The 250,896-nt window shown below is 40.3% G+C and overlaps 11 protein-coding genes across 23 annotated transcripts in view; 3 read left to right on the forward strand and 8 right to left on the reverse strand.

The window, feature by feature from the left end:
* Positions 1-159, forward strand: part of whrna (whirlin a) — a 122,612-nt gene extending 122,453 nt beyond the window's left edge. For all 4 annotated transcript variants that reach the window (XM_040156627.1, XM_040156630.1, XM_040156629.1 and 1 more), the window contains one exon: positions 1-159. This exon is cut by the window's left edge and continues 2,639 nt beyond it. The gene's annotated coding sequence lies outside the window, so the exon portion shown is untranslated.
* Positions 160-6,748: 6,589 nt separating this feature from the next.
* Positions 6,749-32,293, forward strand: akna (AT-hook transcription factor). Of its 4 annotated transcripts, none has more exons than XM_040158194.1 (24): positions 6,749-6,859; positions 7,192-7,313; positions 13,117-13,775; positions 16,265-17,084; positions 17,219-17,528; positions 18,734-18,808; positions 21,334-21,490; positions 21,789-21,853; positions 21,959-22,018; positions 22,123-22,241; positions 22,361-22,532; positions 23,393-23,580; positions 23,835-23,993; positions 24,275-24,518; positions 25,529-25,635; positions 25,836-26,098; positions 26,338-26,488; positions 27,230-27,382; positions 27,703-27,848; positions 28,172-28,306; positions 29,037-29,153; positions 29,391-29,489; positions 29,769-29,907; positions 30,835-32,293. In XM_040158194.1, exons 3-24 carry the CDS (start codon positions 13,385-13,387, stop codon positions 31,085-31,087), a joined length of 4,323 nt encoding a protein of 1,440 aa, XP_040014128.1. In that variant the 5' UTR covers positions 6,749-6,859; positions 7,192-7,313; positions 13,117-13,384; the 3' UTR covers positions 31,088-32,293. The 4 variants fall into 4 exon arrangements, with proteins under 4 accessions (XP_040014128.1, XP_040014131.1, XP_040014130.1 ...); XM_040158197.1 differs by having other exon boundaries at positions 25,836-26,071; XM_040158196.1 differs by having other exon boundaries at positions 17,219-17,522.
* A 2,292-nt stretch (positions 32,294-34,585) lies between these two features.
* stxbp1a (syntaxin binding protein 1a) lies at positions 34,586-68,047 on the reverse strand. Of its 3 annotated transcripts, XM_040157331.1 has the most exons (20): positions 67,964-68,047; positions 55,494-55,543; positions 54,348-54,429; positions 54,170-54,246; positions 53,234-53,312; positions 52,277-52,380; positions 49,528-49,676; positions 48,496-48,580; positions 48,204-48,334; positions 47,945-48,052; positions 47,752-47,812; positions 46,617-46,682; positions 46,452-46,532; positions 46,027-46,165; positions 45,075-45,184; positions 42,373-42,474; positions 41,836-41,921; positions 40,151-40,305; positions 38,664-38,821; positions 34,604-34,700 (listed from the first exon to the last, which is right to left on the reverse strand). In XM_040157331.1, the coding sequence occupies exons 1-19, from the start codon at positions 67,998-68,000 to the stop codon at positions 38,712-38,714; spliced, it is 1,812 nt and encodes a 603-aa protein (XP_040013265.1). In that variant the 5' UTR covers positions 68,001-68,047; the 3' UTR covers positions 34,604-34,700; positions 38,664-38,711. The 3 variants fall into 3 exon arrangements, with proteins under 3 accessions (XP_040013266.1, XP_040013265.1, XP_040013268.1); XM_040157332.1 differs by lacking the exon at positions 38,664-38,821 and having other exon boundaries at positions 34,586-34,700; XM_040157334.1 differs by lacking the exons at positions 55,494-55,543; positions 67,964-68,047 and adding an exon at positions 54,558-54,618.
* Positions 68,048-69,531: 1,484 nt separating this feature from the next.
* Positions 69,532-100,322, forward strand: niban2a (niban apoptosis regulator 2a). Its single transcript, XM_040156926.1, has 14 exons — positions 69,532-69,794; positions 74,520-74,650; positions 76,792-76,920; positions 77,016-77,121; positions 77,538-77,705; positions 86,359-86,474; positions 90,843-90,947; positions 91,041-91,203; positions 94,211-94,398; positions 95,445-95,600; positions 95,881-95,994; positions 96,527-96,634; positions 97,486-97,597; positions 97,742-100,322. The coding sequence occupies exons 1-14, from the start codon at positions 69,740-69,742 to the stop codon at positions 98,629-98,631; spliced, it is 2,541 nt and encodes an 846-aa protein (XP_040012860.1). The 5' UTR covers positions 69,532-69,739; the 3' UTR covers positions 98,632-100,322.
* Positions 100,316-108,137, reverse strand: slc31a2 (solute carrier family 31 member 2). 3 transcript variants are annotated; one of them, XM_040156929.1, is made up of 5 exons: positions 107,771-108,137; positions 104,449-104,515; positions 102,870-103,098; positions 102,099-102,266; positions 100,316-101,546 (listed from the first exon to the last, which is right to left on the reverse strand). In XM_040156929.1, exons 1-4 carry the CDS (start codon positions 107,777-107,779, stop codon positions 102,101-102,103), a joined length of 471 nt encoding a protein of 156 aa, XP_040012863.1. In that variant the 5' UTR covers positions 107,780-108,137; the 3' UTR covers positions 100,316-101,546; positions 102,099-102,100. The 3 variants fall into 3 exon arrangements, with proteins under 3 accessions (XP_040012863.1, XP_040012862.1, XP_040012861.1); XM_040156928.1 differs by having other exon boundaries at positions 100,316-101,224; positions 107,771-108,133; XM_040156927.1 differs by lacking the exon at positions 100,316-101,546 and having other exon boundaries at positions 101,694-102,266; positions 107,771-108,136.
* An 853-nt stretch (positions 108,138-108,990) lies between these two features.
* On the reverse strand, positions 108,991-146,676 carry arrdc1b (arrestin domain containing 1b). The gene is made up of 8 exons (XM_040158304.1): positions 146,484-146,676; positions 127,585-127,695; positions 120,899-120,949; positions 116,605-116,759; positions 115,985-116,167; positions 115,380-115,556; positions 113,089-113,551; positions 108,991-111,976 (listed from the first exon to the last, which is right to left on the reverse strand). Exons 1-8 carry the CDS (start codon positions 146,599-146,601, stop codon positions 111,912-111,914), a joined length of 1,323 nt encoding a protein of 440 aa, XP_040014238.1. The 5' UTR covers positions 146,602-146,676; the 3' UTR covers positions 108,991-111,911.
* A 2,699-nt stretch (positions 146,677-149,375) lies between these two features.
* On the reverse strand, positions 149,376-152,663 carry LOC120806471 (glutamine synthetase-like). Its single transcript, XM_040157687.1, has 6 exons — positions 152,495-152,663; positions 151,872-152,033; positions 151,631-151,777; positions 151,150-151,277; positions 150,791-150,990; positions 149,376-149,679 (listed from the first exon to the last, which is right to left on the reverse strand). Exons 1-6 carry the CDS (start codon positions 152,661-152,663, stop codon positions 149,376-149,378), a joined length of 1,110 nt encoding a protein of 369 aa, XP_040013621.1.
* A 6,264-nt stretch (positions 152,664-158,927) lies between these two features.
* mamdc4 (MAM domain containing 4) lies at positions 158,928-178,340 on the reverse strand. The gene is made up of 29 exons (XM_040157684.1): positions 177,718-178,340; positions 175,313-175,405; positions 174,843-175,004; positions 173,069-173,194; positions 172,670-172,903; positions 172,355-172,480; positions 170,646-170,801; positions 170,354-170,457; positions 169,910-170,065; positions 169,341-169,431; positions 169,113-169,226; positions 168,536-168,628; positions 168,293-168,430; positions 168,022-168,161; positions 167,395-167,503; positions 167,178-167,282; positions 166,280-166,414; positions 165,824-165,951; positions 165,291-165,507; positions 165,053-165,190; positions 164,846-164,973; positions 164,362-164,458; positions 163,229-163,378; positions 162,935-163,060; positions 162,670-162,794; positions 162,303-162,408; positions 161,657-161,865; positions 160,555-160,620; positions 158,928-159,919 (listed from the first exon to the last, which is right to left on the reverse strand). The coding sequence occupies exons 1-29, from the start codon at positions 177,770-177,772 to the stop codon at positions 159,884-159,886; spliced, it is 3,663 nt and encodes a 1,220-aa protein (XP_040013618.1). The 5' UTR covers positions 177,773-178,340; the 3' UTR covers positions 158,928-159,883.
* A 2,821-nt stretch (positions 178,341-181,161) lies between these two features.
* phpt1 (phosphohistidine phosphatase 1) lies at positions 181,162-183,398 on the reverse strand. Its single transcript, XM_040157989.1, has 3 exons — positions 183,035-183,398; positions 181,623-181,750; positions 181,162-181,360 (listed from the first exon to the last, which is right to left on the reverse strand). Exons 1-3 carry the CDS (start codon positions 183,198-183,200, stop codon positions 181,268-181,270), a joined length of 387 nt encoding a protein of 128 aa, XP_040013923.1. The 5' UTR covers positions 183,201-183,398; the 3' UTR covers positions 181,162-181,267.
* A 2,230-nt stretch (positions 183,399-185,628) lies between these two features.
* On the reverse strand, positions 185,629-202,546 carry LOC120806634 (ectonucleoside triphosphate diphosphohydrolase 2). Its single transcript, XM_040157988.1, has 9 exons — positions 202,179-202,546; positions 195,971-196,088; positions 194,491-194,641; positions 192,130-192,289; positions 190,369-190,596; positions 189,245-189,511; positions 187,008-187,127; positions 186,434-186,568; positions 185,629-186,346 (listed from the first exon to the last, which is right to left on the reverse strand). Exons 1-9 carry the CDS (start codon positions 202,296-202,298, stop codon positions 186,131-186,133), a joined length of 1,515 nt encoding a protein of 504 aa, XP_040013922.1. The 5' UTR covers positions 202,299-202,546; the 3' UTR covers positions 185,629-186,130.
* A 5,543-nt stretch (positions 202,547-208,089) lies between these two features.
* grin1a (glutamate receptor, ionotropic, N-methyl D-aspartate 1a) lies at positions 208,090-240,929 on the reverse strand. 3 transcript variants are annotated; one of them, XM_040157652.1, is made up of 21 exons: positions 240,678-240,929; positions 237,970-238,104; positions 236,888-237,064; positions 230,173-230,235; positions 229,278-229,375; positions 228,443-228,564; positions 227,253-227,427; positions 226,543-226,687; positions 225,032-225,118; positions 224,475-224,610; positions 224,013-224,140; positions 221,799-221,963; positions 220,838-220,956; positions 220,381-220,493; positions 219,688-219,836; positions 219,416-219,573; positions 218,697-218,858; positions 218,298-218,407; positions 217,784-217,929; positions 211,568-211,678; positions 208,090-208,158 (listed from the first exon to the last, which is right to left on the reverse strand). In XM_040157652.1, the coding sequence occupies exons 1-21, from the start codon at positions 240,924-240,926 to the stop codon at positions 208,090-208,092; spliced, it is 2,817 nt and encodes a 938-aa protein (XP_040013586.1). In that variant the 5' UTR covers positions 240,927-240,929. The 3 variants fall into 3 exon arrangements, with proteins under 3 accessions (XP_040013586.1, XP_040013587.1, XP_040013588.1); XM_040157653.1 differs by lacking the exon at positions 211,568-211,678; XM_040157654.1 differs by lacking the exons at positions 211,568-211,678; positions 230,173-230,235.
* Positions 240,930-250,896: the final 9,967 nt, after the last annotated feature.

A 250,896-nucleotide genomic window follows, 5' to 3' on the forward strand; every position in this document is an offset into this window, starting at 1 on the left:
TGAAGAATGCCACCAGAGCAGCTCTGTGAGAAATTGCTATCAAACACTCCTGAATCTTTCTAGTGACAACTGAGCGAAGAGAGCAACGCATTCATCCTTTGTTTTTACAACATATCCCTGCTGTGTACCCTCAAAATGTCACCCTTTAAGGAATAAAAAAAAAAAGGGCATACCCATGTACATGTACTGTCATACCCAGTATGTTTGTACCGTAATGCCCTATTATGACCTCAAGATATTTTTTTTTGAAAGGAATCTATAACTTCTTAACATGCAAAAACCTGATTAAATAGTGAATCTATCAAAAGACATTATGTTCTATTGCCAATTTTACAAGTGAAAAGAAAGAAAAGAAAACTACCAACTTTTTTTAAACTGCATGAATTGATTTTGGCCACTAGAAGGTGTATGTACAATATTCTGACATACTTTTGTCTGATTAAGTTGTTCATTCATTCTTTGATTCATCTTGACTAATCTTTCTGTCAGACCGATGAATAACAGTCCGATATTCACCCTCCCTTGAGCTTGGGTTTAGTCTCCACCAACTTGTGAGAAAAATATATGGCTCTTCATCTGCTAGCTGTTCTACTTTTTTTAGCAGCTAGTTGCAGATTTTTTTCTGTATGTTCGGTGCTGGGTGGGTAGTGTACAGTGGGCTTGAGAGTTTGTTTTCTGAAGACAGCTGCCTGCCGCTGCTGCTGATGGGGCCGTTGAGAGGGTTGAGACTGACTGCCTGTTCAGACAGAATTCAAAGAAAAATTGCAACATTTCAAATTGAAAATATGTGTATCCCAGGGCTCTATGAATCTGCTCTGTAACCATACGAAGACGAAGAAAGGAAAGACACCAGAGAAAAGCAGTGACATGATACAAATGAAAAAGGGAATGAGATTATGGACAACCTGGACCTGTAAATCATAATAGAATTGTAATAAGTAAGGCTTTAACAGTAACTGTGAATCCTGTTGAAGCATTTATGTAACATTTCTGTGGGTGAGGTCCATAAACAACTCAACAGGCTGATGAAAACACAGTCAGCTACTTTATTAAACTCTAGCATCAGTTAATATCAAAGGAAAACATGGATGAACTCTCATTTACATATGTAAATCGTTTCTGTCTCAAAGATATTTGAGGCTTTTGAGTGCATCGAAATAGTATGATTAGTTAAATGTTGTACAGTATGCATATTTGGGACCTGATACAAAAATATCTGGAAAAAAATGTACTCACTGCAACCACTAAGAAAGTTAAAACTTAGAGTGCATTTTTGTGTGTGTGTGTGTGTGTGTGTGTGTGTGTGTGTGTGTGTGTGTGTGTGTGTGTGTGTGTGTGTGTGAGAGAGAGAGAGGGAGACAATGAGATAGAAGGGAAGACAGAGAGAGAGAGAGAGCGACATTCAGGCAGATGAGAGCTGGAGTGCATCCGCTTAGTAGAGTTACTCTCCATTAAACAATCATTCTTGAAAGAATCACATCCGCACAGATGAAGGCTTTTGTTTTCTATGCTGAGCCTTTAAACATCACCCATGACACCTCCCTTCAGAGAGAGGAGAGTAGAGAAGGAAAGAGGAAAGGAAAATGTCCATCGTCACACATTACGGTGGCCAACCATGTGACCGAAGGTAATAAAAATGGTAAATCTGTCCAGGGAAAATGTACTTTATCTCCGGATTTGATCTGATTTGTATTTGCTTTTGATGGTTTTTCATATGAACTGGAGGATAAAGCCCTTTTTTAAACCTTTTGGATATAACTCAAACGCATTGCCACAAACAGCATTTTATTATCTGAAAAAGTTCAATACTCTTTTTTCAATATCTTAGATTCAGTGCCCATACAAAAAGAATAGTTACTACCTAGCTTTGAGAAATATTATCATTTTTTCGACAAAAGCCCTTTTTCATTTAAAGGTTAAGGCCAGTGTTATTCTTTTTTTCTTATCGTCAACAAATCCCATAAAAAGAACAAAACCATCAATAACTTTTTGACTTACCTGCTCTGTCTATGGCAGTCAGCCTCAAGCCCAATGGCTCCTATTGAAGACACAAATCTTTAAAAAACAATCACAAATATATAGTGATTGGCTGTGTGAAGTAAACTTTGCTCAAAAAGGAGAAAATACCAGAAAATACCCCCAAATCATGTTTATGTTCAAGTGACAAAGCCCTCTAGTGGACAAAGTAATTTTGACGGGGGAGGAGGTCGGATTGAATGGATGGGTGGACAGAACATTGGACAACACGGGAGACAGCTGTTTGTTTCCCGTTTCAAACATACAGTCAGTTGACAGAAAAGTAATTAATAACCATATCCTTTAACCAAAGAAGACAAACATCCCAAGTGGTAAATATTGTGTAAACATAAGCAGCCACACAGGGAACTATGCCTTAATAAATAAATACAAATTTGGAGAATTATGATTTATTTGCCAACTGAAGATGAGCAAAATTCCAGTATTTTCAATACTCAGTGCATGGGATACATGTTGGACAGTACCAAAAAAAGTATTAAGGTTTGATATCGCACTCTCATAAATCTTAAAACAAAGCAGAATTCCAGTACACTGTATGAAAAGTTGAGATTTTGGAGATGGTTTTCCCAGAACTGCTACAAAACAACAGTAATGGAGAACAAGTTACAGTTGCAATTTTCTTACTGATTTTACCATTTTTTTTCGACGTCACGTCTAGTGAGGTAAATCTTTTCCAGTGACCTGACACTGAACCCCTCCCTGCTGTTGGCTCCCTGCTCAGGTGAAATGTAGATAAAAGCAAACAGGTCTCATAGAAAGGCAAATGTGAAAACTGATGGATGAAGCTCTTCAGGAAATGACACGGCCATTGTTATGTTAACTCTGCATTCATTGATTTAGACATTTAAAAAACATATTTTAACTGCAGAGTCATTCGTCCTCGTCACAGAAACTTTTCCTGACTTAACTCCATAATGACCCCGTCTTGTAGACATGTGTCAATAGCGGCTTGGCCCTCTCTTCGACCTGATATTAAAGGACCATCCAGGAGGAAGGGATGATGGGGGGAAGCAATGGAAGCTGCCGACAGTGTCATTAATGAGTCACCAGGACAGAGAAGTGCTGACCTAGGCTCCAATGTGAGACACGACATCTCAGACACTGACTTGTGGCACCTGCTGCAGCAAGGTGCGATGCGGTTTCCCGCAGAGGTCATACTCAAACCAGCCAAAACTGCTGACTCTATTCGTAAGGTTTATTTCTTTCACAGAGTGTGCCTCCTGCTCTATTAGCTGCACACGTTCATTTTGATTGGTGTTTATTTGTCTGCCCTGCAGCGCTTTTCAGCTGCCTCCGTTTGCTTTTGTTTTCCTGTCAGTTAGTCAGTCCATCCATCTTTTTGCCTGCATCCGGCACCTTTTAATGAGGAGCGTTGTACGATGACATGCTGTTTATACAGAAAGTGTGTTTAATTTTTCAATAAAGATAACTGCACAAAAACTAGCAAGCTGCCTACTTTTATTATGAAGTTTTTGGCCTCTGAAGTGGGATACATGACCGTGTAGAGGGATTGTCACTGATGCACTATACTGTGTGGCTAAAAGTCTGGTCTGGGGCTCTTTTTTTGTTGTTTGGCCTAGGCCCCTTAGATTCAATGAAGGGACATTTTAACCACATGTAATGATATGTTAGACAACAGTGTGCTTCCAACTTTGTGATAGCAGTTTTTTGAAGGCCCTTTCCTGTTTGAACATGACAATGCTCCCATGCACAAAGCCACATAGATAAAGAAATGGTTTTTCCCTGTTTCGTGTGGAAGAACTTGACTGGCCTGCACAGAGCCCTGACCTAAACCCCACTCAACACCTTTGGGATGAACTGGAACGCTGACTGTGATGCAGGCCTGATCACCCAACATCAGCGTTGGACCTCACTAATGCTCTTGTTGCTGAATGGAATCAAATACTTGGAGCCAGTTTCCAAGATCTGGTGGAAAACCTTCGCAGTAGAGCCGAGGCTCTTATAGCAGCCGATTAATCTCTTGCTTTGGAACATTTTCGACTTCAGTGTAATGGTTCACATACTCTCCGGCCACATACTGTAGAAACTACAAAATCAAAGATGCACTTAGCACAAACAAACATCCTGCATATCCTGGTGCATTATTCTCTTTCTATTCATTTATAAGCTTGTCCCTTGTTGTTTCAAACACTTTATCAGTTCATTTCAGTTCAAAATTATTTTCTGTTATTGCTGATTTATTTTTTCCATTAACAATGCAAACATACCAAAGCAGCAATAAAACATGGTTTGCCAGAATACATCAGATGCTATCAAGTCCAACAATACATAGACTTGATTACTCAGCTTTCATATTGTAAGTGGAATATACTGTATTTTCCTTTTTCTGGACCACTTCTCTTGCTCAGGGTCATACGGAAAGGAGCGTATTCTGACCTGCACTAGGTGAGAGGCAGGGTACATCTGGACAGGTCACCAATCCAATCCTGTCTACAAAAGGACTCATTTGTTACCATCTCAAAAATGGTGAGGGATTTTGGGGTTTTTTCCACTAAATGAAAATTTTAAATCCCTTTGTAGGAAATTACCATTTATGATTTTGGGGAATACAAATTATAATTGGCTTGACTCAATTCATTTCTCATGCGAAAATGCCAAATGTCCTCTGGTTTCAGCCTCTCACATGTGAGGATTTTCTGCTTCTCTCTGTTGCAGCCCTAGTTTGGAATTCACCTAACGTGCACATGGTTGGACTGGGCCACTGTGCTACCTGGTTCTGAAAAATAATAAGATTAAAAATGATCATGTCATCAGCTTGCCTTTCGAATGACTGCACTCAAGAGAAGATTATAGGCTGGCAATTTTCTGTTGAATTCCTTGTCATGTTTAGTTTTTTTATAATCATGAACAGCTCTGACATTGACATGCATTTCACCTTTTTATTTTCCTGAAAGCAATGAACGTACAGGCCACCTCTCCTGGCAACCAGATCTGCTTACGATGGCTTGATTCGGTGCCAGTGACCATACGATACTCTGCCATTTCACTGTCTGGGAATGCCAAAAAAGCAGTCTACTGTAGTTTAACTTAGACTTTTGTTGATGCCTCTTACCAAGATGGAATACTGTTTTCCTTTTGTGGAGGTAAATTTGGAGTGAGACAGATTGTTGTAGGAATGTCCTAAGATGTGAGAAGGATGATTGATGTCAGCCTCGTGGTCATTTGTCTCTCCGTTCCTCTCAATTCTCTCTCTCAGGCCCTACTGACACTGCACTGTGTTAACCTGATACACAAACCCATCATGGGAGAACCTCTATATATGTTTTGATATACAATACGCCACATGGGCTCAAGTAATCAGACACCATAACATTGCGTGTACATTTTTTTATTTTAATCAGCCCACTCCACTGAGCCATTACAAAGTTTTGACATCAGACGTATGTTTATACTACAGAGATTTTGTTTGGCAATGTAGTGGAAATATAATGAGGTCTGCAGATCGATGACCTGGAGATACCATAAATGACTTTATTCTCAGGTATAGTGTAATAGATCGATATTGTATGAATTAATCTACCAGGATAAATAAGCCTTACATTTCAGGGTGAGTTTTTTAGAAATGTGTCTGTAAAAGTTCAGCTCACTCCTGGTCTTTTCTCCCTTTGCAACACCTTTATGATTTTTCTGTGCTTTTAGTTTGGCATTGAAATCCTGAGAATGATGTTCCATGTTATCATGCTATCTACTGTCATCTTTTGAAAGTGGACCAGCATGTTAGCTTACCACCTACATGGCCAAAAATATGTTGACACCCAAACATTAAACCAGTATGTGATGTTGAACATATAACGCATTCCAAAACCATGGCCACTGATCTGCTGCAACAGCCTCTTTTCTGCAAAGGCTCTCCCCAAGATTGCTCCTATTCAGCCTCAGATGTTGGCCACTGACATTGTGTGATAAAGCCTGGCTCACTGTTCATCAGAAAAGTGCTGGATGGGGTTGAGGTCAGGACTCTGTGCAACCCAGTCAAAGTTCTTCCACACCACACTGGGAAAACCATTTATTTATGTATGTGGCTGTTTGCACAGGAGCATTGTCATGTTCAAACAGGAACGGGAAAATTATGTTTTTTGCTGTTTCATAATGTAAATGAGTTTTTCAAGAATGATTTAAAAATGTATTTTAGAACTACTGATGACAGCCTGAATAAAAAAGCTCAAAAAATATTTCAAGCTTTACAAATCATGACCTATTTTTTGTATAATCCCCCACCACAAAGTCTGTAAATATTTACTCTCTTTTACACAGGAAGGAAGAGCTTAGTTATAGTCCTTTCAGTTGGCTGCTATGGGAAAGTTGTGAAATGGTGCCCTCTTGTGGCCATTTTTTTCCACCTGCATCCCGAGTGTTGTATTCCTGATAGAAATGTGCGCTAAGTCCCGCCCCTGTGCAGCCTCATAACCAATCAAAACTAGAGCTTTGGCTCCAAGCTTTCTAAACGAAAGGTGCAAAATTTGGTCCTGAACCATGTTTGTCAGGTAACACCACTTGATCCAAAAACCACAAATTAAATGATGCTTTTTAGACTTTAAGGTTATAAAAGGTTAATGTTAAGGTCGAGGACACTGTTTGGAAAAAGGTACGATTCGTTTGCGATTTATTAGCAGGAAATACATGCCTGAAAGACTAGACGCAGGACTGTAAAATTCATTTCTTTTTTTGCCTGGAGTAACTACTCTGCCAGCTAAATCAGTGCCACACTCCGCAAGACTGGTAATTAGCCTCATAAACCAGATATACCAGAAACCCTGGCTTTTTGGGATAAACGAACTCTTGCCACACCTCCAAAATTAAGGTGCAAAACATTACATAGCTGAAAGTGGTCTTAAAATGGTTTGTTTGCGGTTGTTTTTATGTCTCAGTTAGGAGTGAGTGATGGTAACAATTACGAACTTTTGAAACTGGCACTGACTGCAGTAACGTTAGCTAGCTTTCGGTTACCAACGGTTTTCTCTACCGTTACTCCGCAGATGATAAAATAGGAATGAGCTGCTAAATTCAGTTGTTTAACGAACGTGTTGGCTTTAAGGTGTTTTAGGAAACCCCAATAACCTGTGAAGTGTTGGTGGGGGTTTGTTGTGGTGTGTGTGCCATGGTGACACAGGGGTGGGTCTTCTCTCTCTTTAGTTTTGCGGTTTTCAAGGCAACCGACGCGTGTTGCTGTGAAGTCTGCTCGTGAAATCTCTGCAGTCTACTGGAAATCCTGCCTGCTGTGTCGCCGAAATAGATGTATCTCTTTATAATATAAGGTAAGTTTGCGATGCAATGCTGTTGATTCAAGATTTATCAAAGTTACTTTCTCTCCACATCCGTGTTATTTGGTCTTCAGTGGATTTTTTTTATGTGGATTATCTTCAGAAAAACCTGCTCTGTGATCCTCAGCCCACCAGCTTGACTGGTTGGACTCGGTTAACAGTAGGTAGTTGGATGCTGTTGAGCAAGTCTCTCTTCAGTCTTTCCTCCATCAGTTGAAATCACTGGAGCTATTTTAGTGCTTCAAAGCATGGGACATGTGTGTGGATACAACCTACTTGGATACAATAATTTAAAAAAAAAAGGTTGTTGCTGTAGCCTCTTCTCTAATCCCTGGTTGCCCGAAACTCTGGATCAGGAGGAGACGTTGGCTTCAGTGTAAGAGACTCACAAGACTTCTCACATGGCTCCCAAGGCAAGAGAACATGTTTTCACATGGTCTGTGAAGGAAACAGATTTTTTTCTAAACTAGACATAGCAGCTCAGAAAATCCAGTCGACTTTTTAGGCTACAATGTGACCTCTGATGGAGGCGAAATTACTAGCAAAAGTAACTGGAGAAAACTTGTCTGCAGCCAAAATTTTACAGGAATTTGAGAACAATCAGAGCTTAACTCCTCTCATGACAGAGCGATCTAAGTACTCCCATAACGTGGTTAATGCAGTGATATAATTCCTATTTGATTTATGTTCTACTTTTGCATCAGTATTGCTTGGTATCAATTTCGGTTTTTCAGTACTGCTGCCATAATGATACCTCAGTTTTATTACTGATACCAAAGTCATACTTTTTTTCAATTCCTCACACAGGATTTTAAGAATATTTTTCAACACAATAAGCCAGACTTATCAAATGCAATGTTTAGTTTTGTCTTAACACAGAGCAGCTGTACAAGAACTATATGTAAATAAACACAGTCTAAAATCTTCAAAATATTTAAGTAAGGAAATATCTGAATCAATGAAAAAGTAAAAAAAGAACAGACCAGACATTCAATGCTAGCATTCAGTACTTACAGTTTTCAGAAACTCTGTTTTTTGATACAGACTGTCACATGTCAGTCTGTATCAAAAAATATTTAAGTGCGTTTCCCATGCCCAATGTATTAGTTGGTTTTCCTGTTATCGCTGCAATTATAGCAGTTGTTTCTTGACAAATATTCAGCATCAAAGGCTTTATAACTCGTGGAGTAAATGGTACTTGACGAATTGCAAGATCTTGACAAAAAAGACATTGTAATAGCAACAAGAATGGAAATATCAATAAAATTGTTATTTGCAACATTTTAGGAAATTAATTGTGTCAAACTCGTGAAGAAATACCTCTTAATAATATTAATAAACTTTCTTAAATAGCACTTTTCATACACAAAATTCAACGAGAGGTACTACAACAACAAAAAACAGCAGACAATTAAGACATTGGTTGCAATGTTTTGATTTTCAATTTTGAAAAATCAGGGCTGCAACTATCAGTTTCAGTATTGATTAACATGTTGATTATTATTTTTTTTTTGATTTATTAGTTAATTGTTGAGTCTATAAAATGTAACGAAAACATGTAGAAAACAGTGAAGAATTCCCATCACAATTTCCCAGACTCAAAGTGATGTCTTCAAATTCAAATTCTTCACCAGTCCCCTCTGCATAGTGTATCCTGTGTCCTCAGCTCTCCATGTGCCTTCTAAGGAGATTAGATTAGTAATATCTTAGTCACCGGCCATCCTAAACAGTTTGCAGTAGCCCTGCCAGCCTCTGGGGCAGCTCAAGCTACACTTCTGTTCACTGTGCTCAAACCACAGCAGGTATCAGCCTGTGAAAATTCATGTAGTGCCCCCGTTTGCCGGGCTGACAGTTTCTGTGACAGCTTTGTTGGGCCTGAGAATGAAAGTAGAGCCTGGCAGAAATCCCCCCGACTCTCCTGCTCTTTTCTCTCCCTCTCATTCTGGCTTTCCTTTTCTGTCCTGATTTCTCTCTCCTCTCTGTCTCTTGTTCCTACATCTCCACCTTTCTGTCCTGGACGTGGCCATAGCTTGCCTGACAGTCAGGTGATTGGCCCTGCTGTCTGTCTGTCTGTGAGGAGCCGGGCTAGCTTCATGTCTTGGGTGTACTGTATACTGATGATCATTGTCTATTTACAATCAATGAAGCCCCCTCTAAGGGCTTTAGAGCAGTTTAATTCCCCCCATCTGGCAGCCGAGATAAACCCTTAGTTCTTCTGGGAATGATCAGGGAGCATAAGCAGAGCAACAGGTGAGTTGTTTCTTTGCTTTATTCTTACCTAAGACAAGTTCTGAATTTAAACATTAAGCAAAACCTAGAATGGTTTTGAATTTGGGCTTTGATTTCACTGTAGGTTTGTTGCTGTCTGCTGCTCCTCTGTATGTATTCTGAATTAAGTTACTGTTCTGCACACGTCCTGTTAATGTCCAACATGTATGTGAGACAGAAGCACAGTACCACCCAAAACTAAAATTGTAAGAGGCGGGAAGGCTGGTACCGCTGCTTACAAGCAGCAAGCGATAAAGGAAGTATTTACCTAAGAAAACTTATAACTTTTATCTAAGTAGACGTAGAAATACCACGAGGCTGACATAGTCATCTGTTTAAACTTCTTTTGAACTCAAAGTAAAGCATTACCAGTATTCTCAGTACAATGTGTGAAAAATGCATTTTTTCAGATTGTAAGATCCAAAAGAACTCAAAATTGTACTGAAATATTTGAGTAAATGTATCAAGTTGCTTTTCACCACTGTTTACAACTTTTATTCGAACAAAAGCTCATATTTTCATGCTTGCTTAGGGACAGGAGTTTACTCATTATCTAAAGTCCCTTGTATGTTAGAGAAGGAAAAGAGAAATTATAGAAATAATATAATTATATTGTGATCTTTCACTCTTTCTAATCTGAAGTTATTGTTTTTCTAAACCTTCTTCTCAAGTTATTTATCTAAGGAGCAGTGTGCACTCATTCCTTGTGGTCTACTTTAAATGCATGGTGAGTTTGTCATGTTGGCCAGCATGGAGACCTTCTGCAGATTTGTGTATGAAAAGGTTGTAGACGGAGCATGTCGTGAATCTGATAGTTGTACACACTGAGCCTTATTTTTGGTTTCTCAGACAATCAAAAATCTGTTAGAAACTTCAAAAGCGTCTGTGGATGCACATGAATGTGTCTGGATTTCTGAGCAAAAAAGATCTCTCCTGACGGGTGTGTGTGTGGATAAGAGACACTGTAAGACGCACCAGGCTAATAATCTTCTTGTGGTAATCTGGGATATTGATGAAAGAAGACAAGACACATGGTGACTACTATTCAAAATGAGAGTGTTACTGTACTGTGTATTGAGTCTTGTACTTTACTTTATGTTAAATTTTAATGCTAAATTCCTTGCATTAAGTTGACAGTATGTTTCCCTGATGATGCTTGCTTAGGTTTTTGACTGGGTGTTGATGTGGTCAGTGTTTTACCTGCTAGCTGCCAAAGCTGCTTCAAAAAAAGCAATGTAAACTATAACGCAGAGTTAAATGCATGTCTTGTTCAATAACTTTAATACATTTATGCACGATCCCTACAACAGCTGTTTTTTTTCAACCACGATCAAAGTAACAGTGCAGAAAAGTATTAGGGAAATAAAGTAAGATTGAAATTACAAGATGAAAATTACACAAAGTGACACTGGTGCTGAAGTGTGTTAAAATTCCTTCATCAAAGTTTAAATATAGATGGACTTGATGTCTTTTATGATATTTGAGAATTTTTAGATGATATACGTATAAATTCATTAATGATGCTCTTCTTTGTAGCATTAGGAGTAGGGCTGTACCACAGTATGTTAAGACTTGTCAGATGTTTTATTGCAGATGCTGAAAATGCAGCTAGAGCTCATGTTGTGGAGTTACCATAGTGAGCGTTGCAGCTCCAGGCAAATACTTGGAGGACTTGATGTGACATTGTGAACTAATAGTCTAATCCGAGCTCTATTACATGTATGATATGCTTGTCTGTAATAAAGACCTATGGTCAGGATATGTGAGTTAAAAGTATACGTTGAATTACATGATGTTGGTGAATTTCTGTGGGTAAATGCTGTATAGTGCAACCTTATAGCACAGGATTTGAGTGGTGGGCAATAAATCGAATGCTTAATTGTGGTGCAGACTAACACAGAGTTCATGTCATCTTGGAAATTAGTCTCTAAGTGTTACATTTTGTCTAACACAAGATGTTAGACAAAATGTAACACATCCCATCAGCACCAATATCATGTCCAAATGCAGGATGAATGAATTAACCCACATAAATGTACACAGGAAACAATAAAATACAACTTTTGGCTTTAGTAGAGGAATGATAATTGTTACAGTTTGTTACAAGTTCTTACATAATATCTAATTAGTTATATCCTTAATTTTAAGGTAACAACTTCAGATTGCTTGTCTTGTCCAGGTAACTGTTGAAAAATCCTTTACCCTGGAGTTACCATCAATAAATTTATAATTACTAAAGTTTAACAAAATGTTAAACACCAAATCAACAACCCACACTGATCAGGCAAACAAATGACTAAGGACACTGTTACATAAATACTGCTGGAAACAACTGCACATTACTACAGCGAGAGAAATAAAAAAACATTACACACAGGTTTAAACATTGTGAAAGTTATTCATAGGATATTCACTCAGTTCACCTGATCCACTTCTACAGCTCTGTCTTGACACCTGTCATATTAGTTTGTAAAAGTCACAAATGCTTATGTATTTTTATGACACCTCTGTACAAACAGATGAAATGCATTGACTGTGCAGTGCTTGAAATTATTATAATCTATCAAAAATATTCTCTGCTGTTGAACTTCATCAGCCCAATAGAATCAGTGACTACTTGTCTATAATTTTGATGGAAGCGAAATTAATGGTTAAAGGGTACAGCTGATCTAAATGCATTTAAATGTAAATCAGTTGTGTTTTTAATAGCCTGGGCTTCAGCCTGTCTTGCAAAAGTAATGCACTAACATGATATTCTGTGAATTACTTTTTGTTTTTATAACTACAAGATGACAAAGTTAATTTTTGTGGTTTGATTGCTATTCATTGCATTGACTTTTGTTTGGAATGATTGTTTTTCCTTATTATAGCATTTAATCCTATTTGTTTCCCACTTCACACGGCAATAATTTGTCCTGTTAGAGAATGATGCACACAATAACAGATGCATTTTGTGCCGTGGGACACACATTACAAAACTGATAAATGAATTGTAGATGTATGTTTACAGAGGCAAGCAGCTGCGTGTGATTAAAAAGACAGACTGATGACTTCCTCAGCTCTTAAATCACTTGATTAAAGTTTGGCTCATTTTTAGATAAGAGAGCACAACCTAACTACTAGGCTGTTGTTATTTTGTCAAATGTTGTGACTTTGGCTCATAGGAATCAGGAAAGAAAATCACAAATATGCATTTTCTGCAGCAAATTACCTGTTGTAAGGCTGCAACCAATGATAATCTAAAATCTAAAAAAATTCTAAAATTAGAAAAATGCCCACCAAAATTTTCTAGAGTCCAAGGTGATGTCTTCAAATTGCTTGTTTTGTCTGACTAATAGTCCGAAACCCAAATATATTGAGTAAACATAGATTGTTTGATCAGTTGACTGATTAATTAACTAATCATTTCAGTGTTCATTGTGTAAATTATTAGCACTGTTCCTTGATTTCCTGTGGAGACCTCTGTCTGACAGTTTAATGCTTTAAATGGTTATTGATAGTAAATAACTGGTAGTATTGTTTGTTTCAGGAACTACATCAAAGAGAATAAAAGAGATCTCCTCTTCCTCAACACTGAAGACTGACAGATGAATCCTCCTTAGCTGTACCTCTGGACTGTCACCAGTTTACTGACATGACCTGCAATCTGTAAACCTCTGTAGCCATGGCTTTGAAAGTGGACCTCACTGCAAAGCCAGGTCAACAAGAAAAGATGCAGAGGGTTCCTGTGCCAGGCTGACACAGTAACTGAGGTCAGAGCTGAGACCAGAGAGAGGCAACGATAGCCTGAAACGTGAATGGAGATAAGAAAAAACACCACAGCAGGGGTTCTGTTCTGGACCCCTGCCCCTGCCCGCACTTCATCCACCAGCTCTGTAATATCTGAGGACATGTGGGAGGATGAGGATGGTGAACAGGAAGAGAAAAAGGATGACTTTTTCAGCCAGATGGATGACAATGGCATCATTGGACTGTCAGAGGCACTAGAGAATGTGGAGTTGGGGGAAACTTGGGGTGACACAAATGCAGAATGTAATCCAGCCTGCTATCCTAGACCTCTCACCCCAGAGGAGGCAGACCCCAGTGGGAGCGAGCGAGATGCACCACCTGAGGAGCACAATTACAACCTGAGTCTCAACCTGTCCTTCAATGAAGCACCACAAGAAGATATACAAATACTATCATCCTGTGAGTCTTTGATTATGTATCTTTCAGTGGCATGAAAAAGTTTGGACACCCCTGGTCAAAATTCTGTTACTTTGAATAGTTAAGTGAGTAAAAGATAACTTAACTTCCAAAATGCATAAAGTTAAAGATGACACATTTCTTTAACATGTTAAGCAAGATTAATTTTTATTGTATCTTTTTAATAAAAAAACAAAAGGGCCCAAAGCAAAAGTTTGGGCATCCGGCATGGTCAGTTCTTACTTACACCCCCTTTGGCAAGTATCACAGATTGTAACGCTTTTTGTAGCAGCTTTTTGTAGAGTCATTTAGTTCTTGTTTGTGGAATTGTTGCCAATTTTTCTAGCAAAATGCTTCAAGTTCTGGGAGATTCTTGGGCTGTCTTGCATGCACTGCTGTTTTGAGGTCTATCCACAGATTTTCAATGATGTTTAGGTCAGGGGACTGTGAGGGCCATGGCAAAACCTTCAGTTTACACCTCTCGAAGTAGTCCATTGTGGATTTTGAGATGTGTTTAGAATCATTATCCTGTTGTAGAAGCCATCCTCTTTTCATCTTCATCTATTTTGCAGACAGTGTGATCTTTGCACAGTAGAACTATGCAATACAACTCCAGAGTCTGCTAAATCATCCTGAAGGTCTTTTGCAGTCAATCAGGGGTTTTGATTTGCCTTTCTAGCAATCCTGCTAGTGGTTCTCTCTCAAAGTTTTTCTTGGTGTTCCAGACCTCAGCTTAATCTCAACTGTTCCTGTTAGCTGCCATTTCTTTATTACATTACAAACTGAGGAAACGGTTACCTGAAAATTCATTGCTTCATTCATCTTCTTTTAGCCTTCTTCTGCTTTGCAGGCATCAATTATTTTAAGAGTGCATCTAGGCGGCTGCTTAGAGGAGCCCATGGCTGCTGATTGTTGGGACAAGGTTTGAGGAGTATTTTATAAAATTTAACATGCACCACTTGGTCTTTCAATGACTGTGAACAAGCCATAGCCCTAAAAAGCGAATTAAGGTCTGAGACCTTGGTAAAAGTTATTTGAGAGTTCAAATCTCTTGTGGTGCCTAAACTTTTGTATGGTGCTCCTTTCCTTTTTTTCACTCTAAAATACAGCAATCTTGCTTAGAATGCTGAAAAGAATGTTTCACTTTAACTTTATGCCTTTTGGAAATCAGTTTATCTTCCACTCTATTAACTATTCACAGCAACAGAAATTTTGACCAGCGGTGCCAAAAATTTTTCATGCCATTATAGTTCCTGTACTACTGCACTTAAAGGACCATACCCCTAGTTTCACATGTTTTAGCCTATTGTATACACATCACTTATACTATACATCACAGCTGAGAATTTTGCTTACTAAGACATTGTGTATCACCAATTTGAATATATTTTTTCTACAAGTCCAGACAGCTATTGGTTTCCATACATATTTGTGCAATATGAAAATCTATCAACTATTGGCATATCACTCAAACGTGCTTGCGTTTTGTAATCAAGAGTTGCAGCTGATAATTATTTTTCATTATCAACTAATGAACTCAATATTTTCTCAATTAATTGTTTCAGAAAATTAGAAACAATTGAAAACAGTGAAAAAAGCCCTTCATGATTAACTAAAGCTGAAGGCGACATCTTCAGATTGTTTTTTGTGGTGAGCTACTACTCTAAAATGTATAGACAGAGAAAAACAGCAAATCCTGAGAACTGAGAAGCTAGAAGGAGTGAATGATGTCAGTTTTGATTCAAAAAATTCTTAAATGATTATTTGATAATCAAAATACTTTATTTCTATAATTTACTTATACTTAATTCTTTCTGTCATTTGACAAATCAACAAATCAATTAATAGTCTTCACATTGAACAACAATTGTACTTTTTGTGTGTTTAAATTATGAGAAAATGCAGTGCAGTTTTTGTCATTTCAATGTTTTATGGTATTTTCATTGTGTCTTTGTTTGCAGTCATAGTTTGACACAGCGGAGACAGAAGAAAGCATCAGCTTATCAATGCAACATAAATATTCACTTACAGCACATATGTAAAAAAAGATAGTGGGTAAAAAAGAAACAAGATATCCCCCACATTTCTTGACTAATAGGTATATGAAGAGAAAAGACAAGAAAAATGCTCTTGCTTTTTTTGCTTACTTTACAAATTAATCTGCACTACCATACAACAAGAATCTAGCATTGATAAAAATGAATGCAGACTTTTTGTTCACTGTGATGGATAATGAGACTAATACTGTTTCAAATGATTTGAGAATTTAATTTCATGCAGTGTGGAAATGAGTGGAAATCTATTTCTTCCATGGAGCGGCATAAAAAAAAAAATCTACAACTGCACAGCATGTTTCATTAAATTGCCAAGCACATATGAATTGTAGGCAAGGAGCTAAAACATGCAACTGGTATGGTTGTGTGAGACAATTCATGGCTGTTTATTGTGAAACAGTTTTCTTCCCATTTCTTCATACTTTTTGTCTTTGGCAGGTGATGGCATGATGAGAAGCTTAAAAGCACAGACAGATGGTGAGGAGGTGAGGCAGAGAAAGGAAGAGCAGAAAATAAAATGTCTCTATGAGAGGGACAAATACCTGGACATGACAGAGGAGGAGAAATATGGAGAGAAAGGTGGGAAGAATAATGATAGCAAGAGAAAGAAAGATAAACAAACTACTACATTAAGGAAACTTGGATCTATGAAAGGCTTGGCTGGCAGCTCTATTAACAAAGAAGAAATTGAGAGGATCAGATCAGCACCACCTTGTGGTGCTCCCCAGCCAGTCATAGAACCTGCTAAAGTCTCCAGCCATCACTGCCTAGTATCTCAGCCTGCCTCAGCTGTCAGAGCGTCCACTTTCCCTCACCTTCTCAACTCCACTGCTGAGGAAGTAACTGCTGCTCCAGGGACTGAAGCTGAATCCTTTCCAGAGATGGGTTTCATAGAAAGTCTTCCACAATCACACAGCAGCCACATAAGTCTCAAGTCCAGTCCCCGTCCTCAAAAATTTGAAAAGCAGGAGCAGGAGGGACTTCAGACAGCAGATGTCTTACCTGAACAATTGATGGTAAAGTCTTACAGAGAAGCCTATAATGGGCCTTTAAAGGGATCAGTAAAGACAGATAGTCATCATGAGCAGCCCAGCCACTCACAGAGGAAAATTAGACAGCCCTCTCCTGAAGCTAAACATTCAAGGATTCATTCCCTCAGTGCCGTAAGGGCAGACTCCCTAAAATCCAGACAGAGTCCAGACAGAGAGCTGGGGACACCCAGAGCCAGGACTAAGGCTGCTGAAGCGAATGAATCCAGGTGAGGGACATTCCCTTAGCCATTTGTTTTGACCTTGTGACTATCTCATCCATCCTTGCTTTTTTCAGTTTTCATACATCATTATTTAGTTTTTTCATAAAAAGCACTGACCAAGAATTTTGTTCTATTTCCAGAAATGGGTCTCTGAGTTACCGCACACCAGACTTCTCTAAGGTGGAGCCCAGGGTCCGTTTCCCCAAAGGTTGTTACAAGCCCCCTAAGAGCAGACGCTCTTCCAAGAGGGAATCCCTGAGCCCCGAGCCCCCCATAGTGTTTAAGTCTCCTGCTGACATTGTGAAAGAAGTCCTACTGAACACGACTGATGGATCTCCTGCCCCATCAGACTCTAACAGGCCACCAATGAGTTCCCCAAACTCCACTGTGCCTCAGGAGTTCAGATGCCGCCAGCAGGCCACCACACTGCTTGAACAGCTACAGGTACAGGTAGAGACTGAGAGGTGGGAGGGGATCACTCGAGATGAGATCTTTACAAAAACAACCTGGAAATTTTTTCATTTTCATGTCTTCAAAATTAGCCTGCTTAGTGTGGATGTAGTGTGAAAAACAACTGATCTCAAAAATTAGTCCTCCCAATTGCTGCCTGGGGACTAGCTCAAGGTTTAATGGCAGCCAGGGCAACACAGTGACAAATCAGAAAATTAGAAAAGAATTAAGTTTTTCATAAAAAGTAGTGATACTGTATAAATTGAACAAGATCCCCCAAAAAACATAAAGGAATTTCCTAAAATTTCCTAAGGGACATTTTCTAAAAGAAATTTCATCTTTAATTTTACTTTAGAAGTTTAGATGTATACTGAAGAGATTTAAATAATGTGTTACAAAAGGAAGATTACTAAAATTGTACCAAAATGAAGATTAGACTTTAATCATTCTGTTGCCTGTTTTAATAGAATTAGAAAAAGAGGGAAGATCAACCAGAAACAGGAACTATGGTAGCCAGATTCAAGTGAATTTCCTTTGTGTTGAATTCTTGTATGGTGTAGAGATTTTTTTTTTTTTTAGCAAGGTTATCAATATAACCCTGATCTTGTGTATTTTGGCCCATATTCCAGTATTCCATTCTTGACGGGCAATTACAAAGCTTGGACTCTGCACTAATGTTTATACTGCCAAGATTTAAATGAAAGTGGGAGTAGAATAAGGTGTGCAGATCATTGACCTTCAAACAACACAAATTATGTTTTTTCTCAGTCAATATGGCAATAATAAAAGTATAAAATATATAATTTTTTTGTAAATGTACTTCACATTGCAGAATAATATTGTCTTCAATATAGTTTTTAATTGTAGCATTGAAATTTCACATCTCTAGAACTAAGGGGCTCGAATCATGAAAAACAACTCCAGATTAAAAGTACACAAACGTGTAAGGACAGGGTGTTCACTTACTTTTCATCTACTTTACTTTGATTGAGACTTATGAATTAGACCCAACAGTACCTAAACCATGCTCCATCCTCTCCGCCTTTGCCCTTGCCTTCCCTTTTTTACCCAACATTGTTTCTTTTCCCTTTCTTTTTCATTCTTCTCTTTTTGTTTTTTCCTCACATGCTTCTTTTGCACTCTTTTTCATTCTCTTCCCTTCGTCTTACTTTCTTATTTCCTCTCTCTGTCTCTTTTTGCTGCAGGAGGACTACAACAGACTGCTGACTAAATACGCTGAGGCAGAAAACACCATTGATCGCCTGCGTCTGGAAGCTAAGGTAGTTGATGTAGAGATCAGGCCATAATTTATTGCTATTTAATGGCGTGCAGTGAATCAGATTTTTAAAAAACTGTACATATCAGTTCCATAACAGATTTATAATTGTTGTCAGTTTCAATTCACTATAACACCTCCTAAGTTATGATTAGAGCATTAAAATGATGGACAGTTATGGTCTTCAGTTATGTGCATTTTTTATAAAATTTTTTAAATTAATTTTAGAAACTGAGATGGCACGTTCATTACTGACTTTAGTACATTATTACTGGCACTTTCATTCAATAAAGGAACACCATTGAACAGCAACAGCATTGCTTGGCAACAGTGAAAACATTGTTTTCAAAATAGAGCTTAATATCAAGAGTAATGTGAACTCAAAGTATTAAAAATGCCAATTTGAACTTCTTTCTTTGTGTTTTTACACTTTAAAGTTAAGTTCTTATATAATAAGATTAAACAGTTAATTATCTCTTATGTTTCTGTGAGGGGCACCATACAGTGGGATCCCACTGCTGCTGCTTAATCTGGAAACACTGGCTGCACAAAAAAACTTAACAGCTAAAAGTTCCTGTGAGGAGAAATGGGGGCTCTTCTATAGTCTGTACAGTCATATTTGAGAACAAAAGGCATTTAGAGGTTTGGTGTAGACCCTGTACAGTACACACACAGTATCTAATCAGGACCAGAGTAAAATCCACGAGGGTACAGAGAGTTCTGGACACTAGAAACCAACAGAAAGGCTCCTCCAAAATTAGCCAAGGCCACAGTCCACACTAAAAGGCCAAAAAGAAACCAGTGCTCTATAAGGAGGTCTTATTGTGACCAAACTCAGCCAGTGACAGTTGTCCCTTCTGTTTGTGTTTCTGCTTGTGGTCAGTGCTATTTTAGGTATGTGCTTTGTGACCTTCAGTGTACAGTTTTAAATGGAGCTTTAAGATTCATCATTTATCTGGTACTGTAAGTTTGTACCTTGAACATTATCCATCAATTGAACAGACAAACAATTATTGTGTGTTTCTTTCATTTTGGGACTTTTAAATGGTCCATTGATCATTTCATTCAGTTTTGGTCATTTGTTGTGTTGTTTGTATTGTTGTGGTGCTGTTATGTGTAGTGTTAAGATGCCTTCACCAAGTAGAGGAGAACAAATGACAGATATGATTTTCTTATTGAAGGGATTCTGGCATCAAGATACACAGTGGGATCCAAAGTCTTGAGACCCCACAGTACATAGTAATATATAATAATAGTATTTGTGTAGCACTTTTAAGTAAAGTACTTAACAGAGTGCCATAAAGTAATTCGAGCTGTGAAAAAGAAGCCAAAATAAGATAAGAGAAGCCGAATTAAAATGAATAATGGTTGAAAAATGAGCGCAGTAAAGAATCAAATGAAAGCATGTTTAAAAAGGAAGGCTCCCCCTTGCACATAGAGCATCAAACAGACAGGGTGGAGGGAGTGGCTTTACTCTGAAATTTACTGTCAGATTATTTTCAAAAGAAGAGGTTTTTCTCTTCTTTTAATGTTGGTGTGAATCCTGAATAATCTGTTCAAACAACATGAAATGCAATACCATTGTTAATTTACACTGCCTTAGATGGATTCAAATTGAGTACATCATCTTTTAGGACTTGAATCAAGGTATGCCATCATTTTCTTATTACAATCTCAGGTAATTGACACAAAACAGCATATTCTTGATCCTTTGAATTAAGAACTTGTAAAACGACTCAACAAAATATTTTAGTCTCTTTAATCAGAAATAAACTCTTGTGGGTTTCATCTCCAGTCCTTCAGTGTCTTTTTGTGGCTCAGCGTGCATGCAGTTTATGAGAGACATGATGGTTTCTAGTCTAATTTATGAGCTTAATTTAGTTCATTCCATCTTTCTGACCCATTTTTTCAGTTTCTTGCCTATTAACTATATAGTCAATTTAAATACAGCTCAAGCTTTTATATATGTTCCATCCTGTGAGTGTGTGTGTGTGTGTGTGTGTGTGTGTGTTAAGAAGACTGTTGAGGTCAGGTTAAGGTCATTATGATTTACTGCTTAGAGGGCTGATTGGGAAGGGGCGTACATTCATTCTCATTTTCATCAACTCTGTGTGTGTGTTAGTGGGAGGGGTGACCACTCAGTGTATGTTTAACCCCTATATCATATAGTCCAGCTCAAATCCAGTTTGTCTTTTCTGCACTGAAATTACCTCACTGGCCTCCTGTGTTGAGCTGAATAGTTGTTTGGTGTTGTGGCTTCACAACTTCCTGCTTCATTAACACTTAAAAGCCAAGAAAGATAAAGTGAAAATATCTGACGAATTAGAGTGATCAGTGCTCCAGAAATGATAAAGTCTTGAAATGTGACAGTAGTTAAAGACATTGACACACCATTCTGTTGGAAAGGAAAAGGTTCCGCCAAATATCACCAAATTTAATAGTTTAACCGTAAACAGTTGGGCTACTGATTATAGGTGACATAGATCATGATATGTTTAGGCATGTTCTTATTTATCACATTTCCACCAGGTGAACCTGTTCTCGGAGCGTCCAAAGCCCAGCCACTTGGTGCAGTCCGCACAGTGCCACAACGCTTCAAAGTTCATTACCCTGGACTTTCTTCAAGCTCAGAGAGCAGTGATCAATTCAGCTTCTCTTCATCCAAATGAACACAACGCTCAACAGAGTATGTTCATTCCTCCACAATACAGTATCTGCCTCTTTGCTGTCAAATTCCTCATTTTATATATCACATATATTATATAAATCAGTGAATTAGTTTTCCTTCAGGCATCTGTGTCACACTGCTTTTCTGATTTATTGCTGTACAATTAAATATTGTCACTGAGAATTTTCATCAACATGCAAACAACCTAGCTTTCATCTGTCATTCAGCTGCTGATAACGTTGTATCATTCTGTACAACTTCATCAACTGCATCATATAACTCTTCTTTCCTGTACACCTGTCTGCCAAATGAACAGGCCTTCAGGAGGGACAACAATTGGCTAAGATTCTCTACAATCAGGCCGACAAGTTCCTCCAGCAGGTAACTGAGCTATTACAACTATCAACAGGGATGAAAATCCTCAGAGATTTGTTGGGTGATGTGATTGAGGAATCAAAGATCAAAGTTTTGCTGTTTTTCCCTCAGCTGAAGACTTTTGAGGATCTCCTAAAGACAGAAAAACTCAAACCTTTTGCTCAGATGAAGGTAAGACAAACAAACAACAAACAGTTTAAGTCTATAATCCTTTAGAAGAATTACTTCTAATGGCCACCTCATATCCAAAGTAATGAACTAATGTCATCCTTCAGGGTCTCTTACAGCTTGGTGAGGGGCTCAGCTCTTTAGAAAGGGGCTACCTGTCAGCAAGGGATGAGCACAAACTGCTGCAGCAGCAGGGGGCAGAAATCAGCCACTTTGACCCTGAACGGTGAGAGTTATTTCCAAGATAAGTACACCATATATTTATATTTGTACTAAAGTGCTCTCAATTTATTTTGTTTTTATTATGTTTGTCTGCACGTTTGTGCATACATGGGTCTTTATCAGGGAGCTGGAGGGGCTGATCTACCAGTGTGGACTGCATATGGATGAGCTGAAGGAGCAGGTGGAACAGGCGCGACAGGAGCAGCCCACCTGTGAAGCTTCTCCCTCTCCACCTCCACAACCCACCCCTTCATCTGCTCTGTCTGAGGGGGGAGAAACTCTGAGTCACCCACAGGTACCACCACCATTACTCTGTGCTCTGTCCCTGAACGTGAGAGAAAGTGTATTTGACTTTGTACCTGTGCATGTACAGAACGGTCAAACCATATAGGTTATCAGCATATCATGCCACAAGGACTAGGGTCATTCTGAATAGAAATATAAGAGAACATCCACATTTGTTAGTGTTATGTACACCCATAGAGAACAACTTGTAGAAAAAACATTTCTCCGTACTATTTGTTTTACTGATAGAAATCATGTAAGATATAGTGGTCCTTGCATTTTAGGTTTGCTTTTGTCCGGTCTTGTAGACCTTTTACTGAAAAGGTTGGCCTTTAGAAATGAGGGATACTGGATAGTGGTGAGACAATTTATCTGTTAGTCAGTAGTATCTTTGGCTTTGGGGTTTGGAAAAGTATTTTTAAGACATCACCTTGGAAACCATGATTGAAATTTTTCACTATTTTCTGACATTTTATAGACCAAATAATGAATAAAAAGATAATTGACAAATTAATCAATAATGAAAATATTTGTTAGTTATAACCCTAATTTTGGAACTGCTGCTGATGTAAAATGATACAATGTCTGATCTGTATTCATGTTGAAGTGTAGGTCACTAATCATCTGGTTTTATATTTTGACTGGTAAAATTTATTTCACTGAGAAAGTAATGGCTTTATGGTAAAATGTTTTCTTCTGATCCCAACATAGTCCCAAGTCTTGGAAAATGCAAATACAACTCAACAAACTTGCTGTGTAGCTGTCAGCCCATTCTCATTTCACATACTGTAATTTGACCTTTGTTGGTCGATGGAGAATACAATCTGGCTATGAAATGACAGGGCATAATCTAACCTCATTTCTTTCCAGAGCCCACCTGTGGCTTTGCTGGTTGATCCAGGAAGGGCAGCAGAGGTGGAGCTGAGCTCAGCCGGTGAAGAGAGAGTTGAAGAGGAGGCAGAGACGGATGATGAAAAATCTCAGAATTCTCTATATCTCAAACCTCTGAATCACAAAAACAGACGTGTGGAACAAGACTTTGCCACACTAATGGATCAGTGAGTGGTGACGTTTGTGTTTTTAAGTTGTTCATTTTCAAAAAAGGTCCCCAGCACTTGAGCATATGAAGAGTGACCATCTAACCATCAGTTGCTCTGGAAGGATTTTTATTGATGTTAGATATTCTTACCCTTACCAAACTGCTTTTCACTGTTTTCCACACTTTCAGAAGTAGATTTGGAAAATAAGTAGCTCAGTCTGGAGCTTGGGCTTTCATTATTTCACCCTTAATGTTTTCCCTCATTCTGTTTAGCTACCAAAGCTCCAAGGAACTTCCCAAAAATGTTGACCATAGCCTTAGGGAAGGAGCTCTCCTCTCTGCTGCTTTAGGAACTGGCACGCAGCCTGGGGAGACAGAGAGACAGGGTCAAGGAAGTGGAAACATGGAAGTCCAGAAAAGTCTTCCACAGAGGTTAGTCATCAGAGAAGCAGAGAGGCAGTTTCATCAGCTACACAGTAATGTTTTGTTCTTTTACTGGTCCACACTGAGGCGTGTGTGTGTCTAAGAATGTGTACTTTCCTTTTAAAAAATATATATTTTCTTATTTTAGTGTTTTCGATAAAACAAGAAATTAGACATACATAAGTACATACCAAAAAACATACATATGAAGGTATTTTGGGTTAAATTTGAGGGGAAACAAATTTCAGTAGCTCCACTGGACTTAATTGTCTGTACTTCATTCTTGACAGGAAAGCTGAATCAGACCATCAGCCATCTGTTGACAACAGCAAACAGAGGACCAGCAGGTACAGTCCACCTTCACGCAGGGCCTCCAGTCAGTCCACCTTACTCCCTGTTCATCCTCCTAGTAGCCACAGGAGGTTAGAGATGGGAAAGTTCCACAGTAGCAGTCTGAGCAGCCTTGGAGAGATCACTGCATCGGAGAGGAGGAACTTCAAACTCCAAACTGGGAGCAGGAGAGTGCTTTCTCAGGTCAGTTTATACTGTAAATTGCCAGGGTGAAATAACAGTCTATGACTGATTCTATACTGATTCAATTCACAATTGTGGCATGGTTAAGTGAAGCATTTCCTCAACATTTGCATATATGCACAGTCTAGGCCTCAGAATGTTTTACTTCAGGTGTTTGTAAGGCTCAAATCTAGAGCTTCACAACTGAATATGATTTTTAAATTTCTAAACTTTCTCTGCAGTAATTGATCAAATGATTCTTAGGTTTCTGAAATATTGAAACATTTTACTTCATTTTCTTCAATAGAAAATGAAATAAAATATTGGTAGATCTCTTTAAAGCTTAAAGACAACTTTCTCAATATTCATAAGTCTGTTTAACAGACTCAAACTCATTTATGGCTGTAACCATCCCTATGTGGACTTTTTATTTATACATTTGTTTTGAGTAAAGAGGCTCCTGACATGTATGGAAAATGAAATTAATAATGTTGATCCTGTATTTACTTGTGCAATAGAATAACATTAAAACCAAATAACACTGTTACCTATGATACATGTTCTTATATCTGATACATCTTAATTAAGACAAGGCTGGAAAATTTGGCAGCATTAGCTTATTTAATCACACTCAATAATGTTTCCTGTTTCATAGTGGCTGCAAGTTAAGAGTTTTTTTAAACACCGAAACACTGAACTCCCAAGTACCTTTAAGCCACTAGACAAGCAGTCTGTGTACACTTACATAATCTCATGATTTGATAGGCCAAAAGGCACTTCTGTATGCTTAGCGATTCCTTCTTGAAGTCACTGTAACAGCCACTCTTTTTATTGTTTTTATAAAACAGCAACAATGCACCAGTGATTTGTAAGAAAGACCACCGGTGATAAGTAAAACCTTATTTTGCATTAAAAATTATATTTTGATCCAATAAGAAAGAATGTCTAGTATGAAAAACTATGTTGAATCTATATATAGCCTGTGTATAGATAAATCTTGCATAATCTTTGTACTGTGTTGTGTTGACCAGGATGGGATCATCTCTCCAGAGACGGACAGTGGGTTTGTTGGTTCAGAGAGCAGCCATCTGACTCCTGCAACAGTTCCCAGTCCTCTCCACCAGAGGGCCTCACAGAGGTGAGGAGGTTTAACACGGCTTTTTTACATCCACACACATTTACTGCAATTTTACCTCATGTGCCGACTCCCCCCCAAACACACACACACACACATTCGTTTCAGCAATGCAGACAATCTCTGTCTTTCAGCAAATTTCTGATCAGATCTTCTCTGTTTTCAGTCTTTGAATGTTTGAATATTTTTCCTTGATGCGACAGTGTTTCAGTCCATCAGGAGGGACACACAGGGAGATGTCAAATAGGCCCAGTCTCAGCACCATCTCCTGCCTCCTCACCGTCAAGCAGCTGCAAAGCTACGGGGACCAGAGGGGCCTCCCAGCTCAGCCCCGACCAGCCAAACAGAAGCAGACAGAGACAGAGGAGACGCACCTTCTCCTACTCTCCACAACGCTGGGTCAGTCACACAGAACAAACCAGGGCTGACAGTGGAACCAGTGAGTTTGGGCTGGAGAGTGACAGCAGTGAGTCTCCAAGTTCTGTCCATCGACTGAGACTGTTGTTGTTTTTTAAGACATGCTCTCAGCATTTAAAACACGTAGTGCCAGCTTAATAATAAAGGCTGTTATCTCTTTTATATCTGTGAAATCAATACTAAGGTCTGTTGTCCTGTTATTGACTTACTTATGTTATTACTCTTATACATCAGTGTTTTTTTTTTTCATTGTGTATTTAAGCTGCTGTCCTCCTCTTGTCTCTAAAGCTTACACTGTGTCTGAAGATGGACAGAGTGACCAGTACGCAGGAACCATTAATTCCCTCCACAGCTCCCACCCAAGCTCCTCCACCACTGCAGCATATCACCATGGCGATTATCTCAGAGCATTGGGCTACAGACAGGTGGCGAATCGCAAGTGAGTGTGTGTAGCAGCAGCAGCTGCCATGGTAATAGCTGTGCACACGAGGTCAGGTTTATGTCTCCCTGCAGAGACTCCTGGATGGAACTAGAAGTGAACAAGCCGTGTTACCACACAGTATGAGCACAGAATGTTCCAGAAAATACACAGTCGGAGCTGAGAGCTACTGTAACTTCCAGTTCCTGCTCTCTGTTCAGTCTTGCAGAAAAAAATGTTATGTGTCAGCATGTTGATATACAGTAAATCAGGCTTATAATGATTTCTGATGGATGAATTTCGGACAATAATTCCTGATACTGTGCTGACTGGTTAACTCCTAGTAAGATCAAGCTTGGTAGCCCGTGAAATGCTGAAACATCCTTAATGTTTCTGTTATCATATTCTTGTTTAAATTATGTATTTTATTACAGAATCCGCTGCTATTGAATCTGGTTGCATATTAGGGGGTAATCTGTATTTTCTTCCCAGCATGGTGTGGTGCTGCATGACTTTTCAAAGAGTGTGTGTATGTTTGTTTAGACTGAAACCTGCGTAGATTGCATAAATCACCTGGCTGGTCACTTGAATATCTTCACAGTGTAGTACTTCAGCACTCACATTTCCTGGCCTTGAATATGTGTGGTGGTGGAAAAAAAAAAATCATATTGTATGTACTAAATGCAAAAGTTACCAACAACTGGGTTGTTTCATTTGATTTGAAACATTTTTTTTGGTATACTTTTGCGTGTGCCTTTCTAGTGATGCAGTCCAGACACTGCAGTCCGAGGTCATCAGACTGAAGGAGAGACTTGAAAGCTGTTTGAGAAAGAAGAAGCCTATCAACTCCATGAGAGCAGCTCCTTCAGCTCAAGTCAACTACACTCACCACTACACCTCTACACCTCGCATCAGGTTGGTTTTTATCCTCCTGGTGTAACCATACAGTCCATCTGATCTATAGAAACACTGCCCAGGCCACCCCAGGCTTGACTTTGTCCAGTTTTTTTTAACCACACAAGCACACAGTAACAGTTTGTCTGCAGAAAGAAGCAACAGGACAGAGCTTATAGCTCTAACAAGGAAGCCTGCAATCAAAGGTTTTACTTCCCCATGGCCACCTTTGCACATGCAAACTAAACATAGCCCAGTACATACTGTATATACTTTAATTTACTAGTTATCTCCTTTTTCATGTTGACTTGTACTTTATGTGATCCCCTCCCATTGCTCAGGCCTGGGGAGAGATGTCAGAGTGAAGTCAGCAGGGGAAGAAGAGAAAGGCGAACTGTTGACGAGGTAGAGGAGGATTCTACACTGAGACGAACAGCCAGAGAAAGATCACCCCGTGCAGATAGACAAAATCCACCACGTGACATCTGTAAGTTGATCTGAATTTGAACTTTACCCTAAACTCAGAACTTTGCTTGAAAGATCATGTATTATCCAGATGTATTATCCACCAGCACATGTATTGTACGGGTCCTTCGGTGAAGGACAAGGTGATTAAACATCTAAAAGTTTATTAACCTAGATACATAAATATGTTACCCTAAATGGTAATGCATTACAACTTTTCATAAGAGTCTGAAACACAAAGAGAATAACACATAAGAACCCAACTAAATGTTGTGCATACAATGATGAAAATGCATAGAAAACACATCCCCTTTGATTTAACATATGTAATGTTTTTGTTTTCAGTGACAGGTTCAGAGCTGGAACCCCCCACACCCCAGTCTCAGCCCCAGGTGTCCAGATGTACTCAAACATCCACTGCAGCACCAGACAGCTGCTGTTCACACACAAATCCTGTCCACATCAAGAGAACAAGCTCCAGTAAGAGCATCTATCCCTCCAATGCAGACAATCTGATTTATCAGCTTCCCCCCACCAAACAGAATTCCAGTTGACTTTTAGGCAATTTCAGTCCAATCCAGCTTGACCTGTAGTGACTGAGCAGGTTGGAGTTTAGTGTCTTGCTCACACATTGACAGGGTTGCTGTTACATGATCTGGAGAACCAGCAGAGCTGTAGTCAATTGCTCTAATCAACGGGACAACCCAGTGCCCTGTTCATGCACTTCAGAATGGAAATACAAATGACTGAGCACTAAATTGATTGAGACCTCAGCAATAGCAAGCAGCTGTTATCTGACAAAACATTGTGGAATTAAATTTATTTATTGCAATGCAGTGTTTTCCCTTTTTTGTTGCTTGCAAAGACACACTGCTATATTAAGCATACAGTATGAGCTTTAGATAAAGGGCTTTTATTGCTTCCTTCAATCTCAGCCCAAAAATATGTCAGACAGTATTATATTTCCATGAATACAAACACACACAGAAATAATGCCAGGTGTTTGTGAATTCATAGCTACATGTTTTCATGCCAATTTACAGACTTTTGCTAGAAAACAAAATAGAAATATACAGTGTTAAATTAAGAGTTGAGATATCTTAATGTATTTTATATCAGATTTTGCCAGAACAGATAGCGTCTACCCAGCTGGTGAGTTTATTTCCTCGCCAAACCTTTCTTTAGCCTAGTGTGTGTGTCTGTGTTGCAGGGCAGCATCCTGTCGTGTCTCTACAAGTGTCTGAAACAGCAGATGAACCTGACAGCAGAAGTCGTCAAGCTCCTCTTTGTCTCGAATGTTCTGCATGTCACCGAGGACGATCTGAACGTAAAAAGGCTCCTTTCATCCTCAGCAGGAAATCTGTGTTTTGTCTTTTCTTTTATGGTTGTTCTTACTTGACTTTCTTTATATTCAGGCAAAGAGGATAAAATCAAAGTCTGTAAAATCCAGTTTAGTTTTTAATACATTTGGAACCAGTGTTGCCATTTTGTCCTCATTAATTATCCTACTTGAGTTGTTATTCAGCCTCCTTAAACCCTCCATCTGTCTGTCTTGTGCTGTCAGGGCCAGTCGGGGGCAACAGAGAGCCTACCCACTCCTCCTCTTGCTGTCATCACTGTTGTCTCTGTGGACACCCTGAGGCGTACAGAGCCACTAAGCCAGGTTTGTCTGACGTGATGCTGCTCAGACACATTGTTATAGAGAACTGAGTTTGAATGCTTACTTGTAGAAGTGTGTACAATTTTCTGTCACTTGTATGCTCCCATGCATTTGCTCTGTGTGTGGTTGATAACGTTGTTAATCCATGACTTGGCAGACTTGAACTTGTTCAGTATCAGGACAGTCACTGAACTCAGCACATAAATTATTTCAATCTGAAGTAAATGAAATAAGTTTAATTATCTGAAGTTTGAATGGTGCTCCTAACCTGCTGTGATTCAGACTGTCGCAGAAAGTCAGCGTCCCCCACACACACAAGCTGCCAACCAGCCAAGTCCCCTGACAGAGCGGTGAAGAGCAGATACGCTGCAGCTCCTCCTGCGCTGCTGCAGTGCATGCCAGTGTTCCCGCCACCACTCCTGTAAGTAACATGCCCTCACACACACAGTCTCTCTCTAGACGTATGATAAAGTGCTCATTAGGCTGATTTCACCCACTGGCCTCTCTCATATCAAAGCTTAATCACTCCACTAAGTGATCATTTGCAAGCACAAGTGCGGTGTCCCTATTCCATATTAAATACTATTTGTGTACATTCTGTACTACACAAATATTTGTCACGGTATAATGCTTTTGCAGTTAGTATACAAATCAACACACTATCATTTTGCACCAAAAGGAAAAGTGTTTGTATGACATACATCAAACAAAGTAACTTTTTATCTCACCTGTAAAAACATCCGATATGTAAAACAAAAAAGGGATGCTTATTGTTACAAGAGAATGAGAGTCTAAAAAGATTTGAATGCAAGTTAATGCTTTTGGCAACAAGTCAACTGCAGCTGACAAACGTTATGTAGCTGCAGCAGTGTCCCTGTTACATACTAAAAACATACTGAAAAAGTGCCTATATTAAGTATACCCAACAATGCCAGTTTGAATACTAATGCTGTTGATGGACATGATTGTCCACCGATGCAATGCACAAAGGAAATGGAGGAGATCCTCGCATCTGCGAAATATTAAACAAATTATATTTGGTGAAATAGCTTGAGATGGCTGTCGGATAAATACCATCTCTCTGGAAACCCATTTTTTTCTCTTTGGAAAAGTTTAACTGGCAGTCGCACTCCAAATTTGCAGTTTGACATCCATCAGCATACATATATTTTAATTTCTTCTTAGTACGAGGAGAATAATGAATGTATGTAGTATGTTGTACTTGTATACACACTGCAAACACTTCTATTAAAACACAACAAATAGCACATTTTGTTTCTCAGTCTGAGTTTCAGCCAAACTGTCACACTAATTTAGTTTTTTGTCATCAACCTTACCCTCTCTTCAGGATGTACTCACCGCCCCTCTACGTGTCTCGTAGCAACAGCACTGGCACGTTATCAGAGGTCAGAGGTCAAGGGGAGGTGAGCAGGAGGATGAGACGCTCCCTGTCCACTGATAAGCAGTGCTTTGTGGACAACTCTCTGGACAGAGCCATCAGAGCAGCTCGACACATGAAACACACTTCCAGACACATGGCTCGCTCTCTGGCTACTGGACTGCAGTACCAGGAGCTGCTGACTCAGTCCTGCACCTACTAGTCTGAACTCACTTCAGGGGCAGCTTAGACTGAGCAGCATTAACTCAAAGTTAATACCCAAAGTGAATAATAAATCTAAAAACCCTTCTCTTCATTATAACTTTTCTTTGGTTTTCTATGTTTGGAGAAAAAATATTGCTTAAACTTCATTTTTATATGTAATTTTATGGCAAAAATGAAGTCTCAGGTGGCCAAACATGAATTTGTTTTTTTTTGTTTTTTTTAGCAGATATTTGTTTTTTTTCAAAAGATGTGCTGGCATATTTTGAAATTACTTTGTAAAGTGATGTAGTACTGTAGAGCAGTCTGATTGAAAATGTAGTTGATCATATTGATTTTTATACCAAAAGACATTAGTTTCTTCACTTCACCTGACATGAGAAATTACAGCTGTCTTGATATGGCGGTTGTCCTGAGTTAATACTCAGTTATTTTGAACTATTTATTAACCATGTGATTATATTTTTAATGATCATGTGACTACTTTTTTCTAGTTTGTAGAGAAAAATAAGTAATAAGATTTCAGCTGCATTGTAATTGCTGTACAAGCCTTTTTTTTGTTGACATAGTAACATGTTGTACTGTAAATGAAATGAACTTGCTCATTACACCTGTTCCATTTTGGATGGTCGTTCAACAAACCATCATGGATCTATTTTGTTAATGGTAACTTGCTCATCACTCTTAATGTCCAGTATACAATGAATAGAATTGTGTGGCCACCAAGACCTGAGATGCTGGATATCTTCAATACGAGTTCTTCTTCTGTGTTGTTAAAGTCATTTTGTATGTGTAGACTACGCATTTTAAGGAGTTCAGAGTGAAAGTTTGTACAGTGTTTTATCATAAGCTTGCAAGTGTCACGAGCCAGAATTACAAGTCTACTTTAACTGATCAGCTTTATGTGGCGCAGGCATTCCCACACTAGCACTGCAGTGATAAAAGGCTTTTACGCATTCAAGCTAGTGTGGAGCCACCTTTACACACTGCTGAGATTGCAAACAGAGACATTAGATTAATTTTTATCGATAAAATGATGCATTATATTTGGTTGGGATATTCCACAGAACTGGTGGATATTTAAAGTGAATTCTTCTGGTAGTTTCTAATCCTTTCCTACTTTTGTACCATTATTTCTCAAACTCGTCTTTTTTAATATTTTGCAGGGAATCTTGTGAGTTGTCTCTAAGGAGCCAATTAAATGTGGAAATGAACATTGAAATGAACACACAAGATTTTTTTTTTTTTTTAAAAGGAGTTGAGTCTTAAATGTAATGGAAGCCAATTTATTAGACAGCCTTAGTACATATTAAGTACACATGGAAGTATTGTTTGTGCTTCAACACGGGCAAACAAACAATCCCAATAAGTTAAACAGTTTCAGGACAGACTAATGTTTCAATATTATTTTTTCTCTGATAAATAATTTTGATATAAATCAATTGATTTAACAGAATAAACCCTATACAACAGCAAATTATAATAGAAAAAATAAACACAAAGTCAAGCGTTTGCATCACAGAAAACGCATAATAGTGCAATATACAACTTGTTTGGCCAGGAAAGAAGGAAGGAAGGGGAGAAATAAAAGTGAAAAGGGGGGGTTGAAGATCTTGTTTTTTTTTGCAAAGCCATTCACCATTTGAGGGTTTTACATTGCACCAGAGGGGGAAACAGACAAAAAAAAAAAATATATAGATAATATTTTTCCCAGCTGACCACTAACGGCTACGGCTAAAACATCACAAACACGGCGGCTTCACATTGGCATTTTTTCAAAAGAAAAGTATCACTACTTCACAGTCAGAAATATCACCAGTCAACAGTGAGACGCTAAAACAGCAACATATGGCATATACACAACACTACTCAGTGCATGGCCCAATTAAACACCATTACTAACCAATGATAAGACTTAATCTGACAGGATACAATACTGAAATACAACTGGCCCTTTTAAGATTATTCTTTAAATATCAGCAAGCAACGGCCTTTTTGACATTAAAACGTGAAGTTTCTCCGGAGAAAGGAAAAGGTCGTGGCAGGGAAATACTTCACAGTCTTTGCAGCCAGAGGAGGGATGATTCTTTCTTTTTCACAGAGCTCTTTCTCTTTTCATCTTCTGCTCTGCAGGTTTCTCTGTGTTTTTAAACCAATACTTAACCGAAAGTTGAACTATGTTTTGACTGTGTTTTGAGTATCAAACGCTCACCAGCTGTAGACTCGTTAGATGGAGAGCTGCGCAGGACGGCGGCTGAGATTAGCTTGGACACGCGACAGTTTCACCGTGAAAAACCGTATCAAAACAGCCACCGAAACTTATGAAACCATTCCTGTAGCATAGTCCACATCTCCATTTGTTAAAAACTGTGCTAAATATGTTACAAAGTTATATTTACGTCACAATATGTCTGAAAAAAGACAACTGTTGTTTGTTGCTTGTGCGGTAACAAGTTGTATCGTTGTTGGTTTGCTAACAGCGGCTACCGCGCGTGCAGGCAACAAACGGAAGCCTCACCTGTTCCAAAATATGATTCATTTAAATTCCTCAAACATAAACAAACATTTATTAAATCTTCCGAATTTTTAGAATTGTTTTTTTTTTTAATAAATTATCTCATTAAAATAAGAAAATAGTAACCACTATGGTGATTTTGTAGTCTGCAGTTTGTGGTGCTGCTGCATAAGGAGTGTTTAATATCCTATCCACCACATTTATATCAGCCATAGTAGACTTAATATTAAAAAAGTATAATGCATTAGATTTACATCACCATAGATTTGTCAAGGTGTACCTAATAAACTGGCAGCTATTTACAGATGAACCAAAAAGTAGTGGATAATGCTTCAGGAGTGTTTTGAAAAGTTTCAGTGAACATTTTTATACTTTTTGATACTCAAAACAAACGTTTTCGGTGGAGTATCCAGGCTCAGCATCTTTGGAAAAAAGCTAAACGCAAACTCTGCAGCTCCCAGAACATCCACACTGGACACAAACACATTAACATTCCACACAATTCCATACATATATATGTGTGTGTGTGTGTGTGTGTGTGTGTGCGCGTGTGTGTGTATAGCATGTTGACTGATAAGATATATTTTACAACATCAACCTCTCAAACTGCACATCCCTCCTCCAACTGGTTCCAATAAAACTCACACCAAGGAGGTCATCCAAAGGAACAAACAAGAGAAAATGTCTACCTTTTACACATTCTAGCAGGTTTCATAGCATACAATATTACATTTTGGTACTTTCAGTTTTAAATGGCCTTCTGTTCTGATATTTAAACCTTTTTAAATAAGTTTATTTAGTTGCATCCATTGTAAAACATGAGAATACTTGCAACAATTTTATTCTTTGATACAACATATATTTTTTTTTTAATCATCTAAGATGTCTTTTTTTTTCTTTTCAAGCAAGATGCATACACAATTAATGGGTAGGGCTGGGGGGGTATGGAAGTAAAGGGGGGCGGGGGGTTTGGGGGTTGTTAAGGTTAAGGAGGAGAGAGATGTGATTGGAGGATTTTAGCTTGTCACTTCCTCGTCTGGTTTGTTCATTGCCTTGAGCTGCTCCAGCAGGCTGGTGGGGGTGAAGATGTGGGTCGATCCTGGAGACACACACAGGCATAAGACGAACACAAACACACACACACACACACACACATACACACACAGTGTTAAATCTGTACGTTTTGAATGAAACATGAAAAATGTGTTTTCAGCTCTTGCTATGTATGCCTATTGTAGATGAAGACAGTCTCACATAATGTTGTCTCACAGCTGCAGCCCCTAGTTACTCTGCAGATTCAGACTTTGCATCATAGAACAGCCTGTCAATGTTGTCTGGTAAATATCTACACTATACCGATATTTAAAAAACTCCTCAAAACTGCCCTGATTCAATGAGTTTTAGACGTCCTTTTAGACATCAGTATACAGACACGTGTCAACCTGCAGAGGAACATGTGTCACTTTAACTGACCTGAAAGCAAGAAATCCCCCAAAACTAGAGATATGACTTTTGCAAGATTGACTGGACAGGGTGGAAAAACCTCATATGTCCAAATTTTGGGGTTTTCATTTTATTACATATCTCAAATTATCTATCAATCCATCTCTTGCTTTAGACTTAAAATATGTTTATCTTGATTTGCCCGTATAAAGTACCATGCTAACTTCTTCCAGAACTGACTAATACTTCTCCGCTATTCAAACATAGAGCTGATACAAACTCATGAAGCTGTGTTCAAGCACATGCAGCTGGACATTATGGAAGCACACAGATCGGTGATGGCACCACACAACTGACATGACTGTGAGCTGAAAGCGGCACGTGGGCTGGTGGAAAACCTGCAACACCAAACCTGTCTGCACAGCACAGCCAGTCGGGTGTTAGAGAAATGTGCACATGACCATGTAGGCCTTTAATTAAAGAGCATGCAGAATGCTGAAAAATACTGCTAGAAAAAGCACAAAGAAAAATACAGAAAAGAAGACAGAAGCAGATCTTCTCTACATGTCATGAAATCCAAAGCCAGAGTTAGGCCTGTTGTCTGCCATAGACATGAATGAAAACTTTTATAAGACAGGGATGAACTCTTGTGACAGCTGAAGACACATTTCAAACATTGTAAAACTTGAAAGGTGCTGACTGGAGTAAAGCAAACGTTTTGCCAAATTTGTTTGTCACTTCATTACCAGATTTACAGATGGATGGCTGCCATCTTAATTCCTGATCATGGAGAAAGCAAACAGGAAGCATGCAGCTATTTGATTTACTCCTCACACCTTTTCAACATCAACAGTATTTGACCTACATTGGTTTGTTTCTGTTGCAAAGCTGTATGTTTCTTCCAGTTTGGTTTGAACAGCTGTTTTACCTCAAAGACATTCACCTACAGTTAAAACGAAACTTGACCCTATGAGGAAGAGGAGGTAGCTGAAGGTAAAAACAGAAGAGAAAGAGGCAAGCCCATCTCGAGATGGGTCGTTATGGTGATGCGGGGGTCGGGGGTGGGTGTTTAGTGTGAGTCACAGAGGTCAGTGTCGGACTGGCCTCACCTGCTTCTCTTGCTGTTCCCCAAACACACAGCTTCGTGGGCCTTTCAGCCCCAGAAACACAACACCGTGACGTTGATCTCCAACGACACTAAATAACTGTAGACGGCTAGGTTTAGACATAATAACATAACAAAAACAAAGAGTAGTTTTAGTAAGTGATGGCCATTTTGCTCAGGAAGTGCTGAATGTGGCAGTATGTGGGGGAGCAGCCATACTGCTTATGGTGAGAGCTGCTTACTGAGGAAATCATAAAACCAAAAGTTGGTTTGTAAATGATATCGCTTTAGCAGATTAGTCAGGAATGAGATGGATGCCCAGGACTACAATATACTGTCTTTATGGGTGAAAATCTAGCTTGAACTGTGTGTAAAAGTAGCCTTGATAATAAGTTCAATAGGCAATGAGGTAGTCATGGATATGGAAATAGGTATTACAAGCGTTTACTACCTCCACCAAGGAGATCATGTTTTGAAAGTTGCCAAACCTGTGTTTGGTAGCAGGATTTTTCAGAAACTATGTGTTAGAATTCATGAAATCTGATGAAGAGAGGAAGAACTGGTCAGTTTTTTGATGCAGATAGCGCCACCATGTGGCTGTTTATAAAACACTTTTATAAAGAAACTTCTCGTTTGCAACTTCTGAACCAAGGAACAAAAGACAAACGTTTATTGTCCCTTCACTCCTTGGTTCCGAAGAAATCTTTTTCAATGCTACACGCTTCATCCAATCTAAACTAAATTTAGTAGAAAACATTTTTGGATAAATCCGAAAAAAAGTTTGGGGTATCATTTTCCTGTAAATGGTTGCCATATGTTTGCAGGTGTGGCGTATTTTAAATAAATTCTTAAATGCTCTGTGTGGTTTCCAGCATATTTCGACAACACAATGTACAGTTCTGAGCATGTTCGGAGATGAGATGATCATTCAAAATGCCTAAATATTTTTCATTATTAAAATAAAAAATTTAGTGGACTGTTCAGCCTTGGCAGAGGTATGTACTCTCTGAACTGCTTTCTAGTTCTACACAGCTTCCTATGGATGTAGTGTCAGTTTTTGTGTTCCTGTAAAAACACAGTAGTCTGTGAGTGACTGGTGTAAAGGATGAGTTTTTGGAAGAAATGAGGAGCCTCTTCTGTTGGGCGGGGGGAGGAGGGGGTAGCTGTTGAACGTGTGGCATCTTTATTTTTGGGTTGGTTGCTAAAGCATATCAGGTGGAACAATGCTACATTCTCAGACTGTGTCAGCAGAGAGAGATTATAGAGGCAGCTTTCTGGACAACTGAACTGAATTCCACTGAAACAGTTTCTGTTGCCTGACTGTTTACCCATTTTTGTTGCCACCAAAACTGCCCCGTGTGTGTCAGCACCCTTTAAGGACTGTCAAGATGATATGTTATTATTATCCAGCACCCTCTGCAGACGAGCCATGAGCCATGTGAGCATGTGATGGTGGGCTGAGAGAGAGTGACGTGGAAGAAGTCAGGGGATTGGGAATCATGGGGGGGGGGGCAACAAAGAAAAAAAGGAGAGAATCCTTCTTTGAAATCCAGCATCAACTCAAGGACTTGTCCTAAAAGGAACCAGTAACAAATCAAGAGGATTGTCCTTGCACTGGGTTAATTAGAAAAATAATCAGACAGTTAAAAACTGATAAAGATGGATCTCGGGGGTAGATTAAATCTAGAGCGAGTGTTGAACAGGCTCAAAGGGCCTTTGGGTGGCTTTCGAGGGGCGATTTAATCCACCCAGTTGAGATGATGGGAGGAGGCAGCAGGGATGGGGCCACAACCCCCTCAGGCATGGTCACTCGTCAGCACTGGCTTTATTTGGGCTGAATCCAAATGCCCACCCTCCAGACCTGCAGACAGGGCCCTCGTGGACTTCAGGCGCACGTACGGTGATGTTCACACCATCAGCGCATCAAGTTAGTGGGGCTGTGACAATGGAAGGCTACACAAGCACCTGATAAGACGAGTGCTGCACTTCATTGCTTTTACGGTTTTCTAAATACTATTTTTTCTAAGTATCTTAGTGTCAGCTTTTTCTTCCTACATATTTCTACAACATTACATCGATTAAGTATTGTTTCTACACGATGCAAGTAACTTGTGAGCATACTTTTTATGCATTTATACAAGTTTTATGTTCTTCTTGTGTCAGACATTTAAAAGATTTAAGTGTCACATCCAGAACATTGAGTCCGCGAGTCTGCAGATGAAGTCTGGACATATGGATTCAGCCTTCCTGAAGGCTCAGCAGACAGGTTACACCTGATTGAATAGCAGGACTAACACTCCAATTGGCCGACTGTGAGTATATAGCGAAAGGAGCCTGATGGAGCAGTCCATGCACTGAGGAAAGGTCGGGGGTGCCCATCCCTGAGGGACACAGGCAGGAGAAGGGTGGAGTTACATAAAACAATACTGAGTGTTCAAAGAAGCAAAAGGAACAAGGAGGAAGCCCTTGTGCTGTGAATGTTCAGAAAGGGCTTCTTTGTGCGGCTGCCTTTACTTTTTTCAGTGTGATTTCTCTCTCCCTCCCTCCCAATCTGTCTCTGCCTCACTCGGCTGAGGCGTCTGCGTCCTCAAAGGACACCCTAGTGGATTCTCGGAAGTCGGGGTGCTGCAGGTCCGATAAGAATTTGGTGGGGGTGAGCGTGTGGGTGGAACCTGTGGAGGAACAGAGGTGGCTTCACCACTCGTCTATCAGCACATGCCACGCCCCCTCCCCCACTCTCCCCAAAAACAAAAGGGTCAAAGCAAGCAACCTGTCATACACACGCACAGAGACACACTCACCAACTCGCACTGCAAACACATACATACACACACACACTCGCCATTATGCACAAACACAAAAAACTGCTTCATACAGACACAGAAAAAGACATGGCTGCAATATAAAGACAACAGTTGTTTTTAAAAGACAACAGCTGAAGCAGAGCACAACAAAAACTAACAAGACACTTTCCCATTTTTAAACACAGATGGGCTGGCAAAGCTTGAAGACGTCAAATAAACAGTACAGAGGGGCATAACAGAAAGGGCTGTTTTAACAAAACACATTGCACACAATAGGCAGGTTGCAACAACTGTCTGCAGCTAGATCTGCTAAATATGTTCCTCAGGAGTCCACGTGTTGTGAAACTGCTGTGGCCATGATGTGTAATGTGGGATTCGTGGTCTGGGTGAATGAAAGGGAAAAAGGAAATCTGCCTTCCTGCATGAGTTGTGTTGAGATGAAATTACTTCTGTATGTAAAATCTGAACCTAAATTCCCGATTTGTCATTTTTTATTTGAAAAAGTGGAAGTGTATTTAGTTACAGTCGATGCCAAAATAAATGTAAACCTGATATATCAAACCATATTTAATCTTGTATTGGTTCTTAAAACTATGTTTTTCTACTTGTAGAGTGCCAGTGGTGCGAGATACTACTGGTTTTGTCCGGGACTGTCACTTCTGTTTCTGTAATTTTCTACAAATCAAAGTGAACTTTCTCATAATCATCTTTCCGCATGTTTCAACAAATGTCACTTAATTCCAGAAAGTGTTCACTAAAAACTCAGAAATTCAACGATTTCACCCCATCCTGATTTGTTTTTATCAGTGAATTTGCACCTCTACCTCAGGGTTAGACTGCCCATTCGGTTCACTTCCTGTTGCTGACTCCCTCCATCTTTATTTTCTTAGCTGTGTTCCAGTTCAGAAGCGGCGTCCGTCTGTGACCATCAGAGGACCTGAAGGCCAGACTGGCCTTACACCTGCTGGTCCAGCCCCACATAGGCCTCTGAAAACGCTTCCGAAAAACGTGGCCCCTGAATTAGGACACAGCTTCCGTCAGCTTTCACACTTTCTCTGGAACATGTCCACTCAGAGTCACGTCCACTCGTGTTCAAGGTTGTGGTGACTGTATCTTTGAGTAGTCATGCCCTCTGCCTACACGTTAACCCTTCTTCTTGTTCTCAGCCTGCGCTCAGCCCCCTGTTGCATTACTCACCAATGATGGCTTCCCATTTCCCATTGGCCTGTGTGACCTCGTAGGCGCAGCGCATCTCACTGAAGGACACGCCGCCAATGATGAAGACCATGACACGTGGACCGGTGCGGTACTCTCCAGGTGTCTTATTCTTGTGCCAGTGGCCGTACCGAGCACTGCCAGAGCAGAAAGGTAAACAGGGTCACATTATTACAATTTTACAGCAACTTTTGTCTTAGATTGACATCCTAATTCATTTCACCCATTCTCTCACAATTTTATGAATTGAGAATGATCTCCAAAATATGATATAATATGTTTCATAGACCCCGAGATGTGACCTTTTTGTGTATTCAACAGTATAACTCCCAGTAATGGAGGGGAACTTCTGCAAATTTAATTTTCCAGAATTTTTAATCGATGAAAATTTTTAAAAAAAGGCCCTAAGTCGTTGACACTGTGCTCGCTGCAAAACACTTCCTGGGCAAAGATTTTGCTAAATTTTTCACCCTGATTTCGCCTATCATCCATTGATTCCTTTCAGGCTACATACAAGCTGATCCTGACTATCTGATTGGTGAAGGCTGAAGCTTTGTAGCCTGCAGATGCTACTCAGGAAAAAATATCAATCATTTTGGTATATAATTTTTGCAGTAGATGGTACAGTGGAACATTGATAAAAAGCTTAGGCAGTTAAGTGCAGTGCTCTTGATAAAATAATTGATAGCTGGTAGATGATAAATAAATTTCATACTTTTTGATTAAATTTGTTAAGGTCATGTTCACTAGTATTACTGCGATACAGAAATGAATGTAGCATCTATAATTCTTATTTTAGACCACCAGTATTATAGAAGAATGATGAGTAACCGACATTTATTCTTACATGATCCTCAGTGCTGGGTGTGTCTGTATACGTCGGGGAGGGACAGCAAATGAGGCAGATCAGTTTCTAAAAGGGGACGGTCGGATGCGGAATCAATACACGCCAGCAGCCCCCCCCCACACAGACTGGAGTGTAAGGATTAGCGGGGCTCAACGTGGTTTCGCCACTCCCCCTCGTAGACAAACACACATACTCTGAGGCGGAAATATTGACGACTTGAATTCAGGTCAGCTTGCTTGCATTTTGGTCAAGCGTGGCGAGGTGTGATATTGAAATAATATTCATTATTTTATGAAAGACATGTTTGACTATGTAATTCTGCAGATTTTTTTCCCTTCTCATTGAAATTGAACAGACTGTCATACTCTATGCGGGCAGACATTTTCATGAATACGATAAAGAAAAAATGCAAAAAGTCAGTTTCAAAATGTGGAAACTTCTCCAGTTTCTAAGAAGTTTAAATTTTTAGATGCTTCTGCCCTGTGTTATCTCTTTTATCGATGTTCGTCCTCAACAGAACATATATCAGAGTTGGTGAATGCTTGAGCTCTTGTCGTGCCTCCTGTCTTTACACTGGGATCTGTATACGGCTCACAAACCTGCTCGTCATCAGTAGCACCTCCATGCTCTCGATTTTAGTATTGATCCATTGGACTCTTTTCCCTGCCTGAATTACTATTGATCCAATACCGCCATTTCTGTTCTCATAATTAAAAGGGGCTACTACCATGCACTAAGGTGCAACCCTTTGTGCATATGTATTTATGTGTTTGTGTGTGTGTCTGTGTGTGTGTATGTGCGTGCGTGTGTGAGTGTGTACCTGACTGCAGTGGTGCTGAAAGAGGCAGAGGAGCGGGTGGAGATGTAGGGGTAGTGCTTGGTGTCCAGTTTATCATCAATAGCATCCTGCAGGGTGACAAAAAGACAAAACAGATCCTAGTCAGCAATATTGTCTGCCTTATAGTATATACACACGGGGGCTTCACAGATGCAACACATCTCTCAGCAACTGTGTGTGGATCCATCATGGAGGTCCATTGAAGAATTGGCTTTGCACAAATAAAGGGCTGAATACAGTCAATAACAGCCAGGCTGAGAAAATAAATGTTGACTAAGGTTGTTGTGGAAGTATGTCAAGTGAAAAGTAAACAGTTCTGCTCAGATTGATTAGTTCGTTGTTTTTGGATCCCCAATTTGGGTTTGCTTGCGGAAAAAATAACCACAACTACAGTGGAGACGGCAGGTTAAATAAAGCCCACTTTGTGTTAAATAAATAAATAAAACACACACAGATACACACACACACACAAACATGTATATGCTAAGTCAAATAATGATTGAAGCCCTGCAAGCAAACCTCCATGATGTCCTTGACCAGTGGTGTCCAGCGGGACAGCTGGTAGGTCTGCTCGCTCACACGCTCCTTCCTGTCCAGCTTCTTTCCTCGACGGAGGGTGGACTGATGAGGGAAAGGAGACACGAGGCGGTGAAAAGAGAAAGGCGTATAAAAAAATAAGCAGAATCAACTGTATGTCTCTCATACCTATCGACCAAGATTTAGTTCACACGGTTTGCTCAATAAATTTGGTAACACAACACAAACCTTTCTGTGAAACCAACTTTAGCCTTTATCAGCTGCTAGATGTCAGGCCAGTAACTAAAGAGAGCTGAAATGTCCTGATGTTATAGATTGGCTGTTACGGATTTATTTTCTTCGGTCCAGGCAGCTAATGAGTCCCAGTCATTTAAGTACAATTTAAAAATGAACTTGCAAAGAAAGTTGTTTGAGGGAGCTCATCCATCACTGTAAACATTTAGTCATTTTCTTTTCTGCCAAAGCTATGTCACTATGCGTGGTAACTGCGGTCTGATTTGAAAAGTACACCAAAGTAGTGCTGAATTCCACTAGGAGATAAAAGGGTGGTTTTGAATAAATCTTTTAAGACTAACTGGACCCACCAAATGACCTTCTCACCTTCCACAACAAAAATGCCTGAATTAACATCGAACAGACCTGGACCCACCTTTCCCCAACCCGAAGAGGCCGATGTTTTGTCATAATAACGACATTAACAAGGGACATTAACTCTCTTTACGACCCTTTGGGGTCACGCTGCCTGTAGATTCTTAAGGAAAGGACCATATAAAGGACTCACAGAACAGAGACTAATTGAACTAATCAACAAACTGAAATATTTCCATAAATAAAAACTCTCATGATCCTCAGTAATTAAACACATAGTTGCTTGGCAGTCTTTTTCTCTCGCTCTCTGTCTCAGTCTCACACACGCACCCGCATTCTTGCCCTCTCCCTCTTACAAAAGAGGGAGAGGGCAATTTGGAATATATATAGTTGTTAGGCTAGACTGCAGGACTGCACTTTATTATATTGTTAATAAAATTAGTCTTTGTTTAACGCTTCATCTATTAACATTATTGAACATAATCATCCTGATAGTTAACTAGTCCTGTACCATTCTGGATAATTCGTTGATGTGCTGAACTTTTGACTGTTATTGTCAAATTATATGCCCATCTTCATATTCTATGCCATATTCTCTTAAATTCACTTTATGTTTAGAATCATTGTTGACTGACCATAGTAAATAAGATGAAATGTATGATTTTTAATCTCACAATTGTAAAGAAAATTCCAAAATCAGCTCCTCCTCCTCCCCCCGTCTCTTGAAAAGAAGGAGTGAATGCTCATTGGAGGAAAGTTATAGTTCGGGTGTGAAAAGCCGGCTCTCCGACCATAGTGCACAGTTAATAAAAAGAGCAGTGCCCTTTTTTCTGGGCACTCTTCTTCACTTTTTGCACTTCGACACTTTTGGTACTCTCTTCCTTTTTCACAGTTCTGCCTTCGTTTTACTTTACTTTTGCCTATTCTTTGGTTTTCCTTTTTGTTTTTTGCATCTGCTCACCAAGGTTGTCCTCCAGTCTTATTTTACTTCGTCTAGACTGGTATTCCTGCAGCGTTTTTTATCCTTTAAGCTGTGCATTTTTATCGTTATCTGAAACCAGCTCCGTTTTGTAACTCAATACAAAACTGAATGAACCTAAGTTTTTATATTTTTGTACTTGAGTAAATCTCACAGTGATAGTATTTTCTAAGTTTTGTTGTCCGGCCAATAAGATTACTTTTAAGACTATTTAGCAAGTTTTGTTAAAAAAGTGAGTGTAGCAGAGCCTATCTGATTAATGCATCATCCAACTGATCCACATCAGCCTTAAGAAATCTGCTCCATCCACGGGAGTGACGCCGTCAGCTGAGCAGCCCCCCCTGGGGCCAGCTCTGAGACGGCGCTGCAAAAGTAGGCTAAATTCCTTCAAATCAGACAGGTCCCTGAATTGAGAGCTTAATCTCCTGATTATAAAACGGATTAATTTGTTATATGTATTTTCCTTGAACAGAACGTGGTGCTCCAATTTTCACTCAAAGTGTAGTAGTTCTGCAACAAGTACATCTACATTTCATTGAGACTAGAATCCATGGGCATTGCCCGAGAACGGTGGCTCCAGACACTGATGTTATACTGAAAGCTACATGGAACGTGAACTGAACTAACACAGGTAAAAACATTTCCCTGTTTACAGAACAGCGAACCAATAGACTAACTCCAAAGACTCTAGAGGCATTGAGTATGACCGTGTCTGGGCATAAAGTAATCGCGGCATAATCTGTAGGGGTTAAAGGACTGAGCACAGGGGACTGAGCTTCAGAAGGGAGACGGCATCATGCACAGAAACTTGTGTTGATAATTTCTCCATTCTCCTTGGCCAAGCTTCAATAACTATTTTCAGCATAAGAAATCTTATGATGGAGTCTCGCTATCTTTGAGTTTACTAGGAAATCAAAGAAGAGAGACTGAACAGGGAGATGATACATGGACAGATATTACGAATAAAAAGAAGAAGAGGAGTAGGGACTGAGAGGGCACGTCAGACTAAACAAGATGACGGAAAGCGGAGAATGATAGACTCACAGACTGAAAGAAGAAGCACTGGAAAGAGAAGAATAAAAGAAAAAAGGGGGCAGTTCAACAGTGAGGATCTCACGTCTGTGATGATGGGAACGCCCAGGTGAGCCATGTTGGTGATGATCTCACTGTCCTCAGGGGGGATCTGAGCGTGCTGGATCAGCTTGTTCAGATTCTCCTCCGTAATGCCTGAACAGACACACACACACACGCACACCACACACACACGCACACACACGAATGCACATGCACACACACACACACACACACACACACACGCAAACACACAAACAAGTCATATTGAACAACTGTATGACTCTGTCTTGTTTACATTTAATATGTTCAGCCATATTTTCTATGAGGGGGAATTCATGTTTTGCTACTTTAGTGTGAAAAGAAATTATTTCATTAAAACTCAAAATGTGTTCAGCTTGATATCACTGCATTTCCTGTGTATTACTTAACTTCAACAGCTTATTATAGCAGTGCATGGCAGTCTTTTTTGTATCTGTATCCCGTAAAACTTTTGCACAAGCCTGTGTTGGACAGCTAACTCGCCGAAGCTCACGTCAGACTGTAGTGGTTCATTACTTTCTTTACCTCGTGGACTGAATTCCAGTCGCACCGGCAGTGAAGTAGTCAATTTTGTTCTATGAGTGATAGTTTTGTTTGTTCATTTAAAGCTATTTATAAAAAGAAAAGTGAAAGACAAATCTAGAAATTAATTAAATGTTCAGAAGACGGACGTTCCAAAACAGTCTGTGTGGTGTATTAACAAATTAATGTCCCTGTACTCTGAGCATTTCTGAGCATTTTAACAGTTCTATGTATAGTAAAGAAATACTAATACTCACAGGTCTGCATTAACAGTTAAAAAAGGACAACAGCTGAAGCAACAACAAAGAGTAAAATAATTTAAAAATGTAATAAAATGAAACAAAAAATTTAGCTTTTACAGGGGCAGATAGCAGCAGAGAGTTTTAAAAACTTAAGATTTGATTTCTTTATGTTGCCTGAAGTCTCCTACTCACCATTCTTGAGGAAAATGTAGAGCAGGATGATGCGGATCTTGTCATATGTGCTGACGTTGGCGTCCAGCAGGATGGGCACAATGGCCCTCATGGGGTCTTTGATCTTCTCTCCCTCCGCGTCTGTTCCCATAGCCAAATCCTGTAACAGAAAACTCAGGTCTCATATAATGTTCGTTATTTAAATCTTTCAATATGTGTCTCCAGAGATTGCAAAAGGATTGTATTTTTGATTTCTGACCACTCAACAAAGGAAGAATTTTAAAAATGACTTTGCAATTTATGTGTGTAACAAATACTTGCCCGAGAATTGCATCTACTGTACAGTAATACATTTTGATATTCATATACACTGCATCAGAAATGCTAGATTTTGATAATTTCCTCCTTTAGCTCTACTCTCATCATTTCCTCCTCTTTCCTCTAACCTGTTCCACACGGCACAGCTTGTCCACTGTTCCCTGGTAATGCTTCATACAGTCCTCAGCCAGCTGCAAGTGAGTGGAGTACTGAAAAAGACAAAAACACAAAGTCAGAATACACACTCACACAAACAGGAACAAACAGACAGGCATGCAGGTGAATACACACACCTTGCTGAGCTCCTTCTGGTACTGAGGCATCTTCTTCAGCATCTGGGACAGATCCCTCATTGTAGTCTGTTGAGAAAAAAGCAGCACAAATTTACGTGATGATGCCCAATTAAAGTGTGATGGTGTCAACATCATAAAGTAAAAGATGGAAATTATTGGTGGTAGACAATATTTATTTTGGTCTAATCACATAGCAAGCAGCTGTTGATGCTGACATTTCTCTCCAAAGTTATAAAAACCAGCATTTCATGGGTTGAAAATGTTTTAAATCATCCTGAGCCTTTCAAAGTCTGCGCTGACATAGAGTCAACCGTTTTGGACTTATGTATGTCATTATATTTATATCAAAAAAGAATCTTAACGACATCTTATCAGAGGTGGGTAACCCACCTCCTCCAGCACCCGTCCTTGAGTGGGAATCTGTGTAACCACACTGATATTCACATATACTGATCAAAACTCATCGTTCACAGGATTTTTACGCTATTTATTGCTAACCCTCTACTTAGTGTTTTTCAGTTGTGGCGCAATGTTTCTGAGTCGTGCTTTGGACGGCTGTAGAAGCACCACCGGACTGCAGTTTTTTCCCTTCAGACCCTCAGAGGGCTCGGCAGTGGTTGCAGATGGCAGCGGGTCCCCCGAGAGCAACACGCTGCTATGTACAATTACAATCAGCATTTTTCACGAGCGTGCTTCTAACTACATGCTTGGCTCTGAGAGCTCCAGCTTCGGGCATTACTGAGGCTGGAGCCAAGGGCTCGAATTGATATGGCTCAGGACCACCATGGTCCTGCACCACACTCATGTCCGTTTCAGGGGATTCTGGAGGGGAAAAGACCTCCATCTCAAAAGAGCCCTCAGGCATAGATGTCTTGCGATTCTGTGTAGTTCTCCATTTTTCTCCGGTCTGGGGACCAGCACCACACATCCATACACATACTGCATAATTTGAGATTGTTTGACCGTTTATTCCTATTCACCTAAAGGACTGAATTGATTTACTTCACAAGCAATCAACAGTAGAATTCAGGAGTTTTTGAGGAATTAAAGAAATGATCCTCCTTGTTAGATAAAGCTATTGTGCCAATACTGTATGTTCAGACTGTACATATCTACTAATCAGCTTCTTCTTTACCTTCTCTCCAGTGTTCATCCTCTTGCTGGAAGAAAACTCCTTCAGCTGGCGTGTCACTTCCCTGAATGACAAAACACAAACAGCAAAGGAGGAGCGGTAACACATGAGAGAAAGGTCGGCATATTGCTTTATTCAGTATCAAGAGACTGACTGAACAGATGTATAAAGTGTGAAGAAAAACAGATGTACTCACTGGGACACCTCAGCTATGTGTTTGTGTCTCAGGCTCACCCACAGGTCATCGTCTTCATGCAGCAGTACCTCTTTCTCGCGAGAGTCTCCGATGCCGCTGGTCTCATACCTGAAGACAAAAAGTCACACATCCTGACTGAAAGGCGCTAATGATGAAGCTGATATAAACATTTTATACTATAATTTCTAATTTAATTAAAATTTAACCATAACCCTCACAAGCAATCATTTATCTGTTTTGTCATTTGCATTTTTCGTACTTGTAGACGTCGTTTTCGATGGGCAGCAGGTCGTAGCCCATGGCCTGGAAGGTGAGCTCATGCAGGACAGGTGAGACAGGGTCAAACGCCCTGTCCAGGATGATCAGCTGTGAGCGAGCCTTATCTGGACCCTTCAGAGAGAGACAAACAGATACAAGAACGAATAAGCAATAAGACAAACATGCATATAGTATCATTTTGAAGTACTCAGTAATGTAGAATTCAACTGTGCGACTATTGAGACAAGTGAACACAAAATAAATCAAAAAGGAGTGTTTCAGAGGAAGCTCACCTCCCCCATGGTGGGGTCATCAGCCTTGTAGGCGTCCAGTTTGTCTTGAACCAGCTGGGCCAGGGTGGCGTTGTCCTTGTACTCCCTGACAGAATGACAGATGGATGGACGGATGGTCAGATGGACAGACAAACGGAGGCAAATTGAGGTAGACGAGACGGCAAATAATTGTGAGGAGGAGAAGGATGGCAAATGTTTGAAAAAATGTTTTCATAAAAATTCCTTAGAAAAAATACAATTTGAAAGAATTTGTCTGACTGACAGGTGTGTAACAGCTCTGTCCCTGCTGCAGGTTCAAAAGGGGCAAATATGCTGAATCAGTACTATCACGATCATATTTGGTGACTCTTTCCAAAATGACATTAAATGATCTATAACCCTTTTAGAGCCTTTGTAACTTTGCAGTAATATATCTGCAGCACCATCAGTTTTCTCCTCCCACACAAATTTCTGCAGATGCCTTATGCATTACAGAAGCATGTCACTGACAAAAACAAAGGTCACATCTTTTTAGAGCAGCAATCCAGCAGAAAGCAAAAAACATCATAAATAATACCACTAATAAACAACTAATCTGTGTTATAAGACAGCAAAAATGTTCCCTTTTTTCCTTTAAATATATTTAAGAGATGATATGAACTATTATGAATTTAATAGAGAAATACATAAGTGTCTTAATGTACTTTTGGTTGAAATGACAACTGTCGAGTTCACTGCTTAGTTGCTGATCACTTGACGAAATCACCTGCAGGAGGGTTTGACTGGAATGAAAACCTGCAGTGGTCCATGATGCACCACTGCCTACCCTGCTCCTGACGTGTTAGTGGTACTTTTTTACACGTGTGACATGATGTCTTTACTTTTCCTGCAAGGTACAGAGAGCCAAAGTGAATCCTTCCTCCCTGTAGCACCGACGGTTAGCTTTACCACCTTATCTCTCCTAATCAGCTATTTCCTCGAATGCCTTGAGATGCTAAAGACGGCCAGCCTGTACCCACGGCCGCCCCTCATTAGCGCCCTCCTGCCGCTCACCCTCGGTATCTGACAGCAGGGTACTCCTTCAGGGTGGCACAGAGCGTGGCCAGCTGCTCAGCCAGCCTCTCCATCACCGGGTTCTTCAGCTGGGTCTTATGGGGGCTGTAGAAACTGTGGAAGGCATCTGGATTGTCCAGAGAGTACACCTGGACACACAAGCATGCAGAAATGTAAGTTTTGCTTCAGCAGAACAGTTTTGTTCCTTCCTGCTTTAATTGATTTAAGCTTCTTCACCTTCCTACGTCTTCTTCTCTTACATAATGTACGGAGTCATCGGTATTTGTAGTGTGTTTCTGCTAACTGAAGCACTTTGTCTTTTAAAGTCGGGAACAGATTCCATGATGTAGAAGCTGATTTGATCATGCCAACAGATTTGGAGTAGCCCAGAGAGTGCCTGGCTGCTCTGTGTGAAGTACAGCCGGTCAGCGTGGACAGACATAATGTTCTCTCTCTGGAAAAAATGAGCTGAAAGTGTTGTGATAGAATCAAAGAGACGATTTAATTTATTCTCTCTTCTTTCCTAATCACTTTTCCTATCTTCTTCTGTCTTTGTTTTTTATGGACCTTATCTCAACTCGTCTTTAATCACTTTGCCTCTGTCTGTCTCCTCTCCTCTCTCATTCCTTGTTTCCTCTCATTTTCTCTTCTACTGTGTCACTTCCTTGTTTCTTGGTTTTATATCCTCTTTCCATGTCTCCTGCCCTGTTTCCTCTCCTCCCTTTCCCTCTCTTTTAATTTCCTTGTTTGCTCTCCTTCTCTCATGTCTTTATCCTCATGCCTCTTCTCTCTCTCATCTCATCTCCTCTCTAAACTTCTTCTCTGTTCCCTTTCCTCTCCTCCTGTTTCTTTGTTTCATCTCCTCTCTCTTACTCCTCTTATTTTTTCCTCTTCTCCTCTTTCATTTCTTTGTTCCTCTCATCTCCTCTTTTTGTGTCTTTTCCTTTCTTATCCTCTCGCCTTATCTACTTTCCTCTCCTTTCCTGTCCTACTCTCCTGTTTCCTCTCCTTCCCTTTCCTTTATTTGTTTTTTCTTCTCTTTTCCAATCCTCCTTTCTCCCCTTGCTCGTTTTTTTTCTCCTGTGCTCTTCCTCCCCGAATCACTCACTACCACTCCCTCCTCCCACCCCATCTGTCCATGATCACATGACCGCACTTCTGCGCTGCAGAAGGGTCCCTAAGTTAGCCTGGCTACCATTGGCTACCGCCCTCTTTGTGGATCCTGACTCATCCAATGGGGCAAGAGCATCGGGCTGTAGGGTGGGGCTCTGAGGCAGCATTTCGCCTGGAGCAGAAAATCACTGACTCTGAATTAATTATAGTAGACAGGAGGGGAGCAAAGCATTGTGGGCCAAGCAGCATCATTAGATAGATAGAAAGGATGGACAGAAGGAGAGATGTGGGAGATAGGGAAAAGGGAGAACAGAGGGAGGGGAAAATTGGGAAAAATATGGTTGGTGGGAGGGATAGAATAAATATAAGAAGAAATTAAATAGGAAGAAAAAATAAAAAGCTTGATGCAAGCGGCGTACAAAGGCAGGGATGGAGGAATGGCGGAATAAAAAACAGACAGAGGGAGGAAGGAGGAAAGACATGATGGAGGCAGGAATTTGGAAAGTGTGGATAGGCAGGTGGGAGGGAGGGAAGGCGATGTGGCAAATGTGAGTGTTTCTGGAACAGTCTGGCAGTAAACAGAGTGACTGGTGAGTCAGCAGCATTGTACCAAGCCACCACCTGAGTTTATACTTGTGTTTCTCTCTCCTCTCCCCCCGTCTCTTTTTATCCATCCTTGACGCTAACAACCAACAACGTCACTGTTACTATTCCTGTCTTTGTCCATTGCAGCATCTCTTCCTTCGCACCTGTCTTAATCGATTTCTTGCTGCTCTTGCTCAAGTCTACTATCTCTGGATCTTTCTCCCTCTCTCTCTCTGGTTCTCACTCACAGCCACTAACAAACAATAAAAGTCAAAATTTGATGAAGAAGGGTTCAGTGGGTCTAGGATTTGAACAAAGATGTCAAAAGCAAAAGGTTTCTTCTTAGAAGCTTTACTTCATATTTTTTTTAAAACAGCTCAACAATTCTCAACACAGCACAAAAGCGGCCAAGCATTCAGTGGGTTTTACTGGGGAGAAAATCTGGACAGAAGGTTCTCTCCAAAGGTTCCCTCAGCTACAGCCCTGTCTTATACCTTTCTCCTAAACAGGCAGAATCATTCATTCAACAGTCTTTCTCACCGTATTGAGAAGTGTCTAGCTCCCACAGACCCAACTCAGATGTAAGTAAACATATATGTACATATCTTCACCTGCGCCTCGCTGCTGGATGTATGCGCGTGCATGTGTACGCCTAGAACATTACAGCAACTGCCCAATATGGGATTGTATATGTTTGAACACGGGCAGCCTCAGCAATAGAAGAGGAAATGGGGGGAGAGAGAGTGCACATGATTTCGGATTCCTAAATGATTCTGTTTCTTGCAGAATCAAACAGTATTTCAATGAATCCTCTTCACCTTTTAGTCATTGCCTTAAAAGGAGAAAAGAGGGGACAATAATCCAAGGGCCAGAGGCATAAACTTCTGTGTAAGACAGAAAGACACTCTGAACCATCTGTTTACGAATTCCCTTGTCACTGAAAAAACTAGCAAAGAAGACATGCAATTTCACAGATTGTGTCACATTGATTCCCTAACAGCACCAGAACAGCCGTCATCACGTGAGACACTACACATGGCTGGATGCCTACCTGAGACTCGTAGGGTAAGAATGCAATGTTGATCTCCGTCAGAGTCTTTATGGTTTTGGAAGCGCGGCTCTTCACCAGCTCGTTGAACAGAGGATCAGGGCAGGCTGGAAAGGAGAGAAACAAGCAACAACAATTATACTGCTTATGGCTGACTATTTGCTCTTCTCAAGACCAAACCTATTATCGTAATGGGGCATTTTTATCCATAGAGGGCTTCTCAGTGGTTCCAGTAAGGTTTTCAGAGGATGTTTGGCTTTGTCAGTCACTGAACTCACTTACACTCTACTGAGTTTGCATTTTTGTTGGTGACACATTTCACTGAACTCTGATGTTTATTAGGAGCTAATCATTTCCTACGATCCTCAAACATTCTTCTGGCAGACTAGATTAGGATTTCTAACATAATATTACAATACAATAGCATCTATGACTCAGACACATTAACAGCAAAATATCTAAATATTTCATCAAATGAAACTCATCTATTGCCTCAGTGCAATGCCATAAAAGAACAGTCAGAGACACAGCTGCTTCAAATATTTCCCTTTTCTGACAAGAAATGAGAGAGAAAAGAACAATCTGAGAACAAAAAGGAAACAACTTGAGGATCTTTTTGTACTATTCATTTATCAAATTAACCAACTTAATTAACGATACACTACTTCTGTTTTATTTACAGCATCCCAAACCCACCCCTCAGCACTACTGGGGGCTCTAACAACATAAAGGAGTGTCCCTGTCAATGAAAGCGTTAGAAGGAGAAGAAGAGAGAGGCACTACTAAAGGAAATATTGCTAAACTGTACAAAGCAAAAATCACAGATAACAAATAATTGAAAATACAACAAAGTAAATATCAGCCAAAGCATTCTAGTTCTGCCCCACCGACTCTTTCCCGACAAAAAGTTGCATTAAAACATTACTTGGTGCTGAGGCAGCTCTTCGTGTATATACTCACAGTCAGTGAAGAAAACATGGGCTGCCTTGTATTTAGCTGAATGAGGGTCTTTGAAGTCTGTGATGAGGGTGTGGACAGACTAAAGGCAGAGAAACAGAGAAAATCAGGGTGTCAGATTGTAGTGTTCCAGTGAGTATCGATTACACTATATGTGCAAATTCAATGAAGTTTTATTGTCATGTTGTTACATTAATATGATGACTGCTTTAGCTGAATTAATAAATGACCAGATGAAATAACATTTTTATAACTTGCTTAACGAGTCATACCAATAAAGCTTATAATAACTGACCAAGGAGACCAAACATAAGACCAAACAGAGCAAAATTAAATATAAACTTGACAAAAAGAAATGGGAAAACAAAACAAAAAAACTAAATATGTCACTGATGAAGCAACATATGGAAAACCCAGCAAATTAGAACTCATGAAGCTGTGCTTAGTGCCTTCAAAATATCACTCTGCTTTACGTTTTTATCTCATTACTTCTATTATCAATAAAGTAAACTGTTACACTCTATCTCATCCTACCATACATACTGTGTATCCTTTTATTTTCTGATGATTAGTTTGTAACTATTTCTTTTTCTTTCATTATAGAATACTATGTGCTAACCATTTGTGTTTTTTTCTGTGTTAAAAAAATGGTGTTATATATTATACTTATGGTACATTGTAAACCTTCTACAACCTGCTTCGGCATTAGTGTACATTAGCGTGGTATTGCCAAGTTAATTTGAATTTGAAAGAGCGAGAGAAAGAGAGAGACAATGGAAACCATGAGACCATGGAAGTGTGTATGTGTGATCTGCCTCGCCTGAGTCAACAGCTGTGTGTTTTGACACACAGCTGTCTCTCTGTTCTCTCTGCTAAAAACACAGACACACCTCTGCATATCCCCTATGAATGACAGAGAGAGGGAGGGAGCACGCTTACCTTTTCTGTGGGTGTAATCAGGTAAATGGCCTCCAGGCTGGGAAGAGGCTCTCGTCGCTTGTTGATGTCCTCCACAACTAGAGGGAGAGAAACAACCATGTATCTTTACAAAGTTGCAGAGGCACACACACAAGCAAAGAGAAAAATGAAATAGTAGAATGTGATCATCATCTCTTACTGGTGATGCCCTCTGTCATGATGTCTGTCATCTTGCAGCAGGACGACAACATCCTCATGCTCAGCTGGTCAACAATCAGAGCCTGGTAACAGGGAAGAAGACAGTGACCATACAAACACACTTTATTACTTCCATTACATGTGGCTAACGATAAAACTGTCTCATTCAAGTGAAGCTCGACAGTACACATTTTGAGGAATTCTGATTTACCTGATGTTCACCGGTGGGAAATGTCAAAATAAATGTCTTTATCCTGCTCATGCTTCCAACTGGTTTCAATAGTCAGCTTCATTTTATTGTCCTAAACTGCGGAAATACAAACTGAGTGGAGTTCCCTGTCGTTGCTGCATCCGTTAGTGAGTCAGGCTTATCCAGTCACCTCCTTTACATCCAGGCTTTAACTCTCCGCCTGTGACTATGGCCTTCATTATTCTGGCTTGTCTAATGAGGACCATTGTGACGTAAACAAAAGCAATAAACGTCTGGGGTTTTTTTCCCCACGTGCCTTATCAAAACATGTACTACTGTATGCTACATTCTTTTTTGGTTTTAAGGGCATTTTTTTTACTTGAACTTACTTGAATGTATATGTTTTGTGCTTTGTTTGTGTCTTTTTGTATTTACATTTGCTTATTTATCTTTAATTTTTATCTTGACTTAAGACATTTCTAAGTAAAATTTGCTGAAATTAAAATTCTTCTTTGGAATATCCTGCAGTGCGTACTGCAGGTTTCCAGAGAATCAAGGCACACAGGACGTACTTAAAATAAGCCTCGGGCAAAATCAGCTCCATTTCCTGCTGAAACAATCTTGGAAAAAGCAAAAATGGCAGCTGGCATGTGACATTTTCAATCAGCTCACAGTTTTTCCAACAAAGAGTCCAATTCCCAAAAATATTAAATTTGCTGTCCGATAAGAAACCAGCAAATTGTGATTTGAGAAGCTGAAAAAAGTGAACATTTGGCATTTTTTCTTAAAAAGTTACTTAAAAGTATTAACATTGTATGTCTGGGTGACATGTTAGTTACTGAAATATGATGATGTAGTCTTTGGATTAAGTCTCTGCCTTCAACATTTGTGCTCCCTCTCTATTAGAAGCAGATTGTATTATTTAAAGGAATTTTCTCATAAATGTGAACTTCTTACCTTCCATTCTCCCTTCTTCTTCACCTTCTTGATTACATCATTCATAATCTCTGTAAAAGACAATAAAAATAAAAATCAGGAATCTGAGGGATGCAGGGTGATCTGATGAGCGAAGATGTTTTAATGCCTTTGGAATAATCTTGAAGAGATACACTCACGGGGCAGGTGCTATTTTCCCCACAGTAAGCTAATCCCCCACCTTCAGAGCTGAAGGCCTCAGCTCCTTCACATTCATTTAAATAAATGTTGACACAAATAAACAGATAGATAAATTGAATATATTCAGTTTGACCGGGTGATTTTGTGCATCCGTGTGCTTGTGTGTGTATGTGTGTGTGTGTGTGGAGGGTTCACATTTGGCTCTTCCTACGTTGCAGTATGCGCTCCATTTATTTGAGTATCCTGCTCTACCCCACTGATAGCTCACTTCCTGTGATCTATTGTATCCAAAGAGAGACTTTCATTTTTCTTTCTGAAAAATATTTCTGTAAATATTTTTTATGCTATTGGAATCAGAATTCAATTGCGAAAACTGCCCAAAAGGTACCCTTTAACACATTACTTAGAAGAAGTATAAAGTACAGCTATGAGATGTTTTTAATAGTAGTTTTATAGAGTAGAGAATTGAGTCAAAATCAAGGTGTGGGTTGTATTAGTTCTACAATAAAGTATAAAAGCATCCATAGAAGTCCAGTAGAAACAACCAACTACCATCCTGCCCTACTGGTATACATTTAAAAATCCCATAATGCAATTCCTACACTGGAGGACAATAACATGTGAAAGTCAAATATGGCCTGCAACACAGTTTCTGACCACAGAGCTACACCAGAGGAACAAATCCTCTTGGTGAATAAAAACTGCTGGGAAGTGATTCTGCTTTTTTTTTTTTTTTTGCTGTGATCTCAAAGATCCACACAGGAAAAATAATCTTATCCACTGTGACCTCACTTCACAACGGCCATGTTTATACCACGATACTGATATTGGCCTGATCACTGTGCCAACAATCTGCCAGCCGTATTAGGATAAATCCATTTAGGGAGAATTACTGTTTACCATCATGCTGGATCACTGTGAATATAACCCACTAAGCCCTTCACCTCATGGCTAAAACCTGAGGCCACAAAGATACTGATGGATTACCACAGATTAAAAAGGACTCACACAAAAAGATTACACATCAAATGAAACACAGGGATGTGTCTTTTTTTTCTTTTCAGTCAACGTCTGTGCTGTCTGCCTCCTAATAAAACAAAGGTGATGAAGACACAAGCTGCTGATTGGCTCTTTTCAGAGCGAGAGGGAGGAGCTGTAAGCAACCAATAGGAAAGAAAGACAGAAAGGATGAAAGGAAGCATAGATGGATAAATAGGAAGCATGACCAAAAAGAAGGATACCTGGGATGGAGGAAAAAAGGAAGAACAGACAGAGTTCTCACCTCCTGTGAGTCAGAGGAACTGTATCTGACCTCCTGTGGGACACATGATCTTGGAATAGAAGGAATATTATTCTCACTAAATGACAGAGATTCCCTGACTCAGCTTCAGTCTATTTCCATCATCTTCTGTGTCCTGCTCTATTGGCTGCTATCTCAGCAAAGCAGCAGCAAAATACAAAGCGAAGAAACAAAAAACAATGGACATTTCTTTTGTGGGGTTTTTGACAAATCTGTGCTGACAGTTGTAAAATTAAAGCTGGTTCACATTCATTCCAAAAAATCGACTTGTTTTTCCATCCAGAATCGCCTCCAGGCCACAGGAAGAGGACACTTCTACAGGCAAAGCAGCAGTGGGGATATCCGTCACACGTGTTCCCTTTTCCTCTGCTGCAGCTCCTGTGTTTCCTTTTGTTCTGTGCTGCAGAATTTTTTCTGATAAGGAGTTGCAGGAAAGAAAATCTCCAGTCACTAAACAAGTATATCAGTATAAATGCGTATTTAAAAAAGGTGATTGTTTCATTTAATTAATGCCACACCGAGAAAGAATCTCTTACGCATCGATGCCGATTAATAACATCACCGTAACTAAACGTTAACTGATGACACAACTTTTCAAATCGATGTTAGTAAATGAAGGCATACAGTTTGAGCGAGAAACTCTTTTCAATATTGTTTATTGATACATGTTCGGTCTGGGAATATTTGTATGAAAAGAGTGTGGTCTATCAGGTTGTGCTGCACTATGCATTACTTTAATTTAAACAGGGTCAAATTATCAAAAGATGTCGCTTTTAGTGACGGACCCTCAGAGAATTACCACCCAACCCTGCAGCTCCCCTCAGCACCACAGAGCGTTTTAGCATCTTTTGGATCATTGTTTTGGTTTTCTGGCCCACGAACTCCACTCTCATCCCCCTTGTTTCCGGTAGCAGCGGTCCGCTGTTTTCAGCAAATAACCTCTGATAAACCCACTGCACACTGCCTGCCCAGCACCAAACAGCAGACAGAAACAGTTAGCAACTGTGTCTGTCAACATATCGGAGCATTTAACAGCTAGGGTGACAGATATTTTCCATAGAAGTTGGTGGAGGTCAAAAACAGAACTAAAAGGAGTAAATATTATGCTTGAATTCATCAGGTGGACAGAAACATGATGTTCTGCACAATTTTAAAGCCCTTATTAATCTACCTGATTATATCTCTGCTGAGGACTGTGGTGTCATATAACATCTCCCTGACTCTCCCCCGCGCTGATTTTTAGATTGTGACATATTTTTATTTCATCTTTCTAGTTTAATGTAGACAGCCTCGATAGTACGAAACTTCAGGAACAGTGTGAAATCTTCCGGTCAAACTATTTATTTTTATTATCCTCAGAAAAGAGCTGAGATTAAAATGATCTTTTTTAAATTGAGATTCATATTTACATTTTTTCAGTGTTGTTGGAGACAGCACTAAAGGAAAGGTTTTGAGGGTGAATGAGATAGAAAAATATTATGGCACTATACTTCCAAAGCTATTTTCTCACCCCTCTCTTTCATGTCCTGCGTTAGCGTCACTAAGTCATGTAAATAATGAAACCATGATGATAAAATTATTAAGTTACCTCCACACACTCGTAACTGATAACTGGGAGTGAGATCAAAACCATGTCAGAGGACAGCACTGGCTTTTTCCTTTCTGACCTCCAGATAGAGGCACAACAATACAGGAACAAACCAGTCAGACAGAAGGGAAGGGACCTGAACAAACACAGCGCAACAGCTGTGTCAACCAAACAGGCAGAGTGGCACACACACACACACACACACACACACACACACACACACACACACACACACACACACACACACACACACACACACACACACACTCCTCAAAAGCCTGATAAAGCTCTCTAACATCCAGTTTAACAGGATACACATCCTCATGGCAGAGCAGGGAAGAAAACGAAGACAGACCGAAGGTATAACAGGATTTTGTTGTCAAACCTTTCATATAGTCTAAAAGGGTCTGTCTTCTAAATTTAAAAATCCTCGATGCAATCTTAGCTTGTTCAATGTAAGCACACCAAGAAACTTCAACAGGATTTTATGTTTTTTGACAGATCCAGACAAATTGACCGCACAAAGAGAATTTCACCTACATGACAACACTATTTAGCCACAATAAGAAACAGTGTGATGTGTTACTGTACATGATATTGCTGATTAAGTCAAAGTACACTCCTCCCAGTCTTGACTCTACACATCATGCAGCAGTGAAGAGCTGGCAGTTTCTCCCTTTGACTCGTGGTTCTCCCCCTTCAGGGACGTTCACCTTTGAGTGAATGACCCATTTCTTGTCTGGAGCTCCGCTTCACCGTAGCATCACTCCCGAGAGAAAGCTAACGCTGCTGATCTTAAAGCGACACGCAGACGTTTCAGCAGAGCTCGCACTGAATTAGAAGGACAGCCTTCACCATGGCTCGACTGAGAGACTTTTTTGATTTTGTTTGACAAAAAAAACAACACCTGAGCCTTCACTTGGAGGGTCTCACATTCAAAGCAGCCACTGGGAAAAACAAAAAAGGGCACATGAAGCTAAGGCTCTATCATAGTCCATCAATAAAATTATGCCAATAAGTGCTAATGTGTGACAAGGTGTCATAGTGATGTGGAAAATATTGTGATGAACAAAATGGAGGCAGAGAGCATGGGTGGCATTTTGTCATGGAGACCATTATTTTCTTTATTGAGACAAATTGGAGATCTAATTGTGTTTGAAAGAGAGCTGAAATGACTGGTCAGTTGGTTAATTAGCTGATTGATTGACTGAAAACTTTAATTAAAATTTCTCTTTGTTTGTGTTTTATGTAATTGAAAATTGATTACATTCAGGTTTTTGGACCATTCATCCAAAAATATAATCACTTTAAGACATTGCTTTGAGTTCTGGTAACTTGACATGTTCACCTGTCATTATGTTTGACATTATTAAACCAAACAATCAATCAACTGATGCAAATACTCAACGGATTAAGTGATATTTAAATAATGGTTAGTTGCGTCCCCTGTTTGAATGGCGATCCCTTTGTTAAACTGTGTTTGTAGTCAGTTTAACTCATGCTGAGGTTAATATCACCAGTAAAAGTTGAAATAGATGCCTGAAGAGGTTACTAAGGTTTCCTTCAGTTCAATATACCATGAGCAGTGAATTAAAATCAAATACACTGAAAATTGTAAACGAGACATAAAAGATTACATGAGAGTACCGATCTTGAACTCCAGAGCTTGTCTGCCGTTCACAGCCTGGTCAGACTGGCTTGCAGTTACATAACACAGCTAACCAGCCACTACCAGCGTAAGTGGGTTGTAAGAAAATAAGAAGCGTTTGTGAGTTTGTAGCTATCCTGGACTCCCACATATATCTAGTCAGAGGTCAGAGGTCATGTAGGCTAAAGAGAGGGGAACAGTCTTGTGGAGCCTTTCCCATGACCTGCACCGATAAGGTGATGGGAGATGATGTACAGGAGCAGAGATAAAGCAGGGTCATGAGACCTGATTGCAGAGACATTCAGAAGTCTTCCTGCCACAGATACCGTATATTAATGGTAGTGCGCTGATCTCTGGTGACTGTGTTGGCAGTATGTTGCCTCCTTGTCATGGAGTCCAAATACACGTATCTCAACACAGCCGGAAACCTTGACAAACAGGGCGTGGGCCTAGCGGTGCGAGCCAGTCATGTGGAGCCATCAATCAACATCAGCATGACAACACAGAAAGAACCAACATATTAACACGCTCATATTGTCTCCAGATGTCCGATTATTACCTACTGAGCCATAAATATTGGTTATCAGAGAAAGATCTTCTCTGATAACACATACAAGAAACTAGATGTTTTGGCCAAGTTGCTTGCAATACACTTGCAACACACATGGAGTTGTCAGCCGCCTTTGTTCACTTGACAGCAAGGAGCTTCTCTGAGGGGAAACTCAGATGAAAAGGTGCCATTATCTATCGACAGAAGTCACTACTGCAGAAACAAGGAAACGACTGTGTATTTCACACACACAAAAAGCCACTTATGAAATGACATCTCAAAAACACAGACTAACTCTCTTTCCATGTTTTCTTTTCATAATTAGGTCAGTGACAACAGTTGACTAATGAATGATCATTGATCAGTGCCCTCAGTCAGAATAATTTTAGTAGATACGTTATCACTAAACTCTACACTCTGTAATGAAAATATTTATATGATGTAGCCCTTCACTGATATAAATTTCTCTTCCCCTACTACTTCTCAATTAATGTGTACTTTATGTACTCTTAATTCCCTCTGTAGGAAAAGAAGCTTGGAGTTTAATCTATTGATTTTTGCTTTACCAATTTAATCTTTAAAGTGTAAAAAACAATGACCACAGTCCCGTGGTCCTGAATCCCTGCGTTAATTGTTCTACCAATCTCTACGTATTTCTCAAATATATGTAAAAAAATTATTTTTGAGTATTTATATGACAAAGAAAACTCTATTTCTTTCTTTCCCTGGAAAACGCTGGACTGCTTTTGTTGACTCTTCAAGCACTCATAGACGTATTCATTGATGTATCCAATCAAATGTAATCTGGAGCATCTAGCTAACTCCTTCCATCAAATCACTTCACCCTGGGTATCCATGCGTGTGGGTCTTAGTATCTAGTGGCACAATAGTGTGTGTTTGGATGTCTCCCCAGAAGAGTGTGGTTGTGGTCTGATTTATTCATTTCTCCCTAGTTCTCTGAGTCTAACAGCACAGGTGAGGAAGGTGTGGGGGCGGGGGCCAGCAGTCCTCTACAGCTCCAAATGATTCTGCAGAGACTCCTAACTCACTACAGCACACACATTATCAGCAACCCATTCAAATTCCCTACCAATTTTATCAAATCCCTCTTGTAATTATACCCCAAATATTCCCTTTCAATCTGAAATACCTCACATTACAGAAACTAAAGAAGCCATTTTACTCTGTCTTTACAGACTATATGCTTATCAGAAAGGTTAGTGGTTAATCATTTTATTAAACTGATTAATCAGCTAATTAATGCATTGAATTAATTCATAAATTCAAGGGGTTTTTACTTTTTCCTGTTTTTTGATGCACTCTACGGCGCTTAGGCTACACTCTAAATGAGGCTGGGGAACAACTCACAGAAACCCATGGTGCTGAAAATAGCAGACAGTGCATACTGTAATAGACTGTAGGAAAGTAAGTGATGCACTGGGCTGCACCGCAGGCTGCAGCGACCTGGCTGGAGCTCTGTCTGACGGGCTGAGTGCTCTGCAGTCTCATCCAGCTCAGTGTAACGGCATCAAATCCAGAATCGATATCAATGACATTTTGCTTCTTACAGTTAGCATAACAATTTGACACATCACCTTCATGTCATGCTATCCTCTCCCTTTCTCTTTCTGCTTAATCTTCGGTTCCTCTTTTTGTTTATGTCGCTTAAGGACGAGAGCGTCTTGGCCGGCGCTACTTGGCTCTCCTACAGTACCGGTCTTCTGTACGTAGATAAGTCTGTAACACCGTGTTCAATTTGTCTCCACTGTATGTATGTGTATGTATGTAAGAGGAGCATGGAGAGAGCAGTCACGTGCTGCTGAGAAGAGTGGGAGGAAGAGGATGTCTGCCAGCTCTGACACAGCACTCTTCCTCAGTGAAAGGGGAGGGGAATTCATTAAGATTATGAGCCACTGTAACCAGCATTAGAGAGCTCTAGTTCAGCCAGTTCTTCATGCTCTGTAACCACTGTGACATGACATTTAGGCATGGATTTATTTGTGAGTGTGTGTGCACGCAGCATGCATGTGTATTTGTTCTGTGTGTGTGTGTGTGTGTGTGTGTGTGTGTGTGTGTGTGTGTGTGTGTGTGTGTGTGTGTGTGTGTGTGTGTGTGTGTGTGTATGCATGCGTGTGTTTTATGTAGGCCCAGGGGCTGCAGGCACTGCGTCAGACGCTGAACCCAGACGAGTGTGTGACGCTCTGATTCAGTGATGCTTCCAAGGTCAGCAAAGCTTTGTACTTCCATGTGTGTGTATGCACGTGCGTGTGTGTGTGTGTGTGTGTGTGTGTGTGTGTGTGTGTGTGTGTGTGTGTGTGTGTGTGTGTGTGTGTGTGTGCATGTGTATAACTGTGTATGTGCAGCTAAGGTCATGTGTCCTTCTCTGTTTCACCTCCCCCCTTCCTTCTCTTCACAAAGCTCTGCACAGAGAGGAGTAAATACACACCAACATGCTTCCAGAAACTTCAATGGAAGTATGAACTTACTCATCACAACCCATACTTAAAGGAATAGTCCAACATTTTGGGAAACCGGCTTAATTGTTGCAATTATTAAGATGAGAAGATCGATGTCAATCCCATTTCTGTGTGTTAAGTACAGAGCTGGAGTCAGGACGTGCTTAGCTTATCTTAGCACAGAGACTGGAAACAGGGTGAAGCAGGTAGCCTCTTCACAAAGTTAAAAAATGTACCTACCAGCACCTCTAAAGGTTGCTAATTAACACCCTCGTATCTCTCCTATGTCATTTGTTTAATTCAGACATAAAGACAAAATGCAAAAATGACATTTTGTGGTTTTAGTTGGTGTCACACGTTGGAAGTATCCAGTCTATCTATCTGCTCAGTGCTTCTGAGCAGATCCAGCTATAGTGCATCACAGCTCTTGGTTTTGTTGTCTGTACAGGAACGATAATACCAAATCTGGCAACCTCACTGGGACAAAGACAAGACTTTGGGAAGCTGTCATTGCGCCCATCTGTTGTTTCCCGAGAAACTGAACTGTAGACAGAGCCAGGCTAGTTGTTTCCCCCTACTTCTAGTCTTTATGCTAATCTAGGTTAACTATGTCCTGACTCCAGCTCTGTACTTAATGCAGAGACATGGGGGAGCTATAAATTTCCTCAACTCATTTTCAGCAAGAAAACAAACCTCAAAATCATAAACTTATACTTTAAAGTTGCTGTTTTTAAAGTCTTGCAACAACCGACAAGACTGCACGAAATGTGCGATACTCACAAACACTGAAATTTCTTGTATCCTAGTACTTAATATACAGCACGTACTCCATGCTAACAGCATTGACTATGGAGCAGTTTGGAAAAACCTCTTAGCATCTACCTTGTTGTTTTTCCAGTTTAGCTCTGCATTCACAGACTTATCCTGGACACAGGAGAACATCCACACGGCTCACTCTTATTGTTGCAAGTGTGATATGGTTTTTACATTTCTGGATTATGACTCATTTCAGCAGCCCGATTAAACTTCCATTAAGAGAAAATAAGAGCGTGTATGTTCAGAGTGGAATTTAAGTTCAATAAACAGCTACTGATGAGTGTTCTGTTGAACCGACAGGTGTAAGATGGTGACCATGTGATCGCACTGTCTCTGGTTCGGGTCAGGTTGCTGTAGCATGTTAAAGCCCCTCTCTCTGCCTTCATTTGCTGTCAGCTCTCCAATGTGTACCATCAAATTATGGCAAAAATGCCCAAAACAACATTTAAAAAAACCCACAGCTAATGTACACAGTGTAGCTGTCACAGCCAGAATGAAAAGCTACGGCTCAACCGCATGTCGTTTAAACAGCAACAAGGTTACAATGAAGTTGAACAAGGTGCTTACTGATGACTTCTTTGTCACTGGATGAAAATAGGCCAATTATGATTCACATAAATATTTCTAACCTCAAGGCTTCCTGTAGTTAAATCGCTGTGTACAGATTAGTTTATAGTAAAGGATGTATTGTTAGTACTACAATTCGCTCAGTTGGTGTATTTTATCTAAGTGGACAAATCGCATCACTTGTACCTGTTACACAACTACAGGATATTGATTAATATGTATGCTGAATGCTGGGTGCGGATTTAACAGCACTGCATGTGCATTATGAACCTGATGACCCTCAAGAGGAATAAGCAGCTAAAGACAATTTATGAAAGAAAGTAGGGTTTGGCAATTTGGCAATACGGTTTATATTGTAAATGATATTAACTTGTCTATGGTCAGAGAAATTCCACAATGCTTTAAGGTATTATTGGATTCGCAGGAGTTTTGCAGAAATGTGATAAGTATTTTGATTTGTAAGTTACTGATTTCAATTGATTGGCCAAAAAAAGAAATCCTCATCTGGTTATTTTATCTAAAAACAGTTTCTCCATTCAATTTACAGAATATCTACTGCAGTATGCATCATTATCAATAAACAGAAAATTACATATACTGTGATTCAAGATTTTATCCATATAACCCATCTCTAAATAGGTGAATGAATGAGTGAAAGTTGCCACTTAATTCCATGTCTGGGTAGACACAAAATAAGTCATAAACGCCTGCACAATATAATGATATTCAGTACAACAGCCCTGAATGCATCATACTGTGAGTGTTCGCCTCTAAAATGTCAACTACATAATATTGTTTCTTTTTAAACACCGGACTGTAATTGCAGTACTCCCTCAGTTTCATCAATCTGAGCAGCAGCATCACTTGGAAACAAATATCTTCCAGCTCAGGTTGTTGCTGACTGATGAGAGCGTCGTCATCCAGCCTTATTTTCCCTCTGCTGCTCTCTGGGACTGGTGCTCATATACAGTCATGAAAGGGGAGGGTGAAGCTCCACTTGCTGCCCATCCCCCTCCCTCCTCCTGGCTGATACATCCACTGCTGCAGAGAGGGCCCATGACGGTTTCACCCTCCCTTTCAGCCCCCACTACCTCCACCAATCCCATCCCGGCCTCACCCTCAGCCAAACAGAGCGCAGGTGTTGCTTGCTGCGTCCCTGCCTTTACCTACTGGGAGAGATTCACAGAGTGTTTAGGTTGTTCTGGAAATGACGATCCACGCCACAGTGAGAGCCTGCATGTGCGGGCCTTTAGTTTTACAACTGGGTTATGTAATTGCCAGTTACAAGGCCTAAATAATTGAATAATACAGAACATGCAAGGCTATTTGGCAGTGTGAAGCTTTGTTGTGTAATGTTGTAGGTGTGGGATGATATCATTTCTATAAAACTCCAGTCTTGTGGACGTAGATCAAAAATGTTAAATATATTACGGAAAAATCTTATCCAGTACAACTACCAGTCATCCCGGGCACAAAACTGCAGGTTTTGTGCTCCCTTCTCCCCTCGACTACAATATAGCCCTCGGCCAAACAATATTTCCGAGCCCTCTATTAAAAGATCTGCTCCAACTCCACAGCTGGACTGGCCAATAATTCAGTACTCTCAGTGGAATTTTATCATCATGTTTTATATTTATGCTATATGTGTTAGTGGAACACATATAGCCTTTAATTCTTTTTTTTATTCTTTTTTTTTACATAATGTGATATTATATTCACAGCTTTAAATACAACCTATCATAATGATATTTCTTTTGAGTACACAATATTCTATTATACTTGTGGCTTCAAAGTGCATTGACATTTTTTGGTGTGTAATCGTTGGTGATTCATGCTCTTGCTCAATGCGGGAGGTCTGATTCCCAGGCAAAGCACAAACCTTTTCACCCTCCATCACATCATAGCCAAAAAAGTGTGCACGAGGAAGGAGGTGGATGTGTAAGAGCGTGGGGGTGGGGGCCTAAAATTTTGCAGCAGTGCCCATGACAAATCCGATACACCAGTGAGCCTGATAGGACTTAAGAAATGTAAAGATCCAGCACCCTTACTGACAGAGACCGAGACAGCACTACAGAGCGACCGTGCGGGTTTGAGTTAGTGAAATGTGAAACCGGATCAATACGATAGATAACTGATATCAAGTGAAGCAGATCCTGCACCACGGGCAGGGCACGTTACCAAAAATGAGGAAAACGTGCAGCTGAGGAAATTACGGAACCCGCTAGTTATATATTAGATGCGTGCCTTCACATTAAGTGGCCTCCACGGGTCTGTGCTTTACTGTGCAGGCCTGTCTGACATTTTCACGACCACCAACACTTGCACCCAGCTGACCCCCCTGAGGAGAATCGAGCCGAGCCTCCGTGTCCAGGCCTGCATCAGCACCACGCACCGACACTGCCCGAGCATCGGCCGAAATGAGCGAATCTAAATGGCAAAGAAATCAGGTACTGGGCAGTCGGATCCACGGCGTCCCAGCGATGCAGGATCACAGCTGAGCGGCTTTGATCGGTGGCGCACCACCGGAAAAGGGGCATGGTGATGATGAAAGGGCATCCACCGATCGTTAGCGGACGGCGGCCCGTGTACAGATAATGCGGAATTTCTCGGGTAGCGGCCTTTCGAGGCAACTTTCTCGTCTCGGATGCCATCCGCCATTAATGTGAAACACAGCTGACAAGCAGCTTGTCTCAGCACTGAGGCGCTCCGGTAGACGAAGGGTGTTTTACGCAGCCGATTCATGCTCCATCAGGGGGGGTGAGGCACTGCTGGATTCAGGGAATCCCACGGACGGTGCCTGTTAATATCCAGTCGCTCTATAACCAATAGCATTACATTACATTATTGGCTATAATTAACTAGCCAAGACGTGAGAGGCAAGTGTCTGCAGCATCGTGTGGCACAACAATTCGGGCAAAACCACAGTTTATGGTGCAGCACCAATGCAGCGCAGACTGTTCCTGAAATAAACGCCAATTGGGGCTAAAGGGGCGTATGTGGGCTGCATTTCCCTCCAGGCTTTTCTGCACCCTTCTGGAGAATGATGCTACATTTTCTATCAGGAGGCCAGTCGCCGCTTGTTTAAGACACTGTCGGGTCCCCGCCGCTTGAAATACAATTGCGCATCCGCGCCGCAGGAGCGCGGCGAGACAAACCAGTCTCTGCAGGTTACCTGCAGCTCCCTCGCTACACGGCGGCGGTTTACAACAGGATACAATGGAGCACCAACAGCATCACCTTCATCACCGTCACCCAGATGCGCTATCAGCCATCCGCATCCTGCAAACGCACGCACACACACACACACACACACACACGCAATCACAGCCGCATTTGCTCACTCAACACGTTCAGAAGAAACAGATTTAAAAAAAAACCCATCTTACTTTCGCCGACCACCGCCTTTAATCCGATAGGTGCCATGATGCTGCTGAGTGCTGGACCGAGTGATCGCCCTCTGCTTCCTCCCTCGCTCTCTCTCTCTCTCTCACTCTCTCCTTCCTCTCTGTGCTCACCTCACATCGCTGCGGAGGAGCCTCCAGTTGGGAACGTCACTGCGTATCCTTCCGCATCATCCCCTCATTGGTGGGCTTGGACGTTTTGGCTGCAGCTGCATGTTTTTTTTTTTGTTTTTTTTGTTTTTTTTTTATCTTGACCAACGCACTGCAGCCGCTCTGGATTAGGCCTCTGATATTCACAAAACTTCATTTACCACCTTCCCCTTGTCCTTAAATCCCTCACCTGTCCCTCTGTTATTCAGACATCATGAAGTGAATGTCAGAGCCTACTTTCCAGAAACGTGCCATCCAGCGAGTGTCTGCGGGGAAAATAGTGTGTATTTGCTTGAAATACCAGACGATATGAAAAACAATCGCTATTCCCTTTTCTATAAGTCATATGTTTGGTTTTACTCGTGTCTTGGTAAATACTGATATTGGGCGGAGAGAGGGCTGCAGGTCGTGATTGCGTTAATTACCGATGTCTTCAAAATGCTTATTTGGCCCCGAACAACGTCCAGAATAAGGATGTGGCGAAAAAACACAGAGAAGCAGCACATGCTCCTGTTTGACGCGCTGAAATCAGCAAACAGCCTGTTTCAGTAGCCGCCCGGCTTTTTTTTTTTTTTGCATTATCACTTGAATGGCCATGGTCGTCATTTCACTTTCTGCTGATCACCTGCTGAAGTTGTCGACTGCGGCGGCACCAGTGGAGATTATTCCTGTCGTTGTACGTGGCTATTGTAGAAGTTTAAATATTCCTGGGTTAGTGCACTGTCTTAACATGGACAAGGGCAGCTGCCAAGGTACCAACAAATGGGGACCCAAGTAAACTACAAAGTCCTAACTCACTGATTATAGTTGATCAGAATATGATATGGATAATTTTGGTGGCTTCCACACTAAATTAGACATTGGACACTTTTAAGACTTTTTAAGGACCCGCAAACATTCAGAGAATATATCACTATTTCACCACTATCTGCTCTTTACTTAAAAATAAAAATGGACAGACACAGCAACATTAAGTCCACACGGTGGCAGCATGAATCTTTATGTGGGAAAACGCCAACACTGGGTTCATGGAAACCCCCCCCCCCTCACAGGGGCATCGGCTCATTTTGGCCTCCTTCAGTATTCAGTTGAAATGTGTCAAATCCACCACGGAGAACCATTTCATTTTCAACACGTGGAGGTTGGTATTTTTAATGTCATCCTCATAAGTTAGAATTTGAACTCCAAAGAAACTCGGGCAGCACCCAAAAAAATAACAACCACATGCAGAGTACATGCTGTTACTCTATTAAGCGCCCGGTTCTGGCCACACCCTTGGCAGGGCTGACTGAACACGTTGGACCAGTGATGACTCCCAGAGGGTGTGTCCTACCACTGGGAACCCGACCAGAGTTCACCTCGTCGCCGCCGGCGGCGCATTCGTTTACCTCGCCTCCCGTCCGCCTCCGCCTCCGCCTCCGTCAGGGAAAGCGGGCGAGAAGACGCGCAGCAGAGCCAGCGCCGTGTGCCTCTCAGCAGGAAGGTTTTCCCAGCGGCTCAGCGCGGGTATCTGGGACTGCTGGAAATATCACCGAGGCCTCTTTTCACCTGGAGCCCGACCTGTAACCAGCGCGGACACATTTGCGGGACCTGTTGGGCTCTCCTGTAACCATGGGGGACGTGGTTTCCTCTCACCTGGACGAGAGCAGGCGGGAGATGATTACAGGTAAGAGATGAGTGTCTGAGCCGTGGGTGAGGGACAGATACAGTCAGTTTCTCACAGACTGGAGTGGCTTGAAAGTTCTTTGACTCACATGCAAAAACAGCACTGGAATTTCAATAAAACTCTGTAACAGGTTTATTAAGTTTTTATATCCTCCAGTGGGGATATTGCCGCACAATCAGCATAATTGTTTCATCTGATTTTCCAGCTCTTTTTGCCAGAATCACTTGAATCGTAGCCAATAAAAGGCATGCTCATGTGTTTTATGGAATGTAAGTTCTATTTTAGATTAACCAAACGGAATTGTACATAAAATCAAACTAAATATGTGGTAAATGCCTTAATAAGTGTCACATTTTTCCCTGCTCTCCTCTCATTTATAACAGTGCATTGTTGCTCGGCTCCACTCAAAGAGCTCCTGTAAATCCCAGCTCTGCTGCAGGCCTATTTCTCAGAGATAATAAGTAGGTTTCCCGAAGGGAAGCATGTTTGTATAAGTTTGGGACTGACTGCTATTTAGGTCCCGGATTGCTCCAGCCTCCCACTGTGCACTGTGCAGGTCTGTGTGATTATTGCCACAAGGCATGGGAGCCGAGGGAGGCAGTGGAACAGTGCAGTGGCCGAAACACGTCCATGGATGTGGAGATGACTCCTTGAAATTATAAAACTGTCATCGCTAGAAGCAGTTTGGCATTGAATAATAGGACCAAGGCTAAGGATATGGGACAAAACTTGCTTGTTTTCATGTTTGAGTTGGCATTCAGATCCTCCAGACACTTGCTGTCCAGAAACCGTTGTCAGAGTCATCTTAGGCTGGGTCAGGACGTGCCTACAGCTTCAGGACTGGAGCTGTGTTTGTGTGTGTGTGTGTATGCTGGCAGGCGTACTTGCATGAAGAAACCACTTCCAGAAACCAGAGATTATGTTCTTGAGGTCCAGACACACAGTGTGCTTGTTGTTGCTGCTTGTTGTGTATCAGACAGAGAAGTACTCTCAGAAAGATATGGAAATAGTAAGAATAACATTGCTGGAGGCAGCCTCTCGTGGTGATGGTTTGTTTCTCTGTTTTTCATCTGCTGTGTTTGTGATTGCGTATTTGAAGAGACTGAGCCAAAAGGTGTGCAGTATACAGCGCAGTATCGCTGCAATGATCGAAAAATGAACTGATGGAAAAATCTCTCTGCCTTTTTGCCAGTCTGGTAAAGTGCAGGGTTGCCACAAATGGCGGGAAGGGAGGTTTATATTACTTTATTACTTCAAACAGCTAGGGTCAGAATTAAATAAACATAAACTTCTGAACAGCTGTATATAGCACTTCCATCATTTTAAGTTTACAGCTAGAATACCTCACATTGTGCAATATTTCCTGCTTATCAGCCTGTTGAGAAAAAGAAGAAATGGGGGAGAGGAGAAGATATTGAGTGAAGCTGCAGAGGTAAAGCAGGTAGAGACATGTCACAAGATTAATAGAAGAAGCTGCTGTCTTGTTCTCACACACCCTCCCTCAGTGTCGTCTCCACCCGTGTCTCTGAAGATCGTTTGCTGTCTCCTTGGCGTGTGGGCTCTGTGAGCATGATGGATGAATAGCATGTCCTTTAAAGTACAAGTTACAAAGCTTCTTTGGTAGCGGTTGTGCACTTTGTGTGTGTGTGCGAAGACGACTCAGCATTTCTGCGTTGGGAGTTGTTTGGAGTGCGTTCCTCCCAACAAGGTGATTTCTTCATCCTCGCTGCCTAAGCACATTCTCACACAATGATCTCCTCCCTTGCGAGTCAACGCAACAGAGACGCAATATGCAGGCACACACGTACAAATGCAGATCATAACGGTGTGTTCACCCACACAGTTTATGTCCATCCATCCAGGCTTAAGGGAGACTAAAGCTGCTGATTTCAGCCATAATAGAGATCTTGCAGGTATTTCTCAAACACAGAACAAGACTGAGACTTTTTACCGAAAGAAAGCAGGGAGTGAATGATGAAGACAACACGAGCCAACAGCTTGTGTCAGCATCTCATATTTCAGTCACGCCATTTAATGAGTTCTAACAATAAATAACATTTCTGAAGACAGGTTTTGTGGGTAAAATGCTAATCCTACTTTGTGAAAAATTCCTCAGAGCTGCTTCAACACAAACTGATCTGGGTTTTGCTGTCAGATGCGTCGCAGCTTGTTTAGCTTGGCCACTGCTTCGTATACAGTCAGTGCTGATGGACTACAGGGGTATACAGTGTTCAAGTGAGACAATCATCACCCCGAAAGACAGCTCAATCCACCCAGAAACATGTTACCTGGGTTTTCTGTCCATATTCAAAGATCATTAAGTATCACTACTGTACTCCACTTATGTATATGCATACTATACAGGTTGAAACGTAGGATTGAGTGTGTGTTTTATGATCTGTTCTTTGTTCCCAAATTCCAATTTCCAAGTGCCTAAAACACTGTCCATGTACAGCTTTCCAGTCTGCTGACTTTGGCACAGCATGAGGACCAGTGGAAAGTACCAACTCTTCCATGTTTGGAATGGAGGCCCCATTCTGCAGCACTTATCTGGTGGAAGTTTACACAGGATAGAGAGAGTTTTTGTCCAGTATCCACAATTTAAAAAAAAAAAAGGGACAAAATGATTTGAAGCCAGAACTCAAACTTAAAGGATCTGCACACTGCACTAAGAGCTCTAGATACATTTCGTAGAGCGATTTTTTCATCTCACAGGGATCCGTTTGGTCTACTCCCAGACTAAAAGCATTACATGGTAGTGAACAGGAAAAAAAAAAAAATTTAGTACATATACCCAAAAAAAGGCTTTCTTCAAAACCTTAATTCGAGCATTATTAACATTTTACTGACCAGACATTCAGAGCCAACATTCTTTACTTGACAGTTTTTGATACTTGTTGTTATGGACACATTTCGGTCAGTACCAAGATAGTACTGGTCTGGGTCTGGGTATCAGACCTTATCTGAGACCCAGCCTTACTAAACACTGCTTTCAGGAGGTACACTGAGTCTTCCATCGTTTTCAGTCTTTGTTTCAGCTGTCTCATTATCTTCCTGTAATCCTCTAACCTTTCCACTCATCTCCTCCTCGAATGACACGATGTTTGTAATAGGTCTGCACGTCCCTGTCCCCCGTCTCCTCCACATTCTCTCCCCGTCTGTCCTGTCCTGTCAGCTCTTTCCTTCCTGCTCTCCCACTGCAGGCCGGTTCCCTCCTTCCTGTGTTGTCCCTTCTAGAAACAGATCCTAGTCAACACTGTCTGCTGCTGATCGAGTCAAACACACTGGTTGGCTCCCAATCTGTCTCTTTTTCCAGCACTGGAATGTGGGAAAAGCTCATGTCCCCTCCTGCATGTTCTTTCACTGTTTATTTGGATGCTTCTTGCAGAGAGTGGTGGAAAAGAAAAGCTGAGTCAAGCAGTGAGAGGATTTCTGAAGAACAATGATTCACCTTAACTGATCCCTGCTGGGAGATTCTGCTTCCACTCCAAGTTGGAACTGCAACTAACAATTAATTTCATTATTAAATAATCATTCACTGTATACATATCTGATAATAAGACTATTAGAGTATTAGGGCCACACTGAGGGAAAAGAAATTCTCAGATTTTGAGAATAAGGTTGTAATATTATGAGTATAAAGTCATAATTTTAGGCCAGGTGTCATTTTAACCTGTATTAAAATGAGGGATGTGGAACATCTTGTGAATTTATACTTTAGTATAGGTTTCACACATAACAAAATACTTAATCTGTTGGCACATCAGCACCACATTATCATAGACAAAGAGAGACACACAGCAGCTGCCAGAAGCAGGGTCAGGCTGCCATTGAATGTCCTCTCGCCCATTTTTTTTTCGCAGACTTGTCTTCAGATGTCTTGATTTGTCCAACCGATAGTCTAAAACCCCCAAATATTCTATTTATAATGATGATAACTTGAGGCTCATGCTGAATTTGACAGGAAGTGTATAATATAAAGCTATTAACAACATCTAGAATATTTCCACTTGATGGAATGGTGCAATATAAAAACATGGGTTTAAATGTTAAACTGTGTAAACATAGCAGATTCAATAAAGAGCTGCAACAAGATGAAAATGACATTTTAAACTAGAGAATATTGGCAGGTCTCTCCTCAATATTTACTCATAGCGTTTACCGAGCAGTAATTACATTCAACGACAGACTTGTGCCAGACAGCCATGATATAGAGTGGTTTGTGCTTATAATACATGGTAGGTATCTCTTTGTGAGCGCTGCACGTGAGTCCCTATCTAAAAGGCCCATTTTAAATTTTACTGTATGGCACTTTTCATAAAGAGCTGATAGCGGCGGTGAAAGTAACGGCCTTCATCTCACCATGTCAAAAAAGGCAGCATGTCTTCACAGCAGAGCTGCAGCTCTCCATCTACACTCGGTTAATATTTAACAAAGACATTTGAAATTGCAATACTGATCAATTTTGAAAAACATGCCCTGAAGTATTACTTTTTAAATTTTAGCTACCTGCATTTTGTGCATTTCACTGTACAACTGGGTTGATTTCTGACTTAAAAACATCTCACTTTACCTTGTTAAACAGAACAGTGGAACGTAACATCCTATCTTCTACTGTATAAAAAAAGTGCTACAGAAACCTAATAGAATTTGTGTCAGTCGTCTAATAATTAGTTTGTCTAGTAGGGATGTTCCCTGATCTCATGTCCATGTCCCCCCCCGCAGCTCGGACCGGAGGCGTGATGAAGGAGTTCAGTGATGTGTACCAGCAGCAGTATGCAGTCGCTCTCTTCAACAGCGTCCGCTTCGAGATAGAAGGAGGAGGAGGGACGCAGTCACAGCTGCTCCACAGAAAGGCAAGTTCATTGTCTGTGTTTTAAAAGAGGTTCAGACCTGCTCATTGGATAGAACGATAACAGACATCAACAAAGTATGCAAAAAAAAAACCATGTTACTTCCATCTGTGACTGCATTCTGATATCGCTGTAATTTCTGAAACAAATTTGTTGTGATCTCTTTAATGCCATATGAAATTGGACATTAAAGAATAAATCCAGTTTATCACAACTTGGATCTTATTTTTGTAGGTCTGACCGTCATTAACAGTATACCATGAAAGTAATTGCTGACATCTGGGGAACAACAAAGTCCAATGTCCAATGGGGAAACAAACACCAACAGTCAGACGATCTGGAGGGTTTGAAACAAGTCAACAGTTTAGTGTGATTATCTAAACCACTTTATTTAGAGGTGTGTTTGTGTATGTGTGTGTGTACAACTGAGACAGGATACAAGTTAAAGCAGGAGATCAGTGTGTAGACCCTGATAGATGCTTACAGACAGTGAGGGTAATAATTCCCAGTAAGCTTTGCTAACCTGTCTAATCGTCTGACCATTTGTGTTTCTTGACCCATCTGATTTTTTTGTTTAGCGAAGACGCCGTGTTTCCAAATGTCAGCCCTTAACTTTGTGAGCACCGTGTCATTATTACCATTAGAGGGATAAAACTTCCTGTCCTATAGGAATTGCTTTTCTACCCCTGATGTCATTTGCAAACTGAGCAATTAAAAATGTGGTTCTAATGATCAAAATGTGCTATTCAGGATTAGGAAGATGAACAAATTCACACCACTGTTTGTAGCCAAATGATTTCTGTGTAACATAAACTGGCATCATTACGGGCTTCGTTTGGCCGAAAGAGCTTGATGTTATACACACTACATGAATGAGCTCATTCTCGGGTCCATGTACCAGTGCATCACCTAACGAGCGAGCCCTCCGCTCTGCCTCTCTGGTTTTTGTATTCAAGCCGTCTTCGTGTACTGAAGGTCCCACTTTTGTCCATGTATTCGGTCGCTGGAGGCAAAGTGGAGCATATTTCACACATGAACAGAGATGCTGTTTGGAGTTCTGTTATGGCAGTTCATCTGCTGTCTTCGCTATGTGGAGGACAGCTGCTTGTGTGTGCTTGTGACAGAAATGCAAAATTATGCATTTGTGAACCCACACTGTGCAATCACAAACATACACACACAACACGCAGTAGATCTCTTTTTTTCCAATCTGCTAATCTGTCTTTGCTTACTTTGGTGATGTGATATACAATAGTACCCAATAGTACAAAAATCTGTCTTGAGTTGTTTAATTTGCCATTTGCACCATGAACACTATGGTTTAACCCCTTGTTTTTTATTAGAGGGGTATATACTGTCGAGGGATGCATAATCAGCACCTAATTTGTATTTTCTCCCTTTTTTAATTCACTTTTTTTTCTCTACTGGAAGCATTTCTGTGCTGAACAAACATTTGTGTAGCGAACAGTGTGTCATTACAGCAGAAAACCAATCTTTTGGGGTACATAAAGTACATAAGTACGCAATATCCCAGTGAAAATTGTTAAAACTTATAACATCCTTCTAAGTGTTTTCAGTGAAAAACGCTAAAAATCCAAAAACAATCTGTATTATTAGCCTGTGGTCTTCCTGCGCTACTTTGACATCATCACAAGTGACCCTGTCACTCATGCACAAAAATCCACGGATAATTTAACATTTTGCAGCAAACAACCAGCAGTCAATATGCTGTCAAACAAAAGCACCTCTTTATGTTTCAGCTCTGCTACTCCCCTCTGCCTGCCTCGGTCTTTCCTTCCTCTCCGAGTGGTCTGAGTTACAGGATTATTTGATCCAAGACAGGAAATCTAAAAGGAACGTGGGTGGTGCGCATCTGTGTGTAAACACTCGTGTGTTACTGGGTAAAAAATCTCCGCCTCGGATGTTTGGAAAAACCACTTAGGCTTCAGGCCTCTTGCATAGTTAGGGGGGAACTAGTGAGAACATTATTAAAATTTGACTAATGAAACCCAAACTTTTTATCAAAGATCTCATTAATACAAAATGTACGCACATATTGTGCTTTGTATCACAATATACGATGATAAATAAACTATGCTAACGCATTATACCTTAGTGCTGTTATTGAGTCTGTTATTTTTCAGGACCCTCTGGCGGGCCGGTCCATCTTCTCAGGGAGTCTGTTTCAGTACCTGGAGGAGAATCGGAAGTGGAGGAACCGCTTCGTATCCGTGCCAAACAGCTACACCATCAGCCTCTATGAGAGCAAAACAGTGAGTTCTCGCTCACTTGACTAAAATGCTGTCTGTTTTGGTGATCTGGGCCCTTGCGGTGAAACAGTTCAGTGTGTTTGCCATCTCTCTAACAGGCACATGAACGGAGACTGCACCCAAAAGTAACCATCAACTGTGCCGGGTACAAGGCCCTGACCTCAATGGAGGAGTACATAGAGCTGATTAATACCAGCCTGCCAGGTAAGAAAAGGACAGACAAAGGAAATGTATAACAATATATGAGAAAAACAGAAAATAAATGGTTCATCATTTATATAGTCTGTTTGCAACTGTTTTTCTTATCCAACAGTCGACTGGCAGTAATTCAATATTATTGTTTATTTACTATTGGTTTAAAAAAGTATTTTGTCCCAATTAATGATTCCACACAAAAACTCGACACAAAATTTACCATAATCACAGTTTTTGGAGATGATGTTGTACAAAATCCTCAATCCAAAGTAAAGACTGAAATTGTGCAAAATCTTTCGTTGTTTCATTTCCCCCTTTAAAAAAAAAAAATCAGTTGGAATTTTATCTTTCCTTTTTCCTATTTGTCTGCAACTTTCTAAATCTTCTAGTTTCTCATTCTTGTTCTGTCGTGTGATTTGTTGTAGATATCAAGGCCAAAGTGGGCAGTAATCCGTTTGTCAAGTGCGCGACCCAGTTCCCTCTCATCCTGTGGCATCCGTACGCCCGTCACCACTACTTCTGTGTGATGACGGAAAAGGAGCAGAAGAAGTGGCACGCTGTGCTGCAGGACTGTGTCCGACACAGTAACAATGGTAACAATACACACATACGCACACAGTGACTTCACTTCTACTTACAGTAAGTAGAAGTGAAGTCACTGTTAAGTTAGTGACTTTCAGATCATTTATTGAGAACTGTGATGAGCGTAAGAGACGACTGATGAATTTGATAAACTCAGTTGCTCAGAGCTTACAGTACGTGTGCAACATTTGAAAACCAGCAGTTTTTCTCGGTCTCTCTCCTCCCCCCCTGGACAATTAGTGCCTTTCTACTTTTGTTGGTGGTTCAGACAAGGGCGTGTGTGTGTGAGCGTGTCGCGGTGTGAAGCCTTTAAATACCATCTGAGTGAGCTGGTTGATCTGTGAATATGAGATGCTGCAGGATTGATGTGTATTTGTTTATTTTTAATATTTGGTCTTGGTTGCAGTGTGACATGTTGTTGTCATTGGATCAGAGGATCCAGGTTTTGCAAACTTTACAGCCCAGACAAAATCTGCGTAACTAAAATAGCTCAACAAAAGAGAGAACCAGAGTTACATGTGTTCAAATTTAGTTTCATATTTGCTCTTTGCTGTTTATGCAAACTCGACGCTTCCTCCGTGTGTTGCACAATAAAAAGCTTTCAGCAGTGAGGAGTATAATCCCTTCTAGTGCTGAAGCCATCAGTTGAATGACTGACTTGTCAACTGACACAAAATTAATTAAGACAGAAATGTCAAACACTCTCTGGTTCCAGCTTCGTTAGTGTGATGTTTTGCTGCTTTTCGCTGTTTTTAAATCATTGCAAGTTGAATACAATTTTTTCGGACAGTTGGTCAGGCAAAACAAGCATTTTGAAAATGTTACCTTGGCCTCGGAGAAATTGTGATGGAAACTTTTACCACAAATAATCAGTTAATCAAACCAATGATAGATTAATCAATGTCAGAATAATCCTTTATTGGAGCCCTAATCCCTTCACTTTCTTGGAAGGCTTTTATTGTGAAATATTTGCAGAAAGTGAAAGAACAGCAAAATAGACTCTGCTTAGTTGCTTAATATAGTACTGTGATGGTCCACCAAATGGCATCTTCCGGAGAGGGGTTTTTGGCAAAAAACATTTCAACATTAAAAAATTACTTTTAAAAAGGGGAAGAGGCAGCAACTTCCCAGAATGAACTGCAACAAACTACGTGGAAAAAAATGTCTAAATCAGTTTCTGCTTTTCCCTTATTAATTGCATTTTTATGTTCCAGGTCTTTGTCCCCCTTTTTCCCAGCCGTTGTCTGTTTTGAGCATGCCACCATTATCTGAGTGCTGGCTTTTGTTTGTGAATCGATGGTATTTTGGAGGATACTGCAGAGCATTTTTTGCATTTGATTGAACATTAGAGAATGCTTGTTTTATCAGGGTGGAGGACTGATCTCTTCTGCTAGTAAGGTTTCGTCTTGTGGTGGCATTACTCATGTTGCTGGGCTGAGACACTGAAAGCAGAGACATGCCGGAGGATGTGCAAACATGATGTAATCCATTTTTTTTTTTTTTTTTTGTCAGGTTGTCATACTGTTGCTATCTCTCGGCTTGGCAAGACAACTTAAAGCAACACCTTTGGGCTTTGTGTAAAAGAATCTGAATTGGAAATGATTGGCCTGCTTCCAGACTTTGTTTGCCCCATGGCGTGTTAAATGGAAATTATACATCAAGTTTTAATTGGCAGGTATATTTAAATCTGCATTTTGCAGTACAGCATAGGGAAGCTAATTCGCTGCCTTATTTTGAAGAGTGTCAAGTTACATTTTGGGGGTTTTATGAATGCATGCACGTGGTTGTGAGTGTGTGATCTCACATGCAGTGTGCTTTATTTAGACATAAGACATAGAATCAGAAGGACTGGGAACTTGGGGAAGTTGAGATTAAAATACAAAACTCCAGAGATTCAGTGATAAATGGCTGCTGCACTGAAACGTGATCAGGCCTGTTTGAATGCTGCTGCCTGCAAAGGCAGCTGGTGTTGATTGTAGATCAAGTGTAGATTATTTATAAAGGTTCACATACAAATTATGAATTTATGAGTAAAGTAAAGTTCTAATTTACAGAAAAAAATACAGGTAATTCTTTGATTTACTTGAAATATTTGTTTTCCAGTCTTTCTATCACATGAATCTTGGACTCTTTGACAGTATAATTACATATTGTAGATAAAGCCACATTGTTACGTTTGCAGCAGACAACACTCAAGTACATTCACATGGATTATTTCATTTAACTTTAGGGAAATAACATTTTAATATTAACTAAGATGTTTTGGCAACAAAGCACATTCATCCTCATTCTTTAGAATATGGAAGATCTGATCCACAAAGACAAGACCTTACCTTAGCTGACCCTAATTTTCAAACACCTACATTCGCAAAGCATGTGGTGTTACATGCTTGTGGGTGTGCACACATAATTATAATGCTGTTTGTGTTGTTTGAGCTTTTTGGCTTCGACAGCTTAAAGTTAATATATGGCTAAATTATCTGTAATTGTGCTTTAAGTGATTGTTGGGATGGATCATCATGCACACAGAGTTGTTGTTATCATTGGGTCAGCTGCATCAAACCACTCAGCACCTACAGGAAGATGCAAGCAACCATGCACTATAGTATGTCTAAATGTTTCCGCTGTAAGTTAAAGCCTAAACAGTCCTGTGTCATGACCAATACACTAAACTTCATACCCTGTATTAATTTATACAACAACCTGGCTCTAAGCTCGTCATCACACTGACAAAGTTGCTTAACCTGATTCAACCGTGTTTTGCACTTAGCCAACTGTTCTGCCAAGCAACTGAGTTTCATGAACTCAACTCAACTCCTGCTTAACGACACATGACAACACTAGCAGCTGTCTATTATCAGTATTGGTTTGGAAAACATCCAATGCAAGCCCTAAAGTTAAGGGAGCCAAAAACCATGGGCTTCATTTCGTCAGTTTTGTTAATTTTGGTCAAAACCAGCCAAGGGGCAAATGACGGAGAAGCCAAGCACCAACTTTAGTGCACACATTTTTTGACTGTGAAACAAAATCAGCCTCTCTGAGTATCCAGTATAGCTCACTCTTTACTTCCCAAAAATACCTGTTCGGGCATGCTCAGTAAACGCCAGAGTCCCTGCCATACATTCCAGTTGGGAGGCTGGGCTCCAGGAATATGTTGAAAGAAACAGAGTCTTTGTTGCTGTTGTACTGTCACCATGGCTGGTGTGGGAGCGTACACTGGCAATCGTGTTTTTGGCCTGTGTTGACACGCCCAGTCTCACCTCTGTCTTGTTGGTGTTTTGCGAAAAACCAGAACCAGTACAAGACTTTTCCTGAGGGTAGGGAATGGTTTTACAGTCTGACCCCTGCCCTCTCTGTAGTGCCTCTTGCTCACTAGACTTACAGATACATTCACATTTACATGTGCTGTACAGTCCACTATTTCCACGATTTTAAAATGTCTCTCTTTGAGTGTGTTGGAATAAACACATCTTTTTTATAATGAAGTAAATCATTGCTAGAGATTTGGTCAAGGTATTAGAAATGTATCTGAGGCTCTTCGCTCATGTTTTCCTAATGCACACAGGTGACAATTCCCCTCTGAATTCAGTACTTCTGAATCATACAGAGCATGTCAGCCATGGTGCAGAAAACGCTGCAGTGCCTGAAAAGGATAAAGTGGTGGAAGCTTTGCAGCAAAGCAGTTCTTCAGCTGAACACAGACACTATTCAACGGGCTTTGATAAGTAAAAACCACAAGTTAAATATTCACACTGATACACCGAAGATCTATTTCAATCCACTAAGCTCCTGCTCTTTTAGTTTTAACAGCTCTCCAATAAAATAATCGGCTGCTGCTTTGCATCTCTTTAACCGGGTGATTTGCAAAGCGTCCTGTTAATTAGATCAGTTATCAGGTGACCTCATCGCACTTTTCTGCACAACACAAAGCTGCAGCCTATGTGATTGGTCAACCTTGCAGTCTGGATGTTTGCACCATTGCAGGTGAATACAGAGAGAGTGTGCGACATTTTACACACCAGCTCTGTTACTGAGGTCTTGGGATGTGGCGATTCAGCTTTACAGTGGAGCAAGCAATATGAAAGATTAAACAATCAGGCAGGTTTTTGTCTCTATGTCCCGATGACGGTGTTGTGATCAAGCGAAACAAGCATCTTTAGGATCTCCAAACTTAGAATTTTTTGACATTTTTCACAATTCATTTTTTTTTTTTTTTTAAATCAAGTGATTGATTGATAATGAAAATAATTATTAGTTGCTAGTTGCTATTAACAGGTTCTGTTTTTGCTCTTGGACCAGCAGCCAGCAGCTCAGCAGCCAGTCTGATGCAGGCTGCAGGGCGGCACATTAGTAGTCAAAGACTGCTCCGAGCTGCCGCCGGGCCACCAGAGAACCATCAATCACAGCAAAACATCCACCCCCACAGCTTTTAAAACCAGTCACCAACACTCTGCTTTGATCCACAGACCTCAGACCAATTCCACTCAGCAGAAAGAGACCTGTGACGAGTACATTCAAAGGATAATGAAAGAACATTTCAACCCAGGTTTACGGTTTGTCGGTAGCAGAGCAGTGTGTTTCTCAGCATGCTGTATGATTCAAAATTTTGACAATATAGTGTGTACTAATATACACAATAAACCAATCCAGGGTCTCAAGCAGTGGCTTGTTTTCTACTACTGGAGGCACAGATCTGCTAAAATCACCTATTCAGTCATGTGCTTGTTATGTCTGCGGCTGATTCTATGTTTCAGTGAGTGTTTATTGTACTGTGGGTTTTGCTGGCTCCATAGGGCTGCACAATATGGGGAAATCCTACGTCTGCGTTTCAGTGGGAGCAGCAGCAGCAGTGTGAATGCTTTAAAGAAGTGTTTAAAACCTGCTTCGACATGACGGCAGGTGGCTTGAAGTTGAAGGCTCGATATATTTTACATCTAAACTCAGAAACATACTGTACACACACATTTGTGGATCTGAAGGCCCGGGAACTCGTCCCTGGCTGCTGCTCAAATCCTACCAGCCAGAACGTGGTGGGCAAGGCACGGAGGGAAATGCCTCAAATAAAAAGACCGTGGTAAATGCTGCCACATGTGCTATTTATACAAAGTACACACACACACACACACACACACACACACACACACACACACACACACACACACACACACACACACACACACAGAGTCACACAGTCACACAGTACAAAGAAACTGTAATCCGCTCCTTGATCTAGCTTGGTTTAGTAACATTGAGAATGTGTAGTTGTTCATTGGCTGGGGCGATCATCAAAAAATGTTTTCCTTTTTCTGTTGGCACCAGGAGGAAACTTCTCTTCAAGTGAGCAACAAGCTGAAAATGTAGAAGAAATTACTTTCAGGCATTTCACACTGGTGATCTGGCCCTAGTGACCCCACTGTTTTTGGAAAGAGTTGAATTGGTTCATTGTGCAAATATATTTAACATCATCCAATAAATAAGACAGAGATTTTGATTGTGGAGAGCGAAAACCAAACAGCAACCACAAAGGCTGACTGTTGAAGCCCGATGGTTCTCAGCCTTTCCTCACAACTTCCTGTCCTACCCACAACAGGAGATTGTCACCTACAGTAGGTCAGCAATCTATCATCAACTACTTAACTACTTGATCTGTACGTAATGGGTTCCTATTGCTGTCGCAACCAGTTAGCTAACATGAGTAAAATACAAAAACATCCAAACAAGTTTGGAAGTATTGTAAGAGTTAGGGGACATAAATGAACATGTGCGTTATTGTATTGTCCAGTTGGTTGGCTACTGCTGTTGTGCCCACTGAGAAAAGTGCCTTAAGATGCAGTTCGTCTAATGGTCGCTAGATGCTGGCTCCATAAAAAGGACTATTTAATTGAAGGGAAGACCTCCAAACTCTGTGGTTAGGATTGACAATTTTGCCTTCCAATACCTGACTTCACTCTTTCTAATTTACTTTTTGGTGGGGATTTTGAAAGTTACAGTTTCATTAAAAGAATATTGAGGTGTTCACATGGGTGTGTTTGGGGCAGGTTTGCTTGAAAGACAGACTAAGTTGTGCTGCTTGATGCTTGCTATTCCTACCTCAGCTCCACAAAGTATTTACCTCCTTTGCACCAATATACTCGCTTTTGCTGCGCCAGCGTTTCTGCACGATACGTAACAGCGAGGAACAGAAAGCCTGCTGCACAAGGTGGCAGGCATGGTGTTAAACAGCTAGTGTTCAGTGAAGGAGTTGTTCTAAGCTAAACTAGGAACAGGTTAATATCAGGTGGTATAACATAATAAACATCTGTGCATGCTTATGCGACTATCTCCCATGCTAAAATTTAATTTAATCTTTGACAACATGCTAGTTACATTTTCCATTAGGATTCAGGCATGTAAAAACCGTCCAAATAAATTATATTCATGGGAAAAACTCCTCGGTCAAAAACACTTGTTATGTTGTGTTGTTGTGGGTCTTGAATGGTGGGGTATAAGAATAGCAAACCATCAGTCAGCCTACTGCTGCATCCCTCAGACTCTTTTCTGCATTTGACCTCCAAATGATGGCTGGCCGCTGACCAGCATTGCAGTTATTTTCCCACTGTGCTTCTAACTTCGGTGTCCAAAACTTGTGCCAAAACAATCCTCAGTCTGTCAGCGCAGAGTTGCTGTGCTGGGAGCAGAGACGGCTTCCTGTCTGGCTCTGTATCTGCCCCCCCCCACTCTTTGGCCACTTCCCGTCTTTGTCGGCCTCCTCTGAGTCACTGACTTATAGCCTCACACAAAACAACCTGATAGACATTCAGGCAATAAAGACACACACATGCACATCGGTACTTGTGCATGACAGACTTCACATACAACAAAAAGATTATCTCTCAGGCATGCTGAGGGTAAACCATCCGTTCATGCATTATGCAGTACAGGAAACTCTGTCATCTCATTTCTTAGGACCTCAACAGCCTAAAAAAATGGCAAGATGGACGCTGCAATGCTGAGAGCAGCGTCACCAAACATAAATACTGTATATACGCTCACCAAGCACTTTATTAGGAACATCTGTACACTTGCTTATTCATGCCATTAGCCAATCAGCCAATCATGTGGCAACAGTGCCGTGGAGAATACCGTGCCGATACAGGTCAGGAGCTTCAGTTAATGTTCACATCAAACATCAGAAAAGGGGAAAAAATGTGATCTCAGTGACTCTGACTGTGGCATGATTGTTGGTGCCAGGCAGGCTGGTTTGAGTATTTCTGAAACAGCTGATCTCCTGGGATTTTCATACACAACAGTCTCTAGAGTATTTATTCAGAATGGTGCCAAAAACAAAAAAAACATCCAGTGAGCAGCAGCTCTGCGGACGGAAACACCTTGTTGATGAGAGATGTAAGAGGAGAACGGCCAGACTGGTTGGGCTGGAGAGATGTCTTGACAATATCAAAAATGAATTCAGTTACAGCGGTGAAATAAGTACAGGAATGTGACTTCTGTTTATTGGTCGGGCCCATTTCAGCTGCCTTTCAACATAACATTTATTGCAATGTCAGTGGTTGTAATGCCTGTAGTGACATCTGCCATCATAAACATTAGACTGCTGTTAATGTAAAGTTTTAAAAGGCAAATCAGTATCATTGTGGTATATATATTTAAATAAAGTGTTTAAATATTTCTTCCATCACTGCAAAATGGAAATATGTAGGAATTGAAAAGTACAAGTGTTGAGGCCCAGTAAAAGCTGCAGCAGAGGGGTAAGCTTTTTAAAAAGCTTTGGCTGCTATAGTTGAAGTTGTAATATATTGTTGCCTCTAATAAATAATGGTAAACAACACTTCAATAAGGGCTAACAGCAAAACTATCCTTTAATTAAAATTTTGTGCATCAGAAGGACACACTTTTTCTTGTCACAGGAGAAAACACAACTGAAACATGCGTCACTTTTATTTGAAGGAAGAACTGCTGCCAAGGGCAAACAGCTAATTATAGGTATGTTTTATTCCATACACCTGTTTATACTCTTTTGTGAGAGATGTATGACTTTCAGCACTCAGTGTGCTTCAGTGCTGTGGCCTCGAGAGAGGCAGAGAGGCAGCCACTCAGCTAGTGATGTATTTTCATTATTTAAACACAAATGTTGAGAACCAACTTCCTAAAAACACACGCATGTTGTAGAGTGCTTTGTGAACTGCTTCTATTGTCCTGTCTGCTGGCAGGGACAGTAACCATAGCAACCGCATGAAATCTGTCCTCCAACAAGCCAACATCTTCCTGTTTTGAGGGATGACACAGCTGTGTGTGATAGGGGCCGATTGTGCATGTGTTGTTCTAGACTCCAGCAACTGTGACTTAACGGTTGGCCGCTGGCCAAAATGATCCTCTCAGACCGTCCCGCAGAGGTGATTCAGATGTTATGGAAACTGTTGTTAGTGTGGGATTCTGCAAAAGCCAGTAAAATGTCCAAATACCCCAGTAGCTCATACCAAGTAAACATCCATTTAGTTGTTGCAGAGCACTCTGAGACTTGACTTTAATACAATGGAAAAAAAAGCACCCCACCATCTAGCTACTAAGACCATTTCAGCCAATTGCTTTTTCTTTTAAAAGGGGGGGCTGGTTGTTGCATCAGTAATGTTATGAAGCATCTGCTCTGCTGTTTCCTGCCCCCAACAGGTCTGTCCGAGGACTGCACTGTTCAGACACCAGCCTTCACTGACGCCGTGAGACGTCACAGACAAGCCAAGGGACACTACGGGACCTGGGATATGATGTGCGGAGCCCCGCCACAGGTCAGGATCTGAGATTAATCACAGTACAGCAGTAGAGCGGTGTCCCAGTTCAGAGGCTGGCTGACTCAAATAGCATGTTTGCCACAGGTGACACTTAAAAGAGATATTCAAGAAATAGTTTCAAACACTCACTATGAGTACCTGTCCAAAGTTCAGGTCGTGGCCACAGTTCAACCTCTTCAGATGCCATTATGATGGATAACATGCATTGGCTGTAAAAGATTTTTCAGAGGCAGGGCTGCTTTCCAGAGAAAAGCTTTCTCTCAATAAATGTGGCTCAAGAAAACACCCCATCCCCATAATGAACACACACCCTCTCCTCACACTTGAGAACAAGAACGCACCTACACAAGACCTCCAAAGAGACAGCAACAAGACCCCACCCCTCACACACACACACCTATATACACTCACACTGTTGACTGGGGTCTCCCCTCTGAATGAGTCCCTTTCAGTGTCCATCTAGAGCTTCATAGTTGCTCTGTGTGTTTGTGGCAGTCGCCTTTTCTTCATTAAATCAGTTTCCTGTCTTTCCCCCAGTTTCCTTCTAGCCCCTTGAACATCACAGTATTTACTCAGCTACATGTACATATTAATGCTACAGTGTTCGATATTTTATATTAACTGTGGATCAAACTAAGATGTGATAATTTAGGTGTGGGTACAGTCTATGGTTTTCAGCTTGTTGTGAAATTCTTCTGCTCCAAAGTCGGCAAAAACTAAAATTAACCCAGCTTTAAAAACGGACATGTGGTCTTTTGGTCACATTCTAATGTTGTGATGGTGAAAATGTAAGTCTGACTACCTATCTTATACATGACAAAAGCCATGTTAAGTGTGCCATGACACTAAACTACAGTCATACAGACACATGAATGATCTGTGAGCAAGACGACAGTCGTGTTACATCTTTAAAGCCAGTTTACAATATTGCCCTCTAATTAAAACCAGAGTTCGCACTGAGCCAAGAGGCAAGACCACAAAACAAAGACCTGCAAGACCAAATCAGACCATAACATTCCTAATACTCAAACATGATAATTATTGGCACATCAACGCTACTTATGAAAGCATCATAATGCACGTGCCAATTAATACCCAAAAGAGGAAATAACTGTACCACAAGAGGTAATCCACAATCAGTGGCAGCATTAGAGCAGAAATGATCCATCAGTTGACGACAAAACGTCAAGAAAATAGCAAATACAAGCAAATTTACCTCTCTTTCAACTGAGCACATTTTGACGAGTCACAGTAGGAAAAATAAAATAAATGAAGGCTGAATTCCATTTAGTTGCTTCATCTTCAGGGACCCCTGGTATTGTTTATGCTGGCTCATTGCCACACTGTTATGGCGTACAGTGACTCAAAATGACCCAACCCAAAATGAGAGCTTATGAGGAGAACAACATGAAAAGTTGTTTTTGTGCCTAAAACTTCACGAATAGCAAAACTAATGAGGGGAAAATGTTTATTATCCCAAGAAGGAAATTTGCCTGTTAGCTCAAGATGAAGAATTAGCTTTTAGCTCCAGCGATCTGGTCAGAGCCATGGATTTTATGACGGGGGTGGATGGTTTTACTCTGAAATTGCAGGAATAAACACTGGCTTTGAAGGTAAGACCGCTCTGTTACTGCGAGTCTAAGGCTGTTCAATGAATACTGATAAGGCTCTGTGTTTTATAGACCTTACGGGTTTCAGTTTGGGAAGCAGTGACAGCTGATAGAGGAGCAGGCGGATGGCTTTGGATGGAAAACTACGTTGTTATGCTTTTTCCCGAGAAAAAAAAATGAAACAGGTGCACAGAGTCTCTTTTCATGATCCTGTGTGGCTGATAAATAAAACTGATTGAATCCTGTACTGACACAGTTTGTCAGGAGTGACGCTCTGCCTGGTTACACTACAGTCATCCCTAAAATGAGTTTTGGCATTAATGTAACACATTTGGCTTTTATCCAGTGTCTGTGGGAAGAGCACGATTTTTATACTTTTATACTTGTTAAGTCAAGGCCGACAGTAGACTGGCAGTATAATTACCTGACTTACTTATTATAGTGGTTAATGCAGTTTTTTAAGTTAGCAGAGTTACGGACCAAAACCGCGGGGCGGTGCATTGACGGTTTAAATAGACTTACGACAGGTGTGTTAAATGTACTGTACTTGAAGCATGTGTGAATGTAAGTTAGCAGAGCAGCTTAACTAGAGTTGTCTTTCTACACCTACAGTCTATGCTCTAGACTAGACAGCTAACGGGTTTTGCATCATTTCAGAAATACATTTCTAGTGGAGTGCTAGAGTAGCTCTTTTCAGCGTCCTGTTTTCAGGCACCAATGTATTTGGCATAATAAGCTATCCGGTGTATTAGTAAAATATTTTTCTTTGCTTATATATATTTTCTTTCTCAGTCTACCTTCAGTTACCCATAATGACAAAGTGAAAACGTGTTTAGAAAGAGACAGTTCAAAATCAAAAAGCGAACTCTTTCATTTAAGAAAGTATATAGACTTAATTCAGTACAATAATCTTTGGCAGCAGCTATGAGTCTTCTTGGGACTCTGCAAGCTTTGCACACCTGGATTTGAGCAGTTTATCCCATTTTTCCTGTTAGATGCTCTCAAACTCCATCAGATTAGATGGGAAGTGTCTGAACTGCATCTTCAGGTCTCTCTATAGATGTTCTATGGGGTTTAGGTCTGGGTTTTGGCAGGTCCACTCAAGGACAATCAGAGACTTGTCCTGACCCCACTCCAGCGTTTTCTTAGCTGTATGCTGCAGGTCAATGTCTTGCTGAAAGGTGAACCGTCGCCCAAGTGTCAGGTCGGTTGCACTCTGGAGCAGGTTTTCTTCAAGAACCTCTCTTTGCTGCAATCATCACCTGCCAATGAGAAGCACAGCCACAACATGATGCTGCCACCACCATGCTTCACCGTAGGGATGGTATTAACCAAGATGAGCAGTGCCTCGGTGTTCTGGTATTCTGAAGCTCTGTTAGAGACCGTAGGGTTCTTGCCCAGTTACTCAGTTTGGCTGAACAGCCAACTCTAGGAAGAGTCCTGGCTTTTCCAAACTTCTTCCATTTCACCATTAATTGAGGCCACTGTGCTCCTGGGAACACTCAACGCTTTAGAAATGGTTTTATACCTTTGTCCTGATCTATGCCTTACCATAATTTTATCGCGAAAGGTTCATGGAGAGTTCCATGTCCAGTCAATTCAGTTTGCCACAGGTGGACTCCAATCAAGTTTTAGACACATCTCAAAGATAATTGAAGCAAACAGGATGTACCCTGCAAAAGCAAAGAGTCTGAATACTAATGAGAGATTTCAGTTTCCATTATTTAATAAATTTATAAAAATTTCTAAAAACATGTTTTCAATTTGCCCTTATTGGTTATTTAGATTGATGGGCAAAAATGGCAATGTTATTTGTTTCAAATTAAATTTGCTAAACAATAAATTGCAAAAACTGAAGGGGAATACTGAATACTCTCTGAAGCCACTGGAGAAAAAAAATATACCTTTTCATAATAACTGTCAAAAAATTGTAAGGCCATAAGACCATATTCAACTCTCAAGCACTTTAATTATTAATACATTTTGGAGTATCGGGATAGACATTAAAAGTGGCACAAAACACATTGATGTGTGCGATATCAGACCAAGGTCATCCCAGTCACAGGAACCAATGCAAAAGTAGTGCGGAGAAAACATTATTTCATCTAGCACTTCCAGACAAACCAGCCTTTAGTTAAACAAGCTATGTATATACATACATATATATATAATATAACTTTTGTTTGTCAGGCCTTTCTGTTCCTGTGTGGAAAAACTACTCTGCTTTTGTCACAGCCATTCATTACCCAGCAACATGTTTCACCAAATATTTAGTTTAGTTTAGTTAGCTAAGCTTTAAGTGTGTGTTTGTGAGTTGTGAGGGCAGTGCCACTAAGACCAGCCTTCCTTCCCCTCTTTATCCAGCTGTGTATCATCTCAATCACCACACTGTATCCATGTAACCACACAGGAGAGGCTTTACTTTTTTAAGGTTTATTTTTGTTTTTCTTTGGGTGGAGGATATTGGTTGTTTTTTGACTACACCTCTTGTGTAAAAATCCCCAGTTGCCACGTTGCCATAGTAGCTATAACATCTTGTAACTGGTGAAAAGTTGTTACTGACCTCACAGTAATAACTACTACCATTAGGTAGAAGCCAATCCTATACAATCCAGCGAGATGTATTATTCTGTTACGCAAGGAAGGCTGGGCAGGATATTTTTTACTTTATTTACCTACAAATAAAAATACATTAAATATAAAAATATATGTTAAAAGTGTATAAATACATTAATACTGTATGTTGTGTGTTCAGATTCTAGCTAATCTGGTGATGGAGACCCTCCACCCCGAGCTAAGAAACGTGATTGGTCCTCGTCTGAAGGGGAAAATGCAGCAGAGGCAGAGGAACTGGATGTTGGTGAGTTCCTATCCTACCATACAGTGCACTTCTCTATGAACAGAGGAGAGAAGCAAACAAGTCCAAACCAAATTTAACCACTCTCTCCTCCAGATCTCTGATGCCGTGTACAGGCAGGTGTTGTCTCAAACCACCGCCCAGTATGAAGCGCTGGTGGAAGCCTGTGAGGCCCAGAGAGTTCCACTGGACGCCAGACTGCGAACCGACATGGACCAGATCATCACATCCAAAGAACATGTCAGCAGCAAGATACGAGGTGACCAAAGATCTAGATCCGACAGTCTCTTCTTCATGACTTTGGGAAAATGATTTTTCTTATTTTCCCTTTCCGAAGAGATTGCCATAATCAATTAAATACCTAGAAGGTAACCCTGCGAGAACAAAAGTCCAGTCAGAGACATTTATAGCAAAGTGTTATACAGTTAGATTTGGTAGAAAGGTCTCTGCTCTTTGAGGGAGCTCTCAAAGAATTGGAGCAGCAACAAAGATTCTGCTGGGACAACTAATGCCCTCTCAATAAACACATACATGAAAATAAAAGCTTAGTGAAGTTAACAAAACCAAAAACATTGTACATGAGGACGTTAAGGTCCAGGTAGCCATGGGAGCAGTTGGCATTGGCATGAAGGTATCAGCACAGGTTAAATTGGCTTTGCTCTACGCCTGTATGAATTTGATTGGAGGTTACTAGTCATCTGTTAGCCAAGCAGCTGATGAATGAGCCACTGATGGTGAAGCATGAATGAAGCAGCTGATGCTAACAGAGACGTTATATGGGCATGGAGGAGCACAGGAGACGGAGACAGTAATAAAGCATTTCATTCATCAATAACTACTTGTACAACACAAATAGGCATTAAAGAGCTTACAAATTTATTTATCAATCTATAAATAAATAAACTGAATTACAAAGTAATTCGTTATTTGATACTGTAATAAGCAATAAAAAGAGGTATTATAAGAAAAATGTATGAATAAAATATTAATCCATCAATAAAAAGGAATTTACAGAGAATGAACATAAAACTGTAAAGTAGTACATCATTTGAAAAAACAATCATGAATTCATAAAATATAATGGAGTTTTCTTTCTTTTCTTTTTTTTGATGTGTTTACTCATTTAGTGTCTCCTTTTAGCCTTTCCATGACACTTTTGGCCTTGCACTTGTAAAACAAGATAAAACATTGCAAATTAGCCATGGGATGTAACAAGATCTCCGATTGGCTATCACCTGGCATGTCATATGCAGATGTATGGCATGGATGTGGGAAGGAGATGGTCAAGGTGGGTGCCAAAGTGCCAATGTCGAGGGTTTCTCCACCGGTGCAACACTCTCTGAGGATTGGTGCTCCATTTCACTGGCAGTGTCCCTTAAAAGTCTTGATATATCAGTGTTGGACATTGTAAGACAGTGAAAGCCGAGTCAAAATGCCCTGGCTCAAGCACAGACTCTTATATTCCTAGAAGAGTCTTCTTGGTACCTAAACGGTGTTGGAAAAGATAGGTAGGTTATGAGGCGGGTGCGGCTCTCTAACCAATCAAAGAGCTTATTACATCCCATGGCTATTTGCATTGTTTTACCAGCACAAGGATTAATATTTCATTTGTAAATTCTTTTTAAAATTCCTGTTTTTATTGCCCATTAAAATATCAAATAAGGATATTACTTTGCAATTTAGTATATTTATACATAGATTAATAAATTAATTTGTAAACAAATTTATTAATGCATGTTTTTATTGTACAATTAGTTATTAATTAATGAAATACTTTATTACTATTTCTTTGAGACTTGTGGTCCTCCATATAAGAGAGGAGACAACACTACAGTAAATCCCATTAGGCTGTAAACATCATGCAGACACCACAGTCAGTGATGTTAATGTGCCTTTTACTTTGTCCAGCAAGCTGTGGTCAAACTTGGCTAAATTTAAATTTCAAGTTATTATTATTATTTTTACATGAAACCATTATTTCAACTCTCTGCAGAGGTAATGACTAATCTGCAGTATTACAGCCGTAGATACCAGTGGTAAGTAAGCAAGGTGTAGAGGTTCCATTTTAACGAGTGGTCTTATTTAAAGAAAATAAGATCCAGGGAGTAAATTCAGAGCAATGGATAGAAAGAAGGAAAGAAGGAAGGAAAAAAGAAAGACAGAAAGAAGTGCAGACAGACAGAAATAAATATTTCATGTTTCTTTTTTTATAGCATATTTTAATCTGCTATTAACTGAAGACAACCTCAGTTTACCTTCTCACATGTCCAACACGCTGCGCAAAATGACTTGGTTCACTCATTGCTTGCTGTGCCCTGTAACATGAACTTCCACACCTCAAGTACATGCTTCATTGTTCGTCTTCTGTTTGCCTGAGTGAGATGCACCTGTGGCTTCACTGGCTCAGGGATTATTGGCACAGCAAAGCGACCAGTATGCTCGCTGAATAGCGCCACAGTGATCACGTTTCCGATGAGTTTGTTTGGACATTTAGCACTAACAGGGCCTCTGTAAATAAACGTCCCTCCATAGCTGACATTTTGCCACCTTTCGTGTTAGTGTCTGCACTTTCACAGCTTTTGCTTTGTATTTAATTGTGTTGTTTCATTCCTCTCCTTCCTCTGTCTCTCACTCGTTCTGTTTGATTAGCTGGCTTCTACAGCACCAGAGCATCCACCCTTTGAGTGCCAAGCCCGTCAACTTTCTATTCAAACTTAACTTGGCACAGGCTGCTCTTTTTTTTTTTTTTCATGTGTACTATTTCCCTTTGAGCTAAAGTGGCAGAACTGCATTCCATCACCTGCACTGTATAGGTCATTTGTGACTTTACCAGGAGATAAAACTCGAACCTACATGTCAACTGTACCGAACAAGGCAGCTTCACTTTACATGAGGGTAATGCAGAAGTTTTAGAGGCGTAATCTTTAAGCGCAGAGGTTACATGTCTAACAACTGGGTTTATCTGAGAGATGGGAGAAAACGAAAGCTGCAGGGCTTCCATGGAAACAGCACAAGTGTGTTTACTTAAATGTCATTGCTTACATACCACCCATTTCAACCTCGTATTAAACAATACACTGTACATTGTGATGATTTTTTTGGCATTTCATCTGATGCCAGAGCCATGCCTTTATTTTTCTTCCTTTCTTCCTCCTTCTTCCTTCATGCTTTGACTTAGTCTTCATGTGTGAATTATTTAAAAGCTGCAGCAACTAATCCTGACTATGTTTTTCCCCCATCTTCCATGCATTGCTGCTGGTGTGCAGCTCTGGTGCTGCCCAAGGCGGAACAGCTTCTACGGACCAGCATCCAGCCCTACATTAGCTCCATCCTTGAGGCCCTGATGGAGCCCACCAGCAGAGGTTTCTCGGAGGTCAGGGACGTTTTCTTCAGAGAGCTGGTGGAGATCAGCAAGAACTCACTCAATGGGGGGAGCAAGGAAAAACTGGGAGACGTGAGTCAGGCTTTGCTGGCCGCAAATCTTTCCTTCTGTTCATTAATTAGTGTGAGGAAATACTTTGATTTAGTTGTTAAAATAGTTCAGAGTAATCTGACATCACTAGTAACACAAGTCTACGCGAGCTGTTTGATAACCAAGGTAATATAGAGGAAAAACACGGTGGTTTTGTTACTGTCCATTGTTTAGTTTTACTGAGTACCTCCAAGCTGCATTAATGGGGTTTTGGCCACCAGGTGGCATGAGCTCTCCACAACAAGCGGACAGATGCACAGCCCTCATATATTATCACCTTATAGGTAAAGTTAAGGCTAAACAGGTTAAGGTTAGACCTGAAAACAGCTGCCTGCTGTTGATGGAAACCAAGTGGATGAGAGAGCGCTGAGACTGAACCATACAACGTATGTGCTCTAACATCAAAACGATGAGCTAAAAGAGGCTAAAAAAAAACTCTGCAGAGCTGGAGAGTTGGCTAACTCAAGAGAACAATTCCTGGACAGGCATCTGACTTCCAGTGGCTCTTTTTTTATTTCATTACATTAATTAATTGAAAATAATGCAAATATTGTCAAAACTTCACTTTCATTTCAACAATAAAAAATTGTTTCTCCAGCTGTGTCCAACATCATTACTCCCCAGTATGTAGTTTTTTTCCCCCAAACACCCACTCTGCATGACCACAGAATCAAAGCAGTGGAAGAAACGTCACCCAGCTATACCCATGACAGGAACAAGTTGAGTTAACAAGCTATAACTTGGTTACGTACACTCCAGTTAAGACTAAAATTTAGTTGGAGAACATGGATGAGTTGTTAATGTGTGAATGTGAGGGGAATAGTCTAACTTTTGATTTTAGTGACATTATTAGAGTGTGTGTAAAGACACTTGGCTGTGTTAGTGCTAGTCGTAAATCAGAAGTCAGGGAGTGTCAATCCACTCGACAATCAACTCAACCTTTTCTTCTGTTTTGGTCTCAATACTCCTGGTATGATGCTCGTACCACCTTGATCACTGTCTCCTTCCTCGGCCTTTCTTCCACTCAGCAATTGGAGAGACTGTCCATGCTCGCCTTCCACCCCGTGAAAATGCAGAGCTGCTACGAGAAGGTGGAGCAGCTCAACCTGGAGGGGCTGCAGCAGAGGTTTGACGTCTCCAGTCCCTCCGTGTTTGTCGGCAGAGCTCAGATCCTCATGAGGGAGGTGAGAGGGTCACAGCCCTTTTCATCTGGTATAATAGAAAGAGTCAGCGTGTACCGAGAATCAGCATGTCAGAATGCCTGAAAACACTCCCTAGTTCTCAGTAAGAGAGCACACACCAGCAACCTGTCCGGCCTGTGGTGAAGTCTCTACTCCCACCTGCTGGACAAAAAGAATATGACAATTTGTGAAGAAATTGTTAGCTGAAGCTCTGTCTGAGTGCGTCTGTATAACTTCTTCTTCTTTTTTTTTTTTTTTTTTTTTTTTTTAATTCTTTTGACAGCAAATGGACAACGCTGTGTACACATTTGAGCAGCTGCTCCACCAGTCTTTGGAGGCCCAGGGAGGAGATGACATGTGCAAGACCATCCAGCGATGCCAGGACCGGGTTCTCAAGGTGAAACAGACAAATCAAAAAATGGAAGTAACGTACTGCAGTAGACAAGCAGGTGGAGGGATGGGTCAAAAGGTGACAAGGTCAAGTAAAAAGAAATGTTTTCACTATTTTAGTTACAGCACACTAGAGAATAAAGAATAATACAATAAAACACACTTTTAGAGTTAGTTTAGCTAAATTCCAAAACAAAACAATTCCACCTAGACAGGAAGATGTTTTTTTTAAGTTATTTATTTTAATTTTATTGTATTTTATTTAATGAATGAATGAATTTAATTTATTTATTATTCATGTTTTTTTCCTCCACACTAGTACAGTGAGGTTAATTAAGTTTGAAAATTATTTTAAAATGTGGATATTCCAGGATAAGCCAGTGCTTGTTATGATGAATGAGTCGTTGCCATTTGGCTTGATCTGGTCAAAGTAACTTAAGTAAGTCTGAGCAGAGAGAGAATAAAATGTTTAAATATGTGAATTGCTAATGATTATGAGTCACTGAGCTCTACATGCATTTCTGGTCTTTCCCTGTTAGAAATATGATTACGACAGCAGCACAGTACGCAAGAGGTTCTTCAGAGAGGCTCTGCTGCAGATCATCATCCCATACATGCTCCAGCAGCTCTCACCGTCCTGCTCACCTGTGGGTAGCACCCAGCACAGTCTCACATTGTCTTTCTTACCACTTTTTATTACAGTATTGTGACTTTTTCCACCTATTACCAAGGGGACAGTACTCTGAATTTCAGGCCCACCTTTGTGATGCCTGTTAAGGTCCAGAAACCAAAGCCTCATGCAAAAACTCCCCTCACTGTGAGCGTGGAAAGAAATTGCCTCAGTGGCTTGCTATATACGTAGCTTACAGGACCCACTGAGCTGAACCAAAATCAGTGCCAAAATTCACAAGACAAAGTATTACTACTAAGAACCGCGCTGCAAGGAAAGAAAGGCAAGAGAAAAATCCAAAAAGATCAAATAATAAAACTTAAACAGCGGATTTTAAGACACCTTTGTTCGCAGCAATTTTGTTTGTTTAATTTACAGCCACCGTTTACAGGGTTTTTTGAGTTATTTATATCATTTTAGGGCTTAAGGAGCCCTAAAATGATGTTGGCTGAAATATCCAATTGTCCTACTGCACAGAATACATGGAACCTTCTGTGGTTTTCACCTTCGTTGAAAACCCGCAACAAAGTGTTGATTCTGCAATAAAAACAATATATGCACAAACATATAAAAGTAATACTATTAGTATTGTCATCCATTGTCAGAATCAGTGCCTATAGATTAGTTAACGTATAAAAGAAAGATTGACATGTAATGTTTCTGAATCCTTCAGTATGCATCTCTTGCTAGTGGATGAGTGTGACTTTGATTCAGCCTCTCCTGAAAACTCATGCAGGGATGTCCGGGGACGAAAGCTAACTGAAGGGATCCCATACGTTTCAGTAGGCAACTTTGCCTGAAGCTCATTACTGTCCCCTCCTTCCCCAGGAGCTGCCGCGCTTCACGGAGCTAATCTTTGAGGACTTCTCCCGTTTCCTGCTAGTGGAGAATATGTTCGAGGAGGTGGTGCTGCAGTCTGTCACCAAGGATATAATGATGGGTGAGGGCCAAAAAAAAAGAAAGGTGTAAAATGTTTTGTTGCTGTAGCAACAGTAGCGGTACTTAGCAGTGATGTATCGTTAAAGTGCGTTATCTAATTTGCCTGCTAACACAGGGATTGATTCTCTCATTCCTTTGTGTCCAGCTGTGAAGGAGGCAGCCGTCCAGAGGAGGCACAATCTCTACAGGGACAGCATCATTCTGACAAACAGTGACCCCAACCTGCACCTGCTTGGAGAAACCCCCCCGGTGGACTGGGCCACCAAATTTGGGGGCGATGAGTCAGACGGCTCTGTCGGCGGTGGTACTGAAGGTGGGGGTTCCGGGAGAAGACGCAGGCAAGTGGTGTCCATGATCCAGCTGGACGGCATGCCTCTGGCCTACGAGTCCTGTCTGGAGGTTCCAGGGGTGGAGCTTATCCCTGAGGAGGACGCTGAGCTGTCTGAGGGAAAAATGGAGGATGAAGAGATCCTGGGCACTCCTGAGGGTCCCAAGTCTCCTGATAGCGTGGATGAAATCAGGGACCTAATTAAAACGACCGTGGAGGTGGTGCTGCCAGTGTCAGAGGAGAAGCAGGGCGACGTCACCAACGGAACGGAGCCGAACAACGCCGCCATCACCATAGAGGATGGGGAGCAGGAGGAGGTGACACATGTCACCACCACGGTGGTGGACGTCCCCAGGAAATCTCCACAACACAAGACATCCCCGCACAGAATCCTCCAGGAGCTGGTGGGAAGCAAGAAGCAGGAAGCTGATAAGGAGCGTCAGGAGGTAACAGTCATCGAGGAAATAGAGATAGCGGCACTGGAAGATGTCACCGGACGAACTGCTGAGGTCTCTGCAGCGGAATCAGATTCTGAGTTGCCACGACCGCCGACAGTGGCAACAGACTCCAGCTCACGTACTGACAGCGGCTTCCAGTCACCAACCAATGAGGAGTTGGATGAAGGTGTGCCTCAGCCAATCACAAACGGTCTGAATGGAGAGAACAAGATCACCGACCCAGTAGAACCCGAAGTTATTTTAGCATAGGACGACAATGTTCTGCACATAACTATGAAACTGGGGAAAACCGCAGAGAGAAAACATCAGTGTGCATCACATGTAATGGGAGAGAAGTGGAATGAATCTGGTTTGTATATAAAGGTTCAATTCAAAGCGTTGCCGTTGATATTGCACACTGCCGAAACCATCTCTCCCATCCTCCCCTAGACTTTTTTTGAGACAATTCTTTGGTGATGGTTCGTCTCTATACGGCTTTGTGAATATCAATGCAAGTTTTTTTCATATTCTGTATATGACACTGAATTCCACATATCTGACTTATATAATAATGCTCCTTTACCTATATATCAACACGCTGAGGGTCCATCATAATAAGGGATCTTAAAGTGATAACCCACTTTTTTAAACGTACAGAATAAGGGAGAAACACTAAGAAAACAACTACATCTACGTTATGAATATTTTCAAAGTATGTTAAGGGTTTGTTTACATCAGTAATGTTTGTAAACACAGCAGGAAATCAGGCCTATATTATTTACAATATATCTCAAATTTGTATGGTCAAGTAAATTACAGATTGTGCCTTTAACTACAGTGCAGGTGAATGAATCCCTCTCTTATGTTCACAGTCTCTACCTGGGCAGCAGGGGGTGCTATAATCAATCTTTTGATGTTTCTGGATTTGTATGTTTATTTTAACTATTACGTTTTTCAAATATTGCTATCTATTTTTGTAAAATGTAATTTTTTAAAAAATATGTAATTTGTTTACTTTGCAAGAATTTCTTACATCTGCAAATGGCCTTTATGTTTCAACATGTTTCAGTACAAACTGTCTGGGAATGATAATTACTTCCACGGTGATTTTAAAAGCAAGATGTTTTTATTTTTTTGACATCTGTGGGGGAAAATAACCAGAACACATTTTTTCTTGTGACTCTGCTGGTGGCCAAAAGAAGATGACCAAGATACAGCATGTGATGGCTCTACAAGTACATCAACATCCTAAAAGTTCATCAGAGGGAGCAACATTAGTGATTATGAGGGACATTCTTAATGTTGGCTTCTAGTGATACTATATCACTGCAATACTTTGCATCACACATGACAGTTATTCCCTTTCTATTTAAAACCAGTCTTTTCTTATTTAATCCAACTTCTCTGGGTCAAAGGGAAAGTTCACCCAACATCACTGCGATATTGGTATCAAGCTGTACAGAGTTTTGGTTTGGTTTTTATGTCACAGAGATAAACTGGCTTTTTTTTCCCCCACTGTCCTTAGCAGTGTAAAAATCTAAAAGAATAGATTGTCTCACTGATATTTATCCTATAAATAAATCAGTCAGTATCTAACTGTTCATGCTTTATTTTAAGGGTTTGTAATTTCCTAATAGTTTTCTAGGATGTTTTAATACTAAATAGTATTTACTACAGAGTAGAGACATACAAGATGAAAGGTATACTTAGCTGTTGACAAATTTCACATTTTTGCATTATGTTCAGCTGACCTGTCATGTGAATAGAAGAACCCAGGTTACACTAGCAGTTCATTAAAATTAATATATTGGAAGTATACCAGCTTTATATTCTGTATATAGCCCAAAGTCAGAAATTACAAATGTTCTTTTTTTAATTCCCTGTCTGTACAACAGACAGCTACTATCCTTAGACCCTTAATTCAGGAGAAGGGAAAGAAATAACATTCACAAAAAAAAAAAAACTTTAATGGAGAAAAAAAAAGGAGAAACTTTAGAAAGGGCCACAGACTCTTAAAAAACAGACAGACATGAAATACTGAAGGTGCTGTATATACAGAGTACACATAGGTACCAGTAGTCGAAATAAAGTATGGAGAGAGAACGATAAAATGAAAATTTTAGTTAAATAAATGACAGATATATAATTTTATACCTCCATTTTTATTATAATTAGTACCAAATGACACACTCTTTTCAGGAAACTTTCTATGAATTTGTACGTACATATCAACTTCCTTTAGGAAATTATAGGAAACTTTAAGACGAGTAAAATAAAATGTTACCACATTTTTGTTGTTGGCATCACACGCTTTAATGGGTGAATTGTTTTCACTGATGTACTATCCGTAGTTAACAGACCAAGCTGCAAGTTAATGTTCAATGTTGAGAAGAGAGTTGCAATTCTTACTTGTCTCTTTTCTTTGTTATGACTTAGTGTCCTGTTGTGAAATCACCTATTGCCACTGCATCCAAAGCACATTCTGAGTTTGCTGCCTTCATATTATACTTACGACTCATTGCTTCCAACGGTGGACCGTTGACTGTCACTTCCTCCTGTTTATTTATTATAAAACCTATCTGTGTGGTGTGTAAACATGCAGGTGTTTAAAATATGGATGAATAAAATTATTTCATGAATGTTATTCTTTATTTTTGTCAATCAAGTCCTTTGAGATTTTTATTCAGTGACAGAAAACCATCACTAAGAAACCTGATATTCAACAGTACACAACCTCAAGCGATCAGACATGTTTATATATGTTTCTATTGTCAGGATCAGTTAAAAGAATTCGTTATGGTCTTATGACCTGTGAATGAAAACCTCCATTCCAAGTCCACTTTTAGGTTTCACTCCAAAAATACTGCAAAAAAAGAAAGAAATTCAGAATTCATCACTTTAAAAACGTTGTTGGTTCCACCCACAAAATGTTAATTTTGAAGCAGTCAAAAACATCAAAGTCTTCAGGATGAATTTTACTTTTTAACTTATAAAACTACTTAGTAAAAAAACAGTTATCTGTGTAGTTGCTACTAATGTCTGTCAGTGCTGACCAGAAAAAATAAATGATGAAAACAACTGTAACATGCCACAAGGTATGGATGACTTCCCTATAACATTCCTGTTGTGCTGTAACTCTGCTGTGGGTGATTCAAATGCATTTCTCCTTTTTGAATCTTTGTTTACTATTTTAGGATAAATAAACAAAAGGAGAAGAGTTTAAGGAAGCAGCACCTCCCCCCTTGGAGACTAAAAAACATGTTTCACATGCATTACTAGAGAATCCCTTAGATGTTTGCTGTGTGAGAAGAGAAACAAGAAAATGCCTCAGAAACATTAGAAATGTCTTTTTAACACAGAAAACCATAAATCATAAATCACTAAATTATACATATGGTTTCTATGGTAAGAGACAAATGTTCACCGAAGGCTGAAACTTGGCAACCGGTAAAAATATAGTGTTGAGAATTTCAGTTTCCACATCCAGATCAGTTTTATGTAACACTTAGTATTGCAAAAGTCAATCTTCAGATAAAAGTCATAGAAAATTCTCCTTTTCATGAGTCCCGAGTCTCAAAATTTCACAAGATCTGTGCCAAGCGCAACAACACGTCAAGCGGAGTTTAGTAAATCAAGTGGTTTCCCGTTTAGTATCCAGAGCATGCCATCCTGTTAACTCAAGAAGGAAAAAAAAATACCTCCCTCTTTCTTTATTTCAGTGCATGAACTGTCCTTACCCTCAGATCTGACCCAGCAGAGGGAAAGAGATGAAATAACCGAGAACAGAACCCACGATCACCCCGAGGAAGATCCAGGTGTTGTAGGACATGACACACAGCATCAGCATGTAGCCAAGAGACACCTGCAGCATGTGCAGGACTGTCTGGATACCGTGCAGCAACCAGCTGAGGAGGAGGAAAGACAGGAATGCATAAGCTACACAAATTACAATACAACCAAATGAGAAGATCAACACTCAATACTCAAATGCTTCATTCAGTAAAAACACTGTAAATTCAGTCTGGATGAGGTGTTATAGATTTTGCCAGTCAAAGGAGTCAGGTCATCAATCATTATGACAGAATAGGTGACACTTGAACCGTTTAACAGAAAGGGAGGTCAACATTCAGTGTCGAGGGAATGAGACTTGACAGCGCTCAGTATGAACGGAGGTGCGCAGACACACAAACAAACAAAAAAACAAAACAAAAAAACATACACAGCTACAACAGAAAGTAGTGGAACTAACATAAAATTACAGCAATGGTGAAGCTTAACCCAAATGACCTCCCTATTACCACTCAGAGAAATCACTGAACTCTATGTTTGCTGCAAGTTACTCAAAACTGGTTAATCAGGGTCAAGAAAGCATTAAGAATATAACAGCTTCTAGGATTTCAGGTTATTGTTCTGACCCCTTGGGCAGCTATTATTGTAATTCGATGAGGATCTGCTTGCAAAAAGTGTTTTTATTTTTCAACCTAACTATATTTCACAAGGGCCCTGACCTGTTCCGGGTGTTTGGAACTGCATGGTGGGACTCCATGGGGGCCAGCGAGGATTCAGAGGGGCTGCTGTCCAGTACGGAGCTGCTGTCGCTGGGAGACAACGGGGGGGCGCCGTACAGCGACTGCGGTTGGGCCAATTTAGAGCTGCTTCCCAGCCACATCCTCCACACTTTGAGCACCTCGTAGAAAACCGTCAGCAGCAAGACCACGAACACTGACAGCACCATCCCTGGAGACACAAATATATATCTATCGTATCTATATCTATATCTATATAATATATAATATATATATAATATATATACAATATAATATATATATATATATATAATATATATATATATATATGTGTATATATATATATATAATATATAATATATAATATATATATAATATAATATAATATAATATAATATAATATAATATAATATATATATATATATATATATATATATATATATATCTATATATATCTATATCTATATATATATATATATCTATATCTATATCTATATATATCTATATATATCTATATATATATATATATATCTATCATATATATCATATATATCTATCTATATAGATAGATATATAGATATAGATATAGATATATAAAAAACACCTGCTGTAGTCAGCTTAGATTCATAACAGTCCCAATGGATAATATTATTGGCCAGTTTCAACTCATCACAAATATACTGGTATCAACATATAGTGTACCGAATGTTGGCCAATAAGTAACTTAAAAATGCAGTATATAGTAGTGCTAGGTATCAAGTCTCAATACTTTTTAGTACAGACTGAATTATATCCTTAGCAGTAAGTATCAGACATTCCCCCAAATACTTGCTGGTCAGATTCTAAGTCTTGTTTACTTATTCTCCAATGGTAAATCATAACTTGGCTAATTCTAGCTAATTTCATTCAGGATGGGGAGCATTTAGGTACATCTGACTGTGTTAACACATCATAAGTTTGGCATATTTTGTCAAAGGGAAAAAAATGGGGGTTTAATAGAAAAACATGTTTACGGTGCTCAACCTGATGTACCGCTCATGGCCATACTTCATCTTGGTCCCAACTCTGTATGAAACAAATTTAAGGGATCTTCATCACAACCTTTTCTGTTACTAAATTGAATAGTGGATGATTTTTAAACATCATCATAAAAAAATATTGCTATTTGCCTCAAAATTCCACTGCTGGTCAGGCTCTAATACTGAGCACACTGACTGACGGTGAAAAGGGGGGTTATGGTCCAAGAGTGGTTTGAAAGGGTTTCATGCATTTTCTGCTGAGAAACTGGGTCACCTTTCAAGTCCAATGTGAATCCAAGCTGCTACTACGAAGGAAAGCTTTTCAACTCTCAAGCCTACAGGCCTTAAATATACTGTAAGTTTACAAATACACTCGCTCAAGTTTGTTCATAAGTTATCTAACCTTTCCGGAGCTCTCAGGGGACAGAAATGTTGACACAACACTACAGTATGTTCTCACCAGATGGACTGGTTCTAAGAGTTCCCACTACTGGGAGACATCCCGCTGAAGTGGAGGTGTCATTTGACACTCTGCGACTTACCTGCAGGTCCGTGCACATCCCAGAAGTCAAACAGCAGTGTCACGCTGCTTGAAAACCCAAAAGTCATCTAAAGAAAAAGGAAGAAGTGATTAAAAACCTCCAAACAGCTGATAGCTGCTCACTGCTCATCTGCTGAAGCACCTTTCGAGTTCGGAAAAACATTATTAATGCAGGACCAGGTGTTACAACAGTGCTAACCTCAGTCCCCCTGCCCGACAAGATCATGTCTCCAAGACCGAGGGCTGCTGCACTGCTCTGTCATTAGTCCTCTCCTCCTCCATTCTCTGGCAGCATGACTCAGAGCATCTTTGATTACAGATCTGAGAAACCATCGCTCGCTTTTCTTACTTTTCCTTACAAGCCCCGGACCCTTACAATAACAAACGTTACTCCTCAACACAGAACTTTATATTTCAGAATAAAATACAGGCAAATAAAAAGATTTGACTGGAGAAAAACTTAAGAGGACTAGGAGAAGCAGTGTTTGACTCCTGTTTCAGGACTTGTCTCGTAGAAAACTCATAATATGTGTGCATGCAGAATGATCTCAATATTCTTATACACTGCCCTCAAACCGTCCTCTGTTGAACATATAGTGTTCGAAAAAAAAAAAAAATGTAATTGACACTGCTCCAAACAAGCATCTATTCAGCTGATGTTGCCTCACAATTAAAGGACATATTGTCCCACAAAAGTCCCCTCTGTTCTGCCCTGCTGCTGACGACGTGTGACTGACAGAGGAATGTACTGTCTGAGTGTGTATGTGTGTCTGCAACCCGTTCAGCTGCCCGGTCCCCGCCAGACTCTCACCACCTCTCCCCTGCTAAATCACCACCTGTCCGTGCACGACCGTCTCTCGCCAGCTGCACAAAGGCGAAGGTCTCAGTGGAGCCTGCGATGTCCATGTTAATGCCACAGCAAATACGATGATGAATCTATTAGTGAATGCACAGACTATTTATCAGATACAAATTCTAATAATCCATGAAGTCAATTATCGAGCAAAGCTGCTTCTTTAATATGAGGATTAATTGTTATTCTCTGTTTTATATCATTTTAAACTGAATGTCTAATAGTAATAGTTTCGGCCTGACAGAACAAGACATTGTTCTGGGAACATATGAAGGACATTTCCCTCGATTATCTGTCATTTGCTCAACTAATAAAAGTGTTGCTGCTCTAGCCAATGATATGTCGCTGCACATAAATGTGTATGTTGTCCAATCCAGTCACGTGAAACGTGAAGAAGAACACATAGCGTGAGACCCGTCCTTCTGGTTTAAAGGTTTGAGGTGCATACGCTACACTGACATCCGGCAGGGAGAGAAACAGCAATGAGATGATTGGATGGGTTGTAAACAAGCAAACAGTTTATCCAGATGATCTAAACCACTTCGTTTGGAGGTAAAACTGAAAGTAGGTGCACCTAAAAAGTACTACAGCAAGTAATTCAAGTCAAATATGACCGGGGATGGGTGCTTAAAACGATCAGTTTGGATTATAATGTTATCGTTCAGTTTTGTTTGCTCTCCCAGCAGGTTTTGTTAACTCTGGGGTTTGTTTAAAACCTGTCTGTTTGTTTCTTCCCCTGCCAGACTTCTTCTGTAGTGATGTCACCATGCTCCCAAATCTTAGCAATTAACTTGGTGAGTGCAAAGTTATTATTGGAAATTATGACGAAACCTACAATAATAAGATCCAGTCTGTAATACACCGAGTCGCCCCCTTCAAGAAAAGAGAAGACGGCTGGAAAAGAGGAACAACTGGTTCTGCAGAATAGTGAAATTTATTACCTTCATGTCACTTTTGAGTTGTATCGGTTCCAGAAAAAATCCTATTCTGTTTGTGCGAAACACGTAGAAACTTCTTTTACTGAAACCGAGGCTCCTGAACGGCTTCGACAATTCAATATGGTACAACGTCAAAGCACCAAGGGTATCAACGGGGCAGAAGTACTGCAGAAGGGTATAGAGGACAGACGTATTTGAGGCAGCTTGAAAACATCACGAAGAAAGTCAAATATAGATACCTTCAGTCAACAACCCAAGTCGAGGCCAGGCAAGGGGATCTTTATGAGCTTATCTTTCAAACCGCTCAAGGAACTCAGGTGTTTGATTGCCAGGTGAATGTTGAGACCGCAAACTCCGAGACTAGTGCTTCTACTCCAAACGATCAGTACACTTCCAAAAGGCTGTATCCGCGGGTTCTGCATGCTTTGGCCCACACGCGCTTTACATTCATGCCAAGTTTCCCAAACATGTCATAAGTTTTGAGATGTTTTTCCAAACTGCCCGGTAGCTGTTGGTTGCCATTCGTGTCAGTGCCATTTTCAGAACAACCTTCAAAGATTTTTGCAGAGTCTTGAAATTTGCTTGAGGTATTCAGGTTTCAAGTTTCGTTTAATTATTGTTCCAACAATAAAATATTATAGCTGAGATACAACATTGTTTTTCTGGGGTCACGGCTTTTAAAAAAAAAAACAAAGAAACAACAAAACGTGACGATAAAATAAATTCATCAAATGTGTATTAATGCATCAGAAAATCTGACGGCAATCAAAGGTGTAAGTATGAATTCAAATAAAGTAAAATGATAGAAATCAAAGATATAAAGTATATATTATTTAATGCAAGTAAACTATTAGCCCCAGTTTCTGCCTCGTGTTTTAACATTAACATTGCTCGAATGGCACAGACTACATCCTGTAGTTTGGAATTTAAATTACGAATTAAAATTTACGTTTAAAAAATCTAAAAAAAAAAAACAATGGCCACTTTTGATGCCTGACAATAATGTAAAGTGTTGAATGTAAGGCTGGGCAACAGCTCAGTATTATCGTACATGGACTTTAAGTGAATTCACATTGTGAAGCTATGATCATAACACATTATCCCCTTACTAAATGATGTCACTCCAAGTAATGGGACAATGCAAATTGCGGGTAGAATTTACTGAAGTGATTCAAGACCAACTCTAGTTGAATAGGCCTTTTAAAACCAGCCCAGAGGGTTCACGGGTCTTTTCAATGTGTGACCACTGACTGTGGCAGGTCACACTGGTTTTACAGGTAACTTCTCCTCTACTCTCCAAACTAGGTGCACTGCCTATGTGGGTCAGAATCCCCTGGGTGCTACTGATGTTCCCCTGGGTTTAGTATGGCCAGCTTCCTGCAGTCCCTGTCGCATGTTGTCCACACACTGAGTCACTCGCACTCGCACTTTGACCCGGAGCGAAACAATTGAAATGCAAAATAACTTTACCCAAGTGACACAGATTAGCGAAGTGCTCCGGTGACGTTGCGAACTACAAGCACACGACTTACGGACATCATGGTGAACTTGCTGAGCGCAGGCCAACGCCCCAGTTTCCGCGGTTACTGACTCCGGTACCCCATCACAGACTGCTCACGGCCCGGGTCGGAGCTGCAGCAGGAACGCAGTCAGTCAGGTATGAGCCGCTTCTCCTGCGGACCGCCGCGGCAACCAGTCACCCGGTCAGCCAGCGACTCAGGCGGCGCAGCGAGCGAGCGACAGTTCTCTTCCCACCCGCTACCTCCTACCGCTCTGATTGGCTTGTTTGGCTCGGTCTAGGCATAGAGTGGTTAGAGGCGGGGGGGGTCAGGGAAAAATGCCAGGGTCGGAGCCAATCAAAGGCAGGGTGCGGGCGGGTCTTCGCCCACCTCGGGGGGGGGGGGACCTGTGCAGCGGAAGAAGGCTGAGCTACCTCGTGATTTAAAGACAACAAACAGAGGGGCCGGCGGTTAGTGGAGTTTTTTCAGTAACTGGACACAAAGACCCAATCGAAACAGTGACTCAAGTCCCAATGCAGCAGTCGGGGAACCCGTATGTTATCGTCGACATCTAGCAGAAGGCTACAACTGACAAATATCTGCATTATAGCCAGTATTTAGTTAACTTCAGCCGAGGAACGTAGCGGTTGGACCTTTTTCCACCAGGATACTACGCATGCGTAAAGCGGATAGGCCAACGTTTGTTTACTGCAAAGGGTCGGGACATGTGACAGACGGAGATAGTCGAAGGCATTCGTGGCTTTCCGGCTACTTTGACTGTAATGTAAAAACCAAGCGACCAAGGCGGAAATTGTTATGGCAAATCTTAGTCTTTACTAGGTAAAATATTTTAGATTTCAATATGCAGTATTGTTTGGACTGTTATGCTGTGTATTGTATCTTTAGCAGAGAGATCTTAACCAATCGGGACTGTAGTATGTGTTCTCTACAAAGTTATTAACTTCCATTTTATGTTCCACACATGATTTAAACTGCAAACATATTTAGTATTTTTTTGATGTGCTGGTCTGCGTATTTTATGCAAAATACAATCAGTTTCTTTCAAAATGGATCAAGTGCTTTACTGCTATATATATATATATATATATATATATATATATATATATATATATATATATATATATATATAGACATACACACACACACACACACACACACAAAATATGTTTTAATGCCCACTCCTTAGTAAAAATAAAGGGGAAAAACGTTTTGGAAGCATGCAAGCAACAAAAACGTGTGTCATAATTTTATTGTTATACTGTACAGTACAACTTTGATTCTGCACTGTAAGTTGAAATATTACATTTACTGATTGAGGTGCTACCATTAGTATCTGCATACTGCACCTGTAAACAGTTTAAAAGTAGAAAAATACAAAACCAGACACCACTCATCAATATGTGAAGTGGAGAGAATAAAATAAAAATACAGCACAAGTGGGGCTTCATACTGTAAAGCTCTTGTACCGCTTGGTGGAGAGGAATTCAACAGAATCAGGACTGGTAAAGGCAGTGTGGAATTACTTCAGGGAACCAAGCTGCTGCTGAAGTGTTCTTGAAGATGAGCGGAATTGCACATATTTTGTAAAACAAGAATAAAAAACAAACTTCAACAGGTCAAAGGTCCAGCGTCCTTGCTGTTTTTAAAAGCTACATGTATACATCAAGTGCACTTAGCACAGTCCACAGGAGGCAGGACAGGGAGAGTTTGCAGGAGCACATCCCGGTGTCCTCCCTGACAGAAGAGAGGAGAGACCATCACAGGCTCCAGCAAGGGGTGGGGGAATCCAGACTGTTTAAGGCATGCATTCAGAATAATGTAGAGCCAGTATAACATTATTGGGTGTCTGTCAGATTTCTGACTATAAAAGCAGTTCATCTGTGGAAATTTCAAATGTCTCTCACAAAATAAAATACAAATTCTGGAAAACACTTGGCAACATAATCTACAGTCAGGAGAAAACACCAGAACTAAGATTTTTTTTTTTTTTTTTTTTATGAGTTCACAGATTTGAATCTTAACTTGACTTTGACTGGAGATTTGTACTTAACTGTGGTAAAATAAGACAAACACATCAATAGTCACACAAAGATTCAGTACGGCAGTTGTGCTTATGATTTTCAGTGGCTTTAGTTTCCCAAAGCAACGTGACATTGAATATGTGCTGATGCTTTTACAACACAGTTGGACTAGGCCTGGGTGATATGGTTGAAATCATCATGATAAAAATAAGGATATTTTCTGTTATCTATATAAGACACTAGAAGACAAATTTATGCAAAATCACATATAAAATAATCTCACTGATGTTCAAAGCGTTGAACTGTCCAAATACAAAAACCTACGCCAACTAATTTTGTTCGGACAACAGTAATTTGTAGTGACAGCATGATAAGATCATATCTTGATATGATTACACAGAAACGAAAACTGAAAAGATCACCGAGCCCTTGTACATAGGCAAAGAAAAATGTCTCTAACAGATGATGTAACTCAGATACTGAATCAGGAATATAATTGAAAACTGTTGAGTATGAGTTAAAACAGACCACAGTTGAAGTTATCATCTTTTTCAAATAAGCCATAAGCAGACACAAAATCATACACACATGTACAGTAGATGTACACAGTCACAGAAATCCATGCACCTGAACCGTCAAAAAGTGCCGTATTGTGCACATGTATTTTCATTATCATCTGCACCGATGGAAATTTCAGAGGATTTATCTTCTCACTACTGTAACACTAAAAGAAATTTAAGGCAAGACTGAAAAAAGACGATGCAAAACACTTGCATCACATCTCAAAACAACATGTACCTGTACCCTGAACCTCAATTTGTCAGTTCTGCTCAACAGACAGGTGAAAGAAAAGAAAATGTAAAATTATACAGCAGGCTGCAGTAAGTGCATTACAGAAGCAGGGACTCAGTTAAGCATTTCAGTTTGCATGGTTGATTATGATTCCAGTTTCACGACCAAGTTGAGATAAAGCTTGTGGCAGTGATGACCACAAGAGGGCAGAGAAAGACTGTATCCAGCTGCAGGAAAAAATAAAAAATGAGCCTCATATGCAGATAAACTGTCCCTTGAATCCAAAACTGGTCTCAAAGCAGAACCACTCAGTTATATGAGTCAACACAAGGTGGCGGCACAGAGATGATATATATCTATATTTTTAAAGTACTTTATTACTTTCAAAACCAGAGCTTGTCAGTGCATGTGCTCTTCTATGTGCTGAATTTTACATTTTCTCAACATGAATGATCTCATACAGAAACAAACTTTTTTAAACATATATGTAAATATCCCAATTGGTTAATTCATGTCAATAAAACAATTAAATAAATAAAATCTTTGGTGGTTGCATAAATATTTTGAATTTTTTTTTTTTTTTACTGCTACCTGTGTTTCAAGTTACACAACTGAGAAGTTTCCCTAGGACATTATTCCTCGTTAAAGCCCCCATGTGCAAGATTCTGGGGGAAAAAACCCCCAAAAAACTAGACTTTGCTTTTTGAAAATTATATAATCAAGAAAATAGTCCTTACACGCAGTGGTTTTAATTTTATACACAGACCAGGACCTGTGGCTGTAAGCTCTCCTCTTGATATCCAGCATGAAGACAGATCTGCCCTACTGTTGATGAGGACAGCTGAGACACACATAGACAGTAGTGGACCACAATAACATGTGCCCAACAGGAACAAGACCACAAAAAAGGCCAACATTTGATATTGTCAAACTTGAGCCTTCAGCAGGCCGAAATCATTATCAAAGCTTCACAGATGCAATATTTCACTGAAAAGACAAAACAAAACAGATTTTATCCTGCCCCAAGAAGGAAAAAAGTCCAATCACTGAATGTTCCAAATGCTGTGTTACAATCCAAAACACTTCTTTTAGGCACAGTGATATTCACCCGATCTGTCTGACAGGACCTGCAGGGACATGACGAGAAATTAAAATTCTTATATTCAATATAAGATATCGTCCCTTTTTTAATTATTAGAGGACAAAGAAAACAATCTTTGGGGTGTTACTGTCCATCCTCCTCTTTCACCCAGAGTGTCTGATTGTCCTGATCTGTCAAGAGGCGAGTGCAGACAGGTGTGGGTGGGCGTGGTCATGATGCTTCAGCACCTGCTTCTTCTCTACTGCCTGCTGTTGAAACTGGAGTTGGCGCTACTGCAGCTTTCCTCATAAGTGGGTGGGGGCTCTGTAACACACAAACAATGATCAGTAATACTATAGTCAAAGTCCCACTCTTTCTCCCCGCCTCTGTACCACTACTTTCTGTAAGTCAGTGAATATTTGTTATATAGAGTTTGTTCCATCAGCTAGTCTGGATGCTGAAACATCTGTCCATGCTGGAAAATAGAAGAGAAACGGCTAATGTGCTGGACAGTACATTCTGAACCCCTCGTAATTTTAGGACAACAAAACTAATGGAATATGTTGGTGAATGAATAAAACAACTGTCATCTTATCTTGTTTACAGACAATGATCTTTTTTCTAGATTATACATACTGACAATCTTTTTCAGACAGGATAAAACCATGCTTTCTGCCATTGATCAACCACATTTAATGAATTTGCATTTATTAAAGTTCTGGTATTGTAGCTCTCACTGATTTAGCATTCATGCATATGGAAGCACTTGCAGTGTCAGGTCATCCATCACTTGCTTTAATTTCAATTTTAGAAGTAGTTGTCTTCACTAACTGGCCCAGGATGCATTCAAGAGCACTTACCATTCTAAGATATTTGCAGCATTAAAAAACATAACCAGTGCCCTGTGTTCACAATTTAACATTGTCCCTCAACAGACCTGTAATTTCAGCTGCCAGCCACTGTGGGGACATCAGAAAAAGAAAAGGTTGGGGGCTTTTTGCAAACTGAAAAAAATAATAAAAATTGTCAGGACCATACCATGAGTAGAGAGCTGCATTACAGAATTTTTCTGTAAACCCACACAGGTTTTTGTCTTTGACAAAGTGATATAACTTTGCACCCACAGCTGTGGTGTACTATTGTTTATTATGTGACTTATTACATTAAGGTTTACATGGAAGGACATATAACAAGACTTTTACAAGAATTAACTGCTGACTGTACATCAGCCAGGGTTTATCAGTTTTTAAAGGCAGAACTTCAGACAACTTTTTATTTGACTAGAGTGAAAACATAAAAAGGTTATTCAAATCATTGACTGTGATATGAATATCTAGTCGGCCATTACACCAAAACCGATATTCTCTATGTCCCTGTATGCATCTGTGCATGTGTTTGCACATGTGTCAGTGTGTAAGGCTATGTGGATAACGAACCATGAGGGTAGTCCCAGCTGCTGTACTCTGGAGGGAGAATGAGAGAACAGGAAGTGGGTACAGGAGTCACGTTTCCCTCGGTGAAGAAAGGTATGGTGGCCCCGGTGGACAAACAGAACAGTGGAGCGGACGCATCGTGCCGTCTGCGGGCGGGAGGCAGGGCTGCACCTGGTGCGTGGCTGAAAGCGCTAGGGGACATGGTGACCGGCTGACCTGAAGGATCCTGCTGAGAGTGACTCTTGGTCGGAATCTCCTCGCTGGCCATGGCCCCTGCACACAACCCCTCCTCTGGCTCCTCCTCCGCCGGTGGGGCACTGGGTGTCACCCCTGCAGCGCTGGGTGCGATGGTTGCAGCGCAGTGGTCTGGACTGGAAGGGATGGGCCTCGATGGAGACAAGTTCACAGCAATGTTCCCAATGTAGATGGGCAGAGTGACGACGGCGTCTGGAGATTTTAGGGACACCTGTAATACAAACAAGATTTATGAAGGGAGCATGTACCTAAATTAGACATTTCTGTTGCATTTATTGTTTGGGCTCATTATAATGAAAGAATTCATTTTTAAACTAGGAATTTATTAGTGTTTATTTTGGGTGATAAAAAATGGGTAAAAATCTGAATAAAAACTCACTGATCATTTATTGTATTTTTACATTTACATTTCTTTCTAAATTTTTTCCTCATTTCACATTACCAGAAGTTTTGTGAATGAAGTGTAGACTTTCTGCTTTAATTTAAGGGTTTTAACAAAAATATCCCATTAACTGTTTAGGAATTACAGCCAGTTTTATACATAGTCCCTCTTTTTCAGAGGCTCAAAAGTAATCGGAAAAACTAACATAACTATAAATTTAAGAATTATATTTAATTCTTGGATGAAAATCCTCTGCAGAGTTTCCTCCCTCGAGGTGCTTTGCCAGGCCTTTACTGCAGCTGCCTTCATTTGCTGCTTGTTTGTGTTTGGTGCTTTTCTCTCTGCCCTCAGTTTTGTCTTCAGGAAGTGAAAAGCATGCTCAGAGGTCAGGTGACTAACTTGGCCATTGAAGAATATTCCATTTTTTTGCCTTGAGAAGATCTTGGGTTTCTTGCACTGTGGGTTTTGGGTGATCCACCTGTACTGTGAAGCAGTGTCCCATCAGATTTGCAGCATTCAGCTGAATCTGAGCAGACAGTATAGACCTCTACACTTCAGAATTCAACCTGCTATTTTTATCAGCTGTCACATCATCAATAAACACCACTGACCCATTTCCGTTGGCAGCCATTCATGCCCATGAATAACACTGCCTCCACCATGACTGACGGATGATGTGGTTGCTTTGGATCATGAGCCGTTCCTTTCCTTCTCCATACTCTTCTCTTCCCATCATTCTGGTACTAAACTGGCCTTTGTGTCCTTGAGTGTTACCAGTGGTTTGCACCTTGTGGTAAACCCTCTGTATTTACATTCATGAAGGCGTCTCTTGATTGTAGACAGTGATAGGCCTGACTCCTGGAGAGTGTTCGTGTTCTTCACCAAGGAAAGAATTCTGTTTTCATCCACTTTAGTTGTCTTCTGTGGTCTTCCAGGACTTTTGGTGTTGCTGAGCTCACCAGTGCTTTCCTTCTTTTTAAGAATGTACCATATTGTTGATTTGGCCACTCCTGAAATTTCTGCAATCTGTCTGACAGACTGTTTGTTTTGTTTTTTCAGCTTAATGATGGCCTCCTTCATTTGCCTCGACACCTCTTTGGACCGCATATCATGAACAGCTACCAAATGCAAATTCAATACTTGGCATCAACTCCAGACCTTTTGTCTGCTTTATTTGTCATGAAATAATGAGGAAACAGGCCATACCTGGACATGAAAGTGTTTATAATGAGATAATGAGTGTTTGTCATTAATAATTCACTGGTTTCAATCCAGAGGCATGAATTACATTAAACAATGATATTACTCATCAGCGTGTCAAGATCTGGTTTGTCAAAAAAAAAAACAGAAGTAGCTGAAAATGTACACTGCTTCATGCATATCTCCAGTACCATTTACAGTGTTTACACCACTTTATACTGGTGTAGAAACCCGCGGGAACAAAAAACATAAACACTACAGTGTTATCCTTAAGGTACACTCCGCTATTTAAGGGATAATACAACAAAAGATTAGGAACTTTGGAAATTCAGAAGATAAGTGTGTCTAATAATGTGTAATATTAATACTATAAATCAGTAACTATAGTCTAGGTAGTGTTAACCTAAAATGCTGCCATCAACCTAAAATAAACACACACACACACACACACACTGACCTGAATGAAATAGTCAATGTCAATGAGGCTGCAGCCAGCTAGTGCTGACTGAGGAAGAGGAGGGACAATGATCTGTTCCCTCCACTCTGCGTGTTTTCCTGCTTTCACTCCGGCCCCCTCCACCTCCGCAATGGGCCGCAGGTCGAACAAAGGCCGCTTGGTCTTATAGGTCACTTTCTGGTGTGAAAAAACGTAGACATTAAAAGATATGATGGTAACTTCAAAGCACTTATCCCACCTCTAGCTTATCGCAGGTAAAACTGTTCCTTTGAAATGGATCAAGAAAACCTCCCTACCGAACAGAGATTATATGTGCACACACATGAAAGGATTAGTTCTATAAATGATTATGTTTGAAGCTCCCGAGACCCAGCAGAGATTTATAATACATCGCTGAGAGGTTCATTCCTACTAAAATGGAAATTTCCAGGGGCCAATGCACACTGGCTGTGCCCATGATAATGGTATTTGGGATAGGGCAAAGACTATGAAAACACATATCTGTCAATTGGAGAGATGGGCTAATGTTTACAGTCTTTTTTAGGTGTTGTGTTTCTCATCTTCACTTTTCTAATTTTGATTGTATTCAAGAATCCAGTGTCTACCTGTATGAGACTGGCCAGTACACATCCCGTGTCCTTCCCAGACTTGTTGTGGATCTCAGTAGCTAACTTGATGACCTGACCAGGGATATAACCCCTCAGGTCACTGCGAGCTTTCAGCATCAGGGTCCCCGTCTTCACCAGGAGGTAGCTGAATTTCTTAGTGGTCACAGCATAACTTGAATGCTGCAGAGACAGAATTGCAGGATAAATGTTTGTTTGTGCATTGTTAGTAATTAAGGAGCCTCATTAGCTGATGCTGTGCTGATAATCTATTCCTGCTAAACTCCAGAGTATTAGCAAACTGACAGCCGTGACGGGAAGAGAGTGAATGGTAAGTAAGTAATGCAGTGGAGTAAAGAAGATAATGAATGAGATCTCGCTCTGCCATGAAATCAAATAAGCCTCAACCAAGACAAATGTTTATTGAATCAAGAGTCACATCAGAGCTTTTCAAAGTACCCTCTTCTTCTTCTTATGTCTCTAGATTATAAAAATTTTTTTCCCAATCCAGTCCCAGGTTTACTCAGCAACAACAGAAAAGCAAGATTTAAGTTTGTAACGGAATAAAATGAGTATCGAGGTGATGAACAAGTATGCAGATTTCTGCACCGAACACTTACTTCAATGTCAGGCACCTCATTGAGGTTTAGCAGGTTGAGTAGGTAGAAGGGCCTCTGGGCTTTGTAGTCCTTAGAGAAGCGGGGCGTGTCGATGGCTGCCTTTACACGGTAAGCAATCTTCCCAAATGGTCCCTCAAAGGAAGTTGGGGCAGCAACTGAAGAGAAGATTGGGAAGAGAACAATACAGACATTACTATGACACAGAGGACAGTTACTGACATCTCTGGTGAAGTTAAACATGACCAACACAGACACGGTTTTAACAGAAAATAATGCAATGCATGCAGAAGCAGAGAGATGTAGGGAGCCTTTCAGACTGATTCCTGCACATCTCGTTCAGAATGGAAAAACTAAAGCAAGGGACACTGAAGAGGAGGAAACAGGAAGGGAAAGGACTGGAGGGCAGGAAATTAAAGAAGAGTGAGAAAAAAAAAAATCACTATTTGGGGAGAAAGCAGACAGCCAGAATGAAAGAGATGTTCAGAGCCAGGGGAGAAGGAAAAAAAACACCACAACTGACTCAAAACCTCCTCTGATATTGTGATCCGTGCAAACAATCTGCATAGAAATAACCAAACAGGATGTATAAAAAGGAGATTAATGTCTTGTCAAAATAAAATTCAAGCCACTCTGTGGCACTGTTCCTTTTTTCCCCTGATTTTCATTCAAATGTTAATGTCAGTTCGGCTGGTGGCTGCTCCAGGGACGCATCTGCCTCTGCTGTCAATAAGAATTAACCAGGAAAGGTGGGATGTTGTTGTTCTGCTGAAGACAGCTTGGCAGCAGAAACAGAGTGGAAGACGGACTGACAGAGGACAAACTGAAGCACCAGGCTGACTTTCCGTGGAGACACACCCGACTGAGCCGCTGGTGGCTGGTGAAAGTGGCTGAGGATTGTGTAGCCTGACTCCTCTGAGCTCAGACAAAGACTTTCCTCGGACTATTTGAGCTGTTATTGTACTTCGAGATGCTAACTTCATTTCAAGAGGCAGCCCCTAACATTTCCTTTTCAGGAACGACCTGTGTTCCTAGGAACCTAGTGAGCACTTGTTGGTCTGCAGATCGAGAGATGTCTGGACACCTACGATAAACTGGGCTAAAATTGTTTTATAAGTGAAAGTCAATCCTCTGGGACGATGTATCCTATTGGCTTTGGTGAACACTTTCCTGTAATGCCACCATGAGGTTCACAATTGTTCACATTTCATTTGTTGCCATCACCAGGCCAAATTTCAATACTGTGGTTTAAGACTAAACAACTGCAAAGCAAGTACTAATCTTCACCTTTGACCTGAAGATCATCAAAACATTGTTTTCTGGGAAACTGAGACCAAGATAGTCGGAGTATCCTTTTTCTCAAATGATGTTTAAATTACACACGTAGTAGCATTAAAATTGAAAATCTGAATTTAGACTTCTCAGCTGTACAGATCAAGCAGACATTTTATCTGCTAAGTAAGGAAGTAAACTGTTAGTGAGAGAGAAATCTGTTTGGTGGTAACACTTTATTTGGTTTCAGTGGTCTGGTTTGTCAGGGCAAGCAGCACACATTTCACACCAACAGTAGTTTGTCTGACATTATGCTGCATGGTTTGGGTATAGCAGCTAATAACATACCCACATCCAAAACCCTTCTCACAGCTCATGTGTTCAAGCTGTATCATAGTTGACGTTTTCATTTCAGAAATAAACAAGTGAAATAGGAGGATATTTGGGGACTTTAAGGCTGTCTTTGTCTTCTGCAATGGAATCAGATAATCAGCTGCTCACTGGTTATTCAGTTTATTTGTATAGAAACAAGTATGCTTACATTATATGCAAGGGCTCATCTACAAAGGATAAACGTTTAAAGCACTCTATTAAAGTGTATCGCTTTATCATCTCTTTTGTTCTTCCCTCTTCCCTTCCTGAACTTGTATCCCATGTCCCTTTGGAATGAGGCCATCCACCATTTCATCTAACCTCATTTCTTCCTCGAAGTGTCCTTGTATTGAGTTTCTCTCAGCCTACGTCTTCCTCATCTCTATGAATATCTTTATTCCCTCAGTGAGAAGTGATTAAGGCCACAACAACGATGTCTTGACTCCAGATTACTGAGCTGGGCTTGTCAGAATTCTCTCTTAGTCCTTTGCTGTACAGCTTTGTTAAAAAAAAAAAAAAAAAAAAAAAAAAAAATCACTGACAGTACAGCAGGATGACCAACTACCCTCTGAACCACACCATGCCCACCACTGTTCAAACCAGTTTTATGGAAGAAATATGTAAAACTAAGGTACTCTGCATTTTACAATTTTATCCAAATTACTAAATTGTATTATGCGGCCTCAGCTGGTATTTAATGCTTTTAAACTGACTTTTATTTACAAAACAAACTGACATGATCACAGATATACAAATACCAAACTGCTTGCTAATATTCTGTGGCTGTCGGTTATTCTAGCTTATTCCTAATTGTTGCATTTCTTTTTTTTTTTGGACAAATAGAGCCTTAGTTGGCAGTTTATTAGGTACAACTTGCTAAAACCAATGCGGTCTAATACAAAAGTCCTTTTATAATGTTGAGTTTACATTAAAACTATACTGTCGAGGTGCTGATTTAACACTGGGGTTGTCTTTATCAATGAGGGGAGGCTTAATATCATATACTTTTATAGCAGGGCTGTTGTGTTAGGTTGCATTAGTTCTAGCTATGTTTACCTACAGTACATATGTTAGTGACACAGTCTTTTCCTGAAACACCCTTTTTTCAGTTCTCACTTTTTTCAGTGCTTGCAAGCCAAGCTGCCATGCAGGCACTGGCCTGTAAATCAGGGGATGACTGGGTTCCACCGTCTTGCTCAAGGACACTTAGACATGGATTTAGGAGCTGATCATATATACACCAATGCAGAGATATTTAAATGACCTACTTTACCTCCCATAGCTGTGTTAGTTGTTTTTTTCAGTATTTGTGATGGGATTTTGTGAATTATTCACTCTTTACCCCCTTTAAAAAAAACTTTGAACCATTACTGTCAATGCAAACACTATGACACACATTTAAACAAGTTTTAAGGTCTCTATCTCTCTGTCTTTGAGTAGGAATTGCCATTACATTGCTCAGTCTTCACATGTAACCACTGGAAATGCTTCTACACTGCATATCTTGCGCATCTGACATGGTATTAAGTGTGTGTTTGGTATTGCCTTTTGGTTCTATCAATTTGATTTCAATAAAATGGAAAGTTTTTGGTGTGGATCATGATCAGGCACAGATTCTGAAGTTTTGGAGGTTTTTTTTCGGGAGGATTTCTTACATTTGTGAGACTGGGCATTTTTTCAACATTTCTTCAATTCAACTCAACTTTATTGTCAAAATACTCACATGCATAGTTTAGTCATTCCAAGAAAGTGCAACCTGTCCAAGATAGTAAGATTCTTGTTTTTATTCAATGAACTAAACTGCCTCATTGAATTTTTCGAAAATCTAGTTCATCATGATGAAAAATTAAAATCCGGTTGAGTCTCTCTACCTAAAAACTTTATCTTCTTTAAGTTTATTTTAATGATATACAAGATCATGTCAATCTGTTTGCTGTACCAGCAGGGGTCACTTGGAGACACATGATTCTCCAATGAGCCAATTATCACTATATGATAGTTAGCATTGCCTTGTGCTGATGTCTAAGGGCCTCAAAGGAGGGGAGGGCAAAGCATGGGGGCATGAAGACCAATTAAACAGTGACTGCACAACAGGCGACAGAACTATAAATAACCCAAACCACCCTGTGCTTCAGCCCATGAGAGACAAACACTGTACTGTGTGTGCCCTCACAGGTGCCAAGTCTGTTCAGCTGATCTTTGTGTTACTTGAACGGTTGTGGTTTTGTAGTGTATTGTCAGCCCTCATGAGATTTTTATTTGGGCACGTTAAGAATATCTTTGTGAACAAGTGGCATGTGGAATAAGGACCCATTATTATGTTGAGGAATCACAACTTGCATGTTCCTCCCAATTATTATATTTATAATTATCATAATTATTATTATAAGTTATTATTATAACTGCATTATAATGTAACGACTGTTCACACATTTCCAGTATCACATATCTGCCTGTCTGCATTGCATCGGAGACAAAGGGCATAGAGCGAAATACTTTGTAGGTGAACATACCAGAAAACTCCCACGTTATCACTCTCTCATGCTCCTTTTGCTGACGTCATGCAGACTTCTGATAAAGCAGGTCCATAAGAAAACAATTACGGGAACTGAGGGCGTTCCCCTGTCATGGAGGAATAAGCAGTTACACTCACCTGGAATGAGAAACTGGAAAGGGAAACTGTGTTCGCCCGCCACCAGAGTTCCTGTAAAAGAGGAAGGTGAATCAACAACACAGTATACACAGATTGAAAAGATAGGAAAAATCCAAATGTCATTTATGGTTGCACATATAGTGATAATTCATAGGGTATGTTTGCGTATAATCACATTTATTAGAAGACATACGCCTTAGTAAACATTAGATATCCAGGTGAGGCACTGTGCCTGTGGGGCTCACCTACTTCCCCACTGGGGTGGAGTTTCTGAGAAAAACAGGCTTTGTTGTTCAAAGACAGCTGAGCCAAGACTGTGGTAGCGAATCAAACTAGCAACTGAAACCAATCAGCCAGCGTCACAGGAAGTGATAAACTGTTGGTTTTGTGATGGCCAACACATGTAGCTGGCAAAGTTGGAACTTTTCTCAGCAAAGTTAATCAGTGATTTACAAGAACAGTGAGGCCAGCAGTGACTGATCCTAGACTGAGTGCAGTCCTCTACTCTGTTACAATACGGGTCAGCCTGGCTTTATTCTACATTTCTTATTGTCAACAAATACCACGAAAGAAACAAAAATCAAAAACCCGTCTACCCTGTCTGTGGCTATCAGGCCCAAGCCCATTGGATCCTACCAAAGACATACATTTTTAATAACAGGTCACAAATATCTAACTTAATTTTTTTTTAATTGCTCAGTAGCTTCAGAAAACAGCACTGTAGTTTTAAAGAAAACTAGAAAATGTCAGTTTGTTTTCAGCTGCGGAAAAATAAACATTTGGTGCTTTAGGGAGTATTTACAGCAGCAGGACAGTGTATGTGGGATTGAATAAAAATAAACTACAGTGCTCATGTTGACTGTAATGAAAGAAAAATGTACCCAGTGAAACAGAGTGGCTAGTTGGTGTGTTTTCAATAGTTTTTCAACAATAATGGAGCTCTATGGCACAGAGGAATTACATATATCAGGCTTTGGATACACACACAGTACTTGTTAGTATGACCAACTCATTGTTAGTTTTGGTGCAACAATATCAGTCTTTATGATGTTATCAGACAACAGAGAGTAAACTGGAGCAGATTTCCAGAAACATATGTGGCATTCTGAGGAAATTAACAGGAAGTACTGTGACTGTGATGAAGAGGTGTTTTGAACTAAAACATACGTAAACCTAAGTACATTTTCTCAGAATAAATATTTGTATTTGTGAAAAAGAAGCTCTTTTATCTCAGTTGTTCACACACAGTCTGGTTATTATATTGTCTGCAGTGCTCAGATAGGATACCAGCTGGCTGCAGTACTCTGCCCAGAAAGAAATTTTACAACTTCGTGTTTTCTATATTTACTTGAAAATTAGATCCCAGTTGCTGCAGTGGGCTTTATAAACACAAAACTCTAATTTCACATAGTTCTCAGAGCCACACATATCTTAACTGATATCTTATCTGGTACATGCATTTACTGCATGCACCTGTCTATATAACTGTATGTTACACTAAAAATTAGGTCTTAGAAATGATCACAGGACCTCGGAAATGTCATCCTTTCATCACACAGCTTCCATAAGAACAATATTTATAACAAGTCATTAATTAAATTCATTACACATACGGTAGCTCTGTAATTGCAATTAGCAAGTCATTCTAACTTTGATTCTTGCTGCATCGATCACGTACTGTACCGAAACTTTTTCATACTTGTTTACTTCACAAGGTCAGGTAAATTGATCACAAGAGCGTAAGGCACCAATAAGGGCCTTTCCATCACTGTCACACTGAGCGCACCTTGAGCAAGCCAGGTTATTCATTCTCCAGATGAGCTGACAGCCCAATTAAATTCTTCCAGAAAGCAACATGTCTCACCTCATTGGGGACAGGCACAACCTTTTCCGTTGGTCTCAGTTTCCTGAGGGGAAGCGCTCAGCCTGTGTGTGTGTGTGTGTGTGTGTGTGTGTGTGTGTGTGTGTGTGTGTGTGTACATTTGCATCATGTTTACTTCTAGAGGAAGCAGTCATGCTCTGAGATTCAGCACCGTGCAAGTGCAACAGCCACTGCACAGTATACACTCAACTGTAGAGAGCTAAGCTAAGTGGGCTCCAAAATAACAGGTACAGAGAGAAAACCTATTCAAAAACATGATGAAGGAAAACAATTAAAAAAGAGTCAGATTAGATCATATATTTTATAGACCAAGCTGTTAGAAATTTTCAACCTGAGTATACTAACACTAACCCTACTGGAGTATCCACCTAACCCAATAACAATCACAGACTATTCAGACCAATTCTACCGACAGCAATAATGGCTACAAAGAAGATGTTTTAGTACACCAGAGGGACCGGGCAAAAAATATCAGTAATCTACTAACTAAAGCGAAAAACACAACAGTCCAGTTTTAAAAAACAAAAAGTTAAAACTGAACTTAATAAAATAAACTAAAAAATATACTTCCAAGAAATATGGTGCAGATAGTCATGGACCCAGGATGATAACTTTGATAATAATAACATTGATGATCATTTGACTTAATTTGGCGCCCCCCTTAAGACAAAAGGTCCACTTCTCTAACACAGGTCATGATATCTGGGACGCTAGCGTGGTTAAAGAGAGCTTAAGTGAAACTGGAACTTCCAGGTTCTGTTTCAGAACAAAGAAATGCTCTTTCAAAATCATATTGAAATTCATAATAATGCAAATTACTAAAATACAACATAACCTTGGTCATCACTATGCTAAGTCGTTTGTTGCATTTGTCCAGTGAAAGATGTAATTTTTGAAAAAAACGTATGCTAATATTTCAGTTTTTGAACCACTTCCCACAATCCTACACCCTCTCAGGTTAAACATCATCAGTTCTACAGTTACGATTGGCATATTATGTGCACTGCCACATTGGAAAAACTCCACGGGAAGCTGTAGTTCTATGAGTAGAGTATGAGTGAGCCACTGGGACGTTTCACCTTTTCAGAAAGACTGGTGATAGAGTCCCTTGATGAGGGATAGCGCTGAGTTAAAGAAGCGAGTGGAACAACCTGGAGGTAGTGTCTTGACTTCAGCCCTGTCAACTTTCTCTCCTTTGTTTTGTTTTTTGCCTTACGTTGTTTAAATGTAATGCAAGGTGTCATATTGTATATTAGTAGAATTAGATTTTACTTAGGATTTTGCTATGTAGCAATCACTTAATAGTGCTATTGAAAGTCTGTGCTCATAGCTTTAACTGAAAGACAATATTGCAATGGTTTTACTTCAAAATTGCAGTTCATTCAGAGGATTCATTTTTACATAGACATGTGCAGAGATGTGTGAAGTATTCAATTCAAGTCAATTCAATTTTATTTATATAGCGCCAAATCATAACAGAGGTTATCTCAGGGCACTTTTCATACAGAGCAGGTCTAGACCGTACTCTTTATAGTTATATCTACAGAGACCCAACATTCCCCCATGAACAAGCAGTTGGCAACAGCAACAAGGAAAAACTCCCTTTTAACAGGTAGAAACCTTGAACAGAACGCAGCTCATGGTGGGCGGCTGTCTGCCCTGACCGGCTGGATTGGGAGAGGGAGAGGGAGAGGGAGAGGGAGAGGGAGAGAGAGAGAGAGAGAGAGAGAGAGAGAGAGAGAGAGAGAGAGAGAGAGAGATTATCAATGAATAATGTGAAGAATGAAAACACTGGAAATTCTACAGTGGGGTCTGTCTTAGGCATAATCTAAATATAAAGCAGTCGGTTTCGAAAACCCAGCCTTCTGTTGAACCACAGTCATACTGCAGCAGTGGGAGGGAGATCCTCATTTGTCATTAACCAACAACAGTGACAGGATGAAGAGTGGACTGTGACGTCACTGGTCCTGACCGTCAAGCATCTGTGGCATACCGCATTATCAGTCAGTCACAGTGTCGCCTGCTTTGTTTGAGAGCGTGTGTGTGTGCGTGTGGTGGTGGTGGTCCTCTGTCATCCTTACTGTCTCACTCTCCCTGTGTTTCTCAGCCCCTGGGGGCAGAGCAGCCCATTTTCAGGAAGAGAATGGGATAAGGAAAAATGTCGGAGATAAAGGGGAGCAAAAAGGGAGGGTGGGAAATGAATTATTTATGTCCTGTATTTGGAGTGTGCCTGGTGTTTATCAGTATGTTCTGTGCATGCAGGTGCGTACTGAGGTGCTGAATGAGTTTTTCTATTGATTCAAACATCTCCCTTTCTTTGGCATTTTGCAGATTGGGTAAATATTTCCTTCTCATATTTATTACTACAAAGCTTTTGTACACCAGAAAATCCTAGACAGGTGTGACATCATAAATGCTTACTGTGGCTTTTTTTGAAGAAAAATACCTGCAGTTCAATGTGAATATGAATACCAAAAACCTACCTTTTTCTGAACTTTACTCTGAAAAATATAAATGAGTGAGAAACTCTTTTTTCATTCAACATAAGAAACCAAATTAAGCAAATATTAAATATTGTCTACACACAAGCAACTGTAGAAGAACTGAAATACAGCCTAAAACTGACAGTTGTTTTACTTAACTATTTGAACTAGTTGACCAATTACAAATACGATTCGTAATTGGAATACAAATCTGGCCCGAAATTCAGTGCCAGCTTTGTTACTTGTCATTTCTCTGTACGTTGTGCGGTGGGCACATTTTGGTCTGTACCAAAAAACGGTAATGTTTTATCTTCACCGCAGGTTTAACATACTGTATTTCTACTGACCTGTTGGTACCCAGCAGATAATGTATATATATATTTTCTCTAAATAGCTACATCTGTAAACAGTTAGAGCCTGTTACAGCCTGTATCCACAACAAAGTTAATACAGTAGTATGACTAACTTATTTTAGATCCTTTAAGATATCCTTCAGCACAATGACACAAAGCGATGTATGCTGTAATCCAGTGTAATTAACAATACATTATAGTTTATTCGCAAGTCAAATTTGTAGAGTAGTGTCTTGCCATGCAGGTAGGTTTGTATGTGGTGAGGTTTTCAGATGCCCCCTTCTGAAACACCTGTCTCCACTGCAGTACAACAGAGGTAAAAATCTTTTGTGGTACTCAAAGTATGAAACATGTCTCTCTGTGAATTCACTGTCGACAGTTTTCAACTTTTTTCTTTGGTAGAAATTAGTTTATAATAGTAGTTTTGTAGTATTTTCCAATGGTGGAAGACCTATTCTAATCCTTTACCTTGGTGCAAGTGGCAACACTACAGTAGAAAAATGAAGTTATGTGAATATTCTATTTTACTATAGTATCTTTCAAGTTATTTGGATGACATACATTTTTTGTTTGTATAAAAATGAGAATCCCAGCGAAAATTCAAAATTCAATCTATGTCCTGGTTTCAACCCATTCATTCTGTGCAGCAGGTGTTAGATCTGGGAGAATTTCATTTACATTATTAAATTATTACAACTGATGCATTAACAGGCAGTATTTTAATGTTGTAGCTGATCAAGAGGAAGATATTTTTTAACTACTTTACATACTGTTAATATAATAATGCATAATATTTTGTATGTAAATATATAATATGCAAGTTACCTAGTAAATATGGCTCTCGTAAATGTAGTGGAGTATAAAATACAATATTTAAGTCTGAAATGTAATACGGTAGAAGTATAAAGTAGCATACATTAGAAATAAGTACAAGCACCTCAACTTTCTACTGAAGTACAGTTCTTGAGTTAATGTACTTTCCAGCAGTACTTTATATAGTATGTAGTATGTAGACTGATGTGTATACCACATGTTGAAAAACACAGTCCCGATAGTTAAATATTGAACTGCTTTGTGGTGTTTTAACCAGTGTGGATTACATGCTCTAATGACTGCACTTAAAGACCATAGTACGATTTGCATTTACAACAGATTTCACGCATGCATAGCACATTTCACCTTCTGGCTGTGGCCGGTATCGGCAACACATACAAAAGATGGAAGATCACGCTCACAAAACAAAGTCCCGTAAGCTCTTGTTTCCGCAGGCGAGCATGGCCTCAGAGCTACAGGGCAGGATGGTACCAGAGACTGCTAAATAATAAACCTGTTCTCTGGTGGAGCATGTCCTACCTTCTCATCAGACACTGCTGGACACTGATTACCACGTCTTACCTCAGAAAGGTAGAGCGCGGAGAGGGAGGCTGGAGCATCCCTACAGGTGTTTGTTACTCTGGATGATTGAGGCTTGTATCTCCTCACTACAAGGCTGAAAAAACTTGCTACTGCCATTGTAAGATTAAACCTGAAAGGCACAAGCCTTCGGTCATGTCACACAGTGTTGTCTTGACAGCGATGTTGTACTTCTGACATTTAAGTTCTCTCATTTGAGGAGAGATAAATCATTTTGTTTGTTGTATATGCAGGAGAATCTGCAGTCACATACAGATGACAGTGTTGTGCCATTAAAAGGACCATGCCAGTGTTTTTGCATGTTTAAACTGTTAAGTTTTCCTTAACTTCCAGGCATTAGTTTCCATTCACTGTGGTACAGATGAGATAGATTATCTAGTACGTTGAAAGAATTCAGGTTTTTTTCATTATTTGCATAAATAAACATGTTCCTGTAAAGTAGGAAAAGAGAATGCTATTGAAAATTGTATATGCACCAAATGGGCAAAGATCAGGCTTAATTTACAACCATCAGAAACACTAAAAACAAAGTCACCAGGCTTTTACTGTCATCACCTTTATCAGCAACAGACAACGTGCTGTTGAAGTACTGCTCCTCCAGAATCCATGAGGTGTCGTTCATTTTGTTGGAGATCCCACATGAGCCCTGACAGTTCACTTTGATGGCTGCGAGAAGGGGAGAGAAAAAAAAAGATTCAGTGTAGTGTCTGAACTTTACATGTTTGCCGCTATTTTCACTGCAGGATTACTAAGAAATTTCCAACATGCCCATTAAAAAATACAGGGGACTACAAACAAAAATTATATTCATTATTGATTAATCTGCCAATTATTGTCTTGATTAATCAGTTAACTGTTTAGTCTATTTCTATTTTCTGTGCATGCTTGCACAAATGAATCAGATTATGGTGTGTGAAACTTGTGACTTGTCCTCTTTTGTTTTATAATTAAAGTAGCATTAAAAATCTACTTCAGGACAAAGAACAGCATTAAACCAAAAATACTGCCAAACAGTCACTTATTTTATTTGGGAAAGGAAACAAAGAGTCTATGGCGACGCTAGCGGCTCAGTGAGGCTGACATGGTGACATAGCACAAACATACATACATGTGAACAGAGCAGCTTGGTCCCACGTAGTTTGGGCACCATAGTGTGACAAATACAGACCAGCAGCAGCACAATAACCACTGATTAGCATGAGAATGACTCACAACCAGGGACATCTTAAAAAATCATTATGGGCCTCTGCTACTGAAATTTGCATTCTGCTGCAGAGGTAAATAATCTGTCAGAAGAGGATGTGAATGGTTTCTGTCAACAGATGGAGGAGAGTAGGAGGAACTTTACCGAGGAGCAGCTGAGAAACTTAATAGGTTACTGTGAATAAAGACCTGGATACTTCAGGTTTGAACGGTTTGGACTGCATCACTGATTGTGCTTCACCTACTGGGTCATGTTACATCCACATGTTGCTGGAATGATGATGGTGATGATGATGCAACAGCTAAAAAAAGAAAACGCTGACGTCTTATCATGAAAAGCTGTACAGGGACAGTCTGAATCCTGTGTTTTCATGCCTGTTAAAGTCTGAGGTGGCCTGACAAAATGCAGAAAAAGCTGAGTGGGCAAATAAAACTTTAAATGAGCAGATGCCAGAAAGGGACAAAGAGCTATTAAAAAAGAAGACTCTTCACTGTAAAAGCTTTCTAACCAAGAGAAGTGAGCGTGGCTTTTCATGTGAAGTAAATACATTTGGAGATTTTTTTTTTTGTTTTTATTTTTTTTTTGTCTTTTTCGTTGCCAGTAGATTAGGTTAACAACAGGGCACTGGTGAAGTTAATCGACAAGCTCTCCTGTGCCGCTGCTTAGGGTTCAGGAAATGATGTTATCATCCTCTCATGGTCGATTCAAATATCAAGGAGATAACATAATTTTTACTCCAAACACGTTGATGCTGCTCTGAGTTCACACCAGTGCTGCATATGATGGTGACAGAAATCAACAGTTCACCTACAAGGAAAAAATGCTGAAGTGAGCCGAAGGAACAGCACTGCAGGTCTGGAGAGTGAACACAGCCTGTCTCTCTCTCTCTGTATCACCCCTCCTCTCTCTATCCCTCTTGTCTTTCTGTTGATCTGTCTGCGAGGAAACGAAAAACCTCTGATAATGCTCACGCACGCACGCGCGCGCGCGCGCGCACGCACGCACGCACACAACAAAACTGTGACAGAAGCCAGAGGATTAAACACAAAGATGGCCCAGTCTCAGTATTATCCCAGTATTTTGATAAGCAGACAGACAGATAGGGCTTGTTCTAAATGCTTTTTAGTGGTCCCAATATGATACCTGTATTTCTTTACTTCTTTTAAACTTCTTTTGTTTTTTGTACCATCTAAAAGAAATAAACCAAACTTCTCAATGCATCAGTGACTAATTTTGCCGTGATCCAAGCAGCCGTGCAATATTACCTCGACAATATACAACATAAAATTAACAACACTCTGATTTAAATCAGGTAAAATCTCAAAAGAGAAATGGTAAACAACATTTAGAATCTCTTCAGTGATTTGGAAGAAGCTTTCTGTACTTGACAGTAATGGTGGGAGATATGGATTAATCTTCTATCATGGTCCTGTATATGTACTTTTAGATGACGAAGTACATCAGGATATAAAACATTTTCTGTTGATTCAACTGAGAAACTGTATATAGAGAAAATAACCAGAATCTGTTCTAGTGCTTTGAGCTAAATGCTAACATCAGCATGTTAACATGCTGATATTTAGGAGGTATAATTTTTACCATGTTCCACATCTTAAATTACTGTGTTAGCATGCTAACATTTGATACTTAGTAAACACACTAAAAACAAAGTACAGCTGAGGCTGATGGGATTGTCATTCATTTTTGCAGGTATTCGGTCATAAACTAAACTGTACTGGACAAATTAAAAGTTGGCCTGATGCTACAGTAGCAGCACTAGATGAAATGTTTGAATTCATCCTAAGGGGGACATGACTTTGTGAACCAAATTTCGTGACAATCCAGGGCACAATGGACGTCTGCACAAAGCTTCGTAGCAGTCCTTCCAGCAGTTGTCCAGATATTTCAGTAAAAGAAAAAATTAGATAATAGGGATAATTACCTCATAAAGAGTATAGCAAAATGTCTACCTGTTGTCGTTACATTGCTCAACCCTGCATGAGTTTTTACACAGTGATACAGACATGATTTGGACACTACTCAAAAAAACTATAAACAGACTCTGATGTAAAAAAAAAAATCATGCCACAGACTGTATTTGACCAGTCAGCGCTCACACCCATGCGATGATCCTCACATCCCAGGATCCTGTGCTGGCATCACAGAAGACACACACACACACACACACACACACACACACACACACACACACACACACACACACACACACACACACACACACACACACACACACACACACACACTCTCTCAAAGTGGCAGATGGCTGCTCTCTCCACACTGGCAGGACTATTGGCACAGTATTGGGGAAGAGGGAGGGACTTCTGCTGCCGGTAAAAACAAAAACTAAAATCTGCAGCTCACAAAATGGTGTGTTGCCCTTTAGCCAGTCACAGTAACGACCATTTCTTTGGTCATCAATTAAACCAAGCAATCTGTTCCTCCAGCCATCTGTCTCATTCATGGATGAGAATAATACCTTCATACTCCACATTAACACACTCTGTGAGCTTTTTGGAGTCATCACAATTCACAGAGGCAACAATGGAATTGTAAAAGTACACAAATACGACCGAGAAGAGAGCCATTACTGTGACAAGATATTGTTTACAGCTGTCTGTTGTGAGAAAGTGAAGAGCTCAGCCCATGAAAGGTCAGTAAAGGGGTAATCTCCCCGGCAGCAGCAGCAGCAGCAGGCAGAGCGGCAGCAGCAGAGTTGAATAGTGAATAGTTGTGTCATAGGAGATGGGCTATATTGACAGAGGGACTGGGTGTCTGTGGCTGAATAATGGGCCAGCCTCTTCATCCAGACATAAAAAAATTGTCTCCACATCTTACCACAGACACACCAAGTCCAAAGAGAAGAAGTCCACAACCTAAACTAACCTTGAGTTTGGTGATCTAAGTCTTTTGTGAAGTTAGTGTTACTTCAGAACCTCATGTGATGTTTCAATATTTGCAGAGGTCATCTATGTTCTTAATCCTGTGTGAATTTTTATCATCTCAGTAATCTGTTAAATTAAAATTACTGGAACTACTGTTGTAGTTCCTCATCAAGTAATAAACGTTAATATTAGGGCTGGATTAAAAAAAAAAAAAAAAATTTCCAATTATTCGCAATTTTATTCAAATGATCCAAAATCAATTATTAAAACCCCAAGACTGATACTTGCATTTGTTCCGTTTCTCAGTAAACATCTACATCTGCCCTAAATGTTACGTGTAGGCAGTGGTTACTAGTTGTAAAATGGTTCAGTTAGGGCTGCATGATGTGTAATATGTTTACTTTGTGGAAATCGAGCTATTAAAAAGGTTCACAAAAAGGTTACTTTAAGTAAGAAAGTAACATAAATGATACCTGGCTATCTGAGCCGAATTGAGTCACGACAGTTTCGTAAACTACTACGTGAATAGTTACAGTCTACAAGGCTGTAAAGACTGCACACTGATCTGAGCTTTGTTTCAGTTTGTTGAAGAGATATTATCTCTGGCTACGTGGTATGAGGCCGTGGAAGTCGAGTGAACAGCGTTTGGATTATTCTTTATTCAGTGTGTCCCTGCCAGGAAGCTAACACTAGCTAACAGCTGTCTGCAGATATCAAGTTGGCATTTTGTCAACACAAACAGGGCAGATGAATTAGTGAGCAGTCTGTCAGTTTCTGTCCTCCGCTCAAAGTGATCATTAAAGTGGATGTGTTGTGCTTAAATGAAGCATCTGCTATTGACAGCCTAGATGTAGATGTATGGGACAGCATTTATTTTTTAAAATATGCATTATAATGACGGCCTTTTAAGTGGGTGCAGGTTTTTTTTTTTTTTTATTGGTCGCTCAAATGTTTTACACATGTAGGTATGAATAAAATATAGATGTGTTTTGTTTTAGTCATTTTGCATTTAGCCTATAAAGTGCACTTTATACAATTTTATATTCAAGGAAACAACAGTTTTGCTCTCTTATTTAATGTAAAAATTCCCAGAATACAATCTGAGAAACTTTTTATGCCATCCATCCTTCCATTAGCTATACCGCTTATCCTTTGAGGGTTTCGGGGGGCTGGATCCAAACCCAGCTGACACTGGGTGAGAGGTGGGGTACACCCTGGACAGGTCGCCAGTCTATCACAGGGCTGACAATTCTGTCAATTCAGGCCATTCTGGACTTTGTCAATCATCAGGAGATCAGTATAGATATCCAGCCCTACTTACTATAAACATTCTTGGGGCTGCTAAGAATCTGTGAAAACCAGAGATAATCCTTGAGAGTTGGTCAGTAAATTTGAGCAAAATCTAAACCTTGTGTGTGAAAACATCACATTAAGCACATGCACAAGGGGTTTATTACTAAATCAAATGAGGGTTGAGGTTTTACTAGCGTTGCAGCCCAACATTCTGATTTGTATCACAACACTTTGTAGTTTGTAGCCTCACACAGCTTGTACACGAATGGCACTTCATTCACTGTGGTCTGACAAGGCTCAACAGGCATTTACTCGATGCCAATCCAAGTATGTTGTTACACAGGTGATTAGAAAATCTGCCAGGCTGCCATTTGTCTTTCTGATCTTTAAACAGGAAAATAATTTGAGATTATTATGAGGCAAGTAGTTCTACTTAAACCAAAGCAGTTTAAAATTAAAATCCAATGCAAACGCAATTCACAAAACGTAGACTGGTGTTCTGAAACTGACAACTTCCAACTTGCCCTCACACCACCAGCTATGGATCACACCTGGGAACTGCCAGCACAGGAATCTACACCAGAGGCTAGCTCTCCACAGAATAAACCACAGCCTCAGGCAGAGTGACACTCAGTAGTAAGAGGGAAGCCAGCAGCAGAGCATGCTCTGACTCAGCAGCTGCCTGGATTTGTTGCCAACACATTGGAGTCTGTCCAGGTCTTTTCCAGGGTTCAATGAGAGTGTCTTTAGGTGGAGATTGTCCTGGTGTTACTAATATTATTTTGCAAATTAGACTGTGTGAGCAGACATATCCAGGAGAGAAAACATAATCCATAGCGTTTCTAGACCTGGCTTCCTAAACATGACTATTGTGTTTCATTGTATCAAAGGGTTCTCTGATGTGGGTTAGAACAGGGTGTTGGTGGGTCATGGAGGATGTGGCTGGGATTCAAAGTTGTGGTGCTGATGATTAAGTGGATCACTCAGGAGATTGAGCACAAATAACTATCTGTTTTATGCCATTGTGCATCTGTAAATAATATCTTGGCTTTCCTGCATTTGGCTGGAAGTGACAGACTCTGCGGAGGAAACACCACACCTGATTGCATTATAGCAGTCTTTGTTTCAACCTCGTCCATTATTTCTGTATATCAGTAATAATGTATTATCATGTTTATACCTAGGCTGGTTATTGTGTGACACTTTGCAGTACTGGTGCTGAAACAATACATGACTTTGAGTACTGAATGGGAAAGAATGATACTTTTTTGATACTTTACTTTGAGAAGTCCTTTATCATAATTTTAACAAATAACCATCAGCAATCATACATAGGAGTATATTCTGTGGGCAAGTCAACTTTTATAAAGCTATTGCCTTTGTCTTGTTTGTTGATTCCTTTATAGTGTCCTTCTTATGACTAAGAACATTTTGAGGATGTTTTTTTCCCCTCACAATTCTTTGGCAAAGTCATTGATACCACTTTTCTCCTCCTCCCTCTCCCTTTCAGAAATTTTCCCGTTCAGGGTACACTTCCCTGTGAAAATATGTGCCAGCTCCTAAGTACTGTTGTTTGTTCTGTCATCGGCTTTTCCAAACAGAGCCAATTTTTTTAATGATTGAGTTTCTGTGCATGAACAGAAAATTATGTTTGTGAACTAGCACACATATATACAAAACACTGACTGAGAAAAATTACCTTAGCAACAAATGTTTAACTTTTAAAAAAAAAAAAAGGCAGAACCGTGTCTGTGGGAGCAGACCATTAAGTCAGAGACTCGGAAAAATGAGTCAGCTTGAGGGTTACTGGAGAAGCACGCAGGGAAGTTGGACTGATAATGACAGTTCCTTATTTACGCTGATAAATACTGTGTCTAATTTCAGCTGCGAACTGAAGCACAAAGGAGCGTCAGTATGTTTGTTCAAGGTCTGGACTTCACAAGAACAAAGTAGACTGAGAAAAACCCCAGCCTCTCAGTCTTTATTTTGAATTACTTGAATTGATCAATGTTCCTCACATGCACTGAAAGGCTCCTCTGACGTCATGTATACATTCCAGCATAATGAGGCATGGAAACTCCCAATACAGCGTTTGTGTGATAAGGCTGGATTGTTTTAAACTGAAGCTTCTGTAGAAAAGCTACAAACCACAAAACCTGGAGGGGATGTAGCAGCTCAATCTGTTGTCTAGTAGGGTTTGATAATTAAATGGCTAACTTTTTTATTGGTTTTTGACATAATGATGCAGTACATCTAATTGACACGAAGTTTCTTGCACAGCTGATGCTAATGAAGGCACTTAAATTAAGGTAAAACTTAAGGTTAAATGTGTATTTCCCAGGCCCTCCTAGTCCAGCTTTGATGGACTAAGCTTTAATAATAGCCATGAATGATGTGAGATCAAACTGCAATGGCAAAACCCACTGACTCTAAATATTACTAAAAGCTTTTGTTAAAAAGATTTATAGTTTCTTCCACAAACCACAGAGGTCAGAGCCTTCACTCTGTACCACAGGACAGCCGAGTAATCAGATGCTACACTTACTACCTTCATTAAATCTTTAAGTGCTGCAAACAATTAGTCCCTCTCACTTTTCCAACATTACCCCTCATCACCTTTCTAATACCTCTCAGTGAGATGTGTCAAACATTGCCACCTGATCTTATGATCTATCCCCTGCAGAGCAGAGCATGCGCTGTTCATTCAGACATGTCCTGAGTAACCTCTCTGTAAGATTAGTAACAAACAGAAATGCTGCATTGAGAGCTGCTTCAGTAAAAGAAAGATAAACATTAATGCACATCTTCATGGCTGCTGTTAGAGCTCTTCAACCAAACAGGAACTAAAAAGCCACAGGAATCAAACTCAGCCAATTCACCCACCTTCGAAATGTTCCTTAAGTGTATTTGTGCTTCCACCACATCTAGAGAACCATTAAGACTACGCAAATCAGACCAACAGATAACAGTTTTAAAAACCTTTTTGGCATTACATGATGACATAAAGTTGCCACATTGTTCTTTGAAATTTGCTGTTGTGCAGGCGTAACGTTTGAATACAGTACAGTACAGTACAGAGGTGGAAGTAAATAATCAGTTAAGTTCACTGTGACTAAGATATTTTGAAAGAGATACCGGGGAGAGAGAAGACACAATACATAGGGCTACATCAAAGCACATACACTAATGGCGTCAAAAACAACCCCATCTCTTAATAGATCCAAAGTTAAAATTTTTTGTAGTTCATCGTCATTTATTTTAAAGTCTTTCCAACTTTTGTATTTATTGGAGATTGAAAAAAATGCATGATACCTGTCTGCAGTTAGTGTATTTTCATGGTTATATTTCTTCTTTAGTGCTGCAAATAAAATTATAAAATAAAACAATGGCAGCGAAGGGTAAAGGTGCTAATTATGAAACACAAGGGCCAGTGGGGAACCTGTGCTGATTGTCACTCCTCCACTCTACCCCTTGATTTCCCCTGCTGTCGACTGGATGTTAAAGGCCTAAGAGGCCAATAAAATAATTCACCCTTTTCCAAACTCACTATGACGTACTGATCATCACCAAAATAATTAATTTTTTTTTTTTAAGTTTTACAGGTCATTAGGTAATTCACTTTCATTGACTTCAATGTAGTACTTTACTTTAGGACTCAGTTAATGTGTAGTTTCCATTGCTGTCATGGAAAACAGTGTTGTCCTGATGGTCTAGTGATCTAGACAAATGCCCTCTGACAGCAAGGTCACCAATTTGAATCCAAAGGCAACTTTGGTAAGTGCATCTTCCATTTTCTCTCCATTGTCTGTTGTGAATTGTGGTCATGATAGAATTACAATATATACTGTGTGGCATGTCAGTAGTTTGCATCATAGGTTGGCAAAAAGTGTTTTTTTCTAACTGCAATACGATGTCATATGGAAGGGACAAATCTTATCTAAAATCTCTTGAAATCTCTCATGGCTTTAAAGAAGCTTGACTGACACACACACACACACACACACACACACACACACACACACACACACACACACACACACACACACACACACACACACACACACACACACACACACTCAGGCAGGTTCATCTATAAATAGGGCCTACAAAAGACATAATTCTGTGTGTCCTGCTGCAAGTTATTCAGGGTGGTTTCTTGCTTCACATCCACTAAACCTCACAGCCTGTTAGCACACACCACATGCCCTGCTTCTCTGTGGTCTTTAAATACAAGCACCTTTATTAGTTCTTTTGACTAAGTCTACTTTTGTACATCCAAGTTTTCCTTTAAGGAATGAGATTCTTTATCTCAGTGGGATTAACTTGGATCAATAAAACGTTAGAGCTGCAATAATTAATGTTTTTCGCCTTTTGTGTCAGAAGATCTCACAACTACACTTTTGAGAAAAAATATCCAGCTCTTCAGGTACTAGATGTCATTTTCTTCATTAGCTAGTTCGTCTGCTGTTTGCTACTAAACAAGTAGTATACAGTAGGTCTGTCGTAGCTTGTTTGCTTAAAACAACTCCCTAATGCTGTTGGAAATGAGAACCTTGAGACTGAACCGCACAGTAAATGTAGCCTAAAACCAAAAATATGAGGCAAAAAGAGGCTAAAAGCTACAGAGTTGGTGATAATTGCCTGGTTTCTTCTGCTAGCAAGTGACTGCTTTCACATTACATGCAGTCTTTTATTTAAAAAAAAAATGCTCAGTGCAGCTTTAAATATAGGAAAGATTGAGATTATCCATTCACTACGTGGGCCTGACGGACTACATCATGTAACATTTCACTAATCTGAGCAACATAACAGTATAGCCATAAAGCAACTTCTTATCTCCTGGCTGAAGTTTTCTATCTTTTGTTTCCTTTTTTGTCAAGCCCAACTGACATTTTATTCCAATGTCACAGAAGAATGACATCCTCTCTGCTTTTTGCTCTTTTCCCCATTTAACAGCACAGGAAGTGGGACAACGTTTTAAAGAGAAGGGGGGTAGTCTATGCTTATCACGGGAAATGAGACAGAATCCTCTTACGATAGACCTAAATAACCAGCCGTGGGGTTAGACAGGGAGTTGGTTATGGAGGTCAAAGGATAGTTATTATTAACATGACTAAGTCCAAGGGGAGAGAGAGCAGCTGGTGCCAAGAGTTCCAGCTGACAGTACCAATTCTATGGGCACAGTACACTGGCTGATGATGTACATGCGGATTGATGCCACCCACCCACATTGAAGGGCAGCAAGGAGAATTAAGTCACTCTGAGTCACTGTTATCACGTTCCTCATTTCAGGACAAAAGACACCACAAGTCAAAGGGATTAAAAAACCTTTCCTTCTTGTGGTTCTAGATCATTTATGCATACGGTTAAGTCCTTTATAACACGCAAGTCTCAAAGGACGATACAAACAGAAGGCAGACAACAAGTATGAGTAAAATCCAATTTAGTAGTAATCACAAATACAAACAGAAGAATGCTGAAAGATCATGGCTGCCTATCAAGACAAGGGAGAACTCAGAGAATCTTAAAGTCTTTATTCTTTGTCTGTTTTGTTTTTATGTAGCTTTTAAATTTAAAATCACCAAAATAAATGTATAAAATTAAATATATTACCAATATTATTACTAATATTTTTATCAGACGTAGTAAGTAGCAGTGGTAACAGTTGTAGTGGTCACAGTTGTGGCAGTGGCAGGAGCTGAAGTAGTAATACTAATAGTAGCACTAGTAGCAGCAGCAGTAGCAATACAGTAGTTTTATCTAAAACCATAGACTTTTTTTATATTATTCGTTCTATTCACTATAAATCACTTGAGGGCTGATGTGTAAAAATCTGGATGCCTGAGTCCTTTGGTTTCAGTGCAGTTTTTCCAGACAGATCTCTTATCAGTTACTCTGGGGGAAGGGATGCCATGATTTACTCATGCCCCTTAGTCTAGACAGTCAAACAGAAGAATCAGCTTGCAGGTTCTTAATGAGCCAGAATGAAGAGACACTCATACACTGGATTTATTGATTTATTCTGTATTAATTTCACCCCAATTTCTCTGAATTAACACAGTTTTTGCCTTAAGGAGATAAGCTGAATTCAAAAGTGTGATGAATAAACTGCTAAAACAGCATTAAGCTGCTCTGTGAGCATCTCACTAAAATCACACCATCATCTCTCAGCAGCATCTTTCTGCTTGTGTTTTTCCAAAGTTCCTGTTAAGTGTTTCAAATAAGCGTGCACTACATATTCACCGTCCATACTCCTACCTGGATAGTGTTAGAGGACAATAATAAAGCTCAAACTGGTTGATAACACAAACAAGTTTCTCTCGTGTGATGACCCTGAGTCATTTAACATGCTGTCTTTCAAACTCCACACACCCAGTTTGTAACACAGGCTTTCTATTACAAATTTCATTGTCATCTTGTATTTTCTTGTCTCATATAAAGTAAACTGATCTTCATGTGTACAATTGGTAGAGTACCCTTATAAGTATGGGCCAGAGTTCCAGCAAAGATGATACATACTGCAGGATGGATATACTTTATATAGTCAGCTATGACTCACTGAGAGATATAACTTTATACCTAAATCTAATATATCAAAACTAGCTAACATAACCTTTCCAAATCTTAGCAGTCACATTATTTCTGTGCATATTTTTTGCTTGATGAACTGACCCACACAATAATGAAGGAAAATGTTATTTTTCCTTCATTATTGCAGCCCACATCACTTGTTTGGCATATACAGCTTTCATAGCACCCAAAACCCAAGGATTATTGTTTACACACGTCATTTGTCTTATCTAGAGTTATACTTAATAAATTATTTGTTGAACCGATTGCTGCTCTGTGGACAAGTGAAGACTCATCCAGGATAGAACAACCATGGCTGTAAAACCAACGGCCATGGAAGAACACACAATATTGTTCATTCAAGTGACATTAGGCTGAAACACAGAGTAACAGGATGGGTTAGTAATTTGTAGGGGTGGTTAAAAAAAAAAATCAATTCACTTAAGTATAGCAAATTTTTTTTTTTTAAGAGCCATATTGATTACTGAATCGATATTTATTATTTACAATGAACAAGTGTAATAACAGCTAACAGCTAACTTATAGCTAGCCCGTTACCTTGCCCGAGACAAGACGGTTGCTTCAGAATAAAAGCACCAGCGGTTCCACTTTGATTCATTCTTTATAACAGTAAGTTATTTAACTTTATTAAACTTAATTATAACAGTTCTTTTTTTAACTGACCTCTTAAAAGGTAATGCTAATGACAGACATTTCATTAGCATGGCTTTAAGACAGAGCAAAGAGGTTTATAGCAATGATGCTGCTAAAAATAAAACTCAGAAAGGCTGACTAACATGTGATATGCATTGTTTTTTGTATTGTTGCAGCCCTTGTAACTTGCTGGCTACACAAAAAAGCAGCGAAAGTGAAAAGATTTCTCATAAATTTGAACAAAGTGACTGTCACCATGTGATTCACAAACCACAGGTCTTAAATACAAGATAAAAACATGACAGCACGATTCAAAGGCACAAAGTGTGTGTGTGTGTGTGTGTGTGTGTGTGTGTGTGTGTGTGTGTGTGTGTGTGTGTGTGTGTGTGTGTGTGAGTGCATGAACTCACTTTTAGCCAACTTCACGTGTACCTGAGGGGATGTCTAGCCTTGTTTACATAAAGCTAGTGGTTTGTATTACCATAGATGATGATTGGATTACAGTGGATGTTTGTGCTTCTGCCTTTCTGTAAACTAAGCTGAGATCCACTGCTGTCATCTGAGATAGAAAAGGCCTACACGTCAAAACGTCTCATTTACACTGTTTTGGAGTTGACTTACATATACCATAAAGAGTCTTAAAAAGATAAATAAGACTATAAACAGTCAGGATGTCAGATCAAATGGACTTTCACTTTAAATGAGTAATTTCCTGTAACAGTTGCTGCACCAATTCTTCTTGCTTCTCAGTGGCATACACTCACAGAGCTTTCCTTGCGATTTTTGAGAGTGTTGGAGCCTGACATCAACTGTCAATACAGAGGTATGTCCCACATGAGATAAAATGTCCATACAAGCTGACAGACTGAGTCAATGCCGCAACATCTCTTGTATCAGGTAATTATACATAGTGCTAAGAGCCGGGAGGGCAACCAAGAAACAAGAGGAGGCTACACAGAACAGACAGGCTGGCTACACCCTTTACCTCAAATCTAAAACTCATCACCATTAACACAGAAGAATCACCTGCCTCTGAGTGAGTGTGTTTTTTCGACTAATGCCACAAATCAAACACAGAAAATGTAGTTTGTTTCTCTAGTTGGTAAGTCCTAAAACATATCTGATATTAACAACATGTTAGGTCATGAAATCAGAGCCTGTTTTTGATACTGTTTATGGTAGGCATTTTTTCTGAAAGAGCCATTCAGTGTGTTTACATTTTGTACATTTTATCTATATAGTAGTTTCATTGTTACTGGTGGAGCATGCTATTCTTGTGCAGGTTTCAAATTAGCTACATGAGGGACTCACAGGAAACAATGCTGCATGTAATCCAGTGATACCGTTAATACTTTTATCGCAGTAATATCGGCCTCACAGTTCAGTGGTCTCGCCCCTAATGCTGTATCAGAGCTGTATTAAGTTACTGCTAATGCAAACTGAACACTTCCTACTGCTGTTTTATCACATAAAAGCATTCAACTGGCGAGACACAGGGTAGTTGTTACTGTGGAGCTGCTACAGGAAAAGCAATATATTTGTAAATGAAGTCAGCATTAACAGCGATCGTTCATCAAAAATGCTCTGATAGAGCAACGTCATTTTCAGCCTTTTTTGACAGCAAATCAGTTTTAAATATGGCAGTGAGTAATGGAACAGTAAGCTGCAGCCACATTGAGCTATTACATGAAGAGTTGCAGGCAACAGGCTGCACACCTACAACTCTTGAGCAACTTTTCCAACCCCTGTTACTGTGGCTTGCTGTTGTGTGAAAAACTACTCATACCATGTGCAGCATGAAATCAGATTACAGTTACTCATGGCATGATGGGGACTGCTTATTGACCGACTTCTACGTTGAAATACTGTCTGTTGGATTGGCTGCACTACAACATATACAGATGTGCTAATGACACACCAGTCTCTCCTCTGTTGCACTCCTCGCAAAGTAGCTGCTCAATGACTGTTACCACTGGTAACCACGGATGTTGCCAAATCAAAAAGGACAGAAAGCTTAAGGATTTCAACTTTACAGTTATGCAACAAAAACATTTAGTTAGTTAGGAAACCATTGTTGCTATGGAAAAAAAAATATATATATAAGATGAATTTTATCTGTGAAGGGGTGTAAACTCCAGTCTTCGATATAAAAGTCAGATGTGTTACACCCCATTCACCACCCCAACCTTACTTTTTGCCTTCCTACATTATGGACAAACTACTTCCTGTATTGCCATTGTAATGTTGGCACAGGCTGTAACTCATGCACTGCACAGTCATCCAATATGAACGTAATGTCTAGGGATACTGGTAACTGTTTCAACAGCTTTGTAGTGCATGTTGAACATTCTGTGTAAGTAATGTGTATAAGTGCCTTATTCATGTACTTTCATTCATGCTTCATGACTCTGCTTATACGACTGTCTCTGTAAGGGAGCTAATCAATAGAAATGCTGTCTAATGGTCTCCATCATCAATAATAGAGTGAGGCTGAGAATTTGGCTTCTCCAATATTCAGCATCTCGGAAAGCCTCTCTCTATTTATTTATATCCCTCTGTATTTATTTTACCATACTACTTGGTAACTGCAGCCACCCAACTCACACTACAATGTAAATAAAACACTAAACAAAGACTCATGCAGGTCATATGGTGCCACTATCTATGTAAGGGATAGTCTGTCGCTGGCTTATGAGCCCAGACACACACACTCAAAACACATAAACCAAAACTTAACAGTCCACTTTTTATATAATGCAGACACTCCTGGCCTAAATAAATAGACCAGTGCTGACAGATTTCTGGTAGGAAACTTATGAGCACTGAATGGAAGAGAATGGGAAAGACGACTGGACCAGAAGAAATGTTGATGATTAACTTTCTGTTGATCAGCTATTTTAAGTGCTACAAAGGTCCTACATGTGTTCATGGCAATTGTTAGATTAAAAAAAAAAAAAAATGCCCAGGGAGTGTGTCCACTCTTAACCTGCTTCAGTATTGTGATTCCATGTGTTGCTCACGTACAGTCCTGGTTGAAATTATTGGCATCCCCTAATTTTGAGTATCGAATTTTGGATATCTTCAGAAGAAAATGCAAATTAATCAATTCTGTATAATTAAAATATTTTAATTAAATTTCCATGGTTACTGAACAAAAGAAAAGCAAAAAAAAAAAACTTGTACAATTGTGAAATGATACAAACACAAAATGTACCCCAGACACAATTTTTGGCACCCTTCACTAATATTTAGTTGCAGAACCTTTGGCAAAAATGACAGCATCTAAACATTTATTGTAGCCATCTAGAAGCTTCTTGCACCTGTCTGCTGGTTGTTTCTGCCAGTTTTCCATTGGTATGTGTTCAAGCTCTTTTAAATTGAACGTATAGCAATTGAGTAATTTTGCAGGGATTTAGGTCAGGACTAATTGCTTGCCAGTTTAAAACAGTCCATCTTTTCCTTTTCAGCCAGTCTTTTGTGCTGCTGGATGTTTGCTTTGGTTTGTTGTCTTACTGAAAGACCCAAGACCTTCGCCTCAAACCTCGTTTTCTGACACTGGCTAACACACCTGGGTACCCTCCACCATGTTTTACTGAACGTTGGGTGTTCTTGTCCTAATGGGCTTCATTTCGTCACCTGTAAACAAACTGATCCACTGCATTCCCCTCTGTTTTCATCTGTCCATAGAACACTATCCCAAAAAGACTTTGGCTTATCTATGAAAGATTTTGAAAACATTAGTCTTGCCTTTTTGCACCTTTCTTTCAATAGCAGCGTCCTCCTTGGCCTTCGCCCATGGAGCCCTACTTGGTTTAGTGTGTGGTGTATGCTCAAGATCAGCCTGACGCTCTTTAGATCTCTTGCGTGGTGTTTTTTCCACAATCTGCATCAACCATCAAAGACTTCTTACATTGAGTTTTTCTTCTTAGCTCCACATCCTGGAAGTATCTTAACAGTTTTAAAACTTCTCCACAACATTACAAATTGTTGAAACAGGGATTCTAAGATCTTTGGCAATTGCCTTGGAGCCTTTGGAATTGTTATGTTTTTTTGTTAGCATTTCTGATGCTCTCAGACCTCTCTCTTGTTGTGCCACTATGAAAAAGAAAAAGGAAACAATCAGCAACTTTTTATTCAGCAACACCATCATTCATTGGTTAATTCAGGTCGTATGAACACTGAAAACTTTCTATGTTGTTTGAGGAACTAATTTAAATTCATCAAAAGGGTTTCAATAATTGTGTCAAGCATACATTTTATGTCTGTATTTTTCCTTTCACTGTAAGGTGAACTTTTGACATTTTATTAAATATTCTGATTATACAAATTGGTTGATTTGCATTTATTTCTGAAGATATTCTAAATTCTGTACTTAAATTTCAGGGGTGCCAATAATTTCAACCAGGACTCTAATCTATTTTCAAGAAAAAAAAGCAGGAAATTCTCACACTTGAACAAAGCAGACGCACACATTTCCCTGCTGCAGTGTGATTCAAGCCATCTGATTGATGGACTCATCAGCAGCCATGGTTAAGAAGGGTATGTCACTGGACACATAATGCAGCCTCGGCATTTACAGTACATTAACGAAAACGCTGAAAGACTAAAATGGAGTCCAAGTTGTTTCAATTGTAGTACCTTCACTTAAAAGTCTTAGGAGTGCTCTGACTGAGGGACTTAAACTGTCAAAAACAATACCACCTTATATATCACTTCGCAACTGCTTTAGGCTTTAGTGTCATTTAATATTCTATAAGGATAAGACAATTATGGGGATATTCTGTGATACAAACATGGTGTTACAGGTGATTAATAGGAAGACCCACCTATGCCATTCACAGTGGTTGCACTTAACACCATTCAATACGCATTTACCATGGCTAAATAAGCAAAGCTATTGGATGAAGAATTATCTAGAACTTTGACAGACTGCTGGTACCATGAAAAGCTACATAATTATGAACATGTAATATATCTAATGGCAGATTAGACTCCATTCTTTTCTGTCAAAAAGACCACCTGTCGATAAATAATCCAGGTGCAATGGGCAGCAATGTTCAAAACCTTAAAAATGAGGCTTCTCTGTACTTTCAGAGCAGTCTGACAGTCCAACAGTGTAATAAATCCATGAAAACTTCAATAATTGTAACAGTGTAATGTTTAAAAACAGTAAATTTGTTTTACTTTTAAGGTGGAGGGCCCGCAAGAGCAGTGATTGGTAAAGGCGAAGGCAGCTAACTGAATCAGGAGTTATGTTTTTCGAAAACTGAATACACACTGTGGTTTTTTGTTGCAGGTGTGAAATCTGACTTCTACATATTACAGTGAAATTAAAGTGGACTGACAGATCACCAGTGAATGCACAGATATTGTTCATGTCCTTGCAGCTGATCCAAACCCTGTCAACAACATCAACATCACTCCACACTGTCCTCTTAAGCATCAGTGCTTTTATTGAGCTGTTCACCTGAGTTGGAGAGGCTCTCCTGCTGTCCGAATGTGCTTCGGCCACCATTCGCCACAGCAGTCATCACCACAGGGTTTCATTTGGGAATAACACCCAGTGTCAGGTACAGACAAGCTGCAGCCGTGTGACCCTGCAGTGTAACAGAGTTCAGCAGGAGCCCTGACCTCTGCTGTACTGCCATCTGCTTCGGATCAGCCAGTGCATTATGGCAAATTAATCTCACTATGTCAGACACACAGGTGGAAATGTTGAAGAATAACTCGACAAAAACCTCAATTTGTCCAAGATATTTCTTAAAAACATGGAATTGAAGGTGAATTGCGTTTTTATATTCTTTCTTATCTGCTGCTTTACACACACATAAAATGAATGAAATGTTCCATTATGACATCAGTGTTGTGCATTCCCTTCAGATGCTGCTCCACACCACTGTTCCCTTTTGTATTTGCCACTGCAGCTGGGCATTTTTTGTGGGTTACTGAAGATGAAACACGAAACTTTAAAGCTTTTATGTGGCCACACAAATCACCTAAACAACATTGCAGTTTTACAGCAGCCCTCTCTAACTACAGGCCCTGCCAATTAATATACCTCGGTGCCAGACTCCCCTTGAAAACGTGCTTTAGTTAAAGGTGATAGCAGCTCTCTATTATCATAGAAGAATCCCCACAAGGATCACTTACATACAATGGATTCTTTGTGTACTTCCATGGCAACTCCAAAATCTACCACCTTGCTAACCTTCTTCACCCTCCATGATTAACAATTTTCCAGCAGTTTGTCTGAGATGTTAGCAATACAAGCTTCCGATTTCCTTCCACACTGTACCGTAAAGTATCAATAGACTTATCAACAGAAAATCGTTTTCAATAAGACATTAAGTGTCTTCATTCGGCTTCAGCGTCCAACATCTTAAAACTATTTTTGGGTTTCGCCAAAAACAATACATGGAAGCAACACGTTGCAACAAGCAGGACACGGCCAAGAATGCGGGTTTCTAGCGGCTTAACTATCGAACAGTACCAACTAGCTGGAGCGGCACGAGCGAGACCGTAGCGGCTGCTCGTGTCATGTGGCGGGTGGAAACGCTCCGTCCATCTCCCGGCGCAGGAGCACCAAAATCCATGATGTCCGCACCAAAATTTCAGACGGCGGCGGTCGCAAAACGAGACGGTAAGCCGCCTTTACGAAGAGCCACACGCCGCTGCCCCACAGTCCTCCATTCTTCCTCCTGTCCACCATCACGGAGGAAAAAAGTTTATTTACAACGAGCTTCCCTGCGCGCTTCGCTGAACCAGGCGGTGAAAGACACGCTGGCAAAAAAAAAAAAAAGAGAGACTTGCCCTGCTGAAGGAAAGCTTACCTTTGTACTGCAGCGAGTTGCTGGTTCGTATTTTCACAGTCCCGCTTATAGACTCTCCCGGACCGTAAACCACCTTGTTGTTGGTAAAAGTGATATCGAATTCTTGCAGCTTTCCCATGGCTCCGCTCCGCTCCGCTACTCCGCCGCTCTGCGTCTCTGAAAGCGCGAGGAGGCGACGCTGCGCTCTCACCTGCTGCAGCGCGCGCCCTTGGAGACCAGTGACGTCACCAGGACTGTACTCCACTGAGCGTAATGGGAGGGAGGATGACCCATGTACACCCCGGTTTGTGGGCTGGGTGGGATCATTTGTGGTAAAAAAAAAAAAAAATATATATATATATATATATATATATGACAAAGCCTAAAAAGCAGAGTGACAAAAAAACACAAAAAACTGAAAGATAAGGAAGAAAGAAAAAGAAAGAAAGAAGGATGGCATTATTGTTAAATGAATTTGATTGGACTACTTGAACTTGCACTTTTGGGTAAGCCATTGTTATTGATTCTATTTCAAGTTTAGTTTAATTTTTTAAAAATATATTTCTTCAACTTTGTAAATGATATTTTTTGAGGGGAACTGGTATCAGAGGCCATTCAGAAGCCAAAACATTCTAAATATCCTTTATCCTTTTCCTCCCACTCTCTCTAAAATGTGTGCCATTTTTCTATGCTTGATTAGGCACAAAATACTTTTGGAATATACACAGGGATGCTTCTCACATCAGGGCCTCAGGATCGCAGCATATTACCAGTTGACTTAAAGTACAGTAAGACTGGAGCTTTTGGGGCACCTGAAGTTCCCAGTCCCCATGGAGGTTGCCCAATTTACTCAGCCTAAATCCAGCCTTGTTGGCATCTAATTTTACTATGTTATATATGGGTTTGTCCACATAATGACAAGCAACATTTCACATCCCGCTAGGACTGTACTGATAAAGCTGTCTGGGTTTATATTTACTAAAACACTACCCATGCTGAGAGAGAGGATCACATGTTGAACAAAATTTTTGCATTTACATGTAAACTGGGAGTGTCATAATTCCTGTTACTCTATGTTAAGAGCACTGCTTTTGCATTTAGTAAACAAATAATCACAATACCATTGATTAACAGTTGCAAAGATTTAGCACCAGCTAAAGCTGTCAGCAGACTGTTGCACTACTGTCCAGCACTTTTTCATTTTTTCCAGCTGTGAGTAGCTCCTTCTTTGTGTATTGTGGGACCAAAGTGTCCATCAACACCACACTCTCACTGTGAGTCCTTTTTAGTCCGCACGCTGGCATTTTTTAGCCAAGATAAAACACAAAAATACTCACAACAGAGTATGACTTAGCATAAAAATGTCTCCTGGTTTTTCACATTGCTCATACACTTCCCATCTCTGCGTATACTTCCTTTCTCTGAAAGTACTTCCTGTCTCAATGCGCATCATCAGTGGCCGGAGCAGATGTGAAAGTTATAGCTTTGGTGCACAGAGAGCTCAATCCTATTGTTTTCACTTCTAGTTTTCATTGTGGAGCTTCAACATGCTGCATTTACTAGAAAAAACACAGACGGGCAGACATCAGTTTTCTGTCTGCCTCTCTCATTTTGTCATCATCTCACCAGGCTGCTAATATTCCTGGTAAAAGCTTTGAGACAGATGTTTCCATGGCGACAGACAAACACCATGGTTACCAAGTTTCTGCCTGTATCCATGGAAATCTGGTATGCTGTGGCATCTGATCTGGTCTGAAGAATGTTTTTTTTTTTTTTTTAAATTATTATTACTCCAGTTGCAAAACCTGCTCTCAAACAGTTTGAGTAATGAGTAATTTTGACACTGCGAGGCTGAAAGTGAGAGAGGATAATACATTATTTCAGGAAGCAACAGGATAAGATGTTGATGCCATATGTCAAGTATGCCGAGCATCAGGCTGAGGTGAATCCGTGCCAGTGCTGAGTATAATGACTAGACAACCTCATTCATGTCTTCTCTGCTATACATCTCTTTTTTTTTGTTGCTCCCTTAGTGGTTTAATCATGCTTTTACACCACATTTCATTCATTCCCTATTAACGTGCTGCACAGATGGCCCTGGTCTGCTGTGACACTGACCTTTTGTCAGGCGGCTCTGGCCGAGGAGCTGCACACTTGTAACTGTACAGTCATGGAGGGAGGCATCGAGATGAAAACTATATGAGTGGCTCCACCTGGTGGACAATTGCCAGAGGCCGTTTACATCTTAACAGTACTGTATTGGGTTTGAGCAGATGACTGTTGTCTGAAGTTATTTTGCTGGAAATGCAACAATAAATCATCTTATAAATACAGTTACAAGATATAAATAACAACTGGGTGATAATGACAAACTCAAACACTGTGATATTTTAAAAAAATTCTTACTATCAATATATACTGTAATTATATAATGTGGGGATCACTATAGGTGCTTCAAGAAACACTTTCTAAAAAGAAACACTTTGTGATGTGAATATAATGACCAAAGAGTATAAATGATACACTGCCGATCCTGTTGAGCTAAAACACTCAAAAAGCTCAGAAAATATACCGTAATGCAGCTTTGAAAAGCTGAACATTTACAACATTTAGAACACAATAATCACAATATTGATAGTATATTGATTTATTGGCCATGTTATGTTTTTGACTTTCCTTTACATTCTATTTTCTACTGATATTGCAGAGAAACAAACAAGTAAGACAGGTATAGCACCGTTGTCTTTATTTCAAACTAACACATGTAACATAAATTTTGAGGAACAATGATTCATATCTTACTTCAGCATTGACGTGTTTTTCAAGAGTCCAACTCAGGTGAACTCACAGAGGGATCTATGTTATTAAATATTGCTACATAGCCAGTACAGCAGGCTGCACCTCTCTCCTACTTCAATCCTCTTCCTCTTCTGAATCTAGCAGGCAGGTGTGTGCAATGGCCTTTGTCACAGCATAGGGGTCACAGTTTGCTGCAGGGCGGCGGTCCTCGAAGTACCCTCTTTTCTCTTGGCCCACCTGGCGAGGGATGCGGATGCTGGCGCCTCGGTTAGCCACTCCGGCAGAGAAGTCGTTGATGCTGGAGGTTTCATGGAGACCTGTGAGACGTCTCGCGTTGTCCTGGCCTCCACGAGGGTCATAGACGCGGATGTGTTTGCTGTGTTTTTTCCTCAGCTTCTCGATGGCCTCCTCGATGTATCTATCAGCAGAGGAAAAGAAAGACAGCTGAGTTACGGAAGGTTGCTGCAGTGCCTGTCGATGCATGAATAGACAGGCAAAAACTAAACCTATTAAGGTTTAGTTCTTCATTAGGCAGTAGGTTCATTCATCTCTAAGTGTCTGAAGTAGAAAGTATTATCATGTAACTAATCTCATATTTTTTTACCATTTCAGGGCAGTGGAAACAGGTTGTTAACACAATATTGAAATATCATCAACTTTTACATTGATATGGAATACGTGTTAGCAAAGAGTTGCCTATTTACACATCCATCAGATACAAAGTAACATTAGTACTCGTTTGGAGTCATTGTTTTTGCCGAGTGATGAATGACAGTCCAATATTGGCTCTCATTTACGCTCTGTCTTTTGGTCTCCACAAAATGCTGCGGTTCTGTTTGACTCCTCAGCTGCTGAATGTTAAAGATGATAGCTTCTTTAAAATACAAAATCTACAGATGCTTCATTTACCTAGGTTAAGTTACAAATGCTCAGATAATTAGTTAAATGTTTTCTTTCTCTTTAATTTTGAGTGTGTAAGAAATAAAAAATTTTCGAGTTGTAGTTTTGAAGGAATGTGAAATTTAAGGGTTACCTGAAAAATGTATCTGTGTGGTGAAACTCGAGAAATCTCAAAGGTAAAATGTTCATTTGGTGAAAAATTGAGTTAGCTGAATAAGCTGGTGCGTTTTGCCGTGCTTTTGTTACTGCAAATACAGATATAGTCAAAATAAGGGCACAAAAAGTGGAGTAAAGTGCATTACACTTTTTTCTGCATGGCTTCATGGTTTATCTTTTTATTGTACTGTATGGAATGATATCGTATCAAGACCAAATCGAAAATAGCTTTTACTGAAACATATCAAATAGTAAATAAATCATAGTGAATGTTTTACCAACCGTGAGTCAATCTATTTACCAGAACAACAGACAACTTTCATGATCAAAGGGAAAACAGTACACAGATAATTAAAAATGGCATTTTTGGAGGCCAAAATACTTAGAAAATACTTGCCTTTTAAAGATGTTAACATTTAAAATTAATGCATGAGTTACTGTCATAGCAAGTTTCAAAGAAAACGTTTACTCACTGCAGTCCTCTCTCTTCCCTCATCTGCATGGTGCTGACATTTGTGTGGCAACCAGCACCGTTCCAGTTGCCCGTAATTGGTTTGGGGTCCAGTGTTGCCACAACCCCAAAATCTTCACACACACGGTGCAGCAGATAGCGTGCAACCCACAGATGGTCGCCCATCTCAATACCCTCACAGGGACCCACCTGGAACTCCCACTAAAGTCAGTAGATACATAGGAAAAGAAGAGAGGGAAATGAGGTAATAGTAGAGGGGAAGTGTCAAACAAAAATGGACAAAACAGCTATTCAATTTGAATGGATAATCATGCCAATATGAATGCTTTGTCTTTCCATTGTGCCTTAGAATACACTCACCTGAGATGGCATAACTTCAGCATTGGTGCCACAGATTTTGACCCCTGCGTAGAGGCAGGCCTTGTAGTGACACTCCACAATGTCCCGTCCATAAGCATTTTTCGCCCCCACCCCACAGTAGTAAGGGCCTTAAAGTCGGGGACAAGATGGGAAGCTTGTTAAGACAAAATAGATGCAAAACCTGTGCAAAAAGACCCCCCAACAACATTGCATTTGTGATACGATCTTTCCACTTCAACAATCAGTAGAGCCTGTAGTTATATATATAATACAATTATATAGTTCTGGTGGCTCTGCAGCTCTTGAACTAGATCAGGGATTTCTTTTCAAAAGTGGTTTACTAATGTTCTGTTAAGTAAATGCAAGACATTATTTAGAACTTATAAACCCTTTATAAAGTACGCTTATTAAACACCTGCCTTATGTTTCAATATTATATACCAGTGTTAAAAAGATGAGATAGGAATGACTTCTAACTCACCCTGCGGTGATGGGTATCCATGCACGGGCCAACTAAAAGGATGTCCATCTATTCCCAAGAGTGTGTACTCCTGCTCCATACCAAACCACATGTGATGATCTTTAACCTCCTCCATCACTTTGTTGCAGCTAGCTCGTTCGTTAGTCTCTGGAAAGCAAAGACAAAAAACCAGGACAGCTTCTTGTCCTGAGCTCACTGAAATGGGATCAGAAACACATGATCAAAAATTTGAAAAATCTACCTGCAGGTAGGCGGTTGTACTTGAGGACTTCACAGAGGACCAGTTTGTTGCGGTCGAGGGTGAATGGATCCCTGAACATGCGGACTGGGATGAGGTACATGTCACTGTTGGAGCCTTCGGCCTGGTACGTGCTCGAGCCATCAAAGTTCCATTCAGGAATATCTGACAAGATCATTTCGCACCGATGATTATTATCATATCCTCTCATCTAAACGTAATTCAGAACTGGATTTCCAACATTCTGTGGCTAATAAGCCAACAAACTATTCTAACTCATATGTTGCTGAGACAAATTCCTATACGTTGTTTGTACTTGGTAAAACAAAAGCTTAAATCTTTGCTTGATATTGAAATAACACAATGGGAAGAAAAAAAAAACTCCATTACATTACATTACACTCCATTATAAGTTATTGGTGAAATGTGCCAAAGTATAAAAATTGGAGAAGGCTCATTTCGTTCTCCACCAACTCCAGAGAAAAATGTCTGGCTCTTTAGCACCTTGTTCACTGGCTAGTCTAACTGTCTAAGCTTTTTTGCTGAAAACAGCACACAACCCCCCATAAATCTACTGTGTGCCACTTTACACCTTGATGTAACATGTTTATTAGTGAGCTATTTACCGTTTATGCTTTCTGGTTCGCTGTCCAGGGTTCGGGTCTTGTTGCGAAGTTCCTCTCCTGTGCCGTCGATCCAGATGTAGGTGACCTGGCACTTCTCTCCCTGCGGCAGGCTCATGTAGTGCTGACGCACGGCCTTGCTGAGACAAGAGCTGGACGACACTGATGCCATGTTCACCTTCAATCAGAGAGGCAGAGTACAATGCAGCGGTGATGTTTTCATCACCTTATTGTGACATGTCTTTCTTCTTCTTCTTTCTCTCTCTCTTTGTGTTTTTTCTTCTTTTCCTGAGCCATTCCTTTCTGTCTTTCTTAAAACTCCTCATCCAGCATGCATGAAAATACCAAATCTGGATATACAAGGTTTTCACAAGGAAATGGAAATAAATTCTACTCTTCCTAACAGTAAGTCCACATCTTATTTGGGTTCATACATCATTTCTTTTATTTTGTTACAACTCAGCTGGTTTTACATTTGGTCAGGATAGAAACCTGTAGGTTTTAAAACATATTTGCATTCAGTCACAAACACTCACAAAAAGCAAAATCAGTCAGGAAGACAAAACAAAAATAACCAAAAATTATCTGATTGAAAAAATTAATTTGAGAGCAGCAGCAGTGCACGTTGTCATATTTTACGACTGATATTTAATGAAACCAAATCCTTGGCCTTTTTATCTGGGCTCTGCTGATTTCTCTATGAAATACAATGACTGTAAATAAAATCAGAATAGAATGGAAAAAACAGAATATTCATCTCATATCCAATCTCTGAGGTTTGACTCTCTTGTACTTTCTTGTAGAGAACATTTGTGAATTTAATTTCACTTTTGTTCACAGTGTCATTAGGAATATCATATATTAACTCAAATTATGAGATGTTGTATTTAAGGATTATCAGATCAGTTTTGCTAAACAAAGAAAATGAAATATAAAAAACACAGTCAAATATTTGGACTTACGGTGTTGCAGGTGATTTCAGGGTTAGCCGAGTATCTGCAAGACAACTTAGTGTGTGTCCTGCCTGAACCTGTTTGTGGTATTTAACTAGAGTGCAAATTACCATGCTGATGACACAGACCCACGTGTTCTTTTCGTGTTATGACATTTGAAAGGCCTACTGTAGGTGCATTTGTGCTTGATTTATGTTTCCGTTGCATGCAATATTATGCAGATCAGATCCCTCGTGCCTCTGACTTGATGCAAAGTCAAATGTCTGACGATGTTTGAAACATGACTACGTTTCTTCTCTGGAGGAAAAAAGCTTCAAGGAGTAAATGCTTTACATCCATACTGTATATTGTCGGCACACGCAAAAACATTTTAATTAACTTTCTCTGTCAAAATCAACTCATTCCATTCACTTAAATTAAAAACAATATGTCAGTCAAATCACTACATAGTTACAGCTGAGGCAATCATAAACTTCCATGGGAAATAGTAATGACAACCCACCTGTTCCAGAGAGGCCATCTGCTGATAGTGACCGACTGCTGTTTGCTGAGCGGAGAGTCTTGCAGCTCAGTGAACACAATTAGGGACTAGAAGCTGCTCATATGCTCAGTTTCCGTCAGGTTAGCTGTCCTGAGATCAGCCAGGCCGGCAGAAATTTAACAACTCCTACAGAAACAGGACTGGTCACTTGGGACACTGTGATGGTGTGTTTAAGTGTATGATGTGGGCGCCGAGCCAGCCTAAGACACAAGAAAGATAAGCTGCTTAAAGGGCCCAGGGGCCACCGAGAGCCTCCAGTGCCCCCAGACAACCAAATTACAAAGTGCTGTTGTATCTAAAAAAATGTCAACTTTTCAAGAACTAATATTAATGTCCTTGATTTAACTGGACAACGGTGCATTTATTTTAAGCTTTATGGTTATTCATTTTTCTTTTACATGACCTAGCTTTATTTTATTAATGTATTTGTAGCCATTATAGTGGCATAGGTCTAGGGTTGGCAAAGTTGGTTGGTCTACCATTTTGATCCAGACTGAAATATTGCAAAAACTATTGGATAGACTGCTATGTGACTTTGTACATATATTCACTGTGCCCAGAGGATGAAACCTACGGACTTTGGCGATCCTCTGACTGTTCCTCTAGCTCTACTAGTGGGTCAAAGTTTTCACTTATCCAGTGAATTAACTGTTTCTGTTTGTTCAGTAACTGTGTGTGTTTGTTGGTAAGTGTCAGTCAGCAGCTATCATATTATTATTATGAACATTTACTCGGGATGAAAGGCACTAGATGTTGTTTTTACAAGCACAAAATCTTTGACTCACAATCTCATCATACAACAAACTTGATGCATGGCATTCTTGTGCATGATTTTGTTTTCCTTGCTGTGCAACATTCCAGTTATAATTAGAGTGATCACCTTTATCCTCCGATGAGACATTTCTATCTTGATTGGAATGGTCCCTTCCAGGATGGCAAGGGCCCCATCCATAGGACATGAGGGGTCACTGAATGGTTTGATGAGTACAACAATTGTGTGAATCATATGCTATGGCCTTCGCAGTCACTAGATCTCAGCCCAGTTGAACACCTATGGGAGATTTTGGACTGATGTGTTAGACAGCATTCTCCACCACCATCATCAAAACACCAAATGAGTGAATATCTTTTGGAAGACAGGTGTTCATCCCTCCAGTAGAGATCCAGAGACTTGACGCACTGAAGCTGTTCCTAACACCTTACTAAATGACTTGGCTCTTACTATTACTATGTTGGTTTTTCCTTTAAAAAATTTGTCACCTGTCTATATGTAGATGGTTTGGGGGTTCCTTTGACTTTCTGCCCTGGTGCTACCAGCTGCTTAACATTTTGGGTTCAATGTGAAATGTTATTACTTTATTATTACTCAGTCTGACAATATGTACGTTAGCTGTCCCTGGAATGAGGGTTATTTTCGCCTCACCAACCACTAGTGACCGATGTATTCATCCTGTCAACAGCATTTTTTGAAGGTTGCTCGGAGTAACTTAATGTTTATAACCTTGTCCACACAGTTCTGATTGCCTCAGTTGTTTTCCAGCCAGGGAAACAGCCGTCAATGAGCACATATTTGAATTGCGAACAAAGTCAGAGATGTGGGCGATGGTTCAGAGGTATGCTACTAAGCTACTGATTAACTTATGTTGAAAAATATGAACTTGTAATACACTTCAGTAATGCGCATAGCATCTCACACCGAATCACCATATTATTTAAAGGTTATTTTTATCGCCTCATTGCCTTTATTTGATAGTTGAATTTACAGAGAGACAGACAACAACAGCAGACACAGGTCTAAAAACAGTTGCTGACCTTAAATGAACTGCAAAAATGGTAATTACATGGTGCATCTTAGACCAATAAAAAACACCCAGGACGCCCTTGATATTTCACATTTAACCATCAATCACTTCGAACAAAGATAAAGGGAATGGCAGATGCCAATTGCTTTGAGCAGCCTCCTTAGCAATATAGCCAAACCAAAAAACTGTGCTCAAAACAACATTTGGGAAAGCAGCAACTCATGAAGATCATTAGAGTGACATGGAAAGCCATATATTTTTGATAAAAAATGCTGCATTTTTGGCCTTTTTTTACAGTCTTTCCCTCTCAGCATTTGGCTATCCGAAAACCATGCTTATGGTAAAAATGTCAAAGGGTTTATGTTACACAAGTATCAACAGTCATAAATGGTTCAAATGACCAAATGTGCAATTAAAATGAAAGGCGAGGTGAAGAAGTCACTATTGTTCAACAACTGTCGATATATGCCTGTCTTCTCTCTCAATTAGGCTTTTCTCACAATGCGTCTGGTCTTTCTCAGGTTTCTCCCTCCTCTGTCGGTCGTGACCGACCGGCTGCTTGGCCTCCAGGCTGCCTGACACACCCGCGAACTGAGGAGGAAGCATATGTGAATTAAAAGCGTAACTGCAACCTCAGGGATTACGCTACAGAGAGTGATACTGCGCATCACATCAGAATTTTTCCTGTAACCACTGCCAAGTACAAATAACTTCTTAATAACTTCTCCTCAGTTCCCCAAAGGCCACCTTACCAATCAGAAAGCCACAGAATATTTAAAGAATGTTTCTGTGACTTTCAGTTTTGAAACCCTGTCCACATACTTTTGTGGAATTTTTGCTCTTGGGCTGTTTTTTGTGGTTTGGTTCAGAACCCTGAGTTCCAATGAAGGTAAATCTTAACACGACAGCACACAGGGATATTTTAAACAATAGCGTGCTTCTAACTGTGTGGCAACAGTTTGTTGTTGTCCCTTCCCTATTTAAATGTGACAATGCTGTCACATATAAAGCCAGGTCCACCCTAGTTTGGTGTGGAAGAACTTGACAGGCCTGTATGGAGCCCTGATATCCAACACTGTTGTGATGAAACCAAACGCGACTGTGCATAAGGCCTTATCATCCAAAAATTAGTGGCTGACCTCGCTAATGCAAAGTTTCTGGGTGTATGACATGTTCTTTTACTCTTAAGATTGACGGTTGAAGAACATTGAAGGGCACCACCTCCTACCAAATATGAATGCGCTTGCTACACTAACAAAGGTTTGCTGAGGAAATATTTACCAGTTACACAGTAAGCATTTGGGAATGTTGTTTTTCCAATGTCCTAAACTGCAGCCCACAAAACTCCCTCAACCAAAAGTTGTTTGATGGGTGGCCATCGAAACCCCTCAAAGTATTTAATATATGACGGCACAGAAAAAAAAGCAAGCACCTCTTTGTACATGTGAAGCTGAAACCAGCAGGTGTTTTAACTTGGAAATGACTAACATGTAGGACTAGAGTATTAAACTTCAAAAAACTTTTATTAGTGGGTATCTGAAAGAATGAGTCACACCAACCCCAACAATATCAAACAATGGTTTATTAATCAGTATCCGTTTCTCTGTTCAGCAAATCCTCTCAGGCTACTGTTGAGCTATCATTACCAATCACTAGGTTACAGCAGTGCCTCCATATTTAGGCTACTAGAACAAACGCGCAGATGGTCTATTCCTGATTAAAACCAAATCGAAATGCCAGCCAGACACACGCGCGCACCGAGCGCACACACAGGCGCGCACGCACGCGCGCACCCACCTTGAGCGCAGCAGGGGTCCAGCAGCCGGTCTGAGAGGCTTGGCGCTCTGTCTCCGGTACTGCATCCAGCCGCAGACCAGCTCGTGCGCGATCATCACGTAGAGCAGGAAGATGAGCACGGCGGGATCCATTCAGCTGCACGCGCCACCGGATGAGAACCGGCGGGTGCAGATAAGAAACGGTCCAGGTGACAAGGAGCAGCACCGGGGCTGCAGGCGGCCCAGGTCTGCAGTCTTGTGCAGGATGAGAGATAATTGTTGATGAAGGCGGAAGAGTAGGAGAAGGTCCTCGTGCCTAACCTTGCCCCCTGCCCACTCCAACTTCAGGCACTCAAGTCGCGAGACACGAGCTGCTGCTGCTGCTGCTGCTGCTGCGGTGGGTCACGCTCTCCACCCATGACAACACAGCATCCTCCAGACCCATCAGTTCAGGCGAGTGAAACGGAGATGTCTCTCCGTCTCACTGACAACAGATGAGAGTCACGGTGACAGCAGCAGAGAGGGGACATCGGAGGATGTTGCCGTAGAGACGCAACCGTTGCTAGGGGGCAGGATGTCGTCATCACCTCTTCCCAAAGATGAACGAGGCATTTGACCAAACCAGAGCCATACAGGGAGCTACCAGCCAAGAGCAGGCATTAAAGTGACCTCACTCATGACTACTTTATCAGGCTACCATTCATCCTCTGAAAAAGGATGTGACTATTATTTGCCTTATCGGTTCATTTTCATCTGTATAGTTTATTAACTGACAAATATTTAATTTTTATAGCAAATACAATATACTGCGTATGGGCTACAGTATATTATCTCGGTCCAGCCCGATGCCCCATCAGCAGCCAAAAAAGAATTAAACTGAGACAGAAAAACAACAAAAATCTTACAATTGGAGAAGCCGTAACCAGAAAATATTTATTTTCAATGAAATAATTCATCAGTTAAAAGTTAGTCAATTATCAAAGTCCATGTTGCTTTTTCTTTTTGTTGATTTACACTGATTAGTTAAATTTATTTCAATTTTTATTTCCCTCTAATTTTGAGCCGAAACATTTGAAAATTAATTTTAAACCACTCATAACTAACCATTTTTAGTGACTGATTTTGGTTTTCAAACCAAAATACCTACAATATAGGCCTAGTAACATTTTAGACAACGCTTTTTTGCTGAATTAGAGGAATGATCATAAGGTCACCATTTTCACCTAATATAAATATATATAGATATATATGTATATATAGATACCTCATCTATATATACCTCAGATTCCTCGTGATGCTGTCATTTCATTTCTCCAGCAGACCAAAAAACATGACACCAGTCTTACAATGCTCAATTTGCTCAACTTTAATTTGCTCACTTATATCTTTTTTCAAAGCAAAGTTAACCCTCTAACACATCCAAAAGAACGCATCCGTCCCACAGTCTTTTTCCAAACAGCAGCATTACATGTATTCACTTTCCTTTATAATCTTTTTAATACTTTCCACATGGTTTAGCCTGTCTGTTTATAGTTATTCCTTTCATTCGCCTTTCTCTTTAAAGGGACACACCAGTGACTTAGTTTTCCCCTTCTATAAAGCTGTGAAACAAGGTTTACTCCCGTAATGCAACTCGATTGTATCTTTCATTAGATTATCCCTGCCTGGTAAACGCACATATCATTCAAAGTCCGTGCCCAGAGTTCAGGTTTTATGTTGTCAAGCTGAGATATCTTGGTGGTGAGTTACTGAGTGAGTCATTTTATCGAAATTGACAAACCTCCTCCCTGTTAGTAAATTGACTGGCATGTAGGAGCGCTGCTCATTTAAGCCACAAAGAAAGGAGCCCAACCTGCTGCGTTCTTATTAAACCAAACAAACATGATTCAGTCATGTTACACTTGACCTGATACCATTGGAACCTCCCTGCATATCTAAAATGGATCCTAAATCTGCCTTCACTCAATCATGGGTTATGCCCAGTCTCGATTTCAAAGGATGTTCAATTAATTTCCATGACACGTTTGACGTTCTCCTTCTGACTTCCATCTGTCGGTCCACAGGCAGAGGGCTGCAACCCTCGAGGGCTCCTCTGGATCTGAGGCAGTGGCACTGATTAGGCCTTCATCGGTGTTTCAGTATGTGGGCTTTTCTTGTGTATTGTGTATGTGAGTGCGTGTGTGTGTGTGTGTGTGTGTGTGTGTGTGTGTTTGTGTGTGCACTTCTTTCATGTAAGGGCGACACAAGCAGTTCTCCTGCTGTGATATCGCCTCAATTTCACAAAACCACCCATAGGTGGCAGGACCACCACTCCCCCTTCCTTACGCCACCTCCATCTCTCTGAAATCAGCAGAGACCTGCAGAAACAGCAGAAAAAGAATCAATCAGTTAGTGAGCACAACTTTAATGTGGCCATAAACTGGTATAGGAAGGATAATAACTTTAACCTAACAGTAATATTTACCATTCTTCTTAAAGGCCCTGCACAAACATACACTGATCAGCCACAACATTAAAACCAGTAACCCGTTTTAAAAGTGGTGTATCTGAGAGATTTAAACCAGAAACAAAACAAAAAAAAGTACTATGAATAATTTATTATGAGCCTTTTGAATGATTTAGGTATCATATTAATCCTAAAAAACGTAAGCAATATTAAAGCTTTAACGAAAAATATTTGTTTTCTTTAAATCAAATCTCTCCCTGTAATGTGAAATGGCTGCTTTTGCCTATCCCACTGAGAATCAGCACTTCAGTCTTCAGCTTCAGTTGGTTTTTATCTCACTGGGTAAAAGTATAATTATTGATAATAATTTGCATTCGCCAAGTGGAGACAGAAAGACTCCAGTGGACACCATTCTGCTTCATGTCTACTTGACAAGAGCTTAATGTCCTGAGTATATCTGAATAAGGATGAGTATATTGTCTCCCCACCAAATGAAATAAAAAATGAAATAGAACATTAGTCATAAAAAGTATATAGTATACTCACAGAGACATCATTGAACCCAGCTGCCATTGGATGGTTTTGGGCTGGTGGAACCCTAACATGGTCTTGCTAAAATGAACACGAGTATACAGTGATCAGACATAATACTGACACATCTGTGCTGCTAGCTACATTAAATCTAACATATGCTACTTCTTTGTGTCAAAAATATTGGCATTTTATGTCATCCACAGTGTGGGTTCTTGGTAGATATGCATGTGACTGGTATGTTTACTGTGGTTGGTTAGTCATTTAGGGTGTCATTTTATCACTGGAGAAACTAACAAAGTGTTGACGATGTTATTTGGCCGGTTAAGGAGATTTTTGTTCAGCTACAACAATGTCATGACCAGTGTTAAAGGTGCTACACTCAGCCATCTTTGTTGTAGCTCAGTTTCATTTAATGACGGTGGGAAAAAGTTACAGATTTAATGACTTTCTTCTCAACATTCTGATTTAATCCTCACTCTTCTTCTTATCTGTGCTGTGCTCTCTGTGCTTTGTCTGTTTCATGTTAGATTTGCAACTTTACATTTTTTAAATGGTCATAGTGGGGCAGCCTTTGTTGATGCCTTGTTCCTTTAGCTCCTAAACTAGCCTAGCCTAGCATGCTAGCTTAACTTCCAATCATCTGCAGTTACCATAACCTCGCCAACTGTATCACAATGGTTCTTGCTAGCTGTGCCGCCCTAGCAGAGACAGTGTCTCCTCTAGAGATGCTGCTATTAATGGGCACCGAAGAGTTTTTTATGGGGAGTTTTTAATCTGAACTGAGGGTTTGAAGATAGAGGGTGTCCAATGATCCACAGATTGTAAGCTCTTTTAGGCAAATGTTATTTTGGGCAAAATAAATAACTTGACTTATCTTTCAACTGGTTTATTACAGCTTGGGACACATTTCTGTAGTTTTGGCCATCAGTTCTGTTAGTTATAATAAAACTGTTTTCACCAAAGTAATTGCTGAGATGAGCAACATTGCTACCACAAAGCCCAGTGGATTTCAGTAATGAACTCTATGTTAATACCCAAGTTTTAATAAACCAGAGTTATCCTTTGATATTTATGGTTCAGTGTTGTCAAAGGGTTGAATGTTAGATGAACTCACTGTGACGTCTGGTTCATATATTTCATTACTGAAACCGACACCAGCTGAGGAAGGCGGTGGTGATGATGATGATGATGGACCAGTCATAGCCTCGACTCTTTCGCGGGTTTGCAGGTAGTAAAACAGCAGGGCGATCAAAGTGCCGATCAGCAGCAGGACCACAATGACAGACGCTCCCATCCCTCCTGCGTTGTCTCGTTTTGGTGGGGCTACAGGGGAGGTGGAAAACATTTAGTTTCCTGGTCCTACTAGAGAGTAAAGAACACATTAAATTACATTTAGAAATTCAGACAAAGCGCTGAAATGCTGGTTTTGCATGTTAAGCCAGTTAACACGTGTTGCGGTGCAAAAACACTTTAAATTATCGGTAGCATTTTCAAAACTATCACAGTAACAAGAGATTCTAATTTACTGTAACTTGTGGAGATCAGTGTCCTCTTACAGCAGGGAACACAGCTGTTTGCGTGTGTGGGGACATAAAATCTAGATGAAAATCAGATTAGATCAAGTTGTCTCTTTTTAAAATTTGCTTTTAGAGAAAATGAGTAAAAACACTGAGCCTTAAGCATGCCCTGTGCTGAAATCATGCAAAATTACTGGCATGATCCTTGAAATCTAGGGCAGAATTTGGGACTTTAGCTCTTACTTGTCACTGGATCTGTGATTTCGTTTGCACAGGTGATCCCAATGGTGTACTCAATATCATCCAGAGCTACAAAGCCCGATGTGCCTTTCACTCCGTCAAACAAAATCTGTTAACAACAAAAACAGGACGGCAGCAGGGACAACAGTCAGTCTTGTTAAAGAAACTTGAATGTAGAAGTTGTAATGTATTTTAAACACAATTCTCTGATGAAAAGATGTAACTAAAATCTATCCGCTCATTTCCACCATTACTCTCCAAAAAAAACCTCTGCAGAAGTTAATGTACCAAGTGTTAAAATGACCACATTATGTTATACTGTAGATTAGACACAGTATATTTAGTGCTTTCTCGCAGGTGAGAGTCTGACCTGGTATTCCTTGGTAGAAATGATGTTGACGTCAAAGCGTTTCCATGGTCCTCCCAGTTCAGTCACCACCACCAGCTGATGGAGACGACCTTCAGACAGCCTCCACACCATCAGCTGGCTGTCCGCTACAGACAGTACATTTAAACAATAAACATGAAAAGGGAAATGCATCACATCACACTCATGTAGAAATGATAACCGTGTCTGCTGTATCCGACCAGAGAGGAACTAATCACAAAAGTTGATTTAGAACATCGATCCTTACATGAGTAGGGTTTGTAGGCCCAGAATTTCAGGCAGGTGCCCTTGGTCGGGGGCAGGTGAGGGCTCAGCAGCTGAGCGTTTTGATTGGCTGGTGTCCGATTGCTGCTCGGCAAGAACAGGAAGTGACCTGGCGGAAAGGAAAGGGAAGGTGTTCTATTTTACACTTCGGAACATTTTTGCTACATATTATTGGATAAACAAAAAGAAAAGCACACACCAAGGATTGCTTTCTACTCATTGGGCCACAATATCCATTGTCAAAGTGTCTAAGCCCCTGTTTGTCTGTCTGGTTTACCTTTACCCGTGCCCAGAGTGTGGTCTTTGGGTGGGGTGGGGTAGTGCCTCTCTGCTTCCTGACTCGTCAGCTCCCAGTCCAGTTTGTCCACTTTAATGTTCTGAGTGTTGCTCCAGCTGCACATCCCTCTCTCCAGATTGCAACTAGAACCTGAGATATTTATAAGAACAAAAATAGACACTATCACAGAGAAGATACCACTGTGTACTGTTGTTTAAATGAAGAAGCTTTACAAAAAGCTAACTTTATTCATGCAGCTTTTGTTGTTAAAAGTCTGTGAATAATGTCTCCATATATTGCTTTGCGTAGTCTTTTAATTCAATTTGGGCTTGGTATCCAACATTTGAATAATGAAGTGAATATGCAAATTCTAACATTAATGATAATTAGTATGCTCTTGGATTATGCTGACTATTGTGTAGCATTTCATTTAAATTTAAATAACAAACAACAAATGAAGAATGATCATGTAAGAGCTAAGGTACGGAAATATTTTGTTTTATTTCTATAAAAGGTAAAGTCACAAGGTAAAGGCTGCGGGAAGATAAAAATGGGTGAGCAAAATCTTTGAAAAAAATGGAACTTCAGTGATTAAGTGTTGCACTTCCATAAAGTCACCAGACTCACAAGAGAGAGATTGAAAAATAATGGTCAAAATGTATGTATGTAAGAGTAGACCCGAAAATGCATGGACAGTGCTTCCCATAATGTAACTCAGCAGTTACATTATGGGACCATCCCTACCTGGTAAATACCCACATCATTCCAACCCCACGCATTGTTTGAATCACAGGCTTTCTGTTATAAATTTGTAGTCTTCAAGCCCAAACTGAGATATCCCTGATGAATTATGGAACAGGCTGAATAATGCTCCATGTGATAAGGAAACTGAATATGATGTGGGAAAATCGGTGCCGTGCTCCTTTAAGGAGTTCATAAACTACAGGGTGACCAGGAGAAACCAAACTTCTTTAAGTTTGAGGCTGTAATCATGCATTTGTTGCTGCAATCTAACCCGGGAAGAGTAAAAGCAAAAATGAGCACTCACAGGTGCTAGTCTGAAATCCCACCATATTTTCCAGGCGAAGCAGCACACTAGCCTAAAACCCGGTTGTGTTCCTCCCCAATTTTACCTTTTAGTTTGTTTTCACATGGGTCAGCTGAAAGGAAGATGTCATCAACTGCAATGTGGGTGTCTTTTCCTCCAGCTCCAACCGCCTCAAACTCCAACTGCAGAACAAAATCAGCACATTAACAGCTTGGTTTAAACTACACGCACAAGATCCTACATATTAAAGTTCCGCTGGGAACAGTTCTCTAAATTTGCTGGGTCAAATTCTGCTGGAGAGATGGAAAGTTTTGCTTTTCCTTAAAGCCTGTATGGGGATTTTAATGACATCTGGGTTGCCTGCAAGAGAAACATAATTTATTTATAATTATTTCCCCTTTTTTCTTTATTTATCATGTTTCATTACTTTGTATTTTATTATTTGCAAACTGGAGTAATTGCTTACTAACTTTTATTCAATGCATAAAATAATGAATCGCATCATTACTGACCACTTCAAAAATTGTCTATAGTTGTTCCAGCAGCCCCTTCCAGCCTCCCCACAGTACCTGCCAGTCCACAAGGGTACTCGAGATGTTGCCGTTGCCGTGGCGCCAGACATGTCCTTGATTCAGGCTGTCAGAGAAGATCTTCACCCTCTCTCCCTTCACCGGCTTCATATACACCGTCAGAGAACCTGCAGAGTACACACAGTTAAATTGTGCTTTGTTTTGTTTTAATTCTTTGTGTGTGTTTTGTGCGTGAAGGTGTCTCACCAGGATTCCCTCCTCCCATGTGATACCAGAATTGCAAACACTCAGTCCTGGCGACTCCTTGACGAACAGGGGAGGTGAGGACTGCGCTATTGCCGGAGGGAAGAATGTTGGCTCCGGTGTTGGCCATCATATAGAAACCTGAGCACCAACCAGGCAGAGAATGGTCACATTTCACTGTCTCTCAGCTTTCATCTCGCATATTCAAATTTGAATGTTATTTAATGAGATTCTCTCTCACCCTGTTCGGTCTCCAGAGTGTGGTCGGTTTTGGGTCCAGTTATCGTGGTGGTGAATCCGCTGCGGTGGAGCCAGTGAGCTTTGCCAGTGGTGCGGTACCCACACCGCTGGCCTTCAAAGGAGCACACCCTTGGCACGGTGCAGGGACCGGCCACAAACGAAACATCATCAATGGCCACCTGCCCGTCAAAGCCGGAGCGAACCACTTCAAACATCAGCTGATGGTAGATTAAAGGTTGCAAAAGCATGTGAGTTAGAATGGAAGGAAGATAATGTCAAAATATTCATATATCAATAGCAATCTTTTTTCTATAATACTAGGAAACAAGGACTCTCCAAAGTACTAAGTCCTGTTTTATTTTACCACAAGGGTGCACAGTTTCTCCAAAACCCCAAACCACCTGATTCTTTCACTGTACCTGTCCCCCTTCTCGTCACTGATTTTTCAGAAGAAAGATGCATTACATTTTGTGACGTTTGGTGAATTTTGAGACATTGATTCATAATTTCAGACTGACTGAAGTTATTCCACACCTGAAATTTTGTGAGCTGGTGTGGCACTGGGCAGTGTGCTTCTTGCCACACGTTGCCATGAGCTCCACTGCGGGTCCAGAGGATGGTCTCATAACCGTTTTTATCTAACAGCTTTACGTTCAGTTCACCTGGACGGGATCATAGAGTGGAAGACAAAAATAAAGAAATAAAGAAATAAAAATAAAAATGACATTTTCAGATTATTTTCCGCTTGGATCAGATAAGCAGGTAATATTTCACTACAAACCAACATACAGTTTTTGCTGTTCTCAATCAGTTTGTCTTCAAAAGCACCAATGTGGAACTTTTAAGACTAGATCCTGTTCTTTTTGTATTCAATTATCAACTTCAGATATTTCTTTTCCTTTAAAACATATTTACATGGTTAAAGAAGAAATAGAGGCTTCATTATCACCAATACACCCTAAACTGCTTTCTATTCAGTCACATCCTCACCTGTGTCTGGCCCATAGAGTTTGTAGAAGAAGGACAGGCAGTGATCTGTAGAACTTGGTAACTGTGGAAATGAAAGTAAGCGTCCGTACAAACCGCGCAGAGAGGGACTCCACATGTCCACAGCAAGGCTTTTGCCTGGACATCAACAGAAAGACGGAAAATATTGTACTTTTTACCCCACTGCATTTATCTGACAGCTATAGTTACTTGTTACTTTTCAAATTAATGTTACATTAAAAAAAAACTATTAAAATACAACACACTGTTAAAGATCAAACCATAAGTTGAGGCCCCTTGTCATGTTTCAGATTGCTATGAGTTGTTAGCAGTTCCACCAAAGAAAGAATTCCCCTTTAAACTTCTCGGATGGGTCCATTTCAATAACTGTTTGAGGCTAAATTAACAATATTTCAAGAACAAAAAAATTGATTTTTGTTTTGAAATTTGTGCTTGTTCTTCCGTTCTAGCCCATTGATCCTCTTATGAGCCATCAGATCTATTTTGTGACACTTTGGATTGGGAACATTACACTTGACTAACCAACAACAACTACCCAACATTGACCAACTACAACAGTAAAATGCTACTTACATAATGATGCATAACAATCTAAAGAGGTCACAATAATATATTACTCACAGAGGCCGTTTTTCTGAAGAACCAGTACTTTTACTTTTGATACTTTAAGTACATTTTGCTCATAATACTTCTATACTTTTACTTAAGTAGGATTTTAAAAATGGGGCTTTTGCTTATAATGGAGTATTTTTAGATTGTTGTATTGGTACTTTTAGGTAAAGAATATGAGTATTTCTTCTTATCTTGTCTACTAAAAAATACACAGATGTACAACTGCATACACAGTTTTATTTTATTTTTTATTTTTAATTCAGCTCACCGATCCTGATGGTGTGGTCCATCCCACTAAGCACCATCCAGTCAAAGTTGTCACTGTTGTCCTGATACCATCCACATAGTCCACTTTCAAAGTTACATGACAATTCTGGCCAAAAAAAAAAAAAAGGGTTTTCAAAAGCATTGAGATCTCTAGGAAACATATTGAAGTGTGGATTATGCAATATTGTGTCTCTACTGTAAACCGTCATGAGAATTACCTGTCAAAGATGATGGAAGATAGTCAGCATGACAGTTGACAAAGCGAACGTTTCTCACTCTTATCTTGATGCATGGACACAGTTTGACAGCACGAGCTTCAAACGCCAGCTGGACAAGATCAAACAGAACAGCTCTAATATGTGAAAAGACATTCACAAACTTCAACAAATTCAGCTTTAACTGTAGATAACATTTTTACTCAAGATACAACTGAAAGGACATCTTTACTTGCTCTGCAGCTGCTTTCCTGTGCTTAACAGGTTCTGCTGTTTTCTATTATTTCCTAATTTCATATTTAATGTTACCTTTATAATTTCCAACTATGGTAAAATAAAAAGAAAAAAAACGAGAAAGGAGACATGCCATTTATTTCTTTGGCTCATATTTTTGACTCGGATGTCATCAGCAAAGCAAAAATTTCAAATGTAAAAATATGATGATTAGTTACCAGTTGCCATCTCTGTACGGTTGAAAGGAAAAAAATTTGTATTGAGGTGAGGAGGGTTTCACGTTGCTGAGTTGAATCTCAACATCAATGAAAACATTTTAAAAGTAAAACAGTTGATGACTTGATTATATGAGTGTCATTAATTGGGGTGAAGTCCTGCCCTGAAAAAAAAGCTGACCTGGAAGCGTTGTTTCCTAACTCCAATAGGTATATCGGCATGTTGCCAGGCCCCCTCTCCTTGTCCCGTCTTCCCACTGTACTCCCACAGTCTTGGCTGCATGCCCAGCAAGCTGTCAATAACCCTGACGGACAGCTCACCTGCAGCACAGAGACGTGACTATAAACTGAGTCATATCCAAAGATCTGACTTGTGTGTCAAGGGAAAAGCTAAGAAGTAATAAGAAGGCATGTTAAATAATAACTATAACAGTATAGTATAACAGTGGTACCAATGTGATCTGGATTCCCAGTTAGTGTAAAATCAAAGGTGAGGGTGCAGGCTGGCCCAGAGGGGCCCAGGAGGGGGGACTGTGTCTGGGCTTCAGTCAGCTGCTGGCCTGGGGCTTTGGTGACATACAGGTAGTCCTCTAAGAAATGTCAAAGGGACAAATATTAAAATATTTTGTTGTTTTTTAAATAACTAAATATTATCAAATGAGTAATAGAGGAGAGTAATGACAGAGTAGACGTACCTTTGGATGTGGAATTTTTATATAGCATCCAACCTTGACTCCCAATGCTGGTATCAGTCCAGCCTGAGCTGCCCTTAGTGTAAGAGAAATCCCCTGCAGACACGATTCACGGAGAATCCACACAGATTAGCAAAAGACTGTGGTCACGTTTTAAAGAAACCAGCATCCAACCCAACAGGCATTAAGGCACGAGACACGGCTTTTCAGGGAAATGTAAACAACGCATTTTGAAGCGTTTCACCAAGCGACCACTGTTTTTACTGGAGAGGACAGTCCTGGTCCTTCTGAGATTAATTTTTTAATCCATTTTTAACACCCGCTTTCATACCTGTCATCCTTGTAAAACAAGTCAGCTTTTCTTTGTTCTCAAATACTCAAAATTTTGGAAATTTGTAGTTTTCACCTGCATTTTGTAATTTGTTCTTTTGGGTCACTCCCTGGTGGCCCCTGGGGCCCTAGGTTGCTTTACTTGTGCTTCGCCTGGCCCTGATTAAATCATAAATACTTTTCAGCCATTGAAGCGTTGCAGACCTGTTGATCAAAGTAAAACTGAGTAAACAAGGACAAATAAGCTCACCACATTTGGCTTCATCCTCTGCCCCTACACAGTCAGGCTGAAAATCGCACATCTTTTCCGGTTCAGTACATGGGTGTTTAGGAGGTTTGGGGAAATTTGCCTTGGACTGATTTGCTGTTCAAGAAGAGAAAGTGAGGTAGCACATATTAATCATACTGCATAGGATGATTCTTTACAGACGTGGAATCACATTTTTTTTTCTGTAAGTTGAGATAGTTAGAGGTTTACCAAATGATGGGCGGCATTCAGGGGACAACACAATGCTGTCTATAGCGATACCTCCATATGTAAAGTTTCTGATTGATGCCACTATTACAATCTATAGGGAAAGAAAATTCAACAGAGGAAGGGAAAAATAAGACGAGTGGGTAAGAGGTGAATTTCAATTTCATCTCAACACAAAAGAGAATCATTACTTTCTAAAGTGCTATATATCCATTTTGTGAAAAAAAAATTACTACTTGAAATTCATAATTGAATATATTTAAAACACAAATTCCCTAATTTGCATAACAATGATGATTTTGTCATCTCACAAACTCACAAACTTCTGGCCGTGGAGCCAGAAGTTTGTGAGAAATGACATAACTAGTCTGTCGGTTTACGTTAAATCCACACATTTACATTTGTGATAGAAACTATAACTAAATTACTTTTTATTACCATGTCTAATAATTTTCCTGTTATTCATCTTTATTTATGAATCTTCACTATCAAAATCTCAGTTTTAAAGATGTTTTACTATAGGCTACCATCAGCGTCATTATTATGGCTACAAACTAAGGAGAAGTACTCACGTGGAAAGGGAGCTCAGTGACAATCTCCACCTCTGCCTTCACCCAAACATCGCCCAGGGCTCCGCCCCTCTCCCACACCGGGTAGATGTAATTATCAGCAACCAGCACCGTCAGACCGCCGGACCTCGGCCCAAACTGGTGAGTGTACATCACCATCTATTGCAGGCGGACAGAGGAAACTTGTCAAATCAGGTTCAAATTAGGATAAAAATAGAAGTCTCCTCTAAAGTCAAACTATTTAAACATCACTGAACAAAAACGATATTCAGTGGAGCCTTTGTTCAGCAATTTTCTGCACTGTAAAGACTGTTTGTTTGCTTTTATATTTTAATTTCTAATTTTGAAGAGTATTTGTCAGACTGTCAGTAAATTACAGTGACATTAAATAGAGAGAGTAAAATAAACATCTCTCTGATTGGAGGAAGAAACCAGCTTTGGACTCACCTTGCAAGGATGTGTACTATTAGTGGGTTCAAGGAGACGACTCTGGAAAGCGGCCCAATCATTTGAGTAACCACCATCAGGGACACTGACATAGACGAAGTGACCTGCAATAATAATAATAATATGCTTAATTTTGATATTATTATTTCTTACTTATGTAGTTATTTCTAAAAACAAAGCTAATGAAAATATTTCACAGTCAATCAAGTAACTCTGAAGTCATAAAAAATGACACAACAACAGCACAGTTTCAACAATGAAAAAACTACTCTGGTTCATCGGAATACGATACCTGATGCACTGTTGTTGGAGTGATCCCTGCCCGGTCCTTTCAGAGGATCAGTGATGGAGATTTTCTCCTGACTCGTCAGCACCCATTTCAGGTCGGACAGTGACCTCAGGTCCCAATCACACAGGCCTTTCTCAAAGTCACAGAGCTGGTACTCTTCTGGAGACACAACAAACACACACAATTCACATTATCTGGTGATCTCTGGCACCAGTGAAATCTGATAGATTCAGTTGGGAACTTTCCAAAACATTGTATAAGAATATACCAGAATACATTGTACACCAAGACAAGCTGTTGTAGAAATACAGGTGGATTTTTGGGACCGTCTCCACCAGACAATCAACAGCACTGGTCATTTAACATAAACAATATGTATTTACATTTTCCTGACAGTTAGCATTGCATAGCACAACAACTGGAAACAAGGGGAAACAGTTAATGTGCTCTGTCCAAACCTAAAAGAAATCCACCAACCAGCACTGCTAAAACTCACTAATGAACACGTTACATCTCTTCTGTTTAATCCATATGAAAACCAAATCATAAAGACGCCTTGTTGGGGTTTTACAGGGGGTTATGAGCTTGGGCTATTTCTTGGCCGGGCACAATCACTTCCAACCATGGAGACTTCCAGATGAAGTCCCTGCCCCCAGTCAAGAAATAAAATAAACAATTTGTTCTTTATACACTGCTAGTTTTGTTCTGATTAAACTTTAGTGAATGTGCGTTACAGGTGCTGGTGGGTGTATTTTGTTACCTTTAGACAGGTCCAGGCTAGCTGTTTTCCCCTTGCATCCAGTCTTCATGCCTACTAAGCTAACTTTCTCATGGCTCCAGCTTCATATTTAGTGTCCAGTTATCTCTTTTTCAAAAGTCAAACTAATCCTTTAGCCATGACCATGATCTTTTCCTAGACTTAAGCAACCAGTTCTAGTTTCCTAAACTTAACCTGACCTTAACCACAAAGCTGGGAAATCAGAAAATGATAAAGTATAAATAGCTTTGCAAAAAAAAAACTTAACTCTATGTCCACCTATTAACTTTTTTAGGGCTTTTATCTGCATCTCACAGTCTTCTTCAGTGGATAGAGGTTGCGCAGTTTTCATCACATGGCACAAGAATAGAAGTTTAGCCACTGCAGAACAAGACTATGAGATGCAGTTGAAAGGCTCCAATGAACCTTGAGCTAACTTTTTTTTTGGTCAAACTACTGCTTGCAAGATGAACACTGAAAGCTTCTTGTAATGGTTATATGGGTCAATTTGAAAGGCATTAACCTACGATGTATTTTATAATTTAGATGTGAGGACTTGTGGAGAATACTTTTTTGAAGATATCCAACTCTGAAACTTCTGTCTATGACTGAATACAATGGAGGTCAGTGAAAATATGAACATTTTATTTGTGGTGCTAAAATTTTGAGAATTTTATATTTTGAAAATCTAAACAACAATGTGTCTTTCCATAAACAATATCCTGGTTTCTCTGGATGATCGTTGGGACTGTGTCTTAATTAGAGAGTAGTTCCAGTGAAATTTGTAGAAAGGTCTGTGGATACCACAAAGTGTATCTGAGAAAAATACTGTCATCACAGAATCCTTTGTCACTTTGTTTTGTACTTTGTATATTTTATTCAATTTTTTCATATATTTACTGTACTGTGGTGTCAGAGGGAGGATCTGTAATTCAGATGATATCTGATTTCTCACCACAGTTTTGCTCATCAGTCCCGTCGCCACAGTCGTCGCTGCCGTCACAGACCTGCCGCTGCTCCACGCAGCCCTCGCGCCTGCACTCAAGCATCCCTACTGGACAATCTTTACCAGGAATTGGTACTGATGATGTAAAGAGAGTACAAAAACAACATCAAAATAATCATCATGATTATGATAACCATGGCTCTGGAATTCTGATTAATCAATCAAATTGATCAATTAATTTATTATAATTAATTGTCTGTGGGACACTCAAGACTCCATAGGGGGCAGGGATGGCTCATGAAGGGAATATTTGGAAGGACTCACAGGGCAGAGCACAGTTTATAAACTCCAGCTGGTCTATGGCCACATCTCCTTTTTGCCCCTTGGAGCGCCGTGAGTTAAGACGGATTCGGAAGGTTGTGGGTATACGGCCCAGGAACATTGTAGCCTCCCTCCAACCACGGACACTAGTGGCCTCAGGACGCCACACTATGGCCTCTCGAGAATCCTGGTGAAGAATGGATGCCCACAAGGGAGCGGAGCCTAGACCTGTGTTACCTACAGGTAAAGAGACAAAAAACACAAGTACCAAGACAAAAGTGTTATAGGATACAAATAAAAAAATTATAATATGAAATCCTATCTTTAACATTGTGTTTTAAGCTTGCCAAGGAGCTTAAAACAAAATTAAATCTAAGACCTGCTGTCATTAAGGTTCGTTACCTGAGTCCCACAGGAAATATCTGAGACGCAGGCGACAGGTTGGTGAAGACTGTCTCATCTCTGGAGAGATTAAAACTGCAGTACGGAAAGACTCTGCCTTCACTGCACTCACTCCCATGAACCAACCTGTGTGATGGGAAGTATTTATTGTTATATCTCATGTTAATCATATTACAGTTTAGTGCAGGGTACTGTTTTATTCAGTCTTATTCAGTTGAGTCTTATCAATTCTTACCACCACTGTATATAATTTGTTTCAGGTATTTTGGCATTCACATTTTTAAAGCTGTTCTAAGCAGTATTATTATTTTAAAATGACTACCCCTATTGTGAAAGTGGTTGCTTGTAACCCACAGACTTATAACCAATTCTGCAGCTTTACAGAGCTTCTAAGCCTCTTTTGGCCAATTGTTTTCAGTGGGAACAAGCTTTAAACCCAACACTGACATAATATGTTTAATAAGTTGATATGGCAAAATTGTTTACAAATAGTTGCTTATTTGCAAATCCAGCATACATGGAGCAACACTGGTATTCATCTGCTTCTGTCCACCTGATGAATGCAAGTCCAATATTCACTCTCTTTTAGCTCTGTCTTTGGCCTCTACCAACGGCTGAGAGAAATATCCGGCTCTTTAGCTGCTAAATGCTCTACGTTGTGCACCAGCTTCTCACTAACTGTGTCTGACTAATGTAAAGTGGGATTTTAGAGCTTTGCTAAACAGCCTGCTTCTGCTGCTGCTGCTGCTGCTGCTGCTGGACACAACACTATGAGAGCAGTAAAAGTGAATCAAAACAGTAAAGTTGTGAGACAGACAGCAAACAATGAGTTATAAACAAAGTATAAAGCTCAATAGAGCTGAGGAAACCTGCAGAGTTGGCTGATAACAGTCTCTGGGCTTGTCACCATGGCAACCCCTTCTACATACACAATTAGTTCCACATTGTAGAAAACAGTTACATTTAGAATATTTTTAATATTTAAAATCTTCAACTGGAACAACAGATTTATTCCTTTCCATAATCCATCATTCCATTTTTAATTAAGAAAGGACAAATTTTGAATACTCTCTCCATATAATAGTAATACACCATCCCTAGGCTCTCCTTTTGACATGTGTTATGATCTAATATCATGGGAAGACAAGCCGAACCTGTGTTCAGCACTCGTCCTCCTGTTAAATAATGACTCTAATGTGAATTTAACTGCTGGGGAGAGATCACTGTGGTTATGGCTGAACTCACAGCTGCGGAGAAATTACTGGCTGTTTGTTGAAGCTCGCTGTGAAAATCACCCCAAGACCTGTTAATTAGACTTTTCATTAGTACATTTCGTGTTTATATGGTGATTTCATCAGGAGCCTCTGCAAAAACCTGCTGCTGCTTTTTTTTCAAGTATAAAAGATATTAACATGAATCAAAAACTTCATCTCCTTCCATCATCACAAAATAAATAGGAAATCATCTTTGAAGAGATGAACTTCAAAATTTACGTCATGTCCTCATTTTACTTGTGTTTTTAGACTGAATTGTAAAACAAATATGCAATTAATTACACAGATGAAAACAAAAGCATTAATCACACTGGCAGTGGCTCTTGGCTACAGTAGTTCAATTTGCTCCTCACAATACAGACTGAGACTTTTTTCTTATTGTACTGATGCACTCTTGTGGTACAAATGTGATACTGTATAAAAGTGCTTGATACTTTTACAGAAACCTGTGGCATATATGAGAACAAAAAAAAAAAAGGTAAGTAAGTATTAAACTACACCTGTAGCTGTCCCGGTGGTGTAATCAGAGGATGGCCCGCTGTCGGGCAGCGTGTCTCCTCTCTGATGTCTCTCCCAGCTGTATGCTGCATCGACGGACTGGTCAGTCCATCCACACTTTCCTGCATCCTCAAAGTCACACTCAAACCCTCTTCCTCTATAGCCTTGAAAGGTTTAGAAGAAATAATAGTTAACTGTTGTACTGTATTATCAAAATACTATACGCTACACTACAGTTCCATGTTTTCTGCCAATGATTCAAACATTATTGGATTTTTCACTTTATATTTACGTGACAGTCCAATTTTTAATAGACATCAATTTAAATAATAATAAAGTCTATCAATAGATCACATCCAATGCCCTCTCTGTAAGCAAATATGAGAATAGGAAACAATGAACAACTGAGAATTCAGTTTAGGGGAAGGTCTTTACTGACGCCATATTAAAAAAACATTTTTTTTTTACTCACCACAGTCTTGCTCATCGCTGCAGTCAGTACAGTCACACACAAAGTCACATTTCTTCTCAAGAACCATGCATGGATAAGCCTGAGAGTCAGCAGCTGTGTAGTAAGACAAAACATCAGAAGACAGTGCTGGTTCTTAAAGTTAACTCAAACTAATGAAGAATATTAAGACATGTTTTCTGAAATGATTTTATCCAGATTTTAGGTTGTATCCAATTATGCTCTGGCCAGCGGTAACAACACTAGGTCCTTGATTTAAGTTGCAACACCACGATGGAAAAAAGTGGTCCTTTAAAAAGAATAAATCCAGTCCGGTGATTTGGATTCACCTTTCAAAGATGCGTAAATATCAAATGTTAAACATCTTATTTTGACAAATGATGCCTTCAGCGTGCAAATAAACATGTAAATACATGCAATTGTACACTATATTTAAATATTGCAGATGGTGACACCCAGTCTGTTGTTGTCATGCTCATATTATCAACTTATCTTATTTGACAAAACAACCTTTACGCAAGGTCCACTTACTCACACGTTCTGAAGTTTTTCATTGTATCACACATTCTTCATCAGCAGGTGAAGTTTGCTCAGTTGTCATGGAAATGTAGATTTTCAAACTTTCCATTTTTCTGAACACTTTTACGAGTGCTTCATCCATGTTTTTGTTTATTGGGATCTCTTTTTGAAGGCTAGTCTCCAATTGGTCCACAAAATCATAAAACCAGACCAAAATCACACAAAAAAAGATCAAATCAAAGCATTGTCTACTGATGAAGGTTGAGCGATAAGTTTGAAAGCTCCAGATCAAGCGAGGAAGTGGATTCTGAATGGGGATTGCTATGTTAACTGTGGTTTCCAAGGTCAAGAGTGAACTGTCAAGCTAAATGTTTAAGCCAAAATGAAAGAGTAGTCATAAAAGTCTCAACATCTTCAGTTCCATGATTACTGAGCACTTTCTATCTGCTGATCAAGAATGTGTGATAGAGTTCGAGATGCCAGAACAAGCAAGTAAGTGGACCTTTAGTGGAGACTTTTTGTCAACTGCTGTATTCAAGGTCAAGAATGAGCTATCAGACTCCAAATCCAAATGTGGAAAGTAACAAGTAACTTCAGCCATCAGATAAAATATAATAGTGGATATATTTCCCTCTAAAAGAAAGTGGATGAGAAGTATGCTGTAGTCTCCAAAAATGGAAATGCTCAGAGTATCAGACCAGTTCTGATATCCATCCATCCATCCATTAGCTATACCACTTACCCTGTGGGAGGTCGCAGGGGGGCAGGAGCCAATCCCACATTTCAAGTAATTTTACTTATATGTTTTCCATCTTTGCTTCTCTTTGAAGGCTGTGTAAAATCTCAGAGATGACTCAGCTCCAAGCTCTCTTATCAGGACTCATTACTGGCAGAATTTACAGCCCAACTAATGCCAACAGGCTCAAAGGCCAGAGAGAAGAAATCAAGTTAACGCCAGCAATATACCATCCGTCCATCCAAAGGTCTTTGATTAAGACTTTGTGCTTCAGTGACCTCAAACGTCACTGAAGTAGGTGTGCATGCATGCATGCATATATATATATAATGTATATATTATATATATAATATATTCATATATATATATATATATATATATATATATATATATATATATATATATATATATATATATATATATATATATATATATATATATATATATATGTATATATATATATATATACATATATATACATATATATACATATACATATACATATATATATATAGTATACTATATTTATTATTTAATTAAAAAGATTTGATGTTTTTTAACTGTCCCAGTTTTCTGTGAATTTTATTTATAAACATAAAGGTTGACATACTGTTCTCCACATTAAGAGGGTGAAATATAGAAACATGAAACATTTATTCCTTTATCTATATAGTTATTTATTGTTGCCTTACATGTAGTTAAATTGATATATATTGAGTCTATAATTACTGTAAGCAGCCCAAAAAATACCCAATTTATGCAAGTTTTAATTACAGAGAATTTAAAGAATGTAAGCTCTCTCCAGGCTGCTAAAAACCCCCAGAGAAGAGAGAAGGGAGATGATCTCAGTAGCAGCTACAGCCACGCATCTGAGCATTTGATCGGCACCAACAGAGAAAGACAGTCCACCTTTTTACTGTTTGGGGCTTGAACATGGAAGTAGATTCTTGACTTTGGAAACAGTAGTTTCAGTAGTAGTTTTTTTAAATAGGTGATATCTCCTGAAAAAGATGGTAAGACCATAAGATCTTTTGACTTTTTTAGAAATCTGAAGCCAAATTTATATTTCTGTTTAGCCCCGCCTGCAGCGTTATTTCTACATAAGTGTTATACCCACACCGTTCGAATGGCGTCCGACTGAATGTGCTCTTACCCCAGTGCAGAATCAGCAGCAGAGTGATGAGGGCTGAGTTCCTCCAATGTAACATCTTTTTTACCTCTTCCACCAGATCAGTCTGAAGGTTTGAACGCAACCTGGAGAGTTTTCACTAGTTGACTCTGACCTTTTCTCTGTTTCTGAGAGATAACACCTGGACTTTAAATTCACCCAGCATGCAACTGCAACAAACCATCATAAAATAATTTCCTCCCAATTACAGTTTTCTACAATACACATCTGTACATTGCACAATAACTGAAGTAGACGCAGTTGAAAAGACATGCAGAGCTATTTGGGGGCAAACTGCGTTGTAGTCTACATAAAAATCACATTACAAGTTCCACTATCATTCTGTGAGATCACTGACTTTTAGCTTAACAGGATAAAATATTATTCCACCATGTTACCCCTGTTGCTAACCTTCAGATAAAAGAAATTAAGCTGAATCTAGCCTTTTTCTTTTTTTTTTACATTGTGATAATGTCTTTGCAGCCATTTTTGCCACTTTAGTTCTTTTCGCCCAGATGGAGGCATGGCAGCAACCAGTAATGCTTCTTTTTTGGCCGCCATTTATAATTAACTCATTTAAATTGATTGAGCTACACTTGTCTGTTTTTTTTAAATCCCATTCAGATGACAAGGTCAGTACGATCAAAGTAATATCTAGGGATCAGTAAAGAGGAAGAATGTGTTTAGCCTAGCTTAACATTAAGACTGTATCCAAATAGAAACTGGTAGCCTAGCTTTAAAAAAAAAGTGAAACAATATACCTTCCTATAAGTTCTAAGCTGTTTGGATTTACAATTGTATCTTGTATATCTCTTTACAACCTTTGATCCATTCTTTTCAGAGCAGCTGAGGACACGTCCCATCTTTTCTCTTGTATTCAACCCATTTTCCCAGCGTTGTTCATGGGTCCCTGCTTTAGTTCTTAGATAATGCATCCACTTTCTCCATTTCCTCTACAATGTCCAGCCACTGTCCTGGTCTTGGAGGGTCATATTTCAACCAGCTCCTTATGATGGCCTTTTTACATGCAAGTGAAAAAAACAGATGTTCTTCTTTTGAATTATGCCACCAGGTATCAATCCCAGGTACACAATCCAGGGGTCCATGGGAATCTTGTAACATAAAATCTCCTCAAGGATCTGAAGAACCCAGTTTATTTTTTATGTGGGGTGTAGTAAAATAACGGATTAAATTCTCCCATTTGAATTCCCTCCCTCTTTTAGAGCCAGTAGAAGTTTGCTGCATTCTAGATACGGATTGATGATTCACACCCTAAGACAGTTTAATTTTAAATTCTTGTTCCCATTTCAATTTTACATATGGTGAATTTCTTCCGTTTCATTTTTATAAACTACTGAATAGTTAGCAATCTTTGAGGAAGTTTGTTTGTATGCACCTGTCAACCCTTCAAGCATTTCATTACCTTCTGGTGAAATTCCTTTTTTAAATTTCTGTATAATAGAAATGTCTTAGCTGTAAATATCTGAACAGATCCCCATTTTCTAAATTAAATTCTCCTTTAAGTTTTTCAAAAGTTTTAAGTTTTGCCCTCTGAGTGTACATAGATCTGTTATTCCCTTTTCTCTCTCAACTTTACAAATCTATCTCTCCAGGTCTAAACCTGGGGGTCTGAGAAGGCTACATCAGAACTTTAGTCTACTTCCAATTTGTATTTTTTGACAATCTCATTCCATATTTTCAGTTATTCCTCTAAAAATGATTTTTCTCTCTCTTTTGGTCTGCATATTCTTTTCCACCAAGCCCGGCCTGAGGTTGAGACTGACCCAGATTTAGCTCAGTCGAACCGTCTAGCTTGATACTCCAGGGAGCACCAATAGACAATGTATCTCATTTGGACATTGTAGTGGGATTCCCTGAGATGCGGCAGTGCCACCCCCCTTTCCTTTATGTGTCTTAAATTTAACCCTTGGCCTTCATCTTGCCCAGATAGACCGGGATATCGGTTTATCCCATTTAGTTAAAGAAAGAGTGCCTGTGTTTTTGTGATTTGTGATCAATTTATAACCCAACATCGGACCGTAGTCATCCAGAATTGTCATAATTGAGCTCTATAACTTTACTGTGAATGCAGCTCAACTGATTTTTGAATATATCTGCAAGTAACTTGCCAGCAAAAAGTTACAGCATGTAAATAAAGGTTCTGTAGTTGTTAGAAGGAATATTTTTCCCTTTTGATGGAGGTAGGCTAACAGTTTCTCCCTGTTTTACGCTAAGCTAAAGCTAAGCTAGGATAAACTAAAACATCCTCAGCTCTTCATTGCATTTTAGTATTTTTTAGCTAATTGTTTTGGTTCCATGGCACTCAGCTTTACTGGTTTTATCAAATTTATAACTCAACTCAGTAATATAACTCAGCAGCATTGTTTCCTGTCGTAACAGGCAGCTGGTTTAAGAAAGAAAGAAAGAAAAGAAAGAAAATCTCATATAAACCCACTGTACGTTACCTGCCCAGCAGCAAACGGTACACAGAAAAATTTGAAACTAGATGGTGAACGTAGTGAAACTTTTAGCAGTCAGAGAGACATATTTTCCACGGGAGTCCTGGAACTCAAACCAAAACTCAAAGGAGTGAATATTGGGCCTACATTTATCAGGAAGCCGGAGGTATGACTCCAAATGAATGCATCCGCCATCAAATTTGTAAGGTGAAAAAATGTGATTGTTCTGTTTACAGCTTGTTATGATGCCCCTAAGTGTCCAAGAACAATCAATTAATGCAGGTTCAATATGCAGAGCTACTTAGTCAACACCATATCTAGCATTCTCTCACTTAAATCTGGCAGAATATCAGTGGTATTCTGTATCATAATTGCAAAATAGTTAAGCACACTCCTTATCTTGGAAGGTTATGAAGTTCATTTCCTGTCATCATTAAATTAAGGCCATGACATTAATTGGCAGATTACAGCTTGGCAGCTGCCAGGGGTGCAACTGCTGACGGCTAGAAAGTAAGATAAGGAACGATGGGGGTGTTTTACAGCAATTTCTCTGTTTTGCAAAAGAAGGAACACAGTATGCGCACCACTTATTGGCAGATCCCAGGAAACATTTATGAAACATTCATCACAGCAAAGCATGTAAGTTTCACTTTTCAACATGTCGCGATGACTCGGAGACTATGTGACTTTAAAACAAGTCAAGTCCGTACGTGCTTGTCTGTCCACAGTTATTGATTTCATAATTCAACCTATTTCCTGATGAGATTTCATACCACTGAAATTTCAAATTTCAAATGTATTTGTTTTAGACCTACACAGAGTCAAAATGTGAAATTGTAAAATGTGAAATTACAATTACTCGAATTGTAAAAAGGCTAAGGCTAAGGCCCAAAAAAGGCTAATCAGGCTAGTTGCTGTGTGTCAGTCTCAGTCTAAGATAATTAACGCAGTTTGAAAAAGCTCCTTATCATACTCTGTAAGGTTTTTAATGACATGTTCTGCCTTCTCATGAATGGTTACAGATAAGTACTATGTCAGTCCAGGAGAAAGGGTGTCCACCAGAAACTGTTCTCAGTTCAATATCCTTCATTGTCCCAGGTCACCTCGTAGTCTGGATACCGAGCCTTTAGTTTCTCAGTAGTTACTGCGTGGTTTGCTCTTCCAAATCCCTGGAATGAAAAGTACTAAAATCAATGCTCCACTATAATGATAAAATAATGTTGGATTTAAGCGAAAACAATCTATATTTGTATATCAACACTGAATTTAATAATAATGTGAAAGGGATCACTCGTGGTAATCAGACAACTCTGCAGATCTACAGTGCCTTTTAGCCTCTTTTAGCTCATAGTTTTGTTTTTTTGTGGACAATTACTTTATGTACAATTATTTTCTAAATAACATCAGTGTTTTCCTGCAGGATTCTCTCACCATGGAGTATCCGTAGACGTGGATCTTCTTGGCTTGGGGTTCATGTTTGATCCTCCCTCCTCCGATACACTCACAGTCCAGGTGGCCATCTTTTTCCAGCTCCTCTGAGACTTTCTCATAAATATCAGCTACAAGAAAAGTTATATGACAGTTGAGCAATGCATAAACACAGTTTTTTTATTATGTTTCATCCTAAATATTTTTTATTACTGCGTAAAATACAATATGCTCAGCATTTATAATTTGTGTTATGATAGAAAACTAATCTGAACTACCAATGTTGGCAACAATAAATACATATTTTCATAAAGAACAACATTGACATGGATTTTGGCTTAATTACCATATGTGTTTGTAATAAACTTGTGAGTGAAGCCTCTCGTGCTTGAGTTGCCAACTGTCCATAAAATATGTTTATTAATCATCACAAATGGCTGCTTGTTGCGTAGAAGTGCAGCCTCCATCTGGTGTTGTTTATGACGAGGCAATTTTCCATGCTACATCAAAATCAAATGACACCAGAGAAAGTAAGGCGAGGATGTGCGTTGCATTTTAGTGTTGTTCAGCAGAGGGCAGCAGAGACCAGCCAATACCTTATGAAAAGCACCGTCACTTCTACTGCATACATTAAAAGGAAATACACAAAACAATACGTATTATATGTCACTTTATTTCCTTGTTTAGTTTTGTTGGAATCTAGGCATTTGAAATCTTCCCTTTTAAAGTTTCTATTATCACCTTGTGTGCACTCCGTGACACAAATATGACGCTGCATTGTACCTTAGCTTCACATGCTTGTATCTTTTCATGTCTCCACGTTTTGAATGAATTTCTCTAAGATGGCGTTTACTGCATATAACTTGAATATTTTCACAATGTCACAATTTTACCCGGCAAATCTCTGCACCAGAGCAATTAGCCAATTCCAAAACATATATTATTATATTTACCATAAAATATTGACATTTTACCATACCTAACCATGGTAGAGTGTTGTAATTAAAAGGCACAATCTTTTGCTTAAACTTACGACACGCAGGACTGGGACCTGCTATTATTCCAACATTAGCAGGTCTGACCGAACGTGCCCCAGACGCGGATTCATTTTGGAGGCGGTGGATTGTACTGAGCGGTGTTTCTCGTTTATATCGACGAGGATTGACCTACCGCGCCAGCTCCTCAAGCGACAATAAAGTTGCTTCCACACTTCTCTGCAAAAGTTTCAACACAAACTGAGCACAATAGCCTTCGTGGACGTGGTTTCTACTGCAGGACCGTTGCGCTAGGCTGCATCGGTCGTAGCTAGGTGAACCTAATAAACCGGCAAATGAATGGCTGGGTCTCATGTTTTGTGCGGGGGCCCTGTCATGAACCCCTGTTGGTCCTCTCTGGTTCGAGTGCTCCTGGCTCACCATGGTACTCGGCCCAGCCGTATCCTCGGACTATATCTACCTCCGAGTCGTCTCCTTCCTCTCTGCTGTGAACTCTGATCAGGACGTACTTGAACACGCCGGACGGCTCGATGTCTGCCTGCGGGATGTTAGCCATCAGAGCAGCAGCCTTCGTCTGAGTGCACATCTCCAAAGACTCCCGGCAGCCACACTAGCAAACCGACAGACAAGCAGGGTGGCCGCGTTTTCCCAACAAACTCCGCCGCTTTCTCCGAGGGAAGACGAGCGGCTCGTTTATAATTTGAGCTAGACGTAGATGCAGAAACTTGAACTCATCACAACAGACAGCGGTCCCTCTGCTGTCATTGCCAGTTCCGCCATGCGGCAACAACAAGGGAATTTCCGGTCACGGCCTTCAAAATAAAAGAGAAATATTAACGAGGACATCATCTCAGGTTTTAATGCTCTCTATAGCCTTTCACTTTTAAAGAAAGAAAAAGGGAATGTGCAGGCCCTTAAACAAACAACCAGCCTTACTGACTTTGAAGCTGTATTCTCTTAAACCGCAACAGTGTAAATGATAGGTGAGATGTTGAGGTGTTGAGTTTTCTAAGAAGACATTTTAAAACTAAAAATCACTCTTCTGCATCTAAATTGAAAGCATGATAATAACATTGTGCACATATTGTTTGACTTTTTTTCATGTTTTCCTTATTGACATTACTCTTACCTTACCTTTTTCTTTGTTTTGCCTCGTTTTTCTGATGTTTATGGTGAAATTGAATCTCAGTTTTTTTTTGTTTCATTATTCTTATTCTTATTATAATTACTATTTTGTAGTGTGATGACATTTGTATAAGCCTCTCGACACCCTTCCTCCACTTCACTTTCTCATTCAATCATATCGTATGTGCTTTACAACTGTGCTTTCATTGTGCCAACTAATAAATCAAACACAAAAACGTATCTATATATTATATAATTTTGATTCAATTTGTTCCATGATATTATTTTAATTATTTTGCTGTCTTCGAGTATTGATCTGTGTATTTGCTATGTGGGTAGGACGGTTACATAGCATATCCCGTTACTTTAAAACTAATTTAAATAAAAAGAAAAATTCCTGCTGCTATTCTGAAGGCAAGACAAGCGTACCGGAAGTCATCCGAAAGCCTTTCGTACGTCCGTAAAGCGAAGCATCCTAGCAGTTGTAGTCCAGAGCGGACCAAGGGTTGGAAAGAAGCCTAACTACAGCTGAACGGTAATACACCGGAATTCTTGCACAAAGCAAAAACTTTTATTGTTATCTTGGGTACAAAGAAATACAACGTGACCACACAGAGAGCAATGTAATGTCATGAAAATTCAAAATCAACACTACATTTATATCAACTAAGCATTTAATATGGCTGATTGTTAAAACATTGGTAAGATATAAAATGTGTTCCACTCAAAAGCGACATTTATTAGACTTCACCAACTGTCAACATGATTGTCTGATTTTTTTTTTCTCCTGGCAAAAACATATTATTCGATAAGGATCATTTGAAAGATGCCGTAATATTCAGCTTCATGTTAAGAGTTGCCTTTACCTTTATACAAACTGGAATGTCTATACAATATGTTGCAGCACAAACTTCTTGCATTAAATGATAATGGTCATGACCAATGATTTGTCTTTTATTGTGAAAGGATTTATATTTATTGACGATGTTTCCACGTGAATAAATTTTGAAGGGCTGAATTGTTTTAAAGTTTCACTTCACCCTGTAATGCAGAGGGTATAGGCACAATGAAAGCACCACATTATGTGTAATCCAGTCCAATACAGTATCCTATGAATAATATTTTGCGGAGCAAAACATGTCTGACAATATAATACAATGCAGTACAGCAACACCCCATGTGTCAGGGTAAAAAAAAAATCACTGAGTTGAACTGACACCTCTCTGACACAAGGTCAATGAAAAATGAACATCATAAAGATCAAAATCATGGTTATTCGTTGCAGAGACACTGCATTTCATTACATAAACAGGTGTTGCTTGTAATGTAAAATGATCTGTGGTCACTTTGTGCATGTGGCTAGATTTGCAATGTCTAAAGTTCATTACTGAATACATGACTAAAATCTGCATTACTCTCAAAAACCTGTAAACATAAGTTCTGTGAGTAAATGAGTATTTTGGCAGAAACAAATTGTGGGCACCAAGAGCTCTGGTCTATCAGATATCAACCTGTATTTTGAAAACTCAGATTTGACCATTAAATCTTTGTTGAAATACCATGATTGCTCTTTCTGTCCTTAACATCACCATCACTGATTTAAACTCAGCTTTTGCCGAGCAGGTTCATCGGAGAAAAACATAACTGCCTCATAATGAAAGCCTCAACGTGCCCTGAGACTGGAGTTTGTTTCTGCCAACAAATGGTTATACTGTGCAAACACCTGCTGTTCACCACATCTGAAAGTTACGAGATATTTTCTGTTACACCTTAAAAAAACCTACTTCAATACAAATACTTTTTAAAAATAGGGATTCCTCCACAGTGTGCTTTAGTTTACTGCAACAGTGCTTCTGAGTACAGTCACACTTCCAACAAAAAAAAGCTGATTTTTTTTTTTTTTTTTTACATTGCATTCAACCAAAAAATGGTTTGACTTCTTAAGAATAAAATTTACAGTCAGACCTCCCCTTTCGTGCCAATGCCCCCAGGGGAGTGCGCTATTCTTAAACCTACAGGGCAGTCAGAGAATATTTGGTCACGTTTTTCACTGCGTTGGCTCTGTACTCCAGCACTTTGGATTTGAAACGAAAACAAACTTTAACCGCTTTTAATACGAGGATCTTTACAGTCTTTCAGATGAACAGCAGCGGCAATTATATTCATGCAACTGCCGTCAAATCCTTTGCAGTCAGTGAACATACTGTGCAGCCTCTATGTTTAGGTCCTACAATGTCAACCCATTATAACGTGAACACCCTTAAATTAAAGCACAAATTCAGCTCTCATAGTTTCATTTCAGATCCAATGTGTTGGAGTACACAGCCAAAACAAACAAAACTACCTAAGTGTGATACCCTTTTCTGACAACACTGTATGCCGTTGCAATATTTAGATGGCACTTTCACTTCCTCCTTTCATCTTCCCATCACAAGCTCGGATCAAGACGAAGACCAGGACTGCAGTGAGGAGAAGGACAAAGAGAAAGATGAGCATTCCCCACGCGCCCGGGGTCAGGGCCTTCCTCAGCTCCACTCTCTCTGCGGGCAGCAAATTGCTCAAACTCAGCATGTAGCCCAGAGCCCAACCCACCGAGGCATCTCCTGCCTGCAGGATCAGCAACCAAACATCACTGCAAGTTAGTGAAAAATGAGTCTTTATTTTTTGAACAAGTGCAAATGAGGAAATTCTCACCCTGCCCTGGAAGGAAATGCGTTGGAACGATGTCTCATTGAAGCCGTATCCTTTCAACATGAGAACCTGGACATACACAGAGGAAGCACAGTAGTCCTGCAAACGGGCCTTCTGCTCTGGAGCAAGACGCTCCATCTGGAACAAAACCCAGAAATGTTTTAAAATGTTTGAATAACTGCACATTTTTCAGTGTTTAGTCATAGTCAATGTATTTAGACAACATTAATAAAGTGATTAATTAAATATACATTTGAACAATGGTATTCATATAAACTGCACTGTAAAATATATATATAAAACCATCATTAGTTTTTCATGTGACATGTTTTGACATCAATCAGAGGTGTCTTTATATTAAAGTGGTCTTAAGACAGAAACTTAAAAATGTGGAATTTAAATTAAGACAAATACATTTTCCAGAGGGAATATCGTAAAAAGACACATTGGCAAAATAAATAAAAAACAAAATGATAATAAATAAAACTCCATAAGTGCATGGATGCACCAGCTCAGACCAATTACAAGTGAGATATTATGAATAGAAAAATTGAACATAAATGGAAGACAACATTACTTGATTGAAACTCATTCTGCACACGGTTTTGGTGGCCTCCTCCAGTTGTGAAGGAGAGCTCACAGTGATGCCGGTGATTCGCTGCAGGAAGGAGTGAATGTAGAAGTATGCCGAGAATGCCTGAGAAAACAGAAAGAGGACATCAAATACAAAACTCAGACTTCAGGGTTTATTAATAGCAAAACATCAACATACATTTTAGTAGTGTTAGTTACGATAATTCGTTCTTATACCATCACATGGTTGGGCTAGGCAAATAAATGAATATACCAGCTCACTATATGTTCATCCATTTATTCATTTACTTAAGTGCTGCACTTTAGGACTCTCTATTCAGAGATGCCTGTGCTTTACCTCACTACATTTCAGGAAAAAAAAAAAAAAAATTTGTACTCTACTGTATTCATGTGGAAGACGTAAGAGAGGAAAATAATTTACCGCACATAACACATAACCCCCTAAAAAATGGCAATTTGTCGCTTTTACACTTGGTTTTTGGACAGATTAAATAAACAAGATATACCGTAACATGTTAGTGAGCTTTCCAGGTACTGGTAGGTGGATTTTTTTACCGCTGGACAGAGCAACCCTGTTTCCAGTCTTTACGCTAAGGTAAGCTTACTGGCTGCTGGCTGTAGCCTTATATTAAACTGATAGATAGAGGGCTGAGGGTGGTAAAAAATCTGACCCCTCATCTCACACAGCCAATAAGTGTGATTTCCATGTTGAACTATTCTGTCCATTCTGCTCAAAGTTTTCCATTCAAAGTTTGCAATTTTAGATCACTGCTGATCTAAATGTAACCATCTTTTCTATTTTTGTTAGTGTGTTTCGCATTAGGAAAGACAAAGAAAGATACACTCCCTGAGGGTTTTATTAGGAACACCTGTACACCTGCTTACTCATGCAATTATCCTATGAGCCAATCATGTGGCAGCAGTGCAATGCAGCAGGAGCTGCACTTAATGTTCACATCAAACATCAAAAATGGGGAAAAAATGTGATCTCAGTGACTTTGACTGTAGCTGATTGTTGGTGCAAGATGAACTGGTTTGAGTGTTTCTGAAACTGTTGATCTCCTGGGATTTTCCCACCAAACAGTCACTAGAGTTTACTCAGAATGGTGAGAAAAACAAAAAAAAACGTCCAGTGAGCAGCAGCTCTGCGGACGGAAACACCTTGTTGATGAGAGAGGTCAGAGGAGAAGGGCCAGACTGGTTGGAGCTGACAGAAAGGCTACGGTAACTAAGACAGCAACTCTTTACACCTTTGATGAGCAGAAAAGCATCTCAGGAGGGACAACATGTCGAACCCTGAGGCGGATGGGCTACAACAGTAGAAGTCAAGTCAGGTTCCACTCCTGTCAGCCAAGAACAGAGATCTGAGGCTGCAGTGGGCACAGGCTCAGCTAAACTAGACAGGTGAAGACTGAAAATCAGCCTGGTCTGATGAATCTGGATTTCTGCTGAGGCACGCAGATGGTAGGGTCAGAATCTGGCATCAACAGCATGAATTCATGGACCCAATCTGCCTCGTGTCAACAGTCACGGCTGATGGTGGTGGTGATGTAATGGTGTGGGGATTGTTTTCTTGGCACACTTTGGGTCCCTTAATACCAATGAATCATGGTTTGAATGCCACAGCCTGTCTGAGTATTGTTGCTGACCATGTGCAAGCCTTTATGGCCCCAATTTACCATCTTCTAATGCTACTTCCAGCATGATAATGCATCATGTCACAAAGCAAAAGTCTCTCAAACTGATTTCATGAACATGACAATGAGTTCATTGAATTTCAGTGGCCTCCCCAGTCACCAGATCTGAATCCAGGAGAACACCTTGGGGATGTGGTAGAACAGGAGATTGGCAGCATGAATGTGCAGCTGACAAATCTGCAGAAATTATGTGTTGAAATCATGTCCACATGGACCAGAGTCTCAAATGTTTCCAACATCTTGTGGAATCCAGGCCATGAAGAACTGAGGCTGTTCTGAGAACAAAAGGAGGCCCTGCCCAGTATCAGTGTGGTGTTCCTAATAAAGTGCTTGGTGAGCGTACATTATCTTTGACATATACAACACAATATGGCTGTCTGTGGTGTCAACAGACTCCAGAATGGTAAAAAAGCATCACTTACACAGTGCCTGCACCCCTCGTGTACAGGCTGACATTTAGTGTATAATGCTGATAGTGTGTATAATCACTACGTGTCATTCCGTTTCCTCCAGCCCTTCTTACCATGAAGCTACCGGTGACATTTGGCTGAAAGACTTTGTCGAAGGAGCACTGGGAGTAGGGACAGCTGTCGAAGGAGAAGATCTCGGACACGTTTCCCAAACAGTGTTCGTAATGTCCGCTGCCCTGTATTATCAAAGACGACCGGGGGTTTTCGCTGGGTTTGTACTTTGTGGTACACGGGGAGTTGAATATACTGCTTAACCTTAAAGTTCTGTTGTGTCCTGCAGGATAGCAGGGGTGCTCGACTGACCCCGAATAACCCTGAGACTGAGAGAGAGACAAACACAGAGACGTAGTGAGTGGACACATTCCCTTAACAAACCCACTAAAAATACTTTTAGAATTATTCATTATATTTTATAAAATGCACATTTCAAGTATCATTATATACTTTGTGCTGAAATGGCTGATTTTAATAGTAGATTTGAGTTCATCATAGATACAGTATATCAGTATGGTAGTTATGCTGGTCTATAAGTGACATGAAACTGCAGTAAAAAAATAGCAAAAATATTGTGTTGTATTACATACTTTTGTCCACTAGAGAGCACTGTCAAATTTAATTTTCAGCTGTAAAATGCCCTGCTCAGTAAATATGTTGGTCACAACGCTGTAATAACCAAATTTAAGGGATCTTTATCACATATGTTTGTTTATGCTATGTGTGTATGTAACATGTGTACTACCTATTGTAAGATATAGTGCTATCATTTTTTCAAACTGTCAAATGCACAATATCCTCAAGCTCCACAACAAACCCCAAGAGTTGTCACTGTCTACTGTATGTGGCACGTAACTTGTTTTAACGTTTTCTCCACATGAGGTCATATCTCTTTACTAAACTTTAGCACAATATCTTCAAAACAATCACTTTGTCCCTTTGGTATAAAAAACCTACGGGTCACATCTTGTCCAGTCTCATAAATATATATATATATATATATATATATATATATATATATATATATATATATATATATATATACATACAAATACAATAAATATAAGATATAAATACAATAAAAATATCAATAACCACAACATCTACTAATTGCATATGAAACAAATCAAATAATAAAATGGATTTGCTTCTACTGAGCATGAAGACAGCATGTCACATTCACCTTCAGTATGTGAGCCAGCAGTCTCTTGAGGACCTGCTCCTGCCCATAGCACAGGAAGCTGTGTGTGTACAGAGAGTACTCGTGGCCATAAAGATGCAGCTTCATCATGTCCTGTTCATCCTCCACTTCCTCCTGAGTCGCAAATGTTATCTGGGTGGAGGCCCCGCCGAAATCCAGTGCTCCCACTGTGGGTCTGCCGGGACTGAACCAGCGCCCTACAAAACCATACTGGAAAGGAGGGGAACAAAAAACCATTTAAAATGAATCACATAATGGAAAATGATTCTAATGCAAGCTGATTTTTAGCACCATCCTGCCTGAAAAAAGTACAACTGCCCCCACTAGCCATGTGTTGCAGTGCCCTGAAAATTTCTACATGAAATCATTTGACTCCCTGTGGTAGATTTAGATAAAAAACACTGGCAGATACTTTCAAAAATTCCAACTGATTAAAGCCTGCTGACTACATATACTTAGTCTTAGTCTCAGTCCTGAGATAAAAAGTCTATGTTAGTTTTAGTCATATTTAGTCAACCTCACCCTTTTTAATTTTAATCCGGTTTTAGTCCATGAAAACTCTGGACATTTTAGTCTGGTCTTAGTCAAAGAAAAACATAAACATTTTAGTGTAGTTTTAGTCATGACCAAGAATGAGCATTTTAGTCAAACCCCAGCAAACTGCTTTCAAATAAGATTTCATCCACCTGAATTTAAAAATTAGGTCTGGAAAGATGCAACAACAATATGATTCAATCAGAGTGTAACCAAAAAAAAGAAAAACCCTCACAATCAAAAAGAACCTTGTACAACAGCCCTGCAAGAAGGCCTACACTTATAAGGTTCATTTTTGTCAGGACTGTGCCAGAAAGGTGTTGATTTTATCCTGTATTTTTCCATGCCTCAGTGCTAGTGATGTACTAGTTTGTGTTATACAGTAAGTGTGTATAATAGGATGTACACTACCAATAAAAAAGAAAATATTTGGAACCCAACCAACTCTATTCAAGCACAAAACAATCTTCTACATTATATGCTGAGCTTTTTAAAGCCAGCAGAGGTCCCAGACTACATTTAGCTTTCACGGAGCCATTCAAAATGGACAAGACCTCAAATGTATATCGCTATTGAGTTATGTGTGCTTTAACGTGGATGGCAAGTTTAATACACCAAAACACGCAAACTTGTCTTAAGCAAAAGGTTGGCCAACGTAGCTGACTGGGCTACTGTCTTTCAGTGAGTCTAAATCCCCGTCTGCAAGCAATGTAGGAATGTCCTGTTGTTGTGAGATGCAAATAGATAATGTTAGATTTGAAGTGGGTCCAACTACCAGCCTGTTTTCTTGCTTTCATGTTCTTTTCCCTTCAGTGTATTTTATCCCATCTCCTGCGGCCGTAGCGTTTGGGTGAATAGCTAGGTCCGGTCTAGCACTGTTGGCAGTGGTGCACTGCTGGCTTGCAAAATCACCAGAGAGATGATTTGAGCGCGCAGGAAGAGAAATGTGCAGCTCAGCCATTCAAAGAAGGAAATTTAGATTATGTCACTGTTTGAGAAAAAAATGCTCCGTAATTTTGTCTCCTCCTGCTTCGTCCGTGAAAATATAAGAGATTTTTGTAAAGTTTTTATTATTTCACCGTCAGTGCCATCTCGTAATCGTCTCATCTTAGTCATAGAAAAAAAAGGTCGCTGACAAACACATTAAGTGAAATTTTTCCTTAACGAAATGAACACTACCAAAAACACACTTCATACACTCTTTGGTACCTTTATGAAGTTCTCTAAGAGATAGTTGACGGTGACCCAGCCGTATGCCCCCTCTTCTTTACCACTCAGTATGGCCGCTCCTCGGTAGTTGAAAGGATAGGACTGGATTTTATGGCCCACTTCCTGTAGAATCTGAGCTGACTGCTCCGCGCTGGAGACTCTGGTTGGGAGAAAAAAAGTTAGTCTAAATACAGTGTACACAAGTTACGGCTGCAGTAGGTAGCTTTTATGGACATTCATTAAGAAGTTGCAACCTGGCTTATTTGTGTTTTACTGCCACCAAGCCTCGGGTTTCACCCCAGTTCTCTACAACTGTAAGAGTTCAACTAACCCAGATCTTCTGTTGAAAGTTTCATGAAGACGCCACAGTTACAAGTCTGTCAGCAGGACCAGATGCACCAGCAAGATAACAACAAGAATCCACAAAAGCCTCTACATGGATTCATTCCAGACAGACAACTGAAAACAGAATCTCTCAGTTGAAATGAGTTTTTTTCCATGCTACAATTTATGTTTACCATATCTAAAAATTGGATGGGGTCATGAACACATCTACCAGATCAATAAACAAAGATTTCTCTGAGCAGCAGTGTAAGAAAAGGCCTGAGCTGCAACCAGCATTGAGGGAAGTGACAGGGTCACCTTTTTTAGCAGATACAGTAGCGCTTATGGTATGAGGTGAAAAAGTGTTGTAGCACATGAAAAACTGCGTACGATTTATATTATATTATTACAGTTCATTATTTTTCAACTGTGAAAAATACAGACCGACAAAACGTACAAGTTTAAACTAAAACATTTGTTCACTCAAGTACATTGTAAGGAGTTACATTAGTGTCAAAATTCAAAATGAGTGCTTGATGCATGATGCTTTGAAAGCACAGAGAGATAAAAATTGACAGGCTGTGTATTGCTTCTGACTCAAATTGTAGCTTTTGGAAATGTGTTGCACCAAGCAAATAACTGACACACAGTATTCACCTTTGACTGAGTGGTTGGGCAGCTCTTTTCTGATGCACATTCGCATAAAGGTAAGCCTGACATAGTCATATTTGAATACATCGAAACTATTCTCAACTTACTGCTATTGGATGAGGCTTGGTTTTGCTTTGCAGCTTTGCATCTCCGACACGAGTGCTTGTGTTTGTACCTGCGTGTCTGAACACACCGTCAACACCCCTGCTCCGTGCTGTTTAAGCTTTGTGAACCGTCACGCTGTCTTACCTGATCATCAGTCAGTCTGGGGGAAGATGTGGGTAGTTTGATGAAACATGTCCTAAGAGACACTCTAAGAGAGCGAACCTCACCCATGAATAGTAAGTTTGCTTTTGTTTGTAGGACACCTATTTGTGGTACCATGAAGCTACCGGTGACACACCTATTACCTATTTCTACTTATTATAAAATTAGTAAATATACTGTAGCATTGCTGAAGCAATTTTCTGGGCAGGAAAATCAGAGGGGCACCAATTTACAATAGTTCATTGAATAGTTCATTCATAAAGGTTTCTGAAAACCATTGATATGATCAAAGACGAAATAACTATAGGTGTGGGGTTATTGTGCTATATGCTAAACTAATCAAACAAAGCACATAAAAATAACAATTGAGTGTAATATGAATGGAAAGGAATGAGGCCGTAAAAGGATTATTGGTAACCTGTACCTAAATAATATAAAACAATATGCACAATGCCAAAGATATACAAAATGTTACTATATTAGGTATGCATCAAAATAAAGCTTGTTGTGGCATTGATACTAAGACATAATTGATAACATTACACCTGCATTCCCAAAATATGATGCAAACAATAAAGGCTAACTTCTTAGACTGACCGGTTTATTTTTCCTCACTCACTACAATATCGGTAAAGAAAGAATAGTTAAGACAAGAAGTGCTATCTTTTAGTGATATTCATCTTTATATTTATCCCTCTGAAAATGCTAACAGGCAACCATGCACCACAATGCAATTAATATAAATTCATCATCGGCCTCTGACATGATTTTTATTCCCATGGAAAAACTACAGACTCTGCAGCCATTGTAAAAAAAAAAGAAAAGAAAAAAAAAGTCTCACCATCAGTACTGTCTTAAATTCCTTAATGGAAAATTAAAAAAAAAACTTAAATATGTTATTTTATTTATTGGAGGATATTATATCATAAATCCCTGTGTGATATATTTATTTTGATTTATGCTTTAATGCCGTAAAGTAACAGCTTAGGGAAGTCCTAGTTTCACAGAACTCTTATAAAGGTGAATTATGTAAAAGAAAAGAAAAGTTCCATAGAGACCAAAAAAAACACAGAGGGTGACTTTGTCTGGTCACACAGAAAGAAAGGCACACTGACTCACTGCAGAAGCCTCATGCCAGCTGTGGCTCCCAGGTACACAGGTGTGAGCCGGTGTCTTCCTACGGGGACGTCCTTCACTGCCTGGTCCAGACATGCTTCTAAGCTCTGCGCTGCTGCACCCCGTCGGCCCACATAGCTGGAGATCCCTCCGCCTGAGTGAGTGATAAACAGAATAAAACCAAAAACAAAAAAAGAAACGGATTATATATTCAACTTGTGGAATCTTGTTCTTGTATGTGCATGAAACAATGCTAACTGCTTTGACCCTGATGCATCATGGTACAAATCAATCATACCAATTACACTGTGACAGGAAATGTCACAGCCACCAGCATGACAATCTACTCACGACGTGGCTGAACAGTATGTGGTGGTAACGGTGCGTTTCTTGACTCTAACTGAAAAATCAACCTGAAGAACAACATATTAGTTTTTCCCTTCTGTTACCAGACGTCCCTGATTATAGGATTCATAACAAAAGGTGAGGAAAAGAAATGTTAAAAATACTGAAGGAATCTTGTAGCACTTCAACGGTCCGATTTAATAATAGGAATCTGTAGTTTTGCATATCATTCTCAGACATCCAACTAGTGATCAAAGGTCACTTCTGACCAGGGCTTTTTGCATTTATGAAACACGACAGTGTAACCACAATGTTGATGTTTATCTAAGTCAAGAGGCAACGAGACCCTTTGGCAGAAAAGGAGTCGCAAACCACAGAAGTCAACTCTGACTCATTCCTGATTCATGTGTGCCCCAGAGAAAGATTTGGTTTTCTTGCTGTGAGTGTGATGTGGTAATATAATCTGTCCGCAGGAAACAGTTGATGCTACCCACTCGGGAATCTAACAAGAAAAACTAAAAGAAAAAACTAAAGTACAATGTCATTGTCAGCAGATTAAAGGCATACTCCACAGAAAACCTGTGTTTTGCCGATCAAAATTCTGAAGGCGGGAAAGGATTCTGAAAACACAGAGGGTGGCAGCCCCAGTCAGCTTGGATTTGCAGCAGTTATGCAGCTAATGTGGGATGGAAGGTGATTATGGGAAAGATTACCATGTTTTCAACTTGCACGTATTCGTTTGACAACTAAAAACAATGTACAATTGCAGAGTTGGTCACGTAACGGTTAAAAATTCTGTGGTTAATATAGCACTATATCAATTTAATTACCTTGATTAGACTATGGACTTAGTCGTAATTACAACTTGGATGTTGGATCTTTTGGGGGGGGTGACTAGAAGGAAAGGTGTATTCATCAGATTCAGTTGTTTGAAATATGTCAATGGGTGTTTTTTTTAAATTTGAATTTTGGTTATTGTTGGAAGGTGTCATAACTATCGTGAATTGACAACAGCTGTTGTTCTCCGAGAAGAAGCAAGTTACAAATTTTTCAGATCCATCTCTTAAGTGGGAGTACTGGTACCAGAGTGTTTGATATGCAAAACATAGGTTTTGATGGAAAAACTGCTTATACCTACCCTTAACATGACATTCACTGTGCTGGGTGACCACCCCTGTGCCATTTTGCTTGTCTGCTGGCCACTTGTATATAAACAAAGCTGTGTGCGAAGATCCAGCATCCAGGACAATCCCGTACTACAGAGAATGAGAGGCAAAAAAACCCAACAAAAAACGATAAAGAGTAGTAAAAAGTTAGAAGGGGGTTGAGAACAGAGACAGCTTACCATTTCCAAAAAAGTGTGCTGACTGGCTTGGAAAGGGGGTTCCAGGTAACGGAATAGAAGAACATGAAAGACATTTAAGACTGCTTCTGAATTTTGGCATCTTGAAGGCATTTGGCTGCAGACTAGGTTAACTAATAATGTCAGTCGTCAAAGACCGCCTTCAGGGAATTATTTGACCGAGTACTGTACATATTTGTGTTCGAGAGACACGGGTTGCATTGAATTTTGGCTCTGTCTGTATACTAGGGATGTGTGCGATTAGTTGACTAAACGATTATACGGCACCAGAAATACTTGTCGGTAAAACTAATTCTTAATACAACGCCGGTTAACTGTTGTGTCTAAGATGTTACTCAGCCACCTGCTACCAACCGGGGCTGCAGCCCTTCTCTCCCCGTGCTGATGACCGGATGTTGTAAAGAAGCAAGGTGGAAAGTGGGACAGAAGACATCTCGTAAAACCAGCGCGGTTTGGAGTTTTTTGATCTAGAAACTGAAAATAAGGTTGTATGAAGGCTGTGTCAGAACAAACCCGCATATAACCACTCGACCAGATCAATGCGTAAATGCATGTAACATTTTTTTGGACAATGTCTAACCTCATCGATTAAATTGTGCTCAATTTTGACTATTTTCTGAGTGTTTTCTTACTGTTGGAGTGGCCGGCTAGTCTAAACTGAAATTAAATTAAATTTCATCGACAGGGAAATTAGTCGTTATGCCCACTGTATACACTGAGGACTATGAGTCCTTGCTCCATTTCTTTTTTTCAATTTTGCATCCTGAGAAAAAATTAGACATTTTTTTAATTGTGTGACGTTGGCCAAAATAAAACATACTAATTTTGCAGGGCACACTAACAAATTGCACATATTGTAACAACAGTGGGAGGATTTGAGAGGTGTGTTCATGTTTTGAAGGTAAAGATCGAAACCTTTTGGATCTGGGACTTGTTAACTCTCCCGGCCTTCTGACATTAAACTCCCCCCTGCTACTGATCTGTCCCAAACATCCTTTTTACTCAGCAGAATGCAGACTAGAGTAGAGGCTGCAGGTACTGCTCAAGCAAAAGTATGCAATAAGAACATGGTAAATAACTGACAATTCCTCCTCCACCCACAGTTTGTTCTTTTAAGCCTCTGAGTCAGAAAACACAATTCATACATTCGACTTTTGCATCTTAAACTTGCTTTTAGAAGCAAATTGTTTTTGGTTGATGTCTATACACAAAACTTTCACATAGATGTATGTTATGTATGATGAACTAGTTCTTCCCAAACTCACTGTTTGCTGGTCACCTTCTAATTTGTTTCTACATGCTTACTTGGCCAAATAATATTTCTTTTCACTTTATGCTAATGACACCCAACTTTATATATCTGTACAATCCGGAACCACCAGCAATCTGACGTCCCTAAAGAACTGTTGAACAAATATCATATGTTCGATGGCTAATAATTCCCACCGACTCAATGACTAAAAATCTGAACTACTCCTGTTTGAGTGATTAAACTCTTAAAGTTTTCAAACATTCAGCTGAATGAGCTCTGCAGTCCCAACAGGGTTGCAGCAGAAAGGTGGCGCACCCCTCACTGACGGTAGAAGTGAACGCAGAAGTCACAGTTGAAGGATCCATTGTTAGTATTTTAGCATTCAGCCAGGCCCAGCATGCACCTGCTAGTCACTCAACGTGGCAGGTGGGTTTGATTCGGGACACTTGCTGTGGTCGCCGGGTGGTGCACTTAATCAGTGATTCATTAAGGTAGATGCAACCTTTTTTTTTAACCTAAGCTGAGGTAATGCTAATCTAAACCATGGTCACATAATGACAGCATCCTTTATTTTATTGCATAGTTAGACGTGGGATAGGGGGTGCGAACACACCCATTGCACCCCCTATCCCGAGGTCTGTGGTTGTAAACGTTTAGAACATATATGTAGACCGTGAGCTGAGAGCAGCTCCTCCCTGAACACTGAGCTCTGCCCTCCAGCGGCCGCAGACGCCGATGCTGCAGATTCACCAGCTGCTTCCTCCCTGCTGCAGCTGCTGATCCGGTTCTTTTCATTTGTTGCGTTTTCACACGGTTAATCATAACTTCATCATGTGACTTTTGTTTTTACTCCGTAAGGATTTCAACTTTAACTGTAGCAAAGTAAAATACTTGAGTTAAAAAGTACACACACACACAAAAAAAACAACAACTTTACTACAGTAACAAGAGTAAAATCTAAACTAGATACTTCCACCAATGGCATCTAATCATTTAGAGTTCTGCACCTCATAATTACTAAAGAAGGATCTTATAACTGAGAGATACAAATCTTGTTTCAGATATGGATCTCATTTTTATTAGGTCGTTTTCTTGTAATTATGAAATACAGGTCTCTCAATTATTAACAACTGGTTTTCCTTTAGTGAGTGCATTGTGCATCCATGTCTCTCCACTCATCCCACGCTGCTAGTGAGGCTGTAGATTTTTAGCATTTCTAGCAACTTAAAATATATTGTGTGGTGATAACGCTCCTTAAGGATCGTTGAGCTCAATTATCATAACTGAAAAGTTGTCAGTTTTTCAGCTGACAGTTTTATATCCTGGATATGGTTCGTCACCATTTAACTGAAGCATTAGAGGAATTTTTTCTATTAAATAACTGAGACAGTACTGACTATCCCAATTCCTTAGCAAATATTTCCTCTGTTGCCATGGTCTACTCTCAGTGATATAAGACTTGTTGTCACGACTGTGCTTCCACTGCACAAAAATGTGGAATAACAAATCCCAGCAACTTTAATGCCTGTTCAAATGAAGGAAACCGGATTTCTGAATATGCAGAAATCCAGCTAGCAAGAACGCTTTTGACTGAGGGACCACACACACACACACAGACACACACACACACACACACAGGGATGCATATGCACAGATAGATACACAATTACATGTGGACATCCAAACACATCCCCTCAAATTTGTAGAACAGATGAACAGTAACATCATGTGGAAGGATTCCTCAATATTGCTCATAATATTTTCTCATTGCTGCGCAGTCAGTTGCAAGGACTCACACAACACTTGCCAAAAACACAGAGGAGCTCTAATGATCCACTTTGTCCTTCTATTTGATACACGATGGGAACGGTTGAACTTGTTTCCCTGCAAAATGTAAGAGAAACCCTTTTCTCTCCTTTTTTGTGACTCAACCACCTATTTACTGAGTGGAAGGGCAGCTACATTACGCTAAAAAAGGAACCATGGGATATTGGGCCAGTGAGACAAAAATGAGGGAGCAAAGGGAACAGGAGCTGGAGTTGGCCAGTGTAGAAATCCTGCTCGGAATCCCTAAACAGCACTGCACTGCAGTTTCAAAACCAGGGAAAAGACATTTAAGTTCGTATATCCAGTTGAGAGGTTTGTTGTGTTTTGTTTTGTTTTTTTGCAATGACTGTGGATAAATAATGTTGGATTTATAATGGATATATAGCATTGTACAATTAAACTCATCTGGTGTAGCTGCATTGACAGTTTCCTACAGTGGTGAGCACACAACCTTTCAATGTTTTAATTCTTTAATTGGTTGTCTGTTCACAGGTAAGTCTTGAATATCATTTGTTATTACAATTAGGCAACTACAGCTCGTCAGCATTTCGGCCATGGGGTCGCGAGAGTGGGTACATATCACAAATTTAGTGACGATGACAGTCTAGTGATCACATACAGACAAAATGATGTCCTCAGCTGATTTTGAACTAGAGAGGGGTGAGGGACATGTAGACCGGGAACCAAACATACAGATAATCTACCACAGAAACAGGAGAGGATAAGATTGTGTTTTCATTTTCAAGTTTTCACAGGCAACCCCCTGTGTTTGCTGACGGTTTGAAAATGAAAAGGCAAGGTCCATTTCACATCTTATTTCATTATATATAGGGTCTCTTTGGAGTAGTCCATTGCATTGAAAATGCTCACTGGGTGTAAAAAAAAAAAGTTACTTTAAAAAAATGTCTAGGGGTCTACTGTAGGTTAAAACTAGACCAGTCTATGTTATTGTTATTTCAACAGCATTTGAATAATTGTATTTCAGTATGAAGGGGATCCTTCCTACACTATGATATATAAATAATGGAATACTGTTGAAACAATACTCATGTGTAAGTTGGACAACTATTCAATTTTATATTTTCATCCAAATTTAGCCCAGTTTTAATTAACTAACAATAGGACTTTTTTTCATATACACTCAGTTGTCAGTTTATTAGGTATGCAAAAGATACGGTTACGGGATCTCAAAGATAACGTGATATTAACTGCAAAAATGAAATTAAAAGCCAAAACCTGAAATATATCGACATATCTCGGTCTGAACTTTAAAGTAAAGCCAAAAGATCCATGATGAGAGTGTGAAGGGTACACACAAGACATAATCTAATGAAGTTAAGTTATGCTCAATTGAGAACACAAAATATTAAATCATGCGAACAAATGCGTTTCTTTCTCCATCACACCTCCTGGGCTCTGTAATAATTCACACTCATACAGCAGAACAACTTTCAATTTGACCTTGTATTTTATTTAATAGTGTCAGAACTGCACCGGGTCATTCCATGTCAGATCCGACAGGATCCACGAAAGTGGTTGCAGCACCGTCTCAGATTTTGTTGAGGGTTTGTCTATATAATAAGTAATAAAAATAAAACAAGGCGTGGTAGCATCTTTCGGTCTTTTTCATAGGACCAAAACGGTATGTGGGGTAGCTAAAGGAACATGAAAATAAATGTGGAAATAACTTAATGTATGGTCATTTAGTGTGCAAAATGCCAATGTCCTTCCATGTTCCCTTCATAGATGAATACACATAGTTAAAGGCATGTTTTACGTCTAGGAGAAAAACGTCCATAATGAAGAAGCAAGGTTTTCCCTTATTATCTCCACTTACTATGTGTTTTCCAGCCTAGAAATTACATGTGATGAAAACTATTACCCTTTAACTTGAATATAACTTGAACAACAGGACTGAATTGGGTAGATCCTTGGTGCTTTCTTGATAACATGTAAGGACGTATACTGGTGATTTCACTGTGTGGACATATTTCACTTATTTTCAACATCCAGGACCTCACCGGAGAAACAATCCCATCTCAAATGTCCTCTATTCCAATGAACATAGTGAAAACATGTTAATCCTTTATTTCTAACAATTCCTATGGCACAGGAATTCAATAATCACTGACATACTGAGGCAAAAAAATGGATTCCTGAAATGGACTTTATTCTGCCATAGGTAAAATATCTTTCACATCTGGGTCCAGATAACCATACGTCACACACACACATTTTTATGTTCCCACTAGCTACCCTACATCCCATTGTGGTCCTGTGAAAATGACCAAAATATGCTACTGTGCCTTGTTTGATTCTTAATATCTTCATTTCCACTTGTTGTAGAGACCTCAAATATTGGCACAAAATTAATAAAAGATTAAGAAAAAATGATGATTGATATGATACCGGTGCATAAATGTTGTAGTACCCTCAATATCCTTCTTGTCGACAACATGTTTGTCTTCCATCCTACAAATTTTGGTGAGACCAGAAACAATAGTTGTCAGGATAGTAGTGCTCAAACATGGCTTCCCAGATAAGGCATTGTTGGGAGTGTAAAAATGAAATAATATTAAGGTCTGAAAAAAATGAAAAAACACTGGATTTGAACAGAAATATTTGACAGGCCTTGGGCTTGGGATCAATTCATGATATAGACAAGGTTCGAGCAAAATCTGAGAAGGGGCTTCAACAACCTGATTTAATTTAAGGGTATCTGAGCAGAGACTATGCATCTAACTAAGAATTCTGGAGACAGGATAGGATGCAACTGTCAGCTTAACGGGGGAGAAAAACAAATACGAGTGAACATCATCCAAGTAGTAATGTCAGGGAATCCTCCGGCTGCTGAACACGCTGACAGACACATATCCAAAAATACCCCTGCGGAGCAGGCCTTACCATGAACCCCGGCGCCTGCTGGACGTCCTCAGTGGGGACAGTCAGGAGCAGGATGGCAGCAACTCCGAAGAGCAGCAGCAGCGCGACGGGGACGAGGGCGTGAGCGGAGCGCAGGGCCATGGAGGGAGAGTGAGGGGTGCAGCTCCGGAACCTCGAGCTCTCCGAGCGGGAGACGTGGCTGATGACTTCCTGCTTGCCGGCCGTTATCACAGCGCGCCTGGGGTTCACGCTTCACCTGCTCCCTGGCCCCCTGTTTTACATTTCACTTGAGGCAGCAGAGTCTGACTTGGATTTATGTTCCAAGCGAAGCCCGGCCCTCCTCCGTGTAGCCGGGAGAGAACAGCTCGGAGGCTACCGGTGCAACGGGGGGTCATTCACCTTCCGCGCTAAGTTAGGGTGGAGTTCCAGAGTAAATCATGACTAATCACCAACCTGTTAATTTAAGAGAGAGAGAGAAAAAAAACTGTCATGATTCAATCTTTCATGGGAAAACAAGGGGTGGCCTGAACTGGCAGGAGTCCAGATCGTAACCTGTTGGGCCTGAGAGCTGTGCAGGGCCGCTTGTTTTTGTTTTTCTTCCAGCATTTGCATGTGAATGGCTTCAGCTTCAAAACTGACTTGCATATCGCGTCCTCATTTGAGTATCTGAATAGAGCATGACAATGAAGTTTTCACTAGAGACCTATACTTTTTTGTACATGTACTTTTTTTTAAAGTCTATTTTTGCAGAAATCCTGCCCTGACAGTGTCTAAATTTAGCAGAATATATAATGAGTTATTTTGAAGGAGCTTCTAAATATTGCACTTGAGCTGTTCTTCATGTTGTCGCTCACAATATAGTAGAGATTTTTTTTTTTTTAAAAACAAACAAATTAACTGTCCATATTCCCTCTCAGTTGTAATGTCAAAGTCACTGAAATGCAGATGTACTGTAAATGCCACAAAGAATCAAATTAGCTTAGGTTTTTTTAATGCCAAGACTATCATCTCAAAAATGTGTACAGGTGTGAGGATGCCCCTATTCCAGTGACTGAGCCTCACAGAGGTGACAGATTTGCCTGACTTGTGTCACAATAACACATAGTGAATCAGCCGATATGCAAATGTTTGATGTCTTTTCCATTGTTGGCTTTCAGTAAAAAAGGTCCACTGTGAAAAAGGCCTATGCTCTTGTCTGTAAAGAGGTCCACGAGTGTTTATTCTTTGGTTTATTGAATCTGTTTGTACCTAATACACTAGCTTCGTGTGGCTGCCTCAATCCCATAAATAAAAACAGGACGGTAAACCTGGTGAAGATGGTCAGCGAGGTGGTCTGGGTTGAGCGAGCCCAGCTTCAGGACATTTACAGTAAAAGGATTAAGTAGAGCTCAATTGTTTCTTGACTGTTGTGATCACCCACTTAACTATTTCAATTGCCACTGACTGTTCACTGAGACATCAACTATAGCAAATGTAGGTTTAAAACAGGAGCATTCTAAATATTAAATATTAAACTAGAGAAAACGCTACAATATGTGTCGAAAATAAGAAAAATTACTCTTTGTACATCACACTATAAATCATATGTCTTCTAGCAGAGGGTTCAGGCCAGTTCTTGAAATCTGGTAGTGATCAACAGGATCGGTCAGCATTCAGGGACACATCAATCTCTCTGACAGCGTGTGACAGAGTGTCGGCTTTGATCAGGACAGTAGATCAATGGACCAGAGCAAATGTCTCACCTGACATTATCCTCTGACGCACCTCAGCTCCTGCGAGGCATGTCATTAATTAACGATGACAGCCATGATAAGACCAATGATGACGCTCATAATTGAATTCAAGATTGCGCTGACTGTGACTGTGTTGGTGCTATGTTTCACTGACGCACCCAGGATAGTCAGACTCTGAACCTTTACATGTGAGGGCAGCTTAAAAAATAGAGGTTTTGAATTAGCCTAAAGATATAATATCTGTCTATTTTAGATCAGCAACCCCCAGCACCCCTTCTTTGGTCGGTAGATGCAACATGACGTTTTCAGGGGTTTAGACAATAAACCCTTGATGCTATTTAAGAACATTAGTTCTGTGGAAGGGACATGCTTTATCTCTGTAGCAATTAACAAGAGTAAGAGTTAGCCACGTTAGTGGTTCTGTGAACCTGTAATTAGGTGTAGTGGTTCTTTAAGCTAAATGCTAATGTCGGGATGCTAGCACACTCATAGTGACAATGCTGTCATTGTAATGGTTAGCAGGTAATGTTTACCACGTTCAACATCTTGGTGTAGCGCGTCAGCATGCTAACATTTGATAATTAACAGTAAACAGGGAGTACAGCTGAGGCCTGTGGGAATGTCATGAAATCAAATGAAAGTCAGTGGTGAAATGGATGAATCCTCTGGTGACCACGAATGTCTGCAGACGATTACATGGCAATCGATCCAATAGTTTTGAGATATTTTAGTCCAGTCCAAAATGGTGGACCAAATGAGACAGGTTACAGTTTGTCAGCTGTAACGCTGAGGCTTAAGTCATTACAAAGGACATGATATTAATTTCAAATCTAATAAAACCTGGTGCCTCAACTGTATGTTCATCTTTTTCATTTTATGCTGCATTAGGTTTGTTTTTTAAAGCATTGGTTACCACCAGGAAAAAGACACTAGCTCACAGAAACACAGCCCTGACATACTGTTAGCTAAAAAGTTGATATTATGGATAGAGTTGATATTATTCAACGGACACAGAACAACATTATCATCACACTGGAGTCCTGTTTGTGTCCTCCTGAAGAGTTTAGGTCAAATACTCAGTCTTGCTGTAGCAGCCAGGCTCATTTTAACTGGAAGAGCCCGCATAGTACAGTGTGGGTGGGGGGTGGCGGTGAGTGGCTTAAAATGATAAGAGGGACCGCTTCTTCTGAAAATTTAATTGCCAGGGTAAATAATGTCCAAAGATGGCTGATGGGCCAGAGCAGGCAAATTGTTTTAAATCATCACCATGCACTGCTGATCCACTGGACCACTGCACGTAATGAGCTTGTTTCCAATATCAGACCACCACTGGAGCTGGTAGGTCAAGTGTGCGCCCAAATAACTCTGGCTCTCCTTTCGTCCTGTACTGCACTAAGCAGAGAATAAAATTATGGTGAAAGAAATCTGTTTCAAGTTTTGTTGTGCTGCAACAATGCTTTTTAAATTTCGTTTACTCTAAGGCCTTTTAATTGATGCTCGTGCTTGCTCGGATTTGGTCCTTGCCTTTTTTTACTCTCTTGTTTTTGATTCATATGTTGATGCAAAAGTTTCATTGTCTTTTAAAATGTTTCTTTGTTACTTTTATTCTTTTTCTTTGATTTATACTCTTCTGTTCTGTACAGTATGATCTTACATTCTTTCATTTGTAACTGTGAAGCACTTTGAAACTCTTAAAATAGCAGCTGTAGAGGTGCTATATTACAAAAAGTTCATTTATTTTCTCCTACTGCACTGGCCTACTGTGTGATAAAAATAATGTGATTTGAAATGATGAGTCAAGTAATCCATTAGAATATTAATTGTAAGTATAATGATAATCAATTACTATTTAAGTAATTTATCTAGCAAAAAATGCCAAATATTATCTGGCCCCAGCTTCTAAAATATGGATATTTGCTGCTCTCTGTTTAATTTCATCGTAAATCTGGTTTTGGACTGTGGGTCAGACAAAACGAGCAATCGGGTGAAGTTACCGTCTGTAAAATTGTCTTGGCCACTTTGTTACATTTTGTAGACAATACAATTAATTGATTGTTTGGGAAAATAACAGACATATTAATAGACAATTTAAGTAACTGTTAGTTGGAATCCTAAAATAATTCAACCACAGGATAGATTAGACTTGGCAATGTAAGTATATTTTATTTACAATTGTATAAACAAGATGATTCATTGCAAGATCTTCACTGGAAAAGGTAAGAAAAACAGGCGATTCTTCCCTTAGGGGGTTTTGCGTTTGTGTGTGTATGTCTGTGTGTACGTGTGTGAATGTGTGCGTGTGTGTTATTGCATGCCTGTGTATCGCAAATGATAGTGTGTAACTATAATTTAAGACATTCTCAGCTGCAGTTCGCAATACAAGCTCGGTACAATCTCCTCAACCCCATCTACACTGAACCAGACTCTATTTACATTTCATTCAACTTCAAGTGCTCCACGCAGCTCAGCTAACTGTACATGGCAACAACACACATCCAAAAGCAAAAGCACTGATAATAACATATAAGCATGCATAGACTAGAATGAGAAAATGATTTGAAGCAAAATCTCGGTTCAAGTTTAGAAACCAAATTGTGTTTTAGCACTTTGTGTGGTTGTTTAAAAGTGTCATTATTTCTCTTATAAATACTTTGTAAATGCTATTTTTTCTAATAAAGTAAAAAGAGATTTGGGAAATTAAAACATAATACAATATATTGGAGAGGTTCATTTGTTTGACTGATGTTATTGTGGTTCTGTTCTAGTTTGCTGGAAAATCAGTATCTTTTTTTACAGTTTGGGAGACCCCTCAGCATAAAGTGCTATGCAGTGCCAGACACCAGAGAGGATGTGATAGTCTTTTCAACAAACAGCAGTGGTTTCTCAGCTCCAGAAAATGGGAAACGGCCTGTTTTTGCATCTAACCAAGACCTGCACACAAACTTGCAAGCTGAGCGAAGCTTTCAACTCACTCAGGTTCTTTCGTGTAAAAGTTCTCCAGTACTGCACAGGGAAGAGGTTTTGCATGAAAGACCGAGTGCTGGTTGGGTGAAAAACCTGGCCCTTTGATGCAACCCCTTCGAGACTGGAAATGAGAAAGACTGCTGCGGCAGGAGAGAGGAAGAGAGAGGGCGTCCCCAAACATAACATGGCTTACGGTTGAGTGCGTCATACACGGTTGGACATGAAAACGCCAGCCTTACTTAACTGTTTCATCAGTTTGCAAATTAATCTGAAATTTCTTATATTCACCTGCTTATCTCTTGCAATAAATAGCAGTAAAGTTTAACAGATTTTCTTTTAAAAACTGAGTTCTTACTAGAAAATAAGAACACATGCATCTTAGAGATTAGTGCAAGATTAAAGCAGGGAAAGATACAAATTAAACAGCGACAAAATCTGGTATATAGCCTTCAAAATAACAATGATCAGTATCTTCATTCAGATACATAAAGCTCTTATTCATATACAAGAACACACATGCTTCCATCATCTTCAGTGGTAGACACGATAAGTCGCAGTCTCATTGTTAGTGCCATTATTAGTGCTTCCCAATGAAAGAAACATCATCGAAAAACCTTAAAGTGTAGATAAAAACACAGGTCGCTCCTATTAAAAAATACTCAATATCCATTGAAGCTTACAGTACGTCTTGTATTGCTGTATATGTTGTTAAGAAATACTAGCTATTACTATGATACCTAGACCCTAATTGGAAGTGATATGTAGAGTACAGTACTCGCACCAGAACTGGTTTATCCATAAACTTAACCAAACGAAACCTGGCTTGCTAAATGCTATACAGCTGGTCAGGAAATTGTCAAACATCAAACATTGAGTAAATTTCTGTGAGCAAAAGGACAAAAACAAGGTTAAATAAGTTAGCTAATAATATACAGAAGGAAAAGATTATAGATGTAGATGAGTCAGATGGGTTCTTCTATGCATGCTCAGGGACCCCCACAAACATCTATCGCCAGGTAATCCTGACTTCAAAAAAGGTGCAAGTTCTGTGTTTTCAGCCACTTCTTCAGCAAGCAGTTTCCGCAAAAGCTCCATTGGCAGGCGGTGAAAAGAAAGCTTCAGCTCTGACGGCGAAGAGAACGGGAGGGGTCTCTCCCGTCCCGTCCGCTTCCTCTCCTCTTTCCTGGTCTCGTTTCCTCTCTCCTCGGGGAGCCAACCTGAATGTCTCCCTCTCTTTACACCACAGTGCTGACAGACGGGTCCGACAAGTTGAGTTGGCCCGTGATGTCAGTGGGTGGGTACTGCTGCAGAGGTGAAGAGAAATGGGGGGAAAGGAGACACATAACAGGATGTCATTTCTTGACAAAAGCAGCATCTGACAGCTTTTTTTTTAAAAATAATAATAAATTAATTTTGGTTTAAGAACGCCTGCGCTTCATTTCTGCGGCAATTTAGAAGCAGGAGGGTTCTCTAACCCCTCTCAGGCAAACCTCAGTTTTGTTGTTATTTTCTTTTAAGTTTGGATCCTTGTAATGCAGTTTGGTTGTGCCTGAGGAGGGCTAGTTGGGAGAAGACGTAAGGTCCTGAGAGTCTAGACAACAGCAAATTTGAATCATGCATCATTTTTTTTTTTTTTTTTTTTTAAGCCTTTCAACATGACTGGGTGATAATGTCGTGCCGTGGGTAAAACGGACAGCTCATTTATCTCCCCACAGTCATTTGTGTGCATGCAGACAGGCAGCTCCTCTAATTTTAGCAGCTCAGGCAGGGAAGACGAATTTTAGGCTGATTTCAAAGTGCTGTTGTGTCGGACTCTTATGTCCTGTCCCTGCTTCATTGTGCTTCTTTTAAAGCAGAGTGCGTTGAATTGTAGGCGTCTGCAGTGCTGAGAGGGGGAACAAGATCCCGATTCCATGGAGGTGCTTAGTTTCTATGGCAACAATGATTTTGCTTTTGAGTGAGTCTTTTCACTGTTTTTGTCTGACAGCAGTAAGCTAATTTTTTTACTATGCTGAGGTTGGGTTTTCTGCTAATGAGCAAAAATATCGAAACCCAGTGAAACAATAACTCATCAAACTTTGTAAATGTAGTCAAACACATTATAGTTAGAGCTATTAAAATACTTTTTTTTGTGGAGTTACCTCATATTTTGGAACGCAGTGAGACTGGGTGGAACAATAGACTTTTATACATAATGTTCTTTATAACCCAACTGATTTCCAACTTGCCAATCATTTCCCTGACTCAGCACTACGTTGGTAAAACCTGTTTCATAACACCCAGTGTGCAAGAAAACATGTTTTTTTGGTACAGTAAATGCATTACAAATTAATATTGTACAAATAAAGAATTGCAAACCCAAATCAGGAAAGATTTTTGCCTCAGTCTACCCATCTCATAGAGTATATTCTGTTCTTTTTATCTTTATCAATTAGCCAAGATCTTGGGATTTAAGTGCCCCTTGTTTTAAGATGATAGAGCCAATACATTCAAGCATATGAGCTTCGGAAGCTGTTATGATGCAGCTAACATGCTGACAGATGGGGCAACATCCAGACTGAATAGTAAAAAGTTTTCTAAAGAAACTGGAGTCAGAGTGGATGTCCCTCATCTCCGCAACCCGCAAGTTGCATCATCATATGTCTTACAGCCCCCTTTTGGGTCTCCTCATGTCTTGTACCTTGAGGACCTGTTAACAGTGCACCCTACTGGGGTCAAGTGGACCAGCAAAAGAGAGACACCTCATTGACATCACAACCACAGTTAATGCTTATTAAAGCTACTTATTCAATACATCTATGGTTATTCATCCTAATATGTGGCATTACTACAGAGATTATTTCTACTTCTTCCATTGTTGCTACATCTATGACAGTTACAGTAATCAGCATGCTTGCAGAGGGAGAGAGGAGCAGTGTGGCATGTGGGTGAGGGACACTGACACTCAAGTCCATTGATATCCATTAATATAAAAGAAGAACATTTATATAAAATCAAAAATAATGGTCAAGGACTGAAGATGGCAGATCTTTCAATTACAGCATCTATTTTTCATTACACTAAATCCTGTTTTATTTTTCGACTTCGAGCCATTTTTTTTTTTTTCCCACTAGGGCTTCCAAACCATATCCAAACCATCATACAGAGATATTAGCAATGGCGATTCCACTCTTCTTCTCTTCAAATGAGACCAATTCTATTGAGGCACCTCCAGGGGAGAGCAGAGGTGGTTTGTTTCAATGCCAAAACATCCATAAAAAAAGACAGTTAACACAAGAGAAAGAGAGAAAGACAGGAGATCAAATAAAAACATAGACAAAATTTTTTTTACTTCGAGGCCCGTTAGCTTAGCTGCCATTGGCTACATCTCCCCTGAGAAACCATTCAAAACAGTGTTAGTACAGAAGCCTTTCTGTGAAGGTCTCTGTCGCCAGAGATTATTGCTGTTTGTTTTTATTTTTATTTTAGAAGCCCATGCCAGATTCGGTCAGCAACCAGCTATGTCTGGCATAGCAGCTGGGCACAAATGACTGCAGGTCACTGGTTTGTCAGAGCACTCCAAGCTTGTGGAGTACAACCTCCCAACCGCAACGAACAAGGCTTTTCAACTGAACTGTGAAGGAATGGAGAAAACCTGACACTCTCATTGTGCTGCAACAAAGGAGTCAAGTAAAGCTATAGAGATGGTGTAAAACACGATTTAGAAAAAAAGAAGAGTTTGTATTTATGCTCGCCTTGTAACACAGTGAGAGTCTAAGGCTTCACAGAGTTTGTTGCCCATTAAAACTTAAAAGAAGACTTCACCACCTGGAAATATACCCTGAAAGAGGCATGCACAGGTCAGACCACAAGGACACTGAAAAATAAACAAGAATTATGACAAACAAAATATGACAAAGCAAAAAGGAATTTGATTAATAGAAATCCATGAGTGTAATCCTGAAATAGATATGTTGATAAATAAGACAACACATTAGTTTTCTTCTCAGGAGGACTGGCCATCATGACTACCTTGGAAATGGATTTTGTAAAAATGACAGAACACCAGCGCATGCTTTTCAAACCAAAAGCAAACCAACAGCGGCTGAAACCCAAACGGAGGAAGTGCGGGCGGGATTGGTGCAACGAAAGGTGGATATACAAAGGATCAAGCAGTCAAAAAGACAGGACGCAAACACAAATATACAAACACCAACACACGCTCATGTACAATACACACACACCACAACGCCACCAAATAGGACGCAATCGCCAGAATCCACGTCCAAACTAGAGGCACGGAGGAAGAGCAGCCCAAGACAAAACACCACTTGCAGACTGCTTGCTTTTGTTGCCCGACTCCTCCAGAAGCCACTAATCCCATCAAAACTCCCGAAAGCCCTGTACAACCCAAATTCAGAGCCCAGCTCCTGGCCTGGCCTGCCCTGAGTTCCTGCACTGATGCCCTCCGGCCTGTATAGGAGCTACAGATGCTATATTGGTGATGGGTGATCAATGGTGAACGGACAGACACGTGGCAGAGGCCGCGGAGTCGTGAGGAAATGGGGGAGTGGAATATGGGACTCTTTCGCGGTCGGATATGGGGATGTAGGCAGAGAGGACAGAGAACGAGAAAAGAGAGGGCTGAAAGTAGAGACAGAGGAGGAAAAGCAGAAGAAAAGGAAAGAGAGGGAGGAATAAACAAGGGAAGATGTTGCTTCTTTGTCTCCTTACCGTATCTTTGGAGGACCTACGTCTCTTGATGCTGGAGGCCAGGGTGGTACTGATGGACCTAAAAGAGGCTTTCTTTTTGGGGTCGGGCTCTGCTCTACCACTTTTCCTATCCTAAAATAAATATATGTAGAAACATTATTCATGTTCTCTGGCTGGGGTGATAACCGTGGTTTCAGTCTCACCCGTTCTCTCGTCCCACCATCACCACCACCACCACCCGCCACCCCAATAAATTACCGTATTTCATATTGTCTAAATAGAGGGAGGGTCCTTGTGAGAAAGACTACAGCACGTGGAAATGTAAAATGCACAAAGAGGGAGAAAGAAAGGGATAAAGCCTGTTAGATGTGAGAGTGGAAATAGTCCGTTCAGGCTGATATGACGGCATCTGCATTTTATGCAACATTATCACACTGGACTGTACAAGATGGCACAACAGTCCTCTAGAAATGTGCTGACACATTGACTCGGCCCCTAGAAATGCATTGAAATGAGTGATGACTAGTAAAGATGTCAGTGGGTGTGATACCTACGTTACGCTACTTTAACCATCTAAAATGTTCTACCTGTACGCTCGCTATAGCCTGAACACACACTTTACAGTTATAAGTTCCTCAACTCAACAGGAAAGCAATCTTGAATTAAAAAAGGATCAACTAAACATGCCACATATGACTTTGCAAAATATTTAAAATCTATGATTCTGACACAGGTCAGAGTACATTCCTGCCAAAAAAAAAGAAAGGAAAAAGAAAAGCAGTTTTAACCATGTACTCAGAAGATGGCGAGCCAATTTGGTGCCCTCCCTCCCTCATACCATTAGTGCCCAAAAGCTACTCTCAGCACAATAAATGCGTGTTTGTGTGCAAAAAAAAACAACAAAACAACTCATATTAAGGTATTCTTACATCCTGAGTCTCTAGAGAGGAAGAGGGCTGCATAGGGGAAGAAAAGAAAAATAAAATAAATTTCCATCCAGTTGATCGTTATTACTTTAAAGATGATCCTTAAGCAAAAGGCAAGGGAACCAAAAAGGTTGGATATTCAAAAGAAAAAAAAAAAAAAAAAAAAAAAAAAAACTAGCAAAGCAAACATCCACATCCAAAGCCAGGCAGGTAAAAAAGGTAAAGAAGCTACGGTATCAGAAGCCACTAAAATGCATATCAAAGAGGGAAAACAACAGCGACAAAATTCAGTAATTAAAGCCCATTTAAAGTCATTATACCTTAAAGTGGTATAATGGAAATTCACCCCACACACAAGGGAATGGGATGGAGAATGAGATGGAGTGCAAGAAAAAAAAGGTTTGAGAAGGAATGGTTGCCTACTATTGCTGCAAAACAATATTCTTACTGTAAGTTAAACTGCAAAAAAGGAAAGTTGTTTATGTTTGACTTCATGACCAGAGAGGATGGAGGCTAAAAGATGATACTTTTAAAAAGAAAGCCTTCTAAGATGGATTCTAGTAAAGTATAAGTGGAGGATGAGTGAGAAGTTGCCAGGAGGGAGGCCCTTTGGGTGGGCGGGGCAGTGTGGTGTGAATTTCAACATGCCAAAACTTTTTATGGATGGAGGGAAGGAATAAAGGGGCTAAACATAGAATAAGTAAACACAAAACAAATAGCATGACAAATCAACCCTGGCCAGCACTGGCCCAGCAGTACATCCTTTTTCATCAGGTCACATGACAAGGCTCTTTTAGGGTACATTTGTACCACCCATCTCCCTGCCATCCAACCCCCTGATGACAGGATATCAGGTGGAGAGCAGGCGTTAGCTGGCGTGGAGTATAGGTGAAAGCTGGCAGAGGAGTGATTGGTGCACATCACTCGTTCTTAGTGCAGGTTATAGTAAATAAAATGTTTTTCCTGTTGGAAGATGACATTTCATGTTAGTAAATGGTGAAAGTCAGCCTGTGTAAAAAGCGCGTCTAACTGGTTTTGTCTTGGTTGTGGAAAAATCTATGCCCAAGTGACGTCACTTGTCTTCTTTTGATCTTGACCTTCCCTCATTCCTTACACGTCTGAGACTGCAGGATTGCAGTCTGGTCGCTCTGAGCCCTGATGAGGTGCTGCGTGTGCACAGTCCCGGCCATGCAGGGCATGCTGGACCATCTGATGAAGCGTGGCATGGGACTTGGACAGTGTACAGAAGCCACCTGTTTCACGCTGGAAACAAGTGAGCCGCCGCAGTGCATTGTCATTATACATTATCATTATCATCGTCATGGAACAGGGTCTCCGACACTTTGTTTTCATCCCAAACTGACACCAGTTTCAGTACTTTTCAGACAGTGCACCTCTGAATAACATCTGTTTTAAAAAGGGAAAGCTAAAAGCTGGACGTGTAGCCTCCCAGTGATGTAGTGGTGAACCAAATCTGACAGCAAGAAGGATCACACTAAAACAAATCAGTAGCTTTAAGTTGAACATATAGCGCTATAAATCTGTATGATGTAAATTTATAGAACACATCATAGTTATTAGCATTAAGAGTAAGTTGCTAAACAAGTACATAAAAACAAAGTACGTAAGTAAGTAAGAACATATATTAAGCCTACCTAATTCGTACCAGAACCTATGTTATTGGTCAATATGAACTCATTATTGATATATTAGCATTAGCATCGATGTTGAGAGGCATGCAAAAATAAATCATAGACGATGGGAAAAATTTAAATTCTGCATTTTTAATCATATAATGGTTCCAGTTTTAATACGTATTTTAATTCCTTTTAAATTTGGATTAATTTCCTGAAAAGTGCAATCAAAATTTCATTGAAATTTACTGCATTTACTGTTAAGCAATTTTCAGACATGGTATCCATAATATCGCAGTAGAACTTACAAACACTGGTTTCCCTCATGTAAAAGTTCCGTAATTTTATTCAAACATGACAGGACTGGTACGGAGAAAGCTAAAATGCTCACGTGATAATTTTCATCTCTGTACGCCTTGTTGGTTAAGGATGTTGTACAAACTGGCATCTCTCACAGTCCTGTCAAGCTATCTTGTTAGCTGGTGCTTGGCAAAGAGAGAGAGCAGTTGTCTGATTTCGGAGTCAGTCTAATTTTTAAGAAAGAATTGTAGCTGAAGAAGTTTAGAATTTTTTTTTTTTAAGCTTTAGACACTTTAGTTTGAACTCTGCAATAAAGGCACAGCTTTTTAAGACAGCATAATATTGTGCGTACTTCTACGTTAGCATGAATGCATTCAGCTCAGACTTTAGCTGGAAATGTTCGTGCGACCCAGTAAGATTGCTGTCATGACTTCTAAAATCTGCAATAGCTGATTACTTGGCCACTTGGGAGCAGCAGAAACAAGCTGTGAACACGAAACGTACATATTATCACTTTTTAAGTTGATGTGGTGATTCAGTTAAGCGAACAGTTGCCCATTTACTTGTACAGCAGATACAGAGCAATGTTAGTATCTGTTTGGAGTTGTGTTTCTGCTGACGTGATGAATGTAAGTCCAATATTCATTCTCTGTAGCTCTGCTTTGGTCTCTACCAACTCCTCCTCCTTCTGTGCTGGACAGTCAGTTTTTAAAACTTTTTTGCTGGAAACAGAAAGTGCCCGCCCTAGCTGAAAATAATGCTACACTCAATTATTACACGTCTATTATAAAAAAGATTACAGTACAATTGGCATGGCTAGACGCTAACCATTACATATAATACTTTGCATATTGTAAATTATAAATTTAGATCATAAGGATTAAATTAGCTTTATAAGCCAGCTAAATTCTCTTACCTGGATATAAATATGTATTAACTGAGATTAAGTAGGTCTACCCACTCCACATCTCTGTGGCTACAGTTCCTTAAAGCTGGACTCTCTAGGGCATGCAATTCTAACAATATATGCACCTTCATTTCGTATGGTAGTTAATTAACTTATATTTTGAGGGTTTTTGAGCATTAACAGCATGTAGAGATAATGTCAGCCTGCAGAGGATGATGAGCTTACTATGTGAACAGATTTTGGTTAGTCAGAAGTGCACGTCCTGCGAGATTACATCCATGTGTTGAAAGGTAGGTGGGTGAACAGTACTACACAGTGCTTTGCATAATACACCAACCTGAGGCAGTATAAGCACATAATTACATTCAAACACATATACAAGCAGTCAAAATGATGCCAACAATGGGACTCCATGTTTAAGTGCTTGCCATACTAAGGAAGGAGGAGGTCACATAAACTGTGAACTTAGATTTTCCACCGTGTTGAGTTTGTGTCCTACACAACCAAGTTGTCATTTTTAATTTATGAAAATTAGATCACGGTGAGTAATCAAATCAGGGCACCCAAACAGTATGAATAATATCCTGAATAACATTCACGCAGATCAGAACAAATTGTATTAGTTTGACTCTGTGGGCTCCCTCTGTGCTCCTTGCATGAGCACCAATTACAGCGGTTATAGTTAGAGCAGTGAAGATTGTGTGCGTCCTTTTTTTTAGCTCTAGGGCCAACAGTGACGGTCGATGAGCAAAATGAGCATGCATGAGCTGTCTTTGTTCAGCGGTGCAGAGAAATCAGCGTGATCATCACTAACATGGATGTAAAACGTGCTGGTCTATGGGCAGCTTAGTGTGCCCCTCTCCTTTCTCAGTGATGCCCCCCTGCATGCATTCGCCTGCTGTATGCACCTAGAGAATGTACATCCATATGAGGACACTCACAACAGTTACATACAATAGTCAGATCAATGGCAGACACTCTCAGAAGGACGTTGATTTGCTGAGGCACTTGTGATTTTATACCGTACCTTCTTCCAGCCCTGCTGTCGCTATTCAGCAGGGCCAAACACTGAGTTTTGGTTCAAGGCTTACAGAGAGGCAGCAGACAGACTGCCAGGGCCACATCACAGACTCACAGTGTGACTGGACATCGAATGTTGAGCTCTCCAAGCCATCCAATCAGGGAGTGAAACCATAAAGAATAAAGGAAAAGAGGGTGTGTGGGTGGAGGAGGGGTGCTCAAAATCTCCAATACTTCACAGCCACATTATTTGCAGTGGAGTACAGGGGCAAATCATGTTCTTCAGTTGAGTGGAGAAGCGTATTGCTTGATTGTGTCTAAAAGGGTTGATTCGCTCAAATTTAAAAAAAAAAAAATACAATTCTCTCATTTGCATTTGGTATCTCACCATGCAGATGGCTTTGAGCCACAAATGAAGTTCCGTTCACCTCCATTTCATGGGTTCGGTTTGGATATGTCAGACTCCCAACACATAAACCAAAACTATCTCCATGGCTAAACACCACAAGAACAATAAGAAAAATATGTCCTTTTTAAATTTGGGAGAACTGACCCTTTAAACTGATGCCATTGTGTTGCATGAAGCCTCTGGCATGCACGTTTTATACTCTTACTTGGTGTCTGTATTTATGTACGCACATGTATGAACTGTATATATGTATGGACACAACAGTGGATAAGGAGACATAGTGTGCACTGTAGCGTGACACTTTGCAGTTATGCTGACAATACTGGGAGAGTCACTGCTGTGTGATTGTGCCAGGGCATTGATTTTACTCCTTATGCTCTATTAGTATTGATAGCCCCTGGCTGCTGTTAGTATTGCCGCCAGTGATGATGCAATCAAAGTGCATCAACCATGAAGTAATCGCTGTTGTTATTGTTTTTAAGATGTTTCTGGCAGGACATTTGTTTCTTTTCGTGGGCTTTCCATGTCCACATCATCTGACCCTATGAAGTGCATAAGCCCCGCAGCAGCTTGGAACTACTAGTTCATGCCATGGACATGGAAGGTGAAGATTTATTCAGATGTCCATCATGTTAGAGGGTCACAAGGCTAATTATCTTATTGTTACTCTAGCAGCAAGAGGTGATATGGAGATTGAAATGGCCCTGCTAATTAATTACATACTAATGAGGGGGTCCCAGGCACCGCTTGACTTCCAGAGGCCTCCTTACTCTCCTGGGGGCACACACAAGAGACACGGGCGCTGTTGGCCTCTCGGGACTCTTAGGACCCACTGGGTGGCCACTTACAGTACATGAAGACATCAGAGATCATGGTTTCTCATATGGTGATCTAACGGTCTGGTCACCACTGATGAAAATTAAAAGCTCCTATAGGGGCTGAGAGACAGAAATCCCTCATGGGGGTCTTTGCTGGCTCTCTTGCATCCCAGTTTTGTCCCTTCCACCCTGGTTGTGAGCGGGCAGAGGGGATCGTTCCTACCTGCAGGTTCTTCCTCCAAACATTGACGGCCGCAAAGGCCAGCTGCATCTGCTTCCTGCGGGCGTCTTTATGGCGCTTGTAGGCGATTTCGATGAAGATGAGGAAGATCCCTGCTGCTATACCTCCAGCCACGAGCATGAAGACCCCTTTACGAAACAGACAGATGAACAGAAACAGAGCAGAGGTGGAGATGTGTGAGCTGGTGGTTTACAACTCCGCTGCTCCCACTGAGTATGAATGCATGGTCTGCCCTTTCATGCCCAGTGGTCACCCCTCTATTTTCAACCAGCTCCTACTGACGACGGTGGCTGCAAACCACACAATAGTAGAAGACCACAACCGCACAAAGCCACAGCACAAGATTCCGTACGGCACACTTCCACAGAGCACCCACGCCGACACTAAAACAACGATTTTGTAAAGGTATTGGACAAAAAAGGGCTACAGTACCTTACCACTGCAGTTTTTGTCCAATCACTTTTTTAACGCTTTCTCTACGCCATAAGGACCATACCTGCCATGTTTTCAAAGGTGAGTGTGGCTGGGGCATTGCTCCTTGAGTCACACTCCTGGTATCTCACCCAGGTTTTATCTAGGTCTTCCATGAAGCCGTTCTCATGAGAACTGCAGGGGGTTGGGGGTGGTGGGGAGAGAGGTGACAAAGTTAATACACGCCGCAATGACGGAATATTCGAGCCGCTTAATCCCGGGTAGCAGGTGTAGTGACAAACAGACGTAAACTCGACAGACACAAACAGACATAGAGGGCAGGAGAGGGGAGATACAGAGAGAGTAGATGTGACATAAGGCAATGTATTGGGAGGCTATAAATGGTCAATACGTGACCGTGAAATCATATTGATAAGAAACAAAAAAAAGTCATACGAGTAATGCAGCTTCGGCTGGGACAGACCTGAGAATGGCCAGGGACACATTCTGTTTCCAGGGGCTGTCCTTGCGCATGCCTATGCCAAAGCCCGAACGGAAAAACAGCTCTCCCGTGGTCACCAGGTCGCACTTCTGCGAGGCTTCAAACTCCAGCACCGCAGAGTCCCAGATGAAAGCATGCAGCTTGCTGTGGGGGAGGGGGAGGGAGGAGGAGGAGGAAGGAGGGAGGAGGAGGAGGAGGGGAAGGAGGGGTTACGGTGCAACAGTACAATGATTTACATACACATTTACGGCTCCCACCCTTCTCTCTCTCGCACACCAGATCGTGTGTGTCATTCAGCGTTTACCAGCAATCTCTACCGTTGCTTATGGCCCAAATGAAATCCAATGCCAGATGGGAGAGGGCGCGTCCCCCATTGGATTCCCCCCATCTCAAAGAGGTTCGTCTGGGTACAACCTGAAAAAGGGTGCTCCTCGACGCAACGTTAGCTCAACCTCACACTGTTGTCAGTGCTGTTGACACGTCCACAACTGCTGCTGTCCCTGGATGTCTGTTTTGGCTGGGTGATGGGCCTGGATCAGAGGGAATGCCGCAGTAACTCCTGCTGCTTCCACCTGGTCCGGAGGTCCATGCCCCCCCCACCCCCACCCCGGGCTGACTCGACTGGCCCTGATCTGTGTGCCTGACAGGTCGAGCAGCCGGCCGACCCGTGCCCTGGTCGGCCCGGCCTGGCCGAGACTCACTTGTCGCGCACGGCCTGGATAGCCTCGGCGGCACTCTCATAGTTGTGCTTCTCCATGTGGCGGTACATGGTGCTAAGCTCCACCTGCCGCCGGAAGTAGATGTCCACGGAGCTCTGCTTCACCGTGGCGTAGATGAACTTGTCTGATGGGTTTCTCAGCTGCACAGAGAGACGAGGACAAGACAGTTGAGTGATGATTACTCATTTTAGATTCATAAAAATAAAATGTAAATGCTGTTTGGACATGGTCGTAAAACCATACTCTGTACACACCCTCGGGTCATTGATGCCGGTGATGCGCTCCTCAGGCCGGTCCAACACCAGGAAGGCAGCCAGATTGGCAGTATAAGAAGCCACAATGATCATAGCAAAGCCGGCCCACACCATACCCAGGATTCTCGCTGAGAAGCTGCGTGGTGCACCTGTGTGGTGAGTTCAATTTTTAACCTTTCAGCTCAGTCATTTTCTATTTTAAATCAGATTAGTAAGGTCGAGTAGTAGCCTCGACACCTCCACTTCCGTTAACTAACAGTTCTGCCACTCAGTATTGCTAACCCTGCCACCTCTGTTATTACTACTACAGTTACAACTACTACTACAAATAATAATGAAAAGGATTATGAACTCATACTGTATATGACAGTAAATTATTATCTCGTCTACTCAATTTGAATGGACTTTACAACAAAACCTAGAACTAAAGAAATGACCAAAATACAACGCACTAAAAATATCAGACAATCAAGTCATTCTTTACAAAATGTCATCCTCAAAGAAAAACTCCACATTCAGGCAGCACCTGGAGCCACAACCACCTTCTTTTACAACTACAAAACTGTGTAAAAATCAAAGTACTCAACAACATTACAGTGTTCTGGGAAAAGGGGAACATTAACTGCTCAGTAAGTGATAATATGCAAATTTTCATTAATGACTTTCTTCTTTTTCTTATTGGGTTTGTCTCACCTTCTCCTATTCCAGAGTTCAGCAACACTCCCCAGGAGAACCACATAGCAGATGATAAGGTGAGGGCATCTTCTTCTTCTTCTTCACTGTTTACTTTAAATCTTCCAAATGGGCTAGAGTGGAGAAATTGGGAGGGTTGCAGGAGATAAAATGAGAAATCGCTGAGAACCTGCAGAAGGAAAAACCCTGGCAACCCCAGGCAGGGAAGGGAACTGAACATGAGCAAGCAAAGCAAGAGGGAGACAAAGTCCACAGAAAGAAAGCAGACAAAGACGGTGGCACAGAGACAGAGCAGTGGGATGGTTGGAGCCAATCTTCCCCTCTGTCTGCCTTCGTGTCCGCACTAAGGGAAGATCCGCAGCGCTCAGGAGTGCATGAACACACATTTGCCTGCACACTGATTCAGTCATGAATACACATAAGCACACACATGGGCACACACAGGTCCCCCTTGTACCTGAACCGGTCTAGTAGGTAAAGCATCACCGCCACCACATGCACCGATAGACCCACCAGCAGCCACAGTGTACTTTGGAATGGCTGCATGAACGAGTCCAGTGTACTGCGAGGAATTTCCTGAAAACACACAGTGCAGTTGGTAATCGATTGATAATGAACAACTTTGATTACCTTATTTTTGCACATTATAGACAAACATAAAGGAAAATACTAGTCTGTTTCCAAGTTTATCTCCTTGTACATTTTACATTCTTGCTGTACAGTTTTAAGAGTTTTGTAATTTTCCTCCATAACAATGGACAAAAATGAATGCAGATTCACTGTCCATTGTGAGGGATTACACAGGTCACAGAAATCATAGACATAGAAATGAATGAAAACGAATGGATGCCTGGGCCGATAGAAAAAATTCAAATTTAAAAGCATATGTAGCATAGCATTATTTGCAAAATGATCAGGTGTAATGTAAAGTATAAATGGTTTGCAGTAAATTGGCTAAAACATGCACCAACACTGGTATGATCCTTAAAAAAGAGGTAGTGTTAGAGCAGAAACCATGGTTCCTGCGTGTAGATTCACGCCTTACTTGATAACTATTTTCAGATGAATGATAAATCAAATGGTTGCATGTATCTTTGTGTTGTCATTAACCGTTGATATTGCTCACTATATTATCTTTTACATATGTGAAAACGCTGCTCTCCACCTAAGGTAAAATGATTAGGATGGTATCTGTGCTTTTCTAATACACATTCTCAGCTTCTTCACTGTGTTGCCTCGTGTTTGTGCTGTAGAAAACAAGGTATAAAATAACATGTTGTCTGTATTTGGGATTTGTGATACGGTAGATGTACAAGGGATAAAAACTGCCTGAGTGGGTAGGTGATTACACAACAGGACAATACATGTAACTCCCCAGTGGTTGTTTGACGTGATAGAGCACGAAACAGGCTACTAACCTTTTTAACGAGGATGGTGAGGCCTTGATATTTAAAGGGTTTGGAGAACTCGATATACTGGGCTCGTTCGTTGTTTATAGTCAGCGGTGCTACAATCATGTCAGCCAGGCCCCCCAGGAGCTCTCCCATCATGCCATTCCACTCCTTCTTGTTGCTGTTGTTCACCTGGAGTCCCAAAAGGAAGGTGGTAACATGAGAATCAGCTATCGACCTGCTGCCGTCTAGACCACCGCATGTTTCCAGGTTTTGAAGAGTTGGGTTAAGCCTAGTGGGGATAGATGCGCTCCACATCTTTGAAACTGTCTCTGTACAGAGAGACTGCTATTTTCTGTAGTTTATAAACTCATGCACTGTAGAACACCAAAAGTGTAGAATATTGTACTATTGCCTGCAAACCTGGCTTTTGTCTGCGTTAGAGATGAATGTTTGCAGATAGAAAAACCTTTTCAGACCATGCAGGTTTTGAAACTCAACATGTGCTGTTGGTCCTCCTTTCCTATCTTTTCTTACTTCTGTGAACATATTGAGTTGTGTTTCACAGTCATGCTAACATTTTGGTTAACATTTGGTTAGATTGAAATCTCAACAGATCATCCTGGTAGGCTACATGTTAGTAGCATTGCGGCTAAATAATACCACGGCATTAAAACATAGCATGGATGTGTAATTACACTGTATATCCAACACTATGTATACAGTTGTACACATTGCTGGTATTGTGAGATCTTATACCAATAGCTAAACTGTGAATAATGCCATCTAATAAAGGCATTGTAAATCTTTGATACACCTCAAACTAATACTGGCTTCTCTTTTAGGCTTTTGTGCAAATGGATATGAGTACAGGATGCTTTATTGTAAACACACTGAAACAAAAAAATATCAAAAAAGTATTAATCCAGGGATTCAGCGAGCTATGATGATCTTATTTGTGGATAAACCTCCTGCCTTGACAAACACGTATACATTAGGATGCGTGGCGTGGTGGCTGTGTTGACGCTTTGCTGCAACGAACAGCAGCGGCTAACGAGGTATCTACATGTATATGTTAATTCTAGCAAACTGTCACCTAGAAGTTACCCTGTTGTAAAGGTCGGATAGCAAACTCTTGGATAACGTTATCTTCTGTGAATAGAGGGCCGTGTTAGCAAGTAAAACTTGAATGCGTTGCAAAGAGAATAAGCAAAGGTGCATGAGAAGGACAGTCTGCTCTATAAATTCATAGAGGTGTCCCGCTTGAGCAATGCAGGGTTAGGTTAAATATAGCCAATCCTAATTTGACATTATCTTTGTAGATGGAGGCATGTGTCCTATTTGACTTTTGCAAAGACAAACTCTTTCCCCAGGGGACGATGAAAATGAATGAGTCTCGCCATGAAAAGATATTTTTTCATGTGTAAATGATGTGTATGATGTTTGATGGTGATTTTTGGTATATAAATGATTTGTATGTTTGTGTATTCCCATTTTCTGCGGAGTTTTGGGTTGCACTGACTGCTGTGAGCCTGCTTTTTAAAATTACATTGTCATGTTAATATTCTTTTATCTTATTAAAGCTATATTATTATTAAGCCATGCTTTCATGTTGTTTTTTAGACTGGTGCCTGCTAGGCAACCTAGTAATCATGTTTACAGGTAACTACATTGCTAATTAAAGCAAATCTTTCATTCGGTCTTTTTACACCCTCAGAAACTTGCTTGAGGTGAGTCGGAAGAACTCAGAAGCTTGGTCATGAAGTAAAACTCCATCACTGACAAAGAAAAAAGACAAAGTTTTGAGGTACTTTGTCTATTTTGTTTGACTCTACTATAGTTTGACTGCACTAATGGAACGTGTTCCTTTTTTCTCTGGTAGATTTTCAAGTTGGTTTTATGTGATATTATGCTCCTTTCATAATAAAACTAATTAGCACTTACAAATTGACTCGGATACTCAGCCATGGCAATTGCCGCTCGCCTAATCCTTTAGTGTAAAACTGGCACTAGATCAGTGACAATAAGCAAATTCATTCACTGGACACTCAACGTCCATGGATCTCTGCTCTATGACTGCTTATCACTTCGCCTCTCAATATTTAGTGAGATCAAAACAGTTAGTGGAGTAAAATAAAATTATAAAAAACATAAAAATTATATAAAGTATTGAATCAATACTGTGCAACCTGTGCCTCATGGAAACAATGTGACAAATATAGCTGTTATTATAAAACTGACCCGCTCCTGAGTTCCGAATTTCCCATCAGCCACCAGATGCACCTCATAGGTAAAGTTCATGGTCATAGCCAGCTTGATCAGGAGATCAATACAGAATCCATAACAACACTGGGGTACAATTGGGCGACCTGTAATAAAACCAGCAACGGTTGCAAGTTACAATCATTCGGGAGGGAAATGTGTTAGATTTTTTTTTTTTTTAATCCAAAGGCGGCGCACGTAGACTGAACACAGAAAATGCGTCACACAGTGAACTGCAGACGGATACACATAGTCACACGCCACATAGCATACAAACCAAGCATGTCCCAGCACCCCAGAAATCACTCATTCTGAATGGCACACTCAGCTACATGCATACATATATAGATACCTACTGCATATATATGTATGCATCTCCAGTGGGTGTTTGGCGAGTGCAGTAAAAGCACAGTGACAATATAAACGTCCCTGATGTGTTACCTGGGATGGTCTCATTGGGCCCAGTGCAGATAACCTTTTTAATTAAGACTCCATTTAATGTCATTTCCTCCTTGCATGTTCCATCAGGCAGAGTGGGTTTCACATACACAAATGGCTCCTGGTGTATCGTCACTATCTACAACAGATGGGACAAAAAGCTGTTTATCACGTAGTTAGAGGTGGATCAGATTGATCCAGAGGGACTTCAGAACGCTGCAGCGGGAGGGAAAGAGTTACTTGGAAAAATCCCAGCAGATTCACAAATACCCGTGTACAAACTCCCAGATACTCACGGACACACAAGGACAAACGGATGAATTTAAAAATAACTGACAAGGATACAGATGAGAGGTTTTTTGCAGGCCCATGAGAAATCTAAAGAGATAAAAGTCATAGTAAGTATATCACTGCTGCCTTTATGAACTCAGATTAACTTCACTCCCCTCTGAGAAACAAATGTTAACGCACTGTCCAACATGAGTATATCGGCCCAGGTCCGTGCTCGATCTGTGTAGACACGAATGTCACATTGCAGCAGCAAAGTGAAGGGAGCCTACCTTCAATCGAGTGGACATCTGGAAGCCCTGTGGTTTCTCGGTCTCTCCTCCGGGCCAGATGATCTTCCGCTGATTGTTCATCACCACCTGCAGGGATGCCACGAGCATATAAAGTATTATAGGTGAGTGCTGACAGAAGGCACGCTGCTGATGAGGCTCCAACACTGTGGGTGAGCATCACTAATGAGTCAGCTTTATATAACCACAGCTCAGCGGTTCTTTTATTTATTGCATTGACCTCTGGCTTACCTGTCATACCTGTGGGTTTCAGGAACTTATTATTATCACACCAATCACCAGGAAACGGAAGTGCTGGTTCTCGCAGGGTTTACAGTTTGCTGTGCATGGTCGACCCATTTACTGAGCCCCATTTACAACAAACTGAATATAATTAGACGAAATAATCTTGACACAAGGTCCACTAACTAGCCTATACTGGAGCATCGGCTCACAAAGACCATTTTTGAGGTAAAGAATGAACTTTCAGTGGACCAGTTTTCAAAGAATACATTTTTACATTCTTAGCTATTGTTTGCCAAAGTCTGTACACATTGCAACAACTTGAAACTTGCATTAGATAAGTCGTCCAATACATTTTCATCTGAGAAACGATCATTTCCGCGTCCTTCTACTGATGAAGAGCTGCATTCATGGGCAATGTTCTTGTTGTAAAGCCAAACCCATAAGACCGCCCGTGATGGTAGTGAGGTTGTGTTCACTCATTGCTGTTTCACAACAGGAACTAAAATCTTGGCTATCTGCTTTTCGATTTTCATAGCCTAACGAATGGTAACTACAGATAGTAAAGCTTGTTTTGTGCTTTGTAAAATGGTCACTTATCATGTTTTATGTATCATATTTGATAGAGTTGAATACAGTTAAGAGTGGACAAATCTACAATCCACCAGCAGGGCAAAGCCTCAACCAAAGGTTACATGAAGCTACAGCAGTTCATCTTAGCAATAATCAACTAGTAATTTCAGAAGTCTACAGTCATTTTAATGCTTAAAGGGTAACTCAGGACCCCTGAAAATCTTGGTTTTGCTGAGCTCTAATAGTTTAACTTCTGACTAGACATGCTGGCCACAGCCAGAGGTGAACTAGACTTGAAACTTCCCTCCTTTCTCTCCGGCTTCTCTTTCCCTCTTGGAATCCATCTGTTGTAAACTTTATTTGTACTCTGTATTCCAATTCATCATAGCAACAAAAACAGAAATAAGTATTTCAAATCCCCCCTCATTTTCTCTGACAGACTGCATGCTGGTAGCTTTGGCTGAACTAGAGAGCACAGACTGAGGATTGTGGAGTTGTCCTACATGAAGTGCATTGTTCTATAGATAGAAAACTGGGTCTGCATGTCAAGAATGAACAAAAAAAAAAAAAGGATGACTATGTTCCTAGAGTAGGTACAGTACAACCTGTTCATGGGCAGTGGGTATAAAGTAGGGAAAGAACTTTTCTTTAATTTCTATAAAATTTCTTCACAGAGTTGCCTCTGCCTCTCAGTTTACCTGTGTTCCATTGTATATGCCAACTTGAATGAGTCGAGTCTTCTGGTAGTTGAGTATACTGTAGTGGGCGTACTTCCTGTCGCCGTCGTCATTGAATTCCACGCGCCCTGTGAGGCCCTCTGGGTATTTAGACGACATCAGCACCCTGTGGCAAGCAAATAGAAATGATTATAAGCACGAATGAGCACACGTGTTCATGCATGAATATTGCATGCCATCTACTAAGAATGCAACAGTGCATTTTATGTGTATCATTCAGTACAGGGCTCTCAATTTACTGCTCAACCAATCAGAAACTGAATAAACCTAATTTACAAATTTGAAATCAGCTTTTCCTAAACTGAGAATCTGGATTTGACGGATGTGGGTAAATGAGGTCAGACTTGTTTAAGTTGAAGTTTAGTTGAAGTTTAAGTTAAATGAATTTTTTGTGCCATGTCTATAATTTTTCACACTCTCATAGTTAGAAAATACGAACCCACTTTATATGTTTAAGAAATGTTTTGTTAAAAAATCCTGAATATGTCCTAAAAAAAGTTGGAATCCAGTATGCTATTTTATGAAGATGTTTATCATAATAATTGAACTGTAACACCCTCAACGAACCATGAATTGCAAAAATCAGCACACCTTTCAAATTTATATCAGCAAAAAAAATTAAATAAAAAGATAGAACTAATGCATTACGTTAGGTCTGTATTCAATCTCACCTTTTAAAAAGGGGCCCCGTTTTCCAAATGTTGGTGTTGCCCACACATCCTCTCGGGGGTTCTGTGATATTTTCCTTCTCAAAGAGCTCCTGGATGGACTGAGCCACCACAGCCACTGCATCATTGATATGGGCTGACTCATTCTTCCCGTTGATGAGCTGGAGGCCGATCAGACCTGAGACCAGGCAACAAAGACAGTCAGTGACCTGAGCAAACTTTGACCTCCCTGGATCCTTTTGCAATGCACAAAGTGGGAAAAAAAACTTATAGGAGCTCCAGTTTAGACATCCTGAATAAAGGTCAGACATCAGTTGCATGATCCATCTTTGGTGCCCGATAGTCTCTTGGAGGATAGCTCAGAAAATATCTACATCTTGTCATTTATGAGATGAGGCAACAGAAATAAATGGATCATTTTTCTGATGTTGCCACTGATGACCTTTTCACAGCATGTGTAAAGAGTCCCTTGAAGTTGGATCTCTTTTTTTGTGGCCCTACCAGCTAAGGTTTGAGCAGTAAGCGCAGGCAAAGCATTATCTGTGTAAGGACCAAACAAAAATACCATCAGACCTAAATTTAAACCAAGCAACAATCCAACTTCAGCTAAGTTTTCTGATTGCAATCAGGTCCATCAGTCTTGCAGACTCCTGGAAGACCCTGCAGTGGTGGTGGATGAGATAGGACATGGATAGGACAAAAAAATAAATAAATAAAGAGCTCTCTGGGGTTGGTTGTGTTAGAGTGCCCGGGGGAAAGACGCTCAACGTTTGTGACCAAAAAGTGATAAAATATTGTGAGAGACTTGTGCAAAAAAGCCAAGGACAAAGAGAAAAAAGGTTGTTGTAGCTTACCACTCTATCAGTTACCCGTTGCAAAACTCTCCCTTTATAATTCATTAAAAACCAGGGTATTGAAATGGCAGAAGAGCACAATGAATTTACCTCGGAGTAATCCAGGACATACACATTTAAACTAAGAACTGAGTGTGGACACACCACATTTAAACCCTTAAGCACAAAATGCTTCAGTGTTTAAATGCTCAACGCACAACAAACCATTATACAGTTAATCATGTAATGCATCCATCGTTCAACGGTTAATCTCTCTAATCCTGTATGCGTTATGATCGGCCTCTGAGCAAAGCCGGGGGTAACTCGTGTGTTCCCACTCATCTCTGCCGGAGAACGTACCGTCTGGCGCCTCGCTCAGGGCTTTACCCGACATCTCCCTCTCGCCCACCAGCCACACGTAGCCCGAGCCTGTCATGTTGAGGAAGCGGGCAGCCTTGTACACTGCGGCAGCGTCTTCCTCACTGGAATTTGCCATGTTGAAAACAGACAAAAGAGTGTGTTTCACATCAGAGCATGCTAAATGAAAGTTTAAGAAAATTTCAGCGATTCCAGGTTCAATGTCCAGCTTTACTGTCATTGTTCTGGAGGCCCTAACACGTATATACTGTAAATATACACACATGTAATATGTACCATATGTACAATATCACCGTAATTTGGGTTGGGGTATGCTTGCTGTTGCGTGCAACATTTCATTACTATCTTACATTACATTAAGAATGTGAAATGTCTGTGTTAACGGGAAGAATTTTTATCTACTGGGCCCACTGAATTTTTGCCTTAATTAGCTTGGTTAAATAAATACACTTCGTTTGACATATCACATATATATTTAGTATCTACGTTTTCCAAAAATGATGTGCCCTCTACAGCATTTCATGCAATCAAGATGCATTTCCACAAGAAATTATTTGTAAATTTTTCTATACTTCAGCCTGAAGTATAGAAGTAAATTACTTATCACCTTTAACAACCAAAGTTGTCTTGTTTTTTTTTTTCCATTTACGTAATCTGTGTACATTTCTCATAATGTGCGAGTCAAAACACATATATTCTGGTGCAGCTGGAACCTCGAGGGTATTTTTAGGCAGCTGTCAGGAAAATATGATACATTCACAATACTTCCTCTGAAAATGTGGATGAAGTTTATTCGTGATCGCTGGGAAAATCTCACCTGGCGGACAGAATGATGACTCGGGCCTCCAGCTCTTTCGCCTCCAGCAGCAGGGCAGTTAAGTTAGTCTCCTGGCTGAACTGGAGGACTTTCTCTGCCTGTGATCGAGGCATAATGAAAGGTCAAGCCAGCTACTTTTCCCTACCTCAGACACCATGCTTCCTCTGTACCTGCTTGGTTCGAGCTTGGCCGATTTTGTTTGAAAACGGGAGACAGAGATAAAAAAGGAAAGCGATCCAGGGGAACCGGCTGAACTAAAAAAAAAAAAAAAAAAAAAAAAAAAGCTTGAAGGGAAAAAAAACTTTTTCATTTGTTTGCATGCAAACTGAGGGTTATCAAGGCTCCAAAGAAGGACGTGCATGTGTTAGGTAGAGGGAAGAAGAAGGTCAATGCAACCAGTAACTAAAAACGGGTGAAGGGGGGTGAGGGGGACGTTTTCCCCCAACAAAAAAACTGCTGAAAACTAGGGAAGTGCTACAGAACAGGAGGAAGTAGCATCTGGGAAACGGTTTTGTCCCACACTACCGGTTCTCCACAAAGGAATGGACTTGCAAACTCTTTGTGTGTGTGTTTGTGTGTGTGCGTGTGCATGTGTGTGTGTGTGCGTGTTCTGAGTACATGCATTCCTTTATTGAAGGAGAGAATGAAAATGATAAAAGCGGGGCGCTGTTCACTGATTTTTTTTTTTCTGTAATGACCGAGAAATTATAGATTTTTCATAACAAAATCATTCTTCATTTAAATAATAGGGAAATGTCTCAAAGTAAAAATTAAAGAAAACACGTGCTACCAAGAGAGGGACATTTCTGGGTCGGCTGGTGACTGGTTTGGGCTGGTTTCTAGTTGCTACGTTTGGAAAGTTGGTGGGCGGCGTGCATTGACCATGCAAATATACCTTAGGTCCTCGCTTGTTGTCATAGGACAGTTGGTCGAGGTTTTCATAGTTCCTTTTTTTATTCTGATGAGTAATGTGCACAGAGAAAATATGCAGACACAGAAAAATATTATAAACAGTTGAAAATGGAGGGCAGTAAAGCATTCCAACAAATCTCCCCTTTTCTGCTTCAAATTGGGATCTTTAACAGAGGGGCTTGCAAAGAACATCAGAGCTGACCACTTGTCAATAATGCTGAAATCATGCCTACTTGTTAAAAATGCTATTCAGTGTGATTTAATCATTGTATTTGATGCATCAATTATCAGTGATGATTCAGTGATCCACCTGCATTGATCAGTTATGCGAAATAACTGGATCAAACGCTGTTTCTCCTTCACCATATCGTCAATGAACGTAAGATTTCACAAACAGGAGTGCCAAAGAGAGCAATCAGAGTTTCAAAACTCAAGTCCAAAGTGGGATTTTTTTGGCCTCCTAAAAAAATGTGAAGAGCTCATTAAAAGTCCTACAGCATGTCAACTTGCAAAACTGCACTGGGCAACTGCCAAGCTATCCATCTGTTGAGGAGACACCATTTTTACTGGCCCTGAAGTGCCAAATTGAGAGGCTGCAGTGGGCTCTATACATGACCATTAACTTATCTGACCAGACACTTAGAATAACACACCAAAAGCTAGAAACCATCATCTACTTCAAATCTTATTTCTAAGGATTTATTTTTGAATGCTTGAATGCTTAAACAAATTTGGGCAACAACTCTAGTTACCAATTTCATCGTGATATACATTGTGATTTAAATCAGACTGATACAAATCAAAAGGCAGAAAGCACTTATCAAGCTTAAATCACAAACACAAGCCAACTATTCTCACTCTGGTATTCTATCCCACAATATAATTCCAGCAAACAGTCTAAAGCCGTGTCCCAGTTCAACATTATATACTAATTCTAAACTGGTTTTGAGGATGGATATAGTGTGTCCCCACTGGAAAACAATACATGACAATATCTAGTATACGATGTATAGTAAAAATGCCAGAATTTTTAATGTATTCTGGAATTATACCACTGTCCCACCATTTAATGCACAAAGGAAATGGAGGCTGTACTCGCAGCTGAAAATAATTAAAAGGAATTAAAAAACTGCAGATGGTAGTAAGACCGCTCGAGACAGTTCTTGGAAAACAAAGGTATTCTTTCATACACACATCCGGCTATTTGGGGTTGATGATCAAGGCTGGCATTGTGCTGGAGGTGCAGGCAATCAGGTTATTGGCGTTGAGATTGCAAGACTGATTATCACTCTGACATATTGCTATTTTTTGGCCCCTTTGCAACAAAATTTAAGACAATGGATAGTAAAACCCATTCACTGGGAATGGGTTTTACTATCTACTTGTCAGATCAGTGTTTTTCTCAGAAGTAGTCATTTGCTATTTGAGCCCCTTTTAGCACAAATATTCATGAGTGAAAAAAAATAGGGGCCCTTAATCCATAGCTTCGGGACAGTTTGTAATAAATGGAATTTAAGTAGACTCAGTCTCAAACAGGTGTAATTATCGAACACGTTACAATATTGTACACTCACGCCAATATTATCATTCTCAAATTCCAAAGAAAGCCATTATGAGTAATCAGTATATCAGCCACTCATAGCACGAGCAAATAATGACACATTTCAAGCCTTTTGACGTGACTGTGTGCAAAGGAATTAAATCTTAAGAAAAAAACATTTTGCTTTCCCTGTGTAAACTTTAACTAGCCCTTTTTTAACAGTAACTGCAAAAACAATATAGTAACGAAGATGGATTATATAGTACTTTCTGTGCACATTTAGTATGTATCATGGAATTTGATCACAACACATGATACTGACTCTGACAGGAGAAAACTGAATTCAGACACCTGAGGTGTCAACATATGGATTCCAGTGTTATTCCGTGTTCTGTGAGAAGAGACACCCAGCAGTCTGGACTGAGACAGGGAGCCATTTTGCAGGAAAATACACATTCTTTCTGCTTGACAGGGTTTCTTGCACAGCTGCCTTACTTCGCAGCTCACACCTCAGTGCATTCTGGGTCTGATTCCCTGCGTTCACAAAGGCGACACTGGCCATGCATCATTACAATATTCAGGCTGACAAGCAAATTAACAACAGTTTTCCTCCAGAAACTCTTGCATTCATATCAAATGAAAGCGTTTAAGACCTGTTATACAAGCTGATGCTATAGTGATCTTTGTGTTGTGTAGTCATGTTTGTTTGAGTAATTGTGATTTTAAATGCTGAGAGGTAAGTGTTACATCCTGAATCATAATCAGGAAATTAAAAAAATATTGTATCTAAACCGAAATGCAAGCAGTGTTTCTTGTGAAGTAATGAAAATACTATAACAAACTGTCAGTGGTGTTACAGATAATTCCACTTATTCTGATTCCTTACTTTGTTAAGTAAATGTTCTAAAAGTCTGTGATATTTTAAAAGATGATAGAACAATGTCATATGAAAAAACAAAATTGGAAACTACACTGGAAACAAGTGAAATATCCCACCAAGCAAGCAGATAATTTTCTACACATTTTGCACAGAGTCATAACACTTTAACTACCATGTAAATACCAAGTATCTAACATTCAGAACTGTATCATAAAATGAGAGCGTTTATGCATCCTCGACATGTAGAAATACTCTCAATGAGTTTCTTCCTGCAGCACTGCAAACAAAAAAAAAACCCTTTTCTGAGCGATCTATTTTTGTATCCTCAGTCAGGCATCAATATTTCATGTTGTGTCGGTCACGTTTGCGCTCTGACTGAGTCCACTGTGTCCAGAGCAACAGTGATCCCCCTGTGACCACGTGTGCGACTCCGCTAACGACTTGCCAAGAAGAAAAATGACGCAAATTTACTGAGTTTATGGAGCACAACTGGGTGATTAGCAAGGATAACACCTCTCTCTTTTAATGAGACCATAATGTGTCAAAGCTGTAATCTGCCACATCCAAACTAACATCCTTTACCATCACCTAGGACCGTTAAAGCTATTACTGTATTTACAGTTTCGGTGTTTAGCTGACACTGTGATCCAAACAAGCTTCCAGTGAAAGAGATGGTGAAGTTTTTCATTATTCTGCTCAAATGTCTTCATAGTTTCCTACATTTTGGGGGTGGTACACCAAATTTTGATATTTGGTGGCACTTGATTAAAATCGTAGATTGCATCTTAAAGTTATTATGCCCCCTTTTAAATGTACTTTTTATATCGAATTTCCATAAGAATGACACTGTACCAAACAGGTATTATAACAAGGATAAGGCTGGTGTTTTTCTGTAGTTTTCCTATTTTGAACAAATCCCATGAATAGACCAAAACCAACAATGTGTTAGTTCGTCTTTCAATACTATACGACTTCTCTGCCCTTTCTGTGGCTCTCCGCCCCAAACCCATTCATCTCTAAAGCGTTAAAGACCTAAACCTTTTAAAATGGCTCGCAGATGTATTGCTTCTTTTTTTTTTTTTTTTTTTTTTTTACATTTCATGAGATAACTGGGCAATGTTGTTTTTAGTTAATGTTATTCAAACAAGAGTAAATAGTGCATCTGTGGGGGGATATTTTCAGTTGCGGATTAATACATATAGTATTTATAGTATATGTGGCACGGACTCAAACTATACGACAGTGTATTGATGGTAATGTAGGAACATGTTACCCAGTGTAACAGTGCAGTTTTTGGACAACAATGGAGCTCTATGGCACAGAGGAATAAAGAATAAGGAATGATTTTTTGAGGAATATTTTTTTTTCACACTTTATTGTGTTGTAAGTTTAACTGTAATGGTTGTAAACTGATTTTTTTTTTTCCCCCATCAGTCTACTCTCAGCAACCTATAATTTCAAAGTGAAAACATCTTCTTAGATTTTTTGCAAATTTATAAAAAATCAAAAACTGAAATCTCTCATTTCCAAAAGTAATCAGACCTTTAATTCACTACTTTGTAGAAGCTCCTGCGAGTCTTCTTGGGCAAGTCTCTACAAGCTTTGTACACCTGGATTTGGGCAGTTTATCCCATTATTCCTAGCAGATTCTCTCAAGATTAATCAGATTGGATGGGAAGTGTCTGAACTGCCGACTTCAGGTCTCTCTAAAGATGTTCTATGGAGTTTAAGTCTGGGCTTTGGCGGGTCCACTCAAGGACATCAGTGACTTGTCCTGAATCCACTCCTGCATTTTCTTGGCTGTATGCTTCAGGTCATTGTCGTGCTAAAAGGTGAACCATCGCCCGAGTCTCAGGTCGCGTGCACTGTGGAGCAGGTTTTCTTCAAGGACCTCTAAGTATTTGGCTTCATTCATCCTTCCCTAAATTCTGACCACCACCATGCATCACTGTAGGGATGGTATTAACCAGGCGATGAGCGGTGCCTGTTGTTCACCCGACCCAATGTTGGGAATTCTGCCCACAGGGTTCAGTTTTGGTCTCATCAGACGAGACAATCTTTTCCCTCATGCTCTCAAACAGCTTTAAATGCCGCCTGGCAAACTCCAAACGGGCTGTCATATTCCTTTGACTCAAAGTGGCTTCCGTCTAGCGACTCCACCGTAAAGTCCTGATTGATGGAGTGCTGCTTAGATGGTCATCTTTCCACTAGGTTATACCCATCTCTACAAAAGACTTCTGAAGCTCTGTAGAGATGGGACCAGGAAGAGTCCCGGTGGTTCCAAACCTCTTCCATTTCACCGTTAATTGAGGCCACTGTGCTTCTGGGAACATTCAATGCTTTAGAAATGGTTTTATACCTTTGCCTGATCAATGCCTTACCATAATTTTATTGCAGAGGTCGCCAATAGTTCTTTCTGGCTGGTTTTTGTCATGACATGCAGAGTGAATTGTGGGACCTTATATACACAAGTGTGTGCCTTTCTAAACTGTGTCCAATCAATTTAGTTTGCCACAGGTGGACTCCAATCAAGTCCCAGACACATCTCAAGGATAATTAAAGCAAACAGGATGCGCCTGACCGCAGTTTGAACAGCCACAGCAAATGGTCTGAATACTTCTGTAAATAAGAGAACTACGTGATTTTAATAAATGTTCAAAGGTTTTTAAAAACACGTTTTTATTTAGTCATTATGAGTAATTGAGTGTAGATTTATGGGCAAAAATTATAATTTTATATATTTACAGTTAAATCTACAACGCAATAATGTCTGCAAAAAGTGGATCGGTCTGAATACCTTTTGAAGTCACTGTAGATCAGACTTTGAAAACACAGATACTGTAGTTGTTAGTAAGATATATTCATTGTTGGTTTTGGTCTTTTCATGGGATTTTTTGACAGTAAGAAGAATACAGAATTTTGCTACCCTTATCCTTTGGGTTTTATCAGGGTTTCAGTTCAATTGTTGCTGTGCACATTTGGGGAAATTCTCAAATGAATCCTGCTCAGAGTCCAAAAAATGTTCGAGCTGGCCCTGCAGTCAAAACTAAATATAGGCGTAATTAGAGCCTCAAAGTAGAGAGTTGCAGCAATTTCTCTCAGCATTATGGGAGTGAATGGAGTGCACAGACGTTTCATTCTGAGATCCAAACTAAGATTATGCAAACATAAAACGAACTTCCTGGATTCAAGGGCTTTTGATACACAAATTTCTCTTCCTCAGTGCAGGATGTGAGTCACGACTGGGTGATTTTACAATCAATGTTATCATTTAAACTGCATGGATAAATTCAGATGTTTGAAATTGGATGAAATCTATTGGTGGATGTTGATCGATACTGATCCCGGTCACTTAATATAAGCAACTTACACTTCAACTCTAGCTGCCTTCTGTGAATTACTTCAAGTGTGTTTCATATTCAGTGTCTCTCCTCAGCTTCTGATTTAATTAAATCTCTGAATCGGGACTCATTACATTCAGCCACACAATTACAGCAAAGTGCCCCAGAGAGGCACAAGCCTGACAGAGAATAAAGAAAAAGCATATCCCAAGGTAATTTCATCTTATTAAATGAATGGGTGAAATAGGTGGCACTTGTTTTTCCTCTCTCTCTCTCTCTCTCTCTCTCTCTCTCTCTCTCTCTCTCTCTCTCTGTTCCTAAAGGGCACACATCATCACAGTCTCAAGTCTGTTTTGGCTCAAAGAAGATCAGCATTTCACTGACCCACATACACAGCTCAGAGCTACACTTAAAATGGATGCATCAGCAGTATCTGAGCAGGCGAAAAAATCTCCATTATCGTGTGAACGTGACTTAGCAGGGTGCAATAAACACCGGCCCTCTGTGTACAGTAATGAAGCTGCCTCTCATCACACACTGAGTGGAAAGAAACACCTGACTTCCACCGTGGCCCCACTAAAACAGCTCAACACTTCAGTCTGTGATGGTTTGCAAAGCCCCACGTTAAAGTCCGCTATTTGGCTCCCACTGTGGATAGACACAGGATAATTTAGACTATGGCGAAAAGCAACGTGAAGATGAGCAAATAAACATACAAACTTTTGTCAGATTAGACCACATTAGACGCTGTTGATGTCTCTAGGCATGTTAGCCAATGTTTACACAATGGTGAGAAAGAGATGTGGCCACACAACAGAAAGGAAAACAGTTACATACATAGAAGACCTTTGAGGTTTAAAAAACCTTACACACTCGCACGCTCATGCTCGCACACTCTGGGGAGGGGGGGGGGGCCCTGGGAGCTGGAGCGTCTCACCTTTGTTTCTCTCTCCTCCAAGAGGGTCTCGAGCCTCTTTTGAGCAGCCCGCCCCTCGTGGTCGTCGCTTACTATCAGGATGATGTGGTTCCAGTTGAACTCGCGCATCAGGTCGAACCACACATGCGCCTGGTGGGAGTAGGGAGGCACTGTCCGCAGAAAGGACAGGTGGATACTCTGAGGAGCACGAAGCAGGAAATGAAGGGGATTAACACACTCCCGTTAACGGTTTTCCAAAACAGTTTAACTTTTAATGCTTCATTTTGACTCATGGCAAAACGTCTCACAATGTGTTTTTCTGAAAACTCTTGAGAGCCCTGACCTAGACCCTATCCAGCACCTTCTGGATGAACTGGAACGCCGGCTGGGATCCGCGCCTCATCGCCCAACATCGGTGTTGGACTACTTGTTGCTGAATGGGAGCAAATCCCTGCAGCCAGGTTCCAAAATCTCGTCTTCAGCAAAGTGTGAAGGGCCATGTGGTGTGCTTTTCTAATTCTCAGTCTGTATACCAGCAGAGCATAGACACATAATATACTGAAAGCTGAAAAGCCTGCACCTGAATTTGTTCTAGAAAAGGTGAGACCACATATTAATGATAAAAAAAACTGTTTCTTAGGGTGTAAACAAATGCCTAACCTAATCATTAATGGACAAACACCATGTAAAAAAGGATTAAAATGCTTCCATCATCCCTTAACCCATGCACAGACATCTTTTAAACATATTAAATGCCTCTGATTTTGTTCAATTTGCAAGATTAGGAGAGATGTCACTTAGATTGACTTTAAATTGAGTCCTTGGGATTTTATTTATGCGATTGCTTCAAAGTTTAATTTTAGTGGTTTGTGCTTCGTAAAAACATTACTCAGGTCAGGGGCATTATTAATGATGTTCTTTCATATTTCAGCTGGAAAACCATTTAATCACAGCTCCCCTAATGGACAGTGATGGGACGTTTAATCTGAGACGCTTTTGAAGCTGCCCCAGGGGAGCTCCTTACTCCCTCGCTCTCTGTTCACTCTCTACCTGTTTTTCCTCTCTCTCTGTCTCTCGTTACATCTCCCTCATCCGTCACTCACCTTGTCCGAGTAGATGGACATGCGGGTGGTGAGCCCCACCACGGGGATGCGGTAGAAGCCTGCAGTGTAGGAGACGGGCGTCGGAGTGAGGTGGTCATTGGACTGGGGAGGGTGACTCACCAGGATAGCGTAGACCTGCAGAGACAAAGAAGAAGATCCCTTTGTCATTCCGACGCTGGCATTATGACTGAGTGTGAATGCCACTACTTGTATTATTAACATTTTTAACATGCCACAGTATTTTTTCTTTCTATTTGTCTTATCTATGTATAGTTTTCCAGTTTTACAGAAAATAAGCAACAAATCATGCCATTTACCACAAAACATAACACATTTAAACTTGTATTCGTCGCACATGATATGTATACAATAAGATGGGGAGGGGTACAAATCTAAATTCTTACATTTTGGGCATCGAGGAGCTACAACGAAAAAACTCAGAATGTATGAAACTGTTCTAACATGTCTGTACATATTTCTGGTAGGATACAGTAACAACAGGGAACAACGCGCTCAAGAAACCAAAAGCGTGCACACTTTACTACATGATATCTAAATTATAAAAAGTTCATTTAGGCACGTTTTAGAAAAACATGGTTTCAGCATCCAGATTTCATCAGTTAATGCTGATTAACCTGCCAGTGGGACCTGGGGAAAAAGTGACACATAGACCACTTTGTCCCACTGTGTCCCCCATCTTATCTGGGTTAGATGTTGAATTAATGCAAATTTATTTAAGCCCAGGTGTCTGCTTTACATACACCACAGTCATCTTTTAGTGGGTGCAACCACTGCCCTAAAATGATGTATAACAGGTTAAAAAAAACAAATGAATGATAAATTTCTCTATAAATCATACTCAGGGGAAAACGCATTGATAACAGAGAAACAGAAGAGCAACGAAATCTTTTCCTATGTCTTCACTGTGGCTGTTTGGTTTAGTCTTCCTGCATTAAGCAAACCGGGGCGGGCCAACTACTCTAGTAAAAAGAACTTCTGTGTGCCTCCCCTAAAGCTCAGCCTTGAGAAACGCCACAGAGATGTGAAGGAAGAGGAATGAAGTTGGCGTGGCTGTGCAGCCATGGATTATTGGATATGAGTGGTCCGTATGGTTGGGTCAAAAATGAGGTCTGTCTTCCAAGGACTGCTCCCGGGCATCTACTCCTCCATCTGCCACTGACTTTCTTTCTCAGTGACTGTTATCGCCCACAAGCCAGTCTCATCTGGTTAAACCTTCCGTAGACTTTCTGTCTCAATAAGGTTGGATTCTGTCTCATTCACCAAAGGTGTGTGTGTGTGAGTGTGTGAGTAGTGAACTGAACCGCTGTTGGTGTAATCTGTACAGCCTGAGGCGTGAATTGCACGCTCGTTCTTTGGGTGACAGAAGACTGGATGCGACAGTATTATCTACAAGCCTGTATCAATTACAGTCATTACACTAAGCAGAGGACCAAGGACATGAAAGCAGCACTGAAGCTGTGGGTGTTTTTTTTTTTTTTTTTTTTTTTTGCATGAAGCCTAATTATGTGTGTGGGAGACATAGGAGCGAGAGCAAGAGGGACTTCACGCCTCAACATGCTGTGACATAATGTTGGCGCTTTTAAAAGCCATGTAGAGCAGCACATTAGAAGATGGTTGGTGCATTCCAGCGTGCATCAGTGTTTTAACAATTCTCAAAGGCACACACGCACTCACCGTGCACCATGCGTTACTAATGAAATATGTTTTGTTTGTCGGATCCGCAGCACATATGGTTTGAATCTTTAAGCTTTTATAACTGCAAGAAAACTCTTCCCTGGAAAATCTGCACGTAAACCCCTAACAGTGTGGCGTGTGACCACGGCATCATATCATACAGCTTGCAGCTGAGAGAGTGATCCACGCCTGAAGGCCAACTCACAAGAAGTTGTTTTTTTTTTTTCCTTTTGCTCAAACTGTCCCCAGCCATCTCAGCCTCCTCGTGCCAAAATGTTATCATGCATCACACACACGCACACTGAACGCCAAGTTGTTAATTGTAAATGATGTATGGCACATTTTCACTCCTCAGTGGTTCCGTTGCAGTTCAGTAGATCTGCAGCTGTGTGTCCTGAAAATGTACAGTTGCCTTCTCATCTGAGATATGCCCCAAACCAAAGCCTGCTTTCGGATGTCTGTAAAGCAGATGGGTCTGCGGGGAGTTCACGGAATCGGAACTACACGAAGTGGGCTGATCTGCGGGTCGGGTGTACGAGTGTAGCATGGAAAGGCCAAATCAGACAAACGGCAGGCCTGCCATAATATATCGGCAGCTCTCTGTTACTGTTTCTACACGTTTGGTTGTACGTTAAAGCTGAGTGGGCAGTCAGTCTGCCAGTGTGAGGCTTCGGGGGAAATGGGCGACTGTTTTGTCTGGATTCAAGACTGATGATGATGATCTAGTCGTGGGAACGAAACTTCCCTGGCCCCTTGAGTGAGAGAACGCGATACTGATCTGATACTGAAGCGCAAACCTCTCCTCAAGCGCCGGCTTGCCGCAGCAAGCCACGGGGATTTCTGGGCTGCTGCTCCTCCAGAACACCCCGAGGCAGAGTCTAACGGCGCACCGCTTTTGGCACTTAGGTGGGGGTTGTGCACGGACCCTATGTAGCTGGCGTGTACGCTAGGATTCAGAGTTGAATGAAGCAGTGGTTTGATGTGGCGCCCATGCAGAGGTGGCGGTAGGCTACCTGACTGGAGATGAGGTCCTCGCAGACGGACAGAGCCATCTGGATGGCGTTGGGTTTATGCGTTACGGAGATGGCGGTCAGCTTGAATTTGTCCCTGCCGTAGACCTGGTTGGCCTGGGTCACGGCGTCTTTGAAGACCTGCTCGTATCTCTTCTGGCTCAGGACGGCCCCGATGTTCACGATCTTCGGCTCGCAGCCGGCCCGCGCGCAGGAGCACGAGAAGAGCACCGCCAGCAGAAACAGACGCATCGTGCGGACCACCAAACAGCACAGCGCAGCCCGGTCGCTTTTCTCCCCGGTGGCGGGTCGGCTCGACCAGCTTCTGGACAGCGGCACGGCTCGGCCAGTTGGAAGCACGACTGCAGACAAAATCCAGGTGGGCGGTGTGTGCGAAGGAGGGAGGCCAAAAAAAGGAAGAAGAGGACTGGAAAAATAGGTGAATTTATGTGCAACGCAGAGGAATGAGTAGAATCATTTTAGGGGCAGGCTGTCAACCGGGGACGTCCAAACCGCATTGTCCACCTTCTTGTGCTCTCCTCCGCAGAACCGCTCAAGCCTCCCCGTGGTCTTTGCAAGAAGAGTCGCGGCACAGTCCGAGCTTCCAGGCGACTTCCTCTGCGGGCTGTGTATCGCTTCCCCCGGCCGCTGCTCCCTGCGCTTCTGTGCGGACTGATCACCGCTCCGGGCTGAGCGGCTGCTGTCCTTGGTGCTGACAGCTGTGCATGCGCGCCCGCGGTGGCAGTGCGCGCCCCCGCCGTATCGGCTCCCCACACTGGGTTTTTTGCGCGTTGGCGTGATGCCGCCGCCTCTGCCGCTGCCGCTGCCGCTGACGACGACGCTGAAGCAGAGGAAAAAACAGAAATGTACTTACCCAATCACAATACGCCCGATCACCATGTTATGCATAAGAGGACATGAAAGGCAAGATCGTTGAAGGGAGTGTGAGGCTGCATGCCTGCAGGGCATGGATTGGTGGCAAGATTAATTCAGATTAATATGGGGGGGGGGGGTTGTTAATTCGTGTGGTTTGAAACGAGAACCAGGCGGCTGTGAGATTTTCCCCGTAAATACCCTGATTGCAACAAGAGCAGATGGAGGGTTGGAGGGAAGGGTGTCTATTCCAATTTAGCGGGTTCCAGGTCAGAGCTGAGCCACGGACACGGGCTTTGACGTGAGTTCTTTTCCTCCAAACTGGAGGGGGAGTCGGACTTGTGGTGCAGCTCCCCTGCGTAAAGTGCGCCGAGCTCCTCTGGACAGCTCGTTCACCAGGCAGGATGTCGGAGCCGTCTTCGGCCATGCGCGTGTGCGGACGGAGAGGAAAACCGGACCGTAAGCCTGGGTGCTTCGCAATCTCTGCTCCCGCGCTTCGGAGTGCTCAAGTAAGTGTCGGGAGCATCCCTGCAGCTAGTTACGTGAGCAGAATCAACCGCCCGGTTACCTAGGAAACAAGATCTTTACAACGCGCAGGCACACGCGCGCGTGCGCGCACACACACACACACACACACACACACACACACACACACACACACACACAAAGGGGAGATCTTCACGCGGAGGAAATATTCGGGGGCAAACCGACAGTGCGTTTATTCACCGCAGCGGGAAACGTCGAAATGCACCACTCAAACATAACACAGACACGCACATAAACATAAAAAAGATAAAAAGTGAAAACTGTGTGAGCAAATCAAACAGCAGGTTACCATTTTAATTGAATTAGTAAAAGTCAAGCTTTTTCAAATTTTGCCCTGAGGGGATTCAGCCCTGGGCCTCGGTGTGTTTATTCCAGAAATTCATACTAACAATTCCTTTAATTGAAAGGGGAAAAAAAGGTGATTTTGAAATGAGGCCAGTCGACAATCGTTGACCGGTGTTCTGAATTATAAATCACACAACACTGAAGCGTCTCTCTGTGTGTGTGTGTGTTGCAGTGAGCTGCTAAATTAATCACAAGGCTGAAGAAATCAACGTTCATCAGCTGTGTGCTTCCACGATGAGCTGGACTCCAACATGATTTGGTACGTTTCTTTTCTTAGACAAGCAAAATGTATAATTTATGTGCACTGTTAAAGGGGATATTGAAGGGGGTTATGGGAAAAAAATCAAGCCTTCAAGAGAAGGCCCACTTCCTGGCTTGTTCTGGAGCTTTTCAACCACCTCCAAAAGTCTTCGTAACAGTTTACATGAAACCTAAAAATCACCATATATGAAAGTCAATGACTTGGACAGTGACAAAACATTAAAAACAACGTAAAGCACAGGAAGAAGTTTCAGTCCTAAGGACAACATACCAATATTATAGTTTCAAAGGGGGGAAAAAAACATTTTTAGTGTCTATAAGAGTATTAAAGCTTTCAAGAACAAAGAATTAGCATGATTCATGGAGAAGCTGAGGTTGTTTGATTGGTCGTGTGTAGTTGGCTCCAGGATCTTGGCACACGGTATCTATCTGAAGCTCAGCCTGGACAGATCCATTTTCAAAGCCGTTTTTCCTTGTTGGAACACATAAGCTTAGAAGGAGACATCCGGGAGCCATGGAATACACTGCCTCCGATGCCAGCCACATTGACAGGAGGAGACAAGCCCCTGTCACCATCAAACCGCTGAAGGTAACCGAAAAAACGATGGTGTTGGACAGAGCACCTGATGATCACCCTCCCAGCCTCGGCACGACTGCCATGGCCAGTCTGTATAAAACTCGCCACTTATTGGACGGCCCAGACGGCATGAAGGCCTCGCACTAATTGAGGTTATGAAGCCCTCCTCTGCCTCTCTCCCAGCCCACTCAGCCACTACTCACACATCATTAAAGCTGGTCCAATCTGCTCTGCACCCATTATATAATAAGTTTGCTTGTTTGCTGCTGGGGCAACACAAAACAGAGGCCTATTAAGACTCTCCAGCTCAGTGAGACTAATGCACAAAAATAAGCACAGGCAGCCGAGCACACACCGATCATCGTAGGCTTTTAAACTTAAGTATACACACATAATCCACACGGAGACGCACGCACACAGACACACTCTTGAGTTCACACTTTGAGCCACCCGCCCACACAGAAGAACACGGACTCACACACCACCCACACAGTCCTCTGCAAGGCTAGGAGAGGGCTTTTTGTGCGTGTGTTTTAGAACCAGTGTTGTTTAGGCTAATAACAACACAATTTCTAATTACCTTAATGCAATCATTATCACTGTGCTGTGCATTAGGTTGGAATTTGTTTTGTTTTTTTAGGGAGGGCAAGGCAAGCTTACCTAAATAGCCCAATTCATGAACCAAGACGGTTTCAAAGTGCTTTACATACACGTAAACATTAAAAGCAACTGAAAAGAAACAAGCTTTAAGAGTGAATAAAATGAAATGTGAGCACAGACTGTACACGAGTTCAGGCAATGCCAATAGAAAATTGTTGTGCTTCATTATCAAACATACGGAGCCCTTAAACTGACAAAATGTAGCTACAATTTTACAAGACGCTCCAAAAATTTAACTGAACACCCCAGTGGAGAATACTGTTAGTTATATAATTAAAACGGAGTGTAAAGAGAAATATAAAGTTTTATAGTTGTCCTTTAGCCTCCAATCAGTTGGTAAAAACAAAAGCAAATCAGTTGATAAAATAGATTAACGCCTAATTTATTTTTCTCAGTTTATCTTCAACTGGCTCATTTTATTTTTCCGACTCCTCCATTTTAATATTTTTTTGGTGTTGGCACGTATCTATAAACATTTATCTATAAGCAGTCGTCCCTCGAGCATGCCGACAAGCTAAAGGTAACAACGGTAGCTCGCGGGACCGTTTCACATCGGTGGAGCAGCCGGGAGTACTAGCTGTCTTAACCGAAAACACGGTAGCTAAACACACTGAGCAGCCTTCTCGGGTCGTGACCTTAATGAAGATAATTTTGTTCATCCAACTACACCAGCCAGTGTATGCGTATCATCTGTGCTGCTGTATAGACTGTTGTAATAGCAGCAAAACCACTTCGGCATTTAAATGAACTGCAACTGATGACCTTTATGTAGGCTTTTGTAAAGTGAACTCTTTGACTTATTTTCGAACCTTTCTTGGCTCGCTTTAAATGTGAATCCTTTCTTTTCTTTCATGTTGCGATGGTGATGAAATTTTGCTTTGGCAGCATTAAAAGGCATTAAAATATCAAGATCCTCTTGAAGGTGATCAAACCTGTTGTGGTATCTTAATCAGGACTTGTACAAACATTTTTAACAACCATAGAACGGACCAAAGTAATTTCACTTCATGTTTTTATCATTTCAGGAATTATGTATGAAACACAAAGTGGTTGCGAAGGAATGAACAGACAGAGCCTGTCATACATGAACTCCTACATGCTTTAGCGCTTAGTGTGACAGCAGCGCCTTTGTCCGCAAAGTGCGTGTCTTCGGCTCCTCGTGCTGCTTTTTGTGTCACACGCGGTTTGGTTTTGTGTGTCTGTTTCTTTTCAGAACACATTTGCTCTGACCCCGAACACGTCCATGTTGAATGGTGTGAAGAAGCGTCCATAAAAGATGTGCGAGCGTCACTTTAATGCAGCAGTCAAGCAGCATTTTGCATGTGGCTGTTGTCTACAGTTGTTGGACGCCTGTGACACGGAGCCCACATTTTCTGATCGAAGCAGGGAGGAAAACAGACAATGCTCTGCCAGTGCCTTGACATATACGGGGCTGATGTCTTGGAAATGGATTGCCTCAGTGAGTCATCCGCAGATGGGTGCCTGCCTATCTGATGAGTTTCTCATGTACTGTGAAGACCTCGCATAAATTATAGATGCGTGAGCCCCCTCAGTGCTCGCCTGCTTGCCTGTCCCAATGCTGAGCTGAAAGTGTTCGTGCTGCAGAGAGCACAAAGAGTCTTCCGGATTTTAGATTCCAGCTTGACTCCCAACATCCTGCAAAGCCTCGTGGGGGTTGCTGCAGGCCTGATCAATACGGATCAATTTTTTGTTTCACAGTGGAGAGGCCTGTGAGGTCCGGATTGGTGTTTCAGTAATTGACAGTCAACCGAGTCAGGGGAGAATTAGAATTTGACCTCAGGAAATGAGGCGCACATGTTATTAGAGAGGATACAAAGACCCATCATCCTCGTCTACTTAAAACTTACACAATACTTGATGTAAATCTAGCTAAGATGTAAAGGATGTGGAATACACACGTGGAGAGTGTGGATAGTCTGTGTTCCATCGAGTGCTTCGACTTGTCTTTTCACATGTAGATTGCAGGATAAGCTGTTATTATTTCCCCTACATCAGTTTGCCCAGGGAAATATATCTATGTTTTTTTATACAGTATTATATGTAATGCGAGTAATGTATTTTTTTACATTTTTGAGAATCATGTTTTGGCTGTTACCTTTGCTTCATGATTGGCATTAGAGTTTACATCCAGTCGGCCAATGATGCCGGGAAGCAAAAGTATTGAAAACTTAATCAAAAAATCCTGCCATTATTATTATGTTTTTAGCCACTTGGGAGCAGCAGAACAAGTCAAAAACAACACTGATATATTATGACCCTGTTTTGGCATACATTATTATTCATTTGGAGCTTTTTTCATTCACCTTGTGAATGCAGATATTTTTCTCTCCAAAGAAAAAAATCTTGCGGGTAAAGACCCAAAAATATCTGGGTCTTCAGCCGTCTTTGGCTAGATCTGAACTGGGGATCTTGTTGTGTGGCATGTGTCTTAGACCACTAGGTCATCAGGATGCCCAAAACTGAACGTGAATTAACTTTAGAAAGGCTGACATATTCTGCACATACCCAGAAATTGGGTTGAACAAAAATCTAGTCTATATGAGTATTTACGTATGTCTATTGAATAGCACAAATACATAGTAACAAACTTGAAGGTGCAAGTGCATCGACAGCAAAACAAAAAGAAAGAAACAAGTCCACAGGAGCATCAATTTCAGCTTTCATCATTGCTCTCTCTCTCTCTTTCTGTCTTTGAATGAATAATATGGATATAAAAGATTAAATTGTACGGCATCCTTCATATGCTCTATGATAGGAGATCAAGCTGAGTTTTTGTTGCTAAGAATACGCAGCAGTAACAGCAGAGAGCATCCAGGCTGTTTTGTTGAGAAGTAGGTCAATACGAGACCCAGAAAGATATGGGGAGTTTTGATCCAAAGTCAAACCTCCATTATCTGTGGCACCATAGCCTACAAAGTTGCAGCACGCTTCAAAGACAAACGTCAGAGGTTGACAAACCACTGGTTAATAAGAGACTGGATCCTTTCAGTTTTACAGATATGTTGGAAATGTCGTACAATGAACTTGGTACGGAATCACTTTTTCAAGACAGTTACAATATTGAAAACTAAGTGTTCATGTGCACCTACACATGAACACTTAGTTCATGTGTAGCACCCACAAATCCTACTATTTAGGAGTCAGTTTAGCAATTTTTTCAAACTATAATATCAACAGAGTCCAAAGGTGTGTCTGCAATAGTCAGGTTGTGTTAAATGAAAGATAATAAAAGAGGTTAACAAAACAACTGAAGAACAAATGACATTTGAAATTTGACATTTCCCCAAATGTCACTGTATCTGTAATGGTATTAAACCAGCAGACAGGTTATTCAAAGAAATAAAGCGTTTTTCAGAGGTCAGACAACTGAAATCCCTCAAATGATAAGTTTAGCTATTACCAAAGAGCATGGATACCATTATAAAAGGAACAGCAATGTACAGGAAGTAGCCCAGTAGCACCAGGAAGAGCAGCAGGAGGGCAGCGATGGAGAAGCAGAAGGAATGTAGTCGCACCAGCCTCAGTCCTCTGACAAGGCAGGAGGAGAAGACGTAGCATCCACATATGTTTCTGTGTGTGCGCTCCTCCAGCTGCCTCTCCAGAGCAAAGCAGCATAACGGTGGTGCAGGGGTGACCTGAGGTTCAGGGCCAGGACTGATGTTGAGGGCTGGTGTGGGCTCATAGACACAGTTACTGTAGGACTCCTCCTGGAGTCTTCTGATCTCCCACTGGGGGAACGGGGTGGTCTGTCGACACAAGGGGCACTGCAGTCGGCTCGGGTCCTTGGCCCGCCTCAAGATGCCAGCTACACAGTGGTGGCAGAGTGTGTGGTTGCAGTTGAGCACGGTGATGCGGTGATCTCCATGTGAGTCGAACAGCTCTCTGCAGATGGGGCACTCGTGCCGACTGCTGTCACTGCACAAACTCCTGACACTTGCACTGCGGCCAGGCTGATCCCTGCCAGCCAATTCCAGCTCCTGTGGAACAGATGTCTTTCGGTCAGCGCCATCTGTCGCTGTTTGCATGTCTGCTTCGTGATTCTCATCACGGCTGTCCTGATGTTTGTGCTGAAGCAGGGGCTGAATGACTGAGTTGCTCTCATCTTCTTGCTTTGCGGCTCCCCTCGTTGTGTATGAAACTCTGACACGAGTCTCCTCTGTAGCTGGCAGGCGCTTTACTACCAGTGTAACAATGCCTTCCTCCTCAGTTTCATGGACTTCTGCTTCGGCCATCCTTCAAAGCGAAAACATCTTTTTCTTCTGTCTGTTCGATACTTTTAACACGGCGCTAGCACGAGCTCAGTATGTTTCCTCATTACAGCAAGTCTGCTTTCTTCTTGGACAAAACTCAGCTGAGCCGATTGTTGAGGTAATGCATCAGTATAACAAAGGCGACACAGTTCTCTCCCACCATAAACCCAGATAAGACTAGCAAATTCACAGATAAGGAGTGCTAAGCAGTAATATGAGCCTCCGAGAAATGCCACTGGCCAAGCAGAACAATGAACATTTTACTGTTTTGCTCAATTTAACACACTAACATATTTAGTGTAATGGAAAGCTTTTGACGGTTCAGAAATGCATGAGTAAACAAATGAGAGCAGAGCAGATTTATTCTGCATATTTCAATAAACATTACATTTGTAGATTGGCCAGTTACGAAAATGCATTTTAACATTGAGAAGGAATGGAAGAGAGGTGTTTATCTGCTGTATATATATATATATATATATATATATATATATATATACACACACACACACACACACACACACACACACACACACACACACACACACACACACACACACACACACACACACACACACACACACATATATTAAAGTTACATTGAACCCGAGGGAAATGATGAGGTCGTTGTTTATTAAATTTACTTACTGTGAGGACACCACTTTACTTTGCAGCACCGTCTGCTCAGCTGTGACCCGTGCTCTGCCATGTATCTCGTAGACAGTGTTGAGAGTATTGTAAACAATGGAGTCGGAGCACTTTGCTGAACAAAGTATGTGATGACACCCTTTCTAAATTGCCCCAAGCATCTTTTTCTGCATCATGTTCTGCAAAAAGGAAATGACGTGTTTGATAAAATCAGCTTACTAATAATTATTATTATTGGGCTCTACTGACAGTTTAATGGAAATTAAAATGTAATAATATGCAATCCCACATAACCTGCCCCATCACCACAGGCAATTCAACATTATTGCTTCATTATTATTATTGTTGTTGTTGTTGTTGTTGTTGTTGTTGTTGTTGTTGCTGCTTCATTCCAAGTGGACACAGTAGCATTTAATGAAGCCTCACAGCATTGAAGTCATCGGTGATTGAGTCAGTGACTTGGTCGATAATGTGCACCAAAAGAGAATAACGTTTAAACTGTATATTTCTGTCTTACATGCAGATCAGCTAGAGCACTAATGGGAAGACAAAAATATGACAGTGTATTATGAGCAACACTATAAATAATGGGACATAAATGATCAAACCTGAAATTGACAATTATTTTAAAAAATGTTTTAAAAACAAAAACCTTTAACAGCATGAAATGCAAAAGATAATAATCCTTTATAACACATCTGGGCCAAACAGGTAAGCAAACTATTAAATTAAATGTAACTCTGAAAAATAAACTCTTGGCATACTGAGAGGAATCCCTCCCCTGGGGAGAAAAAAGTAGGAATATAGCTAAAGATGTACAAGGTGTACTTTTCACGTATCAGTCATCATCTGTTAACTGTCTGGCACATGACTGCATGCACAGTTAGGAATCGTTCAACATTTCAGGAATTATACTCGCTTCCCGGTCTTTCCAAGAGTAACATTGGAAGCTCTGCATTGTGTCTGTACAGAGCTGTGCAGGTGTAGACAGCTCGCGCTACCTGTCAGCTAGCTCACTAGTTATAATATTATCGTTTAGTTTAGTTCATTTGTAAACAAACAGAAATCAGAGAATTAAAAAGACTGTGATTTTAGGAGTCGTTTGATGTCGCCACTTTTTCATAAAGACAGTTTCACAATACAGTTTATCCATCCGCCCTGCAGCAAGCCCTGCAGCACGTCTGGCTACAGCAAGTTGCCAGATACGGTTCCTCAGCACAGGTTTTAGTAGAGGTCTCTGTACAGGTGTGGTATTACAAACTGCACCTAGCTCCCTCTAAAATTAGAAATTGTTGTCTATACATTTATGTTGGTGTATAGGTTAAACAGATGAGACACAGCGAGTTAATAAATGAGCTCTGGAAGTGTTGGGAAATGTCTTTTTTCACTTTTAAGGAAGCCAGGCTTGCTTGCTCCAGTCTTTATGCTAAGCTAAATTAGCATAACTCTGTATTGAACACACAGACATGAGATTGATATCAATCTTCTCATCTCACTCTCGGAAAGTAAGCAAAGAAGAGTACATCCCAAAATGTCGAACAATCCTTTTCATACTTGCTGTAATTAATAAGAAGCATGTAATTGTTACTACCCCAAATCCTCCACCTGATACTGGAGTACTGAACTGCAGTTAGACTTTAATCAAAGTCTAACTGGTTTCAAAGCTTTTCATAGTTTTTCCTCTCTACAGAGACATACGGATGAGAAGAATTGGTGACGTCATTTGCTGTGACTAGCAAGTCCCTATCAGCCGGCTGTTGAGTAACCTGAGATATCAATCAGAAAACAAACACACCTGCCATTATACCTGCAGCTGAGGCAGAGCCCAGTTTGATTGCATGTTAATGCTTTAATCTTACAGTTTGGGAGGCCAGGTTAATATTTTCCAACGCAGATAAAGTGAGAGGGAGAAAAAGCAACTCATACCAACAGACTAGAAGCAGGTGGATTGATTATATTAAAACCAATCAAAAATGAAGACATGAAAACCTCAGCTGAAACAGTCACTAAAGCACAAGGCTGTAACTGCTCATATGAGTTT

The sequence above is a fragment of the Xiphias gladius genome, chromosome 20 (genome assembly GCF_016859285.1).
Source record: "Xiphias gladius isolate SHS-SW01 ecotype Sanya breed wild chromosome 20, ASM1685928v1, whole genome shotgun sequence".
Taxonomy (NCBI): Eukaryota; Metazoa; Chordata; class Actinopteri; order Istiophoriformes; family Xiphiidae; genus Xiphias; species Xiphias gladius.

What these genes read in the sequence shown, in the direction of transcription:
- LOC120806471 (XM_040157687.1), bottom strand. Translation starts at nt 152,663, where the DNA reads ATGGCATCAGTGTCGTCCAGCTCTTGTCTCAGCAAGGCCGTGCGTCAG. An exon ending in GTACAACCGCCTACCTGCAG is followed by an intron (nt 151,778 to 151,871) that starts GTAGATTTTTCA and finishes TTTGCTTTCCAG; the next exon opens with AGACTAACGAACGAGCTAGC. An exon ending in CTGAAGTTATGCCATCTCAG is followed by an intron (nt 150,991 to 151,149) that starts GTGAGTGTATTC and finishes TACTGACTTTAG; the next exon opens with TGGGAGTTCCAGGTGGGTCC.
- akna (XM_040158194.1), top strand. Translation starts at nt 13,385, where the DNA reads ATGGAGATAAGAAAAAACACCACAGCAGGGGTTCTGTTCTGGACCCCT. An exon ending in TATACAAATACTATCATCCT is followed by an intron (nt 13,776 to 16,264) that starts GTGAGTCTTTGA and finishes TGTCTTTGGCAG; the next exon opens with GTGATGGCATGATGAGAAGC. An exon ending in TCACCGAGGACGATCTGAAC is followed by an intron (nt 29,154 to 29,390) that starts GTAAAAAGGCTC and finishes TTGTGCTGTCAG; the next exon opens with GGCCAGTCGGGGGCAACAGA.
- mamdc4 (XM_040157684.1), bottom strand. Translation starts at nt 177,772, where the DNA reads ATGTTACATTGGAGGAACTCAGCCCTCATCACTCTGCTGCTGATTCTG. An exon ending in TTAGGAAACAACGCTTCCAG is followed by an intron (nt 167,504 to 168,021) that starts GTCAGCTTTTTT and finishes GATCTTGTCCAG; the next exon opens with CTGGCGTTTGAAGCTCGTGC. An exon ending in ACCAGCTCACAAAATTTCAG is followed by an intron (nt 165,508 to 165,823) that starts GTGTGGAATAAC and finishes ATCTACCATCAG; the next exon opens with CTGATGTTTGAAGTGGTTCG.
- stxbp1a (XM_040157331.1), bottom strand. Translation starts at nt 68,000, where the DNA reads ATGGCACCTATCGGATTAAAGGCGGTGGTCGGCGAAA. An exon ending in GGATGAACACTGGAGAGAAG is followed by an intron (nt 46,683 to 47,751) that starts GTAAAGAAGAAG and finishes TTTTCTCAACAG; the next exon opens with ACTACAATGAGGGATCTGTC. An exon ending in GCGTTCCCATCATCACAGAC is followed by an intron (nt 42,475 to 45,074) that starts GTGAGATCCTCA and finishes TTCCCTCATCAG; the next exon opens with TCCACCCTCCGTCGAGGAAA.
- phpt1 (XM_040157989.1), bottom strand. Translation starts at nt 183,200, where the DNA reads ATGTGCACTCAGACGAAGGCTGCTGCTCTGATGGCTAACATCCCGCAG. An exon ending in CGGCTGGGCCGAGTACCATG is followed by an intron (nt 181,751 to 183,034) that starts GTGAGCCAGGAG and finishes CTTTTCTTGTAG; the next exon opens with CTGATATTTATGAGAAAGTC. An exon ending in ACGTCTACGGATACTCCATG is followed by an intron (nt 181,361 to 181,622) that starts GTGAGAGAATCC and finishes TTTTCATTCCAG; the next exon opens with GGATTTGGAAGAGCAAACCA.
- LOC120806634 (XM_040157988.1), bottom strand. Translation starts at nt 202,298, where the DNA reads ATGGCCCTGCGCTCCGCTCACGCCCTCGTCCCCGTCGCGCTGCTGCTG. An exon ending in GCTGGCATGAGGCTTCTGCA is followed by an intron (nt 192,290 to 194,490) that starts GTGAGTCAGTGT and finishes TCTCCCAACCAG; the next exon opens with AGTCTCCAGCGCGGAGCAGT. An exon ending in TGCTGGCTCACATACTGAAG is followed by an intron (nt 189,512 to 190,368) that starts GTGAATGTGACA and finishes TCTCTCTCTCAG; the next exon opens with TCTCAGGGTTATTCGGGGTC.
- grin1a (XM_040157652.1), bottom strand. Translation starts at nt 240,926, where the DNA reads ATGCGTCTGTTTCTGCTGGCGGTGCTCTTCTCGTGCTCCTGCGCGCGG. An exon ending in ACAACAAGCGAGGACCTAAG is followed by an intron (nt 229,376 to 230,172) that starts GTATATTTGCAT and finishes CCTCGATCACAG; the next exon opens with GCAGAGAAAGTCCTCCAGTT. An exon ending in AGATGTCCACTCGATTGAAG is followed by an intron (nt 224,611 to 225,031) that starts GTAGGCTCCCTT and finishes CATCTGTTGTAG; the next exon opens with ATAGTGACGATACACCAGGA.
- niban2a (XM_040156926.1), top strand. Translation starts at nt 69,740, where the DNA reads ATGGGGGACGTGGTTTCCTCTCACCTGGACGAGAGCAGGCGGGAGATG. An exon ending in GATTAATACCAGCCTGCCAG is followed by an intron (nt 77,122 to 77,537) that starts GTAAGAAAAGGA and finishes GATTTGTTGTAG; the next exon opens with ATATCAAGGCCAAAGTGGGC. An exon ending in GGCAGAGGAACTGGATGTTG is followed by an intron (nt 90,948 to 91,040) that starts GTGAGTTCCTAT and finishes TCTCTCCTCCAG; the next exon opens with ATCTCTGATGCCGTGTACAG.
- arrdc1b (XM_040158304.1), bottom strand. Translation starts at nt 146,601, where the DNA reads ATGGGAAAGCTGCAAGAATTCGATATCACTTTTACCAACAACAAGGTG. An exon ending in ATGAGGTGCCTGACATTGAA is followed by an intron (nt 116,168 to 116,604) that starts GTAAGTGTTCGG and finishes CTGTCTCTGCAG; the next exon opens with CATTCAAGTTATGCTGTGAC. An exon ending in TACTGGCCAGTCTCATACAG is followed by an intron (nt 115,557 to 115,984) that starts GTAGACACTGGA and finishes TTTTCACACCAG; the next exon opens with AAAGTGACCTATAAGACCAA.
- slc31a2 (XM_040156929.1), bottom strand. An exon ending in GGATGTGCACGGACCTGCAG is followed by an intron (nt 103,099 to 104,448) that starts GTAAGTCGCAGA and finishes TTGTGTCTCCAG; the next exon opens with GGATGGTGCTGTCAGTGTTC. An exon ending in GTTCCAAACACCCGGAACAG is followed by an intron (nt 102,267 to 102,869) that starts GTCAGGGCCCTT and finishes CCTCCTCCTCAG; the next exon opens with CTGGTTGCTGCACGGTATCC.